The sequence below is a fragment of the Melozone crissalis genome, unplaced genomic scaffold, assembly GCF_028551555.1.
Source record: "Melozone crissalis strain CALT ecotype California unplaced genomic scaffold, PUWL_Pcris_2 ptg000045l_1, whole genome shotgun sequence".
Classification (NCBI taxonomy): domain Eukaryota; kingdom Metazoa; phylum Chordata; class Aves; order Passeriformes; family Passerellidae; genus Melozone; species Melozone crissalis.
In genome coordinates, this window is record NW_026535823.1 from 10691643 (window position 1) to 10935435 (window position 243793).

General features: G+C 38.2%; 2 protein-coding genes across 2 annotated transcripts; one reads left to right on the forward strand and one right to left on the reverse strand.

Moving 5' to 3' along the window:
- The first annotated feature begins 121597 nt into the window (after positions 1-121597).
- On the forward strand, positions 121598-123927 carry LOC128943168 (beta-1,3-galactosyltransferase 2-like). Its single transcript, XM_054286005.1, has one exon. It carries the CDS (start codon positions 121598-121600, stop codon positions 122708-122710), a length of 1113 nt encoding a protein of 370 aa, XP_054141980.1. The 3' UTR covers positions 122711-123927.
- A 5181-nt stretch (positions 123928-129108) lies between these two features.
- Positions 129109-242075, reverse strand: KCNT2 (potassium sodium-activated channel subfamily T member 2). Its single transcript, XM_054285841.1, has 30 exons — positions 241981-242075; positions 214132-214211; positions 208748-208847; positions 205929-205985; positions 205197-205245; positions 203831-203890; positions 200505-200579; positions 199917-200000; positions 199250-199344; positions 179207-179387; positions 176994-177158; positions 175325-175461; positions 173441-173504; positions 168680-168788; positions 163344-163452; positions 161073-161129; positions 159859-160008; positions 158511-158740; positions 157564-157780; positions 156203-156308; positions 155802-155974; positions 154089-154160; positions 151233-151367; positions 146954-147065; positions 143139-143240; positions 140319-140402; positions 138896-139024; positions 132307-132607; positions 130360-130444; positions 129109-130026 (listed from the first exon to the last, which is right to left on the reverse strand). The coding sequence occupies exons 1-30, from the start codon at positions 242073-242075 to the stop codon at positions 129915-129917; spliced, it is 3525 nt and encodes a 1174-aa protein (XP_054141816.1). The 3' UTR covers positions 129109-129914.
- Positions 242076-243793: the final 1718 nt, after the last annotated feature.

A 243793-nucleotide genomic window follows, 5' to 3' on the forward strand; every position in this document is an offset into this window, starting at 1 on the left:
GGAAACCCAGCCTGATCTTACAACCTAGATAAGGCATTTGAAAGCTTCATCACTGTTAATTATCTACTAACCCTTTGTTCTAAGAGATAAGGAAATATTATTTTCCTTGCAGACATATGATTAAGTGAGATATAAAAAAAGTATTGTTATTCTTGTGGGGTCATGTAATAGATCAGGTACAGGCCAGAAACTTGAAAATGGGTTTCAAATTTATTAGCAAAAAATATTGTATTTGTATCAGTTAATCTGAAAAGACTGTGTCCTGAAATGCAGCTTGCCTTTGAAATTACAGACCTGTCTAATTTAAACTTTTATTAACTACAACAGAATGGCTGGAAGGCAGGGAAACACAAATCTGCTCTGTAATGTGCTGGATAAACAGGATACCAAAAGAGCCTTTAAATTTAGATTGGCTACAAAGATCAACAAAAGAACTGGATTTCTGACTTGCACATCAGCTCCTGTTAAATCAGCAGTCAATGAAAAGCTGACTTCATCACAAATCAACTCTTTTTTGTTCTTTTTTTCTTCTTCTTCTCAAAAAGAAAGCAATCTTTAGTGAGCTTTAGTGTTTTGGTTTGGTTGCTGTTTTATTGGGTTTTTTTCCCATTTCCCCTAAAGACAAGAGAAATACAAGTTGTTACCTCTCACATGCACAAGAACATGTGTGACTGCAGAAAAGGAGTGCTAGAGAAACTGTTAAAATGAAAGCTTGACTGCAAATGTTTTTATTGGTATTCCCTAATTTTTTCTGTATCATTACTCTGTGGTTAAAAATAAATTAATTGTGGCTTTCTCCATTCTTAACAAGCTACTATCTTTGTATTTGACTTAATAATTATTTATGCTCACAGAATGCCTTTTAGTAAACAAAATTACATACAGTACTTTTAAAGCTTTACTTCAATATGTTTATAGAAAAGCTGTCCCTTGGTATATTATCAAAGTCTGATGTTTCTGAATGATGACGTAAGAAGTTCATGTATTGTGTAAAAATTCCTGAATTAACTGGTAATTTTGAGTTCATTCCAGTAAAAATGTGTTTTTATTTTCCTGACTTTCAGGTGTCAGGCTATAAAAGGGATATAAATTTAGAAATAACTGTTGACTTCTAGTAGAGAACAGCAGGCTTTAATTAGGTGCTGCTGAGGATAATTGGGACATAAATGGTTCTGAAATATGAGATACCATGAGTGGTGTTTACAACTGTTGCTCTGAGCAGATAATCAAAGTTGTGAACAGAGCATATCTTTGCTTCCATTTGTTTATGATTCCCTAAGCTATTAACTGCATGGAAGATGTTACACTCAAAATCTAGTTTAGAGGCCAAGGGAAATGTGCATTATCTATGATATAATATTGATAGAAAGAGAAGTATGAGCAAAATTGGTGATAAACACTCAACTGGAGAAACTGCTGTTACAGCTGTGCCAAATGGAGCTCAGGCAGGGCACACCTGAGAAGCAGCTGTTTGGAGGCCTTGCAAGTCCCCACACTGAGCTTGCAGAAGTGCCAGGGGCTGCACCTGGCAGCAGCCTGGGCTTCACTGGAGGCACTGAGCAGGAGCACTGAGAGGATCACATCAACAAAGCAGTGCTGTGGTGCCCATGAACAGGACTGGGGTTTGAGCCATGATTTGATGTTGCATTCACAAGTTCAATAGAAAGTGAATTCATTTTGGTGTTTTTGCATAGATTTCTTCATTTAAAGTTGGATTTTTTTGGTGGTTGTTTGTTTGTTTGGGGGTTTTTGTTCTTGTTTGCTTTGGTTTTGGGGTTTTTTTTTTTTCATTTGCTTCACATACAGTTTTAGTGTCCCTGGGGTATATCAGTGGGGTTTTGCTGTCAGTGACTGCTCTCCTTCTTTTGGCTAAGAACACCAGTGATCTCTGCAGAGGAGAAATACAGCCATGTCCAGGGGCACAAGATCTGATCCCCCAGACCCGTTTCTGTTGCAGCCTGCCTTTCTTTCTCCCCCCGGAGCTCTTAGCACTTGGTCACTAATGGGGATCTTGGGCAGACCCAAGCACCATGATCCTCCAGGGCTGCTTTGTGGCGGAGTTTATTCCCTGCCACAGGTTCCCTGCAAGAGTTTCTGTCAGAGCCAGAATTGTGACCCTCCTTGGGCTTTGCCTTTTCTCTCTGTCCTGTCTCCTTTGCTAAACTCTAAACTGAGCGCTCACCCAAGGGCTCCATGGGTTTGCATGATGCCATTATTGCATCTCATCTCCTGGCTCTGCTTCTCTGTAAGCAGTGACAGTGAATAGTGTTTGCTCTCTGAACATCACTGAGATCACTCTTTTTTCCCCAGTAGGACTATGTATTTCAACTCCTCAGTCTCTTTTTTGAAGGTTAATGTTCAGGCGTAATTTGCAGCTATCTTTTTCTTGCATGCATCACCTTAAAATCTTCAATTACAGTCAAATTTGATTACTGTTTTTATCACCAAATCATTTGTTATTGTGAAGACTCTGGTGATTTCTACAAACCTTTGCAAGCCCATTATATTCCAAATCAAGAAACTGAGCCAGGAACAAAACACAGGGATCTGAGCAAATAGCATTATCTCTTCTTGCCTTGAAGTTTCCATGTGTAAAGTGAGCCAGTCATAATTTGTCTTCCAGCATAATCTGCTCTGTATCTCAGTGAATTCCCCTCAGTCCTGTTACAGCAGGGGTAGCTACAGCTTGCCAAGGGGAATACCTGCATGAGCTTGCAGGGTGCACTTCTGAGCAGAGTGTCTTCCATCTCTCACCTAAAATGCCCAAAATCCAGAAGTACAATGTTTGTTACCACATTGTACATTGCCCTTTTATTGCAAATCAGATTCTCAGATGTTGTAGTTTGCCCTAATAGCCAACTGCTAGCTGAATAAAAGTTGTGAGACAGTCTGAGATATGAAATTCTTCCTACTTGGCCATTAGTTTCATCATTTTAATTTTCATTTTATTCAGAATTGGTGCAAAATATCCATGTAAACAGAGATATCTTCAAGTATGGCTCTATCAGCATTCTGTAAAGCCTGAAAATTTATAATAGGAAACATCAGCATGGGTAACTGTGTAAAGCACTTGACATCTGTCCATATTTATAAACACACTTTTCATTTGCTGCAGTTTATTTACTCTTGGCACACACAAATGAAATGTGACAGACACCCTGTGGCTTCTATTGATGAGAGGATTAATAAAGCTTGTACTTTGATTATGACATCCTAAGCCATCAAGCATGAAGACTTCAGCAGTCATTATTGAACATTGACACATATTGCATCAGTAATCAGAAATGACAGAAGACAAGGAGCTGGCAGAAACAGGGCTTTCAGCTCTCTCTCAGGAATAGGATTTAATATGACTTTCATGTATAGCCATGCACTATTTCAGACTCATTTATAGCTATATATGTTGTTCTTTAAAGGCATGTTACAAAAAAAAAATCTCTGCATACTCATTTTATTGAGAGGAAAGCAGTGCATAACACCATGTTGATAGGTGGTAATGCAAACCATCATGGCAATGCATGCTGGGGGGTCTTCTGTGGATTTATTCCAGTGTGGAGACTTCATTAAATACCCTTGGCAGGCCTGTATCTTTTCCTGCATATTAGCAAGGAAAAATATGGGAACTTGAGGCAAAGTCCTGTAGAGTCCCATTTATCACTGTGGGAAAGAGCTCCCTGATTTCAGATTTGTAGGAGAGTGATGTAAAGCTGATGTGTCTCATATGGGGTCTGTGGAATAATTCAATGATCTCTCTAGGTCCTGTGGAGGGAAGGAGTGACCTGAAGCTGCAGCAGTGTTTTGGCATTGAGCCCAGGCATTGAATTTTCCTTGTCTGTTCTGCAGACCAAAGGGTTGGGCAGTATGCAGAGAGCTAAAATCCAGCTTTTTCCAGAGTACTCATCATGGTAATATCAATAGACCTCCATCATGACTTTGGTGGCAGATATTACATCCCTTTGCAAGGGATATGTTGAGCAATTTTCAACTTTGGAAACAGGAACAGAGTTCTCGAAACTTCTGTTTTAAACTGCTCTACATTGTATTTCTCATCTACTGCTAGGTTAGTAGTTAGTCTTGTCCAAACCAATTCACCTCTCTGAGCAGCAAATCCATTCTGTTTTGAACAAACCTCTAAATTAACAGTTTTAAAGCAAATAAGCAAATCAATTAAAAAACTAAATAAAGTTTCGAGGGTCAGCTTTATTAGGAAAAAAAAAAAAAAAAGGCAGTTCTGACTCTGTTTAATTCTGTAGAACTTTTGCTGATTTTGTCTATGATTTCTCCTAAAAGTTTTAGATAAAATATCTTAGTGCAATTGATATTATACCAAGGCTTCCTAGTGGCTGTGCGGGGTATTATTTCCTACAACTGTTAAAAATGTCAAAAAAGTTACTTTTAATTAATTTCTTCCTTTACACAAATTGATGTAGCTGTTCTGAAGTGCTGGCTTTTCATCTTGCAGCTATTTTTCAGTTTCAATCTTAAGCAGGTTCTAGTGCAAATAAGTTTTTTGTTCTTGAACTTTTCTTTGTGCTGTGTCTTCTTGCCATAGAGAAACAGGCACAGGGATAAAATACCTTCAGCCTACCTTTGGTTTTTACACTTAGGTTTCTGTGGGCTTTTTTCCCCTTTGACTGGCATTTTTTCCCTTGGAATATTGACTTTACACCTGAGAACAATGTCCATTCAGTTGTACTGCTTTGTTGGCATGGCAAGGTTCTCCACAGGAGTGGGAAGTAAAGCAGGCAGAGCAATCTCTCTTTGGTAGATACAGCTTAGAGGAGGAAGTGTTGGAAAAGAATCACCTACAAATGCCAGCTGCAATTTAACCTGGATTGAGAGTAGTAAAATGATGTGAGTCAGAGCAAGCTGACAGCCTTTTTCTGCCCTGTGAAGCTGCAAACAGATTGCAAAAGCTGGACACAGGTATGCACCTTTAAGTGATGGTCAAATACTGATCACAACAGACTAACACAATGAAGTGTTCTGCTGGAAAATTGGGGCTGCTTGCTCTGAGTGTTTGCTGAGAGATGAGCTGCCAAATTAGGGCTGGGTGAAATAGTCTGAGCCCTGGGCCCAACAGTGCTGTATTTATGCGTATCAGAGGTTTTTCTTTCTGAACTGAGGCCTCTTTCCTACATGTAACTGCTCTGTTTACAAGTGTTTAGTCCCTATGTGTCCAAGTTTTCTGAAGCAAATCCACAAGTGCTGTATTAAGAATAAATGTCTTTGTGCTGTATAGGGGAAGATAAGATTCACCTCCTCAGCGGGGAAGGAGGAAAAATAGTACAAGGAAGCTTTCTCTATCCCAAACACACACACACCCCAAAAAAAAAAAAAAAAAAAAAAAAAAAACGCAACAGCCAAAATGACTAAAATCTCTACTAAATTCTTGCTCAAAATTCATTGTATCCAAGTTCTGGCACGCTACCAGATGCTGAAATGTGTTTACTATCTACTTGCTAGATAATAAATGCTTTCCATTTAGGTACAACCCACTTTTATGGGTCCTACACATCCCTGCTGTGTGATAGTAGCAGAGCACAATATTACCTAATTTCCTCCTAAATATCATTACAGAATGCTTCATAATCTGGAAGTTCCTCTGTGTGGGGTGAAGGATGTTCTAGTGGGGCTTTATTTAAGCTATCCCTTTGTTAATGTTACATGTTTGACTCTCAGGTTCTTTATGCAGAGCATTGTCTCTTGTCTCTCTCTCTGGGATGATTTGCTCAGTGAAATAAATACAGATGTATGTGCAGTCAATCCTATAAATCTGAGGGCTTTTATTAAATATAACAAACATTATAATGAATTGAAAATATGGACCTTTTTATTGACAATGTACAGTAAAATTTAGGAACCTTGCTGTTCTTCAACCCCTTTTTCCCCACCACACCCCTGGCCCTCGATTTTGAAAGACATGACACTATTTGTGGGAAGGGAAAGGAAGGCAAATGGGCTGAGAGACCAAGGGGTTGAGGAAGCTCCTTCTCTGCCTTCTGAGTAAACAGCACAGCTGGCGTGGCTCTTGCCTGCTGTTACACAAATGTCTGCAGTATGGAACACAAGAATTAAGTCTGTGTAAGGTAGCAAATCTGAATCCCAGCTCAACTTCTAATCCTTGTTTAAATTCATGAATATCACTGATGTGCTAGAATAAAAAAGCTACTATTTTGTATCAAACCCTGGATTTTGGATAACTCTATGGGTGTGTCATCTTTCTTGAAATTGAGCTGAGCAACTGGGCTTGAGGAATCAAAGGAGCTGCTTGTGATACCTTAATATGTTAAAGTAACTAATTTCTGTTGTTCTGTTTCTCCTTTCTACATGTTTAGTGGTTTACATACTTATGTTATAGGTAAATGTTATGAAAATGTTTTCATATTGCATCATTTGTTACCTCAATCTGAAATTGGTTCTCAGTTTGTCAGTAGTGCAGTGTTTTCCAAAAATGTGTCCATGCACACAATTGTAAATGTAGCTGTACTGAATTTTCCTTTTAATCTCAATGGCTTTTCTTCTCATCAATGACTGATCGAAGTGAGCTCTCTTTGTAGCTGGGTCAAGTTATCCTTCAGTATCTCATAAGTGTGTAAGGAGTTTTTTTGTTGCAGTAATGTTCACAAAGAGTGAAGGCCCTTGCTTCCCTGCAGTTTAAAGTTATCAGAATTGTTCCCTGAAGTTCAGTGGAATTTATATGCAGAGCTCTGATGAATGGCATATCTGGGAGATCTCCTTTTCTGCAGATTATGTTCATAAATCTCTATCTGTTCCTCATTTTCATGATTGTTTATTCAATATCTTCTGCAGGCTTTTGTCAGACAAGCACTGAACTTGACAAATGACACGAGGAGTCCCCACAGGGATCAGAGAGGTTATTCCAGCATTCAAAACTGAATTAAGACCAAAATTCATATGAAAGGATAATACAGGGTGCTATCAGATGCACTTGTCTTTATCTCGTTCTTCTTAATTAAGGCTGAATCAATTGAAAATGGGCAGATTTATTTGTTCTTGCCCTAGTTAATCTCTTCTTGAAGAGTGGAATAAATGCTCAGCTGATGTCAGTCACTGCCATTCTTGTTCAGGTTCACTGAAATCCTCTGGACTCTTGTCAGTGCTTTTGCTTTGCCTTCCTGAGTTGGGGTTGGAGAAATCCAGCAGTAGGTCAAGTGATACAATTTACATACTTTTGTTGTCTTTTGTCCTCTTGCTTGGGCAAAAATGATTCTATTATCAAGCTTTACTTACAAATGTTGAAAAGGAGGCAAACATCAGATGAAAATGGATGATCTGCATTTATGGGTGCTTGCCTTGCACTCTGACACAAGGGAGAGAGGAAAAAAAAATTATTTATTTGTTGGTGTGTGCTGTTGTTGTAGAGAATAAATTGCTTTGAAATATTGTAGCAAGAGATAAGCAAAGGTGTTTGATCATATAAGAGAATCGGGTTTTAAAGATCCTGCCCATTCCTAACTGCATCTCAGATTAGAATTCCAGAAACACATCAGGCTGAGATTTTTTTTTCAATTTATTTTTTCTAATAGAATTATTTTCTGAAATAAAAATAATTTGAAATGGAACCAAGGGAAATGTCATAAGATTTCAAAGTTGATGTGAAGGTACTTATATGACACTCAGGCCAGGTGTCTTCAAACAGAGCAAATCTGTTTACCCTTATGAGTAGGTTACTTACCAAGCAGTAAAAGTCTTGTTTGCAGGACAAAGTATCCCTGACAATGACTGGAGCAAAGGCTGTGACTGATCATATTCAGACACTGTTTATTAAATAAGGTTTAGGATGTAAACTTGGGCTTCTGAGCTCAATCAAAGCTTTGCTGGGGTTCTTTTTTTGTTGTTTATGAAGCATTGATATGACCAATCTTGATCTTTTAGCAATTGCCACTCTTGAAACAGTAATTTAGCACAAGTGTGATGGACTTTGTGTAGGAGAGTTGCATATGAAATAAACTATTCTGAGTTACAGTAATGTAACTAGCCTTGACTAGCCTTACCAAGTATTGAAAGAATCTCTCTCTTGATCACAGCAGACTAACCCAGGCAAGCTATTGCTGGGCCAGAGTGTGACAGTGCCTTCCAGGGAGAGCAAGAGTGAAGCTGGTTCACTCTTGTGCACAATTTCCTTGTGGAGGTAATTCCCAAAAAGAGTCTCAGATAGCTCTTGGCAGTGTTTGTGTTTGTCTTGTGTTATTACAGTGATATTATCAAATTATTTGGGTGGACATAGGTTGTTCAGAGGAGCACTAGAACTTTCAAACTTCTTTTGTAAACAGTGGCCCTGCTGAACTTTCTTTTTTTTCCAAAATATACTTGTAAATAGAATCAACAATAAATAATATAAATGAATATTTCTTTACAATGTGGGTAGCTAAAGTGTTAGTCTGTGCCTTGGGGGAAAAGTTTATGGTGTGGCAATTGCCACAGCCCTTAAACATTTGCCTTTAGCTTACCTGTTGAAATCAAATGTGCAGAACAAAAGTTGTCACTTGCACAGTCAATATATACATTCTACGTTAGAGCCATGAATTTCTGTTTATTTTGAGCCAAAAAGGAACACTTTAGTTCTGTGACATCTGTGGCTCACTTCTGTTTTTCAAAGACGTTCCATATTCTGTAGCCCTCTGTATTCCTTAGCCTTTGCTTCTTCAGGGTTCAGATTTTTGAAATACCAACCTGATATGAATGCGATCAGTTGTCCCCTAATATAGTTCTGTTTTGAATATAAGTGGATGATGATGATACAGGTTATCAATATTTGATAAACAGTGCCATTCTGATATGTCAACAAATGAGTGTTTTGGCAAACATTCACTGAATGATGCTGAAAATAACCTTTAGACTTGAATGACTTGAATTGATTTTATGCTGCTGCAATGCAATCCTTCCAGAATCACCTGCTGAATTATTCTGAGTTCTCTTGTCTCTAGTTCCTGTTCACTTGGATTGTTATGGTCTTTGGATTGGTGTTTCAGTAGTGCTCAAAGTTTTGGTCGAACATTTAAGTGTGTAGGGGTAGCTGAGGTCATAAATGCTGGCAGAACAAACATTCTGTCACCTAGTCTCTAATCTGAGAGAAGCATCTCCTCAGCTAATGGCAAGTGCAACTCTGAATGGGGCCATTTCATTTCATGAGGAGCCTGGATGGTCCTTTTTCTGTGCAGCTGTCCATGAAGGATGTGACACAAGTGCCACAGCCAGCCCTGAATTAGCAATGCAGTGCTTTGCCAGCCTTAATGAACCCGAGAAGTTCACAGCAGCACCACTCGAGTCCCAAGGCTGCATTTACAGTGCTTAGGCAGTACAGATTGTTAAAGAGGAAGGTTTTGCTTCAGTCCATTGCCAATCCTCCTGTTGCAGAGGGACTGCACTGCAGCAGGGCCTTCTTGCTGACGGGGGAGGAAATGCAGTTTTCAGTCATGCTCTGTGGATGTTTCATACAATCTGTGGAGTATTTAAAAACAACCTTTAATGAGGTGACATAAAATGACAGGTCTAGAGCTTAGAAATAGCTCTGTTGCTGACTGTCTGCTTGGAATTGGATAATATGGTGCTAAAATAGAGACCCTGGGTTGCAGTGAGCATTAAAAACGGGATAATTCAGAGGCCTTGCCTGCTGCTCCCATAGGGTTACTGCTGTGACAGCAGAGCCAAGTAAAATGCCTGCATCTGAGCTTCCCTGAACTCACTGGCTTGATGGCACATATAGGGAAATATAATGTCATCTACAGCTGTAAAATAAGAAAAAACAAGTCCTAATGTGCAGATGGGGTAATACAATAAAGAGGGATCAAGAATACCTTACACAGTATTTTTAGGTCTGTGAATGCAAGGTGGGCTGCAGAAGTTTCATTGTTATACAAAATGGCAAAAAACCCAGGAATTTTATAGATGTCTAAACATCATTGCAAGAAAAGAGAAGATGAATACTGGAGAACAGTACAGGCATGAACAAAATTGAGACTGGGAGGCAAAAAATGTGCACAAGCTGAGTGAAGAAAATAGTTCAAATTAGAGGAAGAGGGATTGGTAAATCATTACATGAAGATAGTGCTAAAGTGAGTAGTGATAATTTCTCAGTACACAGACAAGTAGTGACCTTTACAATTATTTTAATTTTCATGTTAAGCATCAAAACAAATTCCTGAAGATTTAATAATATTTCATAAATGCACAATAGAAATCTAGCATCTTAATTAGGAAAACAGTTATTTGCCCAGTTTCCTTTAAAAACTCAAGTTCTTGTCTCTTCCAAAATACAATCCAAAAATATCTGAAGGCTGAGAGACAATACCATTTGGGGGGGAGACTTGTAAGGTGATGAAACCCCTGAAGGTTTGGATCTCTGATGGATGTAAAATGCCTTGAAGTGCTTTTCCAGCCAGTAGTGTGCTAAATACAGAATTATATCTTTGGAAGGCACAGTAAATTTATTTGAAATGCCAACCCCCCCAAAATGTTCTGGGAGTATTTCTTTGGGCTTGCATATACATTTGTGTTCTCCACTCTGGGTGGAGAGGGCTATGAATACATGATTCTCTTTTTACCTTCTTAATATCTTCATTCAGTGAAAATATGTGTTAGCTTGAACTGTGTTTCAAACCCCCCAAAAGTAATACAAATAATAGCACCTGTCTTTTGAAAGGTATAATTTCAGTGTCTGTAGGACTGAGGCTCACCCTTACATTGTGCCAGTGAGGCACAGAAGTGAAAGCTGGGACTGAATAAGAAAGTAGATGAATAGAGGGCTAAGAGGAAAATCTGATGTGCGGTATGAAAAATGACCAGTTGAAAAAGATGGCTTAAAAAAAATCTGTACTGTTTAGTGTGTCTTTTACAAATATATATAGGAAACAGTGATACAGCAAAGAAATTAATACATCTGTTCACTTATAGACTGGAAATGCATAGAAAGGTAGAAAAAGGTAGTTGCAGTTTTTTGTTTGAAACTCAGGTAGAAAACTCTATAATCTGAACAATTTTTTTTATTATGAAATTTGTAAAAGCACCGTAAAAATAGCAGAACAGGCTGCAGAGTAAGAGTTCATGCAGGCAGCTGCAGTTTTTCGGTTACCAGACTTCCCCTCAAACTTGTCTGCCTGTTGTGCACAGTCTACATGCTGCACAAATTTATTTTTGTCTCTTAATTTATTCTAACTTTCCCATTATCTGGCCTGTCCTTGCAACACTTTTGAGAAATTGCTAAACCCTGTGAAGCACAGACTAGACTCCTAGATCAGGTTATTTTATATCTTTATTAGACAATCCCATTAGAAGCTCACCCATGGCAAAGGAGGGAAATATAATGCCATCAGCACCAGTATAGTGCTGCACTCTCCCAAAGTCACTGGCATTAGTAAACTCATCTTACTGCCAAAACCTTTTAAAACAGTCTACAAGCTAATTTCATTGACTTATAAAACTATTTGTACTGAGCAATCCATTTTATGTTCTGCACTGAGGAACAATCTTAGGTTTGAGTTGTCTGTGTTGCTGAGATACCAGCCTGAGCTAACTTTGTATTTTTATGCCCCTGAGGGATTTCATTAAGGTAGTAGAGCAGTCTCTATCAAATATTCATAACCTCTAGTAAATGAAGTAATATCTTCCTTTTCATTGCAGTTTGACACAGACATGTTTGTAGCTGACAGTACTTGCACAGATCCACAAATTGAGTTTTTGCCAGTTGGAGCTCTGCTTCATAATATTTTGCATGTTGCTATTGTTTTCTAAATTTTTGAACAATGCAAAGATTCTGCCTTGTTAAAAGGTCTGCATTCTTCCAGACCAGAAGCATCTGATAATTCATATTAATGTATAATTTTTGCATTTAACTGGTTTGGGGGCTTTTTCTCGTGCCAAAATCATTGTGGGAGTGTAATGTCAGATTAGACCACCTCTAACTCAGGCTGACTTGTTACTCAGGTGGGAGCCTATGATCTTCTGAGAGGTCCAGAACTGTGCAAATGAAGCGGTCATAAGAAATAACACTAAATAACCTTGCCTGGAACTGAAGTATGAGGCAGTACCTTCCTAGGATTTCACATGGCCATAAAGTGTGTGTAATTCTGTTCTGAACCCAGCTGGTTTCAGAGTACACGTTCAGGAGAGGCTCTTTGAAGTAGATGTATCTGATTCTCATTTGCATTTTTATATAAAGGTGCCATAATGCAAATAAATTGAGCTGGCCTACTTAGATGTTTGAAGTTAGGCATGTATTCCTGCATCTTGCTGAATAAGATCCTGACTCTGCACTTCATTGACTTCAAAGCCTTTTCTTTTTTTTTGAATCATTGAGTTTTTCAGCTTTTGCACTGTTTTCAGCCAGAGCTGTCAGATACTCTTTTTTAACTGACCACCAGTTGTGAATAACAATAGGCTTTTGGTTTTTGTTTTCTCTTATGTGTGAGATATTGTCTGTAATGTTACTTCATTGTCATTTTATGTCTTTAATTTATGTCTGTTACACCAAATGCACAAAGTGGGACGTACCAAATTTTCTGGCTCTTACAAGAGGTGGAACAGAACTTTCCACAGAGTTAGACCTTTTGTGCTATTGCACCATTGCAGTGATCCCATAAAACAGTGAAAGGGATGGTTGAAAATGGCCTGAAATGAAAAAAATGCAATGTAGCATTGTTTCCTCAGGTGTGATTGTTGGTTATGCTGTACAAGTGGGTGAAATAGGCAAGAAAAGAAATATTTGAGAATTATGTAGCTGTGAGAGGACACAGCCTCTCTAAATATCTTGTGAGCAGCATGGGAGTGAACAATTATTTTGAACAAATAATACTGAACCCCTTAAGCTTTACTTGCATGAATTAATGTAAGACATCTGCTGCACCTTGCTGTGTCCTACTGGAATGGCAGGCACTGGGTATTGCCCTTGGGCTCAGGATGCTGGGTTGGACACATGTCACCAGCCATGGGAACTACTGCCTGAGGGGCTTGCAAGGAGGACTGGCTATGAGCAGTGATTCCAACATTCCTGATGGACCATCACATCCAGCCAGACAGACCTGACCTGATATTTATGGAGGGAGGTCAGTCCTCAGGGACCTCCAGTTGTAAGCACACAGTGTGTGGTGGTTGTGAGTGGGCTGGCCCAGCCTCATCCCCAGTGGGTGCAGCTGTGAGCAGCAGGTGAGCAGCACTGACAGCAATGAGCCATGGAGTGCCCAGGGGCACTGAGCAGCCACCAAAGGGCACAGAGGGCACACAAGGGCAGGGCACCAACAGGAGGGGATAACAGGCTGGGCTGGAGAACAGGAAGGGCAGAGTTTGCAGCCTTCTGGAATGCCAGGCTGTTACTCTGTGTGGGTGAATGCTTGAAGCCCTCTGATATTGTATGATGATACTCTCTCTGTGCATTGTGGCTGTCTCAACTGTGCCATGTGCTGTGACATCCAGTGGACATAAAATCCATCCTCACTGGACCCTGAGGAGCAGGTCTGGCTGGTGATGGATACCCACAACAATGGTGTGATGGCAGCTGCAGGCTCCTTCTAAACTGGGGCTCTTCAGGTGCCTGGGGCAGGGATGAGCTTCAGTGTTATGTGAGAAGTTCTGGGAACACACAGCTCTACAAACTCTGGGTAAGTTACAATGAGTAACTTAATGTTTTAGTTTCATAGTTCCTCAGTTTACCTTTGCATACTTTATATATTGTGACTTTTGGCTATTGGATGGTGAATTTCATATTATTGCAAACCTTTAAGGCAGTTGTAGAACATGTGCTGTTTCCAGAAGACTTCCAGTGAAACCATAACGGGTCTTAAAGCAGCATGCTGGCCTCACAGTTGCATGCAGACATTTATCTTAGGTAGCTATGAAACCACTGCCAAGCACCTTTCAGAGAAATAAGCCATGCTGCCCTCTGTGATGCTGAGCTCCTCTCTGGGGGCTGATTTAAGAGCAGAATAGTGCAAAAGAGCTGCTAATCCCACTTATAGGAGAAAATCCCTTATGGAAGGAGTTTGGAGGGCAGTGGCCAGGGGTGGCTGTCAGCTTTTGCTGGTGTATGCCACACGTTTCAGTTTAACCTCCTCCTGAGCTAGTGTTTTCTTTCAAATCTTTCCATTGATGTCTTCCTTGTGCACTTTCAGCAGCATAAGTCACACAGGGTGTTTCATCACCATATTTCCAAGCTAGGTGTAAAACCTGTACAGATTTTTTATTTTTACAAATATGTTAAATAGGTATATGAGAATTCCTTGACTGCTTTCTCAAGACATGTTTTACTCTGGGGAGTAATGCCAGAAATTAATCTTGTAATGAGTAAACTATATAAGATTGTGGCTCTTGTCCTGTTCTGTGGAGGGATAGAATGTAAGAAAATAAAGATAGTGCAGAAGGCAATCTCACCCCTGAGGAGTTGCAGCTGCACTCATCACCAAAGATCAGGAACAGGCCTGCCCTTAACAGGCCACAGCTGTGTCCAATAAGGATGGGTGCTATAAAAGAGTGGCTTAGCTGGGTGAGAGTTGGTTGTGCTGAGAAGAAGGAGTCAATGCTGTGAGGTAATGACCGTGAGGAATCACCAAGAAGGTATGGAAGCTTTGCAATAAGATGACAACACTGTTCTAATTTCAAAGCAGGGTAGCTGCTACACGTGTATCAGTTAGTTGATGTGAGTGTAGGGAAAAATCTATTCAACTGTTACAAGATTGGCACAGATAACTTCTCTGAAAATGCATAGGGTGTTGCAGGATTGGACATTTTTCTGAGCTACAGAAAATTTAATTTCATTCTGTGAGAGGCAGGAGAGGGAGATGGATCCATTTGACGTGATTTTGAAGCACTAGAAATTATTTACAAATGTGTGACCAGCTGAACAAACAACTGTTGTATTTGAAAAACGTATCCAGATTCTGATTTCAATTACTGTGATGTGAACTCACAAAAATTGCAGTGAGTGTGTTAGAATTGCTCAGGATTAAAAAAGGAGTAGGAAAACAATTATCTGGCTTGCTGTGTATTTGTGGGGTGTCCTTTTTAAAGGTAAATGTTATTTTGAAAACTTCTGGAGAAAACCCAATTTGTTTGTCAGCTGGATGTTATGTGCATCAAAATACTTTACTCAGTGGCTAATAGTTCTATTATAAATAATAAGTAGTTGTTAGCTTATAGATGGAGAATGCTTCTGGAGGGAAAGGTGAGTTCAACTAACCTATCAACAAGCAAACAAAATGTAATTTAGTTCATAATTTCTAAGAATACAGAATCCTATTCTCTTTATGTGGCTAATAAATGCAGTCAGAAAGTCTTTCAAAAACTGACAGTACTGCAAATGCCACTGTCCTTATGTTGCCATATTCCGAAATTAGAATGAAGACATTTTTCTGATTTGAATACAAATGATATTTGCCAGATATAGTCTGAGTTGTCCTTATATTCTATCAGGCTTATGTTGTGACTGAGCTGAACTCCAAATCATGCGAGCACAAGAGGTTGAATAAGAAGGATGAGTGTAGACTATAGATTGTATAAAGAGCTGCTCTGAAATTTTTCAGTGTTTTGTATACCATAACATGCATATCAGAAATTTATGATATTGCAGTTCATATGCACTGATATTTCCTAATAGCCTTTGGGCTTTTCAAAATTAAGAGTAATGGTTTCTTAAATGAGAACCGTGTTGCACCTCAGGCCAGAATCTCAGCTTGGTTTTGTTTGTTGAAGAGATTTTTGTAGGTGAATGATAGGATAACTAGCACCAAGAGAATTTTTTTTCCAAAGGATTAATGAAGTATGTTTTGTTGTTAGTAATTCTTAGGTCTCTCTGTAACTAATTTACTATATCTGTTCAAAGCCCTGGAGTTGAAAAGTAACTCTGGAAACAATCCAGTTGCCTCCTTCAAGTTGCCCAGGAGACCAGTTGTAAAACAGAAAAAAATTCATGGAGGAGGAAGGATTCCATGCATCCTAAATCATACCAAGCACTACAGTATCCAAAAACCCTTTGTGCCTTGTAATAGAGGTGTACTTTTACCTGTGCTTGTCTTGAGACCAAGCTGTCAGCATGGAGACTAAATGCAGGGCATGTCAGAGCACTCTAAAGTCAGGCACAACAAATGAAATAACTTCCTTGCTGTGCAAGAGAGGTGGTGTGCTCTGGGAGGAAGGTCCAGTGGGTCAGCACAGTGGTTCCAGCTGTGCTGCACAGAGAAGGATGCTCCAGGGCTGTGGGGTTCATTCTGCTCCTGCTCAGGGCCTCTTATGGGGCTCTCCCAATTACTCCTGACCACACTTGTTGTAGGATTAGAATTTAATTGATAGAATTTATTAGAATTGAATTCTAATAGAATTAGAATTGAATTTTGACTTCTTCATTCTGAAACTCCCCAAATCTGACTCAAAACCTTTGGCTTGGAGACCTGAGACATCACTGATGGAGATGGAGATAGCATTGATTGGTTAGGTGACTGACACATCTCTGCTGGAAAAAACCCCTCAAACCAACCAATAAACCCCCAAAACTGAGGAAGCATAAGTGAATTGATCTGGGTGATTTCTTGCTCTCACAGGGTCTGTTTCCTTATTTCCTGCCTTGTTCTACACGTTTACCCGAATCCAAACCACTTTAAACCAGCACAGAATTCATAGTTCTGAGTAAACAGTGGAGCTGTTTTCAGAGTGCAGTTTTCTGTTTTATGCTGAATTATGAGGTGCTTACCTGAGAAAATGCCTTTCATTTCTCTCAGAAATCAATACTTGGGGATCTTTGCAGAGGACAATGCTGTCCCTGTTGGGAGGCACAGCAGTCAGGCAATGACAGCTGGCACAGTGCTTTGGTGGGTTCTGTCCATTCATCAGCAAACTTCCCATCATATACTCCCTTTCACAAGCTAAAGTAGCTAAATAGCTATTTTTCCTACTAGCTGTCATGTATTCCAAAATGTATTTTTATTATTATTAGAATATTTTTCCTCGTTTCCACCTTGTTTCCTCCTACCTGATTTATATGCTCTGATCTTGATTTATATACTTTGTTGCATAGCTCTCCCTGTGCTCCACAGTTTTTGTTCCATGTATTTCTATTCCATCATTTCACTTCCCTGGATGAATATTTTTCCCTTTTCACTTAAGTTCATTACTTCCAATTCTGTGTACCTTTGTTTTCCTCAGGAGCTCATCTGTCTTTATTACTTTTTGGGGAGGAATTCACAGTTTGTGTTGCTGAAATACTTGTAAATGTACTGAAATGATTTTTTTTTAAATAGGATTATGAAGTATGTTTGCAAGAGGGAGTTATGCTACTAAAAATATGAATACATTAGGCCAGGGAGATCTTTTTTTCTTGGAACTCACTTCGAGTGGTCTCTGTCACCACTGGTTTTTAGAGCCACAAAATGGAATTAGCAAGGTCTTCTGAGTCTGAGCACTGCTAGGAGCTCATTAGAGGGTTTAAACACCAAGCCCATATGTTATATTTGAAATTTAGCATACAATTTCCTCAAGTATCCTCATAATTTTCTCCTTTTAAAATCACGGTTATTTGGAATATCTCTTGCCTTAATTGTGGTCATTATGATGTCTCCTGGTGTTTATTAAACACATTGTGTGTGTAAACAAGACCTAACTGCCCAGCAAATTAGAAAATGCTCTGTGGCTTGGCAGCACAGCTTTATCTGAAGGTGGAAGATGTACTCTGGTCTTCAGACTCCCTACATTAACAATAAATCACATTATATATGTAGGGGGATACAATATAGGGAAATAAAGATAGTGCAGAAAGTAATCTCACCCCTAAGGAGTTGCAGCTGGGCCAATTATCAAAGATTAGGAACAGGCCTGACTTTACAGGCCACAGCTGTGACCAGTGAGAAGAAGATGCTATAAAAGAGTGGGGTGGCTGGGTGAGAGGGGAACTGGGGTCATTGGCTGCTTTGTGAAGAAGAAAGAGTCAGTGCTCTGAGGAGTTGCCCACGAGAAACACCAAGGTATGGAGCTTTTGTGATAAGGAGACAGCAGTATGGAACCCCTGCAATAAGATGACAACAATATATACATTTATGTATAAAATAGAGAGCAGCTTAGTAGGCCTTCCATAATATCTCCATTTCACACTGGCATGGGGAGAATGAGAAGCACGTAGCAGTAGCAGTGGATTTCTTCAGTCAAGAGGTTTACTGGTTTAAGTTATATTGCTATACTGTATTAATCAAATAAGTAGGCTCACCGTCTCCCCAAATATTAAATATTTTATGTAATTTCCTTCTCTAGATCAACTAAGCAAGAATAGGAAGCCCATTATTAAGTGACTTAAATACTCATAGAAGTTTAATTAGAATACTCAGAGTTTTGTATTAGAAACTTCTTTCTGAAAGAAGTTCTTATTACTTTCCACCTCTATTATTCCTTAACATTTCTTTGTATTTGAGACAGGAATAAGGTTACTGCTGCATTGTTACACACATTGCTTGCTCAGGTTCTGTTATACTTAAGAGGATTCGTTTTGCCAAATATTGTTTATAGGGAAATTTCAAATCCATTCTAATGCCTTACAAATGAAAACAGTTTTTTCTGTAACACTTCCCCATTTAATTGCTTTTAAGAGATTGGTAAATCCATTAGTGAGGGTACTAATTGAGAGGAATTGCAGGAGGAATGGCAGGATTTTTTTTTTAAGTACAGTTCAAATTAAAACAATATTTTTTATTTAATAGTTGGATGGGGGAAGCATAAATATAAACTCTCATGTTTTGCCATATTTGTAAGGTAAGAAGATTAATATAACAATTATTTTTCATGTCTAGTATACACATTACTGCACTACTGTTTATGAAGCTACAAATTTAGCTCTCTGTTAATCAACATATTGAAAAAAATGCAGGTAAATAAATTATTACTGGTATGAATCATGAAATTTCAATAAGGATATTATATTGAGTGTTATAAAGGTTTTTACATTTAGAATATTTCTAAATTGGCTGCATCTATGACATTTAATAATGTTTAGAAACAGGAGAGTTTTATTAGTGTGCTGTGGGAAAAAAATTAAACCATAAAATCATACATTTTAACATTGAAATTACTAAGTAGTAGGAATTAAATATGAGAAGATAATTGTTGCTGTCTCTAATAAAATTATAAATACGACTATTCTAGTAAATATTCTCCTATTCGAGTAAATGTGAGTATTCCATTCCAGCAGATGATGTCCAATTCTAGTAAATGTTGTAGCCCCAGAAAGCCCTGAGCTGGTGGAGCTGCTGCCTCACCCCTGTGTCTGACCTCTAGACTGGAATGGTGAATAAGGGAATTCACGTGTTAGACCAGTCTGGACCAAACTCTGAGCCCCAGAGTGTCAGATTTGTTTGTTGTATTCATGAAAAAACTTTAAATCACAGACTACATTGTCATGTGAATCTGAGATGCAAATGGACCGTGACAGCTTTTCCTGGAAAACAAACAAAAAAAGGGTATTTTTTGGCAGGTTGTCCTTACTGTCAAATTTCTAAGAAGGCATAATTAAACTCAGTAGGATTCACATTCTAATTAAAATAAGGCATTAATTTATTCTGTTATGCCATGACACTTTCATGAAATTACCTTCTGGTTTCATCAAATTTTTCATTAAAAAAAACAAACGAAGAAAAAAAAGAAGGCAACTGAAGGAAATGTAAAGATGTCAAAATTTGAGAGCCTCAGATGAGATGGGGACATGGGATTGTACCCTTGCAAGGGGTTATGGAATGAGTTGTTCTGACCCACCTTGGTTTTTGGTTTTTTTATACTGAAGAGAGGACAAAAAAGGCAGGTTGTAATGTAGGAATGAATATAGGTGTGGTATCAGCAGCCAGGAGCTCTTTGTATGTCATATTTTGTACCAAACAAGTTTGGAGAGACTTAGAGTTTGAATAAAACCTGGTCTCCAGGATAAGGATGCAAAAGGTAATGCAGAAAATTAAGAGATAAGTAGCTAAATCTATGGCACATTTATTTGTTTATGCCGTGCTTTGTCTGATTTTCACAGGCTTGAACTTTGTTTATGAAACATTTCCATCTATCTATGACATGAAAGGCTCTGAATCTTGGATTCAGGCAAGAAGTGAGAAGGGAGTAAACATGCATTTTCCTTGCTATATAAAAATTCAGGTATAGAAATAGGTGTTGGTTGAGGATAGTGTTGTGCAATGCTGCACACACATCTCCTCCCCAAACTCAGCATGCATACAGTGACTCAGAAGGAATAGAGTTTAGAGTTTATCTGCATTTCCTAGCTGCATTGAGTAAAGCAGACTGGGGGGGTAGAGCAGGAGTTTGTAAATCCTGTATAAAGGAGAAGGAATGGAGCAGCACAGCTGAACTGCTCTGCTGTGAGAGGTAGGGACTGGTTTGTAGGCAATGAAAAACAAGGGTGTAAGGAGGGCGCACTTCCCTTTTATTTTTCCTCTTTTCTATTTTCTCACTTCTGTCACAGATTTCCTAGGGAAGAATAAGGAGTAATATCTCAATATTTTCTGTAGGAAAAGGACTGTGATGTAAAGGCTGCCATCATTAGCACATGGCAGAAGATACCCATGATTGCCTGGGGAAACTTTCATTATGGTGAAGTTTCTTTCCTGCTCAGTTGAGATGGCAATAATGTCTTCTCTCAGCAATTTGACATACCTAGAACTGTATGTATTTAAATTTCTGGAAGATGAGCAAAAAATGAATGGACTTGGTAATCTTAAAAGTCTTTTCCAGCCAAAATGCTTCTCTCCTTTGGTAACTAATTGTTGTTCAGCGAGCTGTAAGATTGCACACAGGGGCTGAAATGCACAGGAAGTAGTCCAGTTCTGGTGCGAGTGAAACAGCAAGAACGGAACTATGTACTCACCTTGTGACTTATGTTACTGATAGCTGTCCTCTCTATCCCCATGTACCTCAGGAATATAACAGTGCAGGGACTTTTAGTGTTGTGTGTGAGAGGTGACAGCAGTGGCACAGATGTGACTTGAACAGAACTGAGTGGCAACCAGAAATAACACATCCTTTGGAAATGAAGGCAGTAAAGAAGTCTGTCTGTATTTCAGAAGGTGTAAGTCAGTCAGGAAATGCAGCAGTGCAAGCTCAACTCTCCAGAGTTTCAGCACATTAAACTCTCACCTGCTTATGCACAGCAGTGCTAGTGGGAGAAGGAAGGGTGCCTTCATTGCATCTTCTTAATTGCTTTTGCATTCATTAATTCAATTTAAATTTTTCCATGGTGTCTTCTGTGTCTGTTCCTGCAGCACCAACTAACACTAAGACTATAGTTACTTTTAAGACCATCTTGGAAATCAGATTTGTGAAAACAGTTTCATAAAAACATGAGTCACTATTGCAGGAGAATTCCTTCCAGATAAGTTTTCATGAGCTGTGTTTGGAGCAATTTGGCAGTTCCCAAACAAGAGCTGAACTTACCATTCTCTTTGCCTCCATCTTCCCTGCCATATCTCTCAGTGGCTGGAAAAAGTTGGGTTCTTTGGGAAGGTGGAGTAGGAGCTCAACATGTTCTGTTTTCAGTGCAGACTCTTATTACTGATTAAATTTCACTGCAAGGAGCTGTAAAACCAACAGCTTATTCTTCCTCCCCTCCATCAGCATCCTCCTGTGGAAAAATGAGACAGGAAAGGAGGAAAGGCAGCAGCGTGAGACCATGTGTCAGTTGTACTTAACAAGTTCCACACATGAAAACCACCAGCTGGGAGGGGGGCTTGAGGTCCCTGGTGCTTTTTTCACCATTTTTAACAGCACTTTTCCATTCATAGCTACAAGTTTACCCAAATGTTGTTTCAAAAGGCTGTTGCTGGTTATGTAGACTGAGTATGAGCATTTGGGTTTAGAAATATCTTTTTCCATTCAGAACTTTGTGTTATAAATTTCAAAATTATGCAGGATAGCCACAGTGTATTCCTTTTCAGTAGATTGGCTTCAGCACAATCCTATGGAGCCTCCAGAATCCCTGGCTTGCCCCAGATCAGCTTTAGCATCTGTGGTGCTCAGGTGTTTAACCCCAGTGGTGAGATGCAGCTGTTGTTTTGTTAGCAAACCTCCTGCCCCATACCTTGAGGAGCCACAGCTCCCAAGCACAGGAAGCCCTGTGCAGCCTGATGGAAGAGCTCATCACAATTAAGTGATGCAGCTCTTGTAATTGCTTTAGTCTTAACCCTGTTTCAGGAAAGTGCAAGCAGATTTGTTGTCTGTGAGGAAAAGAGACAAGCAGATTGTTAATATGCTGTGCTGCCACCTAAAGACCCCAGGAGGCTGTAAAGTATGTTGGCACCTTAGAGATTGACTCTGCCTCTGGAAAGTTGAAATCTATAATTTGATAATTCCTATTCTATAGCATGCTCTGATCCCTTCAGGAGCAATCACCAGCATATGAATTCCTATGGCTTAAAAAAAGAAGGAAGTACAAACTCCTCAATTTTCCTCCTCTTTTACAAGGTGCTCAGGACTCAATTTGGCACATTGTTTTTCCTGGACCTGCAAGTCTCCCAAAACTATCATCAGCTCTAGTTATTGCCATGTATTTTCCCCATATTTTCATTAAAATGGCCTTTTCCACTGTTGTTGTGGTTGCAGCATACATAGCTGCAGGATTATGGTACTTCTCCCTGTCCCTGGACCAGGCAATTGTCCCTTGAGGAGGTCCCAGGGACACCTGGGAGTGCCCCAGCCACCCACAGGGTCCTGGGGCTTTGTCCTTGGGAGGCTCAGGGCTGATGTGCAGTGGGGATTCACTCTGTAATTCACCTCATTATTGCATATATGCTTTTATCCATGCACAAAGACTCCAATATTGTTTTGCTTGTGTACTAGTCACAGAATACCCAGGTGTTCTCTAGGGATGCGCACAAGGTAATAATAATGACAATATTAGTGGTAATCCCTTTGATTAGAGTGTTCTGTCACTGTGCTGGCTCTGTTCTGAAGGGGTGGGACAGTCCTCTAGGAAAGACTTTCCAAGTTCTCTGTGTGTGCAGAAACATCACAGACGACTCAGAAAAAAATTTAAAAATGCTTATTTTCTTTTACCTTATGTATAACCTCTGGCTTCTGACTCCCAGGATTTTAGTGTACTTTTTTCTGATTTTTTGGGAAAAACTCAAAATGGGAACAAAAATTCTTAACATAAATAATTCATGGGATTGTATAGTATGGGGTACAGTTGGTTAAAAATAAAACCAATTTTATTTTTAGTTTATGGGCAGGAATGCCATGTCAGGAAAGTGAAATGTTGAAGAGATTCAGTCAATTCAAATTTGGCTTGGCTGCTTTAAAATTACATGTGCATTTGTTTATTGAAGGATGGTTTCTCAGGCAAGCTATTCAAGCCTTTATTCTAGTTTATAGTATTTTTTCCTCCTATGAAATACAATTTTATAGTGATTTACATGCTGTTTTCAGAGGAACATTTGAATACTTGCAAGAGAGCCCTTATTAAATTGGTAAAATAAATGTCATTAAATACACAGCTTGTTACCTGACATGCCCAAAGTGTTTCACATTAATGGATTAGAGCTATATTTATAGGAGCACTAAAAGATGTCACTTTTATAAAATTAAAGTTTATTTACAATCTCACAGTTTTTTTCCTCAAACCACGGGCAGACTCATTGGATATTTTATTTTAATAGGTCTTCCATGGGCTAGGGAAATAAAGTTCTGTTCTTTGTTTTACTTTAAAATCTAAATGTGGATGTAGTTAAAAGCTTGATACATTCAAAAACATCTGAGAATTTTAATGTGTGGGAGATGGCTGGAAGTGCAAGGATAAATATTAGAGATAAATACAATGCAAGTTCTAATTTGGGTAAATTATTCTTAAATGAGACTGTGTTTAGCTAAAACAACTGAGAGGCATGTGAATATACAATGTACTAGAGAGATTAATCAAAGAGAGGGCCAAGATTTATAGATTAAGTGTCTTGACTATTGTGCCTTTATGCTGTATTTATAGCCAGCCCTCTGCTTTACTTGCCAAAATCATTGCAGGAGATTGTCACAATATTTCATTTTAAGATATACAGGCATGACTTGTGATGTTTTCAAAAATACACTCCCTACAGCTCAAGCAGGGTTCTTTCATTTGTTCATCTCAGTCTGATTGTGCTTTCAGTTTGTTGGACACGTTTGAGCTGGTCTGTTTTCACATGGGGCATTGCAGAACAAAACCAGAAAAAGCAGAGAGTTTTGTGAACATTCCCTGTCTATTTAATTTGCAAACCCCACTATGGAAGTTTTTACAAACCTTTTTCAGAAGTGGTCTAATTTTCCCCCTTTAAAGAAAGCTGGGAGGTGCAGAAGCTGTGCTGTTGAGCATGTCGCAGTATTCTGCAGCAGCACAGAAACAATCTGTCATACACACTGTCCATATTCCCAGCTCTGAAGGAGCTGATTATACATTCCCTGTTTGTGACTTTATTGATCTTTTGTCATTCCCACCGAGTGAAACTGATATTTTCTAACAAAATGTAATTTGCTGGAACAAACAAGCAGTCAAGTGCTGATGAAAAGGATTCAAGGCAATGGCCACTGTGCCACTCCACAGGAATTATGGGGGCCAGCTCTGCTCTGTTGATGTCTGCTTTGCATGCACTTTGTGGTGCTCACGGTCCTTATTAGCACTGTGCCTTTTAATTAAAAATAACTGCATTTTCGCTTATTAGCCTCCATGTTCCCAAGCTCATTAATTGGAATTTTCCAGAGTTCTGATAGGAATTAGTCATCTAACTGCTGCTGAATTTTAATGCCATTTTGATGCATGCTTGCCACAATGAAATATTTCCTGAAAGAGCGTGTTGGCTGAGGCAGCTCTTTGTGTGCAAGTTTGGTGCTGTGTTAAGGAATTTCACAACTGAGAGTGAGCTCTTAGTCCCAAGAATTTGTAGATTCCTGGGTAGTAGAAAAATTAAGATATTTATTCTAATAACTGAGACTCAGCCTCTTCCTAAGAGCCTTGTGAGAGACACAAAACCCACAGTGATTGTTTTGGGTGAAAAAGCTGGCACAGAGGATGCAAAATATTTTGTTTGCATGCTTCTTTTTACTTTATTTTTTTTCCTTCTAAGAACACAACTCCGAGAGAAGGAGGGAATGTCCAGGCCAAGTTCTAGATGAAGCTTTTTTTTTTTTTTCCTCTAATTCATACACATTTCATAAACAAAATTTAAATTACTTCTCATACAAACTACCCTGAGCGAGCCTCTATTCCTCAAAATTTACTACTGTGCTCCTTCAGAGTGGTCAATAGGAGTATTGCTGCTGTAGTAAAAATGCTTTGCCTGACATGTGGAAAGGTTTAGTTATATTTGATCCTTATTAGGAACAAGGTTTAGTTATGTTTGATGCTGGTTAGGAACAAACTTGTTCCTGGAAAACTTCTTCTGCTGAAGGGATGTTAAGGAAACAAGAAATAAGAAAACAGTAAGGAGTGAGTTACTTGTTTCTTCTCCAGAAATAAGAAGAAATGGAAGATGGCTTTTATTTCTTGGCAGTGGTACAACTATGATAGTGTTTTAAAACTGAAAAAAAAAAGAAGTAAAAGTAATTAAAATGTTTATTCATTGCATAGCTGTAATTTGATGACTCAGGTGCTGAAGAATTCTTTAAGAACTAGAGAAAAAATACTTTGATTCATTAACCATTGAGAATTGAGTTAAATGAAAAAAAAATGGAAATACTTCCACAGCTTTCTGTAAAGCACTAGAGTGTGTTAATTCCTCTTAGTTTATTTATGTGCAGAATAGTGTCCACATTTTTTCATTTGCCCTCAAGACAAAACCTAAAAAAATACAAGAGAAGAACATTAATATTATTTTTGGTCCTTTGAGGTGTTTCAGTTAATCATATTACTGTGTTTTATTTCACCATTACTTCTTCAGTCTTTTTGAGGCATCTTTGGCATTATTGGTTTTGTTTGTGGTGACTCTTGCTTTACGTTATGTTCATATGGCATTTTTGGTATTTAGCATGAAACATCTGGAATTTTTTGAAATGGCAACTGAGTGATTCCTCTACTATGTTTTTGCTTTTCCTTGTTCTCTTCCAAATCTAACAATGTTCTTGTCACTCTTAAAGAAGTTGAATGTCTGACAGCAGAAATAAGGCCATTAAGCCTGATCTGTTTGTAACTGCTAGGAAGCTGCTGCCATTGGTTGCAAGCCTTGACTTCATGTTAGTTACTCATTAATCTAAGATTAAAGAAACCATTTAGCACAGGCAAATTCAAGGCTCAGTCTACTCAGTGAATTCACAACCTACTGCTGTCTTCATTTATCACTCTTAGAACTATCTGCACTGTTAGAAGCAATCTTACCATCATCTTTTCCTTGGGACATCTCAGGGAGGTCATTTAGGCTCTTGTTTAAGCCTGGCCTGTACCCATTTCTTCCTTCCTGTAGCCATTGCTCCTAACTCGGTAAGGGTATGGAGCTAATTAAGACCAATTTCTAGGATTTCTCTCTGTCTGATGTCTTTGATCCAAGTCCTCCACTGTGGTGCTTTGTGTTTACAAAACAGTGCAAAATACAGAGCTGTTGCTTGCACCAACCTCAACTGGAAATTCATATGATGGTATTATCCCATATGAAATAAAAACTAAATAGAAAAGTCTGTATTTTTCTATTATCTCCCTTCTTCAGTAAATATTTATATTCATGTACTTATACAAGTACTCCAGCAAATAAGGATACAGAGTGAGTGGGAAGGGCAATGGAATGAGCTTGTGTTCTTTTCTTATAAATAAATGCACCAATTTAGAAGTAGGAGACAAACTCCTGACTAAAACCACCTTACTATTTTGTGAGAACAAGGGCTATTAAACAATTTTTACCTGATCTTAAGTATTTAGATGCTTTCTTACTTCACTGCATGTACATGTACCATTTCATCTCATGCAGTTTGGCAATGTGGGCATCATTTAGGCTTCTCTGGGACTCCAGATATCAATGGGGACATTAAGAAAATGAAGTAACTGCTCATTTGTCTTAGGGAATGTCTTCCCAAATTTCCTTAGTTAATATGTGAATATTGTTCCAAAGCAGATTGTGAGTTTTATTGTGCATTCTGGTAAATTTCTGCAGATTTCTGTATTTGACGTGTGAGTTAAGCACTACCACTTCCAAAAAACAAACATGCAGTCAGGCAAACTGCAGCAAGGAAATTGTCAGCTATGACTTGATTAGATTTTGGTTTAAGCTACAAGCTGAAATTTGATTGGCTTACAGCAGAGCCAACTCAAATCACACATGCAAGGAAAATGTAAAGATTTGGTCAGGCTTTTAAATGTTATTCATGCAGAAGTGATTTTAATAATCCTCCTTCTCAGAGGATAAAAGAGTTTTTATTATGCACACACGGAGTGCTCAGAAATAGTCTGAATATTCACTGTAAAACTTGATTACATTCTGTGTCTCAAGTGTGGCTTGTCCAACCACAAATATTGTCCTCAGTGGGTTCTGCATTAAAGGTGTAGTGATGTCACCGGGGCATCCTGTCCCTTTTTAAATTTTCTATCTTGCCTTTGGTTCTTAGTGGTGTTTTTTGTAGAATCCGGCCCTATTGCAGTCTGAACTAACATATAGTATGGGTACATTTACTCAGATCTGAAATTGAGAATAATAATAACTAAAAACCAAAACCAAAAGACCAAACAACTCAACAATTAAATCTAAATCCAATTTAGGATTCTGTCTGAGTTGTAATTAAGAATTTTAGGAAAGAGGACAACTATTTGGTCTGATTTAACAAATAAAGGCAGCAGTTTGCCACAGTGATTGCATTGTGAAATTAAGTAAAACTGAAGAATAACACCCAAGAATATTGCCAAAACACGGATATGCAGGTTTTTGGTGTAAATCAGTGGAAATCAACCACAGTGCCTGCTTAATTGCATTTTTAGTGGTGTTTTCAGTTAGGATTGTGATTCTGATTTTGAAATAATTGAAAGATGAGTAACAGATGAAAAATAATCCAAACCCACCAAACAGAAAACCCCAAAGTACTAGAGACTTTCAGTAAAGCCAGACTTGAGGAAACTGATTCAGTTGGAGTTTCCCTTAGATTTCTGTGACGCCATCAGTGCATCTTTAACTTCTTTCTAAGGAGAACTCTGCAAATGTTCTCAAGTAAACTCTCTGCCCAGGTTTGTCTCTTCTCCCTAGCTGAGGTGTGGAGAAGTGTGAGGAAAGCCGAGTGAGGGCACACAGAATGACTCGGGGACCTGAGGAAGTGTTCAGCAGGAGCCATCTGAGTTTTCTGTTGTTGCAGCTTTCCTTGCCCGGAGAGGTTGTTGATCTGGTGAAGCACTTTCTGATAGTATGCTACAAGCCCATTACATTCTTTGCAGGAATTATATCTGTGTATTAGATAGGGAGCTCTGTAGTCAGTTTTGTTTGTTTGGTGGGGGGTTTTTGTTTGTTTTTTTTTGAAGGGTTTGTTTGTTTTCTTTTGGAGGTTTTTTGTGATAACTCCAGGTTCAAGCTTATTTTTGTACAACATCACTTTATTAGGCTCTTCAGCCATCTGAGCTTATTTTTGTACAACATCACTTTATTAGGCTCTTCAGCCATCTGCTGTAGGACAGTAATGTCTAAAAACTGTCAGCAGAAAGAGCAGGGTATTGAGTTTGGCATGTTTATGAATTGCAAACACGTGTTCATCTTCAAAGTGGTCAGAAGTCATCTTTTGCAAAGTTAATTAAAAAAAAAAAAGCATGCTCCCTAATGAATCTGACACAAACCATTAAAGCATTAAATTAAATTTGCATACTTTGTCACAGCTGGCATTCTCCAGACAAGAAGGTGAAGACCAGCGTGTGTCTGGAAAGATCCTGAAGGATCTGTCAGCCTGAGCAGGAGCAGCTTGTGCACTGCAGCTTCTGCTGTTCCTGGGTGCAGCAGCAGCAAACACAGACGAATGAAGCTGTTTGCATCCAGAGTAGCTGGAGTCAAATCCAGGCTAGTCAGCTCAACTCTCCTCTTGAGGAAAGACACAGGGCACCCTTGGAGCACAGTCCTTGCTGGAATTGTGATAGCCTGGAGACACTGGAAAGGTCATCAAAATAGGATTTTGCCTCTTGCCCTGAGAGAAGGAGCACCCTTGCTAAAAGCCTACCCTGCTAATGTGAACAGAAAAGAACAAAGTTTTATTCAAATGTAGTAAAAAACAGGATCAAAAGAAAACTTTTGTGGGGGGAAAAAATCATTATGCAGTACTTTACCATCAACCTCCAGTACAGATCTGATTAGCTGCATAATAATACAGCTTTGAATGCAATAGGTATTAATTTTAGAAAATATCTCCAAGTCTGACCCTCTCCATCATTCTGAATATCGCTTTTTATTGATGGTCTTTTTTGCAGGGCAATATTGTGTCTAATATTTTTTGGTAGAATAATTTTTTTCAACAGTTCAGTGCTTACTGTATGAACCATTATCTGTTCAGAGCTTAATCTATTTCACTTAGAATACAAAAAAAAAAAATTCAAAAAGACTGAAAATTCAGGCTTGTCTTATCAGTACAGTTTTACCGCCAGAGGAAGGACTAAATCTCCTTAATAAAAATTCTGGTAGTTAATGCTTGAAATGGTTCCTTTTATAAAGGCTGTAGATAATTTGATTGCATGAGAATGCTTTCTGTTTGTACACGTATACTTGGTGATATTTAACAAAAAAAAAAAAAAGAGAAAAGCAACATAGAAGAAGACAGGGTAAACAGAAGAAATTTGTGAGCAGGTTTGCCTTAATGTGCATCAAGTTTGCCCCCTATGGAAGTGTTGGATACAGCTGAATAGAAAAGGTTTTGAATACTGAGGACTCTGATCCAACAGGTGTTTCTGTGCTTTGTGTTGCAACTTACAGCAGCAGCAGCACAGGGGTTTCTTTGGAAGAGGCTGGATGGTTTCAAATGCTGCAAAGAACACAGAAGTGCAGGGATGGTGTTGCTGTTGGCAGTGTCAGATGAGCAGGAGCAGTGCCCTGTTTGCAGCACCTTGTTCTCCAGGGTGTGCCCACATCACTCGGGACAGTACAGAATTCTTCAGCAGAACTCTGCAATGTCTGAGCAGTCCCAGTGAAGGTTTATTTTGATTAAAAAGAGGTTATTGTTCCATGTAATACATTTAAACCTATGTTTAAACAATACAAACTATAGTTTATACTTAAATATAATATAGGGTATTGTCTATAGTTTAAAACTTGTAACTTTTCTGGATAGAATGCAAAGTACCCCATACACCAGGGTCACTCGTTTGCGTAAGTTAATTGTCTATTGTTGACTTTTTTGCTGAAGTTGGAATTCTATTTGCTTCTTTAAAAAATGCTAATTTTTAGCATTCTTAGTATTGATTTGTCAGATGGCATTTTTACTGGGGCTAGATTTTAAAGCACATGTCAGTGTATTTGTCAGCTTAATGGCTGATCCTTTGATATTCTTCATTGAGGTGTAAGGCATTGAATATCCTTCTCAGAATTTGAATTATAGTAATGATATTAGAAATCTGAGTCTAGGTTTCTTAATTATCAAGGCGTGCCATTTACTTTCTATTTGTGACTGCAAAAACTCCACTCCAAGAGCTTGCAGGATAATTTTCTTCACATTGTAGAAAGAGCTTCTAATGATTGGGCACCTTACAATGAGAGATTTAATTACAAAAATCTGATGAAATACACTTTTACAGTTTTTATAAAAAGGATGCCATAAAAAGAACCCTTTCTTTGAATAGGAAAGATTTAGGTAAACCTTTTAATCATCTATTGTCAAGCCTTTAATATTCCCTTTTGTTATCTGACTGGAAGAAATTTTCCATTTTTCTTTTCTCTTTGTGAGATGCGTGAGCCTTACTAAATGTTGGGTCACCCAGGGCAGAACCTTTTTTTGCACTTTGAAACAAGAATATGAAGGGTTTTTTCACTTGTAATTTAGGTAATGATAAAGAGAGGGATGAACACCTGCAACCCTGTCTTCATAAAAGAAGTATACATTTATTACTAAGCTGTGACTTTGAGCAAGTTCCTGAGTTGAAACCCATAAAAATGTTCTACTGTTCCAGGGATTTTCAATCAACAAGAAAGTTCTGTCCTGTAAAAGGTTTCAATTCATGACATTAATGTAAAGAGTGTCATAATGGTGTACACTGTATTTTTTTTCTAGGAAAAAACCCTAGGCTGTATAAAAATAAATATTTATATTAATTGACTACAAAATAATGAAAAAGCCTCAGTTTTTGTAAGAAATCCCCATTGCCCTTTGCATGACTGTTGTGGTACATCACATGAATGCACATGAAGTGACACTCAGGGCAAGTGGATGATGGAGCTGTGGAAGTTACTTAGCAAATCCATAGCAATTATATTGGATTTACATATTGTGCTTGGTATATCACGATATTAGGGTGTGGTTTCATTTGTAACTTAAGCAGGAAGGGTTTTGGTCCTAAAAAATAAGAAATATTGTGACTTTGACATTATTTTGACATCTGAAAATGAAATTTCAGTATTGAAATACCATTTTAAAGGGAAATTTTCAGCAACAGTGAAACAATATTCTGAATTCATAGGTGAAAATGCCCCAAGGCCTCTAATTTCTATGGCACAAGTAAATAGAAAGCCATAGTTTTAATTTACTCTTTCCTCATTAGTTCTAACAGAAATTATTAAAGACTCTAGGCTTCATTTTGGTTTAGCATTTCATTAAGCACAGGAGTAAGTTCATTGCAGGATGAGCTTCAGAGCCAGCAACCCATCCTTTAGCCTGCTCTTGATACTTTTCATTTGAGGAGGGCTAAAATCTATTTGTTATCATACAGACTTTAAAGGGTCTGGAAACACAGATGTCATCTAAAAAATTTGGCTTTCCAGCAGAATTTTAAACACATGTGTAGCTCTTTATGCAATGGATTTGACTGTATTATTATTATTAAAGTAATTAATATTATGAGTAATTATTATGAAAAAAGGCTATTATTAATCTGATATAGTGGAACTATGTTACATTAAACTAAAAGCGTTAATTTCTGCTTTTAAATTATTACCTGAGTTATACATTTTTTTATCATTTTATTCAGTGATTCAGTCCTCTCAAAAAATGGCTTTAATCTGTTTTTCCATTGATGACTTGGGTTTCAAATCATCAGCCTCTTTTAAGATTTTTCTTATGCCATCAACTCAGCTTCTGAGATCCTTTCAAACACTTATGAGGAAATATTAACTTAGTTCTCTTTCCATTTTAGTAGGAACTTTGATTGACCAGTACAGAGTGTTTATTAGTATGCCCATACAGCTTCTCAAGGGAAAGCCAAGCTCAAGAAATGCCTTGTCTGCATTTGATGATTTCTGTAGTCACTCCTAGGGCTTATGAAACTAAGACCGTGTTAGTTTTGTCTATTTTTAATCTCTTTGTGTTTCCTATGATTATTCCATCAAAAAGAAGCAGTTTGATAAGACCCATGGGGTTACCAGCACCTACCAGGATCTCCTGCTCACACAAAGAGGGAGTATTTAGTCCTGCTTAACCCTTTCTAGGAATCTACTTGAGAAGGAGATTTGGACAGAATGACCTTTAGAGGTTCCTTCCAACCTCAACTCTTCTGATTTTGTGGTTTTCTATAGAATCCTATAATGGTTTGGGCTGGAAGGGACCTTTAAAATTCTTAAAGTTCAACCCCCATGCAGTCAACAGGGACATCCTCTACCAGATCAGGTTGCTCAGAGCCCAGTGTCTGCCCTGACCTTTAATATTCTCAGGGGTGAGACATCTACCACCTTTCTGGGAAATCTCTCAGTGTTTCACCACTCCATGTGTAAAAAATGTCCTTTTTCCATCCAGTCTGAATCTACCACTACCCCGTGTCCTATTGCCACAGGCCCTACTAAATAGCCTGTCCCACCTCTGTTGCAAGCCCCCTTTGAGCATGGAAAGGGTTAAGGTCTCTCCAGAGGCACTCATCTCCAGGCTGGACAAGCCCAGCTCTTTCACCCTGTCCTCACAGCAGAGATGCTCCAGCCTTTGGGCACCTTCATGGTCCTGCTCTGCACCCCCTGACAGATCCACGTCTGTCCCACACCCAGGGCTCCAGGTGGGCTCTCACCAGAGTGGAGGGAGGGGAGAAGCTGAAGAGGCTTTGGGACAGTTTCTGGGGTTTCCTCTCCATCAGCCAGAGCCCACACTGGAGAAGGAGCAGCCCAGTTCTTCTCCAGGGTGCTTGGCTGCCTGATGTGTCGTGATGAAACAAATGTCTGCAGTGGAAGAGCTGAGATAAGCAGCCCCATCCTTCTGTGAGCACAAAGACCATATTCTTCTGGTAATGGGGCTTGCACAGGGATTATAAGGAGAGCTCTCTTTAGCCCAGCTTCTCAAGATAGAAAATGCTCTGTCCCCACAATCTACTCCTGTGTTTCATGGCTTTGTTTATCCCAATAAGACCATGAAGCTTTGAGAGTGTGCACCATCTGTTTCACACTGTGGAGCACATTGGTGCCAGCAGAAGACAGTATGGATATAGCCAGAGATAATTATCCCTCCCTGAAGGATAACCAGTTCTTTCCAAGCCATTTGGTACAGATTGTTGACTTCCCCTCATTTTTAAATCTCCCTTCCTAAATCTCCTTTTTGAAATCATAGGATAGGATGTGAAGATTTACAGCACATGCCTTCTTAGCAATGATTTACTATCTTTCTCTTTAATGATGATCCTTGTTGTCTAAAGAGAAAAGCAGTTAAATACCTGTTTCATAGTCTGTTTCCTTTACTTCTTGTATCATTGTCAGCTGAGTGTGCTTCACTTGTCTTTTGTCAATTTGTCTTCAGGGGAAAAAAAAGAGAAAAAGCTTAGCTCTGTTCCATTAAAAGGGTTTTTTTCCTCTATGTGCCATTTATAAACTATGGCTTTCATTGATAAAGTCACCAAGCAAATTACCAGGTATCAAATAACAGATTTGAAGTAGCAAAAGACCAAAGTATAGATAAGTGATGCTTATCTAGTGCATAAATTTATGAAAGCCTTGTTTATCTATTGCAATAATGGATCTTTTCAAAACCACAATCAGTGTTTTTAGAACACTGGTGGGGGGGCGGGGGGGCAGGCAGAGGTTCTTCCCCTGATGTTCAACTCATAATGCTCTTACCAAATACCTTTTTATGTTTTTGGATAGTGTTTTGTGACACACTGAAATTACACAGTGCAAGTTGTTTGATGTTTTTGTTTAACTCTCTCAGGAAAAATCCTGAATTTGCTTGGTTAACCCCCTCTCACAGTAAAGGAGTCACTTTCTGCTCCATTCTACTATTCAGCCTGCTCCTGTCTTACTAACTCTCCCTGTTTTACATCTTAGTAGGAGGCTCAAATGAGCTGCTTTTCTTCCTTAGGCACTGGAATAACAAAGTCTCTCATTCAATAATTGTGCTTAGATTCTGATTCACTTTACAGTTACTCTTTTTTTTCCTGACATGCTTCTGCAGTGAGGCACACATTTTATTTGAATTGAAGAAAATCAAATATGAATATTTTAAAAAAATTAAGCTGTACTTACAACTTCAAGTTTGGAACTTACAGTTCTTGCGACAGTTTACTTACAAGTTACAGTTGTAAGTAAAAATGCAATACATTACAATGCATTTTTTTGATCCTTATAATAATGTGAGTTCAATAGTATTTGTGTTCTTAGCTTTTTATGTCTGGAGTAAAAGGTTGGGTGGGTGCTACAAAGAGTTGAGCTGGTTGAGAGTGAAGTTAGGTCATGAATCTTGTTTATTTTGAGTAAGGTCAGCACTAAAGAAAACATGGAGAATTGCAATTTTCCATTTCTGTGTTTTGACTTTTGGGAGACTGTGAGATATTTTCTATACAGAAATTATACAAAGTCACAGCTTTTACTGTCTCCAGAATGGAATACCTGAATGAGAGTTAGGCCATGAGTATTTTGGAAGTGGCAGACAAAATCCTCAGCTGCCCAAGTGCTGTGTGCAGTGCACAGCTTGCTCACTAAATAACTGTCAGCAGTGGAAAAGGAGCAGAGCCCTGAAGCCTGGAAAGCAAACAATTTGGAATATAAATGTGTTTGGATTTTGCAAGTAGGAATATGCTTTTTGGGGTTTTTTTGTTTTATTTTGGTTTTTTTTTTTTTGGTTGTGTTTGTTTGTTTTTTGTTTTGAGTATGAGGTTAATTGGAAAATTGAGATTTTTCAGGTAGTCTAAAAACTATAGAACTCTCTAAGTCTTCCCTCCCAATTATACCCAATGACTGTAACTGATGTCATTAAGGGAGTGCTCTCAAAAATACTGACAATCACCATTTAAAATTCTGATCTTTGAACGTGGATTGTACTAGTGAAAAACAGAAGATACTGAATTTTGAGCCATGAAAGAAAATTCAATTTTTCTAGTTTGTCTTATTTTTGGCAGTCAGGTTTTACACTTTTTTTTCCTATAGGCTTTATTAATACTAATTGAACTTGATGAATGTTTATGAAGATCCCCACTCCTAAGTATTTGGTGCTTACATAACTTCAATTAAAGAACATACCCTCCCACCCACTAAACAGGCACTATCATAACATAGCTTTGAAGTCTAAGCACTTGTGAAATGAAAAACAAGGTGTAAACTGTCCTCCACTTCTCCTCCTCCTCTTCTCCAAACCATTATATCTCAAAACTTTTGCAGTGTAAAATACTTGCAGGCACTTTTCAAGCATCACAGAGAATATTACTTTGAAAAGAGAATCCTTCTCTCACCTTAGTCTATAATAGCTTCTGCTTTTACAATTCACCTTGAAATAAATATAATGGGTTTTTCTTTGTTTAATTTTGTTTTTATAGACCTGTCCCCAGCTTTTGTAGGCTTATGTCCATATCACAATGTCACTCCTTAACTTACTCTTTAATGGTTCTTGGTATTATTAGAGAGGCTGGCATTGACTTAGGGCTGGAAACCAACCATTTTCTGCTTCTCAAGTGTTTGTTCCCATGGCATGGTGTAATGCTCTTGTGCACCCTGTTTTTCTCACCTTCAGGCTTCCACCCTCCAGCTTTATATAGCATCAGCTTTAAATAACTATCTTGTTAGTAAAACCTATGAAAACTGTATCCTATAGTTGTCTAGAAAGTTCTCTCAACTCATTTTGTTCCACTGTGAATAATTACTTTTCAGACTCCCATATACATTGACATACCTAGATTTTTGTGCTTAATAACAAATTATGTGTTTGTATTGTGTATATTATCCAATTCTCCATCAAGGAATTGAATCATTTAGTGAGGACTAAGTCACCTGATGTTTACAACTAACTTGGGCCAAAAAAATATAAAAGAGTTTCAAGATTCTCAGGAGAACCTGAAACTTCTCAAGGGGTGATTGTATTGAACTCACAGAGTGGGAGCTCATTAAAATGAGAAGCTTATTCAGATAATCTTATGATCCTGGCATGATGACTTGATGGAATGAGCCAAGACTCCCTGGACAGTTTTGTTGTTCTGCTGAATTCTTGTATCCAGCTGGCCTGGGGTTCTGCCTGATGGCTCCAATTTATGTGTGATGTTTCCTTCAATTATTTGAAGTTCTGTGCAAAACATCACCAGGAGAGAGCCATCTGGGACAATTATTTCATCTGCAGGACGTCTCTTCCCACAAAATGTCTTCTCTACTGAAAAAGGGTAGAATTTGCTCCTAAACTGGGAACTACCTGGGGAAGCTGCTGAGACACCCCTGTGCCTCTCTCAATGTTATTGAAGCATTAGGGGATCAGGAGTGCCTGTCAGGTTGCAAATTCTTGGCACAGGCTGCCTGGGAGAATCTCTGGGACTGACTGAAGGTCTCACCTGAGAATTCCTGTAGCAGTCGTGCTGTGCAAAGTCAATTAGGGTTTCAGCTAATCGCCTCCTCTCAAGCTGCGCCATTTCCTCCTGTGGAGGGGGGCTGCTAAACTTCCTAGGTAATATCCTTACTTTCCATGTGTTTCCTGGCAGCATTCTCTGGTGCTAGCTCCAGTATTACCTAGTACTTTCTGGAGCTTTCAAAAACAAACACAAAACCCACAAAGAATAATTGTTTACTGCACTGGGATTGCATGTTTCTCTGTGCTTGGACCTGATTCTTCTCACACATACATGCAAGGATGCCATCTGTCACTGTATTTTAAGGGGTGATTAATGTCCTCTAAATGAAACAGCTTTGCATTCCTCAGCTCACAAAATTGCAGGAAAAAGTAGTAATATTTAATAGCGTGCTACTCTATTCATTTCTGCTTAGCTCTCCTAAATGAGAAAAAGGTGGTGTAGGATACAAATTCTGAAGTTTGCCCGCCTATAGGATTTGGATTTGCTTAATGTGAAAACTGACATTTTGTACTCAGTAATCTGAGATTTTCATCTAACATGACTAAAAAAACCCCACGTAATTATGTATTCCAGGTAAAAATTGTTTTTAATAATGCATTGAAAGTTTCAGAAGAATCAAACAAAAGTGAGCTGAAAGGAATTGCAATAGCAGAAAAACCTTCAAAGCAAACACAAGGAGACAGAAAAAAACATTGTGACTTGGATTTCTGAGAATATTTTTTATTTGCAATTGACTTAAGGTTTAATGCTTAAAAAAATTAGCTGAATAACGTGTAGTCATAATAAAAAGTTTGGTTGATTCTAAACTGTTTCCAGTCAATGTTTCTGGGTAAGTAAATTTCATGAGTAGATATTTATCAGGCTGCTGTGACAAGCACTCGAGCTGTGCAGTGCAGCCCTTCCAGCACAGCCCCCAGGCAGGGTGTGCAGTGTGTTCCACAGCTCCCAGGCAGGGTGTGCAGTGTGTTCCACAGCCCCCAGGCAGGGTGTGCAGTGTGTTCCACAGCCCCCAGGCAGGGTGTGCAGTGTGTTCCACAGCTCCCAGGCAGGGTGTGCAGTGTGTTCCACAGCTCCCAGGCAGGGTGTGCAGTGTGTTCCACAGCTCCCAGGCAGGCTGCAGTGTGTTCCACAGCCCCCAGGCAGGCTGCAGTGTGTTCCACAGCTCCCAGGCAGGGTGTGCAGTGTGTTCCACAGCCCCCAGGCAGGCTGCAGTGTGTTCCACAGCTCCCAGGCAGGGTGTGCAGTGTGTTCCACAGCTCCCAGGCAGGGTGTGCAGTGTGTTCCACAGCCCCCAGGCAGGCTGCAGTGTGTTCCACAGCTCCCAGGCAGGGTGTGCAGTGTGTTCCACAGCCCCCAGGCAGGGTGTGCAGTGTGTTCCACAGCCCCCAGGCAGGCTGCAGTGTGTTTCACAGCCCCCAGGCAGGCTGCAGTGTGTTCCACAGCCCCCAGGCAGGCTGCAGTGTGTTCCACAGCTCCCAGGCAGGGTGTGCAGTGTTTTCCACAGCTCCCAGGCAGGCTGCAGTGTGTTTCACAGCTCCCAGGCAGGGTGTGCAGTGTGTTCCACAGCCCCCAGGCAGGGTGTGCAGTGTGTTTCACAGCTCCCAGGCAGGCCGCAGTGTGTTCCACAGCCCCCAGGCAGGCTGCAGTGTGTTTCACAGCTCCCAGGCAGGGTGTGCAGTGTGTTCCACAGCTCCCAGGCAGGGTGTGCAGTGTGTTCCACAGCCCCCAGGCAGGCTGCAGTGTGTTTCACAGCTCCCAGGCAGGGTGTGCAGTGTGTTCCACAGCCCCCAGGCAGGGTGTGCAGTGTGTTTCACAGCTCCCAGGCAGGGTGTGCAGTGTGTTCCACAGCTCCCAGGCAGGGTGTGCAGTGTGTTCCACAGCCCCCAGGCAGGCTGCAGTGTGTTTCACAGCCCCCAGGCAGGGTGTGCAGTGTGTTTCACAGCTCCCAGGCAGGGTGTGCAGTGTGTTCCACAGCCCCCAGGCAGGGTGTGCAGTGTGTTCCACAGCTCCCAGGCAGGGTGTGCAGTGTGTTCCACAGCTCCCAGGCAGGCTGCAGTGTGTTTCACAGCCCCCAGGCAGGGTGTGCAGTGTGTTCCACAGCCCCCAGGCAGGGTGTGCAGTGTGTTTCACAGCCCCCAGGCAGGGTGTGCAGTGTGTTCCACAGCTCCCAGGCAGGGTGTGCAGTGTGTTCCACAGCCCCCAGGCAGGGTGTGCAGTGTGTTCCACAGCCCCCAGGCAGGGTGTGCAGTGTGTTCCACAGCTCCCAGGCAGGGTGTGCAGTGTGTTCCACAGCCCCCAGGCAGGGTGTGCAGTGTGTTCCACAGCCCCCAGGCAGGGTGTGCAGTGTGTTTCACAGCTCCCAGGCAGGCTGCAGTGTGTTCCACAGCCCCCAGGCAGGGTGTGCAGTGTGTTTCACAGCTCCCAGGCAGGGTGTGCAGTGTGTTCCACAGCCCCCAGGCAGGGTGTGCAGTGTGTTCCACAGCCCCCAGGCAGGCTGCAGTGTGTTTCACAGCCCCCAGGCAGGGTGTGCAGTGTGTTCCACAGCTCCCAGGCAGGGTGTGCAGTGTGTTCCACAGCCCCCAGGCAGGCTGCAGTGTGTTCCACAGCCCCCAGGCAGGGTGTGCAGTGTGTTCCACAGCTCCCAGGCAGGCTGCAGTGTGTTTCACAGCTCCCAGGCAGGGTGTGCAGTGTGTTCCACAGCCCCCAGGCAGGGTGTGCAGTGTGTTCCACAGCCCCCAGGCAGGCTGCAGTGTGTTCCACAGCTCCCAGGCAGGGTGTGCAGTGTGTTTCACAGCCCCCAGGCAGGCTGCAGTGTGTTTCACAGCCCCCAGGCAGGGTGTGCAGTGTGTTCCACAGCCCCCAGGCAGGGTGTGCAGTGTGTTTCACAGCTCCCCGGCAGGGTGTGCAGTGTGTTCCACAGCTCCCAGGCAGGGTGTGCAGTGTGTTTCACAGCTCCCAGGCAGGGTGTGCAGTGTGTTCCACAGCCCCCAGGCAGGGTGTGCAGTGTGTTCCACAGCCCCCAGGCAGGGTGTGCAGTGTGTTTCACAGCTCCCAGGCAGGGTGTGCAGTGTGTTCCACAGCTCCCAGGCAGGCTGCAGTGTGTTTCACAGCTCCCCGGCAGGGTGTGCAGTGTGTTCCACAGCCCCCAGGCAGGCCTGCAGTGTGTTTCACAGCCCCCAGGCAGGGTGTGCAGTGTGTTCCACAGCCCCCAGGCAGGCCTGCAGTGTGTTTCACAGCCCCCAGGCAGGGTGTGCAGTGTGTTCCACAGCCCCCAGGCAGGCCTGCAGTGTGTTTCACCGCCCCACAGAGTGCTGGAGAGTCACTTTTGGAACTGCTTGCTTGTGCGTTTTCTCTGCATGGGGAGGAGAGCAGGCCAATGGGACGTATTTCCTTTTCACAGCTGTGTTTGGAGTTGTTTGGATGTGAATCAGAGCATGCCGAGTTGCTGGGATTTCAATTTTAGTTTTTCCAGCTCTGATTGTAAGCTCATGATTTTAATTAACTACTTCTCTTTTCCTCGTAATTAATTCTTTCTTTTGCTTTTATGATCCCTCAGTCTCATCCTCTATTTTTGGGTTCCTGTAATGCCTATATCATTGTATTTTCAGCCTGCATACGCAGTTTTTAGTTTTGGTGCTGGTCCAAACCCTCAATTAGGTAAGCCATATGTTCAGAAAGCAGTTTCGGAGCACAGCACACTGAGAAATCAGAGCCCTGAACTAATGTTCAGCTGACGCAGTCATTGCTGCCCACCTCCCTGATTTGAGTTTGGTCAGGTGCAGAGCATTTGGGGTGCCTGATAAAGTTTTTGGGCTGCAAAGAGCAGTTTAACCTCTCATACCTGTAAAACTGGTCACTGAGCCAATAAGGATTTGTTGTTATGCGAATTGTTGTGTTTCTGTTGCTATCCTGAGCCACTGATGTTTGCAGCCCCCCACTTTTCCATGATGCTTTCATATGAAACCAGGAGAGTGAATTAGAGACCTGGCTTTAGCCCATAAGAAAGCCAAATGTCTCTGGCAGGGATGTGCAGCTGTGGGAGGTAATGCAGGTCTTGATTCTAGGAAGAATTTAATGCTTTGTTCCTGGTTGGTGGGGGGGGCTGAAGGCAACTCATACTACCTAAAGAAAAGGTATTTTTTTATTTTCCCACTGACCTCCAGATCTGAAAAGTGAAGTTAATCCATTGCTGCTTCTGTGTGAATAAAGTACAATAATGATCAACTGCACATATGCTAAAAGCTGTTTGGTGGCTGCACCTACTTGAGCAACATTGCTAAAATCAGGTTTAGTCTCTCTTTAAAAAATCAGTAAAGAAAAATTGGGTTCCTCAATGAAAATATCTAGATCATGGGAGATTTGTTAAATCTCACAGTTATATAATTGCAGTTCTGGCATAAAGGCACACAGAAGTGCAAGAATCAGCTCTCTGGGGATAACAGTGGAGTAATTTTTAAACTAAAGGGTACTTGATTAGCATTCTTAAGTAGAGAAAGGGGATCAATAAAGGCTATACAAAATATTACAGGACATTTAATTAATAAGGAAATTAAGAGATCATTAAAGGATCTTTCTTTGATGAATTGAAGTAGAGCAGAAAACCTCAGGAAAAGGAACAGAAGTGGACTCCCTCAAGAGGCAATACTTAATTTGCTCCCTGGAGTATTGTGGCTGATAATTGCTGTGGGAAATTTCTGAATTATGACAAGAACAAGAAATTAATTTCATTGCAAATATTTTTCTTTCATAATTTTTTTCCAGCTTTGTAATAAAGGACTCCAGATACTCTCGGCTAGAATATGGTAAATTTGTGAGAGATTACGATGATTGTACAGTGTTTGCTATGGTTATGTATCTGCTTCTCTAGAAAATGTGACTAAAGGAAAACTTGGGCAGTCTAAAGCCCATGGCACTCTTGGAAATCTTATGGAGGGAAAAATGAGTGAAAAAGGACAATATTTATCTGCAAAGATTATTTTGGGAAGTAGTGTCATGAAGTGCCCAGACATAGAAGTATTCTGGTATTATTTGTCGGTTTTATATCGGGTATTAGGAGAAATATCTTCACCAGAAGGGTCATGTGGCACTGGAGCAGGTTTTCCCAGGAGGAGGTTTAGTTACCACTCCTAGAGGCTTTTCCACAAGGTTCAGGTGTGGCACTTAGGGACAGGGCTCAGTGGTAGCTTGGCTGTGTTACAAAGGGTGGAATGGATAAGTCCTTGCCTTTTGCCAGGCTCTGGTAGCAGGCAGGGGCTTTATTGAGGCAGCCAGCACCCCAAAACCTCCTCTCTTTCCCAAGTTCTGCAATAATGGCTGATTCAGTATATTATAGAGTGAACTATTTATTTAATAGGCACAAAATTAACAGACATGAGACTTAAACTAATGCTACACAGGAATAAGGAAAAAAGAATCTACTAGTCAACAAATACAGCACTAGGTTAAAGGTGCCTGTTGACGTTACAGCTAGCAAAGAAATAATGTAATTTAGCATTTAATGTATCTTACCTTCCAGTGGTTGATGGGGCACACACCAAGATCCTCACCATCAATTCCCAGGGAAGTAACCATAGAATCTGTGTCTAGACTTTGGGAGAAGTCTTGAACTCTTATTAGGGTGTAAGAAGCCTCTGCCTCTGTGATAACTCGTGTGTCTTTTGCAGTTTGTGAAACAGCATTTCTCAGCCAAGAATACTTCTTGTATCTCTCTTCCCACTTCTGCTCTCCAGACTAAGATGTTGATTCTGAGCCCTTTTGGGGCCAGAGCTGCCCCCTTGCTGGGCCTTTGAGCCCAGGTTGTCTCTTCATGCACCAATTGTCTGTGGTAGAGAGGAGTGGGGGTGTGGATGTCCTGCCACTCTGTGCTGGCTTAGCACTTGGAGGTTGAACTCGATGATCTTAAGGGGTTTTACAAGGCAAAGCCAAGTGATTCTGTGATTTCCTTCCTGAGTCAGCCCAGGATTTGTATTATTTGTAACTTGTCTTCTGGAGAATATCCTGCACTTGTCTTGCAATCTGCATGAATACAATATTTGTGATCAAAGATTCAAGAGAGAGGTGTGAGGTTCTTCCCAGTGCAGCTGGATAGAGAAGGTTATGCATGATCTTTGCCTAAACATATAAGTTTTATTTTCCCAGGGAGAGTGGGGAAAAAAGGTTAAAAAGAAGAAATTTTCTCAAAGTTCAGTTCATATAAGCAAGCCAGAAAAGCTGGAAAGGCAGGAGGTTAACTCCTTTATCACATAGAACATTTCATATTAACATCCTTTAAATCTCTATAAATTAGGAGCTATAAATGATCTATCAAATGATTTATTTTCAGAAACAATATTTTATATGTCTGTTATAATTTGTGCCTCTTTTAACCTCATTAAAATCCAAGGAGATCTATTTTTTATGGCCAAGGGAATAGTGAAGGACAAAGTACTGTCTGCCATTTTAATATAGGAAAGCAAAAGGGTTCTGCAAGTCATTTCTACTGAGAGATGTAATTGGTGTGCTGTAAGTCTCATGAATTATCATTGTTATGAGAACTAAAGGACACTGGATCAGCTAATTAGAACTTTACAAAAGTCTCTCATATTGCAGCCCCAAAAATTAATTGGAAAAATATCTATGTGATAATGTTATGCCAGTATATTCACAGTATGTTCTAATTACTTCCTTCATTTCATTTGTTTCACTATTTCTTTTTGCCTTCTCAGCAAAACTGCCAATTTCCATTTGTTCACACACATATTGCTGTAGGTATGTGTGCTGTATTTGAGAAGGGTATATTTTATTGTTGACTTTACCAAATGTTAACTTTTATTGTGAAATTATATCCATCGTTAGAGAGGGATTATCATTAAGTCACCTGAAGTTCGTCTTTTTCTGGTTCCAGTAAAAATGTTTTTAAAAAAACCTCAACATATTTAAATTAATGCAGAAGAAAGAGAACAAGAAAGGATTTACATTATCTGTAGGAAATAGCCAAGTTATGGAGGGAACATATTTTAAATCTTAGTTTTATAAATCAGTTTGGTTTGACACCATGACAAATACTTGATGTGTTATCATCTTAAAACCCTCTAAAGACAAAGTTGCTGCATGCAGAACTTAGTGGTTTTGTCCACTAAGATTAGAATTTTGAAGACATTTGGAAATAGGGAGCAGAGCTCATAATGTTTAAAGGCTCATTTGAAAACTCAGTGCTTAATATATACCCAGAGTAAAAGTGAGTATTTTGAGGGTTGGGTTTTTTTAAAAGTTTTGGTGTTGATCTGATGGTTCTTAGGGGACAGGTAAGGACCATCAGGTTTTCCCTGATGGTCCTTACCTGTCTCCAGTCTCAAATCTATTTTCCTGCTGTTGTCCACAAAGGTATCAAGTAATCCCTGGTGTGCACTCTAGGTTTGAAGAAATCTGTGAGCAAGTTAAACTCAGGTATTTTATGGCCTCCAAGAAAAGCTTTTGGCTGAGGCAGATAGTGCAGGATTGGTGATGGCAGCAGTTGTTGACAGTGAGACAGGAACTCTTGAAATAAATGGGAGAAGCTGATGGGAGCAATAAAATGCAAGTGTGTGCAGTGTGCTCTGCTCTGACCTGCTGTCATCACCACCTTCCTGAAACAGCTCTAGCTTATTCACTTCTATGTCAATGGTAACAGGGAGTTCTTGGTTTGATTTGTTTCCAGGGGTTTTTCCACTCTGCTCTCCAAGCCCATGTCTGGCTGGTCTGCAGACTGGGAGGTGCCTCAGGATTGTCCTCCCTGGGTGACCCTGGACACCAAGGAGCTGCTGGAAGGCTCAGAGGGATGGGTGAGTGAGGGCAGGGCAGAGGGGAGCTCTGTGTGACGGGCAGCATCTGTCAGAAGGGCAGAGAAACCCTGGCACATCTCAGATGTGGCTAAACAAGGTCTGTCCCAGGTCCTTGGACATGCTGCAGGCTTGGGTCAGAGCAGCAATCTGAAGGGAAGGTCCTGTTCTGTGCTTGCAACAGGCTGAGGATCGGTGTTCCCCTTCCCACTTTTGTTGCAAGTCGTTTCTCTAGTTCATGGTTCATGCCTCTTGTCTGTCATGATGGAACTTAAGCTTTAGATTTTCAGCTTTGGAGGATCTGATGTCTGTAAAGAAAAAAAGAAAGGCACAGGTACATCAAAGCTGGGGGTTGCTGAAGGGAGCATCAGAGAGAATTTCTCCCACATTTGAAGTAGCCTGTGTGACAGTCAGGCAGATAGGGAGGACTGGAAGCTCTTTCTTTGCATAGCTCTGCATATCAGCAAACTGAAATGTTTGAAAATTGATTGTGTCCACATGGAAAATATTTGAATTCACTTAAAACTTCCAGTAGCTTTATTCGGTAGATATAAGGTAATTGAGGTTTAGTTTTTCTGGAATATTTGTTCAGTATCAAGCCCAGATTCCAATTCTTTATAGAGCTATAACTGGAGAAAATAATCTGGAGTCCTGAACAGGAATGGAAGTGTGGTGAAATTTTGTCCATGTGACAGACAAGTAAATGACTTCTGCCATTCCTTTCATTATCTGTTACAAATTAAATGACCTGCAAAGTAACTTTGTCCATCTGTGAGAAGGAAAATAGGTCTACAGCTATTTTTAAAAGTTTGAGTGAGTACTAAGGTAAATGGACTACATTAGTTTTAGAATATAAATGAATTCCAAGCATTTGCACAACAGATTAAAATGCACTTTTGCTGTCAAGCATTCTGGTGATAACTGATAAGGAAATAAATGTCACTATGACTGATTCAGAATGAGCTGTTTGCAAGACAATAAAGAAGCAAGAATTGCTTTTTAAAGGTAAGTTGCTCAGTTTCCTGCTACATTATTCTCATGTTCATGCCAAAGCAAAGTTACTGGGTATTGCCACACAAACTTTTACTTTGTCAAACTGTTTGTTAGGTCACCTTGTAAAATCAACTATTATTTCATCAGTTGCACCTGCCTACTCCAAAATGAGTCACCTTTCAGGGACCTTATCAGTGCTTTCAGCAGCTCCTTTTCTGTCACCAGGCAGGTTCTGTGTTACAGCATGCTGATGCAGTCTGTGGAGAAAGGTTGTGCCTAGAATTCAGGACACTCTTTTTCTCCACTTTGTAACTTCTATAATTTCATTGAAAAATCTCTATTTGTTCTAGAATGACATTTTCATAGTGTTTGAAAAGATGGAGAATTCACTGTTCAGTTTTGACTGGAAACAAAGGCCATTAGTAAATCACTATTTTCACCCCGCCTTCTACCAGAACTATTTTCCTGGAATGCTCCTAAGATTTGTATTAGGGTGAGTAGCAGCATAGAGGAGGAACATGTGGTTTTGATTATGCAACAAATAAGAATTTCTGTTGTTATTAGTGCATATGAAAGGTCTTATGAGCTGCTATATTAAATAAATTAACTTTCTTTTGATGTAGTCCCAGTAGGCTTTATTATGGTTCCAGAACAGTCCTTGTCACTTGCCAGTTGCTCTACCATTATTTTTAAAGAATATTTTCAGGGGATTAAGTGTTCTCCTAATTAGTGATCTGCTTGCTCATACATTTAATTATTATTTTATAACTGGGTTAATCTTCCTGCAAAGTTACCCAGAGTTGGTTTTTTTTCTTCCTTCCCTTGAAGAAAGGCTTTATTTGGTACTGTTTTCAATGTGTAGATTTACAGAATCAATCTTAGGGTGTTAAACTGTGACCTCAGTCCAAAAGTGGAGTCATGCACTTAATTTAACTGTGTAAGTATATTTTTAGACTTCAGGGCAATGAATAGTTGTTTAAAGCACGTAACAGGGAATAATTGATATGGTGGGGTAAGGGGTTTAAATCTGAGTCAGAAGCATATAAATATTATGGGTCTTGAATAAGCAGAAGTTAATTTAACAAAAAGTCGTAGCAGGGAAATTGATTTTGGGGTGTGCTTTATTGATATGTTAAGGTTGATATCAGGGAACCTTACAAATTATAAGGACTTATATAGTCCAGAAACATGGGGTGAATGAGTTTGGGAAGTAGGAGAAAGAAAAGAAAAAAACAGAAAAATACACTCTTGCTATTAAATCCATTAAGCAGACTGAATGCCCACAGCTTTCTCACTGGCTCCTTTATTCCAGTTTATTTATTTACTTACTATGGATCTCCCAGCCTGTGCTATGGGATTAGTGTCTTTTTCAAATAAAAGTTTACAGGCCAGGCTCTGTCCTGTCTCTTTGAACATTCTCTGCACTTGGATCTTTCATTCCAAGCTGTTGGTTTGTATTCCAGAGAACACTTTTTCCTTTAGATGCACAGCTTTGTTTTGAACATTCTCACTAAACACTGGTCTGCCCTTTGCACCAGGCATCTGTCTCAGCCCTTTGCCAGGTCTTGCTGCAGCCATGGTGTCCCACTCTTTGTGACAGTGTGGCCCTGAGTCAAGCTGCAAGCCTGTCCTTGTCCCAGCACTGCTGTCTTGAGCAGCAGTGACGCCCCAAATTTTCTTTGGGTATTGTTTATCAGTCCTTATCAGGCTGTTTGTTCTAACATTGCTTCCTGTTGTTTTAAAAATTAAAATAATTTAAGGAATTTCTTGGAGTCCAGCATTCCTGCCTTTCCTTTGAGAGGCAGTTATTCACTAAGAATCATTCAAGGATTTGATTTTGCACAGGACAAAAGGAGTCAATGGTTATCTTGTTTAACGGTTGAAGAAACACAGAGCATGACAGCCTCTGAGACCTGGACAAGGCCTGTCTCAGAGAAGGAACAGCAGGTTTTTCAGTTGCTGTTTTTCAGTTGTTGGGTTGCAGGCATAAAACTTGTTTTGTTTGCTGTTTTTTACGTGCCCATGTGTTTGGTTAGCTTCTGCAGGAGAAGCCATTGGTGTGTTCTGAAGGGCACAGCTGCTTATGCAAGGCACCACAATGCAATGGATGGGGTGTTTGCTGTATCATGTATAAAAGGATTCCTCGATGTTCTGTGCAGTGCATGCGGGCTGCCCGTGTCCACAGAATGCTCTGAGCAATCCCAGCATCTGCTCTCCTGGGAGTACCCTGCTCTGTCACTTGGTGTCAGCTCAGGAGCCACCTGGGCACTTGTGACAATTCCATCTGCAATGCCTGGCTTGGCAGGAAGCCTTGCTGGGCCACGCTGATTCCCTCGTGTGTCACCTTGTCATCTCACCGCCCCACATCATAATGTAGGTAGTTCTCTATGTGCTTTTCCCCTGACAGCAGCTGAAAGTGCCTTTCATCTGGAACACAACTTCTGCAGCACAAAGGGCCATCTCAGTAAACAAAACAATCTGCCTTTCCTGCAACACCTACTTTGTTTCCTACTGATCTAAAAATTTTGTGACTTTACAGGGAGAAATGTCCTGAGTAATGCTGACTGGTGAAAGGTTTAAACAGTTTCTACTGGAGAAGTATTTTAAGTAAATTCACCAGTTTACATTTGACTGTGCTAAAGCAGTCTTGTTCAGTAATACAAGATATTATGCACTGCTTGCAAAACAAAACGTGGGTTCTCTAAAGTTTGGAAGCACCTCCAGTTATCTGTGTAGAGCCTATGGAATGTGCTTCTGGACCTCAGAAGGGAGGGAGAACAGTCAAGACTAATCTGAGTTTTTCTCAATCCTAAATATGTTAATATGTGATAGTTTGGGGCGGGATTCTTTTGGTTTGGGTTTTTTTTAATAATTTTTTTTTGGTGTCAACAAGTAAAGATGCCAGTGCATAATTTGCAAGTAATACTTAACAGATGGTCATGATCTTTTACATCGCTTGAGGTTGGAACAGCATAGTATTCTTATATATGGATTAGTACCTAGGGAGAAAGGAGGCTCATTTGGTCAGGAAATGTATCTTCAGATAAAACCAAATTACACTTAAATACTGGCTTGAATGCCAATAACATATGCAGCAAATGACAACAATAATTACTAGGTTTTTATGCATATATTTTTGGTGGAGAAATGAGAAGGTAACAAACTTGGAATTGTTTTTCATTTGCAGGGTTTCTTTAGCTCAGTGGAAAGTAAAATGAGATATAGTTTTAAGACAATCTTTGTACTTACTTGTAAAAGATTTATTCAAGATAATCAGACAGTGCTCATCAAGATATGCAGTTTTGAGGAGAGACCACCTATGCCATGTTTGTATAATGAGGAGTAGTGAAGTAGATTTTTTTTTTTGCCTATTCCATAAATAAATGTGAATCCCAGGTACCAATAACCCTCTTTACTACACTACCCTTCTCTGTCCTAGATACAGGTTCTAGGAAAGAAATTTTTGTCATTTCCCAACTAAGAATTAGGATACAGTGAGGAAAATGAACCGTGGCTTTTCTTCCCTCCCCTGCTGCAATCAGAAAGAAATCACTGAGTGTTTTCCTCTCTTATATGTGAATCTACTGAGACATAGAAGATAATGAATGGCACAATGACATTGGAATTTTTCAAGGCTTAGTTAAAATCTCATGGAGATTCCTTGAGTTGAACACCAAATTCTCACACACTACAGCCTGATTGACCAAACAGATCATAATAACCTTGACTGGTTCCCTGGATTGTTCCAATTAGATCTTAAAATCCCTGAATACTCCTTAGAGCTGATACAGATGTGATTTATTGAATGCCTAAATAGAGTTGCGAGTTTACATGAAAGACTGTATGAGAGCTGAAGGAGACCTTACAGATTAAGATTGGTAAATAATAATTTCCTCTATAATGGAGTGGCTGGCTATGGTACAGAAAAAGCCAATGTCCCCTGCATATAAAACCTGAAACAAAACCTGGGGAAATTCAAGGACCTGTGGGCCTTCAGGTTCTTCCTTTTTGCTCTGAAACAATGTACAGAACATTCTGGGTGCAGTTATTTCCCAAATAAACCGTGTCCGTGCCTGCTCAGCCTTGGGCTCAGTTGGATTTATGAGAAGTGGCTGCTGTGATGAGCAGAGTTGTCCCTTTCCCAGACTGCAGAGAGAAAGCAGCCTGGTGGAGCATGTGCCTTCCTCAAATCCACATGTAATGAGCCCTGGGGGAGGAAGGAAATCCAAGCAGATATTCAGGGGTTAGGGATGCCCATAACAGAGCAGCAGTTCTGTCAGATTGTGCACTAGTTCCACTCCCTGCATTGCTGTGTACTTGACATTGAGAGGAGATAAAGCATCATTTACTTGTTGCCTCAGGCAAACTCATCTAAGCACCGTATCAAGTAAATATTCAGTACAATATTGCAGTTCATGTGTTTGAAATATGATGAAATATATTCACCCCCCAGAGTTCCTGTGTGACAGACAAAGTCAACTCAACGTTTTCTGTGAAGCTGATGATGCACTGCAAGCATCCATTTTTATCGTATACCATAATTCTCAACAAGTGAGAATTATGATATACAATATTTCCCCATATTGTTGAGACATTTCATTTAATATTTACCTATATTCAGTGTATGGATTTTCCTTGATTGTGCCCAAGAAGGGGAAAATACTTTCACAGTAATTAATGGTCTCTGGTTTTTGTAATTCTAGTCAAATTGATGTTTTCTCAGACTGAAGGAACAAGAAGGATAGGTATTGGCAATAGATACTGGAAAGTAGGACTATGAAAAAGGCAAAAATATGAAGAGAAATAACAGCACTGATCAAATGAGAACAGCTGTTTCTTTCAGTTTTAATCATAACTCGGAGCTAGATTCTAGGGAGTAATGAAAGATGTTCTGTTAAGAATATTGGGTTTGCCCAAAAAGACTCAGCAAAACAGGGAGGCAGATGAACTGGTCTGGTTTGGGGAAATAAGCCCTCTGCAGCTCTGGAATTTGGGGGGGGAGATGGAATATTGAGAACATTGAGGTAAATCTGAGATTATAAATGATTTTATCGTTAGAAAATAATTTTCTCATTATAGCTTTTGTCAAGGTTAGGACATGTTTCCCTACTAATGAAAAACATGGTTGCAACCAAAAGGGTAATTTTCACTTTCTTAACCTCTGTTGAAATGCTCAACCTCAATTTTCTTAATATCTCTCGACAAAAAATGACAAACCAATGTAAGGTTGTACAGTCACCTTGAAGTTGGCTGCTCCTGATGTTCTGAGCTTCTCAACTTTCCTTTGGGCTTCACCACTCTGGGCCAATTCATTTAGATCACCAAATCCATTATCCTGCTCTCTTCCTTCTTGTGCCATAGCAGTTTCCAGCCTAATTAAACAAAAGATTAATGAGGGGATAGCTGTTCTAGCTGTCTGAGGCCTGAATTGAGAGGCATCCAGTTTGAAGGCAGCAGCTGAAAAGCTGAATTGGATTTAGAAAGATGCAGAGAGTTAAAAGTGCTGTGCCTTAGCTCCTGACAAAGCCTGACTGCTGATTAAACATTGCAGTCCCTACCCTGGGAAGCTCTGAGCCAGGCTAGAATGAGGAAAAGCAGCCAGAACTTCAGAGCTGTGCTTCACAAATGGGAGGTGCTGGTTTGAAATCCGAGGATGGATCCATGAGAGAGATTCCAGGTCAGCTTCAGCCCAGGAAGGCAACTTTGGCAGGCAAGGGATGCTCTCTCACTGACCCCTTGGGGACATGTGGCTGCTGCCATGCACAGAGGAGCCCTGGGGTTTCCTACCTGGTGACAAAGAGCCTTGGAAAGGAGTTAGTCCACTTTAGGCAAGGAGCTGTGTATTTAACTTATGTTAAATAAGCAGGAAAGGAGGGTTCTGTTTCCTGCTTGCAGTATCCTGTATCCACGCAGTATCCACTGTGTTTTTCACTGAGACTTAGTGAGTTGCAAGAAAACAGTACAGAAACCAAGGAAAAGTGCATCTTTCTCTAGCTTACACTGATTAATGCTTTTAAATAGTGAAAAGATGAGTGAGGGGAATCAACTGATAAAAATTGAAGAAAAAAGTGCTTAGTGGTATTTCTAGGGCAAGGGTGTCAGCAATGTCATGAAGTCATTGAAGAGGAGTTGCTGCCTTTAACATCAGGGTGTGGGGAAACCTGTAAATATAGGACTCCAGAATATGATCAGAACCATTAGCTTGATAATTCATTTTTTATTCACCAAAGAAAATTCATTTCTCTTTTGCAAGGGAAAACAAGACCTGTGAGTATTGGAAAAACACTAGGGATTATTGAAATAATGAGATAAAAATCCTCCTTTTAATCAGAAAATCCTTGTTCCTCTAAGAAAAATCTTTAATGCTGCACAGGCCAAATACCTTATCTCTCTTATCTGCAGGGCTGGCTTAGGTGGAACTTTCTGTGGTTATTGCCAGAAAAAGGTCTTCCAACACATTTTTATGTTAAAATTAGTATGCCTCAGATCAATTTGCATACAACCAGCACTGATTCACACTCTCTTTCCCAATCTGCCTGATTTTTGTGGTTAATTAGATCAACTTCTTGTTGCTGCTTCTGCTGCTCAGCTTAGGGCTTGCACTTTTTGGTCTTTTAAATAATTAATTTTTTTCAAAAGGTGAGCTGTGATTCCAGGGCCTAAAACTCAGGAATTGTTCATACCTTGCGGGAGTAGATTGAAAGAAGTTTTCTTTGTGTCCCATGGACCCTGAATCGAGCTAGAGTATAATGAGATCTAAATGAAAAAAAGCAGAAGGGAAATAAACATACCTTTGAAATGGAATATACTAATTTGATTACAGTAAATGTCATTTCTAAAGATGTACTTGCAGCAGCCTGAAGATCTCTTTCAAAGGGAACTGGCTACTTTGTGTTTAGATTTTTTTCAAAATTAATACTAAAATTAACTTCAAAAGTAGTTTTGTTATATTGAGGATATTTTTGCTATGAAAACAAATATATATATTTTGAGGAAATATGTGATAATAATAATCTTGAAGACTTTTATCTTTAACAGACTAAAGCTCAGGGAGGTTATACCTGATCAGCTTTTATATTTTGTTTGTAGACGTGGTTTGAATGAGCTCTTTTTTCTTAATAGAAGCAAACTTTAACAAATACAAAAGGAGAAAAAGTACTTTCTTTTCTTGCATTTTAGTCTTGTGAGCCAATTGTTGAAATGCATTTGTGATCTACAGCATTTGCTGTGGTGGGATTTTATGTGAGATGCAAAACACAAAAGTATTATTTTTTTAAGCAGTCTCAGGGCAGTTCTTAAAGAAGAGCCATGGAGTCATAAAGACTTTCTTTACGTCAAGGTCACTGCAGCTGTTTGAAGGGAGACTTTAGAGGGTCTGTTGACACTAAGAACCTGCTAAGGATATGGTCCAGGAAAGAGGGCAATGAGAAAAGTTGATTTGAAGGCTAAAAAGCAATGAAAGAGAACTGGGATGTGAGGAGCAAAGGATAAAATAGAGAATGAACGCTCTACAATTGAACTTAAAGTAAAGAATAGAACAGGAACAGAAGATGCATAGAAGATTGGGATGAAAGTAGGATGAGAGAGATTCTTTGTCAGGATAAAGCAGAAAAACAGGAGTATTTTTGGAGCCTAGAGTCTTTCTGGAGTCAAGACAGAAGGAAAATTGTGATTTGGGGGCTTTGGATAATCAGCAGGTGGGGATTTTAGTTGGTTTGCTTTGAAATTTAAATCTGGAAGAAAATTCCCGTGTTGCTCAGTTGTTGATCCTTGTATCTTAGGCAACAATTTAATGTCATCCCTTTTCTAATCTGTCTTCAGATATGTTCAGTCATTCTCCTCCAAAAAAAGACTGCTAAAATTTCATTTTTCTCATGGTTTCCAATTGTGTAATATTCAAAGTAAATATACTCCTGACAGGTACACTCATTTTGTAGCTAAGTTGAAATCAGTTGATGTGCCACAGATTATTTCAACTGAATGCCTCAGGAGGAAATGAGCAAGGCAAATAAAAAGAGATATTTGAGAAAAGTGGCAGTTTAACTGCAAGGAAAAAAGTGAGAAGGGTATATTTGCTTTTAATATCTGAAAACCAAGTTTGTAATTTACCCATTTAATATTCTTGGGATTCTTTTGGCCTTATTTAATGTTTCAGGATTTCAGAAGGGCAACTTTCAGAGCATCCTTAAAGAAACAAGGCACTGTACTTAGGTTTGGTTCATAAATCTCTGATAGAGAAATATTCTTCAAATGATTAGGAACAAAAAAGGAGGTAGAATCAGGGGTTTGGGGTTTTTTCTCCTTAGAAAATAATTATAAATAACTAATGCTGAAAAATACTAATTTTTTAATAGTTTCTATGTTATTTGATTTTCCTATATTGTAAATTCTTTACATTCCTCATGATTTTAAAATTCCAGGGTATTCCTGAGGAGCAAATGACAAGGTCTTAATAAACAAAGAGCATCTGTGACTCAGAAATGAGGATAGCAAAGAATCTCTAAAGTAATCTTTCTTTAAATTATTCATTGTACAGTGAGTATTTTACTAATATTTTCTTAATCTGTGAGTATTCAGTATATAACTCCTGGTTTCTATAAATATATTCATTAATTCATGAGGCAAATTGGACAAACATGAGTATAAAATACACCTGTTTTCATTTTCCTCAGCCATCCATTACCTGTGATGCAAAACTGGGCAGCTGAATCAGGGGACATTTTTCATATGAGCGAAGTAAAGGGCTGATTACATTTTTGGGGGGAAAAAAAGCCCAGGCATTACATTTAGCAGAGAATTTCCAGATTGTCATTCACTTGGATAACTGAAAATATTTAAGATAGGAAAATATTTTCAGCTACTAAACAAGCCAATACTTTTAGAGTAACTGCTCTGTTCCCACAATGTTATGCAGATCTGTCTGCTGAAGATACAGGTAAATTTTTGTGCTACTTTTCACTAAGGAAATCAAAAGTTTAAAAATATCCTGCAACCAATCTCTGCTATCAGCTGAGTAAGGTTAAAAGGTTTTTCATTGCTTTTTGTTGCCGAGTTTTTCATGCAATTATCTGTGAGTGTTATTTCACAATCACTCAGATGCTGCTCCCTCTACAGTGGATAATGGTGGATTGTCCAATTTTCTGCTAAGTTTTCAAGGCAGAGGCAGGAGCAGGGTGGGACTTGCAGGATGTCTTGCTGAAAATAGAATATTTTGCGTTGTAACAAGTACCCTCAAAACAGAGTAGCTTGCAGGAAGCTGGGAATGGAAGAGAAATTTCCAGTAGGCTTCTCTTAAAGAAAAGAGGATTTTTTACATGTGAAATTTGAATAAATTTTTATATATTTGGGATTGAAACCATTAGTATAAAGACATCTGATCAGGAAACAATGATAAAATATCTCGGATTCCATCACAGTGCAGGATTCTTTTTCGCTCCAAAGCAAACCTGTGTTCATCATCATTCAATTTGCTGCTATTTTATTCATGAAACATAGTAGTGTTTTATGATGAGTCTCAAGATTTTGCTGGCTGCACTATCTGTGTGTCAGCATAATGAGACAGAATAGTTACTGAGTGTGCCTAAACAGGTGGAACATTAAAATAATTGTGACATTCAGTTGTACATGATTCTGGAAAAAAGGACTCAAATGGACAGATGTGGCTGTAGAGTGTTCTATGTGGGACTGAACTTGGGCTGTTATCTCTGGACTCCTTTAGAGAATTGTGAGTGATATAGTCAGTACTTTGGGAGCTTAAAAATAGATTTATTCCTTTTTTCTTTTCTGATAGACTGATTTTGTCAAAGGGTGAATCTATCCCCATTTTTTAGTAGCTTTCTGTTCCATTCTAATGCTTGCCTTCTGTCAGTTCTCTCAAAATATATTCTATTTAAAAACTTAATCCTGCAGTTTTGTCTAAACTGTGGACACTGCTATTGGTGCAAGTTCTCTGCAGCCTGTCTGACCACAGGTGGTTCATTTTTGTTCTCCTGTCTTGCTTGCTTGTGATACCTGTGGCTATTACACAGATATGCTATGGCTGTGTGTTTTGAAGCACTTCTGAAGAGCTCAGAAGAGCTAGAGAGAGAAATTCAACAACTTTTCCTGCTCTTACAAATCACCAGCACACCCACTGTATAAACAGATCATCATTTCTGCAAGTAGGACAACCTGAAAACAGATTAAAGTCTGAGTTCAAAGAATCAAAAGTTCACTAGAATATAAAAAGAACAAGCTCAAAAGAATGTATCTTTATCCACTTCTTTTTTGTGGAATCATCTGGAAAGGACTCACTCTTGTTGAAAATGCAGATTGTCAAGAATTTTCTGTACTGCTTAGTTCATGATCTAGAGCTAAGTAACACTAAGTGCACCATCTGGACAGCTAATGATTATGATATTTTCTGAGATATTTTACATGCTTCCCAGAGTGCATTTTTCTCATTTATGCACCTTTGTCAGTCAGTGTTTTAGCTGACCAGTCATCTGGTTATTTAGGATTTCATTCTTGTGAGGAAGATTGTAGATAATGCTGCTTGCTCGCAGCAAATTTGTGAGGCAGTATCTGTTCCATGCGCTGTTAACATTTCAGTTTATGACACTCTAGGTTTTTCTAAGGCATTCCAAAAAGTATTGAAAAATTGAGAAAATAGCTGGGCACTGTCTGAATCTCTTGTTGAAGCTGTGGAGATGAGCCATGAGGATTCTGGTGCTGGCTTATGATCTGGTGTGCTGTGTTCACTTAGTTCAGTTGCAGTGATCTCTCTCTAATTCTCCAGGAGAAAGACAGGGTTTGTAAATGGGTGAGCACTGCCTGCAGAGCATGATGAGCTCTGACAGATTTTCCTTGGCTGGGGACAGGTTAAAATTGGTCTCTCAGCAATGGAAACAAGGCAAGCAGGGTGAGTGCCACCCTGAGCAGGTGGGGAAGGTGTAAAGCACAGGTGGAGGAGGAAAAGGTGCCATCTTTACCAGTGGCAATGTCTTTTTGCACTTTATGTGTAACAGCTTAAAATAGATCTGGAAGATGAGGTCCATGGCTTCTGGATGCTGCATCCTTGGTTTTGTCATTCACAGTTTAAAGTTCCCTAGAAAATCAACCAGAGTGTGCAAGAGAAATTGAGTCAATTGGAACCACAGGTAGAAATTAGTGTGAGGGTTGAGGTTCAAGGACTGTCCCAGAGTCAGTTCACATTTAAAGACTTCCTCATCTGCATGGAGAATTTTGTTCTGAGCTGACCTGAGTAAGTCACCAACAGAATTATTTGGGGAGTCTCTTTTAACTTTCCCTGATGTTTCCTTGAAGACTATTTGTCATCTTTTTGTGAGGCATTTGGGCTGCTATGCAGACATGAAGAATTTCTCATATACAGACCATTATTGCACATGACTTGCACATGTGGGTTTCTTTTTGTCTTTGCTGGTTTCTTGTTTGTACATGTTGCAAATGAAACCTTTCTTCAATCTCTACAATACTTTTTTACTGGTGTAGTGGATCAGTCTCATAATTCAGGGATTTATGCACCTGAGGATTAAAGAGAAATTAATAGAGAGTAAGGTCTGATAGTCTGCAATTTTAGCTGGTAGGAAAGCAGCTTGCTCTGTCATTTCAGATGGTTCTGTCATTAATTAATTCAGATGCTCCCTCCTTAGACACATTCAGATGGTTGTTTGGATCTGAAAGACTGAAAAAATAAAGGAGACCCTCTGCCTACCAGCTGTAATTTGCTTAGTCTCCACTAAGCCAACTTTGTGCAACATTTGAACTCACTTTTTGTTGTGTGGAAAGAATCACACATACAATGATGGATTATCACAGTGTAAAAAAATAATTCCTTAGACACCAATCCTTTTACTAAATTAATACCCTGAATTAGAAACATGAAAGGTACCTAGTACTTTCAGCTGTTGTTATAATCTACGAGTCAATATTTTCAAGAAGTCATTAGTTTTCAGCAGTAACTAATGTCTGAAATTGGTAAATATTTATTTCATCTGCTGTATCTGCTAACATCATGAAAAAATGTGTAAGATCATGAAACATTGAGGGTAAATGAGAGCCTCTCATGTGCTAGGCTATATATATGTGTCCATATATTCTGAAGCATGCCACACTACAGTGAAAATTCAGGTTTACTTTATGAAAGCCTGAAATGTGGTAGCACTTTAGAGGTTGAAATAGAATTAAATATTATCAGATGTGATCCCCTTAGTTCTGACAGCTAAAATTGAGATTGTTGGTTAACTGAACAAAACAGATGCTGATTAAAAGTGTCAGCCTTATGTGAGATCTAAACTATTTAGTCATTTTTGTAGCTTGTGTAGTTGGCCTTGCAGGTCTCTGAGGAGATTAGCCAAATCAAAGCCAGACTGAATGAAGTCTCTGGAAATATTCTTGTATTTCTGCCATCCCAGACTTGTATAACAAATAGTTTTACAGGCAAGCTGTTTTCCCCTCTGAAGAGAGAGGCATTGTCCAAACCTATGTGGATAAACTTGCTTTTCCAATTAAAACTGGCTGTCTTTATGCTTGCTCCAAAGCATTTGACAGCCAGCCTGAGACATCCCCTGCTTTGAATGATTTTTATCCGAGTTCCCCTTTGCCTTTCATGTGAAAAGACCTGTCAAAGTCTTTCAGAATAGTAAGTGCTTTTAGAGTTACTGATAAAGATTTCTCTCCACCTACTGGCATGTGTTGTACAGGCTTAAGCTTGTGAGTGAGGAGATTGCACAGTGCCATGAAATGCTGAAAACAGAACCAGGAGCAAGGAGGGAGCCTGTCAGCAGGCAGGACAATGTTTTTTATGTGGCAGACAAGGAGGGATGTTTTCATGTGGATGTCTACGCACATACATTATATATATGAAAGACTATGAGATCTCAATTTTTTTGCTTCCATGCTCCTGTGTTCCTTCTTTCCCTCTCAGGAACCTCTCCTGGCTAGGTGGCCTTACATAAGTTCAGGATTAAAAACTATCCCAGCCAAGGATCATTACAGCCACACTACAGCTGTACTCAGGGATGGCCTCACTCTTTAGCTTTTCATTTATATTCATAGTTACACAGATAATTCCTCTGTCAAATCTGTACTTAACTATTAACAGGTCTATTTCTCAACCCTTTTGATTAACAGATCAAATATCCGTCAGTGATGATGTCATAATCTGTACTTCACCTTGCACTTAATAATAATCCTAACTAGTAGCTAAGTAGTTTAAATGAATGGATATATAGCATTTTGTTTACTTTTCTTTTTCCCTCACCATTTGTATGTAGATTTCCTGTGAAGCCGATCATTCTTACCTCTGAGCACACTTACACCTCCTTTATTCTTACCAGAGTTAAATTTTCTGGGCTCACATTTCTGCAGACACTGAAATCCAAACGGAGGCAAAAGAAATCAAGCTTGGTGTGGTGCAGATGCCCTAGATTTGGAAAGGCTTCTTGGGGTGCCAAGGCCTGTGAACAGAGGGTAACATGAGATAGGACTTCACTCCTCACCAAGTCTTGGTCAGATTACTCCAAGAGTCTCAGCAGCCTGATTTCAGTGAAATGTGAACCATTTGAAATGCCTCCATAAAGTAAATAATGGATTCAGTTGGTTGCACACTTAGTGAATAGTGGAGCAACTTGGAGTTGCTGTTTCCTGTTGGAGGTCTTGGAATAGTCTATGGAGTAAGGACAAACTGAAACACTAACAAGTGTTCTAGAGCAGGTCTGAAATTAATTAAATAAGCAGAATTTAGTAAATGGAAAAGTTCTGCTATTTGATAAAACTGACAGTTATTGGAATCACATAGTAAAACTATTCAGTTGGAAAAAAATCAAATAGTCCACAGTTGCCTCTAGCATTTTTTGCACTGAATTGAAATGGTTCCTCAGAAAATTGTAAAATAAATTAATGCATAGAAATGACCACACATAGAACTGTTTTCCTTGGCATGCTCTTTATAGCCTGAGAAAAAAGGAGAAAATAATGAGTTTGGTGAGTTAAGTGACATCTATATTTTAAATATTGCTGATTTTGTAACTTTTTTTTTTCCTTTTGCCATGTTCCTTTGTCACTTAGGGGAAAAAAGAAATGAATACAAATTAGGGGGCCAGTGAATATTTGATGTGTGTACTATTCTTTTCCTTTTAAATCAGCTTCATAGTTTTTTTTTCTTTCAGATGTAGTACTTTCTCAGAGTGGCTTCTATTGTTCATTATGACTAAATAAATATGGATTTTTTGATAGTACCTGGCTTAAAAACATGTATTGTCCTAATGAGCCTCATAAGCCTTCTTCATTTTATTGGAAGATATTCTATCCTATGATGAATCATTTAAGAATCATCTTAAAGCTAAACAAAAAACCCCAAACCAACATCAATAAAAAACCAAACAAGATTCCAAATCTGTCTGGAAAACTCATGAGAAATTCAGTAGTGACAAATGAAGGGCAGCACAATTGGATGAGATTCATTACCTTCACAGACATAGGGTGGGGAATAACAACCCAGATAGTTCTAGGAGGGTTTTGGACTCCTCCTTTCAGTGAGAAAAGCCAAAAGCAGCATAGCATCTATCACAATGAAAAGGAGGATAACAGTTTTCATAGCAGCGTGATAGCTAAATTTTGTGTTAATGTTTTCATTACAAAACCTTTTTTTTTTCGAGATCTATTCAGCCATGAAAATGTCTTCTACATGCTCTCAGCCTAGTAGTATTTCAATTAAAAATACTAAAAATATCTGTTTAGCATGTTACTGTTTTCTATAAAGGAACAACAATCATCAGAAGCTCCATTGTAGTGTGGACTCAGTGATCTCCCAACATCACCATGCTAAGAGGTTTAATGGCCTGTGAAATAATATTGTGCTTGGAAAAATGGGGTTTATAGAATTATCCATTTCTGTGCTTTGCCATAGAAAAGTGGATTTTTTTGTGCACACTGGCTGCTGCATGAGATTCTTGCAGTGTGGCAGTGGGAAGGAAGCTGCTGACAGACACTCTGAGGTGCAAAAATGAAGTGCTAGGGGTCTTGTTCTCTTTAACCTGGTCAGCGGTGGGGAAATGGAAAAATGCCAACACAGGTTGGAAAGGGCCTAAAACTGCTTTGAGCATTTGGGCCTTTCCATTTTGGTAGTTATGAACTTGGATTTCCTTGCTCTGGTTTGTGATATATGCTTAAGATGCACAGGTCATGTTCTGGTGGCTTCACTCAGTGCATTCTTTAGGAATAAAAGGGGAATTTATTAGGTGCTAAAAGGGGAATTTATTATGTGCTGTAATATCTTATTGTGATAAAAATAATTAAATTCTACTGTAAAAAAAATAGGACAGGAAATGTAAGTGAATGGTCCTAGTGATAAGATTAAACTGACAAAGTTAGAAATGTTATAATTAAAGTGGTTTAAGGACTATTCATAAACTAAATAATATAATGTTGTCCTCTAAAGTGCACAATGTATCCTACAAAAACCTAGGAATACTCCCTGGAAGAAAGCAGTGATTCTTGAATGATAGTCCAGGAAATCATTTAAGATTTGGGATGCTTTGGGCTGAAGTTTAAAGGTGTTACAGTTATTGGTATTTCCCATTGCATTTTTCTGTATTTTTTCCACAGACAGCCAGGTTTGAATAAGGCTGCTGAAATACATTTTTAACTCATTAAAGCAGCATTAACAGTCACTATGAAGAACTAAACAGACATAATTTGATTTTCTGTTGCATATATGAATAGAAGCATTGATGTTGATCAAATCTGAACCTCGAGTCCTTGCACTGCAGTGTCTGTAGGGATTTGTAGTGTCCAGGGTGTAAATTCCTGAGATCTTTGGCAGAGGCAAGTGGAGCTATGGGGAAATGTGAGCAGAGAGCAGCCTTTGGGCCTGCTGTGGGTCTCTGCTTTATTACAGCCCCCAGTGATGGAGCCCCCCTGGTTGTTCGGATGTGTTGGGGTTTTTCTGGTTTGTTGTCACACCCTGGGTCACTGTCACTCCCCAGTGAGACTGGTTTGTGCTGGAGCCCTGCAGTTTGGAAGGTCTCATCCACCAGTTGTCCATCCTTGTAGGACAACAGCAGAGAACAAAAGCAAAGTGTTCCAAAGCTGACTTTAAACCAAACAGGAGCAGCCTTATGTGAGGCTGTTGTTCATGTGGAGACCGTGTGGATTTCAGGGTAGCACCAGCCCTTCTTCAGGGCCAACTCCCAAGCTTTTTCTTTCATTGAGTGCGTTTGGTTTGTTTTGGTTTGGTTTGTTTTTGTGGTAGTTATTGCTAATGCTGCTGTAGTGCAATACTTATCTCCTTAACACCATGTTCCTCAGTCTGTCTTGGTAGTTTAGTTCATCTTATTTTTTCAATAACAAATTTATGTATGCCCACTGAGATGCAGTCCTCCCCAGTGAATTCTTATAAACTCTCACCCCACACATAAGTCTTATTTTTCTCTTTGCTTATGCCAATAAACCTTATCTTATTTTTTCACTGCAGGGAAAAATCTGTATCAATTTTTGCTATCTTTTCCCTCAGAAGCTCTTTCATGCCAATTAAGACCTTGAGATTTTAAACTGTGATGCATTTTTTCGTGATGAAGAAGTGTATATTCTATGCTGATCACCTTCTTTCTTTGCTGGCCCTTATCAGTATCTGTGGGCTGTTCCTGTGAGACAGGGAGGATTTAGGCTGATTAGAAAAACTGATGCTCTAATACTTGCTTAGCTCTTGAAAAGAAATGAAGAAAAATTTCAATCATTTTTATGCTGAGGAGATTCTGAATTTATCTCTGTTAATAAAATTGAAAATAAAGAAAAAAAGCTAAAGCTACAAGCTTTTGTTTTCATGGTAGGGAAAAAAAAACACACTTAAAATTTTATTAGTAGCTTCTCAAATCTGAAAGTTTCTTCAGAATGGTGAACTAATGTTAATATTTCTAGAATGTACAACAAATTCTGTGGAGAGAAGTAATACATTCACTTTCCTGACCAACCAAAAGACTGTTTGGTCACAGTCACACTTGAGAGTGGCATTTCCAAGGTTATCCATCCCTTATCCTTGGCAGTGTCACTTTACCTCAGCCCCAGCTCTCTGCACCACAGTGACCCCACAATGATGGAGTTCCCCACTGAGGATGGTGATGGCAGGAATTATCAGCCAGGGTTCATTCCTGTAGCCCTTTGAACATATGGAGCTTTAATTGCTTCAGGATGACTCTCCAGGCTGGGCTCAGTGCAGTTCTCAGGGGAGAGGTGTCTGCAGCCTGGAAATAGCAATGATAGGGCTTAATAGGCCACAACAATAAATAAAGTGTTCTTCAGCAAGAAGACCTTATTTCAAACATGATGTGTTGGTCAGTTCATAGAACCTCAGATGCAATCATATGATCATGCTTGATTTGTCCTTCAGCTAGATTTTCTAGTTTCCATTTGGGTTTTTCTCATACTGCTGCAATAATTTTCAGTTTAACCTTTTAATTGGCAGCTGCTGTGCATTTTCAGGACTTAAAAACTTTAGATTACCTAGTGTATGAAACTTTCACGTTCTTGTTTTCATGTCATGTCTCTTGCAAGCATGTCTTTCCTTGAAATGAAATTGATTATGAATATACTCCTTCCCCTACATACACCAACTCTAAAATGCACCATAAATGATTATTCATATAATCATTTTTCAATGCTTTCAACACACTGATGGAGGAAAAAAGCACAGGCACGATAATTTGAAGGTTTTGTTCATTTACTTCTCCCCATTTCAGTGATGTGATTCAGTGGAGTCTCCACAATAGTTGCTGGATGTGTACAATGCTTTTTGTGCATCCTTTTGTGTGTTTGTGTTCAGAAGTGCATCAGTCTGTGACAGATGTCCTCTACAAAAAACCCACAGTTTTCTGATCTTAAAGGCCATCTCAAATTCATCTGTGAAATATTCTTGATTATTGCTATTATTGTTTAGCACTCTCAATTTAGTTGTTTTGTAGTTTTCCTACTTCAAAAACTGAGATTAATCATATCTTTACATAAGTGTTCTTATTAAAATCAGTCTTTGAAGATCAAGCTTTTAATCTCTAATGTGTAATCAGGTGTATGAATAAATGTTTGCAAGATGAATATTGCAATGTAAAAATTTGTCTTGAAAGGGGCTGAAAGTATGAGTTTTCCAGATAATAGGCATAATTTTAAAATCCTTTATTTCATCCCCAAAAGCAGAATTCTTCCCTAAAACCATCGTGTAGAATCATGTAGAGTTTTGGTGTTAGGTGCTGGCTTTTAAGCAATGCTTTGAAAGTTTGTCCCCTTAGAGTGAAAGTGGAATAAAACCCAGTCTTTGTACTGATCAGAAAACCACTGAGGAAGTCTTCATAATTTTGTTCTTTCATTCTGAAATGCACTCTAAACCCAGCAGGGTGGCATCTGTCTCCAGCCAAATTTTCAGAGACACGCAGTGTCACCTGAAGCTGACACCTAACAGCAAGTTTGTTCTTTGAAGGGACTGTAGAAAAGTTACTCTCTTAAGCAATGCGTTTGAAACTTCTCTATGAAGTATTGGAGATAGATTGAACTGCACTTTTCATCTCTTATGGCTGCACACATTTGAAAAGGGGGGAAAAAAAACCCTTACTTTGAGATGGAGAGGAAGGAAATGTACAGTGACGGGTTTAAATTTAAACCTCGTGTTTAAAACCATCCCCTGAGGAGTTGCAGGGCTCTGTCCCTACCCCACCTCATGGGATGGTTTATTTAGTGATTGTCTGACAGAAAATACATGTGAAAAATTGCCACCAGAGGAACCAAATGTCCTCTTCCAAAGGTGGGAGCGCTGCTGCTGTTGCAGCTGACAGAAAATGGAGAGTGTTTAGGATACACTCATTAATCCTTGGAGATGTGTGGTTTTTCTACACTTTTACATTGGAGTATATGCATGGATTAAAGATACTGAGTCGTATTTGTTTTGTAGAGCAGATGTGTAAAACAAACAACTTTTGCCTTGTTTTTTTTTACCTTTCCTTCCTAACCCCACACCATGTAATTCTGAGAAAGATTTGAGCACAAGAAAATGCTTGAGAAATTGAGTAGATCTAGAGCAGTTCACTATGACAGGTTGGTGGAATTTTGACTGATCTTAAGCACTGAGTTATTTGCCCTTGTCAACATTTGAAGATTTGCAAAAAATGCTATGAGTTTTAGGTGCCAGCAGATTTTTAAGGCACATTTCTCAACCAACTAATTTAGGTATCTCTATGGCTTAAACAGGAACTTGCAATTTTAAGAGTTTAGATTCCCTTTTTAAGTGCTAAAATCCCATTATTGCTTTTAGCACAATATCTAGATAAGGGCTTCTGTAATGTCTAGTTCTCCCATTTATGCATTAACTGTAAAAGCACTAAAGCAGTAATGACTGCATCCCATTCTACTGGTTGGATGATTTGTCCTTGAGCTGGAAACTATTGGTTTCTTACTCTAGTACAAAAAATAATTTGCTTCATTTTTATGGCCCTTTTATTTTTTTCACCAAACTGTGTTCCATTTGTGGAAGCAGAAATCTTGATAATACAGAAATTTATATTCAGTATGTATGGTTTAAAATCCAGGGAGGGGAGTTTTCATTTGACTTCTGCTGATGACTTTTGATCTGGTGCCACTCTTAGAAAACACTAACATTAATCAGGATTACATATTGGCAGCATTGAATTTGATAGGATTAGACTGGTAATCCTAAAACATAAACTGCCTGTTAGGAGATACAGTGTAATGTACAAATTCTCAGCTGAGGGTGACTGTATCAGGCTAACTGCAGCAGCACAGAGCTCAGCAATATAAATTAGCTCATAATGAGTTTCAGGTTTGCCCTGACCAGTTTATTGTCAGTGCCTGAAGTAAATAATTGAAAATGTGCTTTCAGTTAAAGCTTCTCTGTGGTTTGCCTCGGTCCCACTGATAATATCTAGCACAGATTAACTTGAATTTTTTGAAAAATACATTTTAAAATACTCTCCCCCAAAATGCTTTGAGTGTGCAGTGCTCAATTCTGGGCCATCTCTGGGAGTTTTGAGGCTCAGCAGTGTCATTTCAGTAGCTGGCACACAACTGGTTATGGCAATTAATTGTGGTTAGGATAGCCTGACTTCCTCTTCTGCTCTCTTCACACCCAAACTTCTTTAAGTCTTTATAATTATGAAATAGTTCCTTTAATTCTTTTTACTTTTTGTTTCACTTTTTATGTGATAGTGGATGTATGTTTTTTTTGTTGTTGTTTTACTCCTATGATACCATTTTTGGGAGGACAAAAAAAATGCATTTCTTGAACTGAATTATTTACGCCATTAGCCCTGTTTCTTACCCCCTCTGGTTTTTTTGCCCCTGCTGGTTACTCTCAGTCTCAGTGACAAAACAAATGCTGCCTTGACAGCAAGGAGAAAGCATGTTCTCTACTGCCACCACTGAAAAGTAATTACACAGCTAAATCAGCAGAGATGAAAATCACAATGTAAAGAATTCTGAAAAATAAGTAGGACATTAACTCTTTGGAACATGAATTATGTGGAAATGCCAGTTGTTGGCTGGCTGAGGCAGTCCCAGGCTGTGATTGCAGTTTGATTTATGGCAGTGTAAATCAGGAGTAGCTGTGACGCCCGAGCCGGTGGCGTTGCAGGAGTGTAAAACAAATGGAACTCACATATGCACTTTGGATTATTCCCAGTTTTACCATCAGTCAAACACGAGCATGAGCCACACCAGTAAAACCAGGGCTCTGCAGCTGAGCCTTACAGCCCTGTGGAAAGCAGCCCTGGCTGCCACAGCTGCTGTCTCTGTTGTGTCCTGATGCTGAGGGTGGGAGTTCAAGTGCACCCAAATTTTAGTAAGACCAAGATTCAAGATGTAAAATTCAAGATACCAGAAAATTATAATTTTGAAAGAAAACCACATTATATCTGGAGGAATAAACAATAAGGTGTTAAAATATCAGTTTGAAAAGGCAGTTATTTAGAGCTTATGGGCTTTTAAGATTTAGGGGCTTACAATGAGAGTCAAGCACAGAAAATTGTGAGGGGACATGGATTTAAATGCTACTCCCATGAGTACTTGTACCAGGCTTAGTAACATCACCTACAGGAGAAGAATAAAGGCTAAAAGTAACAAATGCACACAGATTATCAGTTACACAGAAAAAATAGTTGTCCAAAACCTGGGGAGTTTTATTTTTCTTTATAATTACTGGGATTCAGTCTGGAGCTTCTGGAGCGCTGAAATAGTGCTTTTTCTCACATTTCTCACCCTTCCCAGTGTCAGAGTTTCTTATCTTGGCAGGCATTTCTGTATTGTGCTGGTTATTATGTGTACCATGAATCTCTGGTGGCGTGCAAGGGATTCCAGCTTGAACCAAGTGATTATGAGCTCTTACTGAATTTAGATGTCCATACCCCCTCTCTAGCTTTGGAACTAGAAGTACTTGGTTTATGGCAGTGATGAGGTTTTGAACTTCCTGCTTGGTTAAGTATTTTTCAGTCAGAGAAGCTTCTCTTGGCTCATCCGTGTGGATTCACTGAGTACATAAACTGTACATAACTGTGCATTATCACCACCACCAAAATACAAAAGATGTGGGCAATAAAGCTCTAAGAAACTGTGATATGCTTTCTTTTGAAAGTACATGCAGCTGTATTTTTGTGATTAACTGCAAATTTGTTCTCACTAAAATCAGTAGAAATATTGAACTAATAATTAGCTTTCATTGCATGCAGTATGTGCGCATGCATGCTCAGTTATAAAGACCACAAGCTGTTTTTACCATAGTTTATGACCTGAAGCATTTACATCAACTGACTGTTGAGGGCTCTGTTGGACAACATTCCCTGTCCCACTATAAAGTTTAATGCTTCACTGGATCAAATGCAGCAAGAGTTGTTTCATCAGCTGTGTAGAAGCAGATGATTAATTTCTGTTCTAGATCTTGCTGGTGTTTTTTTTCCTGAGGTTATTTTCAATATCATTGCATATAAACAACTTACAGCCTTGACCTTTCACACTTTCTGTTTGCATTTGTTGAAGAGGTGGAAAAGTTAGTTCAAACCTCAGGATTGGAATTTGGTTTAGAAATTGTTCAAACGCATTACACTATAACTGCAATTAAAGTTATAGCCTGGATTCCATTAAATGCAACAAAAGCCATTCATTTAACCTCAGCCTACCAGCAAAACTTCTCTTCAGGCTGAACCAATTCCCAGCAGGGCTTATGCTGCTAATTTAAGAAAAGTATCCTTTTGAAAAAGGAGTAAAATTTTTGCGCTCATTCAGTCATGTCCAGTTCTGCATGAGTCAGGAATTGAAAAGCTTAAACTAATGAAATTCATGTTATCAATTTAAAAGCAGAAAAATGTAATAAAAGTGGGAAAATTGAATAATCTTGAGGTATAACTGGCTCTTCTAGTATTTGTCTTTAGCAATATGAGCAGGGATAAAAACCTACCTGTATTAAGGTTTCCTTTAACTTCTTATCCTCCTGTATCTATCAGACTCATTTAAGGAAGAAAATTAACTAATTCATGCCATGAAATGCCATAGAAGCATGAATAGTCATAGCACCCAATTCATTATCTTCATAAACAATATTGTAGGAGATATGCAATATTTAGGCTACAGTGAAAGTATATGTAATATGCCTGTCTTTGAATTCTCTCCATTTCTTGTAGTTTTCAAAAAGTTGGAGCAATAGGGGTTTCATCTAAAGGTAGTATTTTCACCTAAAAGCTGGTATTAAAATTCTTATTAATCTGTCATGGAGAGAAGGGAGGCAGAATAAAAGGTTTTACAAAAGTGCTGGAATTTTGAAGCTGCTCAGGCTTCTGAGGTCATTTTATAGGTGTAGTCATTCCCCTTATACATAGTCTTTCACACATGTGAAATAATTTTTAGATATTTTTACTTCTTTTCATGTAACTTTGATCTCTATGAATGTTTTGTACATCTTCTCAGTGGTGAGAATTACCAATAATTTTAGACACCACCACTTAATAAAATATTATCATGCTCAATTTCATTTGGCACTGCACTTGTAAAATGCTTTATTTTACTTTAGATAATAGCCTAGAATATTTGATTTTTATTGGAAGGTTACAGCATTTGATGGTTGTTTTAATGTAGGCTTTGGAAGTCATCTGTAACATGCTTGTGGATTTCCCCAGTAAGTAACTTGTAAACAGTGAGGATTTTCTTCCTGATGTTTGGAGTGGTTCCAGAACAAATCAGTGCAGTTCACAAGTCAGAAAATTTTATTTTAACTGCAGGCTCTGTAAAGATGTCTTGTATATGAAAATGGAGCCCAGTTCTCCACTTGCTATGTGAAGAATTCAGAAAATTCTCACTACCTGAAATAACTGTGCATTTTTCCTTAAGACGTGCAGTGGAAGTTCATCTGCCCAGTAGAAAATTGTAATTTTGCGCAATCCTCAAGATACATCTTGAGGACATCTTGACAGGTCTTGTTGTGAATGAAATGAAGAAAGGAACAAACATAAAAAGAAAATTCTGTTTAACATGCCTTTTAAAAAGGAAAACTATGAGATGAAGGCTACAGCTGCAAATCCTTGTTGCTTGGTGGCATGGTCCTGCTTGTCTAAACCTGGAAGTTCTCAATCTGTAACAATATCAGATTGCCAAGCCAACTTTGTTCTTGCCTTTCATTCTTTTGGTGTGTGAAAATTGTGAAATTCTGGGGGGAATGTTCCCAGTTTAAAAACTTGTTTATTTTGAGAAGCCTTTTGCAAAGTCTCTCTTGCCCTCTCATTTTGTGGGATGTGCTGTAGTGCTGCCTGCTGTTCCAAGGGATACATTAAGACTTTTCTTCCACTTTGTTTTCATCTTTGCCAAGGAACTAAATGTTTAGTCTCTGTAAGAAGTAAGTGAGATTTTGGCCTGTTTACAAGAATGCAATAAAGAAAGTATGACAAGATGCATTTTCCACTATTCCATCTTCTTTATAAGTGGATCAAGAGAAATTTAAACTGCAATGAGAAAAAAAAGATGCCTGGAGCTTTCCACATGACATGCACAGGAGTCAAACTGTTTTCAGGTTTTTAAGAGATGCTGGGAATCCAGAAACTGAGCTGTAGATATTGAGCATCATTAGGAACTGATTTCTTCAGATGTAAACACTTAACTAAATTCTTATTTATTGCAGCAACAGTGTTGGTCAAGTTCTTCACCTGGCACTTAGATTGCAGTTGACACAGGCTGGTGTGGGAAAGGTAGAAACACTGGAATAAACCACTTACCCAGAGACAGCTCCAGAGATGTAATTTATTTGAGAAGTCCAATAGGACAAACAGAAGGCAGTTTTTAGTGTTCAGCTGTCCTGTTTGTGCCAGCTCTCCCTGTTTCACAGCCAGGGAGCTCCAGGCAGCCCCATCCTGGTGTGTCTGGCCAGGAAGTGCTTCCAAATGGGGGGGATTCACCTGCACCACTGGGGGAAGCAGGACCTGTGGCAGCTGTACAGTGTCTCTGAACTTTGTGCTAAGAATTTTGTGGGAGAGTCTCCCTGAAGCTCTCTCCTTTTCCTGTGGGTGCTGGTGGTTTGGTTTTCATGCAGTAACAGACTTTTGGAGGCGTGCCTTGACTGGCTATGGAGCTTCTGTTAGGAGGCAGGTGCTTGTGATTGAAAATACTGCTGCTAGCTGCTATTGGGAAGATAGATATTGGGGTGATAATTTTGGAATAATAATGTGATTTGGTTGTGTTTTCTGTGTCTGCAGAGCTTTAAACAGAAAATTCAGTAACATCATACGTTATTTTTAGTTCCTGGTTTTGGCAATGGTGGCAATAGAGGTAAAAGTGAGCAATGTGTCCCTTATGTACAAATACTGAGCTTTTGAGGTCAGTTTTGTAGACAACAGCACTGCGTTTTGACTTTTGCCTATTCACTTTTGGATCCCATCAATTTACCTAATTTTGGAAACAATTTTTAACTTTGAGTTATTTTTTACTTGCTGCTGTTTTCAGTTATTTGTTTTCTCCTTCTCAGCTTTCCTTCACATGGTGTTTACATGAGAAAGCATTTTCAAGCAGTCATGTTTTTAAACCCTTTCACTTTCTACAGTGTGGGATGCTGTGGGCTTTTGTTTCCATAGTCTTGAAAATCCTGCATCCTGGATCCTTCCACTTCCCTGCAGGAACAGAGGAAATATCTGTAAAGCTCTTTATGAAGCTACTGAACAAGGGAAGAAAGCCCTGGGTCCCCCAGCCTCTTCTTCACACAGGTTGTTGCTTGTTTGATTTTTTAAATTTGTTAAATGTATAATTCAGTTTTTAAAATGGCAGAGGATGGAATGAAGAACAGTCATCAGAGTAACAAGAGTCCTTTGGCTAAAAGGCAGCTAAGATCTCAATTTTTGTTTCTTTTAAGATAACAGCTGTCTGAGTTCCTAGAAAAATGAGATCTGATCTCAGAGCAGCCAGTTTTATCATTGTTAGAATGACAGATGTGCCAGAATCTATATTAGATCTGAGACTTGGAAGCTGAAAGTCGATTTTTTTTTTTTCTATGAGGCAGTTAAAGTTAGACACAATATGTACAATTCCTAGACCCTGAGGAAGGTAGATCACACTGAAACAAAAATGTTGCCCTTTTTAGACCTCACTAAACCCTCAAAGTTCAACCTAAATCTATTTTTAGCTAAGTGACTATTGCTTCCACATTGCTCATCTCCTAGAATCTCAGTTTGGTTTTGCCATGATGGAGTGATATAGATAATTATGGTCAGATACTGATTTTGCTATTAGTCATCAGCTCTGCCAGTCTTCCTGAACACATACACACACACAAATACTTCAAAGAAGGCTTTTCAGTGTTTTAATCCCTTCAGAAAAATGTTGGGCTCTCATCTTAGTGCCTGATGCCAGAAAACTTAGAAAGTATTTTGAAATATTGAAATTTATGAAAAGTATATAAATTCAAACTAAATGGTGAGAAAAGATTGCCATTAATCATGTATCAATATCTATACATTGCTTTTTAGAATTTGTAGCATGATATTATTATAATGAACATAAAGTAATGACAGTAATTGTGCTGCTGGTTTATAGTACTAAATTAATATTTGTGGTTAGCTCATTATTTCACATCTCTGGTACAGCAATATGTTTGCTTGTATACCATCAGAAGAAACCTGCAGGGGACAAAATGAGAAAGCTGAATAAACACTGGTTGTGCTGACCAGTTTTAAATGCCTTCAACAGTTGTATGTTCTGTGGTGCAATGTTTCACATAATGAAATGTTTCAGTAATGTTTCATTTTATGGAAAAGTTGTGTGCAAGAAGCAATTCCTGGCTGTGATAATTTTCTGGTTCCTGATGAGTGCATTGCTCTCCAGTACTGAGCTGTGCAGATTTCTGCCAGAAATTCCTCTTTGTTTTGGAACCTGAGCAGCAGGTGCTGATAGGTGTGAGAGGCTGGATGCACCAAGCTTGGTTCTCTTTGCTGTTCCTCTGATGGGTGCCTTGGAGAGAGCTGTGCCCTGCGAGGGGCAGGCTGATACAATGGCAAATCTCCTTTTTTGCTGCTGAAACAGCAGGAAATGGACTTGTGAGTGGATGGCAAGGTCTGACTTTGCATGGGCCTTCAACTCACTGCTCTCGTGTGCTGCTGATTTAGCCCCTGTCTCGTGTGTGTTCAGTGTATTTTAGCTAATCCCCATCCTGCTGCTCTGAAGTGTGTCTGCATTGGCAGCAGGACACAAACTGCTTTGGAACTCTCTGGAGCTTCTTTTTGAGATTTAAGAGACTTTCTCTTTTTTTGTTTTGGTTTTTTTTTTAATTTAGCATGCTGACATTGATAAATGTTTTTAAAATGTTACCTCAAATTTGCGTGCGTTAACTTCAGTGCTTACACTTTTTTTTTTTTTTTGGTAGCGCAAAATCATAGTTTACTTGCTATTTTGTGGCAGGTTTTGTATTCATTTAACCTAGGAACATTGCATTTAAACAAAACCAATCAATTTTGTACACAACATGCCCAATCTAAGGTTATCTTGTCCTTGGTAAAGATAGTATAGATCTTAGAGTGGCTCATTTCTGTAGGGCATTCCAATGTCGTGTAATTTAAGATTCTTTTGATTAACCTATTGATTTGGGAGGACAAAGGATAAGCTATTTTTCATTTTCTTGTCCTTTTTTTCTGTGAGTTTGTGTTCTTCTTACAAGTAAAAGTAGAAAAAGAAATTTTCAACGTAATTTTTTTGCCACTGCTGTTAATAGTTGCATGGAGTTTTTTACTCGCCAGCTAAAAATCTTTAGGTAATAATAAACAAGTGAATCCTTAAAAAGCCAGCTAATGAATTCAGTAGAAACATTTTTCATAAATAGTGAGAATATACAAGCATTATACTATATCATATATTTTTAATGATCTGTTGCCAGAAATTATGCATTTTCCTCAGAAAGAGCACAGTGTTACAGAATTAAAGGTTTTTAGCACTGCTGAAAAGCCCCTAATGAAAAGAATTGTGGTATTCCTTTAATTTCCATGGAGAGTACCTCAGTAGGTGGCATTACTGAAAACCAATGGAGCACTTGAAGACCTGGAGGAAACTTTGGTTCAAAATCCTGGCTCAGGATGCCAGGATTTAAAATTAAATTTAATCTGTATTAAAGTTAACTTTGTAGGGTCCGTACTCCTAGAAAATCTGACCTATAATGGTAGCTCTGTGCTTTGAACACCATCCTCACAGTTTCTGGATATTGAAACTCTGCTGTAGAGCAGATAAATTGCATTAATTTAACAACTGCATGGAACTTTGAGCAATACAATACAATAACGTTTTATTGTAATTGTTTAATCTAAAGATTGTTCCAGGTGGTTTTCCCCATATAAAAATTATAATGCAGAATACACTCACAGTATATCCCAACTAAAACTCAGTTCCAGTAGAATATATATCCATAATGATGAGTAAGAAGCAGAATTAATATTTCTCAAAGGTTACACTTACGAAATTTTTCATGATCCTCAACATACAACAGAGTAATTCAACTAGCTGTAATCATAAAAAAAGCATGGCATAAACAAATATAGAAAACTAAGTAATTAGACAGTAACAAAATAAAAAGGATTGTTTGGGGGAGATGTTTTTTGTTTTAGGTAGGACAGAAACATGAAATAATTTGTCTAAGGGAAATGGGAGCAGCTGTAGGAATGGGCAGCAGTCATTTGTCAGCACAAGACAGCCATAATGGCAGCATCAAGAAGGAAATTATGCTAATAAAAGTCATGCCTCATGATACCATTATTAGCTGCCTGTGATACATGAATGATAATGAGAATTACATCACTTCTTGAATTTCTAAATTGCTCTGCAACCTGTTTGTTTATGTTACGTTCTGCTTCACAGTTGGCTGATTTTCAGCATTTTCCCAAGATTTTAGATGGTAAATGCCTTAATTATAAATGCAGATATTGTTTCACATTTCCATAAAACTTATGAATCTTTTCCCTGAGATGTATTCCCATTTATTCAGCCACAGGGACTAGGAATCCCACCATTTCTGTGCTTCAGTTTTCATCCTCTGGGAGGCCAGAACTGGAATTTTCTTTCATTTGGGTCACAGCAGAAGCAGTGATAAGAGACATGTTTCAAAAACAACCTTGCAGTTCCAAAGCTGCACACAAAATTTTTAATTAATCTGGCCCAAATCTGAAAATTCTCCACAGAAATTTCTCTATATTGTATCACTGGATCCAAATGTTTTTGAAGATGAGCTGAGAAAAAATAACATTTTGAAGGTGGACAGATCCCAAATAAGGATCTATTTTCCTAAATATGATAATAATAAACCCTCAAATTTGTTCCATGACCAAATACATCGATTAGACTACTTGACTAAAGCTTTTCTAGATTTAGTTTCAAAATATTTTTCTCATTTTAGTTAATCTACTCCTTAACACTTACAATACATACATAACTGACATAATTCCAGTGAGGCAATTTTAATAATTCCCTGAAAATTTAGAGTAGCTGAAGTTCATTTCTAGCCTATCATATGGCATTCCTGGTAATTCCAGAATGAGAGATTTGAGGTGATTGACTCTTTTTGCCAGAGCTCCACATGGCTGTTTTGCTGTTTTGTTCTGTTAGTGCTGTCTCTGAAAAACAACATAATTTTAAACTGAATCCATGTCTGTTTCTGGATTACTGGGGCTGTATCTTGGAGATCCTTGATTTTCATCTTGTGTTGCTTCAGAATTTGGCCACCTGTCTTTTTCCTTTTTCATCATTTGGAGTTATTTGACAGTCAGTTTTAGTGAGGCAAAATCACTTCAGCTTCTAAAAATTATAAATTATAATGGAGGACCTGTCAAGAGCATTCACTGGTTTTGCTCAGCTTCTAGAGAAGCTCACAATGGAAAGTGGCAGAAGACCCTGAATATTTGGCAAGAAAGAAAGGGGTTCTGGAAAATTAAACGACTTGGATAAGCTATACTTATCCTTCTAAAATTTGTAAAATAAAAATACTGAAAGATTATTGACCAATAATCTGTTAGTACAAGGAAGCTTAAAGCTAGGTTTTAGCACTTCCTTTCCCTATGTGTCATTTATAAATTAAATTATCTGTGATTTGAGAGGCATGGAAAGCTTTCTTAGTGAAAGCAATCTGTTCTCAAATTTTGACAAAATTAAAAACTTTTCACACTGAATCCAATCAAATGGCTAATTTCAATTGAATAGCTCATCTTAAATGTGTTGAACATGCAAACCCTGCCTTAAAACAGGTAAAATATTTAATAATCCAAAAGTATTAAAATGGTCCTCATATGGCTGAGAGATGATAGTAACAGATAAGGAGGTGACAAGGGAGATTCCTCCCCTGTGGGAATTGGCTCAGGTCCATTCAGAGTCAGCACAAACTGACTGAAGGTGTCTCATTACTCACATTTGGAAAGCCCTGGAGTGATTTCCTGACAGGCAGGAAAATACATCCATGCTAGGTGGATATATTCAGCTGCAATGAAAAAGCATCTTAATTTTGAATATTCTTTTCCTTAGGTTTTTCAAATTAGGACGCATTCTTGCTAGGACATGCTGCAGATCACGAGGTGATGCCTTTGTTTTCTGTTCTGGTGCACAAATTCAGAGAGGAATTTTCTGAGCAATTAGAGTAACTTTGGAACTGCAGATCCAGTGGAGAGTTGGTTGTGAGCTGTACAATTGGCTGTACAGAGCCAGCTGTGAATTTGGTATTAACTGTGTGCTTCTCAGGGGTCCCTAGCAAACGCTTTGAGTTTTCACCAGGAGTGATCCCTGTGCTGAAATAAATTCACTGCATGAGTGAAATTGGTCAGTGTGCTCCTAACCCACAGCCTGGCTGGTCATGTCCTGTCTTGCAATGGACAAGTCCATTTTTATTTTTTCTTTAAAGAATTGTCATCAGTTTGAATAGAGAAGTCAAACTACTGGACTCTATTGCTAACATTTTGTGATAAACAATGTTCTTTACTAACCTGATTTATAACTTTTTTTTTTGCTCACCCCTGTACAATTAAGATGGTTCCATAAAACACAAATATAAAAGATTTCTTCTGAGTCACCCTCATGTTAATTGTAGGCCAAAGCCATATTCAGAATAAGGTTGGTGTTGAAAGAGCTCACCTGTCTTTACAGTGCCTGTGAAGAGCACATACAACTGTTCAGTTTAATTTAAATTATGAACAGCAAATTTGTCATTACAGCTTTATAAATCTGCAATATCCTATTAATTATGTTTTACCACTCTCTGAGGTATTTCATAGTCCTTGCTGCAGCACAATATATTTTTCCTTTATTACAATATGTTGCCTAGTAATGCACAAATCTGTCTTAAAGTGCAGCTGCTGGTGATTGTAATGGGTGTGTGTGTGTGCCTGGAGGATGGCAGCAGGGATTGCCTGCCCCTCTCCCTGTCATGCACTGAGGGCCCTGGTTGCATGTCCTGCCTCTCAAAGGGGCTGCCATTAAAAGGATGATTGCCCTCATTATGTGTGTTTCCAGACACTGGAAATTACGAATTTAAAAAAGCCCATACACACAGAGAGGGAGAGGGGGAGCACTCACATTATTTAGGGAGCTACGGGGGTAAAAAGGAGCAGAGGGCAATCTGCATTTGTGTTTAATGATCTGCACGTGGTTCAGGCACCCTTGCAGGCCAATTCCAGGCTGCAGTTTCACAGCTCTGTGTCCCAGCAAGCCAAACCCATGAGGTTTGTTTGTTCCACGTCCTATAGTTTTTTATGAAAATGTCTGTTTACATGTAGCATGACAAACTACTTCAAATTCCTGTTTGGGCCAAAATGTTACTTAAAACCAATTATATGCACTGATTGGAATGTGTGCTAGCTGCCATATTTAATTTCAACCCCATTAAAATTATAGGTGGTTGTTAATAATTGAAATAACCAGCAAAAAAGCATTGGATTTGAAGGCTGAAATAGCATTTTTTCTGCAAATCTCTTTGTGTTCCAATTTGAAATTATCTCCTCATGTAAGAACGAAAAAAATTAAATCCATCTCTTTTCTCTCCTTTAAAATTCAGAATAAAAAATATGCAAAATACATTTAAATCATGTTTAGACAAATTCACTTTGTAGTTCAGTGCAGGCTACAGGCTAAATTACTAGAACTACATCAAGTTAAATGCTATTGAATGAAAGCTCATTACCTGATCTCAAAGCCTTTGCATTTACAGTTTCAATTTGTGCAACTCAACTTAAATTGGAAAAATACATTATTGTAATTATGAAAAATATTTTCATTTTTAAAGAACATTTTTTAAAAACAGTTATATCCCTGGAGTTCAGTAACTGTCCAAATGTACGTAATGAAAATTGTTTCTCCTCCTTCTTCATTTCATAGTATATGGAAACTGCTAATAGTTTGAGGAACAGATTCTGTCCTTTTCTGCCCTAAATGAATGTTTTCTTTATCTGTTTGTCTTTTGTAAAACAAAATTTGTTATGAACCTACGCATGCAGTTAATGGATGTGGATCACTGTCAATGCAGTGATCGGGTGAAAACATAAGAAGCATATCCAGTGAAAATTACATTTTTTCCTCCTCAACTATAAGGATTTTCTACTACCTACAAAGAGATTTGCTCAAATGTGTTGACTTTTGTTGTGGAGGTGGTGTTGGGGATTTTTAGCTGCCTAAAATCTCTCTAAATGACAATTTCTGTCTTGCTCTTCACCACAACCCCTCCTGCATCACCTGAGCACAGTGGTGAGCTGAAAGCACAGCTGGGTGAGAGAACATCATCCAGATAATTGGCCATGCTGAGATAACTGACTTCACTGTTGGAAAGACACCTTGGGTGAATTGCTACCCAAATCCTTCTTCCACTCTTCAGTACTTTCTTCATGTTGCTCTTTGTTTGTTTGTGAAGTGATGACTGAAAAGTGTCTGGCATAAAACCACACTGATGCTAGGGAAGGCAGCTTGAATTAAGATAATGAGGGAAAAGTATCACATTTTCACACAGTTAGAAGTGTTTGTCACCAAAAATACATATAAAGAGAAGTGATCTTTCTCTCTCTATTCTCTGAGGAAATCACCATCTGACTCTTTTCAAGCAGGGCCTTCTATACTTTACCTTTAAAATTTGAGAGAAATGCTACATTAGTGTGCAAGTTGGCCATGGTTTGTTGTCTGCTCCTCTTACTGTACATATTATTCTCTTTCTTAAATGCATCTTGTTTTCTTCTGTTTATGTTTTAAAATTTCTATTCATACCAAAAGACAACCTTTTAAAGATGTCTTTCAAATTCTGGAAATAACTCTTTCTGTTAGTGACCTGTAATGAAAGTATTCACAGTGGTGCAAATGGTGATTGGTCACTGTATGGTGAATAGCAATAAATTATCAAAAGAGATTTATTATGGGAACAAAGATCTCTTCTGATGCCCCAAAATCTCTAGCTTGCTCTTGGTTGATCGCTCATGCTGAGTAGTCCAAAGGATAGAAAACTGACATGAACAGTTATATTTCTTACACAAATTTCGATCTGTAATAAATGAGAATCTTTTTTTCTGATTATAGATACTTTCTCTGGGTTTTTGTCATGTCTTGCTGGAGCCAAACTTGTTTGGATTTAGATACAGCTGTTTAGATTTAGATATAGCTAATGTAAATGAAAATCTTGACACTGAGTAGAACTAAACAAATTTATAGCAGATGAAACTTTGCTCTTCTGCTGGGCACACCGCAATACACAACTTTTCCTGTTAAAAATACCTATGTGCTGCTGAGCACTACAGCCATTTTGAAGAATGAATTTTTCAGCCGTTGAGAGCTGAACAAAACAATTTTATTTTTAAAAAAAGCAATTATGAAGGGAAGGTTCCTGATTTCAGATTTCATCACCTTTATTTTCATCTGTTCAAGAAGTTTAAGATACCTGTCACTGCAGGTACCTCTCCAAAGGGAAATTCCATCTTGGAGCTTTCTACCTGTAAAAAAGACAATGTGGGTTTTGTATTTGGTTCTGGCAGCTTCTTCACAGTGATAAAAAGCTGTTCCTTTCTGATCCCACATTGTCAGGGAGCAGCGCTGCCTCAAGGAATTGTTCTGCTCATGGGCCAAGCTCCTGTTTTTGTTTAAGTCCATGGGAACTTTGCTACTTGGGAGAAGTCTTATCTAAAGAGTGGGGTGAGGAAAAGAAAGGAAAAGATAATCCTTGAGCATTGAAAGATACAGGTACAACCCCACTGGCTGGCTTTGACATGGTTTTTTTTGTTCTGATTGAACTGTTGAAAATTGCTTCTAATGAACTGTGGAGAAAGATAAGTAAAAGGAATTGCACATTCATAGGTTGCTTCCCCTTCCATGACATTCTCTGCTACCCAATATTTTTAGGTTTTTCAAAAAATATTCAAAGTAAACCTGAGATCTTTTACATTACCCTTTGGGGAAAAGTTATTTGTTTTTAGCAGGATTCAATATTTCTTATAATTTATTACCAATTTCTTTTGGTGAGTGTAACTTTTCAAAGTAGCCATAGAGAAATAATTTCAGAAGATGGTGAAACTACGAAGATTACATCAGAAGAATGGAGTAAATGGCTGTTAGCCTTTTGTCCTCTTACCCAGAGAGTTACCCTGACTGTACTGCATCAGATGATCAAAAATATAATTGTTTTCTGTTAAAAAAGATTTATTTTCTTTACAGCATTGTGATCTAGGGTAATTTTAATAAAAACCAGTATTTTGAATTCTGCTCAACTCTTGTTTTTCAAAGCTCCAAACTATAAGCCTTGGACATGTGCTCTCTATTGCCGTCTCAATAAATAAAATGCTTTGGGTACATCGGAGAGTTTCTGAGGTGTTTGGCTAGAAAGACTCAGGGTTTGCACCACAACTGACTGGAATGTGGTGGGTAGTTTTTTTTAAATTTATATTTATTCTTTTTTATTTATCAGTAGAAAGCAGAAAAGAGCAAAGTTTATCAAAAGCTTTTAGATTTTAGCTTTTAGATATTCTTTCCATCATTCCATGACAATAAACTGTTGCTTTACCCAAGGTGACTGAACTTAGGTTAATATGTCAATATTTGGCATATTTTAGCTCCAGGATTGTCTCTCAGTTCATAATGGGAGTTGAACAACCAATGTGTTTTTAAAAAGTTTTAGCATGGGTCTATCCAACAATAATGCTTAAATTTCAGCTTCAATAGAATTTTCTAAAATATTTGTAAAATATAATTATTCTGTTTTGATGCAGTGCTAAACCACCATAAATTCTTTGGACACAGGAAAAAAGTATGAATTTTATTACTTCTCCACTGATTTTGAAGTCGAGTTTGTATTTACAATGAAGTCCTGCTACCTAAAATACTGATTTTAGAAAGTGTATATATTAGAATGCTAATTTCCTAATTTAACATTTTTATATATTGGAACTGTGCTCTACAAGAGCTCTCATTTTTCTAAATAACAGAAAGCCTCTGCTTGCTACCATGTGAATCAGTTCACAATAAATAATGCTGCAGCTGGTAAGAATTGTGTGCTCTGTTAAGTTATTCTTATTCTGTATCCCAGCAAATGAGGGATGGGTTTCAGGCCAGTTTCTAGGCCAAATCCCACCACATTGGCTGATGAGATACTAAAAACCATCAGTAACAAGTTTCTTGTGTATTTTCTGAGATTCTACATCAATTAAGTAGAGGGATGTTAACAGTTCAATCCAGATGTGAGGTATGAATTAGTGTATGCAGCATTTACAAGGTGCAAGAAGGAATTTCCTTATGAGGAATTGAGATGTGAGGTTTTAGTTAAGGTCTGAGATTACAGGATTAAGGGGAATGAAAGATCAAGTTATGGAAAACTCAGTCACTTCTAAAGCAAACATCTTACTTGTTTCAGTGGCTAAAGCAGGATAACATCATAACATCATTCATGTAGACTGAGGATGTTGGGTGATTTTTGTTTTGAAGAGTTTCAAAGTATTTGTTACGGGTGAGATTTCCAGGTTCAAATCTCTGCATTCCACTTTTGGTAATCCAGATATCAAACATTTGTCCTCAAAGAGATGCATCTGCCCTGTACTCAGTAATGTGGCACCCTACAGAAATCTTTGAAATTCAAAATAAAATGTCACTATAGTGTGACCTGCTATTTGCTGGGATATGCATATGTGAGCAGTTTTTTGTGATTGTTCATGAAGCTTTCAGGCAGATACCCCCTCAGGTGCTGTGGATTTTGGTAGAGTGTGTGATGATATTTTTTATTCAGGTTACATATCAGCATTCTTTACAGCACTACTTCTTTAGGCACCTGGGACTGTGTATAATCGTTTCTGTAAATTCATTTCACTTCTCAGTAAATTTATTTCACTTTCTGTGTGGAAATGGTTCTCCTTAATCTATTGCCACATCTCCCTTTGAACCAAAGCAGTTGTCCTATGCCAGTTTCCTGTGGTTCAGAAAATTTTACCTTTGCATTGCAGGCATGGCAAGTCAGCTGGAAATTCAGAGTGCCAGGAGGGAAGTCCAGACTTATTTTGCAGAGGAGGGTTCTGCTGTGAAAAGTCCTGTGCATCTCTCTGTGGTTTCACCTTGCACTCAGGTTTGAACATACCCAACTTTATCTTTTCACGTGTTAGAAGAAAATATTCTACTGGTCAGGAGTGATTCCTTATCTTTTATAAGGGTTGATGCTGCCAAGTTACTTGTCACCTGTCTTGGGACCAGCTCTTTTTCTTTTGAAGGAATAAGTTTGGGATTTTCCTTAAAAGCAGTTTAAACCACTCAGAGTTTTTGACCTCTGGAAAGAAATTCACAGCTCACAGGCTGTTTATGAAGGACCTCTCATCCCACACAGTAACCCACAAGGAAAAAAAAGTTGACAGGTTTCTCTAGATTCAGAAAGTGTCAATTTTAACTTTGAGCATTGTATTTTGAGTAAAGCTAAATATGGCACCAACTGGCATGATTATCATGAGGTAACTGGACCCAAGGGATTAGAAACATTTGGCTGCATGTACCTGTAAGAACCCAGAATGTAAATTAGAATAATTACTTCACAATAAAAGTCTGCAGAGCTGCACCTTATTTCCCAAGTAGCCTGAGGTTAGCAAAATGCTTTTGGATATTTCAGCAATTTAATTTCCTTCATACCCTAAGGTTACTTCTATTAACATCATTCTGATGAAGGTGTGAAATGAACAAATGCAAATATAACTGAATTTGGTTCTACAGATTCAGTGCTCATTTGTAAGGAAAATGTTTATGCCCAGTATTGTTTAAATATTTCTAATTTTTTCAAATGCAATTCTGCAGATACCTTCTGCAATCATTCAGTTGTTATTATCTGTAAAGTCACATTTTACAGACAATTTTAAGCAGGTCAAAGAATTTTGATAGGTTATGATCAGAAGATGAAGAGGATATGAGGAATCTGCAAGATAGCTTTAAACACTTCAGCCTTTTTGCTGAGCTTTCCATATCTTGGATATTTTTCTGTGGTTGATATTCCTCTGCTTGTCATACCAACATAGCCTCCAGTGCTGGCAGTGACACTTGGTGTGCTAGAAACTCCTCACATCACTCAGACTGCCAAATGTGTGGTAGCCTGACAAGGGAAAGGGAGAAACCTCCAGGACCATAAAAATGAGAAGGATGGCTAATAGCTGGTGTGGTGGAGCAGGGATTCTAGCACTGCTCACATGATCCAGCAGAGAAAATAGCACATGAAAAGTTCACGTGTGTTCTCTTGCATGTATCAGAACAGTAGTGAGATAAGGAGCAAGTGTCTTTAACCTGTGTTCAGCTCATAATTGGTAAGGACTCTGTGTATGTTCTCTGCATCTTTGAGGCCTGAAATTTTCATTTATTTTCTGTTAACAAGCAAACTTTTAACTCTTTGGGTACTCTGAGCCAAAATGAAGAGGCTGCTGTCTCGTGGTGTATGAATTTGTTAACTGCACCTTAGAGCTGCCTTGCCTTTTACCCCATGTGTCCCAAGCTTAGTCTATGTGCAAGTCCCAAGCTCTGTTATCTGCAAGTTGCTTGGTTTTTTTCTGTGATTATCAATTGAAGTATTTCACTTGTAAAATCATTGCAAAGTTAGATGCCTGCATTCATACTTCCCTTAGAATTAAGGCTTTAGTGGAGCAAATTATGCTGCTGCTGATGGGGAGGGGAGAATGGGCGAGGGAAGAAGGGGGGAAAAATCTCCAAACCTTTGATCATGATGTTTTCTCTTCCTTTTGGGACTTAAGAACATCTTCATCCAGTTAACCTCCTTCACAGGGTGCTGTTCAGCTCAGTAGGTGATGGCACAGTTCTGCTGTAGTAGCTGTGGGTGAAGGTACTTCTCTACCTTCATCTTTGCTCAGGAATTAAATACTTGTCTGGCTGCACTTCTTTATGACTAAAGAAGTAGCTGAACCTAATTTTTAAACAGATCTGAAAAGTAAAACTTCTTTTCTGCCCAGATATAAAGCCTGTGAATATGCAGGAATTGGAGAGAAGTTTTCTTTGCTACTTTCTGAAAATGGAGATTGAATTTGACTTACTCTAAAACTTACCTATGTGTAAGAGTACAACCAAACAGTGTCTGTCAGTGCAGTTTGCACTGGCCAAAGTTTGCACAGTCATTAATTATTTCCACCACAGAAATATATCATGCTATTAGAACAAAAGCAGGCTTTCTTTGTAACTCCAGGAAATCAAACATCAGCCACCCAAAAGTAATAGCCTGTCATTACATTCCTGTTTATCAGAGAACAAAATTTTGCTCTTGCTGACTTGGAAAAGATCCCTGGAGTAAGTGCTTCCATAACATACATAAATCATATTCTCCATCAAGTAACCTAATGATATTTTGGGGGTGGCATCATTAGCCTTCCACACAGTATTTTGCCTGACAGGAGATGAAAACTCTGTTCTAATTATTCAGGAACTGAATAACAGGGAGAGATAAATAATATTTAATGAATGTTTTTATTATCTTTTCAGGAAAAAAACAAGCAAAAAAAACCCCAAACACCTTTCTGGGGTCTGATTTTAGTCTCAAGGACCATGCTCTTGAAATGAAAAAATTTCCTTTTTTGCTTGTCATTGTTTATTCTTATAGAAAGGGTGGATAAAATACTTGGGATATTGTCATTGTGGTAGGTTACTGATTTGACTTAATGCTTCTTGACAAACTGCTCAGGATGTTGATCAAAATCTAATTGATTTTGTGTTTACACAATCAATATTGTTTCCCCAAAAACACTTCTTGTCTAGGTGGGTTTGCAGTGTCTTTTCCTTCCAGAAATCCAAGACATATTCTTTCCATATATTACTTTATTAAATCAAAACACAAAAACTTAAATGCTTTTAAAATTGCTAATCTGTATGAAGTGTATTAATCACATTTATAGTAACCAATTGGCATGTAAGCACTACTATGAGAGGACATAAAATGAATTTTGGATGTCACAGAATGTGGTACTGTAATTTGTGCCACAAAATTATGGTTCCCAGTCTTGCTATTTCAGCTCTAGCAAAAAGGAGCAGTTAAATGTCCCTTGATCAATGTCCCTTGAAGCTGCCCCATTGCATTGGGGAGGAATATTTCCTTGTGACAAGGATAACTGTGACTTTTGTATCCTTTAATTCTGATCTCCATAGACTGGAGATTCCAACTGGAATCCCATGTCCTCTGAAAACAAGGACCAAAATGTTCATCTTAAGGAAGAAAATTCTGAACCAGTGCATGGCGCTGTTTTTCTGACACCACTCTGTATAGGCAGACTGACTCCCTCACATGGAGAAAGTGGGGTGCAGGAAAGATGGAAAATTTGGACTACTGATAGGAATTTCGTGTCTGAATTATTCATCTCTAAAGTTAATGAATTTGTTTGTCATTTGTAGTCTTCCAAGTTGCCCCTAACCTTTCCATTGCTGAAGCAAATTTCTGCCTAACCATAGTTCCTTTGTGAATTTTTAACTCATCCTTTTAATGCCTTGAAGTGCACCCTATGCTTTCCTTGTAGGATTTGCACAAACTGAGCATTCTTATTCTCTCAAGTAGATTTTGGATTAAAGTCCTGCTAAAAGCACATGAGGCACCTGCATTGTCGTGATAAATCTTTGTGTCCTGTCCATAAACCACAGAGTTCAGGCAACAGAGTCAATAATCACAATATTATTAATCATTTTCTACAGTGGGCCTGACTGGGATGATTTGAGGATGTTGGGAACTGTTTGTTTGTACACAGCAATGGTAACACATTGCTGTGTTTCTGCATGTACCTCAAAACCAACCTGTTCTACAGAATTTTACAGAGCCAGAACCCCCCTAACACTCTACTAGCCCCCAATGACAGCCATTCATGCTTTGTTACCCTCTGCTCTGCCAGCTCTCAGTCTTCTGTTCTAAAATTAATGGAATTGCTGACATTTAAATGTCTTCTCATCCATACTGCAGATAATTACCTGTATATTCTTTAATGATTTCCCCACACACTTCATGCAATTAAAGACATAAGCAATTTGTCTTTCTTCTATAACATTTTGAGGAAGCATACATCTTAGGGCTATTTGTGTCAAAACAGTATTGTCCCCTCTAATTTGCAAAGATTCCTAATTTATTTAAAATATCAGGGACTAATTTAGCTATTTAAAGAACCCAAATGGCTTAAATTTGCCTAACTTTTCTTTTGAATGCTGATTTTCCTTGAAACTGCTCATCTAGATCAACATAGTGCATATCTTTGCAAGCTTAGAAGATGAGTTTTTGATGGTTGTTGAGAGAAAGTGATTTTATGGATTTTTAGATACCTGCAGGTAGATTCTAATATTAAATAGAAGTTAATTAGCTCTTTTGAGGACTGCAACTTCAGCTATGAGTGACTGTTCTGCCAGAGGGACATTTTCATATATTTCATGTATGAAGAACATTTTCATACTTTTCTTTTGTGTGGCTTTCTGAGCCTTCTCGGCTGACAGACTGCCTTGGTATCATTTTATAATTTTCTCCATTGAATATCCAGGTTTTATTCATTGCATAGCTTATCCTGTTTGTGCTTTTTGTCTTGGTTGTTTCTTGCCCTCCTCTCCTGCCATGCAGGAGTGGCCATGCTGAAGCAATTCTCATCCCATATGACCACGTGGTTAAACTGTGCCCAAAGTCAGGACCAAGTTAGGATCGAGTCTGACTCCCTCTGGTGCTGTTTGTCCTTAATGCCTAATTGACACTGCAGTACTTGGTAATATCATTTCTGTAATAACACTATTTGGTTTTCATTTCTTCTAGGGAGATGGAAGATACAGTATCTAAGCTATTAAGTCAGAGATTCATTATTTCATAGCATTTCTACTTTTGATGGACCATTGTGACTAGGCAGGAAGCCAAGTAGATCACTTTTTTTTTTTTTGCTTTCATTACAGAATCATTCTTTTTCTACAACGTAAGGCTAATGGTTGATAGTCACAATTGTTAGAATTATTTTTTTTTCTGATGAATGCTGTGCAGTAAATTTTGTTCTAGTACTGCAAATAGGAGCTAGGAGATCTTATTTTACAATTTCTGTTGCATTTTCAAGTCTTATAAATGGAACTATTGCACATGGTCATGTATAGATATAGATATATATAGATTTTTTTTTTCTGATTTCAAGTTTAAATCTCTTTTAACTTGTGTCAATTCTATTAAAATTCAGAACAGGACAAGTGGCAACCAGGTTGTGATATTTGATAGTGAGAACTGTCTGTTTTCCATCATAAATCAATAGCTAACAGCTATTCATTTCACACAGTCCATCAAAGAGCCCCTGCATGACTGTAATGTTTTTCCCTGTGAATTTTAAGCAGTGAACTGGACATTTTACATTCAAAATACCTTTGCCAGTCCCAGCTTCCTTATACAAAACAAGTTTTAGGGTCATCCTGTGTTTTGTTACTTGTATTTGAGTGTCAGCTGACAAATTTCTGAGGCTGGTCAGTTTTCTCACTGCTTCAGATGGAAAAGGAAATGTTGAAGGGATTTATGTTCAGATGTTGGCAGATATCACAGCAAACCCAAGATAGTGGCCCACGTAGTGAATTCTGCTAATGCTTCTAAAGTGCTTTGGAGTTACAAATGTTCTCCAAGTGTGTTGGAGCAGGTGTCAGACAGCAGCTGTTCCGTACTGAGGACAGGCTGGAAGGATGGGCCAAGGTGACCTCTGCCAAGCCCAGCAAGGCCCAGTGCCAGGTGCTGCACCTGAGTCACTACAGCCCCAAGGGTTGGTCCCTTCCCCCAGGTTTCTGGGAGCCCCAGAAGGGCTGTCAGCCCTGGAGCCCAGGGAAGTGCTGGGGTGCCCATCCTGGAGGAGTTTGGATGGAAGAGGTGCAGCTGTGGCTCTGAGGGTCATGGTGTGGTGGGGAACTGGGCAGTGCTGGGATGATTATTGGCCTCAATGATCTTAAAGTTCTTTTCTGACTCAATTTCTGCGATAGTCTGAGTGAGTACCACACAAGAGACAACAGCACAGCTTTCACTCAGTGAACAGCAAAGTCAACATTACAGGATTCCACATCAAAAATCTTCCCATTAATTTGGGAACCAGCAGACCCACACAGTGCTGTGCAGCTGGAGCTGCAGCATTTCCTAGCCTGGAGATGTAATGAGCCATTAGCATCCCACACTGACTAGAAATTGTCTTTATACTTCAAAAGGAAAATGGAGATGAAAAAGCACAGAGATGAAACACAAGTTTTCCCTATTCCTCAGTTGTTGAAAATACAAAAGGTCACAATTGAAAGCTAAACTTAGGTTGATTCCTGGTGAAGAAAGGCTGTTTCATCTCTTCTGTCTTAGAGAAGCTTAGATATTTAGGAAAACATTCTGGTACCATCTGCAGCACCAAGTGGGTGAGTAGCAAGCTGTTAAGAAGGATGTGGATTTCTGTTTTGATGTATGTTCATCACTGTTGAAATTCAGAGAGCCATGCCAAAAGTATTTTGATATAAACATAATGTATTTTTTAAACATTAAATCCTCACTTATTTAAAAAACAAATTTCCTAGTAATTTGTATAATGAGCTTTATTTCTGAGTTTAAATCTAAACCTTTAAACAGAGTTTCCTTTTACTTTACAGGTTTTAGGAACATTTGCTGTCCTAAATGAGTACCTTATGTCAGAAATTTCCACAGACATCACTCTGAGGTAACTTTTTATTCTGTGAAAGTAGATGTCTGTTAGGTATAACTGGGAGACTGCATCAGAGTTCAAAGGCAGAAATCCTCACTTTTCCAGATTAAATCCATCTGGCATTCCGGGCTTTGTTCTGGTTCTGTTCATTGCAGTTTTTGGAGACCACATGACAAGAAAGTTTAAGTGCATGTTCTAAATACATCTGGTTATTTATTGAGACTTAAATATTTAATTTTGTCTTTATCTTGCATAATTGTTGTATATGTATGGCTCTGACTTGGGTATTTCACAGATATGCAGATGAGGATTTCTGAGACAGCATGTGATAAAAACCTACCCTTGGAAATAGAGAATATCTGCAAGGAAATGGAATTTTTGAATGGTCTCATAATCCTTAGGATTTTTCCTTACACAAGCCTGTGGGAATATGCCCTGCAGCAAATGTAAAGGAAGACATTTATTTCTCATAACCCTATGGCTACATGATAAATGCAAAATGTTGCTGTCCACTTAGAACAAAAAAATCCAGTTTACCTCTCAGTAGTTTGCAGGAAACCATTTCATGTTTTGGCAGTGAGATGTTAGGAGGAGTTTCCTGCAACACCTGAGCCTTTGGCTGATGCCTCTCTGAGGCTTTGGCATCCACAGTGTGCAAGTTCTCAGGCCTAACTGCGTAACACTGTCCTTAGGTCAGTCCCTGGATGCTGTTAGGGGCAAAAGGTTTTAATGCTGAATTTTAGGTCCCCAGAGCTTCTGATTTTAGGGGGGATTTACTCCCCCCTCATAGCAGCCAGTAATGCTTTAGACACATCTGCCGTAGCCCCCCAAGTGATGATCAGAAATGTGTTTATACTTAAATATTTCATTCTTTGGTGAGTATATGAAGCATGACAAAGCCTGACCCTTCACCTCTAGTCAGTTAGAAAAAACCAACATTCTTACAAAACAAGCTAAAATACCAGAAGGATGACATTTGGGAGCTGTGTAATTAACTGCTTCTTGCTCATCCTGGTAAAGCAGTGTATGGGTTTGCTTTTAGCATGTTGTTCTCAGAATTACTTCTAGCGTTGGCCTGAGTTATAAAATTATCTCATTCAGGAAACAGTTGGGTGAGATGAGCTTAGGTGAAGTCTGCTGCAGAGATCCCAAAGCCTTCAGCAGGCTTACAAGGATAGAGGCTTACAGGGTTGGTGCTTTATCTTCTGTAGAGCACATGAGATTGAATATGAAACCTGCTCCAGGTGGCCCTGTGTGAGCAGGGGGTTCTTCCAACCTCACCCATTCCCCATTTCTGTGTCCTCTTATTGTATTGAGCTTTCTTTTCTTGCCTTTTTAAAACAATAATAATTCTGGCGTAGAGAACAGGCAGTACCAGCCTTGGTTAGCTACATTTCTTTATTACACTTCTTCTGAATTCTGGGTTCTGAGGATGACTTTCCTAATCCATGTCCAGTCCCAGCATTGGCTTAAGTCCTTAGAGGTGACAAATGCTAAAGCAGAGTTGCTGCATTCATTCTGTGTCCTTTGTGCTATGCAGAAAAACCTGATTTCCTACAGGGGTATTTAAGCTGTGCTGCTGGGAATGTCTGGCTGGAGAGCCTCATATGATCCCTTGGAACATGATGGATTAACTGGAGAGTGGTTAAAGAGCTCTGAAATGGCAAATGCTGTCATTTGACAGACCCTGTCCTTTAACAACTGCAGGCCATGTGAGGGAGGGCATAAAGCTTCCTTAAAACTCAAGTTACTGAGGATACTATGCTTCACCTCTTAGCAGCTAAGTAGAAAATCCCAGAGTATCCCAAACAAAGCATTTGCAGGCAAATTAGGAGCCTGCAGAATTCACGTGTAAGTGCATGATGCCATAAATACTAAGTGCTATCACTTAACTCAGCTATTAGGTCTAATTAACTTGATGTAGACTATTTGGTAATAATAACTTAATGGTATATTCCTTGGAACTGGAACATGACAGCATTACACCCCTGTTGATAAAAATGACAGAATTATGTTCAATTACCTGTGAGGAGATACAGTTGCTATTAAATCCTGCTATCTGTGCAATGCAAACTCACGTGTGTCCTTAGAAATAAATTGCTTCTCCAACAGCAGCCCCTGTTACAGCAAGGCTGCTGTGTGTGCTGATGGGCTGGAGCTCTGCCTTGCTTTGTTTGGAACAGAACAGATGTGCTGCTTCATCTCACTGTGCACAGAGCAAATCCAAAACCACTTGATTTTCCTGCTGATGCCTGATTTCCACGCTCCTCCAATTTCAAATGGACTGCTGAAAAGTCCTCCCTTTTTCCAAACCAGATGAGATCAAGTCCATAGCAAGTATTTGAAGGGAAAGCATCTTAGAAAATGCTGTGCTCAGACTGTGGGTTTGGTTGTGTTGGATGCAGTGACACAGGCAGAATTACACTGCCTGCTACTAATAAAGTTACAAAATAAATTTGGCAAAATGCAAAGATTTAAGCGCCTCCCAAATTGTGAGCCTGCATGTAGTTTACCGTCCCACTGGTAACAGCTTTATTGTACACAGCAGAAACTGCAATGGAAATCACATCTCACAAAATTATTGCCAACTGAGACGTAAATTTAGAAATCCATTCAGTTTTCCTGTTAATCAACTGTGCTTGATGAAATGGACAGTAGTAAATTAAAATTACATATTAGTGAAGTTGCAGTTATCAATTGCTGTATAAAGATAGCACTGGTAAAAATCAATTTTTTGCCATCTTTAATTAGCCTTGTTCTATATTATAAATGTAATTAAAATGCCATTAGTGGCATTTTTCTAAAGAAATCAATTCTATTCATAAAATATTTCTTACCGCAAGAAACAAAACAAAACCCCAAGCTAAAACAACAAACCAAAAAATAACTGCATGAGGTGGATTTTAGAAAGCTATGCTTTAAGATACAATCATATTGCTCCCATCTTTAATATTTTTGCTGTTAGTTTAGGAATGTCAGAAGGCCATCAGAGCTGTCTGAATGCCTAATCAAAGTAGAGCTGAATTTCTACATTAAAACCAAGATGCAGATTTTCATACTATCCTTTATCTTTCTCTCTGAGTTCTTGCTCAATTAGAGTTTTATTGGCTAGCTGGACCTAATCTTTCAGGCTTTTAACGTAGGAATTTTTTTTATTATTTTTTACTTGGAGGATTTCATACCTAGAAAAACAGACTCTAATCAGCTGATCTACAGCCACCTATGCATGTAGAATTCCAATAATGGTACTGGAACTGCTCAGAGAAAGGCTGCTCATGGGGCAGCTGGGAACACCAGCCTGTGTTTTGTGGGGAGATTGAAAATATCACTTTGTCAGAATTGCTTAGCATGTAAAACACGTTATGCAAACCCCAGTGCTCTGGGGAAGAGCATACATTCTGCTTTTATATTCTCATTATGCCAGGAGCTTTGTGAACTCATAAGCAAAAATGCTATTTTCTATGTTCTTTGAATGTAAAACAGGCAGCAGGCTTGAAAAAAATAATCTCTAGAGTTGTGTGACCTATTAAGGTTGGGTGTTTAATTAATGGAAGAATTTGTGGAAGGCAAAAGAATCCTCCATTCCTGCTAAGGCTGGGGGTCTTTACTAGGACCTGGCATGTCTGAGAGTTCTTTTGCATTCAGAACTGGTGATTTATTTAGTTTTCCCTAACTGAATCCATTCCAGATCTGTGATGCTGTATTCAGAGATAAAACCTCATTGGTGAAAAATAAGGTGATATTTTCACAGTCAGATCACTGAGAACTGATTAGCAAGAGAGAGAAAATGAATCCACAAAGTAGCGTTTCCCACCCCTTTCATCTTCTGAATGTATAAAAATACCGATTAAAAAGATGCATATCTGTGGAAATACATATAAAGGAGTTTATTATCCACAAATATACTCAGGCCTGATTTACAGTTTGTTGAAACTGATGAGAAATTTTTTTCAATTATCTGTAGATCATTGCTAGGAGATTTATTGTTCTGCATCCAGATTTATGGACTTTGGGTTTTCTATCACCATCTTAAAACATTCTTTAGATAAAGATATGAAAATTAGGGTTCTCATTGTTTTAATATTGATAAGTTTCCTTTTACATGGATCTCATGTTTTTTCAACCTTAAATTTTGTGGCACAGCATAAATAATTCTCAGTGGATTGTGAAGGATCCAAAGAAACTGCACTTGTTTTATTTCATGTGAGGTTTTCTAACAGTCTGCAAGTGCACAACTGGACAGTTATGTGGGTCTAAAACTCCAATATTCATTAACCCCAACATTCATTAATGTTTGCTTGCACTCCAGAATGAAAATAACAATTTCTCCTTTATGATACTGTCTTATCAAAGAATTTTTAGTATCACCATCAGTCTTTCTTTTCTATCTGACCATTCTTTTCTATCTGACCATCTATCTTTTCTATCTGACTATTCTTTCTGGAGCTGTTCGGGGTGTTTGTTTGATTGTTTTGTGAGTTTGGGTTTTTGTTTGTTTGGGTTGGGGGGTTTGATTTGGTTTTTTCCCTCTCAGGGCTTTTTGTGTTTTGGGTGCGTTTTTTGTTGTTTGTTTGTTTTTAAAGCAATCTAAAGATGAAGTTGTGATTGTGTGGAACCAGTACTTTCATCTCAGGGTTGTTAGATGTGACAATTAACCAGTGTTTGGATGCTGAGGGACACAGCACTTGTGGAATTCTCACACTGTATTTTGGTGTTAACCTGACTAAATGTGATTTGAGGGCAGTGATCACCTCCCTGCAGCAGGGGGCTGTCAGTGCTAGGGCTGGCCCATCAGGAGCACAGAGCAGGTTTTGGTGGCATCACCACTTTAAACTCTGGTCTCCACTCAGTAGATCCCTTCCCACACTGGTGTAGCTCTGTTTGTATCTCTGAGGGTGTTAGTAGGGGTTAGGAACCTGTTCCATGAGTCATGGACAGAGTCATTACTGACAAGCATCCAACACTAATACCCATATTTTAAAAATGGACCCCACAGTTCCTTTTGTGGTCAAAGATTTTGGGTTTTGCTTTAATGTTTGGGGACAGGCAAATTGTCACTCCTTGTTCTATATTGATTTTAATTTCTTTTAAGCGTGCTATGTCTTAATAAAAAACGAATATCAGCATTGCCCTGTATAAAACCAGCTGGTGGCAGTGCTGGAGCTTGGTCTGAGGCAAGGGCAGTTGTGCATGGGGCTCCTTTCTCCAGCTTTCAGCCATTCCCTGTTTCCAGCTCTCTCCCTTTGGTGGTTCTCAGTTTTTCATTCCCTCCCTGGCAGAGCTGCTCATGCTGGGGGACTGGGGTGCTCTCCCTGCTGCAGCTTTGCTGCTCAGGTAGGAGATGAAGTGCCTGTCCTGGAGGCAGCAGTGCCTGTGAAACACTCCCTGCTCAGTGGGCAGCTGGGCATCTCCACCAGGAGTGCCAGTGCTGCCTGAGGCTTCACCTCCCTGGGCTTTCTGTTCAGCTCTTCTCCTCACTCTGTTTTGTCTGAAATTTGTATGGGGGGGGGGGGGGTTTATGACAGTGGCTCATCTTGTGCAAACCCTTGGCTCTGATGTTCCAAGTGCTGAACCCTTTCTGCTTTGTACATTGGAATATTTGTAATGCAAACAAAGTCCCTATCTGGAAACAAAGGGGGTTCATTCATGCCTTGGAAGCTCAGACCATAACTGTGTACAGGATTCTTTTACTGTGTTTTATGTCTGTTCACACTGTCTCTGCTTCCGGACATGAACGATGCTACATGGCTACACATTCACCCCAGCCTCAGTTCAGAGAGAGAAAGAAAATCTGAGCCTAACTCAGATACTCCTGTGTACCAAATTATATTACTAAATAACAAAGTCATCTTGCTGCTGTAATTTATCCTCTGTGCTTCCCAGGGCTACCAGGCCCTTCTCTGCATTACACACTTCTATGTTCACTTTTAAAAGCTCTCTCTGCTCTAATGTACAGAAGTACTTCAGTCTCCTCCTTGCTGGGATTTGAAGAGGATTGCAGGCTCTGAAGCTCTTGCCTGTTTGGATGCTGCAGTCTCAGTGATGCCTTTGACTTGTAGATGTAAGCTGCTACTTTGTGGTGTTTCCTTCTCAGCTGCTTTTCTTCCTATGGGTGTTTTTTTCAGGGTACTGTTTCCATTCATCTATCTTTTAAAACAAAATCACACAGTTAATTACCAGAGCACCCCATCCACCATGTCAGCTAAAGGATCATGAAGCAATGGCATATTTTCCCTTGAGTGTCTCATTGATGGTTTCCAATACTGCATTATATAATTACAGAAATAATAACTAAATACTGCATGATCCAGTATGGGGAAAAAATCCTTATGTTATAACACTTCTCATGGAAGGATCCTCAAATATTATTTGCATCTCAGAAGTGTTAAGATGGCTCAGCTGGGACAGAGCTGACCTACCTCAATCAGGAAGAACAAAATTCTTTCACTCCTGTAGTTTCTAATTATATATGATGTTTGAATCACTTATATGGAAACATAACTAGGGATGTGACACTAGTTTGCAGATTTCACGTTAACTATGTCCAATGCACATTAGGAGAAAAAAAATGTTTAAAAAGGCTTTATTGAACACAGTTTTACACAATGCAATAGTCATCATGAATTTTTTTGTGGAAGTGGTGATCAGGAAAGGAAACAGCAAAATCATCTCCACTGCTATAAACAATTAACACTGTGCCCTCATGGTGTGCTAAGTATATCACACAGCTTTAGCTGTGGAGAGTCTTTTTACACTAATGAGCTGGTTTGACAGAAAGTTTTGGGCTTGATTTCAAAGTGAAAAGAGAGAGTGCACAAAATTTGTAAAGTGCTGCTCTTGCAAGTATCTGGTATAAGAGGAAATAGGAAAGAGAGAGGGTGTTTAATGTGCTGTGATGTTAGGCACTGGTTAGTGTTCAAAAAGTACTTCTAAGAGGCTGCTGCAAGTTTTGCATTTGTTTTCCAAACCTTTCTGACATTTTTCAAGTTCTTGTTTGATAATAGAAGTGAGCTATGCGGGGGCTTAGCAAAGCCAGTTCAACTGGGAAAAAAGGGAACTGGAGTCTCCTTCAGCCTGTGCATCAAAAGCTTTCCAGTGTGAGGTGTACTTCTGAAGTTCTGGTCAAGGTCATTATCTTTGATGTGATTTAACCTGGATATTCTTTAGTTTTGTAGGCACTTGTAAGACAATTAGACATGATTACAGTGATAACTCATGAGCATAGCCTGCTTGAGGCCAAATTCATCTGTAGGGCACAGATAAGGTCTCTGCTTGCTGAATGAGAAATACTGCATGTAAAAGGGGGACTGAAGTATTCAGCTTTGAATTTTAAACTTGCAAAGCCCAGAATTTTTATGACAGCAGCTAGTTTTAGCTATTTTTTTCTTTTTTAAGTCACTAGTTAGGTAAAGTTCCATGACTCTTCAGCAAAGTGGAAGAATACATTTTTCTCTGTAACTGCATATTTGTAGGAAGTAGGAGACAAAAATCCTAAAAGATACAGGAAATGTCTTTCTGTTGGAACCTGCCTTGAATAGTCAGCAATTAATAATGCTGCATCATTCAGACATAACCTTTCCACATCCTGTCTGGACATGCTCTCCAATTTTAGAACACATTACTCATTATATGTAGTAGGTCAGAGGATAATGTTACACTCTAAATCAGCTTCTTCTCTAATCTTTCTAAACCTTTAATGTCTTCTTTCACACAGAAATGCAGTTGTCAGCCCTTCAGTGTCACAATTTGCAGCAACAGGAGGAGCAGTAAGTATATTTTCACCCATTTTTCTTGTAATCATGAAAGAAGAAAAACCTGTTACCATTCTCTTTCCAATCCAAATGGATTATTATAGCCAGTGAGAAGTGAGGGATGTATGTTGGGACCTCATTAGAACTGCTTCCAACTACTGCACATTTCTTAGCACCCGCTTCTTAAGGACAGAGTTTCATTAGCAGCTTTCATCTGTGGATCTTTAAGAGGTTTAATTACTTAGTAATAGTTGTGCATTAAATTAATTAGTTAACCCATATTAGATACCTTTGTGAAAGACCCAAAACATTTTTCATCCTAGATAGGGAGAAACACTGTCACAGAGATTACCATTATCTCACAGGGCATGTGTGATAAACTGGGATAGGGGCATTGCAGATGACTGACCTGATTTTCATGGATGTTGCATATGTGAAATCTAAATTGGCTGTCTGATTCAATGGCTTGGGGAAGGCTGCTCTAAATGATCTGCCCACAGCTGCTCGATGACCCTGATCATTTAACTCTCAGTCCTTGCTTTAATGATACTGCACACTTTGCTCTAATGGGAAAAAAATACATTTTTCATTGCCATTAAGACATTTCTGTCACATAGAAAAGAAGCCAGTGGTTCTCTTCATAGAAGAGACTCCAGCAATATTTAGATAGAAAATCCAGTGTACCATGCTTCATTGGTGAAAATTAATAGAAATCAGGAATAAATATAATGTCAATTTTTAAAAGTATGACTTTTTAACACCAGAAAACACATTGTTGGACAAGAATGAGCCAAATGAGAGGAAAAGGAACTGCTTTTCCAGTCTTTCTCAGTTAAAATAGAAGTGAATTTGGCAGAAGTTCTTCCAGTAAAATCTGCTTTAACATAAAAGCACTGCCACTGAAGCTAATGGAAAAACCCTCATATTTTTACCAGAGCTAATGAAAACCCTTTTACTTAAGCCAGCTTGCTCTCTTATATTATCTGCAGCTTTTGCACAGTGTTTTTCACTACTTTATCTGTGGTTTTCCCACTTCATTTTTTCTTTTTTCTGTAAAATAAGGGCAGACAAAAGGCTGCATCTGTAAGATCTTGAGTATGTAGTAGATGACACAGAGAAGCATGGCTGATACTGGTGGTAGTATCAACCCAGGGCAGCCCACTCTCTTAATTATTGGGCCTGGCTTACAGGAGAAAGTCTCTTACCATATCTTGTGAGAGGCCTTTTCAGTAATAGATAATGAATTAACTAGAGGTAGGTTAACAAAACAGTACACATCAGCACATAAACCTCTTCCATTAAGCTCTAACTGCATGAATTGCCCCCCTCTCTTTTTCTTTTAGAGATAAGAATAGATTCATTAAAGTAGTTCTAAATATTTTATCACCTTTAATGTACTCGTGCAGACAAGACTTTGCAATGCAGCCTCAGACATAACTCCTAAATGAGCTCTCTCCTTCATAAAACCTCTCATTAATCTGTCTAAAAGAAGATGTGTGTCTGTCTGCTCAATACAACCACTGTCAAACCTGTGATGTGTTGGTTTATGTGTAATAAAATAAAGCAGCCTAAACTCTGTAGATAAAAAAAAAAAACATTAATGACAGGATTGTAATTCCTGAAGCTAATAGAATACTTGCCTTGTTTTCTGTGGAGAAATAAGATTCTTGGGTTTTGAAGCAATGAGTGCCTCTCATAATTAAGATGAGTGGTCATGGAGTGCACTCATTGTCTTTCTGAAATAGAGGGAAATTCTCCTCCCAAGTAGTGGAAAACTGGACCTTTTTAAAACCACCCTGCTTAATTTCCTTCTAACTCCAAGGGTGTAAGTGATGAGCCATCCTCTTTGGAGTGCCTAATCACTATTTGGATTGCAGGTGTTAGCCCGATAACTGAAAATGATCTTCACTGACAGGACTTGTCTTGTGGAACAAATCATCCCTGGTTCAGGTGGGTGCATCTTGTACCCAGCAAATGGATTCTGCTCTGTGGCAGACACGACGAGGCCACACAGACAGACCTGTTCCAAGGCTCCTCTCATTCCTCTGGGACAGTGCTATGGTACAAAAAGGCATCCTCGTGGCATAACAGAACACTTTGCAAAAATCCAGGACATTTTAGGCAGAATGGAGAACGTTCCCAAAGTGCAGTACAGCAGCCAAATGAAAAAGCAGCTTGTATTTCTGGAGAAGGGGTAGGCAGGCATGTGAAGGAAGTTATATGGACAGATGGAAGTGCACTTGGTAGAAATAGGTATTTTAAAGGGAAAAAAACCCAAAAACATTGTCTCATAAGAGTGGAAGTAGACAATGTGAGCCTGGGACTGAAATGTCCATGGAAACATAGCATCCTCTATCGCCAGGTTGTTGTGGATAAAGAAGTAAACATTTGAAATCTGTTGTGAGAAGCTCTACCTTTATAGACTCTGTTCACACTCTCTTTAGTGGGCCATTGTAAATCTTTATTTTTTTGAAAGTTAGTGAAGGAAGGAAAGGTTTTCCTGATTTATGGTAGAATCTACAAGTATTTATAATATTTCAAGGATGGATCTTATCCCTATGTTCTTTTGGTGCAAAGATTTTGTCCCGAGAGGCAGAAAAAGTGATACTAGTGAAGTTCCAAGGCAATAAAATAATTAAGCTGGATGGATTTCCTGCTGGCACTCCTTGCATGGCCAGCTTTAGATGGACCTGAAGGAGGACACCCAGGTTACTGCTGCAGTAAGATTGGTGTATGGCCCTGGGAGAACTGGGATCTTTGGGATATTCCCATGGGCAGCTCCTGGAAGAAGGAGAATGCTTAATCATCACTTGAAAAAAAAAAAAAAAAAGGTTGTTGTTTTATTCCTAATGTGTAACTTTTCATAATTCCCTTCTCATGTCTAAGGGGAAAAGGTGAGTATGTTATTACACAGAACATGCATTTTATTTCCCTGTGTTGTTGGGTAAGGGCTCAACCTGGTCCTTTTGTTTAGAACCAGACTCTGTTTCATACAGTCCTTTATTCTGGACTTAGTTTGCACAAGGTTTGCAAATAAATAAGTGTTGCACACCTGAATGCAATGTTGATGGAGCACAGTAAATATAAGTGTATGTACATCAGTGCCTGATGCTCCCTCAATAATAGTCAAAGAATCCAAATGGATTTTGAAAAGGTAAGTATAGATATTTTTAAAATTTCTAGTTTATACATAAATATTGATAAGTTCCACAAAACAAACCATTAAAAATCCTTTAAATGCATTAAGATATCTTACTGAAAAGCCATTCCCACTCTCAATATCTTGGTGCTGGTTATGCTTTTGTACTAAGTCAAACAAGGAACGTTGTGAGGGAGGTGGACTTGTCACTCAGAAGAGCGTGGAGTGTGATGTTTGAAACATGAAGGACTTTAAGTAATTTCCGAAACAGGAAGGAAATTGGGAAAAAAAAATCAATGTAATAACAGCATTGTGTGGAATAGAGAAACATTTTTCTTGTTGCACTTTGCTTTGACACTCACACAGCGATATGTGCAGAATATTTAAGAATCACTGGAAAGAACTAACAGTGACTTTGTCCTCATGAAGCTTGTCAGGCTGGTTCTGTGACTTGCTCAGGTGAAATCCTCTCAGGGATCCCATACCTGGGAATTCCTGCAGGATATCTGAATTCAGCCAGAGTTTAGGCACCAGAGAATGGGATATTTTTTAAGGGTACACCCAGGTTTCCCATAGGAAATCTGGAAATCAGCCCAAACTGGCAGTGTCTGTACAGGACACCCTAAACTGGACACTTCCCTGCAGCAACCCCACCATGGCAAGAGTTCCTCACTGAGCCAGGTAGGAAATGCATCACAGCTATTTCTGCAAGGCTCAAATTAAACCAAAATCCTCAATTAAAAGCAAGGGTTTATTCTCAGAAATGTGCTTAAAAAAAAAAAAAAACCAACCATCTGAAAATAGGAAAAGGGCCTGGAAACCTTCATTATTCGATGTTAAAACATGTTACAAACAGTATAACTTTTTTTAGAACAAGTTTTAATTTTTTTAATTTTAGCTTATAATACCAATATTATGTATTTCCTATATATTTTATATATATATAGTATAATATTGTATAGAATATATTTGATGTTATAATGCCAATTATAAAGTTAAAAAATTATCTGCTTGGAGCAAAACAAATTGTCTTCAGCTAAGTGTATTGCCTTTATGAATTATAAGGTTTTCTTTTAGAATCAGAGAAAAACCACATTTTAAATTCTTGGAATCTTAATCAAATGGAATTCTTGTTCTGCAAACAGCTCTGAGGAAGAATCTGGAAATATGAATATCATTTGGAGAGGAAGATGGGATACAGCTCCTAAGGTAATCATGAGCAGGACAAAGGTACTTCTCCAGAAAAAAAAGTTTGCTGCTGCCAGCAATTGAAAACTCTTAACCAAAGACTGAGGCTTTCTAAAAATCTTTATATTGATTTGGGACTTTTATATTTTTTTTGGTTTATCTCTAAATGCCATTCAAAAAATAATTGTTGCAAATGTTTAGCAGAAATGGCTGTTTCAGTGCTGCATTTGAGACTGAGTAATTTCACTGTTTCAGACAAAATGAAGTGCGCTGAAGTGGCTGCTGCGTTTGGGAGACAGTGAAAGCTCTTTTCTTCATAAATTATGACTAAGCTGAGAATGAAGTTATGTGCCAGGAGAATGTCTGCTCCTTAAATGCCTTTTTTCCATAGGTTTGTATTGATGAGTGTATTGAGCTGAATGCACAGGTATTTTTGTCCTGGTTGGAGGAAAATGGGAAGAAATGCAAAATAACTTTTTTCATCTCCTAAAACTTTTAATTTAAATTTAATTTATGTCAGTTACTTATGATATTTTTAGAATAAGGTGGTTTGAAAACCTTTAAATTTTACAAAAAGATACTTTATTTTGAGCAGACAGTTTAGGTGGTTGTTTTTTAGTTTCCTTCAATTTTGTATCTGAACAAGTGTGTGGTACCAAGTAGAAGCCAGTCTGAACTGATTTGGATTGTTTAATGTAGCAAAAAAGAAAATAAAAGTAATTTGGTTAAAAACATTCCCTTGCACCTGTACAGGACGGCAGCACACATTTCCCTTCTTAGGATTACTCTTTCCTTCTAAACATTTACATACCTTGTGCAGAAATCAGTAACTCCCAGGAGAAGTAACCTTATTGCATCTCCACCATGGGGCTGGAGGAGCTGATTCAGACCTATGATTTGGTGAAGGGACAGTTTGGAGAGCAAAGGCAGCCCCAGCTTTGAGGAGGTGTCAGATTTGTGACTGGAGCCATCAGTGATGTGGCATTTATGGAGAGATCCCTTCCCCAGGTTTGCCAAATGGGAACCAGGTGTCCCTATCAGCCAGGTAGGCTGAAGTCTGTTTTATAATCCAGGCCACAGAGGACATCTTTTTTTAGAGGATTTATTGAAGAAGGAGTTCAAAGTGCATCCTTTCTTCCTTGGCTGTGTGTCCTACAGCCAGAGCCAGAAATGTCACTGGAGTGACTTCCAGGGACATTCCCCTGCTGGACCCCATAGCAGCTGGCTTCTGCCTCACTTGCAATAAACCCCAAACCTCTGATGCACTGGGGAATCAAAGCCATTGGCTCCTACAAACCACAGGAACTTCTTGAAGTTACCCTCAAAGATGATCAGTGAACCAGTGAAGGATTTAATGGATCAGTGAGGAGATAAGCAGAGATTTCCACTTCCATCCACAGCCTCCTGCAACAGGAGCTCTAGCAGGAGCTGTGTTATCAGACCTCCATCTCCCCACCTTAAGACCTCTCAACAGCTCACAGGAAAAAATCAGGTGTCCCTGATGCTGCCTCAGAGCACTGCTTTGCTGTTGCAGCAAATCTTTGCAAGATTTCCTCAAGAACAAGGTATATTTTCCCCCTCATTCTTGCCGAAGTTATAATGAAATACCTTGAACAGATTCTCTTACTAGTGAATCTTGAATGGAGAATTCCAGTTTCCTGACCCCTGCCCCTGACAAAGCTAATTTCCTTCAGGGACAAATGGGTTTGTATAGGAATTCATCATTTTCTCTCTTCACAAAAAAAAATAAAAAAAATAAAAAAAATTCCAACACAGAAGAAAACTCAGTCTCTGAGGATTTTTGAAGAACACAATTCCTTCTGCTTGAAATCTTTATCAGACCATCTCATTAGATGGCTCAATCTACTGCAGAAGGATCTTTAGCCAGCACAGACTGAGGAGCTCATGGCAGGATTTCCAACACCTCCCTTAATCATGTCTCCTAATGAGTGCTTAATGATGGAAGGGGGAAGCAGAGAGGCATTCATATTCCATTTCCTCTTTGAAATGGCTTCACCTGACCTTTCTTAAATGACCTTCAGATTAGGTTCCTAATAACTTCTAATTAATACTTTGCCCATGCTGCTCTACATAGGAAATCTGTTTCTTACTCCTTTCCAGTGCCCAGCAATTATTGCATTCAGTCACAACTGGGACACAACACTGGTGCTATCTGTGGGGCCACCTGAAATTTATTATTTTTAAGATGTGCAATGCAAGTGCAAAATACAGCTCTAGAAAAATGAATTGATAAATTAATGTTAGATGTGCAAAGTATATTTAAAATATTCATTTTTATGACAGAATAATTTTTAGCAGGTTTTTGTTGGAGAGTATTAAAGGTTATTATGAATGAGTCACGCTGCAAAATCTGTAGAGATAAAGTTCATACTGTCTTTCATAATCATTGCATGTTGAGTTTAAAGAAATGCATTTTTTACATTGGCAAAGCCTTTATTATTTATCAATAATAATGTTGTTTATTGTACAATGATAATCATAATTTTGTGTGGATTTTACAGCTAAAAGTAGGCAACTGGAATAGAAAATTTCTTTTTCAAGATTTAAGGAAGAGATAGTTATATCTGGGTGTAAAACAGGCTTTTCCCTAAAATTATTGTCTGTGAGTGCAAGGGTTCCCTTATTAAAAGGCAAATCTATGATTTCATCTACTCTTTTTCTGATGAATCTTTTATTCTAAAATCCATTATATATGTAAGTAGTGGAGGACTGAGATGTAATGATAGATCATTTTCCTGAGATCCAAGCAGCAATGACATGCAAAAGCCTTCTAAGCATGAACTGTGGCTTTGGACAAAAAAAAAAAAATGCATGTAGACATAATAAATTTGAAAGTGTGGGCTGCAAAAAAGTGACATCCATAAAATGTGAATGGAGAAGGACTTAGAAGAGGAATTTGTAGCATAGTGAGAAATTTTACAGAAATTTCTTTCTACAATTCAGGCTTTAGGAGATTATAGTGCATGACACAAGTTGGTAAGTTTGATTGCTTTGTGATATTTTTTAATAAATGTTACAAAATGGCACCACTACAATTCAGAGAGTTATAGTGAGGCAGTGGTTGCCCTTTTTTTGCATTATGTACAGGATGCATTAATTCGCCAAAACACTAAAATTTCTCTATGGAATTACCAAGTGACCTACTACTGAGATGTTTCTACATGTGCTAAAAATACTTTCAAATTTTTTTTTAATATTTATTTTAGAACTGACTTCTCAGTTCTTACCTAAAAGCAGCGTGACTTGGAGAGCTCGGAGACCCCCATTGCTCACACCACCATTAACATTTATAGCTTATTGGGGTTATAAATGGCAGACTGCTCAACTGCTTCTTTTCCTCTTACAAAATTATCAATATTATAGCAGTGCTCCTAAGGGTGTGTGTGCCAGCAGTGTCACAATTCACACCATTCCAGCAGCAAGCTGGTGTGTTCCTTGCATGGCAGTAATGAACAGATGGCAGACTCTGCAACAAAGTGCTGACTTCAGACTTTGATCAAACAACTCATTTCGCCACTTGTCAATTGTTGGGATTTTTTGAATCGTGATCAAGATGTTTTAGGAGCTGAGTGAAGTAATTTAAATCTAAGGCTAAGGCAAGTGTGAATTTCTTTCTTGTTCTATGGTCTGTATTGGCACTTTTTTCTGAAAGTGAGGAATTAATCTGTTGGAAGTCATGATTGGAGTAGGAAGGAGCTGTGAACCCAGGCAGGAAAATCTCTCTTTTTGTATCTGCATGCAGAAACTGCAGGACTCAAACCACAGCTCTCACGTGAGCTCACGCTGAAGTCATTGTCCTGGACAAGTTCTGAGGGTATTTCAGACTTCCTCTTCTGTCCCAAAGATATAACTTACGTTTTCTCATCCCAGGAGTATTAAAGCACAAGTTGTGGGTCTAAGAGCATTTGAACAAAATGAAAACTGTCCTGTAGCAGTGACCTGACATTCACTGTTTCCATTGTCACCAATCTCTATGAAATTTTATGTCATTGCAAAAAAATGTGTTTCATTTACATTGGATCTCCTATCTGTTCTGGGGTTAGCAGTCCTTCATTTTGGAGGAAGTTGTCCAGTGTCTCTTGTGCTACCAATAGTAAAGTTTCCATCCCTGCAGCTTCCCAGAGGATGGCTGGTTCTTCCTGCTTTTATTCCAAATGCAGCACACAGAAAAGCTGTGACTATTCTGTGACTATTCCTGCCTTTGTGGCATTGTCACTGCAGTTATTTCAAATCTGCACTGCCCTGAGTTACTTTATCAAGTACCTACATACAATATGCTTATTTTTATTTCTCCTTTTTTTAACCATAGTGATTTTTTGGCTAAGTATTAATTGTTTAGCTTTTTAGGTTTTTAATTCTACTGCCTCTGGTTATTGTCGCTTTATGTTAATGCAGCTTTAGATGGAGCTGTTTTAGTGGTGAGAAGTGGTTTAATGTCTGTCCTATTAGAAAATCTAAAGAGCTTGACACTTTCTAGGCAGTATAAACTGAACTGGTGTACTCTCCTCAGCTCTTGAAGTCTGGGGATTAAAAATCTGTGTAAATCTACTGGGATTCACATGCCTAGACTCATGGGAAGAACAGATATTCTCTCTAGAGGAGGATCCTTCCTCAAATTTCATGACAGATAAGTTATGATAACACCTTCAAATGTCAAAACATCTATTGAAGTTATGACAGAATTCAAATTTCTTCGAAGTGATTCTGAATCTTCTTAAAATATCAGCAAAATCCATTTTTCTCTTACAGGATTTTGGGAATGGTTCATTAAATGCCAACATGTACCTGTTAACAGGATCTACCAGAAATGCTGTTGTGAGAATATTCACAAAATCTACTTCCTAGGCAAAAATCCTAATACTGGGAATGCCTTTAGGTTTGACTGGACTGGTCACTATAAACAAATTCACTTCCAAATAATAATGAAAATTTTCACTTTTTCAGTTAAAGCTGTTTATCATTTGTTGCTAAAGTAGGTCATTAGCAAAATCAAATCCCAAACATCAGGTTAGAAAAAAAATTATATTTCTGAGTCTGACTCACAGACAGAAAATCTGTGACCTTTGAAGTCTTCAATTACTTCCTAGAACCTGAATTTTCACCTCCAAATTTCTTTACTGAGCTTACTAAAGAACTTGGAGCAATCCTTCAGCTAAAGGTCATGGTGTTGTGTGGTGTTACCTGGGGTTTTATTATTTCCTCATAAACTATGACATTTATAAAATGTCAGCAGCTGGAGAAATCAGGGCTTTATGATGGGGGAAGAGTAAAAAAAAATGCTTGTTTACTTTGGCAATTCCATCAGTAGTGGTTCAGAGTTATGAATGTAATCAAAACAAATAATATTGTTTACAGATATTTTTAATTACTGTCCTGGCTTGCCAGACGTTCATGTTGGTACACTTGGGAATAAAAATTAATTCAAATCATACTTTATTTAGTAGAGTGCTTGTGCCATTTGCAGTGACCACAGAAAGCTCTCTCCTGACAGAACTAACAGTACATTCCACTTTCTGATCCAGCCAGGGCTGATCCACACCCAGGTGACTCATCAGGAGAAAAACAGATCTTCCTCATATTCTATTCAGGTGAGGCAGGGCTTATTTTGGGGTAAGAGAGTGACAGTCACAGTGACAAATGCAATAGCTGAGCTGGCAGGAGGCAGTGTGTGAGACGATACAACAGGGACACAGAGGGGCAGTGAGAGCAGCCCTGGCTGCAGCAAGGAGCTGCTTTCTGTCCTCCCTGCTGCTGCCACCTGTCCCTGGTGCTCTCCTCACCCTGCTGCCCTGCAGCTTGAGTGCCCATTGACCCTCCATGCCAAATGCCAATTTGTGTTCCTGTCAGGTGAAACAAACCCCTCTGCTTGCTGATCTCTATGTACAGGCATGAGGTGATCACACTCTGTGATACCAGTGAGGCACTGAGTGCTTGAGACCAAATCCACCAGTGTAGAGCAATGGAAATCCTCTCTCTTCAGTTGTATTTACTTTTTGTTTGTTTGTTTTGATTTACAGCAAGATTGGGATCAGCTCAGGTGACCACCCTGTGACTGGTTTTCCTACTTCAACCTGGTTAATTTACATTAATGCTTGATTGAGCATCCACGGACCCCTGAAACACCTGAAATGAGAGGGATAGAGAAAATAAAATCTCTGTATTTTTAAAATTTTTATAATCCATGTTTAGTCCCTGCAGTGAGTCAGGGAAAGGAACAGCAGCTTTCATCCGTACTCCTTAATTTGGGATTTTAGATAAATGCACTGTCTGCATGCCCAGAGCAAGGCAGGAGGATAAAAGGCTTTGCTTAGAAGCAGGCAGAGACCTGGGCACAGCTGAGGGGAAGCTCCTAAAAGGAAGATTTACATCTCCTTGAAACTATTGATTTTGGTGTTTTTCTGTTAGACAAGGGTAATGTGGCAGCCCCCTGTGAGAGCAGGCACACGCCTTCCCTCAGGTGAGCTCCCAAGCAGGCAGGAGGAGACACAACCCTGGGGTATCTGGCTGGAATCTTGGAAAGGGATTTGTAATCTGATGGAGAATCAAGAGTTTCCAGTGGCCTTACCAGAGGCAGAAGCTGATTGGAAATTAGGAGACAGGGTGGATAAAAAGGTGGAAAGGGAGCAAAAAGGGAGCTGGTAATAGGGATGGGGAAGTAAACTGAAAAGTAGAGAAGTGAAAATAGGGGGTTACAGGTATCCTGCAGGGAAATGTGGCAGCTACCTGCTAAGGATTCAGCTGGCAGAGATGGAAGTCAAACCAACAGCCAGGATCAGGCTGGCTGGAGCATCTGGACTCGTGTTGGCACAGGGACTTTTGGGGGACTGGGGGGTATCTAGCCAGGTGAAAATCTAGCTGAATATCTAGCTGAAAATCCCAAGGACTTGTGATGCATTTTCAAACAAAAATTTTGTTTAATGCATAGGATTCTTTTGTCACCTACAAAGTAATAACTAATTACTATTACTATTACAAATAATAACTAATAATAACTAGAAAAAATCCAGCCTTAGGCTTATCCTTCTGTGAGGTTTTGATTACAGGTTTGTTGCTTGAATTCCAAAGAATTTTTCTGATCACATATGTTTATTGTGCAAAATGTATGTGCAACTTCCTTCTGCTCTCCCCCTCCCCCCACAAATTATCATATTGATAAACAAAGCTCCCGTATAACTTATCTATTTTCAATTAACATCAGACCTGTGCCTTACACCCAGCAATGTAACTGGAACTTCAGTTCTATTAATGCAAATTAACATCTCTGTGGACATTCTCATTTATTTCTGGGTATCTTGATGTTATATGGAATCAAAGTGTTATATGAATCAAAGTGTTATTAAATAAAAGGTGGAAAATAGATTTTAACATTTTAGAATGCTTATGTTTATACCTAAATGCAGACTTTCTGTTACAGTACAAATAATAAGCATTAATTATGTGATCACAATGGAAGAGAATGCTGACCATTACAAGAGGAAGGAGCATGAGTAAGTAATCAGTGAAGATAGGGCTGGGAAGGGATGGGATCTATTTCAGAAAATATCATAAATACATTTATTCACATCCAGACTTGTTCTCTTGACTCCTCTTATTGTCAGTGGTGAGAAACATGGCAGAGATTTACTCTTTTTTCTGAAATTGGGATCTAAGCTAATATGCTCTTTCTCTTTTTAAAATATATTTGTTCATTACTTTGTTGTTTTTTGGTTCTTTTTTTTAGGAAGTGAGATTCTGATCTCATTATCAGTGTAAAATCCTTGGAGTTAGAGTTGCACAAGTAAGGAAATGGGGTGTGAGCAGTGAGTATTGGCTTTGAACAATTGGATTGATTACAGGGTTGTGCTCTCCCTGCTCATTGTAATGAGGTATTGAGACAAACGTGGGTTTTGCTAAGGTACTGATGAGTATGGAGTTGTTTTGCACCTTTTCCCAAACATATCTTGTTTTTTTCTTGTTTAAGGCAGTGTGCTGCCTGTGTTTTTACCCAGTCTCCCATGGTTTCTGCTAAGTGCACTAATTCTTTTATTCATTCCAACATTCTCACTTGTTATCCTTGAACTGGTAAGGCAGCTTCACCTGCAGAGGAAGCAGGTCCTGTAGAGATAATGTGGCTTTGAAAGGAGAGTTGATTGTCAGCCATTTCTTTACATAAGTAGGTGTGTAGGGGTGAGGAAATAGCTCATCATTGCCAATACAACAGCAAAGTTAAGAAGTGTTTGAAATAGACAAAGTATGATCATTAAATATGATGGAAATATTTCAGTATTTATTGCTAATATCTGTGATCACACTCAGCCCTTTTTATTAATCTGGTTGCTCTGTTCTTAGATTTGGAGTTTACAGATCCTCTTTACTTGGGGCCCAAAGTCCCCTGTAACCTATAGGATCAGTGCTGATTTTGTGTTGTGTGATTGATAGCAATCATCATACAGTGCTGGTTTTGCTCTCTGCTTCAGAACTTTTAAAACTGGAAAATAATATAATATTCAGCAATTCATGATACTTTGAAGAGACCATTTATATCACCAGGTTTAAAGATTCATTACTTGATTCTATAAATCACACTAAAAAGATTGGTTCACCAAGTCAGCCCTTGTGAAATGTTCTTTGAACTGAGAATAAAGGGTTAGAAAAATAAAACCTTCATGGCCTCACAAAGAAAAAAAATGAATTAATATCAGTTCTGTGCCTCCAGCTGTACTGTCCCTTCATACCTGGGAAGTTGTACAGCTGCCTCTGTCAGCACTTTTCCATCTGGGCCCCATTCTTGCTCGCACTGCTTCACCTGTGAGCTGAATACTCATGAGCACAGTGGTACAGCACTGCTCTGCTGCAAAGGCAGAAACTTTTTCAAATCTGTTTGTCCAGCTTCTTAAAAATGTTCAAATATGTATTAGCTTTTTTCAAATTTTGTCAAATTTCACTGAAATAATTCACTCTTTGATTCATCTAGATGCTGCTGGAATTTGCTAAGATAGAGAAAGAAAATCATCCCAGATAAATGCAATGTCAGAGAGTGACCAGGAAATTACAAAAAAAAATTAGATTGAAGTCGAAAGTTCTGGAGCATAAACTATGTTGTGGGCACAGCCCTTTTCTCAAGACAAGAAACACATCCTATAAAGTAAGAATAATATGAAAGTCATTAAAATAACATAGTCCCATGAAAAAAGAATCAAATACCATTTGACTGAATCTAAAAGAGGCTGCAGCTAAGAAGATGAAGCAGAGTTTGTATAAGGTAAATCTCCATAGAGCTAGAAGATCTAGCCAAGATGCAGCTCCCTAATGAAGTGGGACTTTGGAAAGGGAAGGAATAGTAGGCAGCCAGCTGAACTCTTTTAGTCAGACTCACTTTCTCCCACAACATCAAAGGCTTGGTATGATAAAAGTAAATGATAGCTGAAGTTTGGCTTTCAACAATGTGCAAAAAGAGGACATGTATGAAGTTTTCTGAATTAATTCCTGCTGTTTAAAACCTTTTACACAGCCTTGGACTTCCCTCTGCCCTCTACAAAGGTAAATTGGGAATGTTTTTTTTATGATTTCAATTAATGAAAGACACATCCCCTCATACACCTGTTTGCCTCTCTTCCAGGATGGTACTTGAATCATGCTGTCTGCCCTGCAGCTACAAAATACTGCCCAGAAAAATACAGAGGAGATCAGCCCAGGTCAAGGTAGTCATGGACTTGAATTCTCTTTCTCTCCCCTCTCCTGCCTTATCACTCCTTGTGGCTCACTCCAAACCTGTGTTGCTGTTCTTTGGGCATTGCCTGTGTGACAACAGCTCAGATATAAAACACTCTTTTCAGCCTACTCTTGGCTGCTTCATCAATTAATTAATTATTATATTATTCATATTATGTCCATGCTGTTACAGCAGTCATTGATATTATTATATAAATTATTTCAAACATGTATTTTTTCTTTTCCAAACTTGAGCAATAGAGACAAATCCAGATAAGGAATGATGTCAAGAGGGCCTCTCTAAAGACAGAGGAGGCCCTCTTGACATCATTCCTTATCTGTAACCCCCTGCTGACCCCCAGCACACTTAAGCCTGTACAAAACAAATAACAGCATAATGCTGACCATTGTCCCCACAGCAAGGGAAAAATAAACAGCAGCAGCAAAACCTCAAACCCAGCCACCTACTGTGAATCCAAGTGAAACTGTTTTGGAACATATGATCCCTCTGTCCTTCGGTGTTTGGAGAGGGATGCCTTTGATATATAGCACTGATAAGAGGCTTATTCCATTAAGCTGCAGTGATTCTCACTTTCATGCATCATTTGACAGAGAAAATGAGAATTTGCAGAAGTAATAGCTAATGTAAAGTATATCATGTTGCAGTGCAGTTAGACAGGTAGGAAATAAAGTCTATGTATTATTTCATAGAGTGGTTTGCACATTTTATTGTATGTGCACAGAAGAGATCCTTTAGGGTTGTTTTTTGCTCCATACCAAACTTAAAACTGCTAAGAACATTGGGTTTGGATCAGGATGTATCCTCTTAAGAGAGGATAGGGTTTCAGTTTCACATAAATATTCTTACACAAGTCATAAATGTTAAATTAAAACTGGATGAAGAAAAGGAAAGCTCAAAACAGAAGCATGAGGAAAATGAAATGGTAGCTGACTTAAATAGCAGCTTCACATAGTTCCACACCCTAGCTTACATCTTCTGACACATACAGGCACCACCCTAAAGCTGAAGGAATGCTTCTGTGACATTTTTTAGGGCTATTTCCAAAGCTTCTCAAACTGGTTCTCACCCTGCTAGCTGAAGTTCACACTGAAGAGGAATTTCTTCTCCATGCATTTCTGCTTATGAGAGGATGGCATTGCAAATATCAATAAAGTGCATTTTAATTCATGCCTTTGATTCCCAAGAACAGACTGGCAATGGTTAAATCATTTGTTGCACAGTGAATTGTGAAAGTCACTCGCAGTGGCAAAATATATCACAGCCTATTAGAATTTCCAAGATTTTTGGACACATCATAAGCTCTAAGGTGGTGGGTATTTTATTTCTGCTGCCCTTTAGTGCATCCATAACTTGATGGTCCTTGTGAGCAGTAATGTGAATTGTCTAGCAGCAGAACCATTCACTATTATTTACAAAACGGTTTCTACAAGGAGATAAAGTGACTGTGGCAGCTTCTGTAAGTGAGGAAATCATAAGCACTGTTTTAAATTGTAGTATTTGCATTTTTGTGCATAAGAGATTAGGGGGGTGATGTAAAGAATTTGATTATTTCCCACACTTCAGAACAAGATATGAAAGAAAGGAGGGACAAAAGCTGCATTCCAACACACCATGGTTGTGTGGAAGGAAGGAAATTTAGCTTAAGGAAAGTTAGTTTTTCATGAACACACCTCAAGTATTTTTACTAATGCTGAGAGTTTCCTGGAAACTTCTCCTATATTAATAATGTTTCAGTTGCACCAAAAACCAATCAAAACCTTTTAAATTTATTTGAAAATTGATGGTTTGCCCCTCTGCAGCCCTTAAGCAGAAGATATAAAGGAGAAAATAGTAGGAGTGTGTGTGTATTGGTTCAGTAAGTGAAGCAGTATCCTGGGATGTGTGAAACCCAGGTTCATTTCACTGGTCAGTGTGGTTTGAAGGGAAAAGTTCCTTTCTAAGCCCATGGACATAGCACCAAAACAGGTGAATTAAGGGACTCTGCTACATGCCAGGCAAAGTGAACAGCCAGCTTGTAAAAGGGACATGCACTTTTTTATCAAAATTTAGTTAGAAACTTTCAATTGATTTTTATTTTTGCCATAGGTAGAACAAGAGAATACTTTATTACTTCCATAAGGTTTTCTTTACTTCAATCCTAACCATAAAAGTTTATATTAAAATATTGTCAGATTTTCCAAAGGTCTTGCTGCTTTGTTTATAGCGACCTGCTTATCTCTAAATTTAGCACACATTAGTGTTGTTACAGCTCTCAATGCTCTGTTCTCCTTCCTCATACCACACTATTGTATTTCAGTCATGCAAAGGCTGAAAATACCTCATTGTTTTTACAGTAAGGAAGAAATTTGCAAGTGGTCACAGAGTTCTAGAGTTGCAGCCTTTGCTTTTTTACATCACTTGATCCTCTGAGGACAGCAGGGAGCAGTTGCTCTTTCTTCCTTTGGAATCTTTGGTTATGAGAGAAATACCCAACAAAGAGAGAAATCTGAGAACTGGGAAGGTCTGTGCAGCATCACTAATTTTGCTTTCTACTGCTTTCTTTGCTGAGTGTGGCTTCTCTTTTTCTGCTACTTCCATGTTTTGACAAATAACTCCTACATTTCAAAACTATGGAAACTATGGTTCTTACTATATGTGACAGTGATCTGCAGTACAAAACTGACTTATAGACCATGTAAACAAAATTGAGGAGCTCAGGGTGTGGTAGAAAATGGAAGAACATTAGAACTCAGGAAAAAAAATATGTATGTCTAAATGCTTCTTTCTGTACTTACCTTGAGGCAATTTTTAACTACATTTATTTTCAGCTACTACATTATTTGGTGTAGCAGAAACCACTAAAAGAAATAGAGAGAGCGTAACTGAAGAATAATGCAAGTCATCAAAATAGTCATGGGTTTTTACCACTTTGTGTACTAATTTTAGAACATTGCAGACATCATTGCTTTCCTAGGCCAGCCATATGCATCAAATATGCTGTAATCAATTTTTCATAACTTCCAATTCTGTTGCTCGCATAACTTCCTAGTAGCCATCATAATCTTGTCTTTAAAACATAGCAGTATAAACCAGAACCATGAGGAAAATATTCTGAGTCTTGATAAGGAAGTAACAGTCTAGCTTCATGTTTGAAAGCTAAATATTTTTAGTGGCTGATGTGATCTTTTTTTACAGTGTTTGAGAAAACTGTAGATTAAACCCTCTCCATTGTTCACAAATGATGCGAACTATGCTTGTAGAAACAAGTTCACACAACTCCTCTGATGTGAATTCCAGCCCAGTCAAGAGGACCCCACAAAACTGTGCTGGGGTCCTACTGCAATGTAAATCCCATGACATAAGGAAAAGGGTGTCTTATTCTTCATTTCAGAATCCAGCCTGAGAGGTAACCAAAGAACTGAAAATTACCTCCTTATGGTAAGTACAATGGACTGAGTGCAGTGTCTTGATTAAGGTTCACTCTATTCCTGTGCTCTCCTTAATGACCAGGAAAGTACACTTTCTTCAAGCTTTGTAAAAGGGATTTTGAAAAGTGAGTTTTCAAACTCAGGAACTCTGTCCACAGGAAGTGAAGCTTCTTTTGAACCAAAAATACATATGAAATAATTTCAATGCAATCAGCTCAGTCATCACAATCCATTGTTTAATATAGAAGACACGTGCATTTTGTCTTGGCACAGTTTATGCATAAATTCATTCGAACTGATGGAATTTATTGGTAAATACTCCAATTTACTTTCTTGTTTCTGCTTTTGATGTTTTGAGTACTCAAAAGTATGTACTGTAAAGACTGCATGATACATTCTAAGAATTTGTAGCCACTTTTTTAAAGACTGCTGACATAAAAATAATGTTTGTTTAGGTACCAGACTAAAATGACAATCTAAATATCATTTTTCTACAGGAATATAAAAAAATCTTTTATTTTATTACAGTGGAGTATTTTCAGAGGAATCTGTTGTAGGAAATAATGATTTGGCTGTCGTGGTCAATAAGAAGGCACACTCAGATGCTGTAACCAGACATTCTTCCAATAAAGCTGAACTGGTACTTGCAGCTGGTTTTATGGAGACTGATAACATGGATTTTATGACTGATCTGTAACGTGAGCTGGGTACTGGCCAGTGACAAAGGGAATATCCTCATGGTCCACTGCTATTATCAGTGATGTTACAGCACCATCTACAGGCCCAGCCAAGACTGAGGCCCGATAAAGGAATGCCAGTTCCACCCACAGAATAATTATTAGTTCCTCTTTGAACTAATGCATACAAATACTTTAAACCAGTTATGTAAAACCGAAGTAGAGCTTGTAGAGCCTCTCATCCCAATGAAAACTCCTCTGTCTACTGTGTAACCTGAACATTTGTGGGAGTGCCAGAAAAGTGAGTCCTGTTTGTATTCATCCTTCAGTCCAGTATGATTCATATGATCATTTCGGTGCATGCTTATTTTTAACTAATGTGGGACTTAAGACATGATACAAAACCTTATTTCCCCTTGTAATGCAAAGTCATAATATGAGAAAAATCTTCCTTCCCAGAATTTCTTTTTAAAAAATCAGCTCAGAAGGTATTTTGGGTTTAAGAATACTTGTAAGAAGTTCCTGTTTTGAAGTACCTTTTTCATACCAAAATTTTGCCCTTTTATGACCCATTTTGCTGAAAGCTGTCCAAATGAGACAGTGCAACTACCTGCCCGTGGCAAATATATGGCAACTTGCTAAATATCTCCTAAATTAATCCTTCTTGACTGTCAGGACTGAGAGTAAATCCCTGGGGGTCCAGCAGATAGGTGAAGTATTTGTCAGGAAGAGTATAGTTTAGATATTCTCACTCAGGGAAGTAAAAGTGATTTTAAATTTTATTTAGCCCTGCTCTTTGCATCTTCTCATTATTTTAGGAATGAAATGTGATGATGTGGTTTTGAAACAGTTATGCCAGAAGACCAGACACCTTTGAATCTGGATTTGCAGAGGTCTTTGGCCAAGTTAGATGATGAGAGGTAAGTGGATCACTATGCTGGTATTTCTGTGAAATAGTCTAAAAATGAGGATTTAATCTGTGTGGAATTCATGGCATATTTTCCTCAGTAAGATATAATTCTTTACATATTTTTCATTACAAGCCCTGAATGAAGATTATTTCCCCCCTCATTTGTGGCAGCTTATCTTTAAAGGTTTAGAAAAGAAGCACAAACCTAAAAATACAGATGGTGAAAGCTGTGCCTGGATCAGGTACTCTCAGCAACCCTGGGAGCTCCAGTGGTCAGCATCACCTTGTGTGTCCTCGTGTAGCTTTAGATAGTGTAATTATTTACCAAATACAGCAGCACATGGACTGGAGTTGAGATGTACACAGTTACAGCTGAAAGTCTCAGGTAATCTCCAGTCTGTCCTCACAGCACCCAAAAATCCAGTGGTGCCTGTGTTTCTCAGGGTCTCTGTGTAGTGCCTCTGCCCATGCTCACAGCAGCAGCTGTGTGGGAAAGGCAGCCAGCTTCTCCCCATCTCCCCTAATCTCACCTCTGAGTCAGAACAGTCACACAAAGTGACATTTTGATTTCATCTCTGGAGAGCTGAGGAGCATTCATTGCTCATGCCTAATGTGCAAGAGTGACATTCAAATACGTGGCAGCACCCACAGGAGATGAAGGCAGCACTCCATCCAGGGGAGAGAGGGCTGGTTCAGTGCCTCTCCCAGCCAAGGGGCTTCTGCTTTTCCTGGTCCTGTGTTCTGGCATCCTGTGGTGAGTCCATGCCCTGAAGAACATGGGGGACACACATGGTCCCACTGGTGCAGGAACATTCCCAGCCCCTGCAGGGAATGAGCCCCTTGAATCTGCCCCAGTGGCAGATGAACAGAAACACTCAGGACTTGCCATGTGCACATCCCCCTGTGCAGACAAAGCTAGGAGCTTGTGTTCTAGCAAATACTGATGCTTTATAAATGTCATTTTCAGCTGAATTAAATTACAGAAGTTCATGATTAACCAGGAGATGAGGCAAGAAAGACTTCAGCATCCTGCAGCTTTTATAGGGCTCCACATAAGGCATTAGGAGACACTAATCCTGCAGATGAGTTGTTTATGAACTAGCCACACATAAACATCCATAATTAAATTTATGTTAATTTTTGTTGTAACTGATCTAACTCCTTATTGTCAGAACTTTTAATTATAAAATATAAATTAGCTAAACATCTCTAATACAAATAGCTATTCTAATTTATTCCAATTCCAATAAAAACCTAGCCGAGTACTAAAGTTAATAAAGAAAAGTGATGCAGTTCTTGTTCTAGTGCCCATGATAAATTTAGTTAAGAATACAGACACAGCTGCAGCAAACAAATATTGAATCTCATGTTTCCAACCTCTGTCTAAGCTACCTTTTCTTTGTTTGTGTTGAATATAAACTCTCTCCTTGCTGATTCCAGATCTTGAACTGATTTTTTCACACTGCCCTATCTACATGTTAATAAAAATTACAGTAAAGATAAATGATATAGGAAATTGCTGTAGTATAATTAGATTATTCTCTGTACTATGCTCCCAAGCACATAGTTATATATGTACTAAGTAACTGCTGTTAATAGTCATAGATAGTTTATCGTTCACATGGATACCGAGTGATCAGGTCAGTTAACAGGATAGAGGGAGGAGCTTTGTTCTAGCACTTTCAAGCTGGAACAGCAAATTGTGTAGTGAATTACTTCTGTTACTCAATTCCTTTCCACAACCATGTGGTCCAACACCTGCTAGTTACCTGTTTTTATTTCTGCAGTAAATAGCTGTTCTGTTTTGAGTATGCTTTTATGGCCCTGAAATAGAAGTATAGAGAAATGTAGATATGGGATGATAACCAAGGAAAAGTGTGACCAATAGCTAATTACTCACTGCAATGAGAATAGCTGCACAGTTGGCAGTGCATAAAGCTGGATTCAGTCATAGTCATTTAGTCAAAGAACACAAGGAGGACATACCCAATGTCAACACAGCATGTGTAATAAAATCAGGCTTCATGTGCAACTGAGAACCAAGAAAGAAGAAGTGTTGTCTTGCCAAACATGTGGAAATTATCACTCCTGGGTTCTTGGGTAGCAAAGGCACTGCCATCAACAGCAGGATGTTCTTTCTGGTAGAGACTGTGGGGCACTGGAAGTTTGCCACAGACTCCTCTCCTTGTCCATCTCCTTGAGAAAAGCTGGTGCCACTGACTCAGGAGGGGCATGGAAGAAGGTGAATGTGACATGAGAGAAGAGAGGGAGGTACCAGGGACTGCATGCAGAACTATTTTCCTTTCTCCACTCCCCCCTTGCTGATAAAAAATTAAACTAGTAGCTGTTTTCTTATAGGAGAGTTTTGTTAGACTAACAAGAAATTCTTGGCTTCTTGCAGACAGTGTGCTTCCCTTTTGTCCCATGACAAGCTTTGTTGCACTTCACTTCCATAAAAGCAGAGGGAGTTGTGCTGTTTATGTCTGATTAATTATCTGGCAGCCATATTTCTGTATGTACTTTAAGAAAAAATTATATAGCAGATAACTAGGGACAAGTAAATTCTAGAATATAGCAGATAACTAGGGACAAGCAAATTCTAGGATAGCTGTTGCTGTTCACTTCTCTTTGCAGAGATTTATTTTTAAATCCAACATGCACTTATGTAAAGAAAAAAAGAACCTAAAATTCTTCTTCAATTTTTCACATATTTGTTTTGGTTTTGGTTTTTTTTTAATTATTAATAGTCCAGTGGGGGGAAAAAGGTGCTATTCCTCTGTAGAATTAGCATTTTGATGAGATTTCCTCTAGTCTAGTTGTAATTTAAATCAAAAAAGGACATATACAAAGATTTTACACTACCCTAGCAGAAAAATACTTTATACATTTCTTAAATTAATTCCATATGCTCCTTAAATATGTGCAATTGTTATTAATATACTTCAGTGCTTTATGCAAAGTGCTTGATTCTCTTCACAGTTAATTAAGCCCTCTGCTGTTCAAATTGCTGTAATCATTTTAACAGGCAGTGGTTTTAAGGATCATGGACCATGTCTTTTACTCATAAAAATCTTATTTTAAATTTTGAAAAACTGAGTGTAGGTCTTTCCAAGAATACATATCAAGATAATTTTATTTCCTCACTCTCTCTTGTCTCCAGCACAGATCCATGTCACATCTCAGCAGCACATGTTTAGGTGAGTTTGTGTGTGTAACCACAGAAGGGTTGCCTGGGTTCTCTGGGAAGCCAAATGGTGCAGGTAAGAGGGAGCACAAGCAGCTCTCTGCTCCTTGTGAGGTTTCAAGACAGCTTTTTTCCACCCATAACCCAATAACAAAATAGTACAGACAGAAACTGCAACATCTGTGATGCTTCTCTTTGGAACCACCAAGATCAAGTGTCACTGCGATGCCCAACTTCATTTTCCAAATACTGAGGCATGGGGGATTGAAATTCAACAGAGGATTCAGAAAAGACGGGTGGAACAGTTACAGGTTCATCTCACAGACTCCAGGGCTGTCCCTGGGAGCCCCTAGACAGCCTGCAGGAGCTGGGGCCAGGGCTTTGCACAGCCTGCTCTTCCCAAAGGAACGGTGAGCCCGTGCTGAGCCAAAGGGCTGCTGAACACTGGCAGAGCTCCTCTCCAGGAGACACTGCCTTCAGTCCAGGTGGGTGCATCTCCTGCTCCTCCCCAGTGCCCATCTCCTGCTCCCCCCCACTGCCCATCTCCTGCTCTTCCCCCACTCCTCATCTTAGTGTGTGCATCTGAATAGTCAGTGTATCCCAAGGCAACCTAATATGCACTGCATTTTGCTACACAATTGGTTTTAGAAAAATAATTTTCATAATTACAACTGGTTTGGTTTAATGGTATGGGTAATTATTGTGGGTAAACATTTATTTCTAAAGTATTTTTCTTTTTTCTGTAAAAAAATTTAGTAGAAAAGTCATATTGTATTTTGAGAGCTTCTTGGCATTTTAAAAAGTCGTAACCAAGATAAATGATAACTATTTTTGAAGACATAGATACTCTTTCTCTTTAGCAGCATGGATTTTCTACTAATCTTGTAATAACTCAATCAAATGTAAACAATAAATATTCTAGCTACCTCTTAGAAAAGTCTTCTCTGAAGTTTCTGTTCTTTCCACAGTGGAACTAGGATTTCATCTAATGGAATTGCACTGTCAAAATAAACAAAAGTCAAACACTTTGACAAAATATTTTTAGCTTCTTCAAGAAAACTGCAGTACAGAAGTACACTTAGAACATTGAAAATTATCTTCTGCTCTTTTATTTTGAAGTGCTGCAATTCTTATATTTCAAATAACAGTAAAGCAGTTAATTGGAACAGAAATGCCTTTCGACTTCTGATGTCATAGTGACCATATTCTTTCTTACATTACTTTGTTTTTTGGATCCTGGATGTTTAATATGTTATGATGCCAAAACATACTGTTTCTAAACAGCTAAAAACATAAGAAAGATTGATAGAGCTATGCTATTGCTTGCTGTGTTCTTAATGTTTTGTAGATGTGTGGTACATGTGAGCTGCATTAAACTACTGACCAGTTTATCACAGTTTATTCCCCACACACTTTTATTTGTGCCCTTTTTTTCTCAACCTGCAGCAGCTGAATATTCCTTGCAGGTACTGTGGCCCTTGGAGAGCTCTCACTGGAGCAGATATTTTTGAACAGGAGGAGGAATAGGGAGGGACCTTGACCCCCAACCCTGTTCTGCTGCTGAAGGGGCAGGAAAAGAAGTTGAGCTGAGCCCAGCAAAAGATGGGGAGGAGCTATTGGGTTTTATTTTTGTTTCTGTTTCTCACTATCCAAATGTATTTTAAATAACAATACATTTAAATTCATCTTGGCCAGCTTTGTTCTGTCCTAGATGGTGTCCATTAAGTGATCTTCCTGCCCCTTATCCTGGCCCATGAACTCTTTCATCCTATTTTCACCCCTTGTCCTCCTGAGGAGAGGGGAAGTGGGGTGAGCATGTGGGTGAGTGTTTGGATGCTGGCCAAAGGTTATCCACCACACAATATTTACATTTCTATTAAACAAGATCTATTTTACTCAGATCAAATTATAGTTGAGCATAAATTGATTTTCTACTTTGCATTTCTGTTGCATATTCAAAAATTATTAAATCAAATCTCTTTTTATAGGCTGTCTCTTCATTGCTACAAGTGACAGAGTATTTTTAAACTTATCAAATAGAAAGATGAATGTCCTGCTGCATTTTCCTTTGTGTTGATACACAATTCCTCTGGAAAAGACTTTACAGCAAGTAAACAGCAAATCAAGGACCTTTGAGCTTGTCCTCTGATTCTCCATGGGAACAGAGGTAGGATCTCTGATTATTTCAGTCCTCCTAAATCTGTAATTTCTTTGTGGACCAGCAACAAACTACTAAAGAATCTACCAAAAAAACCCACATGGTTGTATGACTGGGATGAATCTACAGTTTCAAAGATGATGGTAAAAGCTGTTTTAATTTTGCTGTTTGATTGTGAGCTACACATTGCATCTGTTAAAAAGTTTTGGTACAAAAAATCTGAAAAAAACGTGATTTACTATACTTTTTCATGTCCCTTTCAAATACATGTAGAGACCAGAAAAGCACTTAAACACAGTTAACTTGCCCTTCTCTCCAGGTGGCATTCTTGGGTGTAAGCAGCTCATGGTGTGAGGGATACATGTGATTATATTCTTCTCCCTGTAAACTGTGGAGCATCTCCAAGGCTTACATAATTTTTTGTATTGTTTCATTGAAGGAAGCCAAAATTTCAAACTGGCTATTATGGAAATCACAAAGAACTACCCAAAGTTCTGAATGTGCACAGATCCAATATTTTTAATTTACCTGTCTGCAGTCTGGGAGGATGGGATCCCTCAGCTGAAGCCAATTGAAATGTATGGATCTAGATTAAGACAGTTGTTTCAGGCATTCTTTACAGAGATAGTTGCTGGCAGGGGGCACTTCATCTCCAAGTCTGTCTGCATTAATGTTTTATAGAGCCCAGACAATCACTTTCAGCCATGCTTTAAATTTTTGATTTATCATAATAGCTTCCAATGCTATGAATCCATAATCAATCATAATATTTCATTAACTCTGGATGATTCAATTATGTGATAACTTTTTGTAAAGCCTACAGGAACTTAAAATGTCTTTATATTTTACAATTATTTCAATATTTAATATAGATCAGAATAATTTCTGTTCTATCTGATGAAATTATTACTTTTAATAGTGTATTTATTTAGTTTCATTTATTTCTTATTGTTTCTATCATACTGTATTTCTCTTAGGAAGAAAAGCCTGAAAATTTAATACAGAAATTTTAATTTTTTTTATCTTTGATAAAAATTTTTGCAATTTATTCTAAAATGAAATAATAGGATTCTTTTAATAATAAGAAACTGAAAGGAATCCTGAGGAATTAGAAGCCTGAAGGCGGGTTTTATCTTTGTGTCACGGAGGAAAACAATTAGCTGCTATTCTAACAAAATATCTGCACTTATTGTGCATCCTGTTACAGCTACCAGCATGAGCTGTTGTAGTGGATTCTTCTGTCCCATGGAATGCATCAAGAGAAGTCTTTTCCTGGTTTTCACCATCTCTTTTACAATATATTTGATTTCCTATTTTTATACTTCTCCTCACCTTGCTGCTCGACCTAAAAGTAATGATCTTCACATGGAAAGTGAAAAGAGTTTATTTAGAAAATTATCTATAAATTTCAAACAAATCTTAGGGAAACAAAATGGAGAACTACCACCTGAAAATGAGAAATCTGGGAATAAAGCCACGCCCACTCCAACACAGCTATTTGCATTCATTACTAACAAAGAAGAGAAGTGTAAAGATAGAACACCTTTCTTGGTATTGCTGATATCAACAACAGCAGCCGAGCTGCAGCACAGAAAAGCCATCCGGGAGAGCTGGGCGAGCGAAGCCGCGGTTCCTAGCGCGGACATTGTTCGGCTGTTCATGCTGGGCATTGACCCCAGGGGTGACAAAGGGGACGTTCTGCTGAGAGAAAGTGAGCAGTATCATGACATCATCCAGCAGGACTTCCTGGACACTTACAACAACTTAACTCTTAAAACTCTGATGGGCATGAGCGGGGTGGCCACCTACTGCAGTGGCGCGAGGTTTGCTATGAAGACAGACAGTGATGTTTTTGTCAACATGATGCACTTGATTGAAAAGCTCCTCAGGCCTCTCCCACCTCCCACACAGAATTATTTCACAGGCCATTTAATGACAGGGCACAGGCCTATTCGGAATAAAGCCAGTAAATGGTACATATCAGAAGAAGAATTCCCAGAAAACAAATACCACCCTTTCTGTTCAGGAACTGGCTACGTGTTTTCTGGAGACCTGGCTGCAAAAATTGTAGATGCTTCTTTAATGATTAAATTTATACATTTGGAAGATGTTTACGTAGGGTTTTGTCTTAATGCAAAGGGAGTAGAAATAGCACCATCTCCTAAATCGCTGTTTAACATACACAAGGTTCCATTTTCTCCTTGTGCGTACAATGAGTTAATTACATCTCATCACATTGAGCCACATGAGCACATACTCTATTGGGAAACACTGCAAGAGAAGAAACACACATGTCAGGAAAGAAAGGTCCATCCTGGAGCATCCTAGGAACTTGCTTTGACAATGGGCAAAGCAGCAGATGTTTTCTTAGTAGCAACAGAACACCTGTGTAATGATAACTTTCAAGGTCCACGGACATCCTGAATCAGGTGCCTAGGTTTTGTATTAGGTTGAATTCAAAGGATTTTTCCTCCATAAAGAAGCCTTTCTCTGTTGAGTGAATTCTGATTTACCTTATTTAGTTCTGGATGAAGCATCAATTAATTTTTAAAGCCAGCAAGAGACCATATCAACCCTACTGAAGAAAAGGCAAAGACAATGCAATAAAACTTGTTCTTTCATTAAAAATGAATAAGTTAATGTGTTAATTTCATACTGCTCGATGTAATTTGCCTATGTACCATTAAATGTACTCATGTGGCATTCCAGTGTGACCGAAGAAGGAAGCATACAAGATATCCTGTGCTGGGGAATTAGTGCCAGAAATGTGGGCAGAAATTGCGTCTTCAGAAAATCTAACATTAGCATTTCCCAGATCTCAGTGCCCAGAGTGGCTACTACTCTCTGTGGTTATATATACATAGAAAACCTCACACACAAGATACCACTTATTTGTTATCATGGAGATGTAATAAAAAGAGGAAAATTAAATGCAGATAGACTGACCTGTTAGTGATATATTAAACTGCATTTTAGGGCATTCGGCTGTGTACAAAATATCATCATAGTTAAGTAAAAAATAAGATGGTGCTTACTAACCTCAGAAGATAAAAGTTTCAGTCAAAATCCCTATCAGACGCACATGGAAATCAGAATGTCAATCACATTAATACCAAACACTTCAGCTGGAAGTGAAAAGTGAGTATACATTATATGCATCCCCAATGACATTTTGTAAATGTACATGATGGTGTTTCATGAAGAAGCCCCTGAATCCTGCAGTGCAATCTTTGTGTGCTCTGTGCAGCTCCATTCCACTGACAGTGGGAACCTGTGGTGCAGCCACTGAACACAATGCATTTCTCCCTTACAGGAATTTGGTCTTAGACCTTTTTATTAAGGAATATTATTGCTCAGCTAATACCTGCACAGGACAATTTTTCTATCTCAAATGGGCACCTATTCATCTGGACTTCAAAGACCTTTTTGCATTTACCTCGGGAAAGATACAGCTAGCAAGGACAACATTCCCTCAGGGCTTTCCTAGCCCTGAGGTCTCTCCATAATTTCTAAAATGTTAAAAGTTTTACAGGAAGTTGTGTTAAAAAAATGAGTCTTTTTGGACATAATATGTTGAAATATTATGTCATATTGAATATTTCTATCATATTGAATATGATAGAAACCATGACATCTTGTGATGCCTAGACAGGCTGAACCTGGAACAGAGACTAGACAGAACTAAAGGAATAAAGTAGGTATTTATTAAAAGGTCTCAATGGATACACCTTGGGCAGTACAAGTGCCTGCCCAGGGCTACACCCAAAATGGTCACAAAAATGGATGATTGGTCATGAGGCCTCTCACTTTTATAAGTCTTGGTCCATTGCATATTGGGGTTGTCCAATTACAGCTTCAGGTTGTGAAGTTCCATCCTCCTTGTTGCTCTCTTCAGTTCTCCATTGTTTATACTTTTGGGCCTAGAAAATTGTAATGGTTTGTCCTTGATCTCAAGCTGGAATAGAATTGTTTTGTCTACCTACCTTGTGAAGAGAACTTACTGACACTTCATATGAAGCTCAGAGCTACACCCCTAGGCAGCACAGAATCTGAAAAACATGAAAGCTAAAACTTAAGGCATCACTTGTATAGCTGACAACTTCATCTTACATTAAACAATGCAATGAGCTCAACTCTGCAGTCTGTTCCCTTTACCTGGGTGGGGAGTACCATGTCATGCACAGTTGTGCAGTAACAACCCACAAAGGTGAGCAAAACCCAACAAACTCAACCCTCACATGTTCTCCTATTGCCTGGATGGCAATAAAGTTCTCCAGGTCATTCAGAAATTCTTGAACATGGGGCCCAGCAGAAAAGGACTTGGAGATGCTGGCTGAGAGCAACTGACCAAGAGCCAGCTGTGCCAAGGTAGCCAAGGATCCCAAGGGTATCCTGGCTTTTATCAGGGATAGTGTGGCCAGCAGGACCAGGGAAGGGACTGTCCCTCTGTTCCCAGTACTGGTGAGGCCTTACCTCAAATCCTGTGTCCAGCTCTGAGCCCCCCAGTCCAAGGAAGAATTTGAGATGCTGCAGTGAGTCCAGAGAAGGACAACTGAGCCTAGAAGGGCCTGGAGCACAGGTCTGATGAGGAGCCTGGAGGGGAAAGGAGGCTCAGGGGAGACCTTATCCCATTCTACAACTGCCTGAAAGGAGGTCATAGAAAGGTGGTTGGTTTCTTCTGCCAGCAACCAGAGACAGGATGAGAGGAAAAGGCCTCAAGCTGCAGGGGAGATTCAGGTTGGCCATCAGCAATAATTTCCTCATAGAAAGGAGCTGTCAAGCATTTGAACAGGCTGCCCAACGAAGGCGTGGAGTCAACATTGCTGGAGGTGTCCCAAGAAGTGACAGGACATGGCCCGTGGCATTCAGTGATGTGGTTTAGCTGGCATGGAGGTGCTTGGTGAAAGGCTGGACTAAAATGATCTTGGAGGCATTTTCCAACCCTAATGATTCCATGATTGTATAAGATAAGGTAATGGAGGCTTCACCACAACCTAAAGCTGAGTGCACAAGCAGCAAAGTCACTAATAAGCATTAACAAAGACTTGCCAGCTGTACAAATAAAAGGTTATAAAGATTCTAATTCATTGCTTTTGTTTGGAGTCTGTGAAGTCTGCCACACCACTGTACATTTATGGAAACAGTGAGAGTTTATAAATCCTAGAAGGAATAAATACCAAACCTAAAACTATTAAAAGCTATAGACTTGCCAGCAAAATGAACCAGTTCATCAGCCAGCCCATACTGGTGAAAGGATACAAGAAATAGGAGAAGTGATCAGTAGGATCAGTAATTGGTGTGCACATGAAGTAGTATTTACTCTTTCATTTCCATGCTTTGCCTCCCAGTCTCTCTGCTGGTTGGCATGGGCCAGTTCCAAATCATAACAGTTTAAAGTCTAGATTTTGTAGAAAATTTAGTTCACAGGAATGTCAAATGCTTGTTTTTTTACTTAATGAAATAGAAATATTTGCCTGTTTAAGTTTCTTAGGAGTTTATATTTGTGTTGAATTATCATTATTGACATCCTTGCATTGGCAGTGGAGGCAATAATTAAGTACATAACAATATTATCATTAATATTTTCAATTAGCTTCAGAAAATGAAAAGAAGCAAAGTCTGGGTCATCTCTCGTAACTTAATATGAATTATTAACTCATTTCCTGTATCACTGCAATGCATATTCCATACAAGCACAAGGAACAGTAGCTGAAATTTTGAAGTGCTGCTCTTTAGACATTTATTCATTGTGCATCTGTTTCAAGGTGGGTAGGGTTGTTTCTAATAGAATATCAAGAACATGCAACCATATTTTATGCGTATTTCTTAGTTTTATAAATTCTGCATTTATAGCACTGCCTTGAAGAAGTATTTTTATAGCCTTGAGGTACAAATTGATGTACCTGCATAGAACTGCTTCATGTTATTAATTCATTTCCAGATTTTAGTGGCTGGTTTCCATTGGATATCAAGCAGAATTCAATGGTGCAAAATCTCATGTCAGTGTTCCAAAATTACAGAATGATTACTTTCAGCCCTAATTCTCTAGAAACCAGAGAATTGTGTGTTACCTCTGCTGCACTTGATGTCATTTCAGTTTTCCTCCTTTGCTGAAGCCTAATATTTATTTGTTCTTTAGCTTTTTTTGGTGCACGGGTAAATAAAGCGGTGTAATATTCAGTAATTTGCATTTGTATACTTGGAAGTTGTTAAAGTGTAGTTGTGGTATAAAGTTGTTTGTGAGAGAGAAAATATCTATGCTGGGAAATAATTGATCTTAATTACTGAGACAAAATGTCACAACTTCAATAATTCATTTCCATTGCAAGTTTCAAAAACTCAAGAACTTTATGCTTTTTACTTTGTACCTGAATTCATGTGTGTCGTGGAATTGGAGTGAAACAGTTAATGAAACACACTGCATGCCATTGAAAGAGTTCTTGGGACTTTTTTTATTGCAGACTAGGTAACACATTTTCATAGGTTCCGGCTTTGCTGGAAATTCCCTTGAGAATGAAGCAGTTATTATCAGCTAGCACTTCCCTGTCTGGGTCTGTGACTCGGTACCAAACTGCTTGGGCTGTGCTAAGGCAGTGCTGGGGAAGAGGGCCATCTTTGGGTTGTTGACAGAAGTGAGCCAGGAGGAAAAATACATACAGTTAATACAGAGAGAAATAATCTTTTTTTCACAGCTCCACATTTCTCCCTCTACTGAGTGCACTGGTGCCTGCTCACACCCCTCTGTTCAACAGTCGTTTGACCCTGCCCATTCTAGAACTTCATCATCCCTTCTCCAGCACTGAGCCTTGAGACTCCTGTTCTTCAGTCTGGTCCAGTTAGGCTTGTGTTACATTTCTGATAATCATGATGAGAAAAAAAGTGTGTGAACATAAGATTGCCTGCAGGATGACCATTAAAGAATCACCTCCCTGGCCACTGAGGGACCGTGCATACTGTCTCATTCAGGGATAATGTAGTGGTGCTTAGGCTGGTCTTGGAAGATCAAAATTCCACTAGAATGCAGTCTGTCTGTGAAGATACTCCAGAGGAAGCAAACCTGTTCTGCTTTCAACATGAAAAACAGCATTATTCTGAACAGCTGAACTTTGCGATACTTTATTCATGGGTTATTAGAACTTCTGCTTCATCAGAAGCTGTTGTTAGTTTTTACTACCTTGCTTGTCTTCCAGCAGATTTTGAAGAGAACTAAAGTGTTTGGTTCACAAAGATTGCCTTGCATTCATTTTAGGGACTCCAAGTGTCTCCAGCTGTGTTTGTGTTTGCTTTAGCAAATCTTCTGAGGCTAATGAGCAATTAGAAATTCATTAAGCCTGGAGAAATACCGGGTCACATTAGATGCCACTATTCTAATCTAGCCAAGCAGCAATTCTGCTGAGTTAAGTGGGCAAATGGACACAGCTGGCTGCTTGTTTCTGCTGCTTTATGGGCTGTTAAATGGGAGGACTCAAGCCCTCGCTATGGATCCTTTTGGCAGAGAGTCCTTAAATCAGTGGTGTGTGCTGTACACACACACAGGAATTCCTGTGAACTGTGACTCAGGCTAAAAGCAGAGTGTCCAGCTTGCCTGCTGGAGGATAGCCATGGTTCTGGAAGCCTCTCTGCCTCCTTGAGACTCCATTAGAGAAGCCTTCCGTATGCAACAACAGATCCTTCTAATATTTTGGAATGAACATTTTTAAGAAACTTGTATTTTTTAAAAAAATATTCAACTGGAATAGAGTCTTCTCCCTGAAGATATTAAAAATAGAAAAGTTATTCACACTGCCCATGCAAACTCTTCTGGGTAACTTCTATGGCAGGTCTTGGCAGGATCCTGTGCCATATACTGTTTCTTTTTCTTTCTGAAAAAATGTAGACTTCAGTCTGTGCAGCTGTTTCAATTGTTTCTTTGTTTCCCACAGTGCCCATTTGAAGTACTTTATCTGTGAATAAACTAGTGAATGACTCCAGTGTGGAAAAGCACTGAGCAATAATGGACTCTAAGCAGAACCACTGAATTGTTAAACCTTGCAATCATTAAAAGGAAGGCAGGAAGTAAAAGCAGATTTGCTGTCATTCCTAATATGAACGTGACTTGATTTCAGTATCCATACAATGCTGATAAACAGGCTCACATTCAAGAGCTGCTTGCTGGGCAATCTGGTTGTAGTTTCTGTTTTAGAAATAGAATGTACTTCTACCAATTAATATAGAAGAGAATACAAGCAGTTTTGATTTTTTTTTTTTTTTTTTTTTTTTACAAATAGGACATCAAGAGAGTTCAAAGAATAATAATTTTTTCCATATTAGACTACCTGCAAAATTACTTGGGTCTATATGGACACTTGTAACAGAAGGGAGTTTAAAACCTCAAGTATGTTCTTCCCTATTTGTGACAATGATTTTGGAAGATCATGGACAGACATGCTTAATTCTGTAGAAAGCTTGAACAATTTTAGTTGCTTCTTACACAAGCAGATGCTTTTGTGTGTACCTCATGCCAAAGCAGAGTTTTTAGATCCATAATGCTTTTTCACACTATGTGGAATTACATTCATTTTGTGAATGGGTTATAAATTTCTTTAATCTTCAATGAGATACGTAATTTCATGTAAAAAGGTATCACTTTTGGGTAATCTGGATGACTAGGCATGAAATGCTATGGACAAACTGTAGTTCTGGCATAATCATGAAAATGTTAAGTGCTTGTAGGAATCATTCCTAGAGGGATGCTCTCACTTCTGTGTTATAATCTACTCAGGTTTCTATAGAAAAACCCACCAAGGCTCAAAGGATTGTTTCACCTGAGCTACCCCTGTATGCAGCTTCACACAGTAACTCCCTGGTTTTTTGCCAGTGTTGGGAGAGCTGCCTGTGTGAGATGGGAGGGACTTTCCTGCAGCTGGGCTGTTCTGTCACTGATGTGTCTCAATCTCAGCCTCTACAGCATGACCAGGTTGTGTCATTCAGCCTGGTGAGTGTAAACCCAGGGAACAAAAACCCAGGTCCTGGAGGCTAAAATGGGACTGAAACTAATCTGTGCTAATAAAAAGTGGGAGATAGGCTGAGATTGAAAATAATTTCAAAGACTGAATTCTTGACACACAAAGCCTTGTTGGCAGCTTTAGGTATTAACATATTTGCTACTCCAAATCAGGCATTGACTCTCTATGGGCATCAGATAATCTGACACTGGTCAGAAGCTCAGTCACTGACATGCTGCCACCTAAATATGCTTAGGAGCATCTAAGCAAAACGTGGTAGAATCTGACATTTGTTCATGTGGGTTAAATAGCAACAGGTTGTCATCATTCTGCTAGGCTGACAAAGTTCAACTTCCATACTGAACAGGCCACAGACCTGACAATCCCTGAAATCAGAGTTTCTAGGCACCGCATTTCTGCATTTGGTCACTTACCCACTGTCATTTTGTTTCCAAAATCTGAATAAAATATACCACTCAGTTTGCAAAATGGTTAGTGGAAACAACATGTGTACAAAACTGTCTCTGAATGTTGTGGTGAGTTCCATATCAAAGTTGTGTCTCCTCCCTGGTGTCCTGTCCCACTGTATTGCAGAAGCTGTTCTTTCGGCTGGGTCCAGCATTTGGAACATAAGTCAATGGGTCGGGTCGGATCAAGTATCTACAAAAAGAAACCACAGCTGTAACTAAAACAACATGCTGCACACCAGGGTAAGTGCATACAGCTGTAATGTTGAAAAGATCTGAGCAGGACTTAGACTTTGAAGGAGCTTGGTTTGGTTCCTGTGGTAGCATTGGTTAGATTTTTTCAATTTAAAATGCAGAGTAAGAGGAGGATGACAATTTAACAACATTATAAATATATGTATTATATATTTATATGTGTATTTAAAGTATATACAGATGTAGTATAATTAGATGTTTCTTTAAATAGAAATCTACTTTTTTTTTGCAGGTCTTGTGACTATTTGTTTATGTATGTGCTTTAACTTACACTATATCATTCAGCTCTAATCTTGTATCTGGAGAAGGGTTGATCAGGATGTAGGAAAGGGTGTTCTGATGATCATTCATTTCATCTAGAGGACAGGGGGAAAAAAGTACCAAGTAAATTACATTTACAAATGAATTGTGAGAAGCATTACTTCTGACATATTAATTTGATGAAAGTTCATAGACCTTCAGAAAAGTGTCTGGTGTCAGAGTGATTTCAAATAAGTTTAGCAATTTCTTTTCAACTGTACTCACATTGAAACTCCCTGACATTATCAGATTATCTTTTGAGTTATCAGCTGTAAAAACATCCTGTTTTCTAATGTTTTAAAAGTCTTCTGGGTTTTTTTCAGTCATAGAATTTGAATGTAACCCAATTTCAGTGTGATTTACCAATCTGTCCGGCAGCTTAGGTAAGTTTCTGGTGGGCAGGGACTCCTGTGCTTGGCTGTTATCAAGTTCAAATGATGACCAAGGTTAAATGCAGGTGTATGGCATCCTCATCCATATCCAGATTTGGTCAACATAAACCTTTTTTTCCCTTTTTTCTATTTATCTGGGAAGCACTTCCCTTTTATCACCTGTGCCAAGGGCTTGAAATGTGAAGGCTGTATAAATGGAAAGTGGTATATCTCTTGCATTTTTAACTGTTCTCCTAATGATGGGCTGAAATGAAGACTGACAATTTTTATTTTTAAGGTCTAACCTACACTTTTGTAGCTGCCATTGCAATTTAATTTATATCATTTTCTGTTGGCACACTCCTTGGGCTGCTGCAGTGAGACTGGTTTTAATCTTATCAGACTAAAGAGGAGAGGCAAAAGGAGAGGCAGAGCTTCAGTGTTAAATCTTCTGCAGCTCTTTAGGAAAACGTATAACTCAGATTCAGATAAATGTAATCAGGTAAAGCATTTAACTATGAAGATTTTACTGCTTTGTAGATGGTATCTAATAGTCCTAAATTTGAGTAATGAAATGAATATTTACTTTTGGCTTTTAACTAGGATTTGAAAAGAAAAGCAGGAATACAACAAAGTTTTTTTGTTATAAATGTTAATTAAATTTACAAAACATTTTTCTGTTTGATGAAATGTTATTGTGGCCTGTGAAATCCGTGGAAAATACTTTGGCCTGAATCTTTCTGCAGGCAGGTGTATAGAAACATGTTGTAAGAAAGCAGGCATAGAAATTATTCAGATGGGGTGTGGAATAAAGAGCCTGTATTTAAAGATATAGAAATTCCTGGTGTTTCTAGGAAATTAGAACCCATAGTCCTGGGGTTTCCACCCAACATGCTACAGGGCCAAGGCTGGAGAAAGGCAACCTAGGCAGCTGTGGTGCATGTGTTAAAAAGTATTACAGAGCTCTTGTCCATAGCTTAAAAAACCCCAAAACAATCCTACAAACTAAAAAGCAACCTGAATCAGCCTTGCTGGAGAATGATTTGATGGATAAAAATGGCATCCAAAGACCTAGTGAAACACGCTTTCTAAAAATGACTTTCATATGATAATTTGGCATTATTTTTGAAAATTGTGGGGAAAAGGAAACATCCCTCACATATAAACAACTCCCCACCCTGACATACGAGTGAACTTCACAACAGCCCTGTCTTCATCTTTATTTCAAGAGCTCTGTGGAAATATGGTGCAGCTGTTCAATGACTGGGGAATGTTTATAAATTCAGCATGCGCATATCATCTACTAAATATAAATGTGACTGACGTGCTACCTTTTGAGCCTTTTATCTCAGCACAGGAATGGGTGAGAATTAAAAAGACTCCAGGTTACTCTTCGTAAATTAAAAAAGCAAACAACGCAAACCTAAACCAACAAAACAAAAAGCACTATCGTAAACTTAGTATTTTGGTTTTGGCTCCATCATTTCTTACAAATAGTTCACCTTGCACCATGCAAATGTTGCTACTGAAGTACTGTATAGCGGTACCGTATCCTGCTGGAGAAAGGCCCAGGTGCTTCATTCTGTTCTTCACGAGTTCAGCAAGCTCCTGCCTTTCTGACCTCCTGTAGAGGTTCATTCTCTGCTGGTTGATCTTCTCAGCAGTTTTGGCAGAGTGCCTGGGTGCCCTCCTGCTCAGGCGCCGTGCCCACTGCATGCTCTTCCTCCGCAGCAGCGGGTGGTCGGACTGGTCGCTGGAGGTGGAGTTCCGGTGGTTGCCGCGGCAGCTGAACTGCTCCTTGGTGTCTTTGGTGTCCTCCCAATCCTCCACGCTGATGGAGATTTGAGACTTGAAAGGAAAAGGACAAGAGAGATGAAGGGCTGTATTAGATGGAAGCAGATTAGATGTCCTCTTTCCAACACTGCAGTTGGACATGGGGTTTGGCTGCAAAGGAGCTGAGGGGATTCAGCTCTTTGTACTTGGCAATTGTTCCTGAACTGGGCACCCTTTACTAGACTTTGACTTTTCATGCAAAAAGCTCATTTATAACATAAATACTTTCATCAAGTGCAAAAGCAGGTTAGCAAAAGTGTTACTTTCTGGCCAGTTGCACTGTGATTCTGAGAAGAGCAAATTTAGCCTTCTAATATTGCTCTTCCCGAATCTAGGAATCAGTTCTGAATGACTTTCTTTCCAGTTTGCATATTTTTAGAAATCCAAGTTGTGTAACTGCTTTTTACATATGTGTTGTGCCCTCATTAAGTAATGGTTCAACTTTGGCTGCATTGTTTTCAGTACTCTCTTATGACCACAGGCAGATCATGCCTGTTAACTGTGTCTCACATTCCCAGGTCTTCCTGACCTTCCAGCACACATGAAATTAGGATGCATAACCTTCAGTGTGATTCAGGGCACCTCTTGTGAAAGCAGTAATTGATTCCTACCATAAAGAATGGTGATAGTACCCATGTAGAGACAAATCCTCCCCAATTAAGAGCCAAAATCTGTTGCTCTATTACTGTGTTTTCCTTATGCCACCCAAATAAGACCAGTGGTACATCCATGTACAAATACTGAAATAACACAGGTGGATGGACTACAAGTGTATTTCTAACAAAGAAAAGTTCCTAGAGAACATAAGAGGAAACATTTCAAAAGATAACTTTCGTTAAGATAAATTGTTTCAATGTGTATTTTAGATTTAATGAGTAGTTTAATTTCTAGTTTCAAAACCACTTCCATAACATCCTGAGTTCCTCTTGTGCTATTTGTATGTCTTTTATTGATGCTGGAATAGCAAAGTCCTTGATGGTGTCAGTAAAAGCACATTACTAAGTTACTGGTCACAGATTTCAATGTGGTGAGTGTTTAAAATAAATACATGAAGTATAAAACAAAGATGATATAAATGAACAGTGTGAGTTTGTGTGAATCCCCTCAGACAGAATATGCTGGTAGCAATCAGTGAATAAAGGAACTTTAACAAAGGAGCTACTCAATGTCCTTTGTCCACTAACATGAAATCTGAAAGCAAGATTCTGTTGACCTAATCAGTGCTGAATACAACCTATCTGTAAGAGGCTCACCACAGATTTCTGGGGTCCATAAAATAGTATTGATATGAGTAAGCTGAATACAGTGTGAAAGATACTTGTATTGTTAACTTTTGAACAAACTAGCTTTTATCTGTGTAAAAGAAAAAAGCAACAAGCAAACCCAATCAAACAGCAAAACAACCAAACCTCATAATTAAAAAGAACACTATAGATATTTATCTTGTAGCACTTCAAGTAAAATCACATTTTTAATATTCTAGACTAGGATCTTGCAATAAGCCTCAAATAAAGACCAGCTAATTTATTGAGGCTCTTCAGCTTAGTCTGCAATAGAAAAGGGATTTCTGGTTGGATTTTTTTTTTAAAACAACCTGATTTTTTGAAGTTGTTTTACTGACTCCACTGAGGTTAGGGAAGAAGAGAGAACCTGGATCCCTTTGAACAGGAATGTAATTTGATTTTGGTGTTTGTCAGACTGTCATTTTGGGTTTGTGGGCATTTTACAGCAAGGACTAAGGTAGACAGAGCATATTCCATAGGAAAAGGTGCTACTTATGGGTAGGAAGGACTATTTGGTATGAACAAATTGATATTGGTATGAACTGAGTGTAGAGGATGGTCTTGTTTTGCCTTTCTTCCTGCCTGCATTGGCAGCTTTCCTTGTCAAGCTCTTGGCAAAACAAATAACCAGACTTGCTGGCAGCAATAAAGGCAGAGACCAATCATCACTACAGGAGGGTAAGTCACTTCTTGAGTCAGAGATTAAATGGGTGAGGCCGAATGAAAGAATAAATATTTTGTTTTTGTGAAATCTGTAAATCCTTAGCTTGAAGTTTTGGAACACTGGCATAGGTGAACTGAAAGCACAAAGGAAGGTGATAAAGCTAAATATTTACTTCAGCAACAATGAAGGTTTTATCCTGCCTGTTGAGAACGTGCAGAATGGCTCTTTGCTGTATGCAAGAAGAAGTTCAACTTAAAGCAAAATCAAAGCCCAAACTCTCTTTCAAAAGCAACACAAAAGTGTGTCTGCCAGTGACAGCTGTTAAACACACAGAAGATAAAACTCCAATGCAAAGAACTTCTGTGTGTCCCCCTCTGATTTAACCAGTCTTGAACTTCATTTAAAAATACTTTCATAATTATCATTACTTTGAGGTTTAATTGTTTTCACTGAATTTCATTTTCTTGTTCCATAGCGGGTAAATCTGTTGCATGAGAAGCATAACTGATGCCACGGTGTTACTCCTGTGCCACACAGAGAAGAAACACTTGCCTTTAAACCCTTGGGTTTGTTTGCTTTTTGTTTTTAAGACCAGGTTCCTGTCTCACTGTGTGTCCTGAAGGGTGTGATTGTTCACTTGTGCTGCCAGACAGCTGTGACCTACTCAGGCATGATGCTCTAATAGAATGTTTCATGCCCTAAAATCTAAACATTAGGCTGGTCAACACATGGCAGGAATGGGAATGTAATCACAGGTACACCAGTGTACATATTTGAGGTGATGGTGATTGAGATATCTGTGCTGATAACATCAAACACTGATTCACTTCAGATTTTTGCTCCCTTGCCTTGCTGCTCCCTGGGAGCTGTGTGTAAGATGTGAAATATTTGAAGGTGTAGTTTCATCTGTTCCAGCCTGAAGCAGTCACTTATTTTTTACCTTACTGCAAGTGCTATACTAACTAAATTTTACTGCTCTGACTACCAAGAGTGCTACTTGCATCCAGGGCTCTAGAAATACTTTTCTGTTCCAAAAGCTGTCTAAACCATTGCTAAGTACAGCCACATTTTCCTTCTGTGACAAACTTGGGGATTTTGCTCCACTAGCGTTTAATGTGTGTAAGCTTAAGGCTTTCACCAGATGATCTTTTCACTGTAAAGATGATTTGTTGCCTTCAGAATTCAGCAGGAGCAGGCCCAACAGGAACCAGAATTCCACAGGACACCTTTGAAATTCCCAGTCTGTCAGCTTTCAGATTTTAGCAAGCTGTTTGTGTCCAGAACAATGGACCAACTTTAAGATCCATTTACTCAAGGATGATCCATTGCACAGTTCCATTTTCTCTGAGGATTTCACTCCCAGAATTGAACCAATTGTACAGTTTCTGGCTGGGACTGAGTTACATTTCTTCATAGCAGCCTGTATGGGACTGTGTTTTGGATGTGTGATGATAATGTGTTAATAATGGGGATGTTTTCCTTACTGCTGAGTGCTGTTTATACTGAGCCAAGGCTTTTACTGCTTCTCACCCACCCCAGCAGCAAGTGGGCTGGGGAGAGCACAAGAACTTGGGAGGGGACACAGCCAGGACACCTGATCCCAAATGACCAAAGTGATATCCCTTATCCAGGCTGCTTTGCTCTGCAGGAACAGCTGCAAGAAGATGAAGGAATGAAATGCTTGATGGAGCTCTGCTTTCCTGGAGATGGCCAAACACCCCTGCCCATCACAAGTGTGAGCAAACTCTTTGCTTTGTTTTGCTTTTACTTAAGTTATCAAACTGCCTTTACCTGAGCCCAAGAGATTACTCTCTTTCAACCTCCCAGTTTTCTCCCCATCCCACCTTGGGGGGAGCAAGCAAGCCAGCAGCTGTGTGAGGCTTGCCTCAACCAGGACACCCAGAAACAGGCAGACAATAAGCAAATACTTACTTGTGAAGACATTTCTCGTGACTGACAAAGGAAGGGGGAAAAGAAGACAAAGGAAGGGGAAAAAGAAAACAAAAGACAATTTAAACAGAAGTGAATCTAAAGAAACAAATATGGACTGTTAAACAGCAGCCACAGAAAAGCAGCCATACAGGTAATGAAAAAAGATTTCGTATATCTTTTTTATATTTTTTTAGTGTAGTGGAAATGGTTTGGGTCATAGGTGTGATAGTCATTGAGGTGCTGGCTAGATTCACTTCTTATTTAGTTACTGGGTCACTAAAAACTTGCTTTATTTTTAAAGAAGTTATGAGTGTCTTTCAGTGAAACGAGAGCTTCTCATTTGCACAGTGAAAAAGGGAGTGCCAAAGGATAAACAGTACATATTAAATATTAATATTGGCATATTTTGTCCTCGTGACTCGAGTTACCCATGTTATTATGAGACAGCAGCCTCATAATAATAATGTGCAGTACAAATTTAGTTTCTTATTTCTGTTTAAACTCAAATTGATAATCATGTTGAAGGTTCTCTGAGTTATAAACCTTCAACTTTATGGCTATAAGTTCATAGTTCCTGAGTAAAAAGAGTGAAGTACTTTTCTCTTTTTTCCATTTTAAAGATCTTACCCAATGATTATCTTCTGGCTTAATGTATTGAAAAGCTAAAATGATAACCCATGCTAATATTTCATTAGTGAAATAAGTAAAAAAATCCTTTAACTTCAAAATAAACACTTTGCAGAAAGATTAGGGCTTTCAGCATCTCTGTCTTTGTAGGTCTCTATCCATAAAGGCCACAGATGCAGAGCAAGATGTTGCTCTTTTGTATTCTGGGGAATAGGTAGGTGAGGGGAGATTTCCCTGCCCCTCTCTAGAGGGAGGAACGGTTGTACAAATTCTGATTCACTAAACAAGAAACTGCACAAGTATTTGTGTGGAAATTCAACTAAAGGTCTGCATTCAAAGACTTCAGCTTAGAAAGACCAACAACTGCATTTTCTTCACTTAATAAAGGAGGAGTGCCATTCTTCCACAATTTTCCAACGCCTGACAATTTGAAAATTTAACTAGGAGGTTTCTCCAACCTCCCTTCCTCAATCTTCTACCTGATTTAACTCAAATGCTTTGTGAGATTACTTGTGAAAGTTGATAGGAAGTAATAGCAGAACTACTAATTCTCTTTTTGTGGACCTGAAGTTAAAAAGCCAGCCCTGAATGTGAGAATAAAGCATTGCCATGAATTTTATCTTATCCTTATTTAATGAATTCTTAAAATCTAGTATGTCCTCTGTTTTGTGGAAGGCTGTTACAGACCTTTTTTCATATTAGCAGTAAGGCTGACTACATTCTTCTCCAAGGAATGATTTTGGTGGATTATGTTAAGGCTGCTATAGTTCAAAAGAGATCATTGCAGTGACAGAGTCCACTGGCTAAGCTGTAAAAGCCACCTGCAGAGAAAGTGATGGTCCACAAAGAGATATTTCCATGAGCTGGGTGGGATCTTGCACAGCTTTTGTATTGTCCTTTTATAAAACTAACTTCACCTGAATGTACTTCCTCAGGAGCAAATCTTGCCATTAAGCATTATATGCCTGAATGTTTTCTAATATTTTTCTGAAATATGGAAAAGAAAATATAAATTACCTGTCTTGGAAATTAGTTTAAACTATGTCTGAGTATTTCAAAAGAAAGGAGAGACCTGTTGCTCACTGTTGCCTTTGAAAGCCATGGCTTAATGAGATGGCAGTACTAATGGTCATGTAAACACATGGATAATACATGACAGAAATCAAAGCTGCCCAAACAAAAAAAGTATGTTAAATAGTCAGGAAAAAGTATTTTTGCTATTTTTCATAAACAGAGAGATGGAGAAATGTACACATTTATGTGGCAAACACAGAAATACATATATAAAATATTATCACTGTTCAGCAGCTAAATTTAGAGAGATCCCACAGTACTTTGAATAACACTAACTAGAAATGAGCAACAAGAGAGTGAATTAGAAGGTCACATGAGCATGAAATGCCACCTGTTTTGAGACATGGACACATTGTTGGCGCAAGGGCCAGAGGGCCTGGTGCAGGGTTTGTACCAAGGAATGGTTTGTACCATTCCTTGGTACAAACCCTGCTGTTAGTGAGCACAGTGAGGTCAGAGCAGAGCTCACTCCTGAGCCGTGCCCAGCTGCCCCTTGGCTCCCCTCCATCCATCCCTCCATCCCTCCATCCATCCATCCATCCATCCATCCATCCATCCATCCATCCATAGGAGGGGAGCACAGGAACCAAAGGCCGGGTGTGCCCTGGCCCTGGGCCCTGCTGGAGCCTGGGCTCAGCCTGGGTTGTGTGACCAGCCAGGTGCCAGCAGAGGCTCGTGCACTCTGCAGTCAGACACATATGGAAAGCAGGGTGAGTGACCCACCTCAGATGTTGTGAGCTTCTGGGATTCTGTCCTGTAGACTCCAATTGGAATGTCTCCTGTAGAGGAACAAAGCTTCTGGTACAGTCTGGCATATGTCCTAATCCATAGATCCTCTTCTGTGATTTTCATCTGAGCAAATAATAACAGGAGGGAGGAATTTTAACTCTTGAGGGTTTATCATTTGTTCACTCTGCAGCTCATGAAAAAAAAAACCAAAACTAAGCACTAGCTGGTAATTATCCCATTGTAGTGTTGCACCTTTGCTCTACAACAAATCTGTAACTTCTATTGAGTTTGTCAGACAGGTTCTTTTGCTTTCTCCCTGTTTAGAAGACATTGTAGTGGAAGCAGTTTCACATTATGAACTTCTGGTCTTGGTTTAAGATTACTTAAAATGTACATGGCAGCCTTCACCCAGTGTCTATTTTTGACTAAAATATAAATGAATAAACTGAATATTGTCAGGAGTAAGAAACTGGTGTGGATAGACTGAAGTGCATGAGCATTTTGAATTTTGTCCACCAGACTGCAGGCTGAAGGGAGGGGAGGAAGTAATACACTAAGCATAAGTGGCATAGAAGTCTTACATGAAGCTCACTTACTTCATTACAAGCTTTGTTTTGAGATGTATGAGTTTGTTTTTAGAGATTCAATTGTACTTTCAAGTGTTCTTACATTCACTGTAATGAAGCTTAATGATTGGCCAAAAAATATGTTATTTTTATTTAAACAATTTTTAAACCATCATTGACACCTTCCTGCCATTCTTTATAGATGGCCACAAAGCAACTTGTAAATAACTCAACTTGTAATGATCTGTTTGCTACGCAGAGTATAGTGGGTGTGGGAGGAAACAGAAAAGTGGGGTTTATTTTAGTAAAAATTACTTCTGTTGTGTTTTTATTTGTGTATACACACAGTTAAATTGCATTGGGGAATATTGACAGATATAATAACTGGATGACTTTTGAATTCCAACTTCTAGTCATTTAATACAGCTGATCTTTATTTAAAAATTACTCATGGCCTTTATTGCCCATAGGAATGGAGATTGGGAGATAGTCCTGGTCAGGCTGCACAATACAGGTTCCTGGCTTTTATATACTTAATTTTTACACTGGTTGCTAAACTGCCATTGCTGTTTCATATAAAATCCACTATTTCTGTGTTTTCCTGACTTTCTAATTTTCTGCTGAATAAAATGCATTGTGTTTTCTCAGGGAGATGTTTTTTGCTATGGAACTAAAAATGAGTATGTTTTCTGTTTAATTTCCTTGTCTTCTCCCTGATGAAAAAGGAAACAGATGGCCTTCCTTGAACTTTCACAAAAGGAAATGCCATACAAAGAAAGTTGAAGTATTTTGCAGACAGTACAGAATCTTCTCTGGTACTCTGTACTGATTGGGTTTTTTAAATAACTTACAGAACAAAGAAACCCAGATCCTGGTGTGGTGTCAAGTCCCAGCAGAAGTCTTGTGATAGAAATCATATAATCTTTCACAAATGACTGCAAGATATTTTAACAGGAGAGACAGAAAAGAAAGAAAAAAAGCTTTAATGAACAGAGGAGTAGGCAACCATTAGCATTTTGTATGACTTTCAAAGGAATTATACATCTGTGTTTACAGTCCATCTCTTTAAGTATCTTAATCACTGTAGGAATACCAATCCCTTTCTTTTGGCTGAATTTACTTATATAAAGGCAGTTTTCCTAAATTTCCTAAAGGAATGCACAAGATTCAGCAGACTAAGGCATAACAAGGCACAGGAAAAGCAAAGAAGGATGTGTCAGTGGAGTGGGGTGTTAGCCCTACGAGGTGTGAAATTATAATGAACTCTTCTGTGCAAAAGAAACGCTGGCAGATGTTAGATGGCTCTGCAGTCCTCAGTGGGTCCCTCTGAGGTGACACTGCTATTATTTTAGTCAAATGAATAATCTGAAGGATTTTTAAGTGTTGATATGCCTTGTTGCTGTGCTAAAAAGTGTTGCTATTGGTCAAAAGGTAGAAATTAAGTTTAGTGCAGAAGTATAGACTAAGACCAGGAATGGACCTTACAGCAGCTAAAATCACAAATATTTCTCCTCCTGGGTTGGGCTGCTGGAATACGAGGGGTCCATGGGGGTGCTCTTCTAGCTGTGGCTGAGCTGTTCTTTGCCACCTGTACTCACTCAGGTGTAGCAGGGCAGCATTGCAGCCCTTGGAACGCAGCACAAACCGTAGCTCTGCTGGCTTCATGCAAATACACAGCTAACCAGGACGTTTTCACAAAGAAATACCCCACAAAGGTAATACAGAAATCCTTTAGAGCTATAGAATCTGGATTTGTTCAAACTCAGAAAATAGATGGATTTCATTCGATACATGGTGATTCAACTATTTTAATTTTTGCCCTGGTAGTCTCCCAGTTGTGATGGGCTAAATGCCAAGGAGCATCTCAAGTAAACTTTGCAAATTAAACGTATTTGTTATCTTGGCAGCCTTGTTATCTTGGCTAATTTCTGCCATGGAATTTTCATTAGTTTAACAAGTTTATTCACCAGAATTTGCAAGACCAAGTTTTCCTTTTTCACTCACTGTCCTAAATATAATTCCAAGGCTTTTCTTTCAGCCTGTAATGGGAAGCACCAGCTGAACCCTGATGTTCCCCATGTCATTTGCTCTGTTTCTTGCAGAAGAAAAAGACAGAAAATGGGACTATGAAAAAGAACAAAGAGCTGCTGTTTTAGAACTTCTAACTTGGAGTACGAAAGATAATTCTAGAGAAATGACAGTTCACCTATGAGCAGTAGCAGTTCAAAGGAAGGACAGGTGGAATTAAAGTGACAATGAGCATGTGAGGCTTTTTGTTTTAAACACTTTCTGGTGAATGGTGTTACTCTGTCAAGTCATTGCATGATTATTCATGTCTAGGAGCAAATATAAAATATTGAAGTCACTTATGTGCTGGCAGGAGCTGTTGATGATTAACAGATCAGTTTCTATATATATATGTATTTGGTATATTTACTGTATTATTTACTATATTTTACTATATTTCTTTTTTAATATTGTGGTATGTGATACTGATATTCTGGGCATGATTATGAATATATTTTATATGCAAATACATTTATTTCTACAACCTTAAAATATATATGCCCATATACATGACTGTTTTTTATATTAATGGCTTCTTGAGAAAAATTTAGCTCCAGGAATTTTCCTATTTATGTTGGATTTGCCTTCAGGAAATAGATTTGAAAGTAGAATTGCGATGAAAGAACACCTTTCATGCACCAAATTACCAAGTAAATTCATTTCCCTGCAAGGATGTTTTCCACCTGAGAACTAAAGCTCCACAGGCTATCCCCAGGTGGAGGCAAGGCAGGAGGCTGCTCAGGTGAGCAGATGATGTGGGCCATGGTGGTGTTCCTGCTGGTGCTGTGTGCCTTGATCCTGTCAGGGTGGTGCTGGGGGCTGCTCCTTGGGCATCCTGGTGTGTCACAGTGTGCAGAAGTGTGAGCACTGCCGAAGAGTGAGCAATATTGGCCTATTTTCCACCCTGAAACTAGCAACTACTGACTCCATTTGCCATGACTGTATTTTCTGATATTTTTTCTTCAACTCTCTGAAGCTGTGCTCTTCCCTGATTCTCACTGTCATCACTCCTTCCTGGATTCTGAGCCACAAGGTTGAATTGCTGACTTTTCTTCCCCCACTGTCTCTTTGTAACCACTGAATGCATTCCTTGCAAGGGCAAGCATGGCTTACTTCACAGTGTAATGACAGGGCCTCTGCAGCTCTAGTCAACATGAGTAAGAGGAGAGGACACTATGAAGTAATTGAGGCCTTTATCAGCAAATGCAGGAGACTAATAAATTACATATTAAAGTACTTCTGTTCCTTTCTGTTAGGGACATGATGTGTGGGAATGGGCACTGCGTTTTTTATTGCAGAGTACAAGCCTTATTATTCTATATAATCTGTAATTTATGTAGGCCTTATCAAAGCTATTTGACTGGGGAGAGATACATTAACAGTATCAAATTATCTAACATTAGATTTTGTACAGTCACAGGGTGATTTTGGGATTGAAAACTGAACTAACACATCAAGCACGCTCCATTGTCTTTTGCCATTGATTGCTCCCAGTATAGACACACTTTAATGGATCCTATGGCAGAAAATAGGGTCATCTAGCAATTAAGCACAATAAAATGGATGGCAATACTTGTGTTAAGTCACATTACTGTTCATAGTACCTGATAAAGCAGTGTGTCCAACATGCTGATGCTGAAAACCCTGCCAGCAGCAAAGGGCAGTCGAAACATAAATGCCAGATTAGATCCCTTCTCCCGCTCTTTCTGTTAGGAATTAAAACACAGAAAACATTTTTAATGCTGGTTTTGGAAGGACTGTAACAAAAACATGGAATAGATATTATCTTGAAAGAAGTCAAAAGTGTAAAAGCCTTTTATTCTCAACATAGTTTCTTCCAAGAAGTATGCAGCATCTTTGTTCAACAGGTGCAGTTTTTCAGGTGGAAAGACATTGATCAGTGTATATGTTTCAGTCAACACATCTCAAACTGCATGGGCATATTCCACCCATTCAGTTTTAAAAAGATGGAGGATATCAGCTGTGCTTAGCTCTTGTTAACCTGCCCCAATTCCTTGGTGCTGACAGTGGACTGCCATGGTGGTCCAGGAAGTCTCTCAGGAACAGGAAACAGGGACAGGATCTGGTACAAAAGGGCAGGAATGGCACAGGGGTCAATCAGTGCCCTGGTGCTGCTTGCCACACCTTTTCTGGTACTGAGCAGGATGCCATTTGCCTTGTGGCCACCTGGACACAGCCTGGCTCAGGCTGACAACCAGCACCCCCATCCTTGAGCAGCTTCCCAGCCACTCTGCCCCATCCTGCAGTGCTGCAGAGGTGATAGTGACCCAAGGGCAGGACCTGGCCCTTGGCCTTGCTGAGCCTCATACAACTGGACCAGACTGGTTTCGTTTCCTTCCATCTCTTCTACAGCCTTGCTTTTCCTTTATTCTTGCTTCAAAGAGATCTGTGAGAAATATAATCCTATTTTCTAGGAAAGAACAAATAAATTTTCTGGTGTTGATATGGAACAACTTCCTAAAAACCTGTCAGTTCAACAGTCAAATTTGTGTGCTAATTGCTAGTACAATTTTAGAATTTATGTAAATTGTTAGAAATCTATGTGAAATAAGACAGGAATAATAAGAGGTACCAATCTCTTTTTGTAACTCATATGTCATTATTGGTTTTTATTACTTAATGTTAATTCAGATCTGCTTAATACCTGAATTATATTAAAGAAAAGAAAATGGAGATAGGAAACAGGAGGCCCCATCCTGAAGTTAAAAAAGCAGCCTGGCTGTGTGCAAATGACTGCAAATATACTGGGTCATCCCAGATAGATTTCTGCTCCCCTAATATCTGTGTGCTTATCCCTGTGAAAGATAAAAAATCACAGGATTGGGTTTGATCAAAAGATATAGGAACCTGTTATTATTTCAAAATGATCACTTACAGCTTTAGAATTTTTATCAGTAACACCTGCAATGTTTATTTGGAAAAAAACCATAGCAAACTGAAGTCTGAATCCTATCCAAAACACTACAAACCCTTTCTTTCAAGAAAGAGGGAGTGGTTACCTCAGTTTTCTTCTTATGCAAGACAAATGGAGAACACAGATGTCAAGTTTAGAGTGTGGGTGTTTTGTTTTTCCTCTCCTCTGTTGTATAAAGGCCACTGCTTTCTCCTATGTCAGTGCTGAGTTTACTGTCAGATTTATTTATCTCTAAAATAAGAAAAGTTGCAGCTGCAACAGCAGATGGACATCAGATTTGTGTATCTGTCTTCTGCAGCCCATTAGGTTGAAAAGCCAATTTTGCAAATGTGTTTCACTGCTACCTCAAGGCAACTTGCCTGATATTCTCAGTCTTTCTGAAAATGAGGCGCTTAACGCAGAAATAACAAGCAACTGTATGTCTGACTGCTTTAGGTAATTTTTACTGGAGTTTTTAATTGCCTTTCATCTTGCATGAGGGAGTTCTGAAAGATCAAATGAACTACAGCACCACCTGTGAAGTTCTCCCTGCAAATGTTAAGATGAAGTGACTGGGAAATATTAACAGCAGGCAACTGCAAGAGCAATGAAGAAAATATTCTTTCTTTAAGATAATTTATCTACCTCCGTTTCAGCAGAGCATAGTTTGGATAGGAAGTTTATTAAATGTTCAGCTTCCAACCTATCCTCACAACTTTTGCACAATAAATTAATAAGATAGTCAAGAAGTTAAAATATTTTTAAGTATTTCCAGAATATTTGCTTGAAAAATTAAGGAGCCTATGTAAAGAAAGAAAGAACTGAGATAAAAATCCTGGTTTCACTGCATTGAAGTAGACAGCCCACAGAGAATTCCAGAATCGGATTAAGGGAATATGTTAACAAATAATTTCAAATTGTACATTGTCAGTCATAGTACACCAAGACATTAAGCTTGGTTGAACACAGTGTTGAAGGTCCCAGCCAGCTGCTGGCCCTTGTTGCACTGAGAGAACTGGCAATGCAGATTCCAGCCAGTTGTAGCTTATCCTTCATGGATTTACCACGGAGGGAGGAACTGCAGGAGCCACAGGGGCAAACCTTAAAGGGTAGTGGAAGTGGCATTATCCCAGCAAAGCTGAGCCTCCTTCCTCAAACAGCTCCTCTCTAACTTTTGGCTGGTTTCCTCCAGAGCTCTCCATGGTCTCTGTCAGAACACCACCTAAACACAAGATCAAGCCTTCATGCTGCTACAGGTAAAGATAACAAGTCACTAAAGGCCACCCAGATATTTACATCTTGTGTAAATACGTACATATAAGTGTGATATTCGACCAAGTAAAATATTTACTTCCCATCCTTCTCCTGTCATCCACACAGGCTGAATTTTGGCAGCATTCAAGAAACTGGACTGGGAAGGTAAGTTTCTTTGGAAAGGCTCTTTTCATGAAGCATATATTAAAATTACCAACATAAATATTGTACAGTAAATAGTGAACTCCGAATTCCCCAAAATTTAGGAAATTTATGGCACACCTAGGAAATGGAAATTATATGTTAAATCTGTATGATGGTAATGATTTTGGCATGAATTCAAATTCACCAAGATATGTAAGATATCTGAGGTGCACCAGCTGGGAGGGTACATAGGGAAATCCAGCAATCATAGTGATTGATAGACTGATAGGGAAAAAGAAAAGAATGCAGTGAAGGATTTCTGCCCTTGAAGACTGTCACAGTGATATTATTTGTCTCTCACAAACTCAGAATATGGTGGGTAGGTCAGATCACTAGGGAAGATTTGTGAGAAAGAGGATTGTGCTTGAGCTTAGAGAGTTAAACAGATGCACAATATTACTTCCTGTGCTCCACCTGTTTTAAGTAACAGTATTTTGAACAAGCAGATTGGATTTATCTCCATACAGCCACAGCTCCACAATTTGAAAATGTCAAATATACATATAGACTATGAAGGTTTTTGCTAACATTTAAGTAGTGTCACTGTCCCTCTCATTCTGACAGAGAACAATTACTGTTGTCAAACTGTCCCATTAATGCCAATATCTCCCACAGATACACAAAAAAGTGTACAGAAGACACAATTATAGTGCCTTTAAAATGAAGAGGAATTAAAAAATACATTATAACAAAAGCTGTATGTTTTAAGCATTTAGTCAGTTAAAAGATGTTCCATGTTAATTGCCTGTGTCAGCCTCTTGAACAACAACATTAGCTCTAAATATTTAATTATCCAAAAATATTTCATTTTCCTTGAGCAAATTCCACCAGAGAGTTGGCTGATTAATATTACGTTGTAAAATGATTAAATCAAATCAAACTTTATTATTAAATGAGGGTAGAAATTTGAAAAAAATTATCTTTTGCAGTTGTTCTACAACCATAAATCACTGTTTCCATTTATTTTGAAATCTTTGTTACAAAATCAGAAAAAGTAATAAAAACATAACATTTAAACTGAGGGTAGGGGTGGGCAAATCTCCTTACCTTTTCCAATTTGGACAGAGCAAGAGAATAGCAGTCTTTGGCTCTGAACTGCATGAATCTCATGTTGGCTGGGTGAGTTAGCTCTGTGATAATGCTCAGGCTGGAGAACAACCTGCATTTTAAAAGAATGTCATGGTTATACTTCTAATTATAACAGTTCACAAATGTAAGGCTCTACACAAAGCTTCAGCTTGTGCTTGTGCCCGTGTTTTAAATGAAATCCCTGAACCTGTGGTGGGTCTGGGCCCAGGGAATTGCTGGTCCAACAACACATTCTCTGTAGAATTCACCAAGAAGCACACACTGAGCTCACAAAATACTTAAATGCCAGAAAAAAACCAACTTAATTTCATTATTTTTTATTTCATAGTTGGTACAATATCACAAATCTGAAGGAAACAACAAAAAATGCAAAACTTTAAAGCTTGTACTTAGTACCTGGTTGCTAAGGTACAGTCAAGTAAAGTACGACTGATTTATGTACCCTTTCCAGTTGATTCTTCTTTCTTGAGGTCTGTTTGTATGCTGTGACTACAGTCTGAGCAATATAGATGAAAATTGACACTTGTGGGAGTTGCTGAGAAAATGTATGTTTATGTATACTTATGTTCTCACTTTGAAATATTTACATATACAAAGTATTTATAACTTAACACCAATTCAGCCTTCCAGTAACTAAAAGCAGTGAAGAGAGCTCTACTGTGAACTGGCTCAATTACACAGATCTTCAAGCAGCAGACTCAAGAGCTCCTTCCTAGCACTCAGGGCTCCAAGAAACAGCTAGAAAATCATAGTTTACACAATTTATATACTAAACAAGTTGGAATAGAACAATATATTATTATTTAACTCTTTCCTCTACAGATTGTGTCAGAAAATGAGATGTGCATTTGTAGCCTCTTTTGCTGACCCTGGGGCTACTTATCTACACTTAGCAACAGGTAATTGTAATATTAATTACATCATTGATGTGGCTTCTGTCTCACTTTCCATGGAAGCAGCATTTGGTGAGGTAGTGTCAAATGGAATTCAGTGCACCCTTTTGCCAGTCTTGTCCTTTTCCCTCACTTTTGCAGGGAGAAACATCCCTGAAATGGCAATTCAAGCAAAGCCTGAATGTGGGGAAATGTATATCCAGACTGTCTGCCAATATGTGTTAATTCCACATTGTATTTGAAAACTAACACTACAGAATTCAGAGTTAGGAGTAATAGGAAATTAAAAGCTGATCTCATGATAAAATATACACAGCAGGAAAAAATGCAGGCAGCTATGTTTCTCTTAAAGATGGTTTCATGTCTTTCACTGAGATATGAAAGCTGATTTATATTAGGAAATCAGTTTAAAAACGGGTATTGGTAAAATATTTTACTTACGAGTGCCTTTTAGCTGAATTAGGGGAAGTTGCTCTCTAGGAAGTCAGGGACAGATTGCATTCAGCCTTTTAGCTGAATTAGGGGAAATTGCTCTCTAGGAAGTCAGGGACAGATTGCATCTTGTTCTGGGTGTAAGGCACACTGCCTGTCAGCTTTTAGTACTGGAAAGGTTCCTTCTGGGCAAAGATACATCTCCTCTAGCCCATTCTAGTAACAAAGGACTGATGGGGAAGAGAAAGCCCCCCCAGCCTGATGGGAGGCATGGCTTGCTACTGAACTCGTATTTGGAAATCAGACAAGCAAGGGAGACATGTAGTTCTTTCCCAAACCACAGTGACAAACCCAGAAAATCATGCAATGCCATCATAGCACCTCATTTGGTTTATCTCTAAATTGGTGATGACAGCTAGATACCAGCAAAACACTGACCTGTTATGTGTACTGCTGGCAATTGGCTTCCTGCAGGATTTGAAACAGCCTTGAAGAGGTTAACCATAAAACTTTATAGTGTACGGACCTACTGCCTGGAGAAATGTGCTGTTTTTCTGAGGAGGGCTCACACCTGTCTACAGGTGCTTGGCTTCCTGTTTAATTTTTAAAAGTGAAAAGCATCTTAAGGTGTAGTCCAAGACTATTAATTTCTCCTTTTATTTTTGAGCTGTGGTAACTCGTTCTTGGTCAGTGTGCCCATTTGAGTCACACTTCTGTACTCCAATGGCAGGTAAGTCAGTGCTGTGTCACCGTTTTAATTGGGATGGCACAGCTTGTAGCCCTAAAGGTGCTAATAATCCTGTCCTTATAAACAGTGCCTCTGCCTTCCAGGGTGGGGAGCGCACTCTCCTGGCAAAGCAGGATTGCTAATTTATGTCAATCGGGGAATAACTACACAACTGGTGTGTGAGAACTGCCAGCCCGGGCTGAAGAGCCTGGGTTACTGCAGCTCTGACATGGCTTTTCAGGCCTGAGTAACTCACACCAGGGGTGTTTAGATCAGCCTAAACCCTCTGAATGGTCTCACCTGCTGAGACCAAAGTGGAACCTTTGTCAATGCTGTGATATCATTGAAAACAGCATATTAAATCCAGGGGTTAAAATCCCCCTTTAACACTGCAGTTTGTGTCAAGGGCTCCTGCTCTCTACCATGTCCAGTCTTTTCTTCATTACTTTCTTATATTATTAGCTAGTCAATATATTTTTAAAGGTCATTTAGAAAAGTATTTACCTTCATGCAATGAAAATAATTTATTCTGTAGAACAGGTAAATACCACTTTTTTATGCCTCTTCCCAAAGCTTACTTATTTCTACAACTTCCACATAATATAAAAATGCAGTGAAATTATTATACGTCTCCTAGGGAAAAATACCAAACTAATTTATGCAATACACTATTTGTGAAAGTTTGCAAAATTTTATGAAAAAGTGTTGCTAAGTCTTAAACCAAGGTATTTTAACTTACTTTGATTGTAACTATGCAGTGTTAAAGTAATACTGACCCAGACATAGAGTTTATACACGAGTTAAAGCTGCCATCTAGTTGCAAACAATGTGCAAGACAACTGAAGGAGTGTACAGAAGCATCTAATGGCATACGTATCATATGTAATTTCTCTTTTACAAAGTAGAACACAGCTAGGGGAAAACCAATTTTACATGTTTACTTTTGATACAACTCCTTTTTCCATTTGGGAGTAAACTTTATTTCAGAAAAATTGATATATATGAAAAACCTTGGTGAGTGCCCTAGCACTGTATGGTTAGGAGCAGATCTGAGTGATGCCCGGATAAAGTTCAATTATAGCTTCAACCCAGATTTCATAGGTGTGAGTATGAATCACACACCTGTGCAAGTATCAGGTACCAATTCAGAAAGTGAAATGTTAGAAAAAGAGAGAATTAACGTTTCTTGTGCAATGCAGATTTTGCTTCCTTTGAGCACATGCAGAATTGCAAAGAGCATTTAACTGCATTCTCACAGAGCTGCATTTACAAGCTCCTTTGTATTTTAATGAGCTCAATTTTCTAAACCACTGGATTCAAACCACTTTACTATGCATCTCTCTCTGGTCTTTTGTGGAAGGTTTGACACAGAAAACAGGTAACTGCAATAAAACCAATATTGAATCATATTCAATTTCCTTCCAGGTCTTATTAGAATGAACACCAGGAAGTGCTAGGCTTAAACCCCAAATCAGGGAGGCATTTCATAGCTGACTGTGTTTTGTTTTGTGTGAGATTTTTTGGGTGTTTTTATTAGGAAAATAATATTTTTCTCAGCTCAAAGTAACATATTTTCTTCATATTCATTGAACCAAGATATTGAACACAAAGGCTTTAATTAGGAGAGTTGTCAAAAGGAACAGCAAATCTCATTTTCATCATAGACTCATCAGCCTGTTTACTAGACTGATCATATACTCTCATGACTCTTGCCCTGTTGCTGTCATATGTAATGTTGTATATCTGTGCCTAAAAACCTAACTTTTGTGCAAAAGTAAATGTGAACACTTACTACTAACTTCACAGTGCTTACCTCTCAGGATTAGAAGGATCTGCTTTTCATATGGGCTTTAGTATTATTGTGAATTTTCTTTTCTCAACTATCTTTGGTCCTAAGTCTTCAAGAGTAACTTTATTTTCCTTCCTGTAAATCTGATAGCTAACTTGTAAAATGATTATCTGGTTTTGAGACGCAAAGCATTTCATCTGAGCTTTCAGGAGAATACCTCAGGATTTTAAGTGAATTGCTAAGCAGGGTGGGAAAAAGTTTGTCCATGTAAGACACAAATTCATGCAAGGGAAAACTTAAATAGAATTAAAAAAAAAAAAAAAGCTCTTGGCACAAGAGGCATCAAGTATTTCGCAGTTAATGAGGATGTATAGACAGATTGCGAAAACGCTTTACCTGAAGAGGGTTTGAACATTGACAATAGTCTTGGCATCTGCCATGTAGTCTTCCTCAGCACTCATCGTGCTTTCCTTGTCCACCACCACCATGTTAGCTGCAAAGGTGACCCCACACCTTAATAAGTCATCTAGGCTTTTGTGAAGAGAAAGAGGGAGAAAGAAACAAACAACTTAAATATGGAACACCTGAAAGATTAGCCATGGGTTGGCATCTGCAGATCAGCTACATAACAGCTTCTAATATAATCAAGGATAACTTCTCAATTAATTGGTAGAATAGAATATAGAATCTACTTCAGTAGGTTGTTACAGTCCCTCTCTTTCGTTAATTATAAATTTATTTCAGTTTTTTTTTAAATAAGCCTTTAACAGTTACTTGGGAACACTTTGGCCCTACCCACTGCAACAACTTGCTCCATTGCAGTTACATCTGACAATAGAAAAACCCAAATAAATGCTCCTGATTGCTCATTCCCACAGTTTTATTTTGGTTTCGAAATGTTAATTAATTAGCTGGAGTGTTCTCAGGATGCTTTTAGGAGCAGCTGCAGAGCAGCAGAACTTTGTGCACAGCTGGACAATGTGTGAAGCCCAACCACAGAAAACACTCACAGACAGCTGAGTTACAGTTCTCATCATGCCTTGTAGCTTTGTCTCCAAAATGAAGCATGTTTCAGCTGTTTTAACAACATTTTCCACAGATCCTAAGCACCTTTTGACAAGTGTGGTGGGTTTTTTTAACAATTTATTTTGGAAGAATTTATACCATTATTTTTGAAACTGCAATATCACTGATGGTTGACTACAACAAAAGAAAAACTGATTTTATGTGATCTATGAACAACTGCAGTGCATAAGTCCAAACTTTTTTTCTAAGTAATTTGTATTTCTGCTTTTTCAGACTTTCAATTGATCCCTGAAAATAGCAGCATATTCTTAAATACCCAGATTTTCTGCATTTCAATGTTTTATAAGCTCAAAAGCTATTCTTATTTTAGCAGTTACATGTGGCTGGCTTGTGGAGAATTTGAAAAATGCTAATGTGGAAGTATTATAACTCTACTTCTCAGGTACCTCTAGCTAAAGGTTACTCAAGATTGACTAGAGTTCTACACAACTGTGAGATCTGTTCAGTTGCAGATCTCAAATCCTACCCAAGGACTGGGGGACAGGTACCTACTGCTTGACATATTTTGATGAAGTGAACTCTGCTATGAATTTTGGTAAAGATGGTTTTTTTGTGAGCCATCTACTTCTAACAAAAAAAGAATGGTAAATGAAAGTAATTTCTTTGGTGGTTTTCTCTCTGAGATGATGATACTTCATTGCTGGTTAACAAATGATAAATATTTGAGATACTTATAGATAGTAGGTGGCACTTTGAGAATGTATTTTATATTCCTTAATTAAGAAAGGAAAATATGTATATTTTACAATGTATTTCTTATCTACAGATGGTCAGATCTATTAATTGTACAAGATTTAAAAACATGGTGAGGAAAACACAAGGAATATATACGAACTATATTTTTACAAGTATTCTTATTAATGATAACAGATGTCAAAAAAACCATCTACGAACTACAGTTGCTTATTGCACCCAGAATTAAAGTGATTTTTGCATCAGAAAAGATGCAGAAGTTCATGCTGGTATTACTGTGAACTTCTGAATTCTGAATAATCACTTATTCCAAAGACTACATGCTTCATTTTTTAAAAAATGCATTTAATTCTGAAAGAACAACAAAACACCATTAGGGAGGGATTTGGCAATTTCCATTTTGAAATAAACTCAGTAAATTTAAACAGAGTTTAATTTTCTACATTAGTAGAACAGGTTAACATCTGAGTTATTAATTACTTTAAATACTTCGAGTATTTCCTCTTGAGTACACATTTTGATGCCATTTGAGTTTTGTCTTTTTCCTTTTATATCACCTTCTTACTAAAACTATCTCATGTTTCATTTCCAGGTTGAGAAAAAAAACAACAATTTAATTATTCTGCCATTGTGTAATAATTATAACTATTACATAATTAATAGTTAATAAAGTAGTAGATATTAATAACCTGTGACGCTTTTTGCTTTGTAGGAAAAAATGTAAATAACACTTCTGTGGGCTCTTTCTGAACCTCACAAGGACCCGGTATCACCAAGGTAAATCTATAACTGTGTCACTGTTATAAGCAGGAAATAAGCTTTTTGATTTCTACAGGGGGAAATTAACATTATGGGCTTGTAGCCTCAATTCAGTATGCACTATGTAGTGAAGCAGTTTTCTTTAAATTTACAATCTACACTAAGGAGTTTACTAAAATATTCATGAGTCCTTGCTCTTCTCTTGTTTCTGCCTGATTTTCACATTAAAGTTCTGTTGCTAAACCTATATCCATAAACATATATTAGCAGAGGTGAAGACAGAAATGTAGGAGTAAGTGATAATTTAAGTAGTGTAAGATGAAGACTTTTGGACACATTCAAGACTGTTTACATTCTGTAGCTGTCTTTACAAAACCTGAGTCAATGAATTCCAAGAAATTTTAACTCAGTACAGACTGACACTAGAATCAGGACTATGATCTGTTCATTTGTAGAAACATATGAACTTACCTAAATAAGTGTTAATCTTATGTTTTTGAACATGTTAACTTGTGCTCCCTGTCATGCTTTTCCCTGATGAGCTCCTTTATAAATCAGAAATGTGAAATCCCAAATTACAGCAGACAGACACAGACTATGCATGCAGAAAGCTCATCTCCAACTACACCACACACAGCAGAACATGCAATGACAATACACACACCAAACCACTGAGACTACAAAGGTAAGTTTGCTAACAGTTATTTCACCTACTTGTCGATAGAGCCCACCATGTAGTAAACCATTGGAAACCAACAGATTGCATCCAGAAAATGCATATCTGGCCTAAGCAGCAGATGGAATTACAAAATGAAACACAGTATCACAACAGCAGCATCTCTTCCAAAATATTTTAATCAACTGGTAGTTTGGGGTTTTTAAAAAAAAAAAAACCTTTCTTAAACTTTGGCATTATGATGTCAGTTAAAGCAGGAAATAGGTTTTCAGAAAGCTGTGAATCAACACTTTGTGATCATAAAGAATGATCAGAATTAACATGCTTATATTAGTAAATGCACCTCTAAAATCAGAAATGTTATGGCACAGGACAATTCCAAATGTAAGAACAAATGAGTAACGTCAAAGACACACTACCAAGTTATACTCTAATGGGTGTCTTAGGAGGACTTAAAATAAGCATCAACAATTCTTAATTAAAATGTAAAGTGGAAATCAAATCATCATTTGGGTTTTGTGACACCTACTGCTTTCAAGCCTACTCCCTTTCAGAGGAGTCACTGCAAACGCTGCATAGAGAGAGACAACAGTAAGGGTGCTGGTTTAATTAGCAAGCAGAGCTTTTACTTCACATTAATCAATCAAAAGTGTGTTCAGCTATTAAGTGTCAGAACAGCCCTGAAGTGTGTGAAGTTGGGCACTGAGCTGGCACTAGAGGGCCCCCTGTGCCCATGGCTTTGCTCTCACACTGTCAGTGGAAGTGATTTAGCCTCATTTAGGCTTCTCGATTTGTGTAATTCACTGTATGCCATAGTACCTACATAAAAACCTTCTGTTTTGCCAACACAGGTGACTAAGGAGCTGTCTGAGGGAAAGTGGGACACTTCACAGCAGGCCTTTGTAGAAAAAAATCACTTCAACTGCAACAGATCTACACAAATGGAAGTGTCAGCCCTGGAATCACAACCTACAAGACATTTTTGCTTTCTTAGCTTGTTCTACTATTCTGTGTACAGGTAACCTCCATTTCTGTGTCTTTCAAACTGTGATTTTAAGTAGCTGAGCTGTATACCAAAGTGTTGCAAAAAAAAACCCCAAAAACGCTAATTATTTATCAGATTATAAATGAACCAGTCTTGACATAAGCAAATTTCTCTGAAATATTAAAATCAAACAATGAGAAAAATTCCAGCAGTCACCAAGAGATATAAAAGTAACAATAATACTGCAGGTTTAAATTTTCATCCGTGGCTTTAAATAATTTTAGATAAAATGTGTCTGTGGGTGTCCTTTTGGCTTAAAGAACTGTTTATCTTTGAGTGTAGAGTTATTAAAAATATACCTAACTGGTCCAGGCCACTAAGTGCATTGTGTTAAGTAGGTTAGTGCTGTCATGTAGCTGTGAAACTGTTATACAGCTTGCTTTTTACAGTGTTTATTAAGCTATTTAATTTTAGCAGTAACATTCACATTTTTGGGGGTAATTTTTAGAAAAACTTAGCTGAAATATTGGCCATGAAGAATAAGAACATTTAAGTTTACTATGGCCATTAACAGTCAATAAAAGTTCAGTTTTGTATATGACAGTGAACATGCAGCATGATTTTTGTCACTAACTTTTCTCAAAGATAAGTGTGCCATAATGTTTTTGATTTTCAGCTGGCCATGTGAAAAGGGGTCATCTATTGAATAATGGTAAAATGAGTTTAAAACTTATCAGAAAGGGGAAAAAAAAAACATTTTCCTTACGGGTTATCCAGCAGTAATACAATGGGGTTTAGTTCTTTCTTTGGTCGGTAATAAGCTCTCAGTGGGACAATGAAGTTGTATAAGCCATTTCCAGCAGTTTCTGCTGCAACTATAATCAATTTGTTTTTGAATCCATAGGCTTTGGCATCTTCATAGTAGTTATGCTGGCATCCCTAAAATCAGAGTAAAAACAAGTTCAGTGGATGTGAATATTGTATCAGATGACCCAACAGAGACCTCGTTAGACATAAACACTTGGAGATGAAAAGGAGGAGAGAATATAGCATTATAGAAAATACTGCACAAACTTCATCTCTAAGGAGAAATCAGAATTTGGCTCTGCTCAGATGCAAGAGATAAATGAGAGTGCAGGATTATCCAGTAGCAGAAGCCCCCTTTACCTTATCTAGTCTTAGACAACAGAAGGGTACTTTTTCATGCAGAAGATGACAAAAGGTGGGAGAACTTCCAATATAAGGAGAGTAAGGAGGATAGCCTTTGGCATACCTAAAATAGAAAAAAAAACATTTTTCAGTATAGCAAATTACCAAACACAGCTGCCTACACAAGTGTTTTATGGGATGTTTATACATACGTCCAAGTTTTAGATCAAGCACACAAAATGAACTATGTTCAACAGAGGTCAGAAGAATGTATTTCTAAGCCAGTTCAACAGAACTTAGTGAAAGCTGCCATGCTTTTGGGGACTGAAGGAATTTTGCATGGGTTTTTGAAAATAGTTTGTTGTATCACAGTGTGCTGCCATAGTGTTTTGAACTGGAAACTTTTAAGTTAAAAAAGGAAGGAAAGAAAGCAGAAGTAACTGTACTTCTGCTCTTCCTTCTCCATTTTTTTTTCCAAACATTTACCAAGAATGAGTGAAGTCATTACCTTTTAGCTTTAATAATGTACTTTCAAAATGGCCGAAATAAATTCTAAATGGCAAACCCTCTTCCCGATGAGGTGAAATTTCTAATTGGCCTTAGTTTATTTTTTACGAGAGACCTTTTAAATCCTGCTGTTTCAATCTGCACATTTAAGATGACTTGTCCTATTAATTTTTTCTGTGGAGCTTGATAATCTTCCCTGGGGCTTCTCATGCTTGCCATTGGTGGAAATGGGAAACTCTGCTGGTTGAGGCACTGGTTTAAATTGTGTATTTCAGTTTTAACACCCCTGTCAGCAATCCCAATAAACATAATTGCTCATCTGCACAGCAAGATTGAATCTTCTGGGTTTATCTGAGTAATGCATCATTACTTTCAGTAACACGCTAACAAGCATTTGGAATTAGATGTGATAATTTTGTCCCGTACTGCTTTTTTGTCATTCCTGCATTTTGAAGTCGCACACCCAGCTCCAGAAGTCCAAAGCTGGTTGGATGATCTGATTATCACTGGATTTGCATGGCAGGAATACTTATCTGTTTACAAATTTGTTGAGTGCTCATGTAATAATTATAGAAATAAAATAAAAAGCCCTAGAATATGCTATGAATGCATTGCAATACATGACTACAGCTTTTAGAACTGCAAAGAGAAAATCTCCTGCAAACGGAAGAGTTTATCTGTGGGGTGTTCTTGTATTTCAAAGTAGGCTTATGGCATTCTGCTAGCATTTCCTCTATGGGAATAATTCCATAATTGCACTTCACGGAACTTCCTTCCTAGAAGTGCTCAGATTGATCTGCATTCCAAAAAAGATCGATGCTTTTTACATATGGTGTTAACTTTTCACTTTATTTGACATTTAGCATACGTACTCAAAGCCTGCAGAGCCTTCCTCGTCGGAGGGGGTGGTTTCATCCTCGGACTGGTCGCTGAGCAGGTCGCAGGTGGGCAGGGAGGAGGAGTCAGCCACCTCGAGCACGGGGGCGATGCTGGGCCTCCTGCCCTCCCTGCCCCCCTGGGCGGGCAGCGCCAGGGTGGCACCGCTGGCCCCGCGGCACCCCGTGTCCTGCAGATCGATGGCCACGGTCCCTGGGCAGGGAAAACAAGGAAAGCACAAGTCTCCTCAGTGCTGCTCAGAACGTGGGAACGGCATTCCCGGATTTACTGGGGACTGCCTGGCTGCCTGGGAAAGGACTGGCAGCAGCACTGCGCTGGGTGTGTTTATTGCATTAAAGTAAAACAAATATTTCAACTGTACTCAAGGAAAGTAACGCTTTTCCTGACAATTAGTCTGTGTCTTCTTGTTAACTGCCTCTTTAAAATCATACCTTATATAATCAGTCCATTTTACTATGCATCAACAACTTGTAGATTTTAGTTAAGGTGTTTTTTAAATTACAGGAGCTCATGAAAACTTCTTACAAACCATCAGGTATGAATGACAAACAAGTACTCATATGATTTACCCCCTTGTTTTGCTTTGCATTCACTTCATTATTACTTTTTTATACCACAGTCTTAAGTAGTTTAGTTCCACTTTGTCAAGTAAAAAAGAATCAAATTCCATTTGTTTGTTTGGGGCTTTTGGTTTTGGTTTGTCTGCTTGTTTGTTTTTGTCTGGGTTTTTCTTTGGTTTGGTTTGGGTTTTGTTGTTTGTCTGTGGGTTTTTTTTAAATATGAGGGTAAATGTTTTAAGTTTTTCTAGTCATTCTCTCTATTCATAATTACAGTTTCTTAAAAGCTTAGGAAGATGCTTTAAAATGTGCTACTCATTAAATAAGAATATGTTGTGATGTAATCTTTTTTTTTTTTTACTTACCCATGCTGGCTATTATACTGTGTACTGGTAACCTAGAAGCTCCATGATAAGATAATTTTGATTCATGGTTTTTTCTATGCTTTTCTTGCTTCTTAAAAGCAGAATTCTCTTCTTTGGTGATATTTATATAAAAGCATATATCAGTAGAACTCATGATATATCGAGGACCTGGATTCAGCAAAATGTTTTTGTTATCTTCCTTTCTAACACCAATCAGACAGACTCCAAACCTTAATTAGAAAAGGAAAGGCATGGTTCATTTTGCATAGTCCTGCAAACACCAGAATTTCCATTGTCAAAAATGAACCTCAGGTATATTTTTATTCTTTGCACATTATGAACATTTGCAGCTTTCTGGATGACAAGAATGTTTGAAAAATGTGTCCTGCTAAATAGGCCACACCAAATCAAGCAGATTTTATGAGCTCATGAATTCCCAGGCAGTTGAGTGTTTTTTGTAATGCCCATAATATTCTCCTAATGTTGTTCTAGTTGATTTTTTCTGTCAGATGAATAGTCCTTTCTGGGAAAATATTGGTAGAAAAATGGATACATGATATGAAAAATTATTAATCATGTTAAATTGTTCCATTATTTATAAGTAATGGAGACCATTTTCATAATTCATTTTTCCAATTCATTTATAAAATGTATTTGATTAGTGATAGAAAAGAAGGAATTACAGAAAAAAACCCTCTTTTTCTCCTTGATTAAGTATGAGAATAAACCCAGCATTTAGGGTTTGATAAATGCTTATTTCATCAAATATATAAACATACATGATTTGTGTTTATTTTGCATGTTCATGTCACAGAGCAGCACTGGAAAAGTGATGCATCATCTGGACCTTAAAGCAGGTATGTTATCATCTAACAGAAAAAAGAGTTTTATATTTGAACAATTACCAGAATGTACCATGTGACACCTTTAAATTGAACATTTTCCTTAATATAAACAAGTCACAAAGGAAGCCAGATTTCCAGCTGAGTCCTAAATAAATTTTAAAAACCCCACACCCTCCCACCCATTCATTTCTAGATTGTTTTGGACTTGGAAAAGGATTGTGGTTCTTTAAAAACCTCCAAAATCTGCCTTTTTTTCCTGGTTGTCCAGCTTATCCTTTATATCTATAGAACACTATTCTCAGACTGAGATGGGCTATTCAGGATGAACATAAGCTTCTACCTGACCAGCTCCACTTACAGAAATAAATCTATATTAGTGGCCAGCAGCTTAAACCCAGAAACAGATCAATGTGCAGTACTGTGCCTTTACTGCAGAGCCACGTTGCAGGCAAAACAAGTTATTTCTTTGAACTTCTGATGCTTGATAAGAAAAATAAACATACTTTTTATGTGCATGGAAAGAAGCATATGTGAAGCTCTTCCCCTCATACTCTGCAAAAAATGTACTTTCTTCCAGGTTGATGTGATACACTTCATTACCAGAGCATCTGCCATACATTTTCTGCCATTGTTCTGGTGATTGCTGACTCTCCCTGAAACATAAAGAAAATAATTTAACACTTAATGCAAAATTCTTATTAATCAGAATCGTATTTCCTGTCAACAGAAACTACAAATGTCTACTGAAAAGGTCCCATAGGCTAATCTGAAAGAAGTATTTGAGATCAAATCTTGGTTATATTTTAAGTACAGAGATTATCTTGGTGTATTAAAGAGCATTTTCTGCTAAGTAATAGATATATGAGAGTATGTACTTTAATACCAGGAGAGAGGTGGCTCAATTACTTTAAAATGACACCATAATAAGTAGATCCATGGCAGCTTGAAGATGACAGGTAAAACCAGCAGCATTCTCATGACATTCATAAAGACAGTTTCTTCACATGCTGTGTGGCAGACTCTTTGGTTCCTGTCTGAGTATTATTAATACCAACTTATGTAGGAAAGAGTCATTTGTCTTTGGTCATTTGATTTGTGAGAGAGATTCTTCTGCATTTGCTTATCAGTGATCTTTATACTTGCTGGGTATTTTTTGGTTCCTGTGTCTTGTAGACTATTACAAGTACATAGCTTCTTTTCTTTGGCGCAAGAAAATGAGTTAAAAAGCAGATCACCCTTTACTCTATGCATTATACTTAATGCAAACAGTTCAGTGAAAATTTCCAAACCTCAGCAACCCCAACACTTTTAGACCTGGAGCTCCTGGGAACTTCTTGATTAAGTCTGGAATGTGGAAACAAGGTTCTGCCTGCATAATTTTCACTGGAGGGAACTGATGCATATACACACAGATATGTGCAGATAGGTCATGAATCTGCCAAGTGTATCCTGTGTTTTCCCACTTGAAGTGAAGATCCCAAGGTCCCAGGACATGCTCATTTATACATTCTCAATACCTTAACACAACTTGTATTTTTCTTCCATTTACCATGTTTCTTCACTCTCATCATGAAAACATTTTGTTTCAAGATGAAAATAAGTAAACCATTTTTGTTGCAACACTATAAATAGTGCAGTAGGTATAGAACAGCACTAGCCATGTAATTTCAGAACATTTTCCCTTATTTCACTTTTCCCCTTAAAATAAAATTGTCACCTGTTTAATGTCTGCTTGGTTCCAGTGAGTTGTCTGAAAGCTTCCCATGGGGCTGTACTGTAAAGATCACATTAACTCCAAGTCAGAAAGGTTATTTTCTTCCAATATCTTGTATCATCAAACAAGCCCTAACAGAGTTGTATTACTAGTTTAGATAACCACATAACAGTTAAAGATAAATGTTAAGGTTATTAATTAAGATTGATAATAAGATTATAAATAAGATTCAAGGTAGAATTTTGGTGTCTCACAAACTAAAGTTTTGAATTCCACAAACAGCTGAGAAGACAACAGGATTATTTGCACCTCCTAAACAGGTATTTAAAATTTGAGTCCTACATAAGGTTTCATGCAGGTACTAATAGCAATCATGATAATAAAAGGATAATTAAACAGGAACTAATGTAAAGGAAAGCAGTTCACTATTAACATTAGAAGTCCATTTAACAAATTATTTTCATTATGTAGATCTAATTTAGTATTTTGTTTGGTTTATAAATACATGTACATAAAATTTTTATTTGTAATTTAAATAATCTACTTTCACCTGATATTTTTACTTAGCGAAACCCAACTGCTCATCTGACTTCTTCTTTCATATGCATAAATAATGGTAATTTCACCTACTTTAACAACTAGCAGTTAATTTACTTCTTGTTCAACAACAAAATACATCTGGAAAAGCAAAGAAACAACCCTCTCTGAACTATAAATTGGTCAAATCCAAAGCAGTTTATGTCTGCAGTACAATGACAAATGTCCTTATTTTGGAGTCTGTCTGAGAATCAATGCTTTGAAGAGTGCTGACTGCAGTAGATAAATAATAACTAGACATTTTCACTTTTTCAGTCTTTCTGTATAAATACAGAAGAGTATTCTTACAATAACATAAAGTGTACATTCCTTCTGAAACACACATTATTTTAATCCTTCTGGATTCAAAGTAATGCTACAACTATTTGTGCAAAAACTTTCTTCTTTTTGCTCCTAGTATACAATGACCAGACTAGAAACCAGTTATTTGTATTATGCTGGTTACATCTATTAATTCTGACTGCAAAAGAAATCTTAAGCACTTTTGAATTCTGTGACAGTTACTTTGTATCACAGTTGGGAATCTGTAAATTATCAATGTGACTGTATTAAACAATGAAATGCTGAAGTTTCTAAGTACAGCAGAAATCGTTTCCCTTTTCTGTGTTTGGTTTTGTGCTGAAGGAAAATTCCCTGACAGCTGTTAGGAACACTGCTCTTCTTTTAGGTGCACGTAATATGAAATAACTGGAACAGACTCTCTGCATGTCACAGAAGTACAAGGTAGGCAGATAAAAAAATGTATAAAGAATGTGTTTCACCACAGTGCTCAGCAGGTGTCCAAACAATGTTTTGTTGTCCTCCTACTAGGAGATTTTAGTGCACACTGCCATTAAAATCTTGACATTTGTTGTTCTCAGTAGTAACAGTTCCAGGAAGAATTTGTTTTCCCCATTCTGGGCAAAGGGGAATACTAGAAATGTCATATAGAAGGTTAAATAACTCTGCTTATAAATAGATATATACTGGGTTCATGATTACTTGAAAAAGAAGTTAGCATGTTACAAGACTTATATAGTGTATACGCAGCTATTCCATTTCTACAAATATATTTAGAGATTCACTCTTTATTGCATCTGTCTGCCCAGACATTTCAATCAAAAATACCTTATTATTCCAAGAATACAGCATAAAAGAGATACACCAGATCTGGTAAAATTATTTTAGTGAATTCAGAGAAGCTCTATTGTGACTATGCAGTCTGCAGAGACACCATAATTCTGCACCCCTTCCAGCAGTGTGGTAATGTTAAAATTAAAAATCACGGATGTTTGTTTGCCTCTTAACATACAGGCATAGAAGAGTAAATACTACATGTCATCAAAAAAACTTTTTTTTTTAGTTCATTGAAACAGACCTTGAAATTAACCTATTAGAATAGATATTCTTAGGATTTGTTAGTGTTCATAAGTAGAACTTTGTGATAGAAACACTTCAATCTACTAAACCAGACATTCAATTTTTTCGTATTTTATATTGTGAAGTGGCACAACAGCATGAAACAAACTTAAATACTGGGGGAGGGTGTCTTCTCTTCAAAACTATACTGCCTTGAGTAAGGCATTTTGATGCTTTTATTGTGCAGAAAGTTCCATTTTCTTTTTCAAAACTGTAATTGTGTGAGAAGCCAGGGTAAGCTGTTTTCTAGATATGAGCTGTGACTTTTTCTATACTTACTGTCCCCTAGATGTATGAACCAGCAGAGTGATTAATGTAGAAGTAGCTGGACATATGCAATTTAGAGCTAGCATAGCATATTTGAATTCCTCTTCACATACAACATGATCTGTAGGGAAAAAAAGATGGATACAAATTGTTTTACAAAATTAACAGAACAGAATTATCACTTCCTTGTCTAGGAAAGTGGTGAAGATGGATCAATCAAAAGTTGGCCCAACATCTTAATTTTCTGCTTGAACCTTGGAAATCATCTGTGTATGATTTTCCCTGTCTGTGCTATCTAACATGGATGGCTACTGTTTTAAATTCAGATCACAGTTAAATGCTCTCCAGGGCTTGCTGATGGCATGAAAAGGAAATAGAAATTATTCTTTAATGTAATTCCCATATATCTGTGACAGTATTGAAATACCTATTAAAAGGGACAAGCACAAAACTTGTAACTGCTTGTCAGTATAGAAACATCAATTCAGAGAAGTTTTGTAAAACCATGAAGGCATTTAATACCAAGTCAGTTTTTCCCCCCTGAATATGGTCTTTGGTTCTTTTGATGGGATCAGAATTTGCTCCTAATCAGAAAGAATATTACAAGTAGTGAAGTTGATGATCAAAACATAGGCACATGAAAATTGCTGAGTAAAGGCAGGCAAACAACCTCCCCAGCCAGACCTGAAATCTGCACATCTGCTTCTGGTTTCACCAATGTGACACTGAAATCCTTAGAACCTCCTTGCCTCTCTAAGCTGCCTTCCTGACAGAATTACTTGTATAGCTATAAGCATGACACTTCCTAAAAATAAAAGTGAAGGCATATTGTGCCTTCTCTGTTCCTTTTATTTTGAAATATCTAGAGGCTTTTCAGTAACAGAATCATTTACTACTGAATTGAGTAATTAATTCTCCTATTTTCTGAAGATCAGAGCCTATTTAAATGTCATAGGGAAGGGATGAATTTAGTTATATAAAGACACTGTCAAATATAGGACAAAATGAGATTTTTCTTCCTGTAAATATATTTCAGCTGTAGCAATTAAATATTTTCTGCAGAAAATGTTTCAGATAGAAATATGTTCTTTTAGTTGACCATATGCCATTAATAAACCTACTTGAATTTCAAACTAGAGAGGGTAAGGCATAGTTGGTGGCTTGAACAGAGTATCTGCAGTCCATTACCATTAGTGAGATGACAGAGATGTGGAAGTGAATACCACCTTCCTGACACTGAAAGATAGAGAATTCTTGCTAATTTTTAATTTGTTTAGGATTTTGCCAAATAACCTCCCCTTATTTTTTGTTTGGAATGTTGTCATATTATAGCTAAACATTTTGAAAATAAAAGAAAAAATACACAGGGTAATGATTTCATCCTCTGTCACTTCAAATCTTGTATTTGAACCCAACTGTACACGCTGGCCTAAATATATACAAATGGAAGTTAATAAATCACAGATGGCACAATGAAGACGAAAACTGTAGCTTCAATCCTCCAGATGCACTCTACTCTCTAACATCTATGGTGAACTTTCTTGGCAGATCTTTATGTAAACTATAATGTTACCAAAGAATACAGCATACAGCAGAGATTGCTGTCCTACAACAGCCTCTTAATCATGTCTGTAAGAGATTCACATGGTGTTGTCAAGTGTTTTTACATCAGGAGCCTTGGAGCTGGACTTTTGGACTATTTTTGTACCTGTTTGAGACTCTGACCTTCCGCAGGTAAGTTCTTGTATTAGACACAGACCAGGTCAAAAATGCCTTGTTCATTTCTACAATTACTTGACAGTTTCTAGCCTTCCTATAACGTTAACTGTGTATTCTGTGTATGCTCAGGCCTTGTCTTGAGGAGGATTACACAGAACTTTGACTGCTGCCTCTTTCAGAGGTGAGCAGGGAGGAAGCTGGATGACAGCTCTCCCCCTCCTCAGGTCTGGGACATCACTTGTGGCCCCTGACAGCAGGTACCAGAATCAGCAAATTACTCATGCAGTGTGACAGTGAGGCAGCCCAGGAAATTGCAGTTTGTCTTGAAGTGAATATTAAATATGTCATATCAGCTTGCCAGAGAAAGAAGTATTTTGATTGAGTTTATACTAAAGAAATATTACATGTAGAATTTCCGTAAGTCGCTGTTTCTGTTGAAAATCTATTTTGACAGCAGTTTTGTTGCTAAGTCTGTCTCAAATGGATGTAGTAATGCAGTGGGGTGAGTTATGGTTTCTGCGATGTTACTGAGGATAAAACAGACTCAAAATACTGATTTATGCCTGCAGCAGCAGCCATGTGGTAAGAATGACCTAGACCTGGCACAATTATTCTGAGAAACCTTACTTTAGTCAATTTGATAAGTTAACATGACCACTACCAGATCTGATAGAGAAAAATGCCCATCCATTACCTCTAGACTATTTTTATCTGTAATTGGACAGATTAATCATCTGCTGCATTTAATATCCATTTAGGTGAATCTGGACTATGTTTCTTTGAAATAAACTACTGAAGCTTTGATGTCAGGCTTCAATAATCTGTGCTAATTCATGGGTGCATTTTGCATAAATAGAGAATGTCAAAATGTATCCCCGTTCCCTGGAACTGTAATTATATATAATTTCCAAATATTCAAAGTAAAGGATATATATACACACACATACACATACAGACACACACAAAAATTATAAAAGTTTTAATTTCAGCTCAGAAAATATTGAATTTAGTAGTCTCTGAATTGCATAAATATATTGCTCTGCTGTGGAAAATCTTCACTTTATTTCCCTTCTGTGCTGAAATGCAGGGCCAGGAGCTTGCACCAAGGGTACATGGCCTTTTGTAGCCTTGTGTGTTTGAAAGAAAAGTGGGAAGATTAAGAATCTAACTGCCAGCATTACCTAAAGAAAACCTGGGCATGTCAAGGCATTTTTATATTGGAAATTACTAGGGAGAAATCAAAATATTTCAGCTCAAGAGATAAGATAGTTCCCCATCTGATGACTGTGGTGTTAACAGTGGCTATGTATTTAAAGTGTTCACACCTTAAACTTGCAAAGGGTTTTGCTGGGACAAACATTTATGCCACTGTAGCAATGTAAGCAGGTTAATATTGTAAACAAAATAGTTAAAATTCACTGTTAAAAATATCAGAAGGCACAGAATGCAAGATGTGTGTGTGTGGCACCAGGTGGAAAGTGAAGAAATCTGACTTTCTGACAGGTCATATGAGCCTGGCCAAAGTGCCTCCATTCTCTTGCTTTGAGGACAAAAATAAATTCTCATTCTCTCATTAAAGACAGGGAGGATGTTTAAGTCTTGTTTACAGGATGGGAATACATTATAACAATTACTTTTCCCACATACTGTTCCCTAATCCTATAGGAACGTGCAGTAAGTATCTGAATTTCAGGACTGCCTCATGCAATCTAGGACTGGTCAACCTAATATAAGCTGCTGAGAAACTGGGCTGCTAGTGCTTTTTACATTTTTAATGTTATTTAAATTAAACTTTAGTTAGGAGGCCTATTTGGTTGTATTTCTTCTAAATTCAAAAAGTTCATTTTTGACAGCTGTAGTCTCTAAACCAGTGTGTAAAGAAAAAAAAAAAGAAGAATAAACGCTATTACTGAGTACATCAGGTTTATAAAAATGCCCACTATTGTTCTGGGAAGCCTCTGGAAGAAAATAGTAATTTTTTCAAGGAATATCAGATTTAAAAGAAGCTTTTACATTAAGGCAGTAATAAAGCAGCCCTGAATCATAACAGGAAAAGCACTTAGAAAAATGTTCCAGGTGGTTGTGACAAATTTCACTCGTAAACACTCTGGACAGGTCTGCAGTCTGCAGCCCCCACTGGGTACATGTTTCAGGATGATGAAGTGTTGGGTGACATCAATACCAAAGGGAGATCCTCTCAGGAAAATGTATGCCAACTAATATTGTTCTCATGGCTCCAGCAGTGCCTAAACATTTGCAGTAGGTGAGCATCCAGTGGTGATGCTGAAGTTCAATTGAAGGAAATTTTACCAAAAGAGTTTTTTTGGTTGTTGTTTTTTAGTTTGGTTTTTCTTTTTTTTTTTAATATGGTTCAAATTCTATAACACTTCAAACAGACATGAAAAATTGCCTCTGTTTTAAAAGTCTAGTTGTATATAAGCTCCTACAGAGACAAGCCATTAGGAATAATGAAACTCTCTTAAAAGCACAATTTGGAACAACAAATTAACACAGTTACTGATAAAGGAAAGCGGCCATGGCTAAGGGAGCAGGGATTATGTTTGTGCTGGCTGGTTTTAAGGGGGAGATGAAAAAGTACCATCATTCTCATCACAGCATGAGCCTTATTCCCCTCTGTGCCATTTCATACTTGAGATTACACTTTTATAACTTCAGAACTGCTACTGATGGGGTTTCTTCTTCTTTCTAACCCAGTGGTAAATTCCACAGCTTTTAAAATTACAGCTTTAACTGTTGCTCTGGAGCAGTTCTGCTGGAATTTACTTTTTCATCACATTCTGGGATGATGGAGGAGACTAATATTTTTCCAGAGAGTTGTTTTTATTTTTGCATGAATCAGCAATCTTTTCTTCCTTGGAATATAATTCAAGAAAACTGAATTTTCAAAATTGCAGCTGAAAAGGAAAGCTTCTCTTTTACTTCAGAGCTATTTCTCCAAAAGTATTTGTGTGTTTTTGCACATGAGCATTTGTACATCTATGTACTTGCATAAGTGACTGACATAGACAGAAAGAAAGAGAAACATATAATGCAGAGAAATAGTTTGTCAAATAAAAGGTGGTTACAAGAGTGATTTTCTCAGATTTCTTAACATCATTTTGCATTTTATGCCATGGTTTCTAAGGCATGCATTTTACTAGATACAGAATTAAATTATATATCTCTCTCCAAAATATTTGCAAGTAATTAAAATCATGTTTTTCATACCACTTGGTAAAAGACAATGAGAAGATTTTTCCCTCAATCATTTGTTGGACTAAATCTGAATAGATCTTCTTATACAGCCCTTAGTAACTATGTTTTAGTAGACAGAAATGAATTACAGCCATGGGTACAGTAAGCTGGAGACTTACCTGGATCTGGAATAAAGGAGTAGTTACACATGAAATAATCATACTCTCTATATTATGTAGCATAAAAATATTAATTCTTAAAAGTGCTTGTAAGTAAGTCTTTGCCATGGCTAGGATGTGTATTATTTTACAAAACTGCACATTTAATCAGTTTCTAAGTAGTAAATATGCCCAGGGATTCTCACTTTGTTGTGTTCATGAAACAAACTGTCAAACACTGACAAGTGCTTCAAATGCCAGCAATCATCCACTTACCTGCAAACTTGATGTGGAATTTATTCTCAGGCTTCAGTATCTGAACATACAAAGGACAATTTGGAGCAAAGTCTTTAACTGCCCAAGCTCTTAAAATAGTTTGGTGATCCTAGAAGAAAGAGTAGGACGGGGTGCCAATGAAATAAAAATAACCATGTCAGATTAGAAAAGGAATCTATTATCAGACTTGCTCCATTGAAGAAAACTCATTTTAAGACCATGTGGCACCAGCTGGTATGGATGTTTATGTGCAAGTTATATAATTGCTTTACTTATTAATTTCCAGCAATCTTCCACTAATAAGGTATTTTGAACCTCTCCTATTTTTCTGCAAATGCTAATGATTGTGTTATTTGGAAAGGGGTAGCATTTGGATATGAAATGATTGTGTGAAAACTTAAGATGGCAGTGATTAGTCATGTCTAATTAATCAAGAATTATGTAGCATAGATGTCCTTACAAAGAGACTCATAATTAAAATAGCATTAAATGACGACATCAAGAACTGAGAGTTTAAAACTGTGGGTGATTCTAAAAATATCAGTTTAATTAAAAGCAGATCTGAATTTTTGTGGAACTAAAACATTTGCACAACTGATGTCAGGATTTAGCCAGCTATTAACCAAAGATTCCAAGAGATTTTTCACGCTGTTAAGTTTTTGGTCTTGTTACCACATGGCAAGAATGAGTTAACTGCAGGGTGAACACTGCTAATTATAAAAGTCATCTATGTGATAGTGCATTCATATTTTGAATTTTGTGACATAAGACTAATTCCAGTGTATCATCCATCAGATTTTTATTTATTTCAAAACAAACATTTCAGAGCAGTATCTAGGAATCCATTCCTGGATTGAAATGCCTTACCTAGTCATGAAATTGGTGGTATTTAAAGATAAAATGTAAAGAATGATTCATTATATTTGCAGCATCAGCAGTAAGAAAAGGTTTCAGACTTGTGAACACAAGGGAAAATCTCTGCCTGGAACAGAATGTAATTGACATTTTCAAACTATAATATTTTATTATCAATTGAGATGTTAGGAAGTTTTTCTACTAGAAAAACTAAAATGGAGTAATAAGAGGATGGCAAAATATTTCACATTTTTCTTATTAGTCATTTGATAGATGTAGGATTGCTCTGCCATTTAGGAGATTTAAGAGCATGGGTGTGACCTGCTGTAGGTTTTCCTTGTGTGCAGCCACTTTTTTTTTTTTACTTTTCTATAACATATGGCAAGCTACCCTCCTCAGGATTTTGTGTTTATGTGTGCTGTTGGATTTTCTTGTTTTTCTTAAGGTAATGACACACCAACACAGCTAGAAGCAGCAAGTGACTGGGTAATGTGCTAGATGGCTGTCACACAGATGTGCTACATGCCTAGAAATATAGTTATCTCTATGTTAGATATTTTCTTGGATTTTTTTAATTATAGTTTTTTTAAAGCCCAGTTTTATCAGAATGTGCAATGATTGTTAAAAATAAGAATAAAGATTTCATTATAAAATGATTCAAATTACACTTATTTTATTAAAAACTCAAACAAACCTAGACCCATAGATCAACTCAGTGAGTATGCACTGTTAATCCAATAACCTTTCATTAATGTTTCTTTTTTTCTCCTTCCAGTTGGTATACCCATGTGTTTGTGTACAATAGCTACTTATTTGGTTCCCAAGTTTTTTGCTCAGTTATTCTCCCAAATTCCACTCTGAAGAAGGACTCCAGGGGAGAGAAAGAAAAATACAGGTAGGCACCTTAAGTGATTTCTTAGATTCAGTCTCTTCATACAGTATTGTGGCTCTCTGTTTTAAAATGTAGCAATTTCTATGCTATATTGCAGTCACTTTAAAAAATGTTCACCTTTCTCCCAATATATGGTACATATGTACACACAACAAACAGAGGTAACTGAATCAAAATTATGCTTCTGTCCCCATTATTAAACATTCATGTCTTTGGAAGATGAGTCAAAAAATATATTCTCTTCTATGTGATTTCAACACAGTGAACTGCAGTCAGTGATCAAAAATTACCACAGATCCAAATGGTGATTAATATAGAGGTGATATTTAAGTTCATGTATGAAAAGCTGCAAGTTTTAAAGTGGGTGCATTTCAATCATAAGAACTCAAGGAAATGCATTTAATATGTATTTAAAGTAGTTCTGTTAATTGAATCTCTTTTTTGCCACACATAACTGGATAAATTAGGTATACCCTGCTATGTTTGCAGGGTATTGTGATGCCATTAAGGCATTGTAATTTAGATTACCACTACAGCAGAGTCACACAATTTGATTAATGAAAGGGGAAAAAAAAAAGGTGTAAGCTTGAATTGGACCATCTCTGAATTTTCAGAAAGCATCAGAACAAAGCTGTAGCTACAGCAGAAATGTTATCACTAGAAGTTATTAACTAACAAAATAGCAAGCAATGAACAGCCAGGGGTATCCATGGCAAATGAGTAAATCCTCTGCCTGAGCATTGTAGCTGGGGGGATAAAAACTCTCAAAAAATCACTTGAGTAACAACACCTCTTCTGGTCAGGAATCTCCTCCTTTTATTTTGACAGCTGTCATGCATAGGAGAGGATCCAAGGCTCTTTTAGCAGTTTGTCAGCTTCTCAACAACAGCAGGGTGGAAAATCAGTGGTACTCATAAAGATTGTTACTGGGATGACAGCTGAACTTCCTTCAGCCTTGTGACAAACAAACCTCTATACTACCATGAGGCTGGAGCAGTGTAGGAAATACAATAAATTTCATTTCACAGCCCTAGGGGGCAGTAAGATAAAATAGTTTTTTTTAAAAATTAAGAATTTTCCATTTGCAGTATAAATAATTGCATTCTCTGTGAAAATGTAATCTGACAGCAAAAGGGAGAACAAGGCAGAGATGTGACACCTTGTTTCAAAGCTTCAGAACCCACCGACCCTGAGATATCACTGTGGCCCAGGGGAAGGGACCAGGAGAGAGTGTTTGGTGAGATGTGCCTGTTTGTGTGCTCCAGGTACAAAGAGAAATGAGATTTAATAGAAGTCTGCAGTGGCAGCTGAAGTGTGCCAGGTCCCATCCTGGTGTTTCCTGAGGGCAGGAAGGATGAGCTGCAGTGGGCCATGGCTCCAGAGCCAGAGCTGCACCATGCTGGCCACAACGGATGGGAGCTCTGGGAGCTCCATGCAGAGCCCACTGCCTGCCCTACAGCAGAGTCCAGCAGAGCTGAAAATTGGCTTTTCTCTGCATAAATTCTGAAGCAGTTATGAGCAGAGATGAGCAGCTGACTGGTGGTATTGGTGTCCTTAATGCTGCATAAACCTTCCCAGTGCAGTATAAATCACACTCCGATTTTATGGGGTTTCTCATTTGTAACCACTGCGCAACTCTCAAGTACATTATGTGAAATGAGATGTTGTAGCTGATTTATTCTGAATTATGAAATCATGGCTGATTTAGATAAGACACCTGGGCTATTTTGGAATTTTTTAGTCTCCTAGAAGTTACAGGTACTTTTCAAGGTATTTGCACGAACTCCTGCTTGTTCTTACCTTTAAATACCCCAGACCCTCTGTCACTTCCAAGCAGTAGTTCTGCCTTGCTTGACTACTCTGGGATTACTTACTGCCAGTTCAGTGGCTTTCACTGCTGTATTTTCAGGAGTCTATTGCTGATGAATCAAATTCAAAGTCCTTAGGTCAGTAAGTTTAAACGTTTTAGCAGGAGCACAGGTTTATGTCTCAGGGACCTCAGTGAATTTCTGCAAGGGATGGGTCCAGAACAGGATCTTTAGCTAAGATCTTTCAACTAAGTTCTGATGCCAGATGAAGTAATAAGTGACAGAAAATATATTAAGTAATGTTACAGATATCATGCAAAGCTCTCATTTCCAATTTTTTACTATATCTGTTTTCAACATTAAGAAAAATTATTGCTGTTTCTTACAATGTGGCACCAAAACAGTATTTTTAGATGAGATCGCTTAAAATATAATTACTGAATTGTAAATATTGGTTGTGTCTTGTTAGCCAATTTACAAGCATCTTCAGGGATATTCAGACTAATACTGAACCCTTTTGGAGTTCAAGATTGAACAGAATGAGGCAAGCCTGCAATAATTTATTGTAGTGCACATAGTGGAAAATTTCAAGTTATGTTCATAAATCCATCCTCAGTGGAATTTTTTTTCTGGATCTCTGTGATCAGTAGATAATTTCATTAGCTGGAGGAGTTCTAGTTCATACAGTGTTATTCTTTTATCACAGATGCACTGCACAGAAGTTGGTATTAGCAGTGTTCCCTTGTGGACAGTAACTTACCTGACTGCAAATAACAACCAGCATGGGCAAACCCATAGAATTTTATTTAAACAATCCTGCAGTTTTTCATTTTTAAAAATGGCCCATATGAAAAATGGTCAAATAGTCTCATATATACTGGTTGCTTCTATTAGTCACAAACTTATTTATGAAGTTGAATTCAGGCTTTACTTCATTAGTTCTGAATATACCAGTCAGTTGATACCGGTCTCTTTTCTGATTTAATAAATACAACTGATTAAATTGAATATCTAGAGCAGTTCAGGTACTTTGAATATTGACAGAGCAGCATTCTTGGAAGTGATTAATGACCAGTTATCAATGTATCCATGTATCTACTATGACAGTACACTTATGCTATTCTGCCCTTGTTGCACAATAAAGAGCTGAGAGGGAGTAAGGGCAGTAAAACCTGTCCATCCTGTCATTTCTCCCTCCCCACTTACTGCTGCTGTCCTGTCCACCTCACAGCGGCTGCTCAGGATGAAGCAGGCTTCAGCATTGTCCATCCTGGAAGAGAGGAGACAAACCTGTCACAGCCCAAGCAGGCACCCATGGACTGGTGTCACACAGTCAGATCTTGCACAGGGACACAGAACACAGACAAAGCTGAGTCTGTTCTCATTTCTTACCCTGGTGACAGTAAAAGCTGTGCCAAAGTAGTAAAAGCAGAGTGGCCTTAAACTTAATTTGTAAAGTTTTTATCTGCCATGAGTATGAAGGTGAATAAAGAGCACCAGCCTGCCTGGTGTGTAAGAGTGCAATATGCACAAGTTATTACTGGTGAGAATGAACTAGAGGGGCAAGTAACAGACTTGTCTTGCCTAGTGAGAGCAGAAAGTTGGGTAGATGTACAAGAGTAATGTGCTTGGGATAAATAACAGACATTTCTGTTAATATATGCATTAAATGAACTCTTCCAGTTCACAGTGTCTCGGATTAGAAGAAATCATGGGATCTCTATGAGCAATTTTAGCTAAGCATAGAAGTAGTACTGGGAAGACAGGAAAGAAGTTATAGGAAAGAAAATTCAGTAAAATTAGATGAGATTTTTTCTGCAAAAATGCGGTCTTTTGTAATTGGCTATTCACTGCTGATGCCGTCACCCAGCTGTTGGTATTCCTTTACTTTTTGGTGTTATCTTTATCATGTTATTTTGACATTGGTTCACATATAATATATGGATACATTTTGATAATGAGACCCTTCTTGATTAATTTTTTGTTGTTGGTAAATATTACTTTATTTATTAGAAGAATTTTATCATGTGCCTTATTAGCTCTTCAGTACATTATGTTCTCATTAAAAAGAAATGCACAAACATCTTGGGTACTGGGTTATATTTCATATCCAATGTTCTATTAAATTCCCACTATGCTTCTTCCCTCAGGAGAGGTTGAAAATTATTCTGTGACAGGTACATTCAATTACATGTTCTGCAGGAAAAAGCACAGTTCCACAGCTGACTACCTCCAGGTTATTATAAGTGAAATTCAAGATTATATTTAGGGAACAGCCTAATTTTAATTCTTGTAATGTGTAGAACAAATGTCAGCTAAATCCACATATGAATTCCTTTTTGAAATCAGCAAGAAAGCAAAAAGAAAAAAAAAAAAAAGAAAGAAGGATCTCTCCAAAAGAAAATTTCTAATCTTGAACAAAGCTTTCTTGTCTTGTCAAATTTTAAACACTGTTTTTTCAGTGGCAGAAGTCTGAGAAGGTAACACTGCTCATGAAGCTTCTCACTGATGAGATTCTTAGAAATAACTCCCCTCAGGTAAAGAATGTCACAAATAGCCAGACAAGTAATAGCTTAATTTTAGTTATCTAAAGCACAGAGCAATGCAGATGAGTTAAATCAGTTATTTGCTAAGAATCACCTTTCCCTCTCTTTGGAGAGTTTAAAGAGATGACCCTTCTGCATGAATTTCACTGTGAATTCCTTTGCAGCTCAACTGATTGAGCACTGGAGGGAGGTATGTGTGAGGAACTCTGCTTGACTGATGTGTTTTGATAAATGTCACTCACTATTAATTGGCAGAGAACATATCTTAGCAGTGGTGGAAGTATGTGGTAAAAGGAGGGCCCTGAAGAGTTCAGGTATGTATAGCAGAACAGCTGCTTAATGTTACCACCCCTACCTTAAAAAACCAAAACTGTACATTGGGTTCAAAATCTCAGATATTAAGAAAAGCAAGTTCTATCAAAGAGCTTTGCTTCACCTTCTAAATAAACATGGTTTCCTTCTAGCACAGCTTTCTTTGCTTGTTAAACTTATTTATCAAACAGTATGAATGAAAAATAAAAAAGAATGGTCAATATTTGCCTACTTAGCTCTCAATAGGTCTTGATCTTTTAGGGCTGAGCCTTGCAGGTAGATAACTCTTTGGGACCACATTGGGATTTGTAACACCCTTCGGACCTGAGCATCCATCTCCGTAGGACACAAAATAACCACATAATAGTCCTGTCAAAACAGAAGAAAAAGGGGAAATAGTCATGGTTAATGTTGCTGGAGAATGAGTCACCAGTAACTTGAGATGTCAAAAATGTCTCAGATAAGACGCTGACAGGCAGAATTTATTTCCTCAAAATTTCTCCTTCACATTAATGGGCCAATCCAAACTGCTTCCTGTGCTACTTGGAAAAGCAAGGATGGTTTGAAGAATCCATAAGTGCACAAATGAAAAGGAGGGAAAAGTGGAACATGGGAGAGGAGAGCTTAGGCCAGGCTGGTGATAGAAATCTCGCTTTCTGCAACACAGAGATTTCTTAAGAAAGCAAAATGTTATTGGATGCAGTGCACCATCTGTATCCTTCAGCTTCTTGGTACACAGAATCACTAAGGTTGGTAAAGATCTCCAAGATCATTGAGCCCACCTCAATTTCAGCTGTGAAGGGAATGTATGTGAGCCCTTTTAAGTTACCTGTGTAGTATTGGGGCTTTTCTTCTTTGTTTCCAGTGTATCACAGAGCTTGACTCATTCTTCAGCTTAGTGAACAAAATGTTGTGTTTCAATTTGTATTTGTATCTATAAAGAACTGGATTTCTTTGTGCAATTGCTTATGCCTCTTACTAGCTAATTGTTCTGGGGAATATATTGGATTTGGGATTTGGCAAATTGCTGCTCAGCCGTTTGAAGGTTGTATTTGTGTGATTCTTGCAGTGATTAATGAAGCATGATACCACAGGTAACTTAGCAAAAGACACAGAAAAGGTTTACTAAAAGGGAGAGTCTGTAGCAAAGACAATGATAACAAATCCAAATTGATATCTCATAGAAATAAGCTTCTAGATGTTCCATAAGCCATTTGACAAGTTTGCATTACCTAGGGAATATGTGTGCACTAACAAAATCTGTGTATTCTGTCAACATCTTTGTCCCTTGAAGTACATGTATTTATTTCTTAATTTCCACAATTCCAAGAGGATCTTATCTCTGCAAGGCTGTACAATGTGCTCTAGCATGACCCTGCCTGAGCAGGGAGGTTGGACCAGATGATCGCCAGTGGTGCCTTCCAACCTGACCCATACTGTGATTCCTAGCACTGGCAAAAAAACAAAGCAAAATGTGAAAACCAAAAGATGTTTTTAATTGTGCGGATTTTTGGATCCAGTCCCGAAACAATGGGGAAAAATTAAATTGAATAGCTTTCATTTATTTTCTGGTTTTTGGGTAGAATCTAAGGAATTTACATGGAAATATCTGTTTCTAAAAAGATTGGCACAATTCAACAAGACACTATTTCTACCTATTTAGTCTTTTCCCCTCAATACCTCAAATTAAAATGCCTCCAAACTCTGAATCTCAGCTTCTTACTACAGGTATAGGTTTCCAATTCAACTATGTATTCCCAAAATCAGTTTTACAAATTAAAAACATTTTCAGATACTTTTCTTAAAACAAACAAACAAAAAACCAAGCAAAAACCAAAACAACAATCAAACAGGGGTTTTGGGCGGGGGATTTGGGGGATTTATTTTTCCATTCTCAGTACCTGCAGTCTGGGGTGGGCATAGAATTCATTTAAGAAATCCATGAGTAAGTCAATCTTCAGAGAGCTCACACACAGCACAACGTGTTTTTCTGTCTGAGCTCTGTATCTGCTGTAGTTTCCTCCAGACTTTTGCCTCTCCATCCACAAATATGCCAGCTGTTCAAACTGCAAGAGATGCTGACTGTCAGTGAAATAGAGACCAGTAGGTGAGGGCTACAACTCTAGAATGACTTAGCAATGTTCCATTGCTCATCTCATCCCCCCAATGAAAAGCTGCCTTTAGCCCCAATATCTTTTTCTTTGTAAAATGTTCTCTAAGTAAGGTGATCACAAACCACAGCAATAGTGCCAGAGTCTATCACATAAAAACAGCAATGAAAATTCATTAAAATACCAGGGGAATACACTAAATCACAGGAGTTTTAAAAAGAATGAAGGCTGGTACCTTATTCCTTTAAGTATTTTATGCCTCTGAGCTCTTTTTCCAGTATTGTTACATAACTGCTTCCCTTGTATGAAAGGTTAAGTTTTCACACACATACTGTGAATAGACTTGGAAAGAGGCACCATTTTCTCTTAGTTTGGGCAGTAAATGTTCCCAGAGATTTTATAATGTTCTGAAGGTGATGTTCTGTAAACTCTCTTAACTGCCTTATAATTTTAGATACAACTTAAATACACAGCAGCTGCTGATACAGAAATTTTGCCTTTGTCAGCTGAACAATATATTCAGGTAAGAGAATAACAGTCTGTAAAGAAACATACAAATACCAGTTAAAGCTTCTTGTAAGTAACACATGCTTAATACTGAGATCAATTTAACTGTATGGCTGTGTGATAGCATCTTTTTCTCCTCCACCTTCCACTGATGGAGAGGCTGGATCATGAATAATAACTGATTTCATTTCATTGCAGGGCTCAGGAGAGAATGCCTCCCACTCCATTATGTGTATGGAAAACTATATGAAGCCCCATTATCGCTACAAAGCTATAAAATAAAGCAGCTAATAATAGGTAAATTTATGTGAAATTCCAGTAGATTCTAGGTTATGTACTGCTCCTGTGGGAGCCTCAAGTATATATCAGAACCACCTTAAGGATGAAATTTCTATGTCCTAGAAAATACCAAATTTCTTAAAGAGAGCACATTTTAGTTTTCAATAGAATCTATATTTTACTAATTTTTCACTGGGTGAGAATATAATTGTGTTGGTGCATATGGCTATGAATACATACATTCAATATTTAATTAGAGTGTTAAATAACTTCAAGAAAATTATTGCTGAAAGCTTGAGCTTCCACCCTCCCAGGGCTTGCGTGTTGTCTGCCCACACTGAGCTTTAGTTCTCTGCCAAAGAAGCAGAGACTGGAAACTATGGCTGTGTGAGAAACTCTGGAGCATCATGGTCTAGCAGGTCTGCTGTAAGCTTTGATAAAAATGCAGAGTGTCTCCCCACATCCTCTTTTGCTGGCACAAGGGTGGGTGATCACCCTGTGTGGAACAGTGAACATCCTGGCAGGGTTTCCCACGTAACCTCAGGGTTTCTGTCATCCAGCCTCACCTAATGAGCTGGAAAACGCTTGGTACAAATTGAACAAAGCTGACTGACTCCTTGAAATACTTGGATTTTCATAAATTGCTCTTTCCCTGTTGAAACTGTTAGAAGTCCTAAACTTAGGCAGGCATGAAAAATTCCTAACTGTGCTGCTGGCTCTGTGTGCATGTGTTCCATACACAGCTGTGAACCCAATTTGCTTGAGTTGCAGATTTAATGAGATTTTTTTTCAAGTTAGCACTGAGCTGTAAGAGTAAGAGAGGAAATGGAGAGAACCAAGATTAGAAACAGGGAGAGCCTGCAGAGGAAAAGCTGTACTCATAAAGAAAGTGCTGGCTACTGTTGTGGGGGTTTTTTGGTAATTGCTCCATTAATAACAACTCCATATCTCAGGATAAAGGAAGGCTTCTGTGGTACATGACTGGTGCAAAAAACTTTCATCAGCACTTTAAAACTGTTATCAATGCCCTGTTTTTTAGTATAAATCTAGAGTATATAGGAGAACATACAGGAACAAGGGAAAAAACCCACAATAGGAGAGACAGATGGTTCTTTTTTCTGACATTTTCTGTGCAATAATAGTAGTAACGATAAATTATTTCAGTTCCTTTGTTTCAAAAACAATTCTAAAGAGAAAAAAAAATAATCCGCATTTACCTGTATGGGCAACACCACAAGAGCAACACAGATCATAATGACAACAAGCAGCTTTGAAGGCCATATCTTGGGTGTAACATCCCCAAAGCCCACAGTAGAAAATGTCACTATGCAGAAATAAAGGGAGTCAAAGAGAGTCAACCTGTTTCCTGCTCGTTCCAGATGCTGAATTCCACAAATACTACGTAGAAAAGAATGAATAAAGACATGAAAAATAAAAACTGTTCAAGCTTGATGATTATACGTGCAGAAAACTATTTTCAGAATTTATAAATTGTTTAGCAAAGACATTTTTTTCAAAGAAAAGTAAAAATTAGTATCAAACCAGAAGTGCTATATTGTTACAACTTTCAAGAGTCATTTGTAATAAAAAACACATTTTTGATTATTCTAATATGATAGGCACAACTGTTGCTAGGTTTTGCTTAGTGGCTGTTGTGAAGGAGAAGTGGTATATAGAACATCATGGATTGATGCAATTCCTTTCTAAACCAGAACAAAACAGATGGTATAGAGCTGCCACCATTCAACATTTTTTATAGATATGTTTCAACTTTTTCAGGGAGGTTTGCTTGCTGCCATGGCCAAGAAAACTGCACATAGAGCTTTCTGTAAATCTATCTCTCTTTGTGCTAGGCTCTGGCCCTTTCTGTGGCAGAGTTACTGATGTGAACCAGTTCTGAGAGCACAGTTGAATATTGGGAGGTTTCTTGTGGTACAAATGGGTACTGACTGTCTGGAACAAAGTGAATGTGAGAACTGCAGTGTACTGAATTATCAGAGGAAAGAGCATCCAGGGTCAGCCTTCAGGTAGAAGTGGGAGGTGGCAACTGGCGAGATTCTGCTCACAGAAAGTACAGAGTAGAAATACGGGGCTGGCTGGGTCTGTAATAACAGAGCAAGTGGAGTTCATCCCTTCCAGTCACACATTCCTGAGAAGAAGTAAACAGCAGCCCAAGTTAACTGGTAATTACTTTTCTTGGAATCAGCATGATATGGTTTTGGTTTTGAGAAGCTGTAACAGAATCTCTCCAGAGGTCATCCTGCTATTTCAAACATTGCAAATTTCAAAAATATTTCACTTTGTAAATATGTATCACGGCAAAGAGCTTCCCAAGCTTAAAATATGATCTTCTCTGATACAGTGGAATTACTTAGTTCACTTCAGGCTTCACTTAAATTATATTCATCTATGTAAAAAAAAACCCCAAAAAACCTCAATGTGTGAACAACCCTGAACATCACTTTTCCCCCTTGGAGCTAGCAGGATGACTTTTCCTCAGAGAATTAGATAAGTAATTAATAAATCATATCATATTCCTCAGTAATTATTCTAGAACACACTAAATATTATTTCTTCATGTATGGTATCCAGATGGTAAGAGTCCCTCATTAATATCTGCCATGGGAAGACCTTTGCATCACCAGGGAGACCCTGTGTTTATAACAGTGTTAGCAGTTGTTCTTCTTTTCTCTGTTCTGTTCTCCAAATATAATTTAGCTGTGGGCAGTGGCATTTCCAGAACATATGGATCAAATTCCCTGTTTCCTTTTCACAGTTCTAGCATTTGTAGTTTTCACACATCTCAAAATGTTCTAAAAAGGGTGGGCTTTTTTCCCTGTTGTTTGCCTAAGTTTCATACTTCAGTCAGAACTGATATTTATATTCCTATCCAGTTCATCCCACATTTTTCACTGGAGTTGTAATCCAGATCTTCCATTATTTCACTATGTTCACAGTTTTGCTGGAGGTTTTTTTGCTTTTTTTTTGGGGGGGTTTTTTTTTGGTTTTTTTTTAGTAAAAGGATAATTATATTTTTGTCCCTGAAAATACTAACAGAAGGACTGTAAGTAATTATGCTAATGAAGCTTTCTTTTGGTCTCAGACAAGGAAGTTTCTCAGCTAAAGCCTTTTCTAGTTTTAATATGAAATAATGAAGTATATTGTAAAGGCACTGAAGCATGGCAAAATGAGCTATTTTAATATCAATATTCACATACGTTATGTTTAGTTTTAAAAGCAGAATGGAAATGGATTTTTAATTCTTTGTTTTTATTATTCCTGTTCACCTGTGTGCATTTTCTTCCCTATAGTTGCCTTTTGTGGATATATCCCAAAATACATAACCTTGACTTCAGGAATTAAGCTCATAAGGGCCAGGAAAGCAACAGTTGCACTGAGCCAGGGATATGGTTCCCCTCCAACAGGACTATTACACCACTGCCCTCAGCAGATTAAATATCTGTAGATGGGGTTGTATTGAACCATAATGCATAAGCCTATCATTGGTGGAAATGTAATTTTTATGGTGCTCATACCTGTGAAATTGCTTGATGTTTGTAAATGCAAAAGGTCAGCTTTACCACCTGTATCTGACAGGATGGATTAAAATATAAATTTTTGGTACCATCAGGCTGGTTTTTTCTGATTTTCAAGGAATTAGTAATGTTTATTTCTTGCTTTTTTTTTTTTTTTGTAAAATGTTAACATTTTTAATAGCTTAATGATAGAAAAATTCAGATCTTGAATTGTTGTTGTTGTTATTATTAAGATTTCCATAGCCAGCTGAATTGAAATAAGGTAATATACCATGAACCATTCCAGCTTTTTCTAAATGAACAACAGAATTCCCATTGAATTTGGTGAGATCAAGATTTCATTTGATCAGGTCTATCCCCTTACAGTTCTATGTATTCCTATTCCTTGAAGCCATCAAAATAATGTGTCTGATCCAAAATGTGTATTCAAGATGTTTTTCATTTAACTTAGTGGGCATGAGCCAGAGCTTCCCACGTTTAGTTAACAATTAAAGTCAGCAAGATGAGGGAGCTGCTTCTTTGCAGAAGAAGAAATTCAGCTCTTTTAACAACTTGTTGATGAAATTTATTTCCTTCCTCAAAATTATTTGTGCCTCATTTGCAGTTGTACCAAACTGTACTTGAAGCCCTCACCCTGTATACAAGGGAATGATAAATCCAAAATCAGGGTACCAAGTCTGGGTGTTTTGGTGCTCTGCTGTTTGTCTTTACTGGAGCCAGAGAGTACCAAACTGCAGAAAAAACTGATTTTCAAAGAGACAGTCTAATTAAAAATTAAAATATCACCTCTGTGACTACTCTCCCAAGAACATTACACTTTCAGCTCACCAACTATGCCTTTAGAGAAATGTTACTTAGCATTGATAGCACATTTCCACCTGTCTGGGAATTACCTGATTACACTGCAGAGAGTGCAGTGGAACATCAGTGGATGCCCAAGAAGCCAAGTCCACATGGATTAGTTATTCCATTCCCCACAGCTCATTGACATCTTTTAATACATCCCAATTCCTAGATAAGTAGTAGTATCAGCTTTCTTTTTCAGAAATGAAGTGTTAATCATTACTTTCAGCATAAATTCTGCATGTAAAAGTACACTTATTTCTTATGTTTCCTGACATAATGAAATGTGCAGTAATTCAGGCTTCATATTTTGGCTGGTTTGATATTTTTCGTGATATTTTTACCTCCTTGTTTGCTTCCTCTTCCTCTTTCATCTCCTGAAGCTAAGTAATTTATTTAGTCATCCTTGGATAAACAAAATTATTTCAAGCAGGAAAGGAATGTACAGTAAAGGCAATGCTAACACCTACCTGTTTTTGTGGGGAAAATAAACCACTGTAATAATCAGTACACAGAGAGTCCCTAGTCAAACATAAGGCAAATTCAGCACCTTCTATGCCAATTTTAGGACTCCTGTGAATTCAGGAAAGTTGTCTTTTCACAATGGATCTAAGGGAGGCACTCACAACAAAACAAAATTGCTTCAATGCAGAGATTTAGTGTTTTTAAAAAACCCCACAGAAAGCCAAACTAAGTGTCTGCTGAAGCAAAAGTAGCATCAGAAAATGTATTACAAAGATCCAGGGGATAGAAGTATCTTTCCAAACACTCTGCTACCACTGCACTTTGAAAACAAAAAGTAAAGAGAATAACATGTAATCTCTGAAGATTGGTAATGTTTATTTTGGGTATTATTTGAACTTTTGAGAGTTCAGTCTCTGTTTTACTGGAAGCTTTCTTTCTAGTTCCAGGAATCTTTGTTTGCTTGAGTATCTTATGTGCCAAAACCAAATCCTGTTTGTAAATAAGCTGTCTCTATGCTTATATATAAATAAAATAAATACTGCAGAGTAAAATAATTCCTGAGACAGTCAGTTTTTTATCATGCTGCAGAAGCATGTCACAGAAATGGATGTAACAAGAACCATTTGGATAGTATTTTGCAAACACTGTAGATTAACTACCCTTATTTATAACCAATTGTTTAGAGTCTATTTGATATCAGTTTATATTTTCATTTGTCAGCATTGACAAATTAATCTGATTTCTACATTTTCACTTCTAGAGAAAATTATTGTTTACACATGCAGCTTCTTGAGGTCTAGAATAATGCACCAGAGGCTGAGCCAAAAGTCAGAGCTGTTTCTGTGTGCTGAGGATTAGGCAGCAATTGCCAGCACTTCCCTTTGGACCTGCACCTTTGAGCTCCACCTCGTGTAATGATTTTGCCATGTTTGCAGCAGCTGGCTGAAGGGCCTGGCTAATGAATGTGTTGAAATCCACATGGATCCATTTTAGCAGATTCAGTGTGATTCTGGGGCAGAGGCTCAGTGCTTCTGTACCACACAAGCTACACCTGAACTCACTCACAAGAGTAGCAATCCTGCTTAAGCAAATGTCCTCAGCAGTTTCTCACATCTAAAACTCTGAAAAATTTCCTCATATCTGACCAGAGAATTGTGATGCTAGAAAAAAATTAAAAATTAAACTCTCATCATTTGATTGTCCTGTACTGCCAATTGTTGCTAATGTTATTTTAACAATTTATGAGCTTACTATCACAGATTTTTTCTTTTTTCTCTATGAGAAAAATTGGAATGAACTATCAGTCAACAAAACTGTTAACAGACCACTAATTCTAGCAAATATTCACGGATAAAGTACAAATACAGTGAAATACTGAAGAAAAGGACCATGTTGACTTTCCAGGAAATACAGACAAGCATTTGAGACATATTTTACCATGTTAGTGACTGTAACTGCTTATGGAAACTTCCTCAATATCTACACCAAAATAAAATGTACCTATAGAACATTTCATTCTTCAGTCTCACTCTAGAAGATCTAATATCTCATAAAAGTCTGAAAAATGTATAGAGGTCTTGCTTAAAAAACTGGCAAAAGGTGCTCACTACTTGCCAAAGATTTAGTATTAAGCTGGTGCTAGTCTTAAATCCTTGAAATGAAATTGGTGTTGGGACTAATTCTGTATTTGGAGAATGCCCTGCTTTTTACAGAGGAAAACAGTTTTTCATACTAGAAATTGTCTCTGTGGGGTGTTCTGTCTTCTCTAGAACATCATGTAGAGCCAGATGCAGTTTTGTCCCATATTTTAAAATTAGACATTATGGAACAGCAATTCTCAGTGTGGAGATTTAGTATTCATGTGATCATTAGACATGCAATTTTCACAAACTCCGGGTTGAATACTAATATAACTGGAGTGACATTAAAGTGCATTTTTTTCATTCCCTGTATCAGATACATATGGAAATACTGTCTGTTGACTTCTGAGTGACAATACATGCAGAATGTGAAGGTGCTGGTAATCACCCTACCAGTGACCTAAGAACCTGATGCTTTCTGACAGAAACCCTGACTCTTGTGTAAATAATGAAGAGGCAAACAAAAAGAACAAGGGATATGCAGAAAATGCAGGAAGTAAAAGAGTGAAGCAACAATCACAAAATACTCTGACCAGTAACAAAATGCTAATCCCATCCAAAAGCCCTGAAGATGAGGTTTTGACTTGCTAAAAACCAAATGCTCTCATTTTTTCCAAGCTTGTGCCTCTTCTCAGGTCTTTTCTAAAATCTGTGGGTTTTTTCTAATTTATTTTCTAAAAACAATTTTCCATAAACAATATTAAAATAGAAAAAAAATCCCACTAATTTAAGTGATGTACAACTTTCATAAAGCTAATATGACAGAATTTGGTAAAATAAATCATGTGGGATATATCAAATTTAAGCATTACAATGAGAAGTTGCTATTTTCACTTTTCATTCCACATAAAAGGCTTTAAAGCTGTAGGAATTACTGAATTTCATGACAAAAAAATATTAATTGCATATGAGACAGTAAAAGAAATAAGGGAACTGCTGACTGGAAAGATGAAGGTTGTCATGCTGCCTTTAAAGTAAATAGGTAGAGAAATTCCCATGCTGTTCTTAGCTGGTAACAACTGATCTAACAAATGCAGCAGATCAGCTGCAAGGTATTGCCTGACAGGACAAAACAGACACTGGACATTGTGGTTTCTTAATATTAATGAACAAAAGTTGTAACAATCTTAGATATTTTTGCAACTCTAATGTCACTTCATCTGACAGTTCAACATAAATCTTTCTATTTTTCCAGATATATTTTTTCAGAGACCAGGATTTAGTTTCATACAACACTGTCCCTTTTTTTTTTTTCAGAATCACAATAGGGAAGGGGAAGAGTTGGATTAATTCAGCAGGCCTTGAATCAAACTTTTCAGTTCTGTGGTACTTGGAACACAAGCTGAGGTAAGCACGATGAATTTACTTTCACTACACAACAATGCCACCATGTCAGAAATTAATTCAGACTTTCTCTTCAGATGGAAAGGTAATTTTTGTTTGTATTCCAATTTTATCTTTATCCCAAATGATGATGTTTGGTGATATGATTATTACTTACCCATGGTGTCCTTTATAAGCATTTTCCTTCCCCAAAGATCAGAACATTATATGCAGCTAATGGTTGCAAAAGCTCAACTTATAAAAATAAACTCTCCCCCTAGGAACTCATGTGATTTCCAGCAACTGCAGAACATCTTGTTAAGCAGAATTGGGTATTATGAAATGACCAAGTGTATATAAATATTTGTTGAATCTGAGTGAGAACCCTTCTACTCCTGCTGCTGCCTGTGGTGGGATAAGAAGTGGAGCAGCAATTAAGGAGCTCTGGTCACTGAGGCTGCACTGGCAGGGTGCCTCTGTGGGCAGCCTTCAGCTCAGTGTGTTTCCACAGGCAGCTCTGGCCACACTGCAGCCTCTAAGCTCAACGGAGCACTTGTATTTGTGTGTGCTTTCAGTCTGCCCCTGAGCTTTGATGGTAAACAAAGTAAAACTTGGCAGCCCAGCTTCAGTGTGTCAACACTCTGGTACCCAAGAGCCTGCTGGAGCCTGAGGCTCTGGTCTGCTCACACAAGGAGTCAGGAACTACTCAGGGAACAGAATCATGCACTCACTCCTTAACCACCAGATACTCCTCACCTGCAGAGTGCTACAGAATCAGGTGACATTCTATACCTGTCCTTCCTTGGGAAGAATAATTAAGTAATCTATTTATAATATTCAAAAATTATATGTGTTGTGCTGGAAAATTCAAATTCAAACCTCTAATTTAATACACCCGATATGTTATGCTTTAGAACATCATGTTTAATGTTTCTTGCAATAGTTTTGAAACACTCTTATGGTGTAACAGTTGTTATGCAAACCACCCACACTCCCTCAATCAAACTGAACTAACAATTGAAAGATTCATTATCTGAGTATTTGTTAAATGTGCATAAGAAAAAGCTAACCCAGCATGTAGAATATTCTGTTAGCTACTGACAGAAACCTTTTGTTAATTTTCAACCTAACTCAAGTCATGGCATATTTTAATGTCAAGTGGATTTAATTTTATTGTTAAGTCAAAATTTTCTTCTTATCAGATTTTGCATTTTCATTTGATTTTTAAGGATATTCATGGATCGTCCTTACACTGACATCCATTTTTACATCTCCTTGACAGCCCTTCATCTGTCTGCACTTGGAGTGCAACTTCTTTTTGCTGCTCTCATTGCTGCTATTGAAACAACTGCTTCAGGACAAGCTGAGTTACCTTACTCCAGCTGCAACACTTTATGGTTGCTAGCACCATTAACAAAAAAGAACTTAGAAAATAACAGATAAGTAATATTCAGGAAGAATGGACTTTCTTGTAGTGCTTATCCTGCTGTGAAACTCAAACCAATAACAAATACAAACTGGAGTGGTCTAAAACTTGCAAGTGACTCAAATCAAATGGCTCTTGTCTTATCCCCTTTAACCACAGCCATGAGGCATGCAGCCCTTTGGAAAGCTCTCAAGTGGAATTTCCCTTTCCAGCTTAAATTTCCCTGGACCTGGAGTAATGGGAAACTTTCTATTGGCCTCCCTTCTGGAAACTAAATATAGAAAGAGTGTTTAAGATAAAAGGCTGTAGTCAGATCATGTGAGGACAGTGGTGTACATTTCTTGCATTTCAAGATGCCCTGTGAAAACACTGACTCATCAATGGTCATTATTCTCATGGTGAGTGTTTCCCTTCAATATTTTGGCTGTTACATGCACAATTTTGGCATCATTTAAGCTTCTTTCATATGCCTAGGTATTCTAAGTGTTGGTACCTCTGTCAGTGAGGTCACCTCTACAGTAAAGAACAAAGGCCACCAGTTACTGTCAGATCTGTAACCTCCCTGTCAACATTAGAAATAAAAAATCTGGCCAATATTTACAGAGAGAGCTCTGCAGCTTGCCAGCAACGTTTGCTGGATCTGGGCTACAAAAGTAAACGCTCTGCATGTGTGTTCAGTTTGTCCTCAGTGTAGCTGCTAGATTCCATGACAGTGTTAAGGCAAAGACAGCTCAAACAGGCAGTGAGATAAATGGAAGCGTTTGCTGTGCTGCTGCTTTGCAAGGGGAGTGTCCACACAGCTGCTTAGAGGGGTGGCTGTACAGGCAGACCCAAGAAAAGTGCACTGATATACCCACTCTGTTCCACTTAGAACACAGTCTGCAGATTCCTGATGAGCAGAAGGTTCACTGCAGAGTGCAAGATATAAAGGGGTGTATGGAAATGCAGTGCCATCTAAAATATAGCCTGGGGTTTTTTTAAATACTCATATGGTATGCTTTGGCTCTTTTAATTCATAACAATTGTTATTAAAAAACCAGCAGCACATATGAAAATGTGTGCCACATAAATAAATTTTCCTTGTTTGTGTTCCTTCTCTAAAGGTATTTTTACTTCAGAGCCACCTCTGTGTTGACCTACAGTCTTAGCTGGAGACAACCCTTTGGACAGTGACCAAGGAAACAACTGGCCTGTGAAAAGATATAATTAAGCACCAGACCTAATGCTTAGGTTTGCTAAAACACCACAAAGGGGGGAAGTGTTAAATAGAGGTTGTGTAGTGGGGTGAAAATTACAGGAGGTAATGTGTGAGGAGATAAAAACAATATATTCTGTCATGCATTACAGGGTAGACTCCTCTGTGGTTGGAGTTCCTGCTTGGAAACCCAGTAATTCTATTAGCCATGAGCCAGAGAGCTTGTACACCTTGAACCCTCTCACTGTGTATTGTTCAGTTTGATCAGCAAGCTCTGGGATTTCACCATCATCATTTTCCTCCTCACTACTGTTAACACTGGCTTCCATTGAAATCCAGTGATTTCAATGAAATGTTTTAGTTGAGTGAAAAATCCTGAACTTATAATCCTTAAAGAGTTTGCTGAAAGTCAGAAATTTGTTTTGGGACACCTGCTTTGACAATGTGCTTGCTTGAAGAAAAATTTCCAAGTCTAATAATTTCTTTGGCTGAAATTCAAATGGATCTATACATATTATTCTTTTTAAAAATCATTGAAATCCAAAACCTCACAAGACTCTTGAAATGTGAGGTTTAATTGTTTAACAAACACAAGCATGTTTAGGAAATGTGAGGTTTAACTGTTTAACAAACACAAGCATGCTTAGGAAAAAAATAGTGTATGTAATTAATACTCATCATCTAAAACAAGGGCACAGGTGGTGTCAGAATGACCAAAAAACAGGAGACAAGTGAGTGAGAAGGGAAACTTCATCCAGCAGCCAGGAAAAATAGGATTAATGATCACAACACCAGAGAGATGAAGGCAGGGAAGAAGAAGAAGGAAGATCACTGTGCCTACCAGGACTGACAGCATATTCTAAAATCTCTGGTATGTTTTGTCTGGCATGTTTTCCCCTTGATTGCTTATCCCATGGAGAATATTCAGTAAGATTTTATTCTTACCACAAACACATGCACTACAACTTGTAAAATTAGCTTTTCACTCTGAATATTCAAGAAGAATATTTCAATATGAAATTTAAGACAAATTTCATATTTGTCTTAAAGTTGGCTGAATGTTTTGTGCTTTTTTTTCTTTTATAGTTTTAGAACACCAGTGAAGTGAACAAAAAGAGATCAAGTGAAGGAGTACAGTAAAAAGATGACCCTTTTGCCACAGGGAGAGGCACAACAGAAGTAAATTTCTTTACTGAGAGGGTGTTTGGGCACTGCAAGAGGCTCCCCTGGGAAGTGGTCCTGTCACCAAGCCTGTCAGAGTTCAAGAACCATCTGGACAAAGCTTTTAGTCATATGATTTAGTTTTAGGTAAACCTGTAGGAGCAGGGAGTTAGACTTGATGATGAGTTCCTTCCAACTTGAAATATTCAGTGATTTATCCAATTTTAGTAAATGCAAGTACATGCCCATATGTAGCTGTGCCCTCTCATCAGTAACTTTATTTTTAACTCCTTTGCGTCAGATATTTGCATTTACTTGTTTTTCCTCTGCTCATCTCTAATGAAAAGAAACTTGCAAAATATTTAAACTGTATTTAAACCAAAAAGCAGATTAAGTGCTCATTCTCAGCAGTTGACTAAGGCTTGTCATGTACAAAAGCCAATGGTAATAATGACCTAAAATATAAAAAAAAGTAACTGAAAGGGAACGCCACAAAGAGTTTGGTTTTGAACGAAGCCTGCAGTCCCGGCAGACTGCAATGCATTGGGTCCCTTTAAACAGCCCTGTCTCTGCTGTGATCCCCTTCAGCAGGAGGGAATGCCCTGCTTGCTCTGCAGGGTCATCACAGTGCTCTGTGCCCAGAGGAACTGACAATCACATTTCATGCCTGCTGTGAAGTTTGCAGTCTACAAAGTCAAGCTATAGCTTGGTCTTCAGTTTTTACTAATGACCACTAATTATTTTTAGTCACAGCCTTATCGCTGTAACTCAGGCACTTCCACTCTAATATACACTTCTATATGGCAGAAATGCACAACTTCAAGAAATGTGAAAAAAAACCAGCTGTGTTTGTGCAAAGAATGGGGGCATATGTGCAGCTTTTGGGATACATCTGAATTCCTTTATAAGTATAGTTAGCTGTTTGACTGAGGTTGAGATAACACAAGTCAACTAATTTACTAACTTTTTAAACTTTTTTTAGAAGGTTTTAATTGCTAGTGGAAGTACAGAACTCACTAATCAGAGTGCTGTTTATTTGCATTATACCCTAAAAAGTCTATACCTACAAACTACTGGTTTATGTGTATTTATCACCCAAGTGTGATACACTATGGCTGACTGTGCCTCTTCACTTCTGTGAAAAACATCTGTTTAAACATTATAGTAATTTCTAATGGAATATCAACTATACAGAATAGATTTTTTTAGTGCATTCTAGATGTGATTTTTTTCCTTTTAAAAACCATGGTAAGTGCATTTAAATCCTTCTTTTTAGATGATCTCGTATCACAACCTGATCTCTGCCAAAGCCTCTGAGATGTGCTTTCAACATGCCAAAAAGTTCTGCTGAATACAGACACAGAGTGAGGGAATGGAGGCTGGTGTCATGTTCTGTTTGTATGGCCAAACGTATTTCAAACAACTTTTTTAACTCTTCTTTTTCTGATTTGAGAAATATGAACTTGGCTAAATTTCACACCCTTAAAACATAGTTGGAATGTGAAACAGACAACAAAAGTCAACAAAGCACTGAAGAGTTATGCTGATCCCAAATCAGTATAATGCCCACTGGAGAACAAGAATAACTGATGACATCTGATAACACAGTTACATGTGTTAGCATAAACCACTGCAAACACCAAATCTTTGTAAAGTAAAATAAATGGCTTATCAGCCTAATGAATCAGTCAATGAAAGATATATTTATTTTTTTAAGTCTGCATGCTAATGAAAACTTCATTTTTGAGCCAGGAATTGTGAGTGACGATGGTTTGATGCCAGCTACTGAATGGTGAAGTATTTACCATGAACATTCTCAACATAATTACTCATCATTGTTACACTTGGCATTCTATTTGCTACTGTCTACAATGATAGAATATTTTCAAAGACAGCATGTGAGTATCAAGTTTTTCTTTTTAATGCAAAGAAAAAATGAAGCTTATGAAATGCAATGCCTTCTTGTAAGGAAAGAGATGGAAGACTGAGGGTTCTAACACTTATTTTGTATATCAAATTGACCCTTTAAGGGGAACTTTACCTGTTTTTATTTAAGTCTTCCCAAAGCCAAACCAAAACCTAAGATTTATTTTGCCAGTGTGATCATACAGTATTTCACATCTTGCAGTCTCTGTTACACTCCAGATCAACTTTCATTCCAGCATTTTATTTTCCAGAAGTTATTCTTGTCACTGTTGTTCTGAAGGTAACAAACATCTCTTGCATATGTAACATTTACATTTTCACACAAGGGATCTATTTACAATCTTGTGTGTTTATAAACCAATGGAAAGCAATTAGAAAACTTACATCCTAATAATCTGCATGCCTGCTTAGTTCACCTCCCTGGCTCCCTCTGTCAAATCCTTTCATCTAACTGCATTTTTCCTCTGAGTCTTTGTCAAGTGTTGATAATTTTGAAGACATGCACATCTCAAATGCATATTTCACACATTAAAATACAGTCATTGTCTGGGGTTTTTTAATGGAATATAGCATTCTATTTTTCTTTGTTATTCCTTATTTATCCTTGCTCTTTGGATAATCACTTCTAGATTTTCTCCAAACCCCATTTTATGACATATATTGCTGTGTTTAATTTTTTAATTTTACAGAGACATTACAGATTCCTCACAGTCACTCTATTTTATGCTTTGTTCCTGCAAAGGAACCAGAACAGGAATGCATTTAGACCAACTTTGAGGAATTTTACATGTTGCTTTGCATGTGTTGGCAAGCCATAATTAGTTAATATTCGCAATAAGCTTGATTTTATTATCTCTCACAGAATTCAAAATACGATTGCTGGAGAAAGGACACCATAGAGATGCAGTCTTAGAACTGTGTTTCTAACAGTCCAAATGTTATATGACTCAAAATCATTTGCTTTTTTTTCCTCCATTTGTAATGGTAATTGGTCTCTGCTGCCAGAACAAGCTCTGCTTGTCATGGTATCTGGTAATATTATTACTCTATTGCAAGATGTCATGATAATAAAAGCTGAAATTCTCCCAATTGCATATTCAGAGTCCATAATGTTTTCCAAAATATTGTGACTCCCTAATATTCTCAATGCATCTTTAATCAAATGTAGTCAAGATTATTGATGCAAATATCAGCAGCACTTTCTATTTGAGAGAGATTTTTACATCCCATAGAAGTTATTGGGGAAAATATTGGGAAGGAGCCTGAGTGACATTTTATCTCCTTCTTGGGCAGGGGCTTAGTTTTGAATATATGATTTGCACTCTCCTTAAATATGCATATTCTGATTACTGAAGTTTCAATACTTCACATGGCATTAAAACATTATTAGAAGAGAAAGATAAAAATGCTTCAGAGGATAGAGGCTGGAACTTTCAGAAAGGTAAGTAAGTACTCGATGTCTGACTTCCACCAAGAGAAAAGGCCTTGCAAGAGAGGCTGAAAATTCTTCCCAGTGTCAATAAAAAATACTGGTTTATAGAATATACTATACACAGAACAGACTGTGAAATTGCAATTACATTAATTGTCAAAGGATGATTCACCTGACCTATAATGTAAAGGTACACATGGTATTGTACCGAAATACTGAGATACTGTGTGCTACAACAGAGAACAAAAAATGTGGGTACACTAATTTTGCTTTTCAAATTTATACAAATTTAACTTTGCCCACCTTTATCTACATTTAGTTTGGAACTACTGATTTTCAGATTAACAAATGACCTGCAACCTGGTCAAATTAGCAAAGTTTGTAGCTTGAAAAGATCACAAGTACATGAAGCTGACTCATTTTCCAGGGTGAAATAAAAGAAGCTAATCACACTGTTTAATTGCTTAATTTAATATTTCTATATATATTCCAAATAGGAGAATTTGCTTATAAATAATGCTGTTGAAACTCCATTTCAGAGAGGCTTTGTGAAGGCAGCTTTCTGAGCTATCATTTAGTCTGATTATTTTTTATTTTAAGCAAACAAGATGACTACAAATGTATCTCTCACACTAAGAAGATAATTGAGATTGAACCTTCTAACCTTTATGACTTTTTTCCACAGATCACAGTAAATAGACTACTTAAATTGTTATTAATTTTGCTGGTGTCTGTGTCTAGTTTTAAATATTCCATTACATCAGTGGCACAGAGAATTCCCTGCATGAGCCATGGGAAAGATGCTGACCTAATTATTTTAGAAATAACTATGTAGAAACATCTAAAAAGATTAACAAAGGAAATATTATGTCACTACCAAATTAATAACTAAAATAGCATGAAAATCACTGTATAATTATCTAGGTTTCCATAGAAACTGTCTTTGATGGGTAGCCAAAAAGACTTCTGATTGAGCTTCAATACTTCTGCTCTCCCTGTAATACATGATTTCTGATCTGCCTTTCACAAGCAGCCAACCAGCACCCATCCTTATCCTACAATCTTCAGCAGCACTCCTCAAAAGCACTAATCACCCACATGCTTTTTTCAGATTTGAACTCTTGAACTTAAATATGCAAAAATATTTTTAAAGTGTATTATTACAAATACAGAGCTAGCAAAAAAGAAAATTGTATATGGTAATATTTCTGTTTTGTCACAATACAATAGTTGCATAAAAATATGAAAGGCATTAATCAAAGAAACAATTGTGGGTTTTATTTCATTCTTTCATGGTAATTTTCTATTACATTTGGTCACCTTTTGAAAAGCCTTGGCCATTTAAGTACTAATCATAGGCATGTAAGCAGATGGATCCCAGTGCTAGCAATGGTGAAAGAAGTGTGGCTATCCCATGAATTCCAAGAGAAACTCTAAGAGTTTTTTCTGAATTTCTTTCATCTAAATAATCAAAATTAGCAACTATTTTTGGCAACACTGTTTTTGCATGTGTCTCATACAGCAGATTTCAGCAAAGCCAACTTAGAAGTTTCTGTACCTAAAAGAGATAAACTCTGTATTCAATATGTGTTTTTCCTACCAAAGCTCACAAGAATGTTGGCCTTGATTTCAGGCACACAGTTTCTCCCAGAAGGCAGTATTTCACATAAACTCAGGCTGAATTTGTAGATTATTTGCTCACAAATAGCAAGTGGATATTTTAGGAAATGCTTTGCTGTTGACCTCCCAGGAGCTGCACAGCCTTTCATCGTCCCCTCACTTAAGGAAGTGTTAAAGCAGTGTCTGAACTCGACCTCAATTTTCCTTGCACACATGCCCAGAGAAAGCACCCACCCAGGCTGCCCTGGTTCCAGGAACTGAGCAGCAGGACAGCGGGAGGGTGGGATTGCTCCAGTGCATGTGGAAGGTACTGCATGTGCCACTGCCCTACTTCCAGATGTACTTGCTGATGTTTGGAGAGTGCTGCACTGGAATACTTCAAAACAGAAAACAGAGATCCTGTGTTTGAAACAAACATGTTCCTGACAGATCTGCTTGGTTTCAGAGAAAAAAAAAGTACCACTGCTATTACTTCAGTGCTTTGTGGGATTCTTATAATAGCTGAATAATTAATTTTGTATTATTTACAGTTACTTTGAACTTTCAATTAGTGTTTTATAATATTCTGGGATTTAAATTCTGAAACTCTTGTTTATTCTGTTAGCTCCTGGAACTTCACATGCTTTAATACTTTAGAATAATTGGATTCTAAAAGACAGAAAGCCAGTCTTATCTTGTGCTGTCCTGAAATACAGAAAATCTCTCTCAATCAAACTGAGACTGGTCCTGAACACTGAGACTGATGTAAAACAAAACATAACATCACAGAAAGAACTGCAGACCCAAAAATCCACATTTTATCTTACATTACATAATACACCAACACTTTCATCCTACTTAAGGCTAGGCATCTTTCTCAGATAACTGCCATTATGCTCCAGTCACAATCAACACAGAAAGGTAAGTCAAGACCTCCATGGGGTGATTTAGCTCCCTTCAGATCACCTTCTGAGGTGTTTATGTTTACTGATTGATAATAAAGGGAACTGGAGCACTGAGATACCTTTTCCTCTCTAAAATCTTCTGTGATTAATCCTTTCTTGGTTGGGTGGCTTTCCTTCTCTGGACACATTTGGAATTTGGACACTGTTCCAAATCATAAGATCTTGACTTGTCTTGATAGGACTAGATCATTGTTGGGATTTGTCTTCATCCCTTCAAGCAACTCACTGCTACTGCTCCCTCTGGATGAGAACTGTGAGTGGGTAACTGCCATTGAGGCTACAGCATTGGCATTCCACAGGTATTCTATAAGTTACTGAGTGAAAACATCCTTATTTGCTTATGATGAAAGCACTGAAGTGTAAAAACATGTTAAGACTGACCTCAGTGAGCTTTCCATGAAAGCATAAGCAAAGTTTGGGCAGGTTTGAGTACGAAAAATTAATTGTCCATCTCAAAGAATTTGTAGCCACTTTCTTCACAAGCTAATCACTCTACACTGGTGATATATGACTAACACTGCTTTAAAATTCAAAATAACTCTTAATAGATGATTCACTGTGTCACAGAAAGATGCCTGAAATACTCATTCACTGTTATTTGTCTTCTTGTACAGTTTACAGAAATAATTAGTATTCCATTTGACAAACAAGTGCAAACATCCATTAGCTTAATGACACAACACATATTATGACTAGGTCTATAACTCTCACTAGAACACTCTCAATAGTAACTGCTGAACAGTCTGTCATATTGGAGCACACATATTTTAGTAGATGTAAAATTGCTCTGGTTACAAGGCCACTGAGATGTTTAAAGAAAGAAAATCATTGGACAGCCTAATCTGTCTTTGAAGTCAGGAAATAAGAGAGAAAAAAACCCCTTGTATGTAATCTATAAATTACAGATACCTGAAAATGGTCTTATAGATTTACTGACCTGCAAATGAGTTCCACCCCCACATCCATAAACAATTATTGCCAAAGGGCAAAGAGTGGAGTAGAGCATAAATTTTGTTGTGATTACTGTTTGTTCTGTAATAACATTGAAAATTGTCAGCTCTATACAAAAACACAGAAGAAGCCTTTTTCTACTATACTCTGAGTGCAAAGGACAGCCTGAACAATGGCATCCAAAAACTGTGAGATTAGCCAATCAGTTGTAACCTCAGATAACTTATTTTTTTCAGTTTTCATTGGAAAGCTTCCACCTGAGTTGTAAGACATAAGCTGGCATGTGCCTATCTTTGTAACCACCACTTATAAGATTCTGATGTGGAGATGTAAATGATGGCTTTACAAATGATGCACGAGGTGAAAATCATTTTCTGTGGGTTTCCTGCTAGTTATGGTAAAGTTATTTTGAAAATTCTTATTATATGCAGACAGGAACAAAGCCAGTGAGGAATCTTTCTGGGCTTCATACCATCTTATAAAATCATGTAATTCCCATAAAAAGCTCCATTCCATCTCTGTCTATGTGTCTGCCAAAAAAAGGTGGCTTTGAACAGAAAACCCAGTGTTTTAAAGCTATATTGGCTTCACAAGTGCTGATGTTGCTCTTGCAGCAGATGGCACAAGCCTGGCAGGCAGGAGCTAAGGGGGCTGAGGGGTTTCAGTTGAATCCACCCAGGCCCTGAACGTCAGCAGGGAGGCTCAATGAGGGCAGGTACCAGTGGTGCCAAAAGCACACCAGGGGCATGTCCCTCATCCTCTGAGGGGAAAGTGCCCTGCTGCTGGAGGCACTGTACTAATCCAGGCTTAGTCATTTTGCTTTACTGAGCCATGGCACTACATGGAGCAGGGCAGTGTTTCTAAATGGAACCAAAGCATGCTAATGAGAACAGACTGGTGAGGACTGAAAAGTTTTGTGTGTTGTGCCAGTGCTGGCTCCCAAACGTGTTTGAGGGTACTGAGCTGGGTACTGCCTGCCTTTGCAGAAACATGAAAGATGAGTCTGGTGAAAGGCACCCTTAAGAGCACAGATTCCAGCAGTGGACTTGGGTCCTCCTTCAGCTAGAAGGAACTCATATCAGCTCTATATGATGTCTATAAAATTAAACACTCTCTCAAATTCACCATAGATTAACATAATCAGACTCTAAGTTAATTGATTTGGACTGTTTATAGAGGTTCTTTTGGGTATTTTAAATATATAATCAGTAGTATAAAGAAAGAATGTGTAAAAATGCCATTATGTGTGTTCACATAGACAAGAGTAACAATCACTTGAAAATAACTCCAGTCTTAGAGAAGCTGCAGATGTTTGAACTACTATTCTCAGTCAAAAAGTGCTTTGTTTCCTTAGTTGCTGCTTTACTGGGTGTCTTCATCTCATTTAGCTTCTTTTCAAGTCTAGCAGGGTCAGTCCTAGGTCAGTAAATAATGAACTATAATGAAGCAGTATCTGCAGCTGTTGAGCCCAGCCATAATACAGGTGAGCTGGCCACTTCCTGCATGTTTTCTGTCAGTTACCACAGACCCTGCTGGTGAGCAGCATTTTGCTGCTGTGCAGCATTTCAGTAAAATATTGAAGTAGGTAGGTAAAAAAGGTGAAGGAATATTTACTCAATAGCACCTTGTACTGTACAAAACTAAAAAGTAAAATTAAAAATGTCCAAGTCCTTATGCATTTAAAATTACATCAGGTTCAACAGGAGTTTAAATATCACAAAAATTCATTACTGTCTGGAACAGGCAGCATTTGTTATTAAGCATGTGTGTGGCCCTAAGACAAAGGGTAAAATTGGACCATTCATTTAGCCTGGCTAGAGCAAACTTCTCCTCTAAAAAGCCATGTGCTATATTACACTTATTACCAAAAGGGTTAGGCAGCACATAACAGTGACTATCAGAAAAGCAAGCTAGAGAAATAAAGTAAGAGAAAATCTAATTACTGTCTCCAAAATGACACACCAAACTTTATCAATGTGCTGACCTAAAGGCATCTTGTCTGGCAAAACAAATACAGGTGATTTAGCCTTTCCACACAGAACCATCTTCTCTCTTCACTGTCCTTTAGTACACCAGCTTGTATCACACTGTACACAGCCCTGTATTCCCCCTGAGTATGATTCTCAATTCTCAGGCACCGCTGATGAGAAAGTTCTTTATGTTAAGTAAGCTACAGAGCTACTGCATAGCCAGACTAATCATGTAGCCTCCTTCATGTGCCTCCAGCCCTGGCTGGATCTCTCTGGCACAATATAAACATGGGGCAATGGAGTAGTGTTTCCTGTGGATGTCAATTCAAGTTTTTCAGGTCTTGCAGCAAAACATTCTTCAGAGCAATACATTTTGGTTGTTTGAACCTACCACCCAGTGCCATCAGCACTCTAGATTAATGCATTCTACACTGTCTGTAATCTGGATTATAAACAGCTATGCCCTGTAATCCTTAGGGGAACCTGACTCGGTCAAAGTCTTACAGCTGAGACATTGCACATTCTTCTCTGTCCCAGCAGACAGAGGAAGGTGACCTTGGTGTGGGTCAATATACTTCTGTTGGTACTATTCACATGTGAGTGACTTCTCTGCGGAGGTTGGTATATATGTAAAGCTCCCCCTGCTTTATCCTGTGTTTTTGCATCATCTCTATTTCCTTCCTTAGAGTGAGCAGGATTCCACACCCCAGCAGTACAGGTGCTAGTTAACACTTTCACTGAAGTGTTTCACCCTTCTTATTTCACTGCATGCTTTCCACCAGGCAAGCCAACATGTATAACAAAAACAGAGGGGATTTGGCCACTTACCAAGTGAAGATGAGACATAGTAAGGTAGATATTAAAATGAGCACTTGGTTAAACATTGCGGACTGTGTGCGTTGGATGGCTCGGTGAAGATCATTCTGTAGTAATGGAAAATAGGTGTTATTTTTGGGTTTGAACCAGTAAGTCAGGATCTGATTCTGTAGAGGAAATATGCAGTACCCTGATAGCAATGCAGTCACCCAAATGAATTTATGAGTTTGCTGATAATACAGAAGGTACAGAAGGGCCAGCTGTGATTCTGTGATTATTTAAGTAGTTCTTTGTTCGTCCCAGCACAATTCCTATTGCAAGCTGCCTTGAGGTCTGCTCAAGTCTAGCTTACAAATTACAGGCTGCAAGGCCCAATTATGGCCTAACAGTTGAGTTCCCTGCAATTGTGTATGAATGGCAGAGTAGCAAAAGAACCATACACTGCCATTTCCTGCATTGGCACAGTAACAATTTATACTAATTGAGATTTCATTTCATGTCTTACTTTTTTCTCATTTTGATGCAGAAAGCAGCTTAGTAATGCTTGACCATTTGGATAATCTAAATACAGATCTGGTTAGCTTCCTATTACGGTTAGACTGTACTGCCAAAATCCCCCTAAAGACAATATACAAAAAACCTCACAACTCTAGAATATTTATTTCCTTTGCATACTTACAATCATATTTTCTAAAGCATGCTTTGCCAGCCAGCAATTTAAAAATACAGGAATAAACAGGTTTCTTAGGACTGGCCAGAAAATCTGCAAGAAGAATTAACAAATTCATTAGGAGCTTTTCTGATGAGGAATAGAGCTTTACTATTCAAGCAGCAATGAAACACTTGGGAAAAACACTTACTATTAATGTGTTTCTAGCGTGAGATTTGGCTTTAAATAACATTTTTGTTTTCCTTTGTGATTAACCACATGCAAGATAATTAGATAAAATAGGAACATAGTTTTCACTGCAGACATGAGTGATTCTTCCATTTCTACAACCATCTGGTTTATTTTATTGATTGTGCTGTAGTTGGAGTTAGAGGGTTTTGGTTTTAATTGTGCCCATGGAAGAAGAAGTGAAAAGTTATCTGTATGGCTTTACTCCAGCAGCAAATTATTTTCTTCTTGTTGGCAAATTGCTGTTCCCATAGGCACAAACTCATCATCCACATTAGAATAAAATTTAAATAAAATTTTTAAAAAGTAAGAGTATTTGTGCAGCTATAGAAGTGCAATGTGAAAATGTATTAATTCAAATATGTTTACCGTGATGATGAAAGGGACAGCATTAATTATTTCCAGGAGGAAGGGTATTCTCAGAATTTGTTCCCAGATATTTCCCTTCAAAGAAAAGAAAAAAAAAAACCACAATGTCAGTCATCTTAAAAGCAAATTTCTGAAGAGAAATACATGTGATGACCCAATGAAGCACAGGGAGTCTCTCCCACACCTGAAATTAAGGAATGTCATTCATCTCAGATTTAAACACATGTGAATATGGAATACAGATCACTGTGGAACCTTTTACCTACAGGTTATCATAATGTACTTCCCAAGTAAAAGATATGCACTTTTAAATCTCCTTCCTTTCATCCTTTGCATTTATCATTTACCTTACTTTGTATCTTTTCTTTCCCAACTGTTTTGGCAAGGGAAGTAAGGAACAAATCAAGAGTTTAATATTTGAATTAGGACTAAAATATCAAGTTCTCTGTTTCTGCCCCCAACACTTCAGAACAGTGTTGTTCTGTACACTTCGGGGCTTTTTGGAACTTGATCTTGCTTCCATGAAATGAGAGGTCTTCCCACATATTTCAGTGGAGTGAAATATTTATTGATCTTTTAATTTACTTACTGCTAGCAACGGGATGGGGATAATTCTACTTTTCTTTTTTTCCAAATCCGTGCAGTGGCTGTGACTGATTAAATGTTGAGATGAAAATCCACATATTAGAAAAGGAAGGTAGTTGAACTTCAGTGACTCACAGCTTTACTAATGCTGTGTAGCAGGACTCCATCATAGGTAATGCAATAATAGTGTAGCACATACCATGGCAGTATTACAAGAATTTTCAGTAGAGCATTATATTTTCAGATGCAATAACATGTTCATCTTCCCTGAAAAAATAACCACCTGATACAGCCACTGAAAATTAAATACAACCTCCCTATCATATATAATTCTTTCTCCATTTTTAACTCTCCACATCTGGAAGCCACTATACCTCAGGGACAGGGATTGTTGTCTCCCATGTAATTGCAATTGGTTGGAGTCAGACATACAAGTGAAATCATGAGGCTGCAAACTGAGAGGGTTTTGTATGAATAGTAAAATCAAAATCAAATCTGATTTTTCTAACGTAACCATTTTGTGATTTCACAAATTTCCTCATTTTTAACATTAGGAGTTTCCTCCTCTGCATTACAGAGAAGAAATGTCACATAATTTAACTGTGCAGGCAAAGTGCCAGTATGGATGGGCTCCAGGTAATTAGGGATGTGTGCAGCTGTAGGATTCTGGCTTCCACATGGAAATGCATAAATGCATCATGAGTTCTGCAAAACTGCCTTTTGCGGTGAGAATGTATGGTGCTGCTCAAAGCCCTGAGAGGACCTGAGCACCAGGCATAAGCAGCATTGCCAGATGTCTGTGGTAACTTTTGACAATGGAGGTTTTTAACGTAGACATCTTTCAGAATTCTGGCCAAGGACAAACCTTCCTGTAATACTTTAGGCTATGAGAATGCAGATTGTAAACCTTCAATTCCTGGATCCAAGTGATGAGCATCACAATGCTGTGCTACATCCTTTGCATTCCTCTCCACTTAAAAGCTATAAAAAATGCAAATTCACTGTATCACAGTACCATGATATGCTACTCTGCCCTCACTACTCTGCATGTTGAACCATTTCTCATATGTCATGGGCCAGGTATCAGAAAGGTCAATCTCTCAGAGTATTCTCTCAAATGACTGCTTTATTCATTTTAAAGGTTATTTGTGAAATCCTAGTAACGTGAACTCCAATGCAAACACAATCATCTTTTTCTTGTTTTCTCACTTGTTAATTCTCTGGCTTGTAGAAGTTAGTCACCTAAATGGTGAAAGCTTTGAAAATGTTTCCACAAAATAAGTAATCTGCCACAGATTTACATAAACCAAGGCACCTTTGGTCACCTTGGCTGTGCAGAAAAGCCTTACAGTGGAAGAAATAACACCATTCTTAGCTTCAAGAGAATGGTGAAAATAAAACTAGGAAAACAGGACCAGAGGAAAGGAGGTGTTTGCATTAATTGGATTGATTTGACTGAGAAATTTTGTTGTTCCTTAGATTAATCCCTTAGTTCTTTCTCTTAAAGGGAGTGGAACCACAAAATTGCCTCAGCTTCTGTGACAGGTGTATGCAGCAAATCAGGGTAGTGGAGCCTTCCATCCATCACACACTGATGAGTAACTTCTCATGGAAGCAGATTTGCCAAGCATTCATCTTTTGTACCCACTGAAACTGAAACAAATTACAAGCAGAATGGATGAGGATAAAATGCTGCCCAATAAACTCAGGAACAGCACAAAATGTGATTGCCCTTTACTGTTTAGACACCAGGATATAAATTTTGGACTATTTCTGCTCATAATTGATTTGCACTTATAACCCCAACCTTTAAATAATATATGCTCCAAGGATTAAGAAGAATAATTTTTAGACAGCAGACAACTGCAAGCCTCTTAGCATTATTGGGCACTAAGGAAAACATTTATGCCACGATCACTCGGCAAGCACACTGAAATACAAGTCTCTAAATTCAGCAGTGGCTCTGATAGCTACTGAGTGTCAGTAATACAAAGTATAATACCAAAAAAAATTATCCCCCAAGATATTTTCAGCTTTAGTAATCAAGTATTTTCACATTTTCTTTGGTAAATGATTTCAAATGCTTTTGGTGTTTTTCTCCTAAAGATACTAAAAATGCAGAGATATAGCAGAACAAAATAGAATGAAGAAAACTGAATAATTATATTTTAAAAATTAACTTTTAAAGGAGAATGCAAATACAAAAATACATTGTATTCACATCAAATGACTTCAAGACATTTTGAAATGTTATTCCAATAGCATCACACAGATGAACATAAGTATGTAGATATCTGATATTTATTTTTTTTTAAGTACTGTCTTGGCCTAGTTGTTCTGGGCACAGTTTTAGAGGGCTAAACCTTGAATTATATGTATTGAACAGCTACAGATTTAAAATCAATGACAATTGTGTCCAATACATTATGGACAGACAAATAAAACTGCACAACTTAAAATCAGTGTCAAAAAATCAAGGTCACCTTTGAGAATGTGTTTTCAAATTACAATGGAAAACAATGAGCATTTAATTATTGACTTCCCCTCTTTAGATATTAGAGTTTGCTCATAAATTTGGGAAACAGGGCTGCCTGTGTGTTTTATGCCATCCTCAAAATTGTGTTTTTCTCAACTCCCTGCTTTGAACACCAGCATGGGCACAGGTACATAAACTTTAGATTGAAATATTTAACTCATTAGCTTTTAATTAATTCTGCCTAAAAGTAACAAAGAGTACTTACCTTGTAGCTTAGATAACTTAGCAACAGAGTTTCAAAGAGACTTATTACAGCCACAGACACCTTAAGTGAAGTGAAAAAAATATGTATTAATACCAGCTTCTAGATATTAACATTACAATGAAAATAAAAGATTATATAAAACAGCTCTTCCATGAAACCTCTGAAACTCTCTCAGCTAAGAGCATTTTGCTTGAAGCTTAGATATTGTTATTTTTCTGAGTTTCATTTATTCCTAAGCAGTACCAAAATCTTCCCACACGACAGAGAGAGAGAGAGAAAGAAGCTGTAAATAAGCAAACTCAGTCAGCTCTTAACTTTCTTGTGAAGATGTTGTGAATGTGTGGAATAGCAACTGTTTTTCTTACTGTGTATAATACAGAAAGTTGAAAGCAGAAAAAAATTATACAGATGAACAATTATTGATATTAAGATTTAAATGCAGTAGAGCTCATTTTACCAGCTTCCAATTAGATTATGTAGTTGGTGGGTGTATTAAATAGCTTAAAATACTTAAATATTCCAATATCAAAACAGTAAAACAAAATACCTAATACTTATCTTACTTTATAGATACTAAGAATTTGCTGATGTTCTGTGCACTGAAAGTATTTGTATTTTAATGTGTATCATGGGGATATTCCATCAAGATGGATTCTACCAGGCTGGAGCCTGAGGTCAAGCCTCAGGATTTTAAATCTTAAATTAATGCTCCCTACAGCTGAAAACTCTGAAGGGTGCACAGTGTCTCTATCTAGAAGTTAAAAAAGATGCTATGACTTGGGAAAGAATTAAAATATACAAAATTATTAAAATAGGCAATCAAAATATATCAGCTTCTCCAAAGCTGATATATTAATAATCTTAGATAAACTCAGGCTTTATTTTCAAATAAATTCTTACCCTTACCAAAGAGACATAACAGACATATTAGAAAAGTACTGCATGCATAGACAAATAAATATCTCAATATTTTTAAATTAAATTTTATAATCTGAACACTAGGTCAAAAATTATTCAAACTGTGCATATTCTACAGTGTTTTCAAGGGCTTCTTCCCTTAGACAATTGTGTATTACATAGAGGTACAATCATTGCATTGGTATTGCACCAGTCATGGTGAGAGAATATAATGGTATAACCTATCTGGAAGCTAAAGTAGTAAGTTTTTTCATAGTGAAAAACCACATTTCACAGAGAGAATCAGAACAGATCAGCTGATCTTTATGCTTTTGCTGTACTTGGTGTTCAAGAATTCCTTGCTGACATCAACATTTCCAAGTATCCTTCAACACTGCTACAGCTCTGTAAATCAATATCATCTGCAGTTGTTACATGGAAATAACTGAATTTGTCATTCACATATTACCTGTAATCCCCATAAAGGTAAGCTTCGATTCACCCAAATAATGGGAGACCTGTTCATTACAGTAAGGAAATAAATATGAAATTAATCACAATCTGGTGTTTCAGACAAAAAAAAAATGTTGTACATGTGAATGGAAATTAGAGCAGACTATTGAAAAAAAATTCCTAGTAATAAAAACTTTAAATCAGTAGTTACCTACTGAGTATTGACATATCTTGTATTTCTAATCCACAGCAAATCATTAGGTTCCTGTGGAAAACTGACAATCCTTTTGTGTGAACAATTTGCTATCTATACAATGATATAAATGGTATCTAACTCTCAGGGGCTGTGATATCTTGGAAGAATCCTATCAATGCTAATAGGCACTTGACACAGCAGCACTGGAATGGGACAGTGGCACAATAAATTCCTGTTAATAGTACTGCTACTCAGAACTGGTTTTTTTTAAGTTAAGGACATTCTTTTTTATTTCTGCAAGGTATCAGCATTGATGAAACCCAGATTTCACACCAGCATCCAGTCCAGCAGTTCACTTTGCAATCAAGAGAAATAATTAAAATATTAAATGTAGTTTGAACATTCAGAAATATAAGTAATGGGTAGAGATTTATAGAAATCCCTACTATATGTTAAAATGCCACCACTCCAGACGGAAATGCATTTGTCTTCCTGTGTCCCTTCCCACCATTCTGTGGACTTTTGGGTTGCAGTTTTAACTTAGGAACTCACCAATCAATTGTTCCAGGTGTGTAGTTTTGACTGGAACAACTCCGGTTTAATTCCTTACTGACAGTTGCCATACCATCCATGCAAAGTCCATTTCCATTAGCAAATGTATATGGGAACACAGTCATAAAAACAAATGGGAGGAAAGGCATATTAATTACATCATTAATGGGTCTATGAAATGCATGCAATAGTTTGAAACTCAAGGCAATCAATACAGACATTTTTAAAAGTAAAGTAACTTTTAGGAAGTACTGCTCTACGTGTTCCATATCTGTAGATAAAGGATTGTGAAGCATTCCAGTTACATTTTTTGAAGATTTCTTTTCAAATTTAAGAACAAGACAACTGAAATGATACTTTGTAAAGATGAACTGAGTACACAATATATACTGAAGATCAAGAAACCCTAGAAATCCTATCCCATGGACAGGCTGTGATACAAAGAGCACATTCTCAACAGGAAAGACTGCAGCAAACTACACTTGCTAACCTCTTTTGAGGATGTGAGGAGGGCCGGAGATGCATGCAGCAGTATTTCAAGTACAAAACTGATACTCAAGTAAAAATATTTGGCCATTATACATATGATGTTATCTTGCCTTTAATTGCTGGCACAAATCTTCGTTTTACATGGTCACAGAAGGATGTGGGAATATATAATTTGTAAATGGTGACAAATATCCTTGCTCATCCTTGGCAAGCAAGGTCAGCAGAAAATAAAGGGATCTGCAGCCCACAGATTAGCAACAACTGTACATGCACCAGCTCAGAGTGGGACAGTGCTAAACTGTACCCATTAATTAATAAGGATGCTTTATGTCCTGAGCTCTTTCCTGTACACCCACTGTGCCTGAAGGAGTAAATGAAAGACACCAACTTGTGCAGGCATTTCTGAAAAACAGGAAATAATCTGATGAAAAGAATTCCTCCCAGATTTTTCACTTTAAGACCAACCAGATGAAAATATTTTCTGTGGCCACATTCTCAGGATGCTGAGTAGTTTCTTTCATCGGGCTATGACAGAGTACCTAGAAATTATTTTTTCTTTCACATCAACACATCCTTAGGAATGCATTCAAGCAGGAGTTTTGGTATCACGCCCTCAGGATCCATAGGGCATTAATGGGATGCCATTTGTTTGTCTGGCACAGCTTTTAAGATTAGGGCCTTAGTAAGCAGGCAGGACTCACCTGAATCTTCTCAGGCAGACAAATGTTATTCAGAGACAGAACACACCAACTAGTCTCTTAGATGTACCACAACACCATGTAAGGGAATAATATGTATAGAAAATATAAATACACTCTGGTGAATTGTAAAACACTTGGATTGAAGAACATGCCAGGAGAAGTGTGAGGCATTCAGCAGTCTGCAGATGTATATGAATATGCATCCTGCCACATAAATACAAAAGTATATTTGGCACAAGGTCTGATATTCTAACCTGTCCTGCACACCCAGACAGAAGCATGCAGTACAATATACTCATCTGGGCTCACCAGAGGTCTCATATTTAAAGAATTGCAGCTTGCCAGAAACCATGATTAGATGGAAAATGTTAAATCCCTAAGTTGCTTATATGCCTAAATTTCTAAGGATGGATTTCCTCTTCTCCACAACTTCTTGTGGAAACTTTACTGTTTGTTTCGTCTGATATCCTAAGGTATATGTAGAGTCAAAAGTAGTTTTTTATGGGTCTTGTTTTTCAGGGAAATTTCTTCACGGCCCTTTTCCAGAACTTACAATTTCTCACAATAAATTTTCCCCCCAAAAAAATCTCAAATGTATCTTCTGTACTTCCTATTCACATATCCTTCTCTCATGCACTGCTGAATAAAGCAAATATTCTTAACTTCTCTTTCTTTTGGATTTCATTCTTGCAAAGTAGAGTATTCTCCTGGCACTAGATTTTTTGGGTGTTACCTTCCTGATATCCAGATATTAAAATTAGAAATCCAACTCTATGTAAAAATTGTGTGAAGTATGTGTGTCTATGTAAAATTGTGTGAAGGCTGCTGGTTCTATCATCCTAAGCTGAGTATTTCTTATGTGCTTTGTTTCTTTCAGCATTTAAAGACAAAAGAATCAAATCAAGTGAAAGGAAGTATGTTAATAAAATGTGATCCTTATTAGCATTAAAAATTGAAGAAATTCAGTATTCCCAGGATATAAATACAACAGAAGTGCAGGATTAAATAAATTACAATTTCTTCTACATTTGGTGATTAACTGTGTAACACATTAAATAAAAGGGTTATATAGAATACCATACTGGCAATTCAGGGTGTGCTACATCATTCCATAAATTATTGTGCTAAATGATATCCATAAATCATTGTGAGTATAGAAAGTACCTTTGGTCTCACTCTTCAGAAGAGTTTAGAGAAAGCAGAAGGCTAGAAAATGATCATCAATATCATCTGCATGAAAGCTCAGTTTCATATATTTGTCTGGGTCCATTTCTGGGATCTGGGGTTTTAAGTGATTTAAGGAAAATCCAAAAAGAATTGTTGCATAAACTGAGAATCAGACATTTGCAATTTTACATAGAAATGTCATACATCTCAAATATATGTTTGCACAATTACATCTGATGCACAGTATCTAAGGAGAGAGACAGGATTATTTTAGTGGTAAAGGGAAAAAATAATACTGTTATTTTAGTTCTTATTTCCATTCACAATGTAAGAGCAGCTTTCTAATTCTTTCAAAATATCTGGAAGACATAAAACAAACCCTTCGTGTATTTAATAATTTATTTCTTATAGCTTAAATAATGCTTTGAGAGCAGAAATGAGGAAAAAACCCTCAAACATTACCATTCAAGTCCTTGTGTAGGATCATCCAGGAGCACACGAACTATGTATAGGAAACAGCTTAGGAGCTTGAGAGAGAAATTGAATAATCGTATTCTCAGACCTGGAGAGAAGAGAAGAGAAGAGAAGAGAAGAGAAGAGAAGAGAAGAGAAGAGAAGAGAAGAGAAGAGAAGAGAAGAGAAGAAGAAGAGAAGAGAAGAAGAAGAGAAGAAGAAGAGAAGAAGAAAATAAGTTCAGGGGCTTTAAAATTTCACTGACCTTCAAGGTAAAAATAAAAGGAACCAATGTAAACGTAAAGGACTATGCAGTCACTTGTTTGAAAGCTATTCTATGCTGTTAATCCTTCACTGATGCCATCCTTTGGGTCTTTGGTAGTTTGAAAAGTTCACTTTCTTGGGAGGGGAACTAGAACTATGTAATGCTTTTTGAGAAACAGGATAGACCAACATGAAAAGACAAACTTTCAGCCATAGGCAGGGCGTATGCAGTGGCAAGCAGTTAAATATTAATATCTAAAAAAGTCTTCATGCAGTAGCTGCACATACAGAATATATAACTCTATTCCAACTTATAAAATATTAAACTGGTTTTATTTAATGCTGAAGTTGAATAACTATGTGTTCAGGAATCAGGACATCTAAAAGTCATGCTGAATGCACAACTGAACTGAATCAACAGCTTGTACTACAGACCATGTAAATATTCTAGCTGAATAGATAGGCCACAAATACTATCACAAAATGTGACACAAACATAGGTGGATTCCTTCAAAGGGAACCACATGGACACTTACTGCTATCACACAGGTTATTTATTTCACTGCCAACTGGAGCCATTACCTACTGAAATGGAACTTTTTTATATTTTCATGTGATTTTGCAGTCATTGGAGGATTAAGGTTTAAATTTTTAGTACTGCTATTGAATTCAGCAGACTTTTTTGCTAGTGTGAATATTTTCATCTGACTCTTAGATGTAAGCATTCATTTACTAATCAATTTAAAACTGTTAGTTGACTAATGTTAGGGAATTGGAGGTCACTTAAGCAGTATTTTTTTTTTTAGTCTTGCAAACTGAGAGTCCAGGTCTGTGTGGCTGAGCCCTTCTGTCCAAAGCAGAATTCTCTGAGTCTTACCCAGATGTGACTTCCCTTGCCCCAATCACAGCAAGGACATTGTGCTTTATTGTTGTGTTGCAAATACTTCAGCAGGTCTGTTGAACTCAATGTAAATACTTCTGTGGTTTAGCAACTACCCAAATAATGCATACCCAAAGCTGTGCGCATACATTCCCTTCTAAGGAGAGAATCACAATCATTTTATGGTAATATTGCTTTTTTTTCTTTTTAATGTTACTCAGTCCTAAGTTCAAAATCAACAAAATCAGGTAAAACTGATAAATCAGTTTTTATGTCTCCTAGTTCCTTTCCCATTAAAACTCCATCTACTACAAACACAAAAATAGGAAATGGATTCTTAAATATTTTACCATGCAATTTCTGAGCAAAATCTTTAGGTTTATTACATAAAACTGCTTATTACTTTAACTGCGAAGTTGCAGTTATCACACTGGATGGACTTTAACAGCACCTTGTTTTGTGAACTAAGGGTTAAAATCCTGTGAGAAGTCCCACAGCTGTTACTGGCAATTGGGCTTGAGAACATTAACCTAAGGATTCCTGCTCCCCTATCAAGAGTAATTAGCCACTGATTATTTATTCCCCAACATGGCTGAAGGGGGGTGGAAGAGGACAGAAAGAAGCATGAAAGTAAGTAAGTGGTATCCTGTTATTTGACTTGGCTATTGCTATGATCCTTATTTGCAGCTTTTTTTGAACTGTTGCTGAAGAAAACATGAATTTTTTGTTTGTCCTAAGCCTTTTGTAGAAGTCTGCTGGAATATGAATGATTGCCCTATTGGTTGCCAGGCTATTACAACTAGGAGAGCAGATAATGTTTTAAAAAACCCCTAAACCTAAACAAACAAAAAACCCTACTAGTTTTGTATTGTGTAACTTTCTTGGGCAAGTAGAGGAGTCTGTTGTTTTTGTCCTGCTTTTTAGCTCTGTAAATGGTATTCTTGATGTGAAAAACTTGTTCTCTGCATTGATAATGGCCTGGTTTCTAATCATGCTTTGAAATTATATGTTGGTTTAAATGGCAAGAGAAAATGGTTCTTTTCTGATTAAACATCAATATAGCAGACTGATGGTTCAGCCTGCTGCCTCAAACCCTTAAATCTTAGTTCTGATAGCTCTGGAACCCAGGCTCTGGATATCTCCATAGGAGTGGCTGTTTCCCACTGAATGGGAGGCAGGGTTTTCAAACCAGTCATGTTTTTATCTAAGGGTTTCAATAGAGAGTACATTTTGTGGCTGAGGTTGTTTATAAAGCAAGGCAAAGTACAGGTTCTGTAGCGTAGGTGATTGGGTCAGTTACTGAAATATAAATAGGAAAAACAGGCTTCAAGTCTGTCCTGGGTCACTTCTCCTTGTTCTGTATGCCTCAGCCATTAGTGACATATGCAACCAGCCTGGCTGAAGTTTGGGTAATTAATGCAGGCCTAAAAAATGTGGTTTTTCTCTGGTAGAAAGATTCTGCAGTCTCATGGCTGGGGATTCTCATGTGAGTTGGAAGCAATGCATGTGTTCCACTATCATGGAGATGTAAGATTTCAAATGTGGGAAGGAAGTGCACAAACACTACAGAAGGCATTTAAAACAGGTTTTCAATCATTATTTTGCTACAAAGGAAGCATTTCATATTTGTTTGCTTCCTGTCTATTTCTGTTCTGTTTTCACATGCTGTCAATGGATCAACATCGTCTGCTTGACTTAATTTCTTTTCCTCCATTCAGAGCCAGATTGCTTAAGTAGCAGGGTCATTGGCACAGAATATCTCTATGTTTTGAATATGAGTGGTGTCTGAAACTTGTGTTCAGCTCCACCCTTCATGCTCTGTTATGCAGTTATATATTGTTTAATGGGAATGCAATTTCACTGTGTCTATGTAACAAAGTTGTTACATACTCTTGTCTTATTTAAAAGAAGAATTGATAATAACATTTCAAAATCTACTTGATTTGTGTACTAAATATAACTATGTCCAATCTTAACGTTTTCTTCTCAGTTTAAACAAGTACTTGCTATTTTTGCAAGCATTTTTAAGTATAGAGTGATACACTATGTTTTACCAATTCTGTGACTTTCCCTTTTATTATAATTTCTTCGTGCTCTCCTTGCAAGCATTTTTGTAGATCAAATGTCAGATTTAGAGAGTTGGTCTAAACAGAGTGACAGATATCAGGTGATGATTTTAGATTTGCCTCCCATTATTCCTTCCTCATAAGTCATTAATATATTACTGATTTTCAGCAAAATTATTTCAGTGGCAGCTGGCTCTAGGAGCTGGGCCAAAATATGCTCTTAATAGCTCATATCCTAGTGATAGTTATCCTTTATTCCCTCTTCACTGACTTGAAACTTCACTTATCTTTTCCCTTTGAGACTTATTGTTGGCTATGATAATCTAGTGTGTGGTCTTGGCAGGTTACAAGCAAGTCATGCTTGTATGACTATGTCATTTTCTCTTTCTCTTTTTTTTTTTTTTGTGAGGGTGCTGAGTGACACCTTTGTAAGATATTTTTTTATACATTGTTTGAATTTGATTAGACATCTGCTGGCAGAAGATGGAGTAGAAGCTAGGTTGACATGAGACACAGATTAACACTTGTTTTATCAGTTTACACAAGGATAATAATTAATAAAACAGTTGATATTTCAAGTTACTGGCCCATATGTGATTTAGAGCAGGACAGTATTCTGTAGAAAATGCTTATAAATTCTAGACCTGACTGCTCTGGTTGGCAAAACCATGTGATATTATCAAAAACTGTTTGGTGAACAGGTTTGACTTAGTTACACTATCCAAAACGTTTTCTGATCCTACTGACAAATTTTTTCTCAACGACAGCAAGTCCATCTTTAATATGGGAAGGAAGGTTTTTAGTGCTCTCACTGAACACTGTCCAAAATCTATTATCATTGTTTATCAGCTCCCTGGTACCTCTGGGCAAGAGACTTCTCCTGTTTCAGTGCAGGACCCAATGAGTCCACTGAACTGTACTGAGAGGCAGGTTACAGTGTCAGCAGCAGCTCTTTGGAGGCTTTCCTTGAGGAGATTCTGGTTCTGAGTATTTGGACAAGAACCAAGATCTGCATAAGCAGAAAGAGTGTTTGCACTTATTAATACTGACTACTTTGGCTTGGGGATTTTTCTTGTTACTCATGGTGCCTTTTTTTCTTTTTTCTTTCCTTCTAGAGGAATATTCTTCTTCCTACACTTGGAAAGTAAAAGCAGCTTAGCCAATAAAATTACCAAGGTGTCTGATATAAAGCTAGTATTTATTTATTGCTAGCTCTTACAGATAGAAGATTTTTTGCTATGTCTTATTTTTGAAAGCTTGATCTAGTCTCCCTAGTTTTGTTTGTCTAGATATTTTCAGACTGGGACATCAAATTTCTTTTATTTTTTTCTGTCTTTTTCCAGACACAAAACCATGAAACAATTTTAACTGTACAAAGGAAAAACATCTTCTTTGTAGTCTAAAAGCTTTATGTATAAAACTATTGTAATTTTAGTTCTTTACATGTGAAAGGCAAAGAGAGGTAACTTCAGTCCTGCTACACTGAAGAAAATTGAGGTCACTTACTGATCTTCTGACCTATGAGCTCCACTGTTCTAACCAAGATTGGATAATATTCCATGTTTCCACCCACTTGGACCAGCTGCATGGATACATTTAAAAAGATTAATATCTTATTTCCTCCCCATTATTTTATTCCATGATGGCCGCTGACGTTAAGCACATATCTCAATGAAGATATATTTAGGTTAGACTATATTGTTGAGACTAAAAGTTAAGTTAGACTATAAGCTAATGACAGGGACTACATTTCTGAAATACCACATCCCCAATAGTCTCCTTTCCAAATTTTTTTTTTCAGTGCAGATCAAGTTTGAAATTTTAGGAATACTTAATACTTCAAAAAGCTGGGTACTTTTGCAGCTTTTTTCCTTTACCATCCTAGGTGTCTTTGCTTTCCTAGTCACAAGGTCATGACTTATCAATGAGCATTGCTGGCAGATCATGGCAAATTAGTCAACTTGATCATGACACAGAAATAAAATCATGATGTTATTTAACAGTTCATGACATCACTAATTGTTTGATCCTGCACGAGCACATTATTTTCAAGTTTAAATATTTTAACTCAGAAGAAAATTTATAGCTTTACTGTGGCCTTCAACCGAATTTGATTTTACTTAAAAGTATCATAAATGCTTAAAAGTATCATAAATTTAACAGAAATTAATCCAACTGCTTACTTGATCTTTGGTTTTTGATGAAGAAGAGCTTTAGTCTCTCTTTAAATGTATTTTCATTCATATAGAATTCAACTTGCACCCTGAAATAATAAAAAAGAAAGTATTAGGATTGGCTATGAAAGATAATAAATCAATATTTCATAATAATTTGTTTCTCTAATCAACTATTCATGATATAAAACTGGAGGGACTTATAGTGAGTGTTCAGCCAAAAGCTCACTTGGCTTTGAATGACTAACGTTGAAAGTTTAAAAAAAAGCCCAAACCAAATAAAAAGAAAAACCTCACCACCACCAGGCAGAAGACCTTTCATTTATCCCCTTTACATGCAGAATAATTTTCATATTACTCAAACAGTGTACACTGGAAAATATGAAGGCTCTATGCTTTTGGGATTTTCATTGGATGACCATTCTCCTATTTGCATATTAGTAGGGAAGATTTCCTTGATGTCCAGGTTAAGCCGCCCATCTCAGTTTAACTCCTTTCCTGTAAAAGTGACATTCTAATGATCCTTCTTTTTTCTGTCTTCTTCATATTTCTGTTGAATGTTCATGTTTCAGTCCATTTGTTTGTACTCACCTATCATCACTTGTGTACCAAACAAAACCACCCTCTCTGAACTTGTTTTTGTCACCATGAAACAGTGAGAGCTGAAAGCAAAATTACATTGCACTCACACAATATTGTACAGAAAATAACCCTCCTCCTGATTATATTAAAGCAACAGGGGAATCTTTCCTCCATTCCCTCAGATCTGCCTGGGTATATTTCATCTGTCTGTCCCTCAGTTCACCTGAGTACCACTCATGCCATAGTTACACAGACTAGAAGAGAGAACTGTTGCAGGGACTGGCCAGGGAGGAAGGTGGGTTCCAGTTCTGTAGAAAACCTCAGGCTGTTCAGAGCTGTGGAGCTGCAGTGCTTGCTGGAAGATGAGAGCAGCACTACTCTCATTCTCACTGGAGTCTCTCCTCTACCCAAATTACTGACTCTCCCTCCCCAAGCCAGTTGTCCCCCAGCAATGAATCTCTACCCAGCACATCTGTGCCTTCCTGAGCACTCAGAGCTCAGCTGGGGAAGGTCTATTATTGCTCAAGAATAAAGTAACACCACATGAGTGAGTTAATTCTCTACATCTCCCTTTCTCTGTAGCTCATCATGTTTTGCACAGCTGCATGTACTTTTTCTGTTCATAAGCATGTCTGAACTTTATTTCAGCATTTCTTCTCAGCAGTCTTTCATCACATAACTTCAACTACCTGGTTTTATAGGTAGTCATATTCTTCTAGCAGAACCCTCACTTTAGTTTTTCCCTTCTTGCATGTGAAGCCTTTTGCTGAAACTATTTCTGTACAATATACTGTTACCTGTAGTGTCTCTCAAACAGTTGTCTATACCAGATATTTCCATACATATATGGAATTGATGGGTTATTTACTCATGGACTTAGAATGGATGACATCTCAGGCAATGTGACTTTTCATGCCTGCCTACTACCAGAAATTTAGGCATATCACTTTGTAGGACAGGGTCATAAAAAGAAGGTTCTGTGATTCACTCAGTGAAGTCAGGTAATTTTAAGTAGCCATTGCCTTTGGTGTGTTTTATTGTAGTGTTCCTTACAAGATGGGTAATTACCCTACTTCCTATTCAAAGGAAGCACAAGTACAACCTCATTTTTAAGCATCTATTTTCCAAGGTACTTACTGTCATTAATGCAGTGACAGTTTTAGTGGGAAACATCTCCCATGATTTGGCAGCTGCCACATGCTAAGTGTACATACTTAATCTTCAAGGATATTTTTGAAGAGGTAAACAAAGTGGCACAAGCTATTGAAGTAAGGGATGTTATTGAAAAGATGCATGGTGGGGGGTTTTTTTAACACATTCTGAATTAATCTATCAGCATTCTGGTAAGAAAATTGCAGTAATCACCTGGAAAGTGGGCCATGATTTAATGATGAAGAGGGAAGAGGCTGTGGGAGCTAATCACCCTCCTATCACCAGCACTATGAATTGCTCTGATGGCCTTCTAACAGCTGTCCACTTGGCTTTTCTTAGAAACCTGTGCTCACAGGAAACTGGGATTCCACAGTGCAGCAGTTTCCATGGCAAAATGGATTACAAATGCTGCTAATGGCACTTCTGTGGCTCCTTATCTATCCCCTGACTTCTTTAAACTTTAGCAAAAACTGTAGTGGCCTTCTACACTTGCAGAAACACATTACCACACGTCTATAATCAATGCACTCTCCTGATTCTCTGGCTACCAGAGAGTATTTCACTTTGTTTCCTGGAGTTTGCTATTTGCTAAGTAAAATTAAGCATGACTGGCTGAAGGAGTCTCTGGCAAGGGCAGAAATATCTTAATACTGATCTTTCCCAAGACTACTTTTTATTTCAAAGGAGAACCCTCATTCTACTTGAATGTTCCTTACAATCTTTAAATGGTTAATGTTTTACCTCAAGTATTCGCTCTTTTCTGAATTTTTCCCACTATGAAGGGTAGCCTAGAAAAGGAGGTTTTTGGGAACCTACAAAAAATAAATTTTGACCCCCCATTGAAATATTGAGAACATTTTGTAGCAGCAGTGGTAAAGGGCTTTAACAAGATTTTCCTGGACTAAATTAGTAAAGGTTATTAAGGATATTTCAAGTGAGGGAGTGAAATTCTTGAGATACACTTATATAAAACTTGATTACTCTGTTGCAGGATATTTGAAATTTGATTCCAAGCAAATGGCCCACCACACAGATCAGGGTGACAGTACAAGTACATGCAGATCACCTGGTCTACAGAATACATTGGGGTTTATTCTGCACTTATAGTGTAACTTGAAAATGTAGTTTCAACAATTTGTGCTTCATGTTTATCTTCCTGTAAAAGACAGTCCGCCCTAACCAGAAGGAAGTCAAGCTGAAGGATAAATATGGGAGAGAAATGGTTGATGAATGTAAAGATTTTGTTTTTGTAGTCAGTTAATAGCTTCAGAATTTTTCAGTGCATGTAGCTGGTATTGAATATTACATGTAAAGCTGCTTTTGGATGTTAAAAGTCTTATGTTTAGTCTTATGTCTACTGACTCTTTCTTCAGCTGTGTTGAAAATGCACAAATACATGATGCACCTCTAGCAAAAACCACTGAAGTTCTATTATTGTCCTGAAAACACAGAGTGGTGCGTTAAAACTCAATACCATTGGTAGTGGCTATCACTAGTTTAAACCCAAAGAACAGAGATGTCACTGAAATAATTTCAAATCTTTCAAACTGCAAAAATCATCTTGAAGTACCCCAAGTCCTCACAGCATTGTTATAATTCAGTTCAGATGTAATTTGAGAAATACATTTCAATGTAATACAAAGTATAGCAGGGCAATCACAATTCCTGTCAAGGACACTAATGCAGAGCACTGCTGATGGCTGTAAAACATTGGGACCAATCTCTCTGTGCTCTGCATTTTTCCTGCATTTCCCATTACTATTTACAATGTCATTCTAACCCCATAGCCACACTTCACTATAGTAGCAGTATTATCTTCCACCCTCAAAGCTACAAATTTTCTTCCTTTCATGTTAAAAACTGGATTTGGCAGAAATCATCACTTCACAAATGAAAGTATGAGCTGGATTTCTCACTACGTGCATGCCAAGAGCTGTAAATGCTTATGTTTACTATTTATTGATGTTGGAATCAAGAAAAGGTATTAAGTGTACAAACAGAGCCAATCTGAAGAAAAATACTTACATTTATTTAAATCTGTCATTTTGGAAAGGACATCTCATATTTTTCCTACAAAGAAAGCCTCAAAATAGGAAAGGAATATGGAGGTTTTTTATTGGGATTTGGCAATTCAATATATGTGAAATCCTGATAGATTTCAGACCTGAAAGATTATATAGGCTATAGATGGGTGCTTAAAAATGAAGCACCTGAACTGCTAAAGTGAATTGCTATCATCAGATCTTACTTTACTGCAATAAAAAAGGAAATAAGTATTTTTTTTATAGCTTTCATGAAAAGGATTAGTGTGTTTTAAGGATGACTGTCATGGGTAACACTTCTATTTGAAGTTTTGCAAGTTCTGGAGCACTGAGAACTCTCTTTTAAAAGCACAGTAAGCACACTTACTGAAGGTTTGCCATGCGCTGTGCTGGTGAAATCTAACTTTTGCAATATGGTCCTGCACTTTCTTAAATATGGTTCTAACAAGTGCAGAGTACTTAACACTGACAGGTATAAGGTCATTTTCTGATGGGGATTTTCATCAGTTTAATAGGAACAAACCAATAAATATTTTCAAGAACTCTGCAGAACTGCGTTTGTGCAGTATTGTCTTGTAGATTCTTTATGATATCTCACACTGGGAAACTACATGACAGAACACAGGTTCCACAGGGATTTTTTTAGTTAGAAGCTCCCTTTCATATCAGTGAATCTGAGTTAAGCTCTTTAGTGATGTTTTCCAGGCATATCTATATTCACTGGATGATGTAATTGGATGTTAACATAACTAACAGATTTATAGATACCAGGTGTTACCAGCGTCACTGTAAATAATTCTCTGCTTTAATGAAACAGAAATAGCATAAGCTGAGTTAATAACAAGCTATAAAATAAAGGATTAAGGGTGCATAAATAATCTTAGAGATCAGAACTGTATCTTATGCTCAAATTCTTTTTAGTGTCTCCCTTCCATAAGTGCTGCTTTGATTGAAACAAAACTAAGAGAGCATGAAAAAACTGGCCAAACCACCTTTTTCAGGTTGCACACAAGTAAAAATTTGTATCTGCCACCACAAAAAAAACCACTTTCTATGTCAAGGCAAACTTTTCCTTTACTTAACTGTTCAAACATCAAAATGCTAAAATATTCAGCTCTTAATTTTAATTATCTTCCTTACAATTTAAATGGTACATGTGTCCCTTTTTATGGATATAAATAGATTTTTATGGATATAAATAGAAATGTATCTTGAAATCTGAATGTAGCCAGCTTCATGCTCCTTTTTGCAATCAGTTACATAAAACTGTCTTTGTGAAACCAATACAGGTCTATGGCAGCAATTTAATATTACAGCAACAGAGAGAGGAAATGACATTATCAAACATTTCTGTGGAAAAGATCTCAATTTTTTCATTCCTTTGAGGGAAAGATTTTTAAGAGAAAGACTAACAGCAAGAGATGAGACTCAGCAGCAGGTAGTATGCATGCTTTTCAATCAATTAATAATATTTTTGTGTTAATTCCTTATTCACAGACTTGCACACTCAAAAAAGGAAATTATCTCAGTCCTGCATTCATGAAAATCCATCAAGAATTCACCATTCTAGTAATGGTGTAGTGATAAAAAGAATGAGCTTGCAATCTGTAATAATTGCCATTAGAAATTTTGTTTAAGGAGAAAATACTATGATGCTTTACTGTGGGAAAAGAAATCTTTAAGTAGTTTCCGTCACACTCTTGACTTTTTACTGCAAATATACTTTTCTGTTGCAAGCCTATTAGCTGAGGTGAGAAAGTTAATAAAACAAATGTGAATGATGCATTAAGAAATAGTGCACTTTGAAGCTAAAGTTTCAAAGAAAACCACTGAAGGAAGATGCTCAGTAGATTTTCTAAGACTTTTTTTTTTCCCATACAAGGTGAGGAAATGGATATTTTAAAATATTTTTATTGCATGTAAAAATAGCTCTTTTTAACTTCTGGGCAAAAATACTTCACATGTAGGATACATCCAGCACAGAGCTGCTGCAATGAAAATCCATTATGCAAGGGTTTTTTACTGGCTAAGTCTGAGTAACAGGATGTGCTCCATGAGTTTGATTCCAGGCGCTGCTCAGTTTTATGGAGTTGTGCCAATTAACCAAACCTGAAGAGCGGGATAGTTAATTTGTTCCTTTTTTTTTCTTTTTATAATAATGGCAACTATTTGTCAAAAAGAGACTTGAAAGGAACCTGTTGAAATCAAGTGTTCTGTGATAACTCCTTTCTGCCAGCCTGGGTTTAACTGTATTAGAGCATTAGGATCAAAATACAAAGTAACCCATTGCAACCTATTTTTTGTACTCTATTCTTCTGTATCACAGCTGCTCATCCCTCATCAGTGGTTGATCTAAAACAAAGATCCTTCCCCTGCAACCCCAGCACCCTCCCTGTCCCCTCTGTGATGGGCGAGGCACACACAGGGTCAGGCAGTGTGCACAAACATCTCACACACACAAATTATTGTTCTTAGAGTAACAACACGTCTCAAGTTGTGCATTTAAAATTTAACAGTACTTTCTACTACAGGATTTTAATGCTGAGTGTTGCACACCTTTCATTTGGAGCTGTTTATTTTTGCTCACAAAATTTCTGTGTGTATGTAATGTTACCAATTAATTGTTACCTCAGTAAGACTCTTGTTCTCTCAAAAAAAAACCCCTTAATTATTTTCCCAAGTAGACACACCTGTGTCTATCCTGAAAAAAGCCTGCAGGGTGAGGGGTGTTTTAAGGAGTTTGGTAGCCCTCCATCTATTTGCCTTCTTGCCCCCAGTCTCTTTCTTTGGTCATCTGAAACCTTTTCTCTGCCACTTCATCCATGCTCAGAGTCCACAGTTCACTGTCCACAGTCCTCTCTTCCCACCTCCTCCTTCTTCCTCTTCGTCCATCCAAATTTTAAGAAAACTTCCAGTCCCTTTGTCAACAGTTCCTTTTCTCTAGTTCCTGGCAAATTTCTCCCTTTCTTTCTTCCTCTGTGGACTACACAGTCTCACTATTTGACTTGAAAACACTGAGGAAATGGCACACTGTCCCACCCAGGGGTTTTTTTCTTTGCTCTAATTCCCTGCATGGACCTTTGCTTTCAACACATCTTTCTTCTTTACACTCTCACCATCTGGAATTGTAACTTGGACTCTGTAACTTCACTATTCCTAAAGTTATCATTTCTTGAGTTTGAGAAATCTGTCTTTTGAGACGTTTAACTTTTCTCTCCTCTTGAATTATTCCCTCTACTTTCAGTCTACTTCCAGTACTGCACATTAGGATACCCAATACATATCAAGGCTTTAATAAATAAACTCTGCAGCACTACCTAAATGCCACATGGGCATCTCAGTTTTGGTGCTATGGCCCTTAAAAATCCTTCTTCCTCAAGCTCAGCAGAAACTTAATGGTGGCCACTTGTAAAAATATCCACTCTATGTCCAAAATAGATGGATGATAGTGATGGAGTTGAGTCACTCCTACCCAAACACTTAACATGTGATGTTATTTCTCTGTAGATTTTATTTTAATAAGTTTTGATTCAATTTGCCCCCTATTTAACACTTTTCTCTTAGAAAACAAGCAGTAAACACGATGAGGGACATTGTCATGGAGATTATCCAGATAAAGATAGAAACAGGTGTTCAGAGAAATAACAGCCGCAAACTGTTCTGGTAGATTTTGTTATGCCTAAAGCATTACATGAACAAAAATCTTAGAGACTCATTGCTTACTTTAGATATGGCAGTTTACAGGTCTATACACCTTTCTTACACAAAAGGAATACCTGGAAATGAAATGTGCCATCTTTGCTTGTTTTTTGGTTTGGTTGGTTTGGAGATTTTTGGTGTAGGAATAATAGACCAGAGCTTAAACCAGCAGGAGACACTGTGTGAACTCTGGTCTCTCGTCAACAAGAGAAAGGATAAACCCATGTCTTAACATTAGGGAAATGCTGAGCAAACTCTTCTCACTTTGGTCCCTTGCAAGTGACTCCAGTTAGCTTCTGATTACCACAGAAATTCAAATCACTATTTACTTAAACTCTACTTCTCATCTCTAAGTCTCTGACTGTTCTGCTACTCCTCTTCAGTAAGTTATCTTTTACTTCTCATTTTTCAGGATCTTTTAGTTCTCATTTTTTATCTTTTCAAAACCAGCAAGTAAAACAAGGCTGAGCGCCTTGGTATCCCCACAGATTAGATGGCTAATGCCAGTTTTATTTTTACTTTGAAATAAGGAGATTAAATTTTCTGAAATCAAAGCAGAAGTAAAGCAGAGGGAAGTAAAAAAGCAGATGGATAGAAAAATTTTTTTAAAAGGAACAAAAAAACAAAAACAAAAAATTTGTGGGTGAATCCCAATCTGTCATTTTTAAGTATCACATGACCAAGTGTAAAATATTATATTAAATAAGACTTGTTAATATGTCACCTGAAATGAGAACTCTCTTCCTAGCAGATTTGATCCAATCACTGAGATTGAATGTTCCACTGAGATGGAACATTCTATTCATTTAAAGCTGAGTAAAATAATCAAATAGCAGACATATTCAAACTAGATATTTTCCTATTACATAAAGCATTTAATTAGTATTTTTCACTCAAAATAAAGGTAAATTTCTTTCTATGACAACTGTACAATGTATTTTACATTTAACTGGGAGGTCAACGTGATAGTCAATAGAGCATATCTATATATTGACTCTAATATAATTCCACAGCTTTTTATTGTCACCATCTTGTTCTATTATTACTTCTGTTTGCTAGCTTTTGTTCTTTTGTTCTTTTTTACTGTATTATGCTAGTTATACTTGGCAGTCTTCAATTATAGCCAACAATTTATTCAGTGTTTCCTGAAACAAATGCACAGTACAATTATATCAAGTCAGAAAAATGTATTTCAAAGGCTCTGGTTTTTTTTCCAAACTCAAATATTGGGATTTAGTAATTTAATCTACACTTTTACCTTATAGGAGGATTATAGGGGGAAATTATAGGGTAATATTAGCCGTACCTACCCAAAAGGAAATAGATCTTTATGAAAAATGGTCTTTAACTACAGCATTCAGTGTGAATTTACACAATCTTATACGGAGTCTTAGGCACTGATTAACATTTCATAAGGAGAGAAATTTCAGAAATGCAATGTTCCAAGATAGAAATGTCAACATGTCATGTCAAAAACATGTCCTTTTTTTCCCTCTGAAGATTTTGTTCAATGAGGTAATTGTATTTTATATTTTCTTTACAGTTCTTTAAGTAGAAAGTAGACTCAGTTTTTCCAAGGGAAATGCGTTCATCAGCCTAAGTATTGTTTTGTTTTCATTTCAATTTTAACGCTACCTGGGATTTTTGACCCAATTAAAACAGAATGTGCCTTCTGTATTTCCTGTGATGTGATAATAAGATGATGCCTCAAAACCTGACTCACATAATTCAAAAACTATTTACTCTGCTGCAGAAAAAATCTTGCAGGTAAAATTCATCTCCAGTGAAAGTTTGGTACTCAGTCTACAACTCCCCCATGCCCATTTTTCTGCAAAGGCAATGCAGGTGCAAGCTACATTTTCAGATACCAGTGGACTTACTGCCACATCACAGGAAAGTAAGCAATGAAATTCCTAAGACACAAGGACCTTCACATATTTAAATCTGACTTAACCAGAATGAAGTTTTAGTCTTCAGTGCTCTTATCTGTAGTCTGTGTGTGCAGTCTCCACACCTGTGATGCATCTTTGATTCTGATTATTTGACCTCTTGGCTGTTTCCTTCAGCTCAGGAAAGACAAGTGCTCAATTTCACTCCCTGTTATCACCTTTGCTACTTACTCCCTTCCTCCCATCCCTAATCCTCACAACTTCCTCTTGCCACCCCCTAGCTGTCAGCACAGTTTGCTTTGTCACCTCCTCATCCCCTCGGAGAGGGATGTGATGAGCGTGGAATAGGTGCCAAAGCTGCTCTCCAGGGCCCTCTGCAGCAGAGCGGCTCAGAGCAGCTCATACAGCACAAACAAGGCTGGCTGAGATGTGCTATGTGCAAGGTAAATCCTTGTACATATCTACGGTGCAGTGTAAACATGTTTATTTATATAGGACTGGCAAGTTAAGATTATTGTACTTCCATAGAAATTGCCTGAAAACTGTGCTTGACAGGTACCTTGTAGTGCAACAGGGTGTAAATAGAAGTCTGACAGTCCAAATCACTATTGCAGCAGAAATTCACAAAGGCCAAAATGATAGCACTTATTATTTCTCCAGCTGTGTCTTTAAAAACACCTCACAACTAGAAGATAAACAAACAGAAACATAAAAGTATGAGAAAAAAAATGTTACAAAGGAGTCATAGCGAGCAACCACCACAAAAAGGCTTAGGCACAGGTTGGTGGAAACAGTAGCAAAGCCTTATGATGTAGCAAATAAAAGCAGCTGCCCATGATTTGTGTCTGTAGTAGCAAGCACACAGTGTCATCAGGCTCAGGCTGCTGGAACAGAGGGCACAAAGTTCCCTTTCTCCTGCAGCCTGCACAGCAGCAAAGAGCAGCCCTGACAGGAGGACAGGACCAAGCCTTGGGCTTGACCCTGCTATTAGAGAGTTGCTGCCAGAGCCTGGCAATGCAGAGGGGTTCAGAACATCAGGGGTATGACTGATAAACTTGTAGGCAAGGACATACACAGCTTGGGAAATGTCTGTGCTTGTGTGTGTGTGTGTGTGTTCAGCATACACTTTTTTATAAGTATATATTTAGGATCTCTGCAAAAGCAGCAGAATCATTAAGGAATAGTCAGCTGTATGCTTTCATTTAATCATCTGTGGGATGTTTATCAGGCTTTCAGGAGAGTCATCTAGGCAGTTTTTAGTTTACAGAGACAGTAGCTGTTTGATTTACATTTGGAACTAGACAGTTGATTATTTATGAACATGTAGTTCACTGCTCTCAACAATGCAATTGCTTGGCAGCTATCATTAAATCTATCAGTAGTGACCAACCAACACTTGATTTGCTCATTACCAGATAAAGCACCAGTACAGATTCATGTACAAACCAGACACAGATTCCACATCACCCAAGTCAGGCTGTGCTGACTGCTGGCAGACAGCAGTAGGCACATTGTCAAGTGAGGATGCTGTTTCATGACCAGTGGAAGAAGCTGCCATCTGTACAAGTGAGGGAGAGTGTCTCTGCTCACACCCCTACAAATGGGTGACTTCTAGATTAGTCTGACTGGGACTTTGCTCTAACTGGACACTGTCCATATTGTTTCCTTTGGAGAATTTGAATCGGATCAGTTTGGTGATCAGACTTATTTTCATCATTGTGATTCTCACACCTAATGCAAAGGTAGGGCAGGAGTAAGCACTGTGGGACAGTGGGAAAGGCAGACCCCTAGTGCACTTGCAGTGTTTGACTTACAGTGATTGCAGTCTCTTCATACTCGTGTAAAAGAAAACAGAAATTTGCTGCCACAATGGACAAATTCTTAGATGTCCAAGTAAACAAAATAAGGGGAAGAAAGGATGGGTGGGAAGGCAACAACCAAAAGCTCTGCTCTAGGATTGTATAGGGTGATGTTCATGGAAGTGCATTCCTAACTGTGATCACAGAGGTAGTTTTTGCAGAACACATCACATTGTTACCTGACCATGCTAACAATCATCCATTCAAAGCCCTTTTCACAAACACAAGTTACTCCTGTCTAAGATGCTACAAATGCTTCTCTGCAACCTTTTCTTAATGACACTGCCTATAAATGTTAACTAACAGAAAAGCTCCAGAGTACATTTTAGCACTTCAGAACACAGCATGTGGATCACTTGGGTATCACTGGGACAATGCTGATGACTTGTTTCAATAATAACTATATTGATGGTAAGAACAAAATTAAGATAATATGGACATTTGGAAATGAGATGTGTTGATGGAGGGAAATGTTCAGAATGGAAGTAAACCAGAATGAGGCTATATTAAAATCAGCAACAGTGTGTTACTTGCTCTGCTCTTACAGTATTTCCTTTTACCACTTACCACTGTCTGCTAAATAAATGACCAAACAGACCAGTTCATTCTGCTAAGTAACAGACTAAGTCTGTCTTTGTGCAGACTCCCTTCAGTTTTTAAAAGAAACCTAACTGAGGAAAGACAAATATGGCTGGCAAAAAAAAATATTGTAAGAGCTTTCCCCCTTTTAACAATGGTATTTAGAAAATGTAGAATCTTAAATTTCAGCTGTGTGAGTTTTCAGCATCAACTGAAACAGCATTCTACACTGCTAGGTTGCTAAAATAAAGCATTCTCTAAGTCCCTATTTCAATTTGTAGTGTTTATAAAATCAAAATTGATCCTTTTACAGGCGTAGTCAGCAGTGCAATTCAGACGTACAAGTAAGAAGGTGCACAAACACCTTTGTGTGTTCCCAAAAGGAGGCTGTTACAGGTTATATTTTTGTGCTAAACTGATTCTGGAGGAGCTGCAGATAGCCAGAGTCAATAGCTAAATCCCCTGTCCCACACTAGTACACAAACACAAATCTACACCTGAAGGCTATTGAGCCACTGCTCTGCCCAGGGGAAGGCTGGGTTCCATTTATTGCTGTAATCTTGGCCCTTTTTCCTGCATTCATTCTTCCACTTTCATGTTTGCTGTCTTCAAATGTCTTTAGAAAACCAAGCCAACCTCAAAACCCTCTAACAGTGTCTCTCAAGTGTCATTTATCTTCCAGATTAAGGGTTGTTCGCTACCCTGAATTTTTCATTGTTCAATTCATATTTGATCCATAGATCCTGGTCCTGTGCCCCATCTACTCACTGCACACGGCTTGACTTCTGCCCCACTCTTTTTGAGAGGGGAATCCTGTGCTGCTCTGTTTCTCTACAGTGTCTAGGCTCCAATGCCAGACACTGGGTTGACATATTTTGTAACCACAGCATTACAGATAAGAGTAAAATTAAAAATAGCAGGTAAACAAAACCAGGGCAAAAGACGAACCAAAATATTCTCATAATGTGCATAAAGAATGACATAAAAATATAAGTACTGATTAGCATGTCAACAAGAGATGAAAAAAGAATAAATGGCCCCCATGCCAAGATCTACAAGTTGGATTAGCCTGGGAACAAACTAAGAATGAAGCAAATGACAGATATAAATAGACTATGAGCTGTAGCACTCTGCTCCATTATGAGATAATTGGAAGAGATAGATAAGGGGGAAGTCTAAAGTGAACATCATGTACTAAAATTTTTATAAGGCATTTCAAAAGGTTCTCTAGAGGTTGATGCTGAAGGTAAAAAATCACATGCTCATACAAAGGAAAAGAAGTAAACAACACAAAAATTAAACATGTTCTGATAGATCATAAAGTGAGTGCCTATGATCAGTAAAAATACTGTAGAAACATACCAATTTTTTGTATTTTTAATATAATAAATCAGCTTAAAAGTCACAGAGGAAAAGAACATACTGAATAAGAAGGTAGCAACTTGAAAAAAAATATAGCACAAACCCCTGTTTCATAAAGGAATGTACACATAAAACAGAGAGCCTTCTAGTAGAATAAAACAGGTAACTTATTGACATAGCAAAGCAGAGGCTGGCTGCAGCTATAAAGCAGAAATAAAGCAAAGCAAAATTAATCTTTATTTGCCTTGAAACCAGACAATAAGAACACTAAAGCAACAGCATTTAATAAATATTTTTCAAATTGTATACATCTACTTAGTTGAACTCAAAGGAATTGTAAGTCAATATACTTTACTCTCTTTCTATGGTGTGGATATATTAATTGTTTAGGTAAAAATGTGTTCATCAATATTTACTAACCAGACTCTGACCTCTGTGCATCTGGTCACAGAGTTGCTAAAAAGACCATATACAATTGCCCCCTAAGCAGACATATATTCTGCTACATTAAATGAGATTTTTGCTGTTTGTCTCACCACAGGCTAAGAATTCATCTTCATATCTCATAAAGCAGGAGCAGAGGTAAGAACTTTGATTTTTGTGCTCACTTTTCAGTCTTCATCCCTTTGTTATAAGGAAATTAGTCTACTTCAGTAGTTTTTCAAGCTCAGGTTTCCTGATGTTCTACTGCATGCACCCTTTCCTAGGATTTTATCTTGCAATGCAAGTGGAGGGTATATATTTTTAACAAGGGAAAAGAAGTATGAACAATTTCCAGGATTGTGCAACTTGGAAAATCAAACAGTTCCAAGGCCTTTAATAATTTTTCTTCCCTTCCTAATAGCTCTATGAATCTTTTTCTCCTGGTACCTCTGTGACTGAACTAAGGGCCTGAAACTGCTTTGTTACAGCTCGGAGTCTGAAAAATTATCTGAAAGGCAATGCAAAGCTTAGGACTTGTAGTTTACCAACTTCACTGGAAGAGCAGGAAAGCAATGGTTCTGTTGCTACCTGCATTTTACACATCCAATCCACTCATTTTAGCACAGGCACTAAGAGCAAACATGCCCTTCTCTTGCATGTCTTTGATTCTAACCCCTGCTGTAGCCTGGGCTTCTCATGTTGTCTGTGGTCTCTTGCTTATTTCAGCACTCTACTCTTCAGCTCTAAAAGGTTTCCACAAAAACTACAAATAGATAAAAGTTATAAAATCGGGCTCTCATACCTCAGAGTGCTGTGAAATGTACATCATAATCAGTAAAATGTGAATGAAACAGTCTCAGTTAAAATGATGGAGTGTAAAATGCCTTGTCTTCAAAATGCTCCAGATTCTTATCACTAATGAAGCTGTGCAATAATGGCTGACTTGGGGGAATTTGATGGGAAAGCTGCAGCCAATTCAGTCTAGACTCAGAGATTAAATAAATTAGTCTACCTGGATTTTTTGTTTTGTTTTCCTCATAATCTTTTTTTTTTCCCAATTCTGCACAGTTGAAAAGAAAATTAGTATAATTCATCAATAGACTAATTTTATTCCAGTTGACGGTATTGAACTATTTTTCCTCTGGAAACAGAAAAATGTGTCTCAGATATATTCAAATATACTGTTAAATAGCATTCCTACTGTATTTATGGAGTCTATCTATGCCAGTATTTCAGCATTTATCCAGCAATCCCACTTATGCTGCCATATAATGGGTGAGATGATCAAATACCAATGAGAAATTTTCTATACCACTCTGGCTTTTCTCTATCATGCCTTTAAAAATCACCAAATTTTCAGTGAAGCTACTGAATTAACTTTAAACACATATGACTACATTTTTTTTATTCTGAAGACCAACTTGAAATGTAATTTTTTTTAATGCTTATCTTTGTAACATTCTATCAAAATCTCAGCAGGACTTCAGAGTAAGAGTTAAGTCTATGGTTAAAGAGCTATGTAGTAATTTATGACAGACTTCTTTGTAAGGTTAATGAGAGCAGAACTTCCTCTTGGCTACCTAAATGCCACCTACTTTAATCCTAGCTTATTTCTGATGATAAATTACATTTTAAAGTAAAGTTTTACACACAAAAGAATATTTCAGTTTATTATTTGGTGCTGTAAACTTCAGCGTGGGGTACTCCCCAAATTAAAATAAGTGAAATTAAAATAAACACTGATCATACTTTGGTTCTTAATTAGTTCCCCAGACTCCTGATCCTCCAAATTAGCCAGTTTATATTCTCTTAAAATAATACTTGAAATGGGATCCGGTGCTAAGGTTTGCAAGAAAACCAAGTGCTGTAATATGCAGTTATTATTTTTGTATCTGCTTGTTGTTTAGCATTGGACTTGTAGAGAGGTTGTATTTACAGAAGCACCCAAAGCACCTCCCTCCTCAGAATACTGAATAACAACAAATTTGCATATTCTTTTCAACATTTTGACTGATACATGTCTTATCTGTGAACCTCTCAATCTCCTAGAATATTTTTAGATTGTCAAACACTGGTGGCTAAGCTGTCACCTGAAATATTCTATTTAGGAACTGACAGTGTGCATTGCCATTTAAAATATAGAAAATAAGAGGGGTTCACTGGCAGAGTGCCCCATGAACCTCAATATATGGTAGCACAGGATGGTTTCCAATTATACATGGAATGCATATATTCCAATTTCAACTATTTATACATGCATCCTAACTTTGTAGGGGCTGAAAATGTAGTCATGCATTTATCATGACTCATTTATCCAACTGAGACTTAGAGTAATAAACTATTATTTACATTTGATTGATAGTGAAAAATTCAGCACAAAATTTACTGGACTTTTGTTTCAATTGTGTTTCTATTTTACCTATTATGCCTATATTTATTCTAGTGATAAAGGCAATTGAAGCTAGCTTTGAGGTTTCCATTTATTGGGAAATCTCTGCAGTTAGAGCTGCTGCCTTAATAAGTTACACCGGATCAAGGTGCAGTAAATGAAGTTGATCAGAAGTCATGATACTGTATTGCCTGGTACTTCAATGGAAAAAAAACAAACCTCTTCTACCAAGACTGAGACCCATGAAATGAACTGCTCTTTAGGAGAAGGTGGTAGTCAATGTGAAAAGATGAAAATCTCTCTGTAAATTACTTAAAAAGCAGTTTATATGTGCCCCAATCCTTCATAACTGTCAGGACACTTTCTGGCTTTCTTCATGTAGATTTAGTAGGTGTACAGTATTTCAGTGGCACATAGGGAATACTACTCTGGCCAAAACAATAATGTACACTAGTGATGGACAATTAGTACAAATGCACTTTATGTGGCATGGCAATCTCACAGGTAAAACACTGGTGCTTGGCTTTCACAGTTTCATAGTTTCAACTATAGATCTGTTGGAGGTGGAGTGACTAGGAAAAGAGGAGAGCATGGCAAATAAGGAACAGAGTTTTTGGGGTTTTTATTTTTCTGTAAGCAAAAAGACCCAAAACAATACACAATGAAGTTTAATTTTTAGAGCTGTTTCTTGATTCCAGTCATAGCCAGCAGTATTCCCAAAGGAGAAATATCACTAGCTAATAACAGCACTCTTAAAGGTAATGATATTATATTTTTACTATTTTTAGAGTTTTTAGTAACTAAAAATATTACACCATTATCTTTCGGATCATATTCCAAAATTATGTACTGACCATTGTCACAAGACACGCAGGAGCATGGAATAACATTACATGAGGTCATCTAATTTTTCCTTGTGTGTTTAATTCTTCTCCAAGCTCCATTTTTCCTTCTAGCTGGAAAGGATTAGGTAGGATGCAAGTTCATGACATCACAGGCAATACATAAAGTTAGTTTAAAAGCTTAAGTCTTTTTTTCAGTACTCTGCTCAATTCCTCACCTGTCCACAGGTTTACTTAGATTAAAAATATTTGTTTATTATAGGGCAAGAAATTATGGGAGCCATGCCTGATCTGGAAGGGAAAAAGTTATAAGAAGTCAAATGAAATTTGTCAGGAACTTCCCACAGACACCTTAACAAGCCTAGAAAGAACTTTTCTGAGATTCCATTTTTAGCTGAAGTGTTAAAAAGTGAAAAAGAAAAAAAAAAATTATACCACATATGCTTTTTACACATGCCCAGGAGCAGGGTAACTTTATAAAAAGGAGTGTCTTTTTAAAGTTACATATTGAGACAGTCCACATATGCAATCTGGAAACACTTAGACAACACCCCAAAATATGCCATTAGAATGCCAACAACTCTGAGAAGTAATACAGGGCTGAATATCAGATTACAGCAATTTTCCTGAAGTGATGGGAGCTGTGCACAAGGACACGTACACAACAGGAGTGTATTTAACAGATAAATACAAAGAGAAGGAGCATTCAGCAGACTCAGGAAAAGACATAAACCAAAAGCCCAGTACTTGACAGGAGGTGTCTCTCCTGATGCTTCCCACAGAGACAGTGTCTGCTCTCTTCCACAGATAAAGGTTGTGGAGACTCCACTTCCTCTACCAAATCATCAGGAAAAGAGTGCTGATGACATTTCCTGTGATGACTCCTTCCAAAAGAATTGCACCTTGATACATATCTGTCTTTATTCTCTAGTATTTAAAGCTGCTTTGGCTCCAATGATGACATCCAGATGGAGGATAAAATATGTAGGATTTCTGAATACTTGCAGCTTCACATACGTATACAGTGCAATATACCTAACAGTGGATGGGAATTGATTCCTTCCTTTCAAATGCAGCCTGATGCACAGATATGATTATTGTTTTACATGGAAAAAATTACAAAATTTTCATATAAATTATAAATGTCTCATTAAGGAGTGGCAATGATTCAAGAACTCTGAACGCTTAATTGAACAAGTGCTTTAGAAGTCATTATTATCTCTAAAATGTCACCTGTCTGATACTGCTCTCTCCACAGCTAACAGGGTACACATAATTACTTACTTCATATAAATCTCAGTCTCCTTATTCAGAGTGAGCTAAGTGAGCTACACTTCCTGATTAATCATAAGGCATGGTTTTAATTATCTCTTCATTAGTTTTAGAAAAATTTAAAATATCAAATTTCACAATATTTTAAAAGTTTAATTCTGTCATCTTTATTCATATTAAATAACACTTAGTACTCTCTGAAGTAAAATGCTGTTCATCCGTTTTATGGCTGGCAGAACAGTTTGCCCAGTATTTAATTTTTCAGAATAATGACGTCAGGCTTTCAAAATGTGCCTTGTGTGTGCTTAGAAAATCATTTAGCAAGTGCCTTCAGAATACTGGCATAGTCAATGTAAACACTATTTTTTTTTCCCTTAAATATAACTTCCAAAATGAATGCATAAATTTCAGATTTTGCTGGCTTTTTTGACAGGTTATTTAAAATCTCTTTAGCTAACTGTATCAGTGAGGTGAGTCAGGACAGGTGTTGTTCTGTCATCTTGTTTGCAAGTCTGACCTAGGCCTTAGTGCTGATCAGATTTAGGTGGCATATGTGGAGACAATGAGGAGAGAACAGGGTGTATGGATGCCAGGAGGTCTGACAGCCAATTCTCCAATGTCTAGGGTGATACAAGAAAGCACAGTAATATTCCCAGTATTCCCAGCTCTCTCCATCTGGCCACTTTTGTCACTATAAAGTGGCTCTGCCATCCCAGAAAGGGAAAGAATTTCTAAATGCTCAGTTCAGCTAAGCCTGAAGTCAAGTAGCAGCAGGGTGCTACACAGCTCTGTGTCCTACTCATCTGCCTTAGAAGAAGACATCCATCTTGTAATCTTGATAACAGTGATCTTCTAATAGCTTGTTCTTATCTGAAATTAGGAGCAAAACCGGAGGTATTGCACAACACTCTCAGACTAGCCCATGCTATATCCCAGCAGAGTGCCTTGTAGAGGCTCCTGAAATTCTCTTCTCTCCTACACAGTCAGAGGTACTTCCTCCATTATCTGAAACATTCCCAGCAGCCAGCCTTGTTCTTCCTACATGAAATGCTCTGGCTACATCACACTGAAATCCCAACATTCTGAATCACCAGCTGAGCTGGTCACAGTGACTGCCACAATTAATTGTCTCAAATGGATTCATAATGTTGCATGAATCCAACTCACTTTGTTGTTCTTTTCTGAACTCAAACTGCGATTTGTGAACTGCCAAAAAAATAGGAAAAAATGAAGGGAAAACTAATCAAGACTTTAAAATTAACTCAGTGCATTTTGAATGTTGTTTGTACCATTTTAGCTAAATTGTAGTTTTCTTGCAATCTGTGGTCAGTGCTGGTACCAAGATAAATGATCATGTGGGTCACTGAATGCAGTCCTCAGTGTCAGTGAGATACAGGATATCTGCAATGGCTCTGGTGAGATTAGCTTCTCTCTGACGAGAATTTTAGGTGGGTGAAAAATCTACTTAGATTTTGATAGTCTTAATAAAATGAGGTTGACTAATCAACATCTGCCCATTACTGAGTAGGTTGCTCTACTTTTTGTGTTTGTATTATGTTCTTTGAATTACTACTGAGAGAGCAAAACAGTAATTAAATGTTTTGGATAGGACATTATCTACAAAAATTGCTTTTCAAAAGGTATTTGTTGAACTGAAACCCCTTTGAACAATGATCAAATTCTAGATTGCTGTACACAGTGAAAACATGGCTTGTTCACTTCTCAAAAGGGTACATTCAGCTAAATATAGAGCTTAGCTTTCAGTCCCTCTGTTAGAGCTGTCTCTGCTTCATGGTGAGAACTACAGGGCAACAGTGATATGTGACCAGTGCCCTCAGCTCCCTTTGAATTTGGTGTGAAGATGAAAAACTAAATCCCATTCCAGGGTCAGGGAATGCTGTGTATCAACAGCTTTTATTCATAAGTGACAAGCATAACCACAGTTTTCCATTTGCAGTGCAGCTTGTTGGGGTTTTTTCCCATGGGCATTTGGTTCAGATTGGGTTTGGTAACCCTGGTTCTGTCTGTATTGCAGTTTTCTTGAGCCACAAGGGCAAGAGAAAACAAAGTGAGAAAAACATAAAACCTCTAGAACATTTTTGGTTATTTAGAACAATTAATTAGCAAGGCCATTTTTCAATGTTTACTCCTTATTACATATTTTAACAATCACTATGCTGTGAAGGAGCTCTGTAACTTTAAGTTATAAACACAGCAAATGCCATTAACTTTAACATCACAGAAAGCTAAAGGGCAAAATACTTTTCTTTACAAAATGCCAAAGGGGTTTGACTCGGGGTACAGAATCCAGACTTTCCTGGCAGAGCTACACCACAGTGAGGACTGCTGCTCAAGCTGTGTCATTGTCCCTGCCAGGCACATGACCCTTGTGCTGGTGGCTGCTGGAGATGCAGTTATTAATGGCTAAATCTGGCAGGAGAATTGTCACACCCAGGCACAGGGGTAGGCACCCTTCTCTCTTCTGCTACCTCAGTAGATAACCGGCACTGATCACAATCTAATTCCTTCCTGCCACACTTTCCATAGCTTGGTACTTGGCAAGGCAGGCACAGAAATGACAGACTTGGCAACCTGCTTTCCACCACAAAAATATTGCACTTCCCAACAGGTATCTCCCTAAGTGGAGACAGGATTTGTCCCTCAAGATACCTCTGAGTAAATAATAATATCACTGTTTTTATCTGTGAGGATAAACACTGGGTTTTGTCTCCTAATGACTGTTTCTGTTTTATTGCTACTTCCCACCAGGAAGTTGACTGCTAACATAATTAGCAGATGATTGCACGGGGGAGGCTGAAATCTTTAACAGCTGTTTCAAAGCATTCTGCACCAAATCTTCTGTGCTGCAGAGCACTTCCAGCTCTTGAGTGGCATTCTCTCCAATGACACAGATTATGGGACCATGGAGTGGAGACCTCCAGGAAGGACTTAACTTGTTCATTTACTTGGAAAAAAGGTGAAGAAACCACATTTCAAGCGTTAAGTGGATTAGTATAAGTATTTGGGCATACTGTGTCAGAATTCAGATAAGATCAAGATCACCTTTGATTGTGAAGTCTAGAAACTGAACGTATAGCACAGAAATGGTTAGCAGATTTACAACTTTACTCTTTCTATAAAAGAAAGTGCAGACATTTCTGATGCTCCAAGTGATCTATTTCTTTGTTACAGGATAAAGGGAAGACAATATGAATCAATGCTACCATTTGGTATAGAAGAGTCACTATGAAAGAAAGGCAGAGCGCAGCACAGAACTTACTATTATAAAAGAAATACTCTTAATAGTTGGGTGTGATGGAATAATAATCATAAAATTAGGAGGGAAAGAACTGCTTTAGCTCCCCATGGAGTATTATAGAGTCTGCCAGATGTAAAGTAGTATGTGTCAAGTTGCAGATGGAAAAATAAGAGCTTTAGCAATAAATCTATAATTAAGTAATGACTGAAGTACCAAGTACATTTACAAACTGCGCATCGCGTTGTCCCAGAGGAGGAAAACTACTTGGTCTGGGGGAGTTTGCAAGATGAGACATTTAAATGGTTTGTGCAGTACAAAACTTCTGCTGAGATGTGCTACCAACATCTTCTTTGGACAGATTCGGTCATAGCAGCACTGAAATTAATCTTTCCATGTCCTTTCCCAGTTCCACAGTGTGTGCTGGTTTAAGTAGAACACAGGAACACAAACCATGCATTTTGGCCTCTGTTGTTGCAAGCACTACGGTAAAACACAAATTAGAATGGGGCTAATGGCACTGCCTGCTACAAAGCATTACTTCCTCTCTCAGGTGTCTGATCTGTAACAGGGACCCAGTCAAGATCAATTCAGAAGGATGGTGAGTATGGAAATACATTAACAGTTTACATTCCTGGGCCTGTGCCACTAAACCTCCCACAAGAGTGTAAACTCAGGCCTTTTTTTTGCTTTGGTAAATGCAGCAGTTTCATCAATATCAACATTTTTCATTATTTTTTTTTAAGTAGTGAGAAATGGCTTGCCCGGTACACACAGCAAGCTTTTCCAGGATTTAGGGAAACTCAAACTTTTCAACTACTACTAGTCTGATTGCAAGGTATGAAAGCACTTGCTCTCTTAGAGAATTAGACTGTTAAGATCTTGAGCAATTTCTATCAAAATCAAGCGTTTACATTAGAGTTTATGCTTCTAAATCTCTTTATGGGTTTTGAAAATTTAGTTACAAGGGCAAATCAAGATAAATTTGACAATATCTGCTCAAGTCCTTTTATTTGTAGCCTCTGTTAAATGAAAGAATTCCTGTAAGCTAATGTTTTCTAAAATGTGGATGCCAAATTGACTAAAGTATTTCTTGAAGGAAAGAGGAGGATTATTTTGAAGAAACTGTAATAGAATTTTCTTTTGAGGAAATTATAATAGAATTTTTTGTCAAGTTGAATCTAGACTCAGTTGTTTTAAATCACTTGAATCAGAAACGTGTGGGCTTTTTATCCCTTTTTAGTTTAACAATCTCAGGTGATTTCCAAAAGGAAAGGCACAGGGAAGGCTTCACTCACTAATTCACACCGTGACAATGACTGCTAAAGTGCCTTCTGAGATTTACAGTGGGGAGCTGTTCCTTGAAAGTCAGCAGCCACCGTGACAGCCAGCAGGATACAATTGTCCAAGTGATGTGTGGAGGTGTTCTGTATTATGTGAATCTCCTTCCTTTCCAGCTAGGTGGTAATGTGCATTTATGCAGAAAGCACACCAGAATGGAGGGCTGATTTTAATTTAATCCTATAAGTACTCAGTGTAAGAACAGTTCTTTCACAAAGGTAAAATTTAGCTCTATAGTTTTAAAATTAAAGTATATACTGTAGCAAAATGACTCAAATTTTAATCTCAATACAGAAGCAGGATTTGAAATGAATTTCCAGTACCAGTTAATGTTCTTGTTATATCTGTACAGAATAGAAGAAAAATTTACAGAATTGGAAAATGTAAATTTTTGTTCCATGACTGAAACTGTAAAAATATCTTGCAGCAGCATATAGAAAAGTTATGAAATCGGATGCTTTGAAGGTGGGGGTTGAACTACCCACAAGTTATCTGTTCATATTGTTTCCTTGGACACTCCAGCTGCCAAACCATTCCTGCACAGTTCAAGACATTTTTGTCAGAGCAGGCAGAGGAGAATTTGAACAGTTCATCCGACTAAGCAGTCATGCTTCAGTGGTGGGAGACATTCCAGTCCTGCTAGAATTCACTAAACCAAATGCAGTTTTTATATCTTCAAGAGCTTCTAAAGAAAGGATTAAATGTCTGGGCATAAATGATTTAAGAAATGTGAGGTAAACTGTGCTCTGCAAGATACAAAAGGCCTTAATAAAAAGGCAGTGATATGGAGAGAATGTAAATGCTTTTAATTTTTAACTTGGAATTCTTTCTTTACACCTCTAGCATGCTGTGGTTTGGCTGTTTTGAAGCAAGTGGTAACTATTTATGTATACAAAAACCTCTTCATTGTAGCTTTCCCAAACTTACATGGGAACCTAAAAATAAACATTGTCTTTTATCCTCTCCTCTGCAGCAACTGACCAACTTTGAACATGTCACCTCTTCACCAGGTAGGATGTTTTCTAATTTTATTTGTGTAGCTTTTCCACACAGCTGGTAAGAATAAGGACTAATGATCAGTAGGGTTATGAAATATTTCATTGCATAGTTTAGTATTACTATCACAATTTAGTGAAATCTGGCTGAATTAACAGGTGAATAGTTGTCCTAATCACTGAGTTCCCCCTCTATTTCTGCTCATTTCCCAACGGCCAACTGAAAGGTAAATTTCATTATGAAGGTCAATAAACATCTCAGAATATCCAGCAAATCAAAACAGTCTGTTTCATCAGCAGATACTTTAATAATGAAAGCAAAATGTAAGATTCACAAAGGGATATTAGCAATATTTACAGAACAAGTGAAAAAGTCAAGGATCCAATCTTCTCTTTACCCTTAGCCCAGTGCCTGGGATATTTCCATGGCCAGAGGAAACCTGAGACATTGCCCTACTTGTCACAGAATTCACCCACTTGACACACACACATGCTCTAGGTGAGCTGGTATTTTACACACTGCTTTGTAGAAGCGTTCTCCATATAAAATGAGTGGAGGGTAGCATCAAACATCATCTCCAGCTTTCAAAGGGAACCAGGTTCCTTTGAAAATCTAGATTTGCAAAAACCAAAACTGATTTTATCATCCTTTTTTTGGGAAAAAAACCAGACCACTCAGCAGATTCAGGAATGCCAATAAATTATTCGAAGTAGCTTTCTTACTGAACAAAATCATTTGTCAAGGATTCAGCATGTTCTTCTGCACACAGCAACTTCTTTTATGAAAAATAATATACAATCCAATTTGGCGGTTTGTGGAAGATGACAGCCCAGAACCCATCTGTTACTGAAGCCAACTGCAAGGCTGCTATGAATCTAAGCTATGAAAGCAGAATTTCTGGGGGGAGGGAGCAGAAATGCAAAAGCAGTGAGATGGATGCTACTGTATTGAAGAAATACAGGAATGGTATCATTCAGGAATGGTATCAGGTAAGGAATGGATCATGAACTAGACAGCTAAAAAGAAAAGTCTGAGGGAAGTTCCACTATAGAAGTCCCCAGGAAGGAAAAAAAAATGAAAAATAGAAAGCTTTCTTCAAAGAGGTAGAGATCTAAGAACAAAATTCCTGAATGAGAGTTCTATTACAATCACCTAAGCATTTTAGCACAGGTGTATTTTATAAATTATCAGGAACAGTTAAAAGAAATAGGTGATGAAACTCTCGCCCTAAAGAATCATAACCATTGAGGGTCCAAAATTGAACTAGGATTATGCCAGAAATATAGCTTTCAACAAAAAGAGGAGAGGTCACAGAATTTCAGTCTTATTTATTATTAAATACTACCATATGACATATAATGGCAAACCATGCTATTAAAACTGATTTCGCAACACAGGATCCTGAGCGGGAATAATTCCATCTCCTCTCCACTCTAAAAAACCAACAAGCATCTGAAAACCAGGAGATGGACTCTATCAGCAAAAAGCAAGCATTATGCCAGAAAAGGCACATGGGAAGGAGAAAAGAGATCCCCCAAGGATAAAGAGACTGGGAAGATCAAAAAGAGAATGGAACTAAGACAAGACAGAGCTTGGCTGGTAAGAGACCAGAAGTTCACAGATCACACAGATGGAAAACCCTTAGCAAACATCACACTGCCAGAGCTGAGAGCAAGTGGAATTAAAAAGTTGCAGTGAACTGGAAGCAGGCAGAAAAATTTTTGCATCTCAGCCAAAGTCCAACAACTAAAATGAACTATCCTTGATCACATGCAGCCTATAGTAGCTATAAGGGTACTTTAACTGTGTTTCAGTATTCAGATATTCCATTCATAGCTAACATCCATTCAACCGAAGGGTTACAAACCCCTCTATATTGCACACTGCTTCGAACAGAACACAAAGGATGTGCTTCACCAAAACCAACCCAGAACCATTTACCTAAGAGTGCAAAGAAAAGACAATAAAGCAGACAAAGATAATATATATTTGTATAACACCAATCTTGCAAACTAATAAGAAGCTGATCTCAGGGTCCCCATTAGTCTGCAATCTTTCTCATTCAGTATTTCCTGGAAGTATGTCTAACATTCTAAATATTCCACTTGGCACTATTTCTATGCAGAGCATGCATGCTTTTTCTATAATGGATAGTAATATTCTAGCAAGATAGGAAGGAATGAATACTTCAATATTACACATGAAAGCCTCCAGTTCAGGAAAGTAAGAATCTGGACAGACAAACAACAGATAACACACAAGATCTTGGTAAGAATGGCTCTCCTTCAGATACTGAAAAGCTGGTATCCAAAAACACTGCTATGGTAACTTGCAGAGCTGGAGGACAGCACGCTCCTGTCACAGCCTCATGTAAAACACAATCTCGCTTGCATTGTGGGGAATTCCCTGCACACCTTCCTACCACTGTGCAGCTGTGCCCAGCCTCAGCACAGACAGTGCATAAAAATCTAGAAAGCAATTTACATTTTTGTATTTCAGATTGTGCCAGAGATCTCTCTTGCAATGTTTGTTGGAATATTAATGAAATAATTAAAATTGATTTTTAATTAATTTTTCACCAGTTCTTTGCAGGAGTTTTTAAAATGTAAGCATGCTCTGGGAGACTTTTGTGCTATAATTCTGCTATCAAGATTGTTTTAAGGATTGATTTTGATTAACTTTGATTTTGTTAAGTGCACATAGACCTGAAATAGATAATAGCTAAAAGGAAGCTCTGGGTTGTGCAGTTACACTATTTGCTATTTGAGACCAGATGATGCTTCTGCCGTAGAAGGTAACTTCATGAAGTGCAAGTCAAACAATTGACATCTGGGAAATGCTTGACAGAAGTTTAAATAGAGGTGGAAAAAACGTTAAGCCCCAGAGTGATCCAAAAAGGTATACAAAGCATGTTTTATAAATTTTAGCCATGAAAACCCAAACAAATAAGTTGTTAAAATAAGAATGACAGTGGAGTTTTTTCCTATTCCAGTAGGAAATAAGATGCAGGTGTAAGATGCTAAGATTACATTTTCTAAAATCTCAAAGAATCGGAAATAACAACTACATTACAGTACACTTATAATTTTTAAACAGCAAAAACATGCTTTGATGAGCATACTATTTAACTCTCCCTTATGTAGTTACAATGCTGTCATTTCCAACCAACAGCATTCATTTTTGTGACTATATTAAGATGTCATTAACCATTTCATAACTGTCTGAATAAACAGCACTTGTTTAACTGCTTCAATGTAGAGCATATTCTCCTAAACAAGGGTAATATTTAGTTCATATTTGCATGATCTTGTGATTATCAATCAATAAGAATCCACATCTCCTTAGAAAAGTAGTGAAAATCTGACCAGTGTAGAACAGCATTAAAATCAAAAGTTTCTGACTGTCAAGTTAAAGACATACTCTGACAATTCAAATATATTGAATTAAAATCTATCCAATGTGTTGCCGATTTTGCTTTTCTGACATTTGACTACACGAGAGTGTTAGCAGAAACTGGATATGACACATAATTTTGCAAGATGGGATCATGTAATAGTCTGTTGAGACACAAGGTTGTATGGTCCAGCAGAGTGGAATGATGCTGTTCATGAACGCTGTTCATTCAGCATTTGGAAACTGAACACATGCACACGGTTTGCTTGTTTCTTTCAATGTAAAGGGCTCTTTGTTTATGATTTTAAGGAAAACATTTGACTTGAAACAAACAAGTCTTTTTCTGTCGGGTGTGATTAAAGCCGCTGAGAGACTTGAAGGAATTCATAAAGGAATAAAATCATGGTAGTTCCGTCCATGCCTAGGATCCCAGCATGGAAAGAAACTGTATGTGAAGAAGCCTGGGTATAGGACACCGAAAGCACACCGCAGTTAGCCTTTGGACAAAAGGCAAAAGCCTGTTTTGTTTGGGACGCTTTCACAGGGACGCGATCCTTACCTACGCTGTTCGTGCGGTGCCGCGGGGCAGGCATGGCTCGGCCGCCGGCGGGAGCGCTCGGAGCCCGCGGGATGCCCGCGCTGGCCCGGGGGCGCCGGCCCGGCTCGCCCCGGCTGCGGCACCGCAGCCCCGGCCGGCCCTCGCAGCCCCTGCCCGGCGAAGTTTCCCCCGGGGCCGCTGCCCGGCGCCGCCACCCCGCCGGGGACACCGCGCCCGCGCTCACCTGTCGTCGCTCTGCCAGCCCTGGTCGCCCAGCAGCAAGTCCCGAAAGCGGTACCGCGGCGGCAGCGGCGGCACCTCGCTGTCCAGGTCCACCATGCTGGCCGGAGAGAGGGGAAGCCCCGCCGCGCCGCCCGAGCAGCGGCCGGACCCGCCCGGCGTGTGGGGGGCAGGAGCGGCGCGGCGGCAGCGGCGCGGCGCGGGCGGGCTGCCCCCGCACAAAGGCGCGGCGGGGCTGGCCCCGCGGTCCCCGGCGGCTCGGCGGGAGCCTCTCGGCCCCGGGAGCCAAGTCCCGCCCCGGGGGGAGGCAGGTGGTGGCGGGCGGCGGCCTCGGCGGCGGCGCGACCGCCCCCCGCCCACGCCCACCCTCACAGCGAGCGAGCGAGCGGCGAGCGCGCCGCCGCGGCCCACAACAAAGGGCCGTGCCACGGCCGGGCCGGCGGCGTCGCACCGGGCACCGCAGCCGCTTCGCCCCCCGAGCTGCTCCCTGCCTGCTCCCCTCCTCCCGGGGCAGCCTCAGGGGTGTTTCTCTGTAGGCCCCGAAACGTGAGAAACGGGTGTCTTACCTCAGGTAGCGCCCGCTGTGCTGGTGACGGTGCGGCCGTCTGGGCACGGCCGGGGCTGGCACAGCCTCGCCCGCAGCCCGCGGTAACCGGGCACACCTGGGCACAGCCAGAGCTCCTCTGAACACCAGGTACAGCCCGCGGTAACCGGGCACACCTGGGCACAGCCAGAGCTCCTCTGAACACCAGGTACAGCCCGCGGTAACCGGGCACACCTGGGCACAGCCAGAGCTCCTCTGAACACCAGGTGCAGCCCAGCCCGCTCCTCGTTCCGTCAATTTCTGAGCCTGCTTAATGGCTTTTGGACTGGCAGGTGGTGCCGGCCCTGTAAAAAAGAAAAACCACAGAGAAGTTGAACTATTCCCATAGTTGAGATTTGCAGGTAATGTCTGTAAGTGTGAGACACTCTAAAAGTGTTTTAGACACGCAGGACCAGCCCAAGTATGGCAGCCTGGAGTGTATCACACGGCAGTGTGCCCTGCTGAGAATCCAGCTCTGAGCCCCATGCTGTGATGCACAGATTTCCTCAGGTAACCAACAGGTAGCTCAGTGCAGGACTCACATTGCCTGTGCTGTTGTTACAGTCATTGCATCTTTCCTTGCTTCTTTAGCACGAAGCTCTTAAGCACAGCTTCGGTGATTGCTGTTTCTTTAGAGAGCTGCAGTATAGAGCCTGGCCCTGTAAAACGCTGGGATCACTGGAGTATGATGCTTACCCTTTTTCACAGCTTGCTGCACTCAGCATTTAGAATGTGCCTCTCAGAAAGCCTTGTCAGGTGAAGCAAAACAGATCTATGTAGCAAGAGTTCAAAGGTAACTTGTTCTTTGCTTTGGCTGATATAGGAAATAAATAAAATAGTGAATTTTTCTGCATCCATGTTCTTGACACTTTTACCATCCTGTGTTCTGAGGTCAGAGTTCTCTAAAAGTCTAATTAAAAAAAAAGTCCAGGATCTTTCTTCAGAGTATTTGTTGTGGGCTGCCCACTTTATTCTTTCTCAGCTGCTTCTCCAGTTAAAGGGGCTCTCTCGTGTAAGAAAACATTGTTTCCTTTCTCTGCCTATCTTTCATCTTACCAAAACATGAGGTGGGGTGAAGCCTGTACGTTATAATGTTTTGTTATAAAGGCAAAGCAGTTAAGCTGACTGCAGTCCTTTTCTGAAGTCTATGAATCCTAGACTGGCTGGGAAATTAATGGTGTTTCTACTCTATCTTCTAGCAGCCTCATTAATTTTTCCACCTGAGTTGATTAAT

Excerpts from the sequence above, each read along its gene's own strand:
- LOC128943168 (XM_054286005.1), top strand. The coding sequence starts at position 121,598 with ATGAGCTGTTGTAGTGGATTCTTCTGTCCCATGGAATGCATCAAGAGA.
- KCNT2 (XM_054285841.1), bottom strand. The coding sequence starts at position 242,075 with ATGGTGGACCTGGACAGCGAGGTGCCGCCGCTGCCGCCGCGGTACCGC. Across the intron at positions 173,505-175,324 it reads CAAGACCTATTGAGAGCTAA|GATGGACAATGCTGAAGCCT; the intron begins GTAGGCAAATAT and ends CCTCTCTTCCAG. Across the intron at positions 168,789-173,440 it reads AGGTGGACAGGACAGCAGCA|GATCACCAAACTATTTTAAG; the intron begins GTAAGTGGGGAG and ends TCTTTCTTCTAG.